Here is a 244,130-nt window from a genome sequence, read left to right on the forward strand (position 1 = left end):
ATCAGACACTGTGTTTGAATAAAAGGCCAAATTCCCTACTTGGTCTCGTTGCTAATCAACAAGAAGCAAAACTAGTAGCAGTTGCTACTATTACTAATGTTATTAATAGTAGTTGTCATGTTAATACAGGTAGTAGTAGTAAAATAAATCATATTAGTATTAGTACACTGTAAACCCAGAAGTTGTTTGAACTCAAACAAATTAAGTCTGTTTTACATAAAATTGGATATTTCTAAACAATACTCAACTATTTTGAGTTAGTTGAACATTCTTGGGCACATACACATTCAAACTGAGATCTCTGAGTTGAATCAACTTATAATAACTGAGTTTAGTCTGTTGCCATTAACAGCTTCTTTTCCATTGGCTTCTGTCACAATCGATTTGCATACTGGGTGTGTCCCCCAGTTTGTAGCACTCACCATCAGTGTGTAGTGATTCCCCCTGGGCTACCTTAGGTAAACTTGTAGATCATATATTACGATTAAATGCTTGGTCTCTGTGTTGTAGCTGTAGAACAAGCATCATTTACTGAGCTGCAGTGACTCTGTGTTCTCGCTGTGCTCTCAGTTCTTTTAATTCGTTACTATTTTCTTTCATCTACTTTTCTAAGAGTATTTTAAAAAATGTTGAATGAAACCGGAAAGAAGACTAAATACAAGTTCAGGAAAATATGAATTTTAAACATATATGTATATGTATTTGTTAAGTTCATTGTACTTTAAAATTATATTACATGAACTTAAAATTTATTAGGTAATCGGTTACAACAAAAGTTTTGAGTTTAGTCAACTTATCGGGTTTTACAGTGTACAATAAGCATATGTTGAGTATAAACAACTCTAGGTAATCATTGCAATAAACTTAAACAAATAAGTGTGCAAAAGTTACATTAATTTACAATGTTAAGTTTCAGCTACACCACATTTTGAGTGTCAAGTACTTTTGGTTTGTCTGTTGAACTTAAAAATTAAAGTTTGTTTAACTCCATACAGTAATTACAAATTACTAAAAAAAATGAGTTTTCAAAACTTAATTCATTTGAGGCAACGAATTACCTCAAATGATTTGAGTAGACTTAACTTATTAGGGTTTACAGTGTAGAAGTAATAGTAGCAGTAGCATGCCATATTAGTAGATTAGTAGTAGTAATACTATTTTTTTTTGCACTATAAGGCGCACTTAAAATCCTTTAATTTTTACAAAAATCATTAGAGTGCCTTATAATCCGGTGCTTCTTATATATTAAGTCTACCAGTCAGGTTGTAAAAAGCAGGAAAGCCACTGCGGTAAAGTGCATTCGAGAGCATTAAACCAACAGTATTAGCATTAGCTGCTAACTGTGTGAAGTGTTAGCTCTTTGGCCATCCAGAGGGAAGTATTATCAGCCTGTACCCTGCTGCTAACCTTGGCTAGCACTGCTGGAGCAATATTAACATTAGCCGCTAACTGCGCTAAGCACTAGCTCTATGGCAGTCCAGAGGTGAGTATTATCAGCCTGTACCATGCTGCTAACCCTGGCTAGCACTGCTGTAGCAGTATTAGCATTAGCCGCTAACAACAGTGTTTTTTGCCCATCAGAGACATGTATATCAGACTGTAGCCTTCAGTCTGTTTACCATATTAAAACAAGCTACGTGGGATGAACCGCTAGATAATATTGCCCTGGTTTACCAGAATACTCAGGGTTCCTCAGTGTAGCTCTGTCAGGTAGTATTAGCTGTCAACTGCTAGTGGATAGCCGCTAGTGCTAATACTATTTACTAGTGATGCATAAAATGCATTGAATAATTTGGTGCATCTTGTGTATCAAAAAAAAATAAACATATACATATTTATAACTTACAGTGCGAAAAATATGGTATTAGTAGTAGTAGTAGTAGTAGTGGTAGCAGCTACTTATGCTAGTAGTTAAAACAATCAAGTAGCATTAGTACTAGTTATAGATGTTATAGTGGTAAAACAGATTATTATTAGTCATTATTATTAGTTATGGTAGTAGAAGTAGGATTTTTATTATATATTTTAATTAAAAAAGGAAGACTGCTGATCCTTAATTCACAGATGTTTTATCCTCAGCTGACCTGATTTAGTCTGGTTCTCTGGTGGAATGAAGGCTCTCATACTGAATAAGATGGATAATAGCAGCTTCTTGCTGGTAGGTGCTCATGATGCTGAGGACCCCATGGTGCTGTAAGCAGCCAAGTGGTCCCACCTGGACACCACATGTTCCCACATTTCAGCCAAGAGAGACCAACTGAGAGATCAGTGTTTATCAGGAGACAGAACCAGATTCAGCTGGGGATCATACTTCAGGTCTAGCTCCTCTGCTGGCTGGTTGCAATATGACACGTATCTCCACTAACCCTCATAGATTTTTTTATTTTCATCTTCTAAACTGTATTTACATCACAAGTGTCTGATTCCAACAGTTAGTTTTCCCTGTGCTAATATTACTCTGATATATTTTAATAAGGCGGAGCTACAGTCAAGCTGTCAGGCAAATAGTTTCTTAATTAATAATAGTATTATTGATCATGTGGTGTTGTGCTGTTGGTTGCATTAACTCTGTGAGACTCTGTACAAAATTATTTGTATTTTATTTGGTAAGTTTGATATTAGCATAAAATGACCAGTGTGATCTAACTTAATTAGTTGTTAGCTAGCCAGCTGTCCACCAGTCTTACACACTGCTTTTTGGATAACTTTATGCCACTGCTGGTGCACAAATTCAAGCAGGTCGGTTTGGTTTGATGGCTTGTGATCATCCACCTTCCTCTTGATTTTATTCCAGAGGTTTTTAATTTGGTAAAATCAAAGAAACTCATCATTTTTAAGTGGTCTCTTATGTTGTTCCAGAGCTGTATATCTACAGAACCAACTTTGAATCCAGAGGAAAAATATGCTCTGCTTATAGTTCTTCTGGTTGCGCTATTAACTCAATGAAAGCAGTCTAACGGTGTTTTCACACCAACACTATTTTGTCCAGTTAAAACAGACTGTGCTTTGTTTGTACTTTTGGGACTGTATTAGCGATCTATAGGTGAGACGTCACTTGCGCACCACACAGTTGGAAATAGGGAGTCAGTGTGTTTTTGGTATTGTGAGAGCGCAAAAAAATGCTATGCGCAGCTCGAAATGCGCAAATGGCACAAACTACTTAATTAATTATGGGTGTGTTTTGGGCATAAGGTGAAATAAACCAGTCAGCCATTTCTTGCCAGATGTGCTCTGACTTTGGCGCATTAATATCTTAACAGTGTGGCGCTTTTGCGCATTTTAGCAGCGGATACTGATCTACTGGCTCTTTTAAAGGAACAGCAATTTATTGTTGAGGTAAAAGACGGTTTGCGCTCTGCATACTACACACTGTGTGTGTGTTTAATGAGCAGGACTGTCTGCGCATGCACAGTACATGGCGAATTTCAGTCAGTGGCGCAATTGTTTTTTGCCAGAAACACGCCAGAAATATACCTGAACACACCTGACTTTCTAAATTCTGATGCTATTTTAATGGCGGGCACAAGGCATGAAAATAGACTGTTGACAGGGTGTAAGATAGGGATGCGCATTGTATTGAAAAATGTTTAAGTATGCTGTAAATATACTAACAGATTTATATACATACTTAAAATATATTAAAACTACATTAATATTATGCTTTTATCAAATGTTTGAAAGTAAACTTTGATCATACTTTTAAAAAAAGTACAATATAGTGTATTTAAAAAAAAAGACTACTTTAAAGTACACTTTTAGTTTAATGTAATTATATACACTTTTAAAATACTTATTTCCAAAAATATACTTTTTTAGCAAAGTGTGTTAAAAACAACTGTTACAGTAGTTCACTTAAAGTACAATGTATCTAATGTATTTAATTACTACATTGGTAAAATGTTTTTAAATTATATATTTAGGTATTATATTAATATAACAGTTAAAATGTCTTTCAATGCTCTGTAATTATAATTAGGAAAATATAAATATAATTAAGTTATAGGATATAGTGTTAAACAACACATTAAAATGTAAAAAAAAAATAATTAAAGTAAATTTGTAACACGCTAAAAATTGTATTACAGTATATTAAAATATATTTTTATACCCAACAATGTATACTAAAATTGTGGTACCTACAAAAAACAGGAACAATAAGAATATTTCAACTGTAATGTAAATATATTTAACATCAATTCTTAGTACACTTTTTATATACCTGGTGCATAATAGTTATACAGTTGTAATACTGTAATAATGTATTATTATTTTACTGTAAGCTTAAAATATGGGTTACATACATGACGTAGTATGTTTAAATGTTACACAATTTAAGTAAGATCTTTGTACAATTTTTATTAAAGTATAATATGTACAAAAAAGGTTGTTCCATTTTTGCACTCTTTAAATAAACTGATTGATTATGTGGCTACAAGAACATTTTAGTGCACTATAGCAAAATAATGATTAGTATACTTCAATCTACTTTTCTTTCACTAGGGAGAACTTGGCCTCCGCCTAAATCCGATCTGTGCAGTGAACACACACATAAACACTAGTGAGGACGCTCAAAAAACAAACACCACAATTTAGTGAGAACACGTACCCAGAGTGGTGGGCAGCCATTGTTGTGGTGCCCGAGGAGCAGTGAGGGTTAAGAGCCTCGTTTAGAGACCCAACAGTGATGACCTACCAATTCTAGATGGCTGTGGTGTCTTCTCTTGAAGGATGATTCTTGAAGAAATGAGACTTAACACACTGTCTTCTATTTTTATCAATCAGGTTAGGTTTTATTATAACAGGTTTTCCAGAAGTTACAGTGGAGAGAGAAAAAAGTTCCCGATCCGAGGTGTCCAAAAATCTCTCTCTCTCTTTCTTTGTGCTCCAGGGTCTTTTATACATTAGACCAAGGCATATCACATATCTCTTTACCATAAAAGGACATATATGTTCCAGGCATAAGTCCAGAAGTTTAAAGTACAAACAGATGAGGGGTGTTTTTTGGCCCTTGGCCCACATTCCAACATCTACCCCAGGACCCTCACTCCAGGCAAACCCAGTACTCCAACAAACCGAATGACCCAGTATTCTTCGGTACAGACAGACTCCTTATAGATTTTCATATGGAATGCAGTGTTTTACCATTTTAATACACCACATGGCAAATCCACAACCTTGTTGTTGACAGCTTAAAATGTGCTTGCTCCAGAAAAAGGGGGCGGATCTGCCCCATAAGTTGGTGATTTTGGCTTTGGTCTCTACTGCATCTACTGGTCAAATATATTAACATTAATCTTTAAAGCAGTTTTGAGACTCTATAGGCTATATAGGTCATATAGATCATTGCCCTGATGTTAAACCATTGTGAAAAGTGGCTCATGTGTGCTATAAAAGGGTTTACATGGCCTTTACTGAGGGTAATTGTCCGTATTCAGACTCATACAGCTGTGACCAAAAATATATTACCCAGCAGCTGTGTTTAAAAGCCTGTTCTATTAAAGGCTTTAGAACTGGATCAGTGCATTCTCTCATTTCCAGTCTAACAGAGCTTTCAGAAACACAGCCGGATGTGTCAAAAAAATACATTTCAGGGGGTTTAAAGTGGTCCAGCAGGTTAAGTGTTGCCACAATGATCAGGAGATTGTCGTTTCGAATCCTGTTCATGTAGCTTGCCATCAGCTACTGGAGCCCTGAGAGAGCAAAATTGGCCTTGCTCTCTCCGGGTGGGTAGATGGTGCTCTCTCCCCACATCACTTCAAAGGGTGATGTCCTTCAGTACAAGGCATCTGTGAGCTGGTGTATCAGAACCAAGTCACTGAGCTTTTCTCTGAGTGTGCTGTGATGCTACTCGGAAATGCTGCATCAGCAGCAGCTCAAACAGTGTCGGAGGAGGCATGCGCTAGGCTTAACCCTCCTGGTGTTGGGGCATTACTAGTGGTAGGGGAAGTCCTAATGAGTGGGTAGGGTAAATGGCTGTGTACATTGAGGAGATAATGGGGGAAAAATGGAAATAAAATAATTAAAAAATACATTTTAAAATAACCACTTTAAGAAAAAAAAAGATAAAAATTATGATTACAAAAAGTTTTGTGGTGTTAGTTCTGGGTTGGGCTCTCCAAAGACTATTCCTAAACTACCCAACACTGGTGAAATTACCCAGTAGAGTGTAACACCTTAGCCCATGTCTGCCTTGTGTTTCTCCCTCATTTGGTCTCTTGTGCTCCTGCTCCTCTGTTTACCTGTCATGTTTCCCAGTCATGTGCTTCTGTTGTGTTTTGGTCTTGTCTCCGCCCTAGCCCCACCCTGTCATCAGTGATTTGTAACCCCGCCCCCTCTTGATTGATCCTCAGGTGTTTCCAGTTTCCTGTTCCCTCCTCATGTATATAAGCCCCTTTGTTTCAAGCGATCTTTGTCTAGTCTTTTGTGTGATACCTTGCTGTGTGTCTGTCAGGTTGGTTTTTTTGTTTCTAGAGTTACTGGTTTCTTAGTTTTGATTATACTTTAATCTCATGTTTGTTATTTTAGTTATTTCAGTCTTGTAATTTCGTCTTGCGTTTACCCGTGTTTGTTTTCTGTTTATTTTTAGTGAAGCTTTGGTTTGTTTGTTTGTTTTAGTTTGTTTTAGTTTGTTTATTTAATAAATAATATTATAAATATTTCTGCACTTACGTCCACCCTTCTCATCTGTGACATAAGACTAGACCTATAAAATGGACGTAGCAGAATACCTTAGCAGAGGTGGGGTGGATTGGGAGGATGAGTACTGGTCTTTTGTTAGAAACAGACTTGACCTGCATCGTACATCCCTTGTACGTGGTCCATCCTCCCCATTTCCAGCAGTACCCAATACCCCAGCCTCTGCTCCAGCGCTGCCTGTGGCATCCGCCGCCTCTGATTCTGCGCTGACCACTGCACCCGCCGCGCCTGCTCAAGCTGCACCCGCAGCGCCTGCTCAAGTTGCACCTGCCGCGCCTGCTCAAGCTGCACCCGCCGCTCCAGCTGCTCCAGCACCAGCAGCTCCCGCTGCTCCAGCCTCAGCTCCAGCCTCAGCTCCAGCTCCAGCCTCAGCTCCAGCACCAGCAGCTCCCGCTGCTCCAGCCTCCGCTCCAGCTCCAGCACCAGCAGCTCCCGCTGCTCCAGCCTCAGCTCCAGCCTCAGCTCCAGCTCCAGCCTCAGCTCCAGCACCAGCAGCTCCCGCTGCTCCAGCCTCAGCTCCAGCTCCAGCACCAGCAGCTCCCGCTGCTCCAGCCTCAGCTCCAGCCTCAGCTCCAGCCTCAGCTCCAGCCTCAGCTCCAGCCTCAGCTCCAGCCTCAGCTCCAGCACCAGCAGCTCCCGCTGCTCCAGCCTCCGCTCCAGCTCCAGCACCAGCAGCTCCCGCTGCTCCAGCCTCAGCTCCAGCCTCAGCTCCAGCCTCAGCTCCAGCCTCAGCTCCAGCACCAGCAGCTCCCGCTGCTCCAGCCTCCGCTCCAGCTCCAGCACCAGCAGCTCCCGCTGCTCCAGCCTCAGCTCCAGCCTCAGCTCCAGCCTCAGCTCCAGCCTCAGCTCCAGCACCAGCAGCTCCCGCTGCTCCAGCCTCCGCTCCAGCTCCAGCACCAGCAGCTCCCGCTGCTCCAGCCTCAGCTCCAGCCTCAGCTCCAGCTCCAGCCTCAGCTCCAGCACCAGCAGCTCCCGCTGCTCCAGCCTCAGCTCCAGCACCAGCAGCTCCCGCTGCTCCAGCCTCAGCTCCAGCACCAGCAGCTCCCGCTGCTCCAGCCTCAGCTCCAGCACCAGCAGCTCCCGCTGCTCCAGCCTCAGCTCCAGCACCAGCAGCTCCCGCTGCTCCAGCCTCAGCTCCAGCACCAGCAGCTCCCGCTGCTCCAGCCTCAGCTCCAGCACCAGCAGCTCCCGCTGCTCCAGCCTCAGCACCAGCAGCTCCCGCTGCTCCAGCCTCAGCTCCAGCACCAGCAGCTCCCGCTGCTACAGCCTCAGCACCAGCAGCTCCCGCTGCTCCAGCCTCAGCTCCAGCACCAGCAGCTCCCGCTGCTACAGCCTCAGCTCCAGCACCAGCAGCACCCGCTGCCCCAACCCTGGTACCAGCTCCAGCAGCCCCCGCTGCCCCAGCCCCGGTACTAGCTCCAGCAGTGCCCGCTGCCCAAGCTTCAGCTCCAGTGCCAGCGATGCCTGCCGCTCCAGTTCCTGTGTCTGCAGTGCCTGCCGCCCATGTGGTACCCACTGCTTCAGCTCCAGTGCCAGCGGTGCCCGCTGCTCCTGCTCCTGTGTTTGCAGTGCCTGCCGCTCATGTGGTACCCACTGCCTCTGACCCTGTGCCCGCGGCTCCGGCCGCCTCTGACCCTGTGCCCGCGGCTCCGGCCGCCTCTGACCCTGTGCCCGCGGCTCCGGCCGCCTCTGACCCTGTGCCCGCGGCTCCGGCCGCCTCTGACCCTGTGCCCGCGGCTCCGGCCGCCTCTGACCCTGTGCCCGCGGCTCCGGCCGCCTCTGACCCTGTGCCTGCTCTCAGAACTTTGTACACCCCCAGGCCAGCTCCCAGGCCAACCCCCAGAACTGTGTTTGTACCCATGTCTCTCCCTGTCCTGGTCCCCGTGTCTGTGTTTGTACCTGTTCCTGTCCCCGGTGGTTTTTCTATTCCCGTCCCTATCACCATATTCGTGTCAGTCCCAGTAAGTGTATTTGTCCCAGTTCCCCTGCCCAGTCTTGTCCAGTCCCAGTTCCCGGCCACTGTCCAGTCTGTGTTTCAACCCCCTATCCAGTCTCCGTCCCTGTGTAGTGTCCAGCCCTCTGTCCAGTCTACTGTCCACTCCTCTGTACAGTCTCAGCCCTTTGTCCAGTCTGTGTCCCCTGTCCAGTCTAAGCCCCGTGTCCAGTCTTTTGTCCAGGCCTTGTCCTCTGTCCAGTCTCAGCCCTTTGTCCAGTCTGTGTCCCCTGTCCAGTCTAAGCCCCATGTCCAGTCTTTTGTCCAGGCCTTGTCCTCTGCCCAGTCTCAGCCCTTTGTCCAGTCTGTGTCCCCTGTCCAGTCTAAGCCCGGTGTCCAGTCTTTTGTCCAGTCCTTGTCCCCTGTCCAGTCTCAGCCCCGTGTCCAGTCTTTTGTCCAGTCCTTGTCCCCTGTCCAGTCTCAGCCCCGTGTCCAGTCTTTTTTCCAGTCCTTGTCCCCTGTCCAGTCTCAGCCCCGTGTCCAGTCGTTTGTCCAGTCTCAGCCCCCTCTCCTGTCTTTAGTCCAGTCTCTGTTTCCATCCACAGTCCAGTCTCCCCTTATGTCCAATGTCTAGTTCTAGTCCAGTCTCCTGTTTTGTCATAAGTTCCACCATCATAGTTCTGTCTCGTCTTGTTCTCTGTTCCCTCTCTCTCGGCGCCTCTGGTAGTGGCGCCGTTGAGGGGGGGTGATGTAACACCTTAGCCCATGTCTGCCTTGTGTTTCTCCCTCATTTGGTCTCTTGTGCTCCTGCTCCTCTGTTTACCTGTCATGTTTCCCAGTCATGTGCTTCTGTTGTGTTTTGGTCTTGTCTCCGCCCTAGCCCCACCCTGTCATCAGTGATTTGTAACCCCGCCCCCTCTTGATTGATCCTCAGGTGTTTCCAGTTTCCTTATTTTTAGTGAAGCTTTGGTTTGTTTGTTTGTTTGTTTTAGTTTGTTTTAGTTTGTTTATTTAATAAATAATATTATAAATATTTCTGCACTGACGTCCACCCTTCTCATCTGTGACACAGAGTGATTGGTTAGCATGGGGCATAAAGAGAATATGTAGAAATACTCAGTAGTTTCAGTGTAAGACTCCTATTGTGTGGGACAGAAATGATCTCGGGGAAGAAATGAAGTGCAGCCTCTGCCATCAAAGCCGTTCCAGAGGCTTCAGAGCACTCGTGGCTGAATTCTTTGAAGAACGTCCTCAGCGGCTCAGAGTCCTCAGTATTCTCATTGATCTGACAGAGAAAAGCTCACATTCACACTGTAATTGGTGATTTTACAGATTTACAGCCATTCAGACACGTGGCTTCTGTGAGCTCGTCCACGTGAATTTCTATTCAGACGCTATTTCAAGTCACAAAGCCAGTAGAGTGCACTGAACATGTATCACATCTCATGTATCTGTGTAAATCATCATTTTATTAAAGAAGGGTCTATAAAATTCAGAGTGCATTATTACAAACATGTCATTTAAATGTATTCTAAAACACAGGGTATTATTTTATGTCATTTTGGAACAATTCTAACGAGCGACTGATAATAAAATATAATATACAATTTATACAACATAGAAATTAATTGTTTACCATACTTTTCTGATCTTGTCATAGTGCACAACTACAGAATATAGCTAGAACTGGCAGTTCTGCGGGTTTAAGCACAAACTAGTACAATGAGACCTATGAATACAGTATAAAAATTAAAATGTATTTGACTGGTGAGTATGAGCAAATAACAGATTGCAAAATTAATTCAGTAGAAATACATAAGTATTATAAAGATATTTTCAGCAACAGCTAGAATTTATAAATTTACACTGAAAAATCTGTCAATTTGTTCCTCTATCCTACCTATATATTCATTCCCGTCAGATAGATAGATAGATAGATAGATAGATAGATAGATAGATAGATAGATAGATAGATAGATAGATAGATAGATACTTTATTTATCCCGAAGGAAATTTAGGACAGTCAGTCGACTTCAAAGCTCTTAGTGCCTCGTTTTAAATGTAAGCACACTCAGAATTTTACCAACGAATTGTGGAGCTACTTTAAGTTTCTTAACGGTGTAAAAAATAATGATTTCTTTGCACAGACAATGCTATGCCCCTATCACTAGCACTTTAAGTCTGTTGGGAGCATCGGATAAAAGTGCCGTATTTCGGAATGCTGGGGGTGAATGGAGGTGGGCTTTAAGACAAAATTACATACTCATTATCATGTTTTACTACAACCCAACTCCATTTCACACCAGATTTCTCCTTTAAATAAAAAATAAGCATAAAAAGACAAAATAAAGACCATTATGTTTATACTGATCAGCCATAACACAACAGTAAAACCCCTGACAGGTGAATAAGTCATAAGGACGGCTGTTCTGGTTCCACTTCCAACTTCTGATTCCAACTTTTGTGATCTTGTGGATGAGTTGTCCATGCCCTTTTTCACTCCTGGGAAGATTCACCAGTGTTTCACGTTTTCTCCATTTGTGAATAATAGCCCTCACTGAGGATCGCTTTAGTTCCAAAGCTTTAGAAATGACCTTTTTCAGACTGATAGATGGTAATGACTTTGTTTCTCATGTATTTTTGAATTTCTTTACAGATCATTTAGCTGCTTTATGTTGCCAGACAGGTTCTATTTAAGTAATTTCTTGATTCTACAGATCTGGCAGTAATCAGGCGTGGTTGTGGTTAGTAGTTAAATTGAACTCAGCTTTCAAAAAATTAAGTCAATCCCAGTTAATTCATAATTGTTTCTTTTAATTAAGGAATCAATCAATCATTTAAAAAGTTTTTTGTGTGTCTTCAAGTTATCTTTGTCTGATATTATTTAAAAAAATATCAGTATTAAAAAAAAAACATAAACATAATAAATACAAAAGGGGCAAATACTTTTTTACAACACTTTATCATCATTACATTTGCACATGTAAAGTTTCAATACATTCCACAGATAAATTTACTGAAGAATGAATTACTTTGTCTATAAGCTGCACTATAATATGAACAAAGTTCTGACTATAAATTAAGTGAAGTAAACTCTGTATTTGCCCTTGTTGTTCTATAGCCCTGTTCTTTGGCCCAAATGCATTCACATTGTGATAAACTCTTATCTCCGAGCTTCTAAACCCCGTATGATCGTCTGTATATGCTTTTATCACTTTGACTTTTCTCTGTTTGTGTTCTTGTGCGAGTTTGTTCTAGATAAGAGCGCCGGCTGAATGAGTAAATGTAAATGTCAGAAGAGTACAGAACGTGTTGCTTCATTCTGCAGTGCGGAGCTTTGAGGCTCTGCAGGCGTATATCTGTGTTTATCATCTTTTTTGATATATATAACTGTGATGTATATATAAACTCTGGCTTTTATCATGTAAGAGACGCAGTCGGGGAGGATCTGGGGGATTGGGAACAAGAAATAAAGAAATACAGACTGAGAGAAAATAGACCGTCTAAAAATATAAAGTAATAACCCATGATTTTTTTTTCTTGCCTTTAATTCTTATACCGCATCTGTAAAGTTGTGTTCATTACCATGAGATGTAACTAATGATACATAATTTACTACTAAATTAGAAACAACTGCAGAATTGAACCAGTAATTAAAATAAATACAATATGTCTTTGAAAAGTGAAGCTATCACAGGTCTAGCACCACTTCTGACTGGATGCAATACGATATGTAGCTCCGCCCATCCTTCTGCCCATATGCTTCAAAAACAAAACAGCCCCGCCATTTTTTTTTCTTATAAATTGGCTTTCCATTACCAAATGTCTAATATTAACACTTAGTTAACACTATGCTAATATTGATCATTCACCGCATTACATGGTTGTCAGGTTACTAGCTAATCATACTATTAGTGATTGACAACTCTGGGATGTTGGTGAGTTTTCTCACATTAACTGCTCAATTCAGGTCCTTCCACAACATTTCAATTGGTTTAAGGTCAGGACTTTGACTTGGCCATTTTAAAACAATAACTTTATTCATCTTGAACCATTCTTTGGTAGAACAATTTGTGTGCTTAGGGTCATTGTCTTGCTGCATGACCCCCCTTCTCTTAAGATTCAATTTAGAATCTTCTGATATAATTCAGAATTAATGGTTCCATCAACGTAGGCAAGCTGTTCTGGCCCAAATGCAGCAGAACAAGTCATAATACTACCACCACCATGTTTCACAGATGGGATAAGGTTCTTGTGCTGGAATGTAGTGTTTTCCTTTCCCCAAACATTTTAATTCAAAATATTGAAGTATGTTGATTTAGATCAGTAGGTGGCATAAATTAGTTTTTAGTTGAGTACTAGTAGTAGTTCTCAAGGAGATACGTAAGTCTCAGTAATTCATTTTGCATAGGAAACTACAAACTACAATTTTAACAAACTACTATAATCATTAGTTCAGTATAACATACTGAGTAATTACTCAGTACTCCCTGGTACACTGAAAAAAATAGTGTGCTTAATCTATTAAAAAAATCATGTCAACTTTTTGCATCAGATAATTAGGTAGATCAAGCAAGAGTAGTCATTGTATTTACTACTTAATTTTCTCCAGTAGTGCTAACATACTTTTTCAGGTAGTGTCAACTTAAAAGAGTCCATTTACACTACATGGGAAATTTAAGTATTGTCAACTTAATTTTCTCTTGTACACTGCTGACTTAAAAAGCTGAGTTACGTAAACCATGAGAATTCCCAATATATTTAGTATATTATTTTTTAACTGCCGATACTGACAATATAACAACAGAGCAATACAGGAGTAAATTCAGTAAAGAGTGAACTCTGTAGCTCAGAGTCAGAATACTGTGATCACCAAGAACACAGAATAAAGTTAATGTGTTCTTACAGCTCTACAACACTGAGACCTGCCAATCTACATGTATATTATAATTACAGCACGCCCAGGATAAGGTAGCTTTGGGCAACAGACAACACGAAGATGGTAACTAAGGGAGAGGCCACACCCAATATGCAAATATATGGTACCAGGAGCCTATAGGAAAGCTGCATGAACCAACACTGTAGAAAGAGCATTGACAAAGGTAGTGATTAAAACCCTGGTAAATATAACAAGATTTTTGTTTGTTGTGCAGATTTGTTGTGTACCTAAAAAGATTTGTTGGGATTACATAAATAAATGATATTAAGGAAAAAATACAGAATGTCTTGTATTTTGAACAAATGTGGAGTAATTAAAAACTAGATATATTCATGTAAAGGTAGAAACATATTTTTTTTGTTGTTAATAACATATTTCATTATGTTACATTTAGTAACGCTCAGATTTATTTTTTCAGTGTGGTTAAAAGGGGAGATTTAAGTGTTAATGCATTTCTGTTCATTAGTTCCTGCATAGTTACCTATAAAGTATTACCCTATGTTACTTTCAATGGACTGAACACACTGAAAAAAAAAATCTGAGTGTTAGTAAATGTAACGTAATTAAATCTGTGACATTAACAACAAAAATATGTTTCTACCTTTACATGAATATATCTAGTTTTTAATTACTCCACATTTGTTCAAAATACAATTGAGTATTCTTTCCTTAATATCATTTATTTATGTAATCCCAACAAATCTTTTTAGGTACACAACAAATCTGCACAACAAACAAAAATCTTGTTTTTTTTTTTGCTCGGGTTTTAGTCACTACCTGGGTCAATGCTCTTTCTACAGTGTTGGTTCATGCAGCTTTCCTATAGGCTCCTGGTACCATATACTGTATTTGCATATTGGGTGTGGCCTCTCCCTGACTTACCATCTTTGTGTTGTCTGTTGCCCAAAGCTACCTTATCCTGGGCGTGCAGTAATTATAATATACATGTTGATTGGCAGGTCTCAGTGTTGTAGAGCTGTAAGAGCACATTAACTTTATTCTGTGTTTTTAGTGATCACAGTATACTGACTTTGAGCTACAGAGTTCACTCTTTACTGAGTTTACTCCTGTATTGATCCATTATTATACTGTCGGTATTGGCAGTTAAATAATAATAATATACTAAATATGTTAAGAATACCCATGGTTAACTTTAAATGATAAGTTATGTGAATATTAATAAAGTTGTATTAACTTGAAAGTGTGTGTTAAAATAAAGATGAATTGTAAGTTTATAACCTTAACTTTTTAAAAAGGACAAATTAAACACTTAAGTTGAGTTAACTCAGCTTTTTAAGGCAGCAGTGTACAAGAGAAAATTAAGTTGACAATACTTTAATTTCCCATGTAGTGTCAATAGACTCTTTTAAGTTCACACTACCTGAAAAAGTATGTTAGCACTACTGGAGAAAATTAAGTAGTAAATACAATGCCTCCTCTCGCTTGATCTACCTAATTATCTGATGCAAAAAGTTGACATGATTTTTTTAAGTAGATCAAGCACACTATTTCTTTCAGTGCACTTGTGATGTATGTTCAGCGATGAATAATATTTCACTTAATTTTAATTAATACTTCTCATATTGTTTCTATACTAAAGCTTAAACTCTCCTCTCTGCCATGGCAAAATATTATGATAATTAAATCATTTGAAAAATAATTTGTGATGGATTACAGTATAAACCAATAGGGTGTCGGAATGGAGTATATTTATACTTCTTATCCAACCACAATCAAAGAGATTTATCTGCATAAGTGTGAAACGCAAAACCACCAGGCTAAAGAACTCCTTCTTCCCCACTGCTACCAGACTCTTGAACCTACCTCAGAAATAACCATTCACCTTACTCTCTACACGTGTACATGTCCAGGACATTTCTCAGAGGCACATGCTCACTTTACTGCAACAATATTATAATTTTTTCATATTTCACTGCTGTAGATAATCATGTACTTACTTGCAAATAATATCTACAACTCAAAATGTTATCATGTACATTTTTCCATCATGGATGTAAATTTAACACCAATATAATATTTAATATTTTTCATTAATAAACTTGTTTCTTACTGTGCACATGACAATAAACTCTTTGAATCTGAACCTAAGGTTTTTTTTTTTTTTAACTATAAGAAGCCAAAATGAAAACAAACTGAAATGAAATAGGAGTAGCGAGGCTTATTTTTAAATTTAAGGAGTAGTAAGTCAGATAATTATGTTAAAATGTAAGAAGTAGAAGTAAAATGTTGTCTGAAAAATAATTACTCCAGTAAAGTATAGATAACCAAAATTTCTACTTAAGTAAAGTAATGAAGTATTTGCACTTCAATTTCCTTAAGAGGCACGGAATTCCAATAATGTCTCGTGAGTGTGATTCAGGCTGTTCTCTGTCTCTGCTCTCTTCAGGAAAATGCAGTGTATAGATGGTCCTTGGTAATTGACAATCTGTTCCAGATGCTGCAGATGTTGATTAGACAGTGTGGTAGGCCCCTGGGGTTAGGGGCGTGACCACTGTGACCCGGAAGGAGGAAGCACACAGAGATACACAGACACGGGGATTAAATGAACTCAAAACATACCTTTATTGGCTTTTAACACCCTCCACCACACCCAAAAACAACTCAAAAGAACATACTATGGCCCAATGGGGCTCTAGAGTTTCATAGTCTCTTTTTAAAGTGCTGACTACGAGTCCGCGCAGCCTCAGCCCTCCGCTCCCCAGTCAAAGTCCTCAAATGATGGCGGAGGCTGAGTATATATGCCTGTCTCAACTGGCGTCTCAATCAGCCCTCATGCGGGCCAGCTGAGACAGGCATGGCTTTGCGCTCTGGCGTGGGGCGGACCCACAACTCCCCCGCCTCCTCACGCCACAACAGATAAACGCTTGGTTGTTTCTGTGATGTTCAGTCTGCAGTACGTTGTTGGAGCTGTTTTAATCACTATAGAAGTGTCGGTTTGGTTGTTCTGAAGTCATGTGAGGATCGTGGAGCCGGGTGGAGAGAGAGACAGCCGGGCTTTAATTTAATAGTCTAAAGCTGGAGCGTCGCATAATAACGCTCGCGACGATAAACGCATGTCACTCCAGGTGTGATGCGCCGAGGTTAATCCCGGGCTTACCTTTCCTTCGGCGAGAAACGCAAAATGATTTTCTGTGAGCTTTTGGGAATTACATTAACCCATGATTTATAGCGCATTCTCTCTCTCTTTCTCTCGTCCTCTCTTTCTTTCTCTCTCTTTCGCGGCCCGTCGCTCGTTCCTGCTGCCACTCGGCTGATTTGATTTGACGGCTGCTTGTCCGACGGCGGCCTGGGAAATAATGGAATGCACAAATAAATACTTAAATAAATAAATAAATAAATAAAAGCCCTGCGAATGACGTTCCCTGAGGTCAGGATGTCCTGTGGAAGCCACCGTTCATGATGAGCTGAACAAACGAGCAGGACAGAGAAAAATCAATACAGCCCGGCTCTGGTCAGAGTATTGTTAGAATAATTGCACTACAGAGAAACAGCCAGATTAAAGCGGCCGCCGTCAACAGATCGATTATTACATTATAGTTATATCAGCAGCTCTAGCAGCCAGAACAGGCCCGTATCCATCCTCCCTACACATGTCCTCTCCTGAAAAGCAGCTCTATACACAGCACACTGAGAAGTATTACACATCATACCAGCTGCATAATAAAGCCTATGATAAAGCTAAGCTAAGGATCCATTCCTTGATCGCTTTACTGTTCAAAAGTAAAGAACCCTTCATATACAGCCCAGAAATGCAGCCGACTTTTGCAGCAATTTGATGGATGCAACTGATGTATCCTTAAGTCACAGCCCTCAGCTAATCACAATTCACCACACATGTATTGTAATTCTAATCCTTCTAATTAGGAAAAAAGATAGTGGAAAACAAATCCTCTGAAGCAAACTGGAGTTTTAAAATAATGAATAAATAATTAGTTAAATAAATATTTATAAATAAATAAATAGTTTTATTATTTGTTCAAAAATCTAGATACGGTGTGCATGTCTTAAAAAAAATAAAACCAAGGTTACACTTTACAATAACTGTAAATTAATCCATTTAAATTAAATGAATTAAGTAACTGAGTAAATTAATTAAGTACTAATAATGAATGTCTAAATTATAATTATTAGCTTAAACATTGACTTTGGTTTTGTTTATGAGATATTAGGCCCCTGATTTAGCGCTATTTAGGCAAGCCATTAACTGTGCACCATGCAGCTGAATTTAGAGCATGTCAGTGTCATGTCCTCGCCCTGTTCCTGTCTGTCCTCGTGCCTGTGTGTTATTCCCACGTGACCCCTGCTCCTCTGTGTCTCCTGTCTCAGTAGTTTTCCACCACGTGTCTCATTTGTAGCTCCGCCCTTCTCCAGGTGTTCATTGTTTCCTGTTCCTATTTATAGATCTCCTGTGGCACTTTGTCTTCGTCAGTCTTTGCACCTTCCCACGTTGTTTTGTCTCTCTCAGTGTTTCAGTGGTCGTCTTAGCGTTTCTCTGTTTTTGCATAGCCGTAGCCTTAGTCCCTTGTATATATCCCTGCTTTGTGTTTAGCTGTTTATTTCTAGTTCCCCTGTTATTCTCTTGTATATAATTCCCTAGCTCTGTTAGTTTATTTATAGTATCTCTTGTGTGTTTAGATTTATATTCTTTTGTTTCACTGTTTATTTTGGTTATTGGTTTTTGGTTTATCTTTGTTACGTGTTTACTTGTTCCTTGCTTCTTTGTTTATTTGTTATTTATTTATTAAATATATTTCTTTCTTACCTGCGTTTACGTCCGCCTCCACGTCTTCCCTGCACCTCACCCTGACAGTCAGTGTATCTTTGCTATCCTAACAATGGGGAAAAAAAACACCTCGCATGACTCGAAATGTGCTAAAAGCATATACTAATTCTCTTAAGTAATCATAGGTGTATTTTGATCAATGTGTCACTTGCCATTCAGGTGCGCTCTGACTTTGGCGCTTTGCTATTTCAGGGGCGTAGCTACCTGGATGTGTCCAGCACTTCTCAGCAGAGGAAACTAACCTGCTCGTTCACACTCGTTCATTCTGTTTATAGTTGATGTAAAAGTTTTCATAGCTGCCAATAGGCACACACTATGGTAGGGGTCGGCAATAGGCGATGTGGCCAGATGTGGCCCGCAAGCATGAAACATCTGGCCTTTAAGGTTGTATGAACTACTGGGAGCAGTGTATTTACTTTTTTTTCTTCAACTTTTTTTTCTTTTTTCCTTCAGAAATCCAATCAAAACTGATTTAGTTCTATACAAACCCGGGACTCGCCTGTGATCTATCGTTACTTATGGGGCTCAACTCGGACTTAACTCGACAGTGTTCAGTAGCAGGGAGAGAGAGAAGAGGCTATATATTTCTCCTTTGACGTCAGGAAAAAACAAGACAACGTGTAAAAACACCACAAACCTTTCAGCTTCTGCAGACAAGAGTCCCACAGGTCTCCATGCAGAGATCCGCATTTTAATGCTAATGTTATTTCATGAGCTGATGGTGTGTTTAACTCGGCAGTGTACAGATTAATTCACTCATTAAGATAAGATCATCTGTTTAATCCCACAGTGGGAAACATATAGCTAGTGTTAAAGCATGAAAAGGAAAAAAAATTGTAGCAACAATATAACAATAAAAGAAGTGAATCTATTAACCGCAATTACAGCACTTTCTCATAAGTTTCTCACTTTAACTCGTGAAGTCTTTTAGTTTATCCTGAGAGCATCTCTACAGGACAGTGAGTGAATGTATGTGTTTTGAGCTCATTTATAGACTGTAGCTACAGTAGGTGTGCTGAGTTACTGCTGGAGATAAAATTAGATCCTTTACGTCTTTTTACGTCTACAGCTCTGTTCAAACTATAATTTAACCATTCAAATGTTTTCTAACACAAATTTTTAACTATAAAATATTTATAGTCACACACCTACAATAATAATATACATTAAAATCATATATAAATATATTTTACATTCAAACATTAACAATATCACAAACTGGTTAATAAACGTTTCATTTTTATGTGTATAGTTAATAATTCAAGGGAAATGATAAAAAAGCATTTACATTTACACCCTTTACATTTTAGTCGACTAAATTGATTGTAATTTTAGTCGACTATATTCTTAAGATAGTTAGTCAACTAAAACTAGACTAAAACTAAAAACGTGCAGGTCTTACATAGTTGTTCAAGGGGGGGGGGGGGGGTGGCTTGGGGGGTTGTGGGCGGAGTGCGCAGTTCTTCTTCAGTTGTTCACCGACTTGTGTTTCAGAACTTTCGAATCGGACAGTTCTTCGCGCCTGACACTCTGGCTGAAACTCCACCCTCTTTGACTAGGTCTGCCTAACAACACAGCGATCTATATTCTGATTGGCTCAACGAGAGTACATTATAATATACAGCCGATGGATTGGCAAGCGTGAGAAATACCATGTGTGGCGTGTGAGCGCGTGAACTCGCTGAGGTGCGTGTGTCACACGCTCAAAGCGTGAGACTTGAGAACACTGCCTCGTATATTCTTTTGCCCGTTAGCTAATTATAAATCGAAGCAGCAGCATCAAAACAATCTGAAGGAACACTTCAGCGTTCATTTACAGCATTTTCTCATTTCAAAGCGTTGCAGTGTTACCTAATATCTCTCATGTCATCTCCGATCTTCAGACGCTGAAGCAGCTTCATGTGTGAGAGCAGACAGTGCTGTAAATGATCCACTGTTCAGCGCTATCAGGAGCTGCCACACTTGCTTCATTCATTAAACAGCTGATCTGAGACAAACAGCAGCTGGTTCTGACCTCAGGCTCTGTTTGAAGATGTTTGCAGATGGGTTGGCTGAATACGCAGATCTTTTATCCTTCCATTCTTTCTTTCCTTCACTCTATTCATCACAGCCTTCTGTATGATACGCTTGTTAAGCATTTGTGTGATATTGTTTAGAGGAAGGAAGTGCAGTGAATGTATATTAAGGATAAAAAGGGCTATATTAACACTTTTTTCAAAATATATCAGAATTAATCACAACAATAAGTAACACTTTTCTTGGATGGTCCATTTTATGGCCTTGTTGATGCTCAACTGACATTCATCTAACACTGAATTGAATTTCCATTAAATTTAACTGAACCCTATGTTGAATGTAAATGATTCAAAATAGAACCTAAACCTACACCTAACCCTAACCTTAACCCTTAATCAACCCTAAAATCTAACCCTACACCTAACCCTTACCCTAACCTTAACCCTTAATCAACCATAAACTTAAACCCTACACCTAACCCTTACCCTAACCTTAACCTAAACTTAAAATCTAAACCTAAACCCAATCCTAAAATATTAAAATAACCTTTTAGTTCATTTGCATTTACTAGACATGTAGTTGAATGTTAGTTGAATGTCAGTTGAGCATCAAAGAGGCCATCAAATGGACCATCCAAGTAAAGTGTTACCCAACTATATTCTGTATTTAAATGGGATTAATCACACCTTTTCGTCTTAAAGCTTAGACTTTTAATACTGGCTATAACAATGCAATTAAAATAATGAATGTAAGAGTATGAGTAAGTGAGTGAGTGAGTGTGAGTGTTTGTAAGGCGCTCCTAAAATCCTTGAATTTACCCAAAAATCTTCAGTGGTTAGCGACTAATGCTAATGCTGCTCCAGCAGTGCTAGCTGGGGATAGCAGCAAGCTGCAGGCCAATAATACTCACTTTTGAATGGTAAAAAAGCAGAGCTAAGTGCGGTTAGCGGGTAATGCTAATGCTGCTCGAGCATTGGTATTCGGGGTTAACAGCAGGCTACAGGCTGATAATACTCACCTCTGAACCACAAACAGCTAGCGATCCAGCAGTGCCTCGTGAAAGAGCAAAAGAGCGAGAGCTTAGCATGGTTAGCAACTAATGCTAATGCTGCTCCAACAGTGCTAGCCGGAGTTAGCAGCAGGCTACAGGCCGATAATTCTCACCCCTGAATGGCAAAATGCTAGCACTTAGCCCCTTACGTAAAAATTTTACCAGTCAGGTATTAAGGAGCAGTAAAGTCACTTTGCTGAAGCTCAGCTTTATACAGGAGTTTCAGTTTAGTTCTCCAGCACCGAGTCTGGAGCAGTATTAGCATTAGCCGCTAACTGCTAAGTGCTAGCATTTTGCCATTCAGGCCTGCTGTTAACCCCGAATACCAATGCTCGAGCAGCATTAGCATTACCCGCTAACCGCACTAAGCACTGCTTTTTTACCATTCAAAAGTGAGTATTATTGGCCTGCAGCTTGCTGCTACCCCCAGCTAGCACTGCTGGAGCAGCATTAGCATTAGTCGCTAACCACGCTAAGCTCTCGCTCTTTTGCTCTTTCACGAGGTGAATATTATTGAACTGTAGTCTGCTTGTTTACTGTGGTTAAACAAGCTACATGGGATGAACCACTAGCTAATGTCATCCTGGCTTACCAGAACACTCAGGGTTCCTCAGTGTAGCGCTGTCGAGTGGCATTAGCCACTAACCGCGGATAGTTTTTACAGCTTTACTGCTGATTTAGAAGGCAAACATGGCGACACCCATGTTCCTTACTAGTGTCACCTAATGCGCCTTATAATCCAGGTGGATGGTCATTTCCGGTTGAGAGTATGCTGCGTGCGAAATGTAACTTTACTGTGGGTTAACTATGGTTGGGTTTTAGTTTATTTTACTTATAGTGGACTAATTGGCTGGTTAACCGTATTAGTCATTTTACATGTATTTTAAATGTATAGGTAAAATTAGCTACATTCTTTAGGTGATGTGACTAAAACTGAAAGCATAAAGGAATAGAAAATGTGCAGATGCATTTAAGAATGGTTTATCTCATATTATACCACGCTTTTTATTCTGACCCTGCAATGTGATTGGCTGAGAGGCGTTTTATGAGTGACATTAGTAGCTGGTAATTCACTGTAACCGAAGCTCTCCATGTATTAGATACAGGTAACCTAGCAAACAATGCAGCGCTTACAAAACAAACACAAACCAAACCAAATGCGATGCTTACAGAGCAGCTATGGAACTATTTTAACTCGCTGAGTGTTTATAACCAAACAGATCATATTTTTTCATCATCTTTAACTCAAAATCTTTTAATGAACAGTGATAATGGAACTGTGGTATAATCACAATAACACACTTCCTGCTGTGCTCTAGTGTATAATTGCTTAATGAAAAAGACACCTATAGGCGCTGGCCTGGCACTTCCTCATTAGAGCGACACCTAGCAATGCTTCTTCAACCATGAGGGCTCTGTAAGGGGAAGGGAGATAGGGATTGACCCCTTGCTCCCCTCTTAAGCCCACCAGTGCATCATTCCATGCATCACACTGACCACCACCCACATTAATCGGCCTATTCACTCACTACCTATCCCAGCTTCCATAAATAAAATACAGAAACAACCTGCGTGGGTGGGTGTGCATAGTTATGCAATAAGCATCATTGATCCGTGATTTCGCAAATGAAAACAGACAAAAATGACTCTCTAAGAACTGATCCACACTCATCATCTCATACAGACATGATAAACACTGGTATTTTCACTTGAGTGTTATTTGTTCCCACCCACACTTTATATTTCTGGTGTGCTGTGGATTGGAATGAAATGCAGAGGCGGTCGTGGATTGGAATTAGTTGGAAAGGAATTAAAAAAAAAATATTGCATTTTTAAATAAAACAGAATAAAGTAGAGCTTTTTTTTGGATCGAATAAAATATTAAAAAATAGTGCATTGAGATCATGGAATAAAAGTTCTGATTGGACAGAATAGAATGGAGTGGAACTGAATGGATGAGTAGGAAAGAATAGAGTTCTTTGGAATGGTTCTGTCATTGTATTGAGTTGTGTTAGTAGTACACTTCTGTGATGATGCAGCATTTATGTAAATGTGAAGTACATTGAGATTTTAAAGCAATATACAGTAGCAGTCAAAAGTTTGGACACTCTTTTTTAATTTAATGTTTTTATTTGTTTCTTTTTTTATCTACATTGTAAAGTTATCTGGCCTACACTGTAAAAAAAATTGCAGTCACTCCAACTTAAAATCATTAGGCAACTCATTTCCTGGCGTTTTTTTTAAGCTAGCACAACTTTATGGCTCATTTGTTCTCTGCACTTACAAAATTAAATTGACCTAACAAGTCTTAAATGTTAGCTAAACTTAATTTATTGAATCACTTCAACATAGAATTTATCATAGTTCTTTTATCATTATCTAATATTTCAAGTTGGCTGAACTTAATATATTTAGTCGAGGTAATTGAACAATGTATGCTAGACTTGTCAGCTAAAAAATGTGTTGAAATTAGTTGCTAAAACATTTTTAGTTAGATTAACAAACTCAGAAGGGTTTGTTGTACATGTCAACAGAAAAAAAACACTACTAAACTGAACAATTTTTATAAAAATATATATTTTTAAATTCATTAGAATTAAACATTTAACATTTAAAACATTTAAAATTCAAATTACTTCACTCAGTCAAGTTATCATTTTGTAGTTAATAATATAAATATATATAACTTTTTACACTTATTGTTCACACAACAACAGTTTAACTAGCTCAACAGTTTTTTTTTTAAAGTATTGTGGGCTTAAATAACTTAGTTTCTTAAATATATACAGGTGTTCTCAACATATTTAGCATATTTTTATGGAACTGCCAACACTGACAGTATAATACTGGGGCAGCATAAGACTGAACTACAGTGCAGCTCGAAGTCAACATACTGTGAGCACTAGAAACACAGAACAATGGTGATCTGCTCTTACGGCTTACAATACTGAGGCCTGGGAACCAACACACATGTAACACTAATGCACAACTAGGATAGGGTAACTTTGGGCAACAGACAACACAAAGATGGTAAATAAGGTAGCGGCCACACCCAATATGCAAATATATGGTACTATGGGCCTATGGGAAAGCTGTATGAACCAACACTGTAACTTAAAGTTGGTTCAAATCACATTTTTTCTTCGGCTCAACAAACATTTTTAAGTTTTCAGGTTGAAGTTTTCTGAACTCATTTTATTGAGTTATTCTGGCCGGTAAGTTCACTTAATAACATTAGTTCTCCTGACTAAAACACAGAATTACGTTTTAGAGTGTATAAAGGAACACATAAGAAATCATGTTGTAGCTTAAGGGTGTTAAACAAACCAAATAATAATAATTCTGAGGCTGGTAACTGTGAGGAACTTACTCTGTGCAACCGAGGTAACACTTGGTCTTCATATCCTGGGGCGGTCCTGATGAGAGCCAGTTTCATCATAACATTTTGATGGTCTTTGTGACTTTAATTGAGAACGTTTTCAAAGTTCATAAAAAAAAACCTTTATTTCTTAAGGTAGTTTTTGTCTTTATTTAGTTGTATTGATTTTAAGTAAATTTAAGTTGTGTCCAAACTTTTGACACAAGTTTTCTCGGTATGTCTATGCATAGTTTAACAAGACAATGCAAAAACAAATGCTGCACACATTACACAGAAATAGTTGTGGAAGAAGGAAGGAGGGTTCTGTACAGACCTGCCTGCAAACTTTTTTTGAGATTGTGAAATTAATTTGTTCAGATAAAAATAAAAAACATGAAATGTATTGGGTTCAAACTGTCTGCAACCAAATAAAAGTCAATGTAAATGTAATTTTTTTTTTTGCCATTTTTATACTGTCTCAACTTTTCTGGATTTAAAGTGATACTTTACTTAATTTCTACATAGCAAATTCTGTTTTTTAGAATAAACTCCCTGAGAGTTAATATCAACTTATTTTAAGTGTATATGCGTGACCATCAAATAAACTCTATAACAGAGTTAAAGTAACTTTTCTGGAAGTTGTGCTTTTTACTCTGTTTAGGAGTTAAATCTGAACTGTTGTGGGAGTTTAAATATTTATCCCATCTAGAGTAAAATACAGCTCTCAACTGGAGTTAATTTCACCATAAACTCTTTCACAGTGTTAAAAAACTATACTAAAAAAAATTGCTATTAAACTAATATTTTAAAACCCTGGAACATTTTGGACTAAAAATGAAAAAAAAAAAAAAAAAAAAACACATCATTACTGTTTACAGCGACAATTTCATACTCAGCAAGTGTATGCCAGTGTATAATTTTTCATTGCATAGCAGCTTTAATCCTGCATTGCTGTTATTAGCGCATCACCAGCACTTAACAGTGCAGAAGATGGTAACTTGCTCTTACAGCCAACAACACATCAGCTAGACAAACAACCATTACATAAAATATAACAATGAAACAACACCCAATGAAAGGTAACCCTGGTGGGCAAGACTTCACACTAATGGTAAGCTGGGATTGGGGGACACGCCCATTAGAGAGTTCAGTCACGCTCCTCAACACCTTGCACTGTAAACTCAGAAGTTGTTTGAACTCAAATAAATTAAGTCTGTTTTACATAAAATTGGAGATTTCTAAACATTACTCACCTATTTTGAGTTAGTTGAACATTCATGGGCACAGATATACACTTAAACTGAGATCTTTTAGTTGAATCAACTTATAATAACTGAGTTTAGTCTGTTGCCATTAACAGCTTCTATTCCATTGGCTGCTGTCACAATCTATTTGCATACTGGGTGTGTCCAACAGTTTCTGACAGACACTCACAGACATCAGTGTGTAGTGATTCATCCGGGGCTACCTTAGGTAAACTTGTAGATCACATACTTCGATTAAATACTTGGTCTCTGTGTTGTAGCTGTAGACCAAGCATCATTTACTGATCTGCAGTAACTCTGTGTTCTCTCAGTGCTCTCAGTACTTTTAATTCTTTACTGTTTTCTTTTGTCTACTTTTCTATAAGTATTTTAGTAAATAGTTGAACGAAATCAGAAAGATGACTGAACACAAGTTTGGGAAAATATTCATTTTAAATGTATATGTATTTGTTAAGTTCACTGTACTTAAAAATTATATTGCATGAGCTAAACAATTTATTAGGTAATCGGTTACAACAAAAGTTTTGAGTTTAATCAACTTATCGGGTTTTACAGTGTGGAATAAACTCTTAAATACTACACCGCCAAAGGGTTCCTCTCAACTCAACTTGTAGTTTAAGTTGGAGAATAAACCAACACAATTTAACACTTTCACAAATTTTTGTTTAACTCCACACAGCTAATTCTGGAGTTCGAAAATCTGCAGTTAAACAAAAATGTGTGAAAGCGTTAAATTGTGTGAGTTTATTCTCCAACTTAAACTACAAGTTGGTTGACTGTAAAAACCGATAAGTTGACTAAACTCAAAACTTTTGTTGTAACCGATTACCTAATAAATTTTAAGTTCATGTAATATAAGTTTTAAGTACAGTGAACGTAACAAATACATATACATATATTTAAAATGTATATTTTCCCAAACTTGTATTTAGTCTTCTTTCTGGTTTCATTCAACTATTTTTTTAAATACTCATAGAAAAGTAGATGAAAGAAAACAGTAAAGAATTAAAAGTACTGAGAGCACAGAGAGTACACAGAGTTACTACAAGTTTACCTAAGGTAGCCCCGGGAGAATCACTACACACTGATGAGTGTCAGAAACTGTTGGATTGTGACAGAAGCCAATGGAAAAGAAGCTGTTAATGGCAACAGACTAAATTCAGTTATTATAAGTTGGTTCAAATCAAAGATCTCTATTTGAATGTATATGTGCCCACAAATGTTCAACTAACTCAAAATAGTTGAGTATTGTTTAGGAATATTCAATTTTATGTAAAACAGACTTAAATCATTTGAGTTCAAACAACTTCTGGGTTTACAGTGTTGAGGGGAACTCTTCGATGGTGTAGTATTTCAGAGTTTATTCCAAGGTGTTGAGGAGTGTGACTGAGCATCATTTATTTGCATAATGGGCGTGTCCCCCAATCCTAGCTCACCATCAGTGTGTAGCCTTGTCCACCAGGGCTCCTTCCATGGGGTATCTCATGATTTATTTTTTTATTATTATTAATGGTTGTTTGCTTAGCTGATTTGATGTTGGCTATAAGAGCAAGTTATCATCTGCATGGTTAAGAGTGACAAAGTGCTGACAGTGCACTGAGAACTGCAATGAGAAAATACACTGGCATACGCTTGTTAGTTATGAAATTGTTATTGTAAGTAATGATGATTTTTGTTGTATTTTTTATTCCTAAATGTTCCAGGGTTTAAAAAGATTAGTTTAATAACTTTTTTTTTCAATGATTTGTTACACTGTGAAGGAACTTAAGTTAAAATTAACTCTAGCAGCTGAGAACTGTATTTTACTCTAGATGGGATAAATATTTTAACACCCACAACAGTTCAGATTTAACCCCCGAACAGAGTTAAAAGGCCAACTCCCAGAAAAGAGTTACTTTAACTCTGTCATAGAGTTTTTACTGATGGTCAGGCATATACATATACTTAAAATGAGCTGAAATTAACTCTCAGGTTGTTTATTCCAAAAACATAATTTGCTGTGCAGATTTTCAAACTCCAGAATTTCCTTTTTCTCTTACATTTATAAGAGAAAAATGTATTCTGAAACTGTCTATTCCAAACCCCTTAGTTCTTTTACATTCCTCCCACTTCCATCCTAAACAATCCATTTCCTACCAAACTGCTCCACTCCATTTCATCACACTCCAGAACACTCCGCTGCATGTTCACAACAGCATCCGCTGCTGGCAGCGCGCTCTCTGTATCTAATCAGCAGTGATGGAGTGCCCGCCGCGCTCGCAGCAGCTCCTGGCAGCGCACGTGCGTCTGAACGCGCCGCGCTCCTGCGTGCGCGGGGCCGGCGCGTGAAGAGGGTGAAGTCATCCCTGGGCATGTTCATCAGCGTCCTGAGGAGAGCGCGCGCTCAGAGGAGGGCAGCCGAGTGCCATCGCAGCGGACGACACGCCGCCAGCCTGGAGTCCTACAGCTCCCTCACTGCGCACAAATGTTGCGGAATTACGTGTTAATCTGGCGTGACGACAGAAACGGCGGAGAGTTTAACCAATGATCCAACAGGAGGAGGGAGGAAGTGTGTAGAACTGTGTAACAATCACTGAACTTTACAATCAGGAGAGACAAGATATATCAACACTGCTAAAATTAGCTGCTATCAGCTTAAAACTGCTATAATTAGCCTAGATATCCACAAAAAATAGAAATAATCATTAGTTTATCACCATCTTTCCACAACTTTCAGGATAAAGCCACAATATGTGACGGTGTACCAATTCAGAAATGTATATAGTCTAATAAAAAATGTAATTGAAGAAAAAAAATGTATTAAAAAAAAAACAAAACAATGCAGCCCAGATTCCTGCAAAACTCAACATGCAGTTATGTCTCTGATATACAAATATGAAATGGAATGGAACAGAACAGAATTCATTTTTTGAAGTAGAATAAAGCAGAATGGAATGCAGTAGAATATAATGTTTTGGAATAGAATTACAATGAATGGATCATAATGGAATTAAAATGCAACACACTGAAAAAGAACAAAATGGAATGGAATGCTGTAGAATAGAATACTTTGAAATGGAATTAATTAAAATGTAATATAAGAGAACAGAACAAAATGTTATGGAATGAAAGTCACCATCTGAATTAAACTAAGTAAATGATGTGGGGTTGGTTGATGCTGCAGTTGGTCTGCAGGTCTAGGTTCAGCAACAGTATGTGCTGAAAGAATGAGGTCAGCTGACTACCTGAATATACTGACTATAGACCAGGTTATTCCATCAATGGATTTTTTCTTCCCTGATGACACAGACATATTCCAAGATAACAATGTCAGGATTCATGGGGCTGGAATTGTGAAAGAGTGATTCAGGGAGCATGAGATCATCATTTTCCCACATGGATTCAGAGTTCACCACAGAGTCCAGATCTTAACCTCATTGAGAATCTTTGGGATGTGCTGGATGGAGAAGACTTTGTGCAGCGGTTGGTCAGACTCTACCATCATCAATGCTTCTGCAAGATCTTGGTGAAAAATTAATGAAACTCTAGATTGAAATAAATCTTGTGATATTGCAGAAGCTTATTGAAACAACGCCACAGTGAATGTGTGCTGAAATCAAAGCTAAAGGCGGTCCAACAAAATATTAGTTTGTGTGACCTTTTTTTGGGTGGCAACAGTTTTTTGGGTCCAGACAGTGTGGAATGTAATACAGTGGAACAGATTAGAACATAACCGAATGGAATTGAATGGAACAGAATACAACAGAACCGAACAAAACAGAATGGAATGAAATAAATGACAGAAATAGAATATAATGCTATAGAATAGAATGTTTTGGAAAAAACGTATTGAAATAAAATGGAACAGAATCAAATGGACTAGAAAAAAAAGAAATAGACTGCACTGCAGTAGAATAGAATTTGAATAGAATGTACTGAACTTTAACAAATTGAAACATGATGGAAAGGAATATTTGTAATAAGCTAAAATGAAATGGAATGCAGTAGATGAAATGTTTGTGGTATAATGATTGTAACAGAATGTATTATAAAGGAACAGATTTAAAAAATGGAATGCAATTGAAATTAATTGGAACAGAACAAAATGGAAAAAAAATATGGAAAAAATGAAAAGGAATGTTTGGAATGATATGCATTGGAATGGGATGAGGCAAAATGGAATGTATTAGAACAGAATTGAATGGAATAGATGGGAACATAATGGAATGGAATGTAACAATAAATGCATTTGAATGGAATAGAATTAAACAGAACAGAATGGACTGAAATAAAATGCTTTGAAATAGACTGAAATGGAATGGAATGGGATGGAATAGAATGTTTTGGAATAGACTGAAATAGAATGGAATGTACTGGAATAAAATGTAATAAAATATTTTGAAATGGACTGAAATTAAATGGAATGCAGTAGAACAAATATTTGGAATGGAATATTTGGAATGTTTTGGAATGGAATCTATTGGAATGTAATGGAACAGAAGGAGACAGACTTAAACATCATGCAATAAACAGAACAGAATTGAATAGAATGGAATTTTTTTTTTTTGGAATAGGCTTCAATAGAATGGAATGAAATGAAATAGAATAAAATGTTTTAAAATGGACTGAATTTTAACTGCAATTACAGTAGAACAAAATGTTTGGAATGAAATGAGATTGAATGAAATGAAATTAAACGGAATTGAATGAAAGCGAATGGAATTGAACAGAAGAGAAAATACTAGAACATAATGTAATGCAAAAAAATTGAACAGAATGGAATGAAACATAATAGTTTGGAATTGACTAAAAAACTGTACTAGAATGGAATAGATTAAAACAGAAATATTTTGGAATTGAAAACTTTGTAGATGGAATGGAACAGAATAGAATGTAATGTAATGTTACTGTTATGTTTTCAGATACTGTATGTACTGTATAAAATAATGATCAGTGTGGAGCTGGAAGGTGAAGGAGAGCATGCTGATCCTCTGAGAGAGAAAATGCCAGTAACATTCATCAGTTCTGTTTTCTTTGAAACTGAGCGACACGCCGACCAGATTCTGCGCATCTTCTCTTGTTTTGAAGTTGTTCTCCTTCAGACTCCTTGGCATCGCCATTTCCCAGAGAGCTATAATTATCTGAGAGGTTGCCTCTTCCTCTGGAGTCTGAGTGACACCGCACCTGCCCCGGCTTTCAGCGTGCCAAGCCGAGCCCGAGCTGGCACAGAGAGCAGCGCGCTCTTCCTGCGGAGGCCCAGCAAGCCGTCCAACAGATGGCACGCCTTTCAGCAGGGTGAGCAACAGCCATCTTAATGCCAGCGCCTGCAAATTAAAACACACACAGATAGAAGCCATGTCCAAATGGGCCAGCCGGGCCAGCCTGCCCAGCCCCTCTCAGACAGGGAGGCGCAGGGTGCGGATGGTGAGGGTGGTGCGGGTGGTGTCTGTTTGTGTGGCACAGTGTAAACATGTTGCCATTAATGATGCTGAAAATGGATACACACATGCTGATGCTCACATGTTTCACTTCAAAGGCAATGTGTTTAATATGCAGAATGGGAAGAGGAGGCATGGGAACATTAGCCAAACATATGCAGACGTTCCATATGCTTATTAATAACAATCATCACAGCACCACTAAACACAGCACCAGTAATAATAATAAAAACATCTTACTGTAAAAATAAATGCATACTCATAACTAGACTGCAGTTTTAACATTCTGGATCTCATTGAGGTGTTTTGGGAATGGAATAGAATAGAGTGTGGAATTAAATGGAACTGGAGTGGAATTAACTGAAAATAATTAAAATGCCAAAACTATTCTGGAATAGAATAGAAAAGAATAGAATGTTTTGGAATTAAAGACAATTGAACAGGAATTCATGCAATGAAATGTAAATAAGGTGTTTCATTTTGGAACAGAATAGAGGAATACTTAACAAAATAGAATGAAATGCAATAGAAAAGAGTATTTTAGTAGTTTATGGAATGGAATGGAATATAATGTTTTTGAATGAACTGAAATGGAATGTAATTGGTTATTTGTTTGGTACTGAATGGAATGAAATGGAATGGAATAAATGGAATTAGGGTGTTTCAGGATGGAACAGAATAGAAGTGAACTTTGGAATGGATTGCAGTAGAATATAGAGTTTTAGAATGGAAAGGAATGAAATGCAATAGAATATAGTGTTTTAACCCTTGTGTGGTGTTCTGGTCTGTGGGACCCGTTTTCATTTTTCATCAAATGATACTACATTTTTTTTTTTTCTAACTCAAACTCATTGGCATTGGCTCATTTTTTTGTGAAAAACATATATCAAAACACATTTTTGATAAACACACACTGTACACCCCCCCCCCCCCACACACACACTTTTTTGAAAGAAATGTAACATAAGAAAGGTAAAGGGCAAATATTAACCATGTAAGCTGTTTATATTGCTTGCAGTTTAGGTGAAGCAAGCATGTGTAAAGCATTTTAATGTAAAATTGCTTAATTTTGCTGAATTAAATACAAGTAACAAAGTAAACGAGTAACAAAAATATGAACACCACACAAGGGTTAAAATGGAATGGAGTGGAAAAGAATGTAATAGAATTTAATGTTTTGAAATAAACTGAAGTAAAATGTAATTGGATATATGTTTTTGTATTGATTTAAATTAAATTACATAAAATGAATTGAATTCAGGTGTTTCAGAATGGACAGGCTGTAGTAGTACTTTCAAATAGAATGGGCTAGAATGAAATACAGGAAAATAGAGTACTTTTGAATAGAATCGAATATAATGGAATTAAGGTGTTTTAGCAGAATGTATGCGCACTATGCAAGTAAATATAATAGAATGCAATGCAATAGAATGTTTTGGAATTAATTCAATTTAAAAGGATGGATTACTATGTTGAAACAAAGTGGAATGGAATGTTTTGGAATGGACTGACTAAATAATACAAGAACAAATTGGTAGATTACTTTTGAATGGAATGGAATGCAGTAAAAAAGAATGCTTTGAAAAGGAAGAGAATAGAACAGTAAATGGGGATTAAATGGAACAGAATGGAACAACATTCAGGATTACTACCTTTTGGAAAAGAGTGTAATAGAATGGAATGCAGTATAATATGATGTTTTGAAATTGAATGGAACAGGTACAGAATGAGGTGTTAAGGAATGGAATGACAAAACAGATTGGAGAAGTTCATTAGAGTTGAATATAATGTAATCGAGTGTTGTTTTTGGATTGAACGTTTAAAAGAGAATGGAACTGAATGTGGTGTAGTTGAATATTAGATGTTTTTTAATGAGAATTTGGAATATAACAGGATAGATTTTAGAGTGAAATGGAATGGAATTGAATGCTCAGGCCTAACAGGGTTAAATGTGTCAGAATAAAGAATGTATTTGACAGGTTCTGCTGGGTAATGTAAACATGTCTGGCTCAGCGTTATGTCTGTCTGACAGCTTCTTGCAGTTAACCTATTGAACTTTTGACTTTAGCATTCTTACACTGTACTATTCTTTAAAGCTCATTTTTGATTGTCTTGCTATTTAAGCCATAAACTGATACTGAGGCTGTAGCGTACACTGTAAAAAAATATTCATTGACTCAACCTAACTTAGTCCAGTCATCATTTTGCTTTGATTCAGTTAAGTTGTGAATACATAACATTTTAAGTTAATTCATCTTAATTCAGTCAAGTTATCATTTAGATTTGACTCAGTTAAGTTGTAAACACATACAAAATTAAGTTTATTCAACTTAACTGAGTCAAAGCTACATGCTAACTTTAATTAGCTAAGTTGATTAAAGTTAAATGAGTTTGGTTTACACAATAATACTTTAATTAACTCAGCAGTTTTTTTTTTAGTTCTGTGGGCTTAAACGATTTAGTTTATTTAGTATTTATACAAGTACTCTCAAGAAATTTAGTATATTATTATTGAACTGCCGATAATGACAGTATAATACTGGAGAAGTATAGAAGCAAACTCAGCAAAGAGTCTCTTACAGCCTAAAACCACTAAGGCCTGGCAATCAACACACATATTAAATGTTACCATAAGTCTAGGATAAGGTAGCTTTGGGCAACAGACAACACAAAGATGGTAAATAAGGTAGAGGCCACACCCAATATGCAAATATATGGTGCCAGGAGCATTATGGGAAACCGGTATGAAGCAACACTGTAGAAAGAGCATTGACACATGTAGTGACTAAAAGTTGGTTGAAATCTTTGGTTGAAATTTCTTTATTGGCTCAACAAACATTTTTAAGTTTTCAGGTTGTAGTTCTCTAAACTCATTTTATTGAGTTGTGCTGGCCGGTAAGTTCACTCAACTTAATAATATTAGTTCTCCTGACTAAAACACAGAATTACGTGTATAGTGTGTAGCGGCTCAGTGGTTTAATACCTGGTGCTAATTGAGATGTTGAAATATTTTTAATTGGGCGCCAGTTATTAAATTAATTTAATTAGATTAATTAATTAATTAATTAATTAATCAAATTAATTAATAACACAAGACATCTCAGGGTGTGGTTTCTACAGGTGACAGAAATTTTCATAACCAAGTTATCCAGAAAAACACACTGAAATGACAGGTTTTGTAAAATAAAAGTATTTATTAAATCACACATATATGAGTAAATAATTCATTAAAAAGTCATAAATGTAGCCATTAGATATCAAATCATAGTGTAGAATGATAAATGAGAAATAAACAACAAACACGTTATAATGCTGATATGAAAGGAATAAAGATTAATAGAACTATTAAGTGAATATTTCTAAATAAGGGTCTAAATGTAATGAGGTCAAACTAATCAAATGAGAACACTAAAATAAGTAGATAAGTAAGATATTTTACGGCCTACAAAGATCATCCCTTTCGCCAAATAACTAAAAATTAATCTATACTACGAAGAGAGTTAAGAACAATAACCAAACTAGACTTGACCAACCAAAACACCAATTGCTGAGAGAAATACCCAAACTGCCTTACTCTGAGACGTCTACAAAGGGGGGTCCCCATCGGTTCGGTCCGCTGTTTAAACCTCTTGTTCGGCTGACATCCTGCACCCCTAGAAGGTCCGGTGTGGACCCATCCGCAGGGTAAAGATGGTGCTCTGTGGGCCAGCGGCGCACCTGGACGACACCCGCTTCTAGTCTCTGCACAGGGAAGGCCTTCCCTGGAGCTGGCTCGGCTGGCGTACCCTCTCGGTGATCCGTCGGTTGGTCTAGTTGGTTTACTGAACTATATTAACTATCTTGGCAAGCAGGAGAACTCTGTAGATCATAAAATAGCCTAGTTATTTAAACTAGGATAGCTAATATTAATATACTTGAAGATTAAATGCACTAGTCTAAGAAAACTAACTTAAGATGACTACACTAATAGTATATCCTTTCTCCATCTCTGGGCTCCCTAACCTCTCTCCTCTAACTGTTTTCCTCAACTCATCTTCTTCCACTCCTTCTCTAACTCCAACTGCTTCTCCTCCAACTCCTCCGAACTGAACTGGAAACTCTAAACTGGCAACTTGAACTGTGTCTGCCCAGTTTAACTATTAGTCTCTGTGGCCTGTTTGGCCCCTGAGCTATGATTGGCCCTGTGGCCCAAATGTCTGTGTTTTGATTGGTCTAGGAGCAATTTCAAACTTTGGTGGGGATTCACAAAGGGCCATAAACCCCCCCTCCTCACATGGTCAACATGCTTCAGCTAGTGGTCTATTTTTCTAATACACCAAACCAAAAGAAAACTCAACTAAACAGTGGATCAAAATACATTTTTCAGCATATCAGTTTGTGATGATAAATTCAGGAAACACAATCTTACAATTGAATCACAATAAATGTAATATATATATTTTGCCCACAAACAGTTTTGTAATACTCAAGATAATCTTAGGAATACAATGATGGATGGTACTCTGTCAGAAAGAGATCAAGAGTCATGTTATTATTTAAACCCAATTAAATCACTTAAAAGATAATACATGATTAAACCACTGATAACCAAATAAAGCTATATTATCAAATGCTAATTAAACCTTGTTGATTCAGACTTGAATGTGTAGGAGAATTCAATCAGGACACATCCAAACACATATACCATATACCAGACACATATACCATTATTTAGTAAACATTCTATAAAACACCTTTTTTATATAGTCAATATATATGTATTTTAAGCAAAATCTTCTTAGTGAGAAATTCCTCCCCTTTGCTGAGTGCTTAGATAAGCGGCTGGCATCGGAATTTACGACGGTGGGGGAGGTTGGTGAACAGAGAGCAGAGAGTCTCACTTACAAACGGTCAATGGAATTTCCAAGCTTAGAACATTTCTCTTAATTTCATTAATCTTATTTCTAAGTGATTGCAGAAATAACTAGGCACAAACCCCTAAATTGGTATAATATTTGGTGAATTAACAATTTCCAAGGCATTAATTAAGTTTTGACACTCTCTTAAATCCGCAGTCCCGTCCTAGTGATGGTGTTGCAAATGTTCCAAATGTTTACCTTAACTCCGAGGTTTATGACTTGGAGGAATGTAAACAGAATTTTACCCTAAACTCGCATTTAGGGCTCTTGAGCGAGGCTGAGTGAAGAAATAGTCAGTAAATGTCATTTTGAAATTTAAGGTTGTTTGAAAAAAAAGATTACTCCAAGGTTTTTTTAGAGTGTTCTGGGTTCGAAGTTTCCTTATAGGCCGTAAAGTGGGGGTAGTGTGTGTTTGTGTCCAAGCAATGAAGAAATCCTCTGGTTAATCCACTACATTCCCCCCCCCATCGATCGATGGGCCACTGGACGTTGGGTCATCGGTCGATGTCAACGTGGATTTCTGTAGACAGAGCACGTTAGGGTACATCTTTCATGCAATTGGTGTCTTGTTGGTCATGCTTTCTTAAGACAATCTACTACAAGGTCGCTGACAGAGTTTTTGGTCTAATGGATATACAATTTCTCTGATGATCAGTTTTTTTTTTTTGTTGTAGCTATTGGCTTTTGGTTCTGAATAAAATAGTTAATTTAATGTGATAGGGTGGCAACAAGCATATGAAAGGGTCACAAATAGTTTGCTAGCTATTTGTTCCTTTATAACTTTATCAAGACAACCTACCCATAAGGTATGCTTCAATAATTAGCCACTACTTAGTCAACAATTGAGAACAATATAGCGGAACAAACGTAGTCAGAAGGGAAAAAATATGTTTTGGGCACCTGAAGAGAGGAGAAAAAAAAAAATTTTGGCACCCCCCTTTCTCCACGTATTTATTATACTGCTATGCTAATGGTTTGAAATGGTGATTCAAACTCTAGGTTTAACAAAATATCCAATTTGTTGTGGGTTATGCTACTCGGATAGGTGAGTTCCAGACAATGAATGTGTGGTACGTTCTCAATTTAACAATTGCGTCAGGCCAGAAAATGGTGGACAATGAACACTCAGTGTGTCTAAGTATTTGGCCCAGTATTATGATTTAACCTAGGGCATTATTGATCCCGACTTGTCCCATGGGGCTTTTGCATAGTTTGATTGGGTTACAGTGAACTTGTTTGAGAATCGGTTTAATAAAACACTGACGATGCGGGATCTGGTTCCAGATGCGAGGCAGTTTGTCTGCCTCTGCATGAGGACCAACCCAATGAGACCTGAGCTCGCGAATTGTTTTGCCAGTGCTGTGCTGGGACCTCACCAGTAGCTTGTCAGCAGTGTAGCACAATGGTTGGTATCCAAGCGTGCTTTTTCCCAGTTTTGGGTGTTTCCGCAGTTCACCCCTAGAATGGTGAGATATACCAACACCTGAGAAAGTGTGGTTCAGCGAAAAAGTTGTGGCCTGGGCCATTTCAATAGGGTCTGGGGGACGTCCCCTCCATCTGGCAAATGCACCTGCCACAGTGATGAGATGTTTGTTCCTTCGGACAAATTTCATGAGTCTTTCGACCCAATCCATTTGTGGAATTGGCCATATACCACACAGATCTTCTGAAGATTGGGGATGAAAACACACTAGCCTTTTTCCAACAAGTGGCAGATATGTCAATTGTGGGAATGCTTGGTGTGTTTCCCCCATCATTTTGTGGTCCACCCATGGGTGATCGAGGGCCTGGGCCAGGCTCTCCCCCCCATGGCGCTGAGGCACCACGAATGAAGATGAAGCGTGTGTATCTGGGGCATAAACAAACAGGCCCTTGAGCATCCTGAAAGACGCACAGTAAGTGGCAAGTGGATCAAGTTGAAATGCCAGTGTTCTGAAAGAAGTGTTGCCACATGCACCAATTGTCATGTTAACTTTCCATTTGATTTGAGCATTCCGAAAAGCACATCCATCTGTGTAGATGGTGGGAATGTTTTTACCTTCATAAGAATCCAAGGGACTGTGTTTGTCTGGAACCACTGGTGCAGGAACAAGAAGAGAACAATCCTTTTGGTGCACGAACAGAGGATCACAGTTAGTCCGGTGCAAGGAACCTGACTTGTCAGCCCATGGAACAAAGATTTCACCGTTGACCGTTGTGTTAAGAGTGAATGACTTTCCAGCTTTTGAGTTGTACTCATCTACAGCCGTAGAGGGAGTCAATGCCCATGAACAGGTGTTTTGTTTTAGAATCATGGTAGGGGATTCTGAGGGTGGTGGTTTCAGAATCCTGACAGTGAGCTTCTCATTGATTTCCGTGGAATTTGAAGGCTCAATGAGCTTGTGTGGCTCAATGTTGCTAGCAACATGATAGCATTGAACTCTATCCTGTGCCTTAGGACAGGGCAGGGGTTCGCAAACCTGTGCCCAGATTCTACGATGCTGAAAGTCAATCAATGGTTTGAACCGGTCAAGGAGGTCTTTGCCAAAGAGCAATGGGACGTTCTCCAATGGAGAAATGTGAATTGGATGGGTGAGGCTCATTGGACCGATGGCAACGTGCACCAGGGCTGCTGAATGCAGAGTGATACCAGTGTGCGAATATGGTTGAAGGTGAAGAGCACACTTTTTCAGAGGTATCTCTTTGTTGTTTCGGCGGGCTGTCGCCCTCACCTGGTCAAAAAGTGAATTTGACATCAAAGAAATGTCTGACCCTGTGTCCAAAAGAGCTTCATACCCGAACACATCTTCCAGCCTGGTGGCTAGATAGAATTTTGGTGTTGAACCTTTCTCGGTTAAGAAACCCAAGAATTGTTTAGGTGGTGGGTCCTCCAGGCTGAGGGAAGGAGCTTCCTCAGTGTGGTTGTTTTCAGCGTCTGGCTGTACAACCCAGGCTGCATTGGGGTGGATGGATTTCGCACCCCCCCAAGCAGGTTGATCAGGAGCTTGGACAATTGGCAAGAATTCAGATTCAGCATTGTCCTGCTTGCGTATTTCGTCACGAAATTGTCTGAGCAGACTGCCGTCTTTAGTGCTCAGGTTAGTTGGATATCTCTCATGCTTGTGCCCTTTAGGTGGACACCAACGTTTGTGGTGCTTTGGGCTCTTTCTCCTGAGCGGAGATTGAAGTTTGCTGGAGCTCTGTGCTCGAGCATGGTGCTGTGAGTGTTTGCCATTCCAACTGCGTTTTATCCTACCTTTCCTTCGATAGGAGGGCTTTTGGTCACTTTGCTTGGCCCAATGTAGGGACGAGCGACGCCAAGAGTGGAACACTCTCTGGTTTTTGTGGTTTAACTGGGTCTTAGGTGGCATTGGAGCCTTGTGTGCCCCTTTTTGCTTGACGTGGGAGGACTGCTCATTAATTATCAGGACGTCATTTGACTCTGATTTTTTATTAATGTTTTGTTGGAACTTAGCAAATCCTCTGAGAGCCAAATCACGCAGCTGCCGGCTTGTTAGCGTACGAGGGCAGGCTGCGACTCCAAAAGAGTGACTGGTGGAGGGATGGAGGTTTCTCACGAACAATGTTTTGAAAACTTCCTCTTCCTCCATTCCAGGCTCATTTCTATAGCCGAAATAAGCGTGCCTGAGGCGGTGATAGTACTGTAGGGGTGTTTCCTGGCGACTCTGCTTTATTGCAAGAGCTGCAGCAAGGCCGGTTTGAACAAGGTGGTTGGAGAACTCATTCTCCAAAGCCTTGCAAAGAGCAGGATAGTCTCTCTTAACCTGGGGTGGTTGGCGCTCAATGAAACGTCCAACTTCCCGTCTAGAGGACACCTTAATGAGGTAGATTTTATCATCTACCGTGGCCTTGGGGAAACGGCGTAAGAAGAAGTCAATGTCGCGAAGATACTGGTGGACATCATTAGAACCGTCCGGTTCTGGTTCAAAGCGTGGGATGTTACGCGCAATTTTGTCCAAATCTCTATCAGAGGGTGCTTGAGGTAGCACAGAGGTCCCATATGGCTGGGAACGCTGAGTGAACCTTGGTTCTGCTGGCGCTTCAGCACCTTTAAGGGAGACTAGAGGGAATGTATTTGTGGATGGTTGTTGCTTAAGATCAGGAACCCCATGGGTTCCTGATTTACCAGCTGGATTGATGGGGGAGTCTCCCTCCATCATCAGCTCAAATGTTAACTCTGTTTGGTCTCGAGTTAATTTGACTGCATTGTTAGCATGTGCTAATTCAGTTTGTAGCTCAACCTGTTTTGCAATAGCATGTTTTAGTTTTTCCTGTGACTGAGCTGCAAGTTGGGTAGCTATGTTGGCTTCCTTTTGAAGCAGCTGCACTTCGGTTTTGAGGTCTCTTTGGTTCATTTCAGACTGTACAGTTTTGTTCTCTAGGTCTGCAACTCTATCATTTAAAGTCACAATCTCTGCTTGGAGATTTTGAATGGTTTTGGAGGAAGCAGCAAGTTGATCCTGTGACAACAGCAGTTGTTTCCACAGTATTAGGGAAATCGGATCCACTTGTTGCTTGCCCTCAAGGATTTTAGATACACACTCATTGAGGCTTTTGGCAATTAGTGCATGGAGACCCCCACTGTCCATTTGTTGGACTGGGATGGTAAGTCCTGGGGGTAGACCAGCTGTAAGCTCTAAAAGAGCTTTTTCGGTGGCACACATTTTGATTTACGTAAAGCACGTGGAATCAAACAATTTTGATGACAAACAAGTTTATTTTATGTTCGAGTCAATTAGCATTGTGCCTTTTCTAAGAAGAAAATCTGTTAAAAGTGGGCGACCTAAGGTTACAATTAGTAGATTAATTTTAAAAGAATAGTTAGATTTGTTGTCAGTGATGCTAGTGAACAGTTTAATAACTGTAGGGCACTATACACAATGTCTAAATCTAAATATGGGTATAGTTATTAACTATGTACAGGATGGGAGAATTTAACTATGTATTAAGCACAGGTGTGCTGGGTATATGGTTGAGTAACTGATAACTGGATAAGTTTTTTTTTTTTTTTTTTTTATGGTTAATCAATTAATTAATTTCAATTAGTTATTAATAATTGATCTTAATCGATCAATAATTAATCTTGATTTATTTGAAGATGGTTGAATTAAATTGAAAATAATTAATTAACAAAAATTTAATTAACTTTACTTAATCAAATTGATTAAAATGACCAGTTAATTATTTTATGTTGTGATTAGTTACTCAATGGAGATAGCTATTTAGCTTGGTTCAATGTAACATAAAGAGTAATGTTTGAGAGAGCAGACCTGAAACTTAAATTTAACTATTTAATATTAACCGATTAAATGAATGCAGTTATTTGTTTACTTATTTACAAACCATTTAACCCAACCACAATGCAAATTCCCTTTATTAACTTAACAAAAAGTTTGTTTGAAATTGGCACCCTCTGGCGACAGAAACTCTAAATGCACTCTACAGGATGATAGCAATTACACAAATACAACACCAGGTGGCGACACAGCTATATGGCTAAGTGGCTCCCTCTGGTGGTCAAACAAATGAAATGCACCTTTCTGCACTGTATGCAGTTAACCAAATCAAACACCAGATGGCGATGTGGCAGTGTACCCCCCCTAGTGGTGAGGGGTAGTAAAACACCCTTTGAGTTTGAGTGTAAATAGTCAGGCTGTCCACCAGATGGTGGCAGAGGCCGACTGGTGGGAGTGGTCACGCCCACTGATGATGCCACGTTAAGGACCGCCCCTTGGGTCTGGGACCTGGTCAGCAGATTTGACTGACTCAGTCGACTGTGAATAGCAGAGGAGAAGGACACGGCTGTCCGAAAGTTTAACACAGCAGCAACACACTTCACAAGATGAGCAAAGAGGATTTACATCCTGGCGTGGTTAGTTTAATCACGCACACAATAAACTTCCTGCCACTCAGGGTGGTGTTACGTAAAAGTTAGCTACTCTTTTACGCACGTGGAAGTGTCCAGTACTGCAGGATTTTACGGATTTCGCGCAAAAACCGGCAGTTTTAACTGGAGCGCGGAGTCAATGAGCCGGAAATCCGCGACTCAGAGCTGCGCGAAGGCCTTATCAGATCAACACTGGCAAAATATGTCTATTTTACCGGAAACAGTTCGAACTTTATGTAAGTACACACGTATATACACGTATATACACCCGGGTTTAAGGTTGCCCACACACGGCGGTGTGTCAACCAAGCTTATTTTACAAATAAGAGTAATGTTTTCAAGAGCGCTCACGTACCACACACACAACTGTACACGTTATACAGACACACAGGGGACCGTGCGCGCGACGCGCACACACAGCGGGGGACTGGCCAGTCCTGAATTGTAAACAAAAGCACGTGTAGAACCTGTGCGTGTGTTTCTAACACGCTGGGTTTATGCAGTTAACTCCAGCTAGGCCAGCTAGCCAGCAGCTAACGCATTTAATAATAAAAACAAAATACACTTTATTCTGCAACTTACAGCGCTATTTTCTGGAACTGGTTATGAAATGTGTATATTCTGGTCTCGCGGCGGAGAGCCAATAATAATCCTGCCCCACGTTGGCGCGCCAAATTATGTAGCGGCTCAGTGGTTTAATACCTGGTGCTAATTGAGATGTTGAAATATTTTTAATTGGGCGCCAGTTATTAAATTAATTTAATTAGATTAATTAATTAATTAATTAATCAAATTAATTAATAACACAAGACATCTCAGGGTGTGGTTTCTACAGGTGACAGAAATTTTCATAACCAAGTTATCCAGAAAAACACACTGAAATGACAGGTTTTGTAAAATAAAAGTATTTATTAAATCACACATATATGAGTAAATAATTCATTAAAAAGTCATAAATGTAGCCATTAGATATCAAATCATAGTGTAGAATGATAAATGAGAAATAAACAACAAACACGTTATAATGCTGATATGAAAGGAATAAAGATTAATAGAACTATTAAGTGAATATTTCTAAATAAGGGTCTAAATGTAATGAGGTCAAACTAATCAAATGAGAACACTAAAATAAGTAGATAAGTAAGATATTTTACGGCCTACAAAGATCATCCCTTTCGCCAAATAACTAAAAATTAATCTATACTACGAAGAGAGTTAAGAACAATAACCAAACTAGACTTGACCAACCAAAACACCAATTGCTGAGAGAAATACCCAAACTGCCTTACTCTGAGACGTCTACAAAGGGGGGTCCCCATCGGTTCGGTCCGCTGTTTAAACCTCTTGTTCGGCTGACATCCTGCACCCCTAGAAGGTCCGGTGTGGACCCATCCGCAGGGTAAAGATGGTGCTCTGTGGGCCAGCGGCGCACCTGGACGACACCCGCTTCTAGTCTCTGCACAGGGAAGGCCTTCCCTGGAGCTGGCTCGGCTGGCGTACCCTCTCGGTGATCCGTCGGTTGGTCTAGTTGGTTTACTGAACTATATTAACTATCTTGGCAAGCAGGAGAACTCTGTAGATCATAAAATAGCCTAGTTATTTAAACTAGGATAGCTAATATTAATATACTTGAAGATTAAATGCACTAGTCTAAGAAAACTAACTTAAGATGACTAAACTAATAGTATATCCTTTCTCCATCTCTGGGCTCCCTAACTTCTCTCCTCTAACTGTTTTCCTCAACTCATCTTCTTCCACTCCTTCTCTAACTCCAACTGCTTCTCCTCCAACTCCTCCGAACTGAACTGGAAACTCTAAACTGGCAACTTGAACTGTGTCTGCCCAGTTTAACTATTAGTCTCTGTGGCCTGTTTGGCCCCTGAGCTATGATTGGCCCTGTGGCCCAAATGTCTGTGTTTTGATTGGTCTAGGAGCAATTTCAAACTTTGGTGGGGATTCACAAAGGGCCATAAACCCCCCCTCCTCACATGGTCAACATGCTTCAGCTAGTGGTCTATTTTTCTAATACACCAAACCAAAAGAAAACTCAACTAAACAGTGGATCAAAATACATTTTTCAGCATACCAGTTTGTGATGATAAATTCAGGAAACACAATCTTACAATTGAATCACAATAAATGTAATATATATATATTTTGCCCACAAACAGTTTTGTAATACTCAAGATAATCTTAGGAATACAATGATGGATGGTATTCTGTCAGAAAGAGATCAAGAGTCATGTTATTATTTAAACCCAATTAAATCACTTAAAAGATAATACATGATTAAACCACTGATAACCAAATAAAGCTATATTATCAAATGCTAATTAAACCTTGTTGATTCAGACTTGAATGTGTAGGAGAATTCAGTCAGGACACATCCAAACACATATACCATATACCAGACACATATACCATTATTTAGTAAACATTCTATAAAACACCTTTTTTATATAGTCAATATATATGTATTTTAAGCAAAATCTTCTTAGTGAGAAATTCCTCCCCTTTGCTGAGTGCTTAGATAAGCGGCTGGCATCGGAATTTACGACGGTGGATGAGGTTGGTGAACAGAGAGCAGAGAGTCTCACTTACAAACGGTCAATGGAATTTCCAAGCTTAGAACATTTCTCTTAATTTCATTAATCTTATTTCTAAGTGATTGCAGAAATAACTAGGCACAAACCCCTAAATTGGTATAATATTTGGTGAATTAACAATTTCCAAGGCATTAATTAAGTTTTGACACTCTCTTAAATCCGCAGTCCCGTCCTAGTGATGGTGTTGCAAATGTTCCAAATGTTTACCTTAACTCCGAGGTTTATGACTTGGAGGAATGTAAACAGAATTTTACCCTAAACTCGCATTTAGGGCTCTTGAGCGAGGCTGAGTGAAGAAATAGTCAGTAAATGTCATTTTGAAATTTAAGGTTGTTTGAAAAAAAAGATTACTCCAAGGTTTTTTTAGAGTGTTCTGGGTTCGAAGTTTCCTTATAGGCCGTAAAGTGGGGGTAGTGTGTGTTTGTGTCCAAGCAATGAAGAAATCCTCTGGTTAATCCACTACAAGTGACTGTTATTATTATATATATATTTTACCTAATACCTAATGACAAAATGTCAAACTTTTGCCTTTTCATTGTAAATCACAATACCTACATTTAGAGAGTTTTTCATATACAGTATATTCACCCTAATGATAGACTGTAGCTCTGCCTCAGTGTGCATCACAATACCTACAACTATATCATAGAATTTAGATGATGGGAATATATAATAAAAAACTATTTAGTGTGCGTTATATAAAGGAGAAGAGGCTAAAAGGCAGAAATTTGTATTTTTCTTCTGCCATATAAAGGGATTAGACTTGGGAGGGAGGAAGGCTCCCTCCTGGTCAGAAACCAGGACTTGCTCCAAGCTCCTGAGTGGCACAATCGGCTAAGCAGGTAGCATCTCCAGTTCACCTGCCAGCAATGCCATCCATGGCACAGAGTCCAATTGGCATCGCTGTTCTCCAACTGGAAGAATGGCTTAGTTTGTCCTTTCCTGTTCACACACAGATTCCAGCCAATCACACGAGTCTGTTTATGGAAAAGAGCAGTGAGTAGAGAACTCTCACCCATTAGCTGAAAGTTCTTTTTTCGGTTTCAGTAAGTGATAATATTAGAGTAAAAGATACGTTTATTGGGGAAATCTGTACAATGGAAAGTATTAACTCTAGTACCCTGTCATATGGTTGGGCATGGAGGCTCACAGGTTCCATAGGGCATCCTGCAGAACATTTACCCACAGATGTTACAGCTGGGTCTTTAGATCCTGCACACTTATAGGTCCACTGGTCTAATTAAACCTAAATGTTCAATTGGTGATATCTGTCCTCCACATATTACAGAGCTAATAGTGTTCCTAATACAGTATCACTACTAGGGGTGACTGACTGTCATATGCAATGGCTCTTCAGATCATCACTCCAACTTATTGGGGCAGTGTGTTACTCCACAGCAAAGGCAGGATTGAAGCTCTCACCATGAGGCCTCTTTACTCAAATCCAACCATCACTGGATCTCAAAAAGAACCTTGATTTGTCGGTATATATAATACAGTTCCAGTCAGTATCTAGCTGACAGGTTCCCTAGATAGTGGACACTTTGTCGAAATGACAATACTTCTCTCAGTCCAATGCTGCACCCCCTCTCAAAGTCTGTCAGCTGGGCAAATTGACAAATTGAGTGCAGTCAACAATCTCTCACAAAGAGGCACACTAGCTAAAAGTAACCTCTGCATTATTTAGCATTATATCTAATTAATACAACTTATACAATATTTGTTATAGTCCACGTCCATAGATCCCTTCTTAAACAACACTGGAAACAGGAGCTAAAGTTCATTTTAGAGGTGAATGATTGGGAAAAGGTAATTCGCCGCATTCATAGGTCCATTGCTGCTCTGTTTGTAGCTGCGCAGTTCAGTTTGTAAGAACTGCATTGTTGGTAGGTTACCTGTATGTGGTGGAGTAATCCATGGAGAGCTTCAGTTACAGTGCATTACCGGCTGATAATGTCATTCATAAAATGCCTCTCAGCCAATCACATTGCAGAGTCGAAACTAACTGTGGTATAATAATCTTTATAATTTGATGTTCCCAGGCAGTAGTCTAATTATTTTATATGTTTTGGCTCTGTCCTGCTCCAAAATCCTTTTAGCTTTCTATATTTAGCCGCTTTTCTTTTATACTGGATTCAAAAATTCAAAAATGTCCCTGGCTATATTTGGTATATTAACTAGACTCCAGCTACAGTTCCAGCCATATATTCTGCTGTTTTTGCCTTTTGCACACTTTTAGATAGACGTCTTATTTTGATTTAGTGGAAATACTCCACTACACCTTCATTTGAGTGCTGTCTATTTACAAAAATAGATACAAACTTAAAGGTAATACAAGTCAAGACTCTCTTGTTTGGGCTGCCTACTTCTCTTTTTGGTGGATCACAGTATTTTTGGTTCCTCTTTTGTTTTTTCCTTGCTTGTTTTTCAGTGATCTGTATTGAGTTGATTAGGTATTACGTTTCATTGACATTTATCATCTTTAAGTTACATCATGAGGGTGTATGGATGGGGGAAGGTGGGTTAAGGAGTTAAGTAATTATATAGGGAGCTATTGTACAAAATCAATATCTGTAATCTCTGCTCTGTAACCTCTTTCTATCTTGCTCACCCAATAAACAGAATGGTCAAAAAAAAAGAAAAGTCATCATTTTGAAAAGCTATGAGATGCCAAAAGGCACTGTAAAGAAATTACAAGAAAAAAAATGTGGTCAAATGGCAGAAATTGAGCCAATTGTTTGACTGTGGAACTATGTGGATTAAACCTACAGAAGCTGGATCTTCAAGAGGACCACTGTTGTAAGGGATAACACAGAAGTCTCTGGTCAAAGTCTATTGGCTCGGTGTAACGGCTGCAATAATCCAACAATAAGGACTGTTTTACCGTCCACTTCAGACACTCGCATTGTTCACCGCCGAGCAAAAAGAGAGACGGATGATGATGAGTCATGAGTGGTTGACGTGGGCTCGTTTGGCACGGCCACAAAGGAACGGCAGGGCTGTGTGATGAGGCTCGGCGTGCTGTTGGACTGAAGAGCGTTTCAGATTACCCCTTCAATACGCCAGCGCTTGGTGGGCCCAGATAACATTGAGACAAGCTTGTGGAAAATGACTCATCTAAAGAGAGAAAATGGGAGCGCTCGATATTTTAGCGAAGAGCCGCCGAGATTAGCCGTCACCTGGAGCCGAGCCACCGAAAGAGGCTCTCAAACCCCCTCCTTCAGTCCCGAGTGAACGAGCAAGAGTACAACAGCGACAGATGGCCTTAAGTATGGGTTAAAGCGATAATCTGGGAAACGGTTATCCCAGTTGTCCCTTTTTACCCCAAATGTAATCAATCAGCAACAACATGTTTGGTGCTTTAGCTGTTTTAGCACTGGAGCTACTGTAATGGCTAATGTAGCTGAGACCTAATGGAATCTTAAAGTATTTCCACACATAAGAAATAGTCCAGTATTTTAAAGCAAGGGTTATTTTGGTACATAGTATAAGGGAAAATCCAGAATTTTGGTACATTTCCTGTCCCACCACTTAAATTTCAAATGTTCGTATCCAAAATATCTAAATGACTATTTTTTGTGAAAAATGTACTTGTTATAAGACAAACTGTAAAATAAGGTGGAAAAATAGGCTTATTAAATATTATTCAAAAGACCAAATACCTTTGGACCACCTCAAAAAATGGCCGTTTTCTCTTGTCCCACACATTGGGTGACCAACTCCTTTGGCAAATTTAACAATTAAAATAAGCTCTAAATAAATGACTTCCTCTTATATATTGTTGATATGCATCTCCTTTACTTATGAAAACAACTTCTTTGCTCTCCATTGTGTTGCATGTTACAGTTTTTATGCTATTAAGTTGTTACCCTGTTACCATAAGGAATTTTACCTGGCAGAGAAAGAGTTAAAATATTTGTCTACTGCCACAAAGGAAGTGACATACAAAGGAAGTGACATCACAAGGACGTTTTCTGCCTACATGGCAAGACCAAGAGTAAGTGCTCTAAAATTTTCAAGTTTTTTTTTCAAATATGTTTGTCCAGGTTGTGTGTGTCCCTCAGTGAACACAACCCTGTTACTCATATTGTAAGACTAATAATGAGTAGAGTCAAATTAACTTTATAAACTTATATAACCATGTTTGTCCTTGATCTTGTATACATAGCTAAATTTTACAGTTAGCATCTGTTTCTGGGGTAAACCACAACTTAGCCTAGATTTGCAACCCTGTTACTCGCAACCCTGTGACTGTAAGTTACCAAATATATTGCATGATCTAATTTAAAAAAATGCTTTGATACCTGAGCTTGACGAATCCAACTTTTTTATAGTCTATTACCTGCATTTAATAAATATTTGACTAAAAACGTTCAAATTGAAGATCACATTTTCAGAAGTGACCACCCCTGAAATGTACCAAAATCCTGGATTGTCCCATATAGCTTCAGTTTACTCAGGTTAGTTTTCACACTGCAGTTTAGTGACTAAAGGCACAAAAGAAGGGTTGAATCTACCTGTTTTTGACAATGATTGGATTGTAGAATGTTTTTACTATCTTTACATGCAGATGCATCCCACAGCAGAATCAGTGTAACAAGTTCCCCTTGGTTTTAATTGGTTTCTGTTCATAATTAAGGGTTTAATCTACAGTTACAGTAGATACAGGAATCACCAGTGTAATCTTTTGTACACATACTGCTGCATGACAATCCTGAGTATCAAAGTGAGTCGAATTTTGGCACAACACCACTTCTTTCTCTTTTTCTGTTGTTTAACCCTCCTACTATGTTCATTTGTCAGGAACAACAATGGTGTTCCGGGGTTAATTTAACCTGGTTTATGTTTAATTATCCAAAAGATATCTGAAACCCAAAAATATATCCTTACAAGCAGTGTAAACATTTTTTACTATCTCCATTATAAATTACTCTATAAATATTTAGTGCAGTGGTGTTCCTTATATAATTCGCTCGTTTTTCATAAAAAAAAAATACATGTTCAAACGTTTTTAATGTTTCACTAATTTATTACTTTTAAAAGACCAATATATAAAACAATCGTTTTACATAACATTGAAACACATCATTGCAATTTAGTTTTAGTTTTAGTTGTGAGATGAACCATTTTTATATTATATGTTGATTACGCTACTTAAGGCAAGCAGAAGAAGTTTTATACTGAAAAAAATACTTTTAACTATTTTTCCAAGATCTTCAAACTTTAAATTGACCTGGAACATAACAGGAGGGTTAATGAGTGGCAATAGCGTCCCTCAACGTCCTGTAATTGGTTCAAACTGTCCAAAAAAGTGTTTTCATACTCCAAATGAACCAGATCATGGCTCAGTTGATCTGGATCGAGACCATCATCATGTTTCATTTTCTTCCAAGTTTTATGTTCTTCAAAGTTCTGGGGATCATCAAAATGTTTGTTGGCAAATGTGAGACTGGCCTTTGTGTTCATTTTGGTCAACAGTGTTTTTTTTCCTTGAAACTCTTCCATGTATACAATTTGTGCCCAGTGTAAGAAAAGTGAGACCTGCAGTTCTTTAGATGTTGTGCTGGGTTCTTTTGTGACCTCCTTGATAAGTTGCCCATGCCCTCTTGGAGTAATTTCGGTAGTCTGGTCTTTTCTAGGAAGGTTATCCACTGTTCCATGCTTTGTCCATTTGAGAAAAAAAATCTCTGTTCTCGAATTTTTTCAGATTAAGGCTTAATGTGTTCCTTTTTGAGATCTTTTATCCTGTTTCATGTTATCAGACAGATAACTATTTAATTGATGTATTGATTCTACAGGTCTTGCGGCAATCAGGCCACATATGATAACCTAAAAAACTGAAAGCATGACCAAATATAAATAAATAAATCTGTATGTGGCAAATACTTCTTCACGGCACTGTATGGTCAGTTTGCAGGACTTTTCTGGAAGAACATGCAACTCTACATTTAAAGCGATTTAAAGCATAAAGTCTAATGTTTTTAGATTTGATTTATTTATTTCACTTTTTTTGCTTCTCCTAAGCGAACAGTGATGGAACACTGCCGCTGTTGATCTACACTCTACTGCAGATTCAGGAGCTTAATTATTCAGCTGGAGGCGACCAATTAGCATGCCTTTGTTTTAATTAGCGGGTGGCGCCGATTTTTGAGGGGATTAAGAAGAAAGGAATGAACACATTTCAGTAAAACTGTGACTGAGGCTGAGAATAAACTCCTGATTTAACTTCTGCTGTTTGTTTTTCTTTGTTCTTTATTAAAAGCACCTTCACCCAGACTGATCTAGGGTCTAAATATAATCCCCCCTCAGGCTAAATCAACTGTAATGCTTCACCGTGGTGGTAAACAGCAGCAGCAGTGAGTGTGTGTCACAGTGTGTGTCAGAGTGTAGAATTAATAAAGGGTTTAAAAATGAAGCACGACGGAATGTTCCGTAATGAAAGCTTGTGTTGAACCTCGTTTGAACTGCTTTGAGTTCTTTCTTCTTCGGTTTAAAAAGGAATAAAAAAGTTGCTGCTGTCAGGCTGCCGTTAAAGCGATAGTTTGGGGGAAAATATGTCCAATTTGGACTTTCAGACCAGTCACATGAGTTAAGGCAGACTTTGGTCACCTATTAGAATAGAATAAGAAATAGAAATGGTGTTGTGCAAAATTCCATGACTTCCTATAGCATTCAGATACATTAAGCAGCAGTATGAGTACAACAGATTACTCTGGTGTTTGCTGTATCTACTGTAACTGTAGATTAACCATAATTCTTCTGTGAGATGCATCTGTACTCAAAGGTAGTCAGATTTAAACATGGAGAAGAATTTGGCATGAACCCGTGAAACAGTCAATCACCAGTATGACAACATTCTACAAACTAATCAGTGTCAATTATAGCAAGACTCCGCCCACAAATGTGATGACTACAGGATGTATTAAAGTTCTTCAGTGTTCTCAGTCACTAAACTGCAATGCGAAACTAACAAGACTAAATGTATAGTATACTATGCAACAAACCCATGTCTTACCTTTGTGATACTGTTAGCATTAGCCACTAGCTACTGGGGATTCACTAGCTTATCCAGCCACTAGGCATGCTGCTTGTTGGACATGTTTCCTGATGAGTATGGTGTAGTGGTTTCAGAATAAAAGTATACAACAAAGAGGACTCTAGATCCTGCACACTTGTAGGTTGCTCAATCTGGTGAATCCCTGCTGGTCCTGTAAAAGCTTCATTGGTGATAAATCTGTTGACCCAGCAGACCAAAGGAGTGCTGCAATCTGGTGGAGACATTCTTGGAAAACCCTTGCTTGCTGAATGTGGGTGAGCATTATACTGCTGAAAAATACCAGTTGCCACAAGAGGCAAGGTCAAGGGGCTTTTATTGTCATTACATCTGACTACAGGTACACAGTGTAATGAAATGATGCTCCTCCAGAACCATGGTGCAACATGGAACAACAAACATAGACAAACATAAATTGCAAAAGTGCAACTATAGTGAAACATAAAACTATAACAATATGATAAAAACAACAAGACAATTTAACAGACAGGGCAGTGAGGATAAGGTGCAGAGATGTGTAACATACTTTAACATATATAACATACATGATCGTATAACATACATGGTTGGTTCAGTTCAGTTCTGTGTGTGTGTGTTGGGTGTGTGGTGGGTGGGGTGGGGTTCAGTTCTGTCTCTGTGTGTTGAGGAGTCTGACTGCCTGGTGGATGAAGCTGTTGCAGAGTCTGGTAGTGGAGGCTCGGATGCTCCTGTATCTTCTGCCGGACGGCATCAGAGCGAAGAGTCCGTGTGAGGGATGGGTGGGGTCGTCCACAATGCTGGTGGCTTTGCGGATGCAGCGTGTGGTGTAGATATCTGTGTTGGAGGGAAGAGGGACTCTGATGATCTTCTCAGCTGTCCTCACTATCCGCTGTAGGGTTTGCGGTCTGAAGTGTTGCAGTTCCCAAACCAGACGGTAATGCAGGTGCTCAGGATGCTTTCTACAGTCCCTCTGTAGAACATGGTGAGGATGGGAGGTGGAAGATGTGTTTTTCTCAGTCTCTGCAGGAAGTAGAGGCACTGCTGGGCTTTCTTTGTTATGGAGCTGGTGTTGAGGGACCATGTGGGGTTCTCTGCAATGTGAACACAGAGGAACTTGGTGTTCACATTGCAGAGGGACACTACCCTTATTATTTTTTTTAATAGGGAAGCAGGACAAATATTTTGTACCCTCTTGTGGGAAGACAGTGTCTTATCACATCACACTTGTATACACCTGCTTCAGATTATTGAATAATTGTTGAGTTGTTAGGTGAAAAAGTGCTATAATTAACAGCTAGACGTTTATACACCACTCACAATGAAAACATGTTGACGTCCAACACATCAAAGGGCAAAGCATATCCCTGATGTGTTTGGGATGGAACCCTGTGCTCAGTGACCTGTCCTGACTCCCGACTGCAGAAGAAGAAGAACACCCAGGCACCAGTAGTTTAGTTTCACTTCCCCGCAAATTTGCCTCTTCATTCCAGGTGAGCGCAGTACTTCAGCATGCTAAAGATCAAAGGCCAGTGAATAAGTGTTTGTGCGAGGGCAAGTTCTGCTTTATTCCTATGATCAGAGAGCAGGAAACTGGAGCGTATAAAGCCCCGCCTCCTCGTGCATGATGCAAAAACCCCAAATCACAAGAAATGAATATGAGTATTTGGAAGCAGTGATGGGACTGCAGTGCTCAGGTTACGCTCGGTCTCCGGCAGGGCAGAAGGTGGTACTGTAAGTTTGGTTTTGGCAGAGGAAGGTTCAGCAATGCTCTCCCATATATCATATATCAATCTACTATGTACTATTTAAGATTAATCACTATGACATATCTTTTTTAATGGCAAAGAGCCGTTCTGGGTCTGTCATGGTACAGAGCTGAGGTCACTAATAGGCGGACCGCGGTCCAGGTCCGGACCCAGACGTTGTCAAATGTGGACCCAAACCGATAAACTGACAAGGATTTAATTTTGATAGAGTTTATTTAAAGCGGCAGAACTTTTCTTGTCTTTATGCTACACATGTTTTGCGGCACAGTAAACTCACAGACCAATCACGTGCGTTTTAATATCACCAAATGTTCTCCTCAGCCAATCAGATCTGTGCAGATGCGGAAGTGTGGAGCTGACACAGGCGAATTACACAGTGAGAAGTTACATTCGGAGAATAAAGTCAGATAGACTGCCGGCACTCAGAGGGAGCAAAATTGGCTCTGCTCCCTCTGGGTGAGTAGATAACGCTCTGTCCCCACATCACTCCTCGGGTAATGTCTGCAGCACAGGGCGTCTGTGAGATGATGTATCAGAACTGAGCCGCTGCGCTTTCCTCCAAGCGCGCTGGCTGCTCGACTATGCTGCCTCAGCAGCAGCTCGAAAAGAAGCGGTGGCTGACTTCACATGTATCGGAGGAAGCATGTGTTAGTCTTCACCCTCCTGGTGTGTTGGGGCATTACTAGTAATGGGGGAGTCCTAATGAGTGGGTTTGGTAATTGGCCGTGTAAATTGGGGAAAAACGGGGAAAATTTTGAAAAAAAAGTTATATAAAAAAAAAGTGAGAAAGGCTAATTCAGAAGGTGCACACCAGAAAAAGAAATTGATAAATACATTTATAAAACATACTAACAGTAATAATATTAGATAAAATAGAACTGCTGTTTTTAAACAAAGCTGATATTCTGACCAAGTTCAGCAAACATTTCTCCATATATTGTACAATTTCTCATTCATGTAATTATCATGAGAGGCAGTCTAAATCTAATATAAATCAAATCAAATAGAATAAATACAGCATTTTAAAACAAAGTGGACATACATATTCACATCAATAGACTCGATAAGTTAAATTATTTGAGGGTGTTTCCATCTTTTGCAAGTTAAGTCAAATAATATATTTATTGTGACAGGCCTATTTAAAAAAATAAATATTGTTGAAATATACTAATTAGTATTTGTAATTTGTTTTGTCTTTCAGTTGTTGATGACAGAAAAAACACTGACAGAACTACTAGGCTTCTTCAGTAAACAGTATAAAGCACTGAATTATAACACAAGTTAACATTGGCAACGGTCCGGACCTTGGCCTGATATAGGGGGTATGGTGGTACACTTCTGTGAAGCAGCAATAATGTACAAATGCTAAAAAAAAAAAAAAAAAAAAAAAACTTTAACCTTACTGTTGTGTTTGGGTCAAATCTGACTGATTTACAACTTAAAACTCATAAATATTTCCTCAAGGCCTTATGATATCCTTCACACTATGCAATTGAACATATAACAGTGCTGATCACCTCTTTCATTAAATGTGATTTAAATGTGTTTTGAGTGTTCCAATCAACCTTGATACATTTGTGGTGTTCCCAGACATCCGAAGTTGCAAAAGTCGATTCCAGGGAGGTTGTTTTAATTCAGACACATTGGAGGGTTTTTGAGCATGAGTTGCCTGTTTAAAGTCATCCACAGCATCTCTGCATAAGACTTTGACTAGGCCACTCCAAAACCTTCATTGTTTTTTTGAGCCATTCAGATGTGGACCTGCTGGTGTGCTTCAGATCATTGTCCTGCTGCAGAACCCAAGTACGCCTGAGCTTGAGGTCACGAACAGATGGCTGGATATTCTCCTTCATAATTGTCAGGTAAAGAGCACAATTCATGTTTCCGTCTATTACAGCAAGTTGTTCAGGTCCTAAAGCAGCAAAGCAGAATCAGACCATCACACTACCACCACCATGTTTTCCGTTTAATTTTCTGAAATTATGTGTTAGTTTTTTGCTAGATGTAACGAGACACACATTCTCCAAAAAGTTCCACTTTTGTCCTGGGGATCATTAAGATGTTTTTTGCTAAATGTTCTTTTTGGTCAGCAGGGATCTTTGCCTTGAAACTCTCCAATGAAGACCATTTTCACCCAGTTTCTTTCTTATTATTAAATCATTAACACTGACCTTAACTGAGGCAAGTGAGACCTGCAGTTCTTTAGATGTTGGAGGTTCTTTTGGAACCTCCTGGATGAGTTGTCCATGCCCTTTTGGAGTAATATTGGTAGGCTCCCCAGGTCACACTTTCTCCATTAGTGAATAATAGCTCTCACTGTGGTTCACTGGAGTCCCAAAGCCTTAGAAATGACATTATAGTGTTTTTCACACTGATAAATGTTAATTGAAATCTTAGAGAAACATACAGTATACTCATAAAATCATCTTTTCCAGGGATTCCCAATCCTAATTCCCAACAGCTGCACATTACTAAGGCACTGGACTGGCCTGGCCTTCCTGTAGTCCTGACCTGTCCCCAGTAGAGAATGTGTAGATAATTTTGAAAGGAAAAACAAAGAACAAAGAAACGTAACAATGCTGCCTTCAGAAAGAACGGGGTAAATGCATATTTGAGAGTCTGGGAAAGGAAGAGGACTCAACCTTAGATGCATTTCTGAAAGCATTTGCATCCCTTACCTTCCTCAGCCCAGCTGCCCAGCGCACCTCTGAGCATCTGCTGAAATACACATAAACCCAGAAAACACCATTTTTTCAATTCCACCAAGTTATCAGACCTGAACCATCCTCCAGGGGTTCCTCCATCAGTTCACAGAGTTCTTTAACTCCATCCAACCGGTTCTGTGAACTCCAGCACTCTGAACTGAGCCGCTGTTCCTAGAAATGATTCTCAGTGGAAGTTTAGAGGTCTTCAGTCGGGCGTTTAAAGTTTGAGTTAAAATATTCCTCAGAAGCAGAAACTTCACACGGACTATAGACTGGACTGCATTAGCAGCTGCTTCTCAAAGAGGAGAGAACATCACCTTGGGATTCTGAAATATAGAAATATATATCCAGTTCATTTCTGTCCAGATCCTGTAGATTTTGTGATAAGGGTGGAGTGTTGATAGCACATCCAAGAACCTCCCACACATTTTCAATCAGGGATAGGTCTGTCAATGCGGCTGAATGAGTATAATATCCTGCTGGAATTGCAAACGTGCATTGGTTCCAGGACCTTATAGCATAACAATGGACTGCCAAGGTACCTGTAGTCCAGACCAAAGCTAATCTGGCCTTATATGAAATTGCACCCCACACCATGTCATTACACTACATTATACTGCATTTAGCAGATGCTTTTATTAAGTGATTTAGAAATGATGATGTACATAACATCACTGTCCAATAAAAAAAATGCATCTCCAAAACAGAAACTTTACAGGAGAGAGAAAAAAACGCATAAACTTTTAATGTAAGTCAATGTAAAAAAAGAGTTTATTTCAGGTCATTTTAAAGCGTTTCTATTGGTCCATTCATCAAGAAATTTTGAAACAGTGTAAGGGACAACTAAATATAGACAAAAATGGAGATACTTGTTTTTCATTGGACAGCGACGATAAGCAATAGAGGACATAAAAATCAGAGGCAAAAAGCAAAAAAAAAAAAAACATTTAGCAGGACTTAAAGCAGGCCAGAAGGGTAGAATTGAGATAGAAGGAGGTAGAAGGTGGTAATAACTTTGTTGGTAATAACGGTTGTCGCTCTGTTGGCTAACAAGCATTTGTGATAACTGACAATGAGTCTTTTACCTCTCTGTGGAGGAATTTTGGCTCAATTTTTCTTTACAGAATTGTTTTAATTCAGACACATTGGAGAGGTTTTGAGCATGAGCTGCCTGTTTAAAGTCATCCACACCATTTCAATCAGACTTTGACTAGGCCACTCCAAAACCTTCATTGTTTTTTTTTTTTTGGTGCCATTTAGATTTGGGCCTGCTGATGTGCTTCAGATCATTGTCCTGCTGCAGAACCCAAGTACACCTGAGCTTGAGGTCACGAACAGATGGCTGGATATTCTCATTCATAATTTTCAGGTAGAGAGCACAATTCATGTTTCTGTCTATTACAGCAAGTTGTTCAGGTCCTAAAGCAGCACAGCAGAATTAGACCATCACACTACCACCACCATGTTTTCTGTTTAATTTTCTGATATTATGTGTTAGTTTTTTTGCTAGATGTAATGGGACACACATCTTTCAAAAAGTTCCACTTTTGTCTCGTCAGTCCATAGAACATTTTTCCAAAGTTCTGGGGATCATCAAGATGTTTTTTGGTAAATGTGAGATGGGCCTTTATGTTCTTTTTTTTGGTCAGCAGTGGTTTTTGCCTGGAAACTCTCCCATGGATACCATTTTCACCCAATTTCTTTCTTCTTATAAAATGATTAACACTGACCCTAACTGAGGCAAGTGAGACCTGCAGTTCTTTAGATGTTGTTTTGGGTTCTTTAGGAACCTCCTGGATGAGTTGTCCATGCCCTTTTGGAATAATTACACTAGGCCAGTCACTCCTGGGAAGGTTCACCACTTTCTCCATTAGTGTATAATAGCTCACTATGTTGTTCGCTGGAGTCCCAAAGCCTTAAAAATGACTTTGTAGCCTTTTTCAGACTGAGAGATGATCAACGACTTTGTTTCTCATCTGTTTTGAGTTTTTTTGGATCGTGGCATAAGGTGTTGCTTTTTGAGTTCTTTTGTAACCTCCTGGATGAGTTGTCCATGTCCTTTTGGAGGAATTTCAGTAAGCCGGTCACTCCTGGGAAGGTTCACCACTTTCTCCATTTGTAAATAATGGCTCTCACTGTGGTTTACTGGAGTCCCAAATCCATGGAAATCAATTTGTAACCTTTTCCAGACTGATGGATGTCAATTACTTTGTTTCTCATCTGTTCTTGTATTGCTTCATACTGTAATTAATCACAGTTAATTCACTCTCTTAAATCTTCTGGATTTGATTGACATTTACCACAGACTGTATGCGCTGAGGCATCTGTACCATTCACAACCAAACTAAAATTCTCCTAGAGCTCCTCCGTACTTCAGATTATAAATGCAAGAAACTCTTTTGTCCACAGTATTTTTGAAGGAATAATAACCTACCTGTGGATTCTCACAGGATTAATATAATCTAATGTTATTTTACAGCTAATTTTCTGTATTGTGTGTCACTATGGACCAGTAAAATTGTGTGTACAGTTCCACAGATCTGCACAGAGCTGAGCTACTGAAAGCATGCAAAACGGAAAAAATAAATCAGAGGAAACAGAAGACAGATAGCATCCAACACAGCAGCACAGCACAGCACAGCCTGTCAGCAGCAGAGAAAAGAGAGGCATAAAATAATAACAAGAATACAGTATATATAAAGTATAAATCCCCATGGCCTCTGATCTATATACAGTATTTATTAACAGTGTCTTCTCCACAGAGCCTCAGATCAAAGCTATGTGCTGCTCTGTCAGATCCAGCGCTGGATGATACAGCTGACAGGGGAACAGGCCGAACAGCAGCTGCTTTATTACCTTTTTTATGGTGTTATTTGTGAAGTGGATACCAATAGTATAAGACTCTCTGGAGCAAATAAACATCCCCATGTGGGCCTGCATGGGCAGTCCAGCTGAGAACCAGAAAGTTTTACGGATGTTTTTCTGGCTGCTCTCCAGAAACACGTTTCGTCATGAAAACACACCAAAAATAAACGCACACGAACACTAGCGATGCCATGCCAGAGAAACTCTATAGAGGAGAATATACACTTAAAGTGAGTCCAACATGAACAGGTTCATATGAAGCAACTAAGCAAAATCAGAGTTTATAAATGTCTGATCAGTTTTATATTAAAATATGTACTTATGTCCTCAACAAAGAACTATATCAAATGCAGACAAACCAAGTCTCCCTGAAGCTGCGGGAGTCTCCTGCATTTCGGTAGTGGCTCCCTGATGCCCGCGAGTCACATATAATCTCCCAGAATTCAGAACAAGCGCCCCAAACGCGCACACAGGCCACAGACTTTTATTCTCTAATCGCGTGTGGGAAGGAGAGAGAGAAAACAGAGAGGGTTCTGATTGGCCTGTTCTCTGCAAAGAGTCTGTGAGACAGCCAATCAGTTTTTAGCGTGGGCGGGCAGTGTTTTTCCCCCCTCCCGGACGGGAACTGTTCAGTGAGTGAGAAAAAGCAGATCACGGCGGAGGCAATATTAATAATTATTGTAATATGATATCAAATGTTTTTGATGTTGTGCAATTTTTAGTGATATCGTAACTGTCAATTTTTGTCAAATAAAGGCTTTTTTTTCCAAAAACAAAAAGGAAAGCAGAGGCAGGGCCTTCCAAAAAGAAAAAAGATAAAACTAATTTCACCTCTGAATACTGTAAATTTAGTTTAAAAAAAGTATAATTAATTAATATAAAAGTAAAGTTTCGTTATCCCTTGGGTGTGTGTGCAATTTTATTTATTTATTTTTGGCGGGTGGGGGGGGGGGGGATACATTGTAAAACCTGTTTTCTGTAGATAAACTGAAATATACAGGCACACTTTCTTAGTTCTTTTTAGTAAAATACATTATTCTACTTTCTAAAATGAAAGAAATACTCAGAACAAGTAGTTCAGAATTATTTTTCATTTAAAGTTTTTAGCTTTTAGCTCCATTCACCCCTATTCATAGAGGACTCACTTGCGGGCTCCCTCTAGAGTTTAACAGTAATTTAATGATATAACAGGGAAAATGGTAGGGTGGTCAGACTCTCCGTAAACAGCTCTGGTGTGTTTTGGACTCAAGGTTCTCTTTTTCTGTGATCCTGTTGGCTGTATGTAGCCGCTGCTCCTGACTCCTAGTCGTCGACTGAGTCATATATTAAACATGTTGAATGTCTGCCACAGCATGAGCGCCGAGTGATCCCTGATTTCCCCTTCGAGCAGAGTTTTTGTCAGCGATTAATGAAAAACTGTTGGCGATTGAAAAACCGGTGTAAAATCGTGTAGTGTGAACCTGGCATTACATGTCTTAATGTTTCTTTGTTGAATGCAGTTTTGTACGATGACAGACTTTTTTTAAAAGGACAATGCTCATCCACATACTGCTGCTGTCTCAAGAACTTGCCATAACAACATACAGTAGGTCTATCCCTGATTAAAAAATGTATGATATGCTATTGGACATGCTATCAACACTCCACCAATACCAAAAATCCTGCAGGACCCAGTTGCCCATAACATTTATTTTTTTTTATAATTTATTGTTCCTGTTTCTGTTCTTTATGTTCTTTCTAAATGACAATACAATCCCCCACTTTCTTCTGGGTGCAATTACTTTGGCAAATACAGTGGCGTGAAATAGTATTTGCCCCCTACAGATTTATTTTGGTTTTGCTTTTTTTGATATTTTTCCAATTTTAAACAAACTTTAACATTTTCTCAGGTTATCTTTAAAGTTAAAGTTATTTTGATAAAATTAAAGTTTGTTCGATAATCTGAAACATTTCCACCAGTCAAAATGTATTCAAAACGGATGGTAATGTCAGGTGTGAACAGGACCTTTGAGACAAATGTGAATTCTATAAATCATAGCAGTAGACATGTTAACATAACTTACTGCACAGAGTTAATATGAACATTCTTACTGTCTTTAGAGACACCTAAACACATTATATTATGTAGTGTACACTCAACAGTTTGGAAACACCTTCTCTTTCATGTTTTTATTGTAAATAAATACTTAAGTCATCCAGACTATGAAGTAACAGATAGAAAACCTTCATTTCTTAAAGTAAATTATTTTCTTTATATAGTTAAGTTGATCTTGCCATCGTATATATTAGAATATTACTCAAATAGAGCTGTATACCAACTCTACCTCTTTACGACACAACACACCTGATGCTCTCAAATACATAAAAAGAAGAAATTAAAATTATGAACTGCTGTTAACTGAAAGCCTGAATTCCAGGTGACTCTACCTCATAAATCTGACTGAGAAAATCCAGCCAAGATGTGCAAAACTCTTGTCTAAACAGGAGATTCTTACTTTGAAGAATCTAAAATAAAAAATAACATTCTGGTTTAACACTTTTTTTTACTAAATAATTCCATATGTTTTTCTTCATAGTTTGGATGACATTTTAAGTCGTGTCCACACTTTTCACTGGTAGAGTATACAGTGACTTCTATATGGTAAAGTCTCTAAACGTATTGCAAATTCAACATACATTTTGTTAAATGGACATTCAGATTAAATGTGAACAGAATAACTTATAAAATAACATTTCCAATGCACAACATCCTCGTTCCGTTTTAAAATATGAGTGCTTTATTGGTGAGATTTTCATCTGATATTTCTGAATATATCTGAATTTTTATTGGCCAAAACAATATATCATTCAAGTCTTAGTCTGGACCAACGGGAGATCAGCACAACAAAACAATAAGAACATTCTCTCTGTAAAACACATCTGGCAAAAAACTCAAACCAAAAAGTGACGTAACTGATTTTAGTCCAGTGGCGAACGGGAAGAATTGGTTTACTAAGTGAGAAAATGACGAGTGTTCAGAGCTTATTTACATTATTGATCGGTCACCTCAGCTCTCCCGGGACATTGCTTAGCCATACAGTAAAGTACAAACCAGAAAATCTTAGAAAACGTATGAGTTTAGAAATCGAGTCGTATGTACAGTAAGTGTAATCAGCATTACGTCATATTTACACCCAGCTTTTACTGTAGAACAGGTTAGATTAAAGCCCTAACTCCCAAAGATACTCTCAGAACCCAGAACATTATAGAACATCATATAATCATAATAATCATTTATATCACCAATACTAAAGTAGTTCTGCAATTTCAACAAATGAAAGGAGAAGTCATTGAGCATCTAAAAGACTTAGATGATCTGGTAACATCTTAAAGAGTTAAATATAGAGTTTAACTAAAGTGTGTGAATGATATGCATCAGAAAAACAGTGGGACAGTACATAAAATGCTAATACATTTTTAAAAAGCAGTGTTTCTTGCATTTAGTTTAGTTTTTTTTTATTTGATTGCAGACAGTAATAACTGAAGATAATGTATGAATGCATTTATCCGTGCAATATTTCATTTATTAACATCTCAGCAAAAATTTTTGATTGTTTAGTGCAATGTATTCTGAATGTTATAATTAACTTAAACTTACAATGTTCAATCTGTCTAGTTTTCTGAAATGTTATTTAGAATGTTTTTGTTTAATGTTTTTAAAGGTTCTGGTAGCATTACTGCAACATCATTTGTGTGAGTGTTAATATTTACATTTTTAACAGATTTTAGATTTTTAACAGATCCATAACATATAACATAATATTCATCTACCCATGATTGTTAAAAAAAAAAAAACGATAAAAGTTCTAGTATATTTTTCAGAACATTCCTGGAACATTATTTATCTAACTTTATAGGCTAACTTTCCGGAAACCTTTTCAAAACGCTGAGCTGAGACACATCCATTCCACCCATTCTTGTTGAAAACTGCAGGGAAGTCACTGTCAAAGGCATCTTAAGTTGCTCTAAGATCTTGACGGACTTATCAGCATTAATGCTGCATCACAGAACCACATACCATGACAGACCCTGACTTTTGAACTTATTTCCTGATAGCAATGTGGATGGTCCTACATGGCTTTTGGGATATTTCTTCCAATCAAGGTATCTGGAACCATCTTTTGAACCCAGGTCATATTTCTATTAGATGCCTTTGAGAGAGAAAGAAGTTGATGCCACTTCTGGACATTGTTAACATTGTTAGGGCTTCTTAAGTTTTGCACAATGAAGTTTTAAGTGGTATTTGTAAATGTAACTCTGTATTGTAGAGCCCATGTGTTTCTATCAGCTATTGTTCTATGACGGTTCTTGATGCAGTGATACAGTTTTTTCCTATTTTTCCCCCATTTTTCTCCCAATTCATCTGGCCAGTTGTCCCACCCATTCAGCTGCTAGGCAGCTGTATATCCCCTATCACAGGTGATGCCACATCACAAGGTAAGGTGAAGACGAGTACATGCCTCCTCAGACACATGTAAAGTCAGCCACCACCTCTTTTCTAACTGCTGATGCAGCATTCCCGAGTAGCATCACAGCACATTTGGAGAAAAGTGCACTGACTACCTACCCAGAAAGAGCAAGGCCAATTGTGCTCTCTCAGGACTCCGGCAGCTAATGGCAAGCTGCATAACCGGGATTCACACTAGCAATCTCCCGATCATAGTGGCAGTTTAGCACTTTAGACCGCTGGACCACTCAACGCCCCTTACAACCTTGTTCTTTACTTACTGATATTAATTCCAATTCCTTGGATTATTTAATAATATTATGGGCTGTAGAAAGAGAAATATGCAAAACCATTCCAGTCTTTCTTTAAGGAACATTGTTTTAAAATATTCCAACAACATCCTTTGCTCTTCAAATACCTTTACCTCATTTCTAGTCCCAAATTTCTATTGTCCCAACATTTTTTGGAATGTGTAGCCATGCTCAAACAACATAATGGATGTACTGTACAGTATATTGATAAATGAAATGAAGATAAAACAGATAAAACATGAAATTTCTTGGGTTCATAATGTCTGCAATCAAATAAATTATTCCCATTTTCCATACTGCCCCAATTTCCATACTTCTGATGTTTTGATTTTAAATAAAATAAAATAAAAGGTTTAACATAAATACTGGGGCAGTGATGCATGAGGGACGATAAATATTGCAGTTTTAATTTAAATTGCTTATTTTTGGTAGAAATACGATTTTAATAATTACTTAAACAACAAAACACATCTGTAGTGCCATGACTCATCTTAATAAAGTTTTATAATAATATTCCCATTGCCTCAAACATTCAATCACTATCTACTATCAGTGCTCTATAGCGCCCTCTACTGTATACCAGACAACATTCATAGTTTACACTCTTTTATCCCTTTAAATAAAGAAATATTTTACTATATAAAATCATTATTTTCTTTTGCTTCTCCTTGGTAGAAACAATACGATAAAGAATAAATACTTTAATATTGATAGATTAGCATGTTAATTAGTCAGTGGCATCGGCTTGGTATAAGACTACGGATTTGACCTCAGCCACAAGATATGGACAGATTATAATAATAAAAAAGATATTAGGTGTAAAATGCTTATTTGATTAAATAATGGTGGTATATACACTTATTGACAAAAGAATAATCATATGAATACATGTCAGCAGATATGTCAATCATTACAGATATGATCTGATTAGACAAGAGGGCGTAAAAGTGCTTCCCTCGATTGGCCGTCTATAAAATGATGGAACTAACTACCTTCCACTACCAGATCAGAAGAATCTCTCACTATCTTTAATAAACTCCTGAAGACAGAGCTCTTCAAAGAGCACTTACTCTCCTAACACCTCTAACATACTAACCTCATTTCCTTCTTCCCCTTTTCTACTCCTCTATCCCATTATTCCCTTTAGGTCCTATCTAAAGATCTTTTTACCTTTAACTTCTATTACTTTTTGTACTTCACTATTTTAAGTCGCTTTGGACAAAAGCGTCTGCCAAATGTAATGTAATGTAATGTAATGTAAAAAGGCTCTCAGAGGCTACATTTGGGTAGTGTTCCTCTTGGTGAGAGATCACTGACTACACTTGAACACATTTCGTCCAATAGAAAGACTTTGAGAGGGGACAGATTAATTATTGGACTGAGAAAAGCCAACTGGTAATTTTGACAAATTCATTAGCAGTGGTGTCGTAAACGAGAACCCTGGGCTGAACAGTTTAGACTTTAGTGACAAATCTAGGTTCTATTTAAACCCAAAGCCAAGAGACAGTATAAAGTAATATTTGTTGATGGGATGATCTGAGGAGCCATCGCATACGACAGTCAGTCACACCTAGTAGTGATATGAGGGACCCTCACAGCTCAGTTGTGGCAGGGTATGTTTCAGCAGGATAATGCTCACCCACAAACAGCAAGGTTTTCCCAGGAATTTCCCCAGATTTCTCATCAATTAAGCATTAATGGGATGAGCTGGGATGCTAATGTAGTAATCGTTTATCTACAGGGGTTGGACAATGAAACTGAAACACCGGTCATTTTAGTGTTGGAGGTTTCATGGCTAAATTGAAGCAGCCTGGTGGCCAATCTTCATTAATTGCACATTGCACCAGTAAGAGCAGAGTGTGAAGGTTTAGTTAGCAGGGTAAGAGCACAGTTTTGCTCATAATATTACAATGCACACAACATTTTGGGTGACATACCAGAGTTCAAAAGAAGACAAATTGTTGTTGCACGTCTTGCTGGCGCATCTGTGACCAAGACAGCAAGTCCTTGTGTCAGCATACCACCAAGAAGGACCAACCACATCCAACAGGATTAACTGTGGACGCAGTAAGAGGAAGCTGTCTGAAAGGGATGTTCGGGTGCTAACCTGGATTGTATCCAAAAAACATAAAACCACAGCTGCTCAAATCACGGCAGAATTCAATGTGCACCTCAACTCTCCTGTTTCCACCAGAACTGTCCGTCACCACAATAAAATATTATTGTGGTCTAAAACCAGGTGTTTCAGTTACATTGTCCAACCCCTGTAGATCATCATTACATTCACACACAAAGCTTCATTCCATTCAACCTATCAACTACTTTGCTAAGCTTCTTGCTGCGTTATTTTTTTGTCAATAAGTGTATGTGCATGCAGGTCAGGACGGGGTCGTGATTAAAGTTTATGTTAGGTGTATTTAAACCATTGCATTCCTCACCACATGCTGACATATATCATATACAGACTGGGGTCAGTTAATATTAATATGAATGGTATTCTATATTTAACTGTTACCGATCGTCTAAGAGTTCAGGAGAGTTGTAAACACAACCGTATAAAAAGTTCTTACAGCCAAACATTTTTCAAATGTTCAATACATCTATTTCAGTAGGACTGGCTTAGTTAAGGTATAAATGTCGTGTTTTTCGTAGACAAGCTGCAAAAGAGTCTGGCTTGGGTTTCCCAACAGCTTCTTAGCACAAAGACGATTTCTGATGGTTGAGTGAGCATCATGCTGATCACTCTTTCCCTTTGTGTTAAAGGAGAAATCCAGGGTAAAATGGACTTGGGATATAATAAAACATATTAACTGTAGGAGTTTTACCCTCTTTTTACCCTCAACAATTCTGAAATACAACACTTTTAGCCGATGCTACTAACAGGCTTACAATGGTAGTGATAGGGGCATCAGTTAAGAATGGTGTATTTCAGAATTATGGTAATCATTATCATTGTCTATTTCACACCGGATTTCTTTTTTTAAATGTTTTTAAAGCTAGGATGCTTTTGGGAAACTGGGCCCTGGTTTGGAGCAGAACAAACTTTACAGCACCGTCTGTCCGGTGGTTCCTCTGCAGCCGTTATGGCTTTTGGTACAAAAAGTTTTAGTGCGAAGACTTTTGCTTGAGGAAACTGTAACGCAAAAATGCTACGTAAACAATTTTACAGTTACAGTTCGGCACAAATACTACATCGCAAAGAACCACTGGAAACAAGAGTAGTAATAATAATAATAATAATAATAATAATAAATGATACCATAATAGCACATTTGGAATCCAGGTAAAGTTCAGTTTTCTCCAGGAATGGAATTGTCCTTCCAGGGATCATCTTTTAAACTATTCGGATCAGAAACAGAAGAAGAAATCAACATTCGTTTCCAGTAAACTTAACAAATATGAAGCTTAAAAGTTGACATAATCTGAATCAGTGTATATTTGAATGACATAAACTTAACATATTTAATGGATTTTAACAATGCTTGTTGATAAAAATACAATTCAACATAACTTTAGATTTAGACCCATAAACTCAAATCTATCTGATTAAGAGCTCAGAAACAGGAATGTAATCCAGATCTGAATTCAGCTTTTAAGCTTCATGAACAAAAACCCAAATAAAGTGAGTACAGTAAGGAATGGGGGGAGGGTATGCAGCAGTGAGAGTTCGCTCTGCGCCGTAAAGTGCGCAAATAACGGCGTTCAGGTTCTCCTCCGTCCCGACGGTTCCGTATTGTGCTTATTATGATTTACAGGCAATGCAGCGGAAGTCTTTTCCTGCGTCCTCTCGCCTCCGTCTGAAAGATATGAGTAGATCTCAGGCCTCCGCAGGAGTGAAATTGTCTTTCCTGATGAAACTGAGGTCCAGTGCTCACCACCGCGGCGCTGCCCGGCGCTGCCCGGCCCGGTTCTCCCTTCTCCATTCACTCCAGAAAGAAACAGATCATTCCATATGTAAACACAGATATATGCTTCATGAAGTCTCACTTGGTTTAAATACATATAATCTTTAAACAATCCTGTACAGCAGGTATTTACAGGTCGTGGTGCTAAATAAATAAACAAATAAATAAAGTTAATTTGAAGGTTGCTATTTTCTCTGATAAACAGGCCTGAAGCAGACTCCTTAACTGCTGGCTGTATGTATGTAATACAGTAATAATTCTGCAGGAATGTGTATGTATCTTGTTCACCAAAGTTACACTGCTAATTAACATACAGAAAAATAGACAAGAGTCAAAAGACAAATTAATTTAAAACTTTTCAATTAAAAAAAAAAAGAATCAGCTGAGAAATCCACACTAATTCCACTGTACCTGTGAAGCTGAACTGTATTAGTCTTTTAAAAAACAAGACCTGCTTCAACTTAACTTGACTTTGCACTGTATGTGTGTGTGTGTATATATACTCAATATATACTCATTTTCAAAAAAAATATATATATATAGTTGCACCCATAAGTAATTAATACAGAGTCACACTTCTGTCTTGATGGAAACAACCAGTGAATTGTCCAGAAGATCTGGTTCATGGTGTTGATTGCAATTTCATTTATTGCTAGATGACTTTTTCAATTTCAATCCAATTCAATTCAATTCAATTAATTTGAAATTCAATTCATTTAATTTTCATTATAGGCACAAGCTTTTACTGAACACACACTCAATATTAGAGTGGGACCACATATACATGTAGAAAAATCATAAATAGTCGCAAATTAATAAATTAATAAATAGTTAATAATAGAAAATTTGAAGAATCACGCAATTACTCCAAGAGTCCGATTCCCAAACACTGGATAGAGTTTTCTGACCCATCCTTGCCCAGACGTGAAGCTCATGCGGGTTGCCAGTTCCAATCATTTAGGGTCTTACTCTGTAGCTAATCAGTGAATATATACGTTGCCAGAGCTTTACCAGGTTTCCTTAATAATATGTTATGAGTTACTACAGAAAATATTATTCTTAATGGTCCTTTAAAGACACAGATGCTATGATGACCAGTCACATCAACAGACTTATCCCTAATTAAGAATGTGTGAGCTGCATGGGTTGGGTTATAACAGGACACCATTAGGAACCTCTAGATGTCTGGCAAGTTGTGTGTGTGTATCTTAATAAATACTGACTAGATCAGTCTAAATTTAAATTCCTTCTGAACAGCACTGCAATCACTTCTTCTGGGTCCAACTATTTTTGCAACCGTTTTTTTGACAATGAGTATAAATATGGTTTTGGAATCGTGTTAAAAATGTAATTAACACAACAGCTTTTTGGCACATTTGTAATGTTAGTTCAAAAAAAGCAATTATGATAAATTCATAATGCAAGTCAATAGTAACTGCCAAACTGTTTCCCCCAATTGTATGGGCGTGGCCTAAAAGCAACAGTTGTAACTTATCAACAGTTGTTAGGTTAGACAGTGATAAAAGTCCTCAGTCAGTGTAACTCCTAAAGCAGCACTGAACCTTATGATTTATCAACAGCTGATGGACTGGCTTTTGGAGTGTTAGCATCCCATAATAGTAAACCAGGTTTGTAAGCTAAAAGGAGGTATGCAACCTTTGTCAAAAGTGTAAAAATCATAACTATTGGAACATAATTTCTCAGTTATGCTAATGTAAAAAATATCATTACTTTAAGAAACCTCTTAAATCACAAGTTGAGAAAACTATTTCTGAAGTATATAAAATCAAATTTTGCAATATCAGAAAAAATCAGGCAGTGAAGGCTAATTAAAAGTGGAATTAATTTTCAAATTTAAAATACTAAACATTTTTTTGACTGTCTGGTATAAGAAACAAGTTAATAGACAAATAAAAAATAAATTAAAATAACATTTAAAAACATTTAAAAACACTAAACACACTACGGAATCTATTCTGATATCTAATGATCCTGTTTACACCTGGTTTCTCCATGTGATTGTATCTGAATTGTATTCAGATCAGACTTTAGCCACATATATTTGTACTTGAAAGTGATACAAGAAAGCAATTACTAGTGGTATTTTGCTTGTAGTAGAAAGAGATTCCAGTGAATCAGATTTGTATCCAGTTTAAATGTGTCTCAGACCACTTTCTGAAGTGGTTTGGGTGACAGGATTTGTATCTGTTTTTATGTGTCTTAGACCACCTCTTGAAGTGGTTTTGAGAGACCGAATTTGCATCTGATTTAAATGCGTCTCAGACCATCTCCTGAAGTGGTTTTAATGACTAGATGACTTAAATGTGGGTTCATTTAAAGTTATATTTTTATGTGGATTGGCTTTATCCAGATACAATCCTGATACTCAGGATGCATGACGTGACCAGGTGTGAACGGGGTCTGAGTGGAATGTGGAACAGGCACGGTTTTGTTCGGTAATCTCTCGTTACTGGAATCTGCGTAAGCCAGCAATTAAGGTAAGATGTTCCAGGAAACATTGAGTAGAATTAGTCCTGGCTTTCAGATATCAGTATATTGTAAAACTTGCTTGTGTGGAAAAATCGAATGGTTAAAAAGAATTCAAATAAATAAATAAAAAAACAGTGGCGCTGTAGCTGCTGCACTAGTGTTCGCTTAATTGATGTAATAGAGCCAGTAAATGATGTTGAAGAAAGAAAAGACGGTGGGGAAGATCATCCTCGACCATTTGTCGATAGAGTTTACGTCCGTTAGGTCGGGGATGGTGATCTTCAGTTGTGAGGCGCGCCTCCTTAGCCGGCTCTTCTTCTGGGCCACGTGGCGCTCCAGTGCGTTCCGGCCGAAGTTGTGCCGGGCCAGGCCGGCTTTACGGTACTGTAGCGCTGAGCTGTCGTACGCCAGCATGGTGCTGCGGGGGTCGCCCAAACCCAGCGCCAGCTCAGACGCACCCATCTCGTTCTTAATCTCCAGAGGGGTCAGCAGGATGTTTTCGTGGGGGTCCATCTGCAAATTATTGGATCAAGAAGTTAGTCCAGGTACAGTAAATAGGTTTAATTCTATTAAAAAAACACTTTATTTGGATGGTCCTCTGTAGATGCTTTGGGGGTTTGTAGATCTTGCTTGGCATTAAAGGCTAAATCCCATTTCACTACCACTTAGCCCTGCCCCTCTTCGAGGGAGAAGAGTTAGAGCTACATGATCCTTCAAACAGAGATTTTTAAGAGGCACAATCAAAACAGAGGGGTCAGAGAACCACTGGCAAGATGGCCATCCAAAAATCTAAAGAAACTCAAATATAATTACGATAACCACCATATCACCACAGTTTAATGTGTAGTTTTAATGTTTTATGGCCATTTTTTTCATAACAAGCAAAACATGTTGCTAGTAGTTCATCTCATTAGCTAGCTAGCCAGCTAACCTTCCTGGTCCACCCTAAATAATGCTACAGACAGCAAAAGCTACAGCATTTAAGGTGGAAGGGAAAAAAACAAAAAGAATAATAGCTAATTTTAGCTCCCCATCACAGAGGAATTAAAGAATTTAACAATTATTAAAATATTTAACTATTTGACTATTAACTATTACATGTAGGATACCATTAATACCATCAATACTGTAATGCATTTTACAATAATTATCTAAATTAACTGGATCACAATGTGCAATAAATAACAAATCTGAGTATAAATAAGGATATCCAATATGTTACCATGGTGCAATGTGAAATGTTAATGTTTTATGGCCATTTCCTTAATAACAAGCATCACTATATAGTATAATACTAGCCAATTCCTGTTCCACCTTAAGTGGTGCAACAGACAGCAAAAGCTTCAGTATTTAAGGTGGAACTGAAAAATTAAATAAAAATGAATAATACTTTATTTCAGCTCCCTACCAAAGAGGAAAAGAATAGACAATATTAATCACTGCACCAAATGCCACCTTATTTTAATTGAATTTACTAAATTAAACTAGTTTGCTGCACCTTAGCTCTCCACTGCTATTATGACGGCCAGGTCCCCAACAGACCACCACTAGTAGCCTGGTATTAATGCAGTGTTCCATTTTAAAACACGGGTTCGGGTCTAACTCTGCTTTAGAAAATTGCTGTAAAATAACATTTTAATATGTAACATTATAATATTATTGTAAGAGTATTATAATATGTTATAATAATTTCAACGGCGCTACACTGAGGAACCCTGAGTGTTCCAGAAAGCCAGGGTAACATTAGCTAGTGGTTCATCCCATGTAGCTTAATTTAACACGCTAAACATGCAGACTACAGTGTAAAATAGCTACGCGCCTCTGAAGAGCGAAAGAGCTACAGCTTAGCATGATTAGCGGGTAATGCTAATGCTGCAGCAGTGCTAGCCAGGGTTCAGGCTGATAATACTCACCTCTGAAGGGCAAAAGAGCTAGCGCTTAGCGCAGTTAGCGGCTAATGCTAATACTGCTCCAGTTTGGAGTCTCTGTGATAAAGAACTAAACTGAAACTCCTGTATAACTCTGTACTCAAGCAGAGTGGCTTTACTGCTCCTTAATACCTGACTGGTAAAATTTATACATAAGGTGCACCAGATTATATGATGCACTGACTATTTTTGGGAAAAAAGAAAAATGATTTTAAATGTGCTTTATAGTGTGAAAAATATGTGACTATACTTTGAGAGTATAATACTGAAAAAATATACTAAATTATGCTTTTGTTTGTTTTATATTTTGGTTTTATTTATATAAAAACACTTTAACTATTAAATGTAAGATACCATTAATTTAACTCTGTAAATATACATAAAATACCCATACACAAATGCTAAAATACTGGTGAACCTAGCCTGCAGTATTTTACAGTAATTTTACAGAACATTTGGTTACAGTGTTACATTCAGCTAAAACCTTTTAGGTTTGGAATATATTAACAAAGCCTCATTATTAAAACTCTCATAGAACATTTCTTTAAATAATAATAAAACAAATATATGTATGTTTATTGTTATAGCAGTTCAAAATATTACCAATAGGGGCACTGCAAAAAAAAAAATAATAATAATCTGCTGTGATTTTACTGTATTAAACGCTTTCTGGTTCTGTACTGATGATGCCTAAAACAGAGCAAGATCTGAAGAGGACCCTCCAAATAAAGTAAGACCACAATTATAAAATTACTCATAATTCAAAAAAAATATCACCACTTTATCTTAAAAAAAAAACAAAAAAAAAAAAACACAAAGAACAATATTAACAGAGGACAGTCTGGTGAGATGGGTCAGAGTGGACAGGGTAAAGAGAAAGCTAAAGAAAGAGAACAAGGTTTGATGGGAAATCTGAAAGTGACAGGAAGAGTAAACAGTAGTGAACAGTGAGATTTGTAATAGTCATTAACTGGAGTTTCCATTCATTTCCTTTGATTTAATCCGTGAAGAGCAATTCAGACATAAAAAGCTAGAAAACAGATATTCAGACACAAATCTCCCAAATGGTTAATGGCTCTCAATTACTTTACTCATAAAACATGCTATTTATTAGAATTACCTGTTTTTTTTTTTTTGTATTTTCAGTATTTTAGTGAGCGTAGTAGTATTCCATGTAATTTCTGTACTGATATAAATGTTCTCAAACACTGCAATATTATATTTTTATTTGTAAAGAAAAAAAAAGTTTCTAAACAATATCTAAACAATATGAAATTCCTCATTGTAAACTAATAAACTATTAAACTTGTTTCTAGATATTTTTCAGCTGTTTTAATTAATTTCTTAGTTTTACTCTATTAACAGACAGTCAACATAACCCCTGTCATTTTTTGCAGCCTACTGGAATTGATTAATTAAACAAATTAAATTAATAATCAATCACACACTGTTGAGGATCTCAGAGTCTTAATGGACAGTTCAATTATCCATTAGTAACTATTATCAAACTGTTTATCTGTTAAAGGATTAAACAGCTGCTGCTCGACATTTAACAACAAAAGCTACTGTCAAAACACAAAGGGCTTTTATCATGTATTCTATTCTGCTGTCATCTATTGTACTGCTAATAAAATATCCCTGGTGATATGAAAGATAAACAGAACACCTGTCAACACATCAGAATAAAGCACAATAAAAAAAATGAACCACAAATAAGAGCTCTTAGCTTGTATTCAGTATTCAGCATTAGTCACGCTAGCGGAGTTCCTATTAAACTATTCCATCAGAAACGGAGTGAAGAGGCTGATTTGATTGAAGGGTGAATGTAGGAGAAGGTATGGAGCTTAAAAACTGACAGAATTTTGATTTAAATCATATTTTAATCAGAATTTTGTATATTTGAATTGTATTAACCTGACTTTTATTAAGCCTCAAATATTTAATGGCATAATTTGTAACCTTTTTTTTCTGAATGTAAGGTGGTCAAATTTGTAACTTAAAATAAAACATTTCAAAATAACTGAAGATTTTAGAATTAAGATAATTTATATTTAATTGAAAAAAATAAAATAATTTCCAGTCCAAAACACAAAAAACTGTAAATACTAAAACACTAATAAATATTTAATATTTACTAAAAGTAATTTAATAAACTTTTAGTTCAAATACACAAAATTCAGATTCATATACTTGTGTCAGCCTTTAAGCTTCATGCATATGATGATGAGGGGCAGATATTTAATGTGCTTAAAATCAAAGCATATAAACAATAACAAAAAATAAGCACTTTGGTGAATCTTTTCACACACCTTATTTTTCTGATCGCCTAGTCCTATCGCTGCATCGTCCATAAAGATCGGTTCCCACATCGAGTCATGAGCATCAATATCCCTCTGTTTCATTCTGGCATACAAACCATCGTCTCTCTGAACTACATTTCCCACCAACCACTGCAAACATACAACATCACCATCACATCAGGAGATTCTACTGTAAACACTCCAACACTCTTACACCTACATTTACTGACTTTGTTTATTTGTGTGTATTCTAATGGTATATAGATTTAATTACAGGTAGAAACTCTCACTGACCACTGACTTGATGTTTATTTATGTTTATTTGGGTTTATTCTAATCTTATGTAGAGTTAAATATAGGTAAACACTCTCACTGATCACTGACTATTTTTATTTGGGTTTATTCTAATGATATTTAGAGATAATTACAGATAGACACTCTCACTGAACACTAACTTTGTCTATTTGGGTTTATTCTAATCTTATATAGAGTTAATTACAGGTAGACACTCACTGACCACTGACTTTATGTTAATGTATGTTTATTTGGGTTTATTCAAATCTTATATAGAGTTAAATACAGGAAGACCCTCACTGACCACTGACTATGTTTATTTGGGTTTATTCTAATCTTATATAGAGTTAAATACAGGTAGACACTCTCACTGAACACTGACTTTATGCTAAATTGGGTTTATTCTAATGTTATATAGAGTCAATTACAGGTAGACTCTTTTAATGAACACTGACTATGTTTATTTGTGTTTATCCTAATGTTATAAAGAGTTAATTCCAGGTAGACACTCTCACTGACCACTGACTTTATGTTTATTTGGGTTTATTCTAATGTTATTTAGAGTTAAATACAGTTAAATACTCTCACTGTCCCCTGAGTTTATGTATATTTAAGTTTATTCAAATGTTATATAGAGTTAAATACAGGTAGACACTCACTGACCACAGGCTTTATGTGTATTTATGTTTATTTGGGTTTATTCTAATGTTATATAGAGTTAAATACAGGTAGACACTCTCAATGACCACTGACTACGTTTATTTGGGTTTATTTTAATGTTATATAGAGTTACAGGTAGACACTTCTGCACAGAACTACATTTGTTATTGTATGTTTATTCTGCAAATATTCTTATTATTTGAAAATATTCTTATTGGAGCGGTATATAAGCAAATAATTGGTTTATGTAATCATATCTGCTTAGGATTTTCTTTTGTTTGTTTTTATATACATGTCATACAAGTGTATCTATCCTATAGCATTAATTAAATGCATAAGCCTAGACCTAGACTATAAATTATTTTCAGTGAAAGATCATTATTCACAATGCTGTGTAAAAAATCCTGTCTTAAATCCCAGTCTTTGAAACTGCTTCTTTAAGTTTAGTTTGGATTAAAACTTTAATTCAGGATTAAAGTCTGCTTTTTTGTCATCTAAGAGTGTTAAATGTTAAATGTACGAACATTATGGGAACTGTTAAACGCTGTATCACCAGTCAAACATTTATAAAAACATTGATAAAATGACAACTGACTGGACAAAATGATCAATGTATTTATTCACAATACAGAGATTGAAGACTACAAGTACAATTTTTTTTTTTTTTGCATGTTCTATATACAGTACCAGTACAACGTTTGGACACACCTTAAATGTTCTACATTGTACATTAACACTAAAGTCTTTCAAACTATGAGAAAAAATATATGAATTATTTAATAAACAAAAGAGTGTTAAACAGACCAGAATATGTTTTTATACACATCACATTTGCACATCTTGAGTTACTCTATTTGAGTAATGTTATAATCCATATTATGGCAAGAACTACTCAACTCCTCAAAAGAAATACTTTAAGAAATTAACTATTCCAGTTGACTCTACCTCATGAAAACACTGAGAAAATATCAAGAGTGTGCAGATCTGTCATCAAATCACTAAACGTGCTACTCTCAGGTCTGTTTAACACTTTGTGTTTAAAAAATAAAGAACTTTGAAAGTATCCTCAAGTGCAGTCGCAAAGAACGTCAAAAACATTATGATGAAACTGGCACTCATCAGGACCAGCAAGAGTTACCAGCATCAGAACCAGCATGTTCTTATCTCCCCAGATAAGGACATCTAAATTTTGATATTTTGTTTTTTAAGTTACTACATGATTGCTCCTTATTTGTTTCTTCATAGTCTGGATGATTTCAGTATTAATTTATAATATCGGAAAAAAATTAAAACTTAGTGAATGAGAAGGTGTGTCCAAACTGACTGGTACTGCCAAAGTTAAGGAACTAGTCCATATATGAGTTACAGGAAAAATCTATACGCTCTGCAGAAAAAGTTTTTTTTTTTTTTTTTTTATATATATATAATTTATTGTTGCTTCTTTCTGAATAGCATTGTAATCCCAAACTTCCTTCAGGGTGCAACTAAAGTATGTTTTGATGGTAAGAGTAATAATAAAACCATTGGAACCATGGTTTTACCATCTGAGGAACGCTAGTGTACAGGTGTTCTAGTATCTAGCAGATGATGGTGTTCTTGATTACTATATCCAGTAAACTCCTCAGTCCTGCAGACTGGTCGTTCAGTCTCGGCTGATTCAGATGGATTTCTACACAGTGACACACTGTAAGGTAAATCTGAAGGTCAGCTCAGAGTGCCTACCTTGTTTGGATCCATCCTCATTTTCTCGTTGTTGGCGGTGGCGGCTTTCTCCGCCGCTTTCTTCTGTCTCTGTGGACCCCGGCCGAAGAAGATGTAGTTGACCAGGGCGTACTCCAGCAAGGCCAGGAACACGAAGACAAAGCAGCCCATCAGGTACATGTCGATGGCTTTAACGTAGGGGATCTTGGGAAGGGTCTCTCGCAAATGTGTGTTGATGGTGGTCATGGTCAGGACAGTGGTGATACCTGAAATAAACAATACAACAATTAGAAAATGATGTAAATATTAACATATTACAATTTTCTCCTATATTTTAGGGCTGTTGATGAGTAAAAAAAAAAAAAAAAAAAAATATATAAATATATATATATATATATATATATATATATATATATATATATATATATATATATATATATATATATATATATTAGCCATACAATATTACTACAAGTATCTAATACTAGAAAATCCTATGCTTAACAGTGTTGAAAATACTAAACTTACATCACTGTCGTGAAGCTGAGTATAAAGAAAATTACCCACCACTACCAATCTGATTCAACATTTGATCTCAAAAACAAAACAGTAAAACAAATAGAACATGAAAATTCCCCCAGATATCGTGAAGAACTGGTGCCAAATTAAAAAGCAAATGGAATAAAATCACTTTTTCATCCTCCCCATCCAGCTGTTTTTTGAAATTGTGTGGTGATGAAATGTAAAATGCTTATTCAAAAGGCAGAATGTTGAATACATTGTTAATTCAAAGTTACAATTTCAATGCTGCACAACCATTTAACATTTAATGTTGTCTTAACAATGTTTCAACGTTTAAACAAAAACAGACTCCATATTCCAACATGGTAATGTTTACAATAAATATTTTACACAAATTAAAAAAAAAAAAAAACAACAACACAAACTCTTTAATGAACTACAAAAGCTCAGATTTAAAGACTCAAAACATTGAGAACAGAGAAACTTGGGAATATATGACTACAGGAAAAAAACAACATGGGAACACTGAACAATAAGCAAGTCCTAATGAGTGCCAGTTTCATCATCACTTTTTAGATGGTCTTTGAGACTGCACTTGAGGATATTTTCAAAGTTCTAAAATTGTTTTTGGCTAACCTTCATTTCTTAAAGTATTTTATTCTTTACTTAGTTGAGTAGTTCTACTCATAATATGGATTAGAACATTACTTAAATAGAGCTATTCACTGTATACCAACTCTACCTCTTCACTACTTTACAACTGATGCTCTCAAACACATCAAGAGACAAGAAATTCAAGTAATTTAATTTTCCAACTGAGTAGCCAGAGCGCACTCGGAGGAAAGCGCAGCGACTCTGTTCTGATACATCAGCTCACAGATGCCCTGTGCTGATAGACATCACACTTTGAAGTGATGAGAGGAGAGAGCACCATCTACCTACCCAGAGAGAACTAATCCAATTGTGCTTTCTCAAGGCTCTGGCAACCGATTGCAAGCTACATGAACAGGATTTCGAACCGGCGATCTGCTGATTAGAATGGCAGCTCCTTAGTCTGCTGGACCACTCGGATCCCTCTAAGTAATTAACTCTTGACAAATTCAGCACAGCTGTTAGCTGAAAGCCATTCCAGGAGACTCTACCTCATAAAACTGACTGAGAAAATCCAGCCAAGATGTACAAAAATGTTATCTAAGCAAAAGGTGCTACTTTGAAGTATCTAAAATATAAAACACATTCTGGTTTAACACTTTTTTGTCTACTAAAACAATGTTTTGTTTTATAGTTTATATGGCTTTATTATTAATCTACAATGCATAAAAAATAAAATTATGAAAAACCTCTACATTTAAGGTGTGTCCAAACTTTTGACTGGTATTGTAAGTGAAATAAACAAACAATATGAAACACTCTTGTATTGGAATTTGTATCGTTATGGGCAGCTGTGCATCAGAATTAGATCAGAACTGAAACATTGTTGGGCCATCATTGAATAAAAGCATAGGAACATAAACAGATCATGGAATTATAGGAGGTCAATCCCAACAACTGAAAACTTTATGTATACTTGATAATGTATTTATTATTAAGTATTAAGTGAATTTATTTGAATTCAGAGATTCTAAAATCAGAAATTCTAATAATCAGACACTGTTTAAAAAATATTTCCTTTATGCTAATGACCACACCTCCATTGTGTCTCAGTAATTAGCTCTGATGTCACCTGAGAATGATCTGCTGTCAGAGCGTCTGTCCCCTGCTGGGTTAATGATGGAGAGGACGAAGGTTGAGGAGAACTCACCCCTTTACTAACTTTTTAATGAATAATGTCATACGGCCACCAGGGAGCGCCGTGTCTGGTGTCAGTCTGATGAATCTGATGAGTTTGCTGCCAGAGCGGAGACAGTAATGAGGCCAGGTGAGTTATAGAGTCGAGATCAGGACGGTCACAGAGGAGAAAGACACAGAATGCTCTTCACGGCTCTGAACATCATTCACTGATCTTATGACATCATCAAAATGTTCAGCAGAGAGGATAGTAACAGATTCTGATCCCTGCGTATTAGGAACTAATTACGTAGGGCAAAAATATGGGGACTTGTTTCTTCTGAAATCAAGATTATCAAAAGTGCTTATTAGGGCTGCATGATATATTGTTTAAGCATCATCATCGTGATGTGCGCATGTGCAATAGTCACATCGCAGGATGTGTGATGTCACTTAAGGCAAAAAATCAAACAATGTTTTGATTCTTGACACAAGCAGTAGATACACAGCGCTGTCTCTGTGCCTGTGTGAGTGACAGGCTGCTGCTGCCTGAGAAGAGCAAGGGGGAGGGGAAAGCACAAGGGGGAGGGTTTTAGGAGTAAACACCAGGTAACCGCATTGCCTCCATCCACGTGGCTGGGCACGTGCTTGTAAACGTGCTTGTCAAAAGCTGTGCACCTCAGTCCAGCACAGTTTTGCAGTGCAGATATTTCCAGTTACAGCTGAATTCACACTTTTAATCCCAGAAAAACGCTCTTCTTTACCTTTTAAAAAGCCATTTAAATGGCTGATTAAAGGGATGATTACTGTTGTTTTGCTGTTTTCTTCAGGTTTTGAGCTTTGGGGGCAGGGCTGGTGACGTCATGGGCCCTGCATTGTTTAATATCTCGATATACATCACGACATTTACATTTTTATTCGTACAATTTTACAGCTTGTGTCTAAAAGTAATTTGTTATATCAGTTTTCCTTCACCTCCATGCAGAATTCTCTCAGCTGTGTGAAGCTTTATCTTCAGTGTTTGTATGGGTGGTCTCAAAATTTCCTCAAGCTTCCTCTAATACAAAAATTCAGAGTGGATCTATGATTTACAGTAAAGTACAGGTTCTTCTGCTCAAGTGCTGAGTTTGGTTTGCCACAAATGTTTGGTGCACACCTCCCAGTGGTTGTACAATAGAGCTCAATTTCTCAAAATGTTTCCCCAAATAATTTCTCATCAAAATCAAAGTGTTTGGTCTCTTTCTGATGGTAGATGCTGTTTTAAAAGTTATTTTAAAAGGGTATGGACAACTCATCCAGGAGGTCACAAAAGAACCTAGAACAGCATTTAAAGAACTGCAGGTCTCACTAGCAAACATCAGCCATGGTCAGACTGGGAGAAAATGGTATGCTTGGGAGAGTTCCAAGGCAAAAAACAACGCTGACCAAAAAGAACACAAAGGCTCATCTCACATTTACCAAAAAAACATTGTGATGATTCCCAGAAATGTTCTGTGGACTGATGTGACAAAAGTGGAACTTTTTGGAAGGTGTTTGCCCTGTCATATCAGTAGTAAGCAAAAGCAAAAGCAAAAAAATATGTACAGGGGGCAAGTACTTTTTCACACCACTGTATACACATATATAATATGATCTTTCATTATTCCCACATGCCTCTGTTCCTTTCACTACCCAACCCCCCCAACCCCTCAAAATATACGGAATACAGGTCAGACTCCAATCAGAGAGAGTGCTCTTACACACACACACACACACACACACACAGAGACACACAAGAATAGAGCGCGTGTGTGTGTGTGTGTGTGTGCACCTGCCTACTAGAGCTGGTGGGCCGGCCTTACATAATCCAGTATGACAGGGGAAAAATTGGGACTTCCAGAAACTGAAAGGAGGAAAGTGGGGGAAGGAAACGGAGGAGTGTGAAAAGAAAGATGTTCACAAATCAGAGCATGACGTTCTATTCACTCCATCACCAGAACGCTCAGCTGTAGCTGCCGGAGCGTGTGTGTGTGTGTGTGTGTGTGTGTGAGTGTGTATTTTGCCCTCATTTCCGGAACAAGTTTATAAAAATGAAAGAAAAAAAAACAGCAGGAATATTCTCTCCAGTTCTGGTTGTAACACTGCAGAACAGAAGATCTGATCAGAACAATAAACTCTCGTCTTGTCTTGTCTGTTTTTATTTGAAATGTGCAGCTGGTGGCTGATCATAATCACAGATTATAAATCTACAGGCCTTAACAAAGAACTGATATATTTTTGCAGCTACACTACAGTATATGGATAAAAGTGCTTCATTCTAAACCCATAGGCATTAATGTGTAGTCGGTCCCCCTTATGCAGTTCTATCAGCTGGTGTGGAGCTCTGCAGTTACTGAATCAACAGAGCACTGGTACTATAGTAAATGGTGTACTATAGTGTACTAGAGAGTTCAGTGTGCTCTTTAGCTCTACACATTAATTCACCACTGTTTATACAGGCAGACTGCATGTGATATATGTCAAAACATATGTGGACATCTGCTTCTTTAAAACCAAGGGTATTATCCTAAAATCAAACAAATTAGCTGTCATAGCTCCATCACTTCAACTCATCCCAAAGATTTTCTATATGACTTCATTTCTCCAGCTCATTCTAAAATGAGCATGGTTAAGTTTAATCACTTTAACAAATTTCAAAGGACTATAACAAAGCAGCATTTTGGTAACTTATTCCTAAGCTTCATGATTTCAGTGTATTCCAAGTATATATTTAATGAAGCTTTATTACTTAAACTCAACTAATCCTAGTGGAGTTCAGTGAAGTTCCATCACTCCAACACATTTCAACTTACTTTTATTGAGCTTCACCACTCTGACTCATCCCCAAATATGTTCAATGTTTAATGGAGGTTCAAGGTTTCAGGACATCCCAAATGTATTAAACGGAGCTTTATCTATACAACTCAAAATTGTTCACTTCAGTACCTCAACTTTTTTGGAGGTTTATGGGAGGTTAATGGAATTCCAAAACTTCAGCTCATCCCAAAGTTGGTCAGTTGAGCTTCACTCATCTCAAAGTTTTTCAGTGATGCTTGATCACTCCAACTTATTCCAAATAAGTTTAATGGAGCTTCAAGATTTTACACCAAATAAATCATATGGAGCAATATAACTCCAAATCATCCCAAAGTTGTTCATCCTAGTGTTGGGGCAATAGACCTTCATTAACCCAACTTTAGTCAAAGAGCTTTATTGGAGGTTAATGGAGTTCCAAAACATCAACTCTCCTCAATGGTGTTCAATTGAGCTTCATCACTCCAACATATCTCAGAGGAGATCAAGAGTGCTTTAAGATTTCAGGCTACCTTAAATGTATTCAATTCAGGTACATCACTCCAACTCATCCCAAAGGTGTTCACTAGAGCATCACCATTCCAATTCATCCCAAAGGTTTCAGCAGTGTCCCATCACTCTAACTCATCCCAAAGGTGTTCAATAGAGCATCACCATTTCAATTAATCCCAAAGGTTTCAGCAGTGTCCCATCACTCTAACTCATCCCAAAGGTGTTCAATAGAGCATAATCACTCCAATTAATCCCAAATTAGTTCAATGGCGTTTCTTGATTTTAAGCTATTCCAAATGTATTTAATGGAGTTTCTTTGCTCCAACTAATCCCAAAAAAGTTTAATATAGCTCCATCACTCCAACTGACCCCAGTGGTGGTGCAATAGAGCTTCATTACCCCAACTTTTCACAAAGAGGTTTAGTGAAGCTCAGTTGTTCCAACATATCAACAAATTAGTTCAATGGAGCTTTATGATTTCAGGCAATTTCAAATGTAATCAATGGAGCGTCATCACTCCAACTCATCCCGAAGGTGATTAATGGAGCTTCTTTACTCCAATTAATCTCAATGGCATTCAAAGAGATTCATTACTTTACACACATGCTACAACTATTCACTGGACACTGTTTATACTATAACTAATTAGGTTTTTTCATATATATATATATATATATATATATATATATATATATAGAGAAAATAAACAATTCTGACCAATGTACAAGATTAGATTAAATTAAAAAGGGCAATCAAAATGGTAACAGTGTTAGTGTTAAAAACATATATGAACAAACACATACATTTGGACATGTTCCAGACCCAGAAACTGTGGTGTCTAACACAGGTAATGTTAAAAAATGTAATATAGAAAGAATTAACACCATCAAAGGAACATGTTAAATTTATTCCAGATCAGAGACCTACCTAAAGCCACTCTCGCAGCAGAAGCGTCGTAGTTGATCCAGAAGGAGACCCAGGAGAGGATGGTGATAAGGATAGAGGGCATGTAGGTCTGTAGAATGAAGTAGCCGATGTTCCTCTTCAGTTTAAAGCTGAGGGAAAGCCGAGGGTAAGCGCCTGACGGAGAGAGATAGAGCATGTGTGTCAGAGGAGCTTAGAGGAACACCATGAGTTGTGGAGGAGCAGCGAATATATTAAACCAGTGTCTCACATGAAACCTCTGAACAAAGGTCTGCATAGGAGGCTTTCTTACGCGCCTCTCTGAAGCTTTATTATCAGCTGCACGGACTAAAAGTGAGAAAAGTGAGATAACACTTCAGGAGATATATCTGAGGAGATTAGATAACTGTAATAACTGTGCTGCACAAGAAAGAGGGAAAGCCAAAAGTTCAAAAAAAGAAAAATGGAACCCCAACAACCACACAAAACCTGGTAGATTTATGCCAGCAGATGGATGCCCTCATGTCTATGCTACCCTCTGGCTGCCTCCTTTAAATTAGGCTGTTACAGTCTGCTGCAGTGAGCATTCTCAATGCATGTGTGCAGTAGAGTGTATAATGAACTTACATTTTTGATAAATCAGTGATACAAATCTTCTACATATTTCTACAGAAAGGGAAATCTTTTCAGAAGGAAACTACAGTGACTTGAAGAAGTATATGTGTTTTGTTTTTGCTTTTTTTTGTCACACTTCCATTTTTATTTTTTTTTCCATTTTTACTCATAAGGACTCCCCCTATCACTAGTGATGCCCCAACACCAAAAAGGTGAAGACTAACACATGCTTCCCCCAATACATGTGAAGTCAGCCACCAGCTCTTTCTGTATCATTGCTGAGTAGCATCACAGCGTGCTCGGAGGAAAGCACAGTGACTCGGTTCTAATACATCAGCTCACAGATGCCTTGTTCTGATCAACATCACCCTTTGGAGTGATGAGGGGAGAGAGCGCCATACACCCACTCAGAGAGAGAGCAAGGCCAATTGTGCTCTTTCAGGGCTCCAGTAGCTGATGGCAAGCTACATGAACAGGATTCGAACCAGCAATCTCCTGATCATAGTGGCAGCACCTTAGTCCGCATTTTTGGAAAGCTGAATTCAGTTTCACCTAGCCCCAACCAGGTCTGATTACTGCCAGACCTGTAGAATCAAGTTTGTGACCTTAAGCTCAAGCCTACCTGGGTTCTGCAGCAGGACAATGATTCGATGCACACCACTAATTCACCTTGGAATGGTTAAAAAAAAAAAAAAAGAAGGTTTTGGAGTAGCCTAAGTCAAAGCTTGTTGCAAAGGTTGCTTTGCTTTGCATTGCACAATGTATTGGTAAATGTATGGGTAGATACTTTAAGCCCTCAATACACTCATGTGCCACAAGTCATAGGACAGCAACATGTAAATCAATCTTGAAATGTTACCTCAGGGGATAGCATGGGAACAATCGCACCTGTATGAGCTGCAAGGTGTTATCTTGTTAGTGAGGTTGATTAAACACTTGCTAATGTGCTCATGGCAAAGCCATGTGAATTATGTGTCAAATGTATACCGGCAATATGTTATAGACGGCTTGTATTAGCACTCACAGTGGACAGTGGTGCAGTGAGTAGTAATGATGGTGACCAGCAGAATCTGTCTAGAATTGTCCATGCGAACAGACAAGTGACTCATTCAATGCAGGAGACTCCACCCACTTATCCCACAGGTCAGTGCCCGGATTTTTTGGTTCTGTGGGACATGGCAAAAATCATGGGACACAACACTAGTTACTGCCCTGTGACTTTTGGCATGTCAGTATGTCAGTTTTGGAAACTTAAGTAAAAAACGATTTTTACTTAAATTCATTTCAATTTCCCCTCCTTAAGCGAGCGCGTCTTTGCCGTGGGCCTTTACTCAGCGCTCTACATCGGTTTAAGATTAGTTTTAGTGTAGAACATCAAAGCATTTGTGTGATCTTTGAAGGTTTCTCAAACAGACCTCCTGTTCTGGGTGTATGAAATACGCTAATCTTTGCAGCAGCGCTTCCTGGCGTTGCAGTGTCCTCAAGGGAACTTTAGTCCTGCACCAAGCGAGCTAGCGCTACTGCTAACACTGCTGAACTGCTCAAAGGGCATGTTCACTGCACCATCCATAACCTTCCTGCCAGAGAAATCCACATTTAAAAAAAAAAAAGAAAAATCAGAAAGGTCTTCTTCTGTGCCAACTTCACCCCCCCACCAAAGATCAGTAGCACCAAACGCAGTGAAGTGCATTCAGATGGAAATGGCTGAGGATGAGGCTGGCCCAGGTTGGCATTCACTCAGCTCTGGGATGTTTAAAAGTCTGCAGTCATGAAGGTCGGACAGGATGAAATCTGAAGAAAAAGTATATGGTGGTCTGAAGGATAAGAGTAGAGCAGGATGTAACATCTGCTATACAGAATCAAATAGAGGAAAAATGAAAATATTATATTAGGGATGCACCTAATATTCGGCAAGTAAAATCAATCAGCTGAAATTAGCTGAAAGTAGTTTCATTATCTAGTAAATTAACCCTTCCTGGAGGTTGTTGGGTCATTATTAGGCACAGCAGTACTGCTTGAGTTTTTAAAGAGGTACTGAACCCTAAACCATATTTTTTTTTCTTTAATAGCTGAAATATGTTTCTTAAAAGTGATAAAACATACCAGTCCTGCTTAAAAAAATAATAAACCTTTCCTAACCTTTAACCCTCCTGTTATGTTATGGGTCAAATTGAAAAGTTTGAAGACCTAAGAAAAATAGGTAAAAGTATTTTTTCAGTATAAAAGCTCTTCTGCTTGCCTTAATTAGTGTAATTAACATATAACCTCCTGCAATAAACAAAAACTAAAACAAAATTCCATGTTATGTTTTAATGTTATGTAAAGCTATTATGTCTAATATGTTGGTCTTTCAAAAGTAGTAAAGTAGTTTTTTTTTATTTTTTTAAACTAGTGATTATCCTGATTTATCTATTACCTGTTAGAAGTAAGGAACACCGTTGCACTGAATATTGATAGAATAATTAGCAATGTAGTTAGTAATACAATATCTACACTGCTTGTTTGGATTTTGTTTATAATTATTATTTTTGATAATTATTATTTTGGATATTAATTGGATAATTAAACATGCACCGGATCAAATTGACCTGTGAACACCATTGCTGTTCTTGACAAACGAACATAACAGGAGGGTTAAAAAACTTTTTTATTGCAGTCATTTCTGCTTCAACAGCACTCTTACAGGTTAATTTGTGCTATAGGTAAAGATGATGTGTGCATGTACTTTGGTATGTGAACCCGTCAGAATACGGAAATTAGTCAATTAATGTTACCTTCAAAACAGTCACCCCCCCCCCAGCTTAGCTAAGGTTAGCCAGTTTGCTAGTTAGCTATTTAGATTCACTGTTTACACTTTTATTTCTCATTGTTAAAATCATTTAGCTAGCCAGCTTGAACGGTCTGAATCCTAATATCAAGACGGCTAATGCTCATGCTACTACAGTCCCGGTGCTGAAGAACTACTCTGAAACTCCTGTATAGCACTGTACTTCAGTGGAGTGGATTTACTGCTCCTTACAACCTGACTGGTAAAATTCATAGCTACATAAAATGCACCAGATTAAAAGGTAAACAGTTTTTTTGCCTTATAGTGCAAAAAACAAGGTACATGTTTACAGTGCGCAGTTACAACATGTATCTAGCTCAGGCTACAGTGGTTGGGTTAGTGTTTTTGCATTAACTAACAGTAAACCTTGGCTCCCTGTTAGCTTGTTTATCTCAGAATGCATGAAACAAGACCATGTTTGAAGAAATTACTGTATTTTCTCAGAAGTAATATATGAAATACCTGACCTTTCTGACCCCTGATGTTCAGCTCTCAGGCGGTTTGAGCCAGCAGCTCAAACTCTTTTCTCTGGTGAGAAACGCTTTCTGATCAGAAACCTGTTAGCTATTACCCACAGCAGCTCTGCCCACTCAGCTCTCCCTCCTGCCCTGCCCTGCCCATAAACCCATACATCACTGCACTGCCCCTCCCAAACTATCCCTCCCATTTTTTTGAGCTGAGGGTGGAGTCAGCAATAGATCCCGAGCTCCTGTCTCTGAGTCTAATAGAGTGGACAGTGTTTAAAAACTCCAGCAGCACTGCTGTGTCTGATCCACTCGTTTCAGCAAAACACAAACTAACACACCACCACCATGCCAGTACAGTCACTTCAGTGCTGAGAATGATCCACCACCCACAAACTAACTGCTCTCTGGTGGTCTATCCTGTGGGGTCCTGACCATTTGAAGAACAGAGTGAAAGGAGGATGAGGATAATAATAATAATAAAGTATGCAGGGAAACAGTCTGTAATTATACTACAAATTATACAACAGTTAGTTCTGACCTCACAATGATTGGTTGAGGAGTGTTCTAGCCGTGCTGATATTTGTGATAACATCTCAGCCTTCTCACACTAAACTTGTATCACTCCGCCGATGCGTTGCCGAGTAACAGTGTATATACACAGTACAGTTTTGAATCATCACCTCCAGCGGCACCAGCAGCATTAGCTTAGCACAGGCTAGCGCTCAGCCACGGCACTCTCGCTCGCAGCTTGGCTAATGCCGTCTGACAGCCAGAACGGTAACTTAACCAGTCAGGCTAGGCTAAGCTAAGTTAATGCTGAGCTAAAGCAACCTACGCTAATCTAACCACAGTCCAGCTAGCTAACCAACACCACCCAGCAAAACAAGCAGAAATGCTCAAAAAATGCGCAGCTTTCACCTGAAGACGACTCCACGGAGCAGGAGAGGAGAGTATTAGCGTCATTTCACGCTCCTAACGTTACCATCTTCACTTATTCCCAATTTTGCTTTCAAGCTAATTTTCGTGGTGTTAGTCTGTATGAACCATACACTGTTTTGTAGTTAAGTTTCAGTTCTGTTACAGTTGTGGTGAAACTACTTTTTGGCGGAAGGCACAGTCCATATTAAAGCATATTCATTCTGAATTTCTTTGATTTATTTTCTTTATTCATTTTGTAAAAAAAAAAAAAAAAAAAAAAAAAAAACTGTTGTATAAAAGCAATAGAACACGAGAGGGAGTGTGTCATCACGAGTAACATCGGCTGTGATTTGGCCGTAGATCATCACAGCCGTGATGTTATTTGTGATAACACACTCCCTCTCGTGTTCTATTGCTTAACTTTAAAACTACAAAGTGTGCTGTATAAAGAGTGGAAGTGAAAAGTATTGATTATGAGTGTAGAAACAAGGAGGTGGTTATAATGTTATGCTTTATCAGTGTATCAGGTCTATACTAGGCTGCTGCTGCTGAAGCAGTTGAAGCTTCAGTTAGTGAAGGCTTGGACTGTAACAGGTCTAATGCGACAGTGTTGGAGTTTTTGAAAAGCCTCTTGTACTTTATAATTGCAGGTCACAGACTCGTCACACTCAGGCTGGAAGAGGGCCAAAACACTTGCACTTGATTTACTCTTTGGAGTACCACCACTTTTCCACACATTTTTCAGGTTTGATATGATTGTTCATAGATTCACATACATATATTTACATTTCTGTGTATTCTTCTTTAATGCTAGGAACTCAGAGTCCAAATGGATAAAATTCATTAGTTGGTGGTTGAAAGGTGGTTAAAAGCCAGACATCCAGTAAATAAACATTAAATAAAAATGTTCTTTAAAGGTTATAAGAACGTTAAATGTAACATTCAGAAAACATTCTACTAACCAAAAATTGTTAGCTGAGGTCTTTATACACTTCTAGCCGTAGCCTGGCATTTTCGATGGAATCAACAGGTTTATATTTGTTTACAGGGACTAAACAAGCTGTGTGTCTACATTTGCATATCCATGTCAGCAATGGGTGTAACTTATAGTAGCTCACTTCCAGACCACCACGCCCATCAGCGTTAATAATATATTCCTAAACTCCACCTCTATTTTAACAGCACGGGCACAAGGCGTGAAAATAGACTTTTGGGGGGATGTAAGATAGGAATGAGCGCCGGGTGATGCGATGCTCAGAACAACTTTGCTGAGAACAGGAGCCAAAATATTGGAGAGCACTGTTGCCATGTCGTTTGATCCTTGCTTGCCCTCAAAATAAGAAAATAAAGCTTATTTTGACTATGTATCCCATTTATAAGACCTCAGACTACACAGAAACCATATTTTCCATATTTTACTTTTTATTTCCTGTCATTAATGCGTCCATCACCGTTGCATCATGACAGGGCAGAAATCTGTGTTTTAGGGACACGTGTATGACCTGGAGCTGCAGACATGCTGAATGATTCAAGTTGACCATGTTCTGTAATAAATCAAATACAATTTGATTTTTAAAAATGCTTTTATGATTCTTAACATTCCTCTTTATTTTTAATAATGTGTTCATTCAGAGTAAATCTTGTATTGGAAAAATATATTGTTATACAGCATTTATATGAAATTTAACCAACTATGCTGCAACACAAAATACATGTTATTTTACTATATACTCAGTTTTATAGGAAATGACTGATCACTCTGTTGCCTGCTAGTGTGAAGGTAGAGGTGGGGTAAGAGGTGCAATTGAAGGATAGTATATATAGTATACAGCACACTATCCATCAGCCTGGTAGGGGCTCTTATTTCTTTCCACTTCAGCTAGAGGTCATGCTAGGCCACATTCCTCAGCCTGGCGCCCGAGCAGAGCGAATAAAGGAGAGAACCCCCGGAGACTCCACTCATTTTATTCAGTGGGAGTTAATTCAGTGTTTCGGCGTCAGAGACTGAGCCCATTTAAATCCCACCTTTTCCTGTCCCCACAAGGTCCTTCACAAAGCTTTTATCCTGAGATAAAAGCTAGAACCCTCCTGACTCACTTTCATCACACATGTAGATGAATAAATCATAGCATGAAGGAAACAGACATTCCTTAAATAAGTTATAACCTCATCATACACTTTCATATACACTCTAATCCAACTCATTAGAATAAACCCAAATTAACATCAGGTTCAATTATTTATAGGTAAACAGTTTACAGGAACAGAATATGGCAGCTTTCAAGATGGCAGCCATGTTCTAAAGCCATAGCCTAAAATATTTCTGAAATAAAAGGGTGTCCTGTGATTTTTGACCCTGTATCTGCAATATAGAGTACCAGTTAAAAGTTTGGACACACCTACTCATTCAATGTTCATTTATTTATTTTTTTTCTACATGGTAAATTAATATTCAGGTAGTCTAGATTATGAAGGAGCACACGAAGGGATTAAGTAGTAACTTAAAAGTGTTAAACAAACCAAAATACTCTGTAAAACATTTAAGTGGATCTTATCTGAGGTGCTGTTAATCTGTGGTATCTGAAGCTGATAACTCTGATGATTATCCTGTGCAACTGAGCTCTTGGTCTTTCTTTCCTGTGGTAGTCCTGATGAGAGCCCATTCCATCATACCATTTTTGATCGTCTTTGAAACTGCAACTAAGGATACTTTCAATGTTCTTAAAATCTTTTAGAATGACTGACCTTCATTTCTTTTCTATTTTTTTTTTACTTACTTAGTGGAGTAGTTCCTGCCATAATCTGGATTAGAACATTACTCAAATGGATCTATTAACTGTATACCAACTGCACTTCTTCACAACACAGCTGGTAATCAACTCTTGATGACTTCAGTACAGCTGTTAACTGAAAGCTGTTCAAACTCATAAAGATGACTGAGAAAATCCAGCCAAGATGTGCAAAGTTATATTATTATACTACATTACATTACATTACATTTCATTTGGCAGACGCTTTTGTCCAAAGCGACTTACAATAATGAAGTACAAAAGTAATAGGAATTTAGATAACCCATTTTTAGAGAGGGCTTAAAGGAGGTCGAAGGGAAATAAAGGGATAGAGAAGTGAAGGAGCTAATATTATATCTAATTAATACTAATATTAGATATTTTGGTTTCTTTAACACTGTCCTGGTCTCATCCTGTTTTGGCATCTCTCTGGTCTGTACCTGTTTTTATTTACCTTCCTCATGTGCCCTGTGTTTATCTCGTGTCTCCGCCTCTGTGTGCTCACCTGTTTATTTGTAGCTCCACCCCCTTGTTACCTGGTCCCAAGTGTTTCCCGTTTCCTGTCCCCGTTTGTGTGTATTTATAGTCCCCCTTGCTTCAGTGTTCCTCGTCCCTGGTTGTACGTCTTATCATCAGTCAGGTAAAGTGTTTCCTTTGTTTTTATTATACCCATGTATTTATGTGTTTCTTAGTTTTTGGTTCTTTTGTTTGTTCATTTTCTATTAAATAAATCACAATCGCAAGTGCGTCAGCTCTCCTTGTCTCCTTCCTGCTCCTGAAAAATACTTTTTTTTCTTACTAAATAATTGCATATGTTTTTCTTCATAGTTTGGATGACTTTAGTATTAATCTACAATGTAGAACATTTTTAATTTAGAAAAAACATTGCATTTAAGGTGAGTCCAAACTTGTGTCTGGTGCTGTATAACAGTAACAGTATAGGTAAAGGAGTGATATTCAGGTAAAAACAGGGTTTTCCTTCATTCAGACTCACCTGTAGAAAAGACCACATTCTTGGATATCAGCTTGTAATCTACGATGGAGAACTGGGGCAGTTCTATCCTCTCCACTCCTGTCACCGCATGGTTCCCTCCACGCCAGTAGAACTCAATATCATCTGTAGTGTAGCCATCTGTGGTGAAGAAGAGACAAAAAAGCAAGCTAATAAATATAAAACCCCTAATTGGGATCTTACTTTACTACTGTACTTACTATAACTATTTTATTTATTAATATACAATCATTTCAGGCCTGCAACACATCTCAAAAAAGTTGAAGAAGAAGAAGATTTAGCACTGAAGATGTCAAGCACTAAAATGTACACGTCCTCTTTTGCAGTTGTCATGGCTTTGTCTGCCAGCATGTGGTTTGCATTGTCTTGTTGTAAAATGCATGAATGTCCCTACTTTGTTTTGGAGGGAATGTGTTTCAGAGTTGAATGAGAATGAATTAATAATATAAATGAAGTTGAACATATAAAACATCAAATATCTTGGGTTGACTCTATCTGCAATTAAATAAAAGTGAAAGTACATATAAGAAACTGTCACTCCTGGCATTGAAGGCGCTCCTGTCTCTCCAACACTCAGCTCTACCTGCAATCTCCAGCCTCTGGACTACGATACCCAGAATGCACCTCACATTGACATCATTCACTCACGCAATCACATGACACTGCAAACGACAGCACTAGTTAGTCAATCACCAGCATACTGATTTCACCAGTTCCACTCACCATATCTACACCCTCACCTTACTCACACGTTGCCGAGTATTGTTTGGTTTAACACTCTACGAAGCATTTTTTCATTGTCTGTGTTGACTCTCTCGATTCCGACCTTGTTTTTTTCCCGTACTGTTCCATTTTTGATTTGGGGTTAATTATATCTAACTGATCTCAATACACAAATGACTTATCTGCTCAAATTTACTGATTGAGAGACAAACTTCAACTCATTTCTTTTCAAAACCTCTTCATCACTTTCCACTTTTCACAACCACTAGCTGCCCCAAGATAAGTATTTTGCTATACCAGGGGTTTCAATGAATACATAAATACATAAGTAAATACACTTAAAGTACAGGCTGACTTTAACTGAATTCACTGTTTTAAACCCTCCTCTGTCACTTCCCAGCAGAGACATGTAGTTTCCCCAATATATTTCACCCATGCAGATCACTAGCTGACCTCAGGGCAGCTCATCTCTACATACATACATACATACATACATAAATATGTTTCAAGAATAGATTTACTTGAATGTAGACATAACTGTATTGTTGTACGCCTCTGCTGGCTCCGCCCTTGCACAGCTCTAAGTGGAAGTACACTGTGTTCCTAGAACTTTTAAATATTTCACATGGCTTAAACTCGTGCTTTTGAATCATTCCCGTAACAGCAGAGTTTTGTCACATATCGTTACTGAGTGAGGAGTAAAAAGCCAGGAATAACATAGCGCCCGGGCCTCGGGGTGAACTCACTGCCAGGTGAAATCACGAACCCACCCATTACTTCCCCAGCTGAGCGGGTAAAACAAGCTGGCATTAATATTCAAATAAAACAAGGGATATTTAGTTTGTCTGGGCTTTCAGCGAGCAGAAACCGACAGGAACATGAAGAGCCGGGCCATGAATGATTGAGAAACTTCTTAAACAATAGTGGAGAACTCCACTAAACTCTTACATAACCCACTCTCTGGCTACAGTGTACGAGCTACAGTCATGTGACTCTAAAACACACAGCCAGATAAAGATTAAAGGGCCAGTCCTTGGGTTACAGTCAAGACTGCTATAGCCAAGTGCAAGTTACAGTTTTTTCACAAAATATGGAACTATGCACACAAATCCAAAAACATGAAGACCATATGTCATCATTGTGAGCACAATTCCACATGTTCTCACTCAAATATCATTCTAAATCACAGCTTTGCAAATCGCTAAACACAAATTGCATCATTTAGTACAGCTTGGTCACCAAAGAATCACTGACCTTCAGATACATAAATAAGAAATGCATTTTTGTTACCTCTTTGTACGTGAACTGATTTTCCTCGCCATGTTTCTCATTGCACTTACATAAGGGGAAATTACAGTTTTCCAACATACTACATACAGTAAAAATGGCTTACATTTGTGTTGCATATACATGTAGTACTGTAATGCTATATGGGGGGAGGGTCCCCCCAAATAAATTATTATTGCACCAAATAAATATAAAGAACAGAAAGCCAACATATTCCCATGGACTTGCATGGTATGCATTTTAATTTGTACAGTGGCTTTATGAAGTCAAAAACACAACCAAATACTTCTGATAAAAGTGCTTTAAATGTATCTTGTCAGTGTTTGTTTGATGCTCTGTAAGAGATAAGTATATAAATAGCTGTGTTTGTTGTTTTGTTGGAAGGAATCAGTTTTGCTAGAGATTTGTGGAGTTTTAACAAAGCAGTTAATCACTTTCAGTTTGTGTTTCTAGAAATGCGTTTAAACATTTGGGAAAAACTGTAGTCGATTCAAAATCAAGACCAAGACTTTTAGTTGTCAAATCCAGGACATATTAAGTAAGGGTCAAGACCAAAGGTTTTTTGTAGTAAACATCAAATCCAGATCAGGACATGTTGACAACAAGTCAAGACTAAGACCAAGAATGCCAAAGACAGAGACACTTTTTATTACAGAAAGATAAAAAGATATGTTTCCAACCCCTCTATATCCTTTACAATCAAACAAAAAGTTTTACTACTGTCCTTTGCATAGTAATATCGTTCCTGTCCTGAATGGCCTAAACAAAAACGAGAGAAAAGACAGGAACAGTGTTGCAATCTGGCAGAGATATTCCTTGGGAAACCATTACTGTGTGGACGAGACCTCCATACTCAAACCCAATTGCTATTGGATCATTGCTAAATACAATACACTTCTGTCCCTCAACACTCCAGGGTTCTCCTTCTTGCCCCACTGCAAACCAAGGAGTAAGTGGCTGGCTGAAGGACAGCTTAGATTATGGGTAGTTTGGTAGAACAATCATTCTGCTTCTCTAAAAGCCAGATTAGCTTGACACCACCATGATGGACGAGAAGACGAATAGAGAGCATGGTATACCGTGGATGTTGTCTCAAAGCACTTTACGATGATGCTTGACACCTCCTTTCACAAGGACTTTGTGGCCCTTGCTTTTTATTTTTAAAGATTTCATTTCATTTCATTAATTTAATTAATTTCAGAAACTGGGTTCTTCTCCTTGACACCACTGCAAACCAAGCTGGCTGAAAGACATCTTAGATGATGGGCAGTTTGTCCAAATAATCTTTCTGCCTCCGATGATGTGCCCCATCTCCAAGTCTGTCAAATGGGCAAAATGTCTTTGAGTGTGTCGTAGAGGCGTGTCTAACAGTCAACAATTTTTTTCACCAATTTTAAAAGCTTTACAGCATGTGTCCTTGATGTCTCAGGGTTTACACCACCTCTACAGCAGTGACCTAATGCTTAGTGTAGGTGATGCCATCCCTGACCACGTTCTCCTCGTAGATCAGACTAGAGATATATTTGACACCACCAGGACAGGTTGATGTTTGGTGCATCCTTTTTCTACAACATTGTGGTCCCCTGAATTTTTTCTATAAAAAATATATTAACTTTAATTAATTAAACAGGGTTCTCTCATTCTCTGAACCACTGCAAAGCAAGGAGTAGGGTACTGGAAGGAGGACTGCCTAGATGGTGGGCAACTTGTCAGAACAATCATTTTGCTTCTCTCCATCCAATGATGCGCCCCATCTCAAAGTCTGGCAAAATGTATCATAGAGGCATGTCTAACAGTCTCTCACCAACTTCTAAAATTTTACACAGGGTGCTTCAGGGTTTACAGCACATCTATAGCAGCCTTTTTCCTGGCATGCTCAGTGTAGGTAATGCTATCTCTGATCACGTTCTCCTTGTAGATCAGATCATGACATTCAATACGACGGGAGCCAGCATGATTATACCCTGGATGTTTATTACCTTTATTTAATTGTAGAAACATTACAAAACATTAATACACATAGGGCCCTATTTGAGTGTTCAACAGGCAAGCCATCAACCACACATCACGCAGCTGAATTTGGCGCATGACAGTGTGAGGTTGCCTTGTGCAGCTCAAAATGTGCAAAAGGCATGTACTAATTCTCTTAATTAATCATGGGTGTGTTTTGGGCGTAACAGGAAATAAACCAATGACCATTTCAATTGCTATTGCCTTTAAGAGCCAGGTTTGCTCTGACTTTGGCGTGTTGGTATCTAACAGTGAAGCACTTTGCGTGTCTCAGCAGAGGAAACTGACCTGCACATTCACACTGTGAAGGTGCACCAGCAGGTAATGTCTGAGGACAGAGTTGTTTTTTTAATTTTGTGCTGCAGTGCATATGTGTGGGTAAAGAGTGCCTCACGAACATCGCACCTGCATAGCTAAGATAGGCAAGGATGTGTGACTATTGACTGTTGTCATGGTTTAAATCAGTCAATGGTGTACCTGTGTTTTCCGCTGCCAAAGTAGAAATACCAGAAATTTTCCTGAAACACACCTAATTTCCACACCACCACAGACATCAGTATAGATATATTACTAAACTAAATCTTGCAGGGGCAAGATGTGAAAATACTGTTGACAGGGTGTACGATAACAAAGAGCATAGCAAAGCACCCTGTGCAGGTTGTATGACAGAAAAGCCTTGTAGCATCAGTATGAAGCACCAAACCTTTGACACCAAACATGACCTGTATGAATGACAAAATGTGGGGTTACTGGGAAAAACTGGTTTTAATTTCCCACATTCTACATAGACCACAGTTGTCTGAATGTCACTCTAGAGGACATTAGAAGAAAACCCCGCTGGTGAGGGGTCAGGCACAGACATTCAGCCATTCTTCCTTATGCAAAGAAGGAGGCTTCGGCCTTTGTGTGGTCGGCTGGACTTCTCAGAGCCACTTAACTCCATTGTTTCTGTGTCATTGACTCTGACTTTGCAAATTAGCTCTCTTGCCTGCGTCGCTGTCAGCCCTGTTACATCACTGCACTTGGCTCGGCTCGCTCGGCTTGCCCTGAACCCACATGAATCTAGTGTGGGAAAGAAGCACTAAAGAACGGAGCGGAGGACTTCCTCCTTGACTGGCAGGGCAGTCGGAGGTCAGGACCATGTCCCTGCCTGACTTACACTTGACTTTACACTTCAGCAAACCAAGAGTGCACGAATAAACAATTGCCAAAAATCTTGTCAAGCTGTAGAGACACGCAAGTTGTGTTCCAAAACCTAGGCAGCAGCCGAGGTATTGAGTGTCTCTGGTAGTACTATCCTATGAAGACTTCTTCTTAGTAGCCTGTTTGTCAGGACAGGCCAAGTGTTTAAATCTAGATGTTGAGCAGAGTGACATATCTAACACTTTAGGGTGTCCGCCATGTCTTCAGGGCAGAGACTCAGTAGAAGACTGTGATCAGTGACCAATGTAGACGACTGTCTTCCTGATCACATTCCCAAGAAACCCTCTTTAGAACACCAAAGGTTTCCTCATAGATCAGAAGAAATGTATTTAATTACTAAATATTTTCTTTCTGTTTTTTTTTAAAGTTGGAAAGAATAAAAAAAGGAAAAACAAAAGAAAGAAAGAAAAAAAAAACAGTAGAGAATAGACCGGCAAATGGAAGGAAGGAAAGAAGGAATGAAGGACTGAACAGAACGTTTCTGCTGTTAAATGCGAAGCTTTCACGAGGAGCTCCGATGAATGTTTGATGCCGACAGTTCAAAGCCACTTTAATCCCATATCTGGTGTCCAATTAAAAGTGCCCCCAAAGTCCACACTCGTACACTCGCACGCACAGTTTCTCCATCTCTCGCTGCCGGGGGAACGAGGCACGAATGTAGAACAGGAACATCTAAAGCAAAGGAATAAACCCGAGCGAACAAACCTCCCCGTACCCCAGAGGGGTGTAAGCAGTGTCTAAAATTGGATCTGATGGCTGCCTGCTCCTCTGTGTTGTGCTTCGGCAGTGCAGAAAATTTGACTAACACACGGTGGGCCGTGGAGATGAGATAACGTTGTTGGGTGTCAAAAAAAGGGAAAAAAAAAAAAAAAAGTCACCTCTGTGAAAAAGACGTTCCTTATCCCTCACAGTTTTTCAGAAGCAGCCTTTACGCAGAGCATGACGTTATTCGAGCTGTACGATAAGAAAACAAGGACGAGGAACACGTGTAGAACGAATCGCTGCAGCTGCTTTTTTTCTGCCAAACTTTTCAAAGGCGGGCTGCAGAGGCGGGATATATGCCTATATATGCAATGCGTCTGTAATTTTTTGGTTTTCCCATGGCATCCTCGTCTGCCACCAATATTTCACAACGTTGATTCCTATGTTTTTTGAATCTCTTTATTTGAGTCTCTATGGCATAACAGAATACTGTCTTTAAAGCAGATTAACTTAAGATCAACTCACAGTGTGAACTAAACAGGCTAAAATACAGCTTCCAAACATGGTGAAGATGTAAGATATCATGAACTGTAACTAACAGGGAACAATAATATAAACAATAAGAACACCCAAATTCACTGAGCTGATTTTGCAGATCCCAAATGATAGTACAAATCTTTGTATGTTATACCCTTGTTGCAATACATTTTTATACATATATGTATATGTTTCAGGGGTCATGCGCCCATATGAATAGAGCCGAACAGCAAAGTGTTACAGATTATTTAATTCTTGAATACAATAAACTTTCCACTCTATTAGACAGTCCTACCAGTCCTACCTAGTTGCTCGTGGATATAAAGTCGGATACAGTAGCTCATCTGTTGCTGCAAAGTTTATGTTTGTCTTGCCCTTCATTATTGGTCACAGGATGCTGCCCAAAGGAGGCTTTCCACAGGATGTAGCCCACAGGACCATCATGGTGGAATATTCTTAGTTCAGGATGTCACTGAGGTGTTTAAAACTTCAGCAGCACTGCTGTGTCTGAACCACTTGTACCAACACAACACACCATCACCATGTCAGTGTCACTACGAGAATAACAATGCTAAGAATGACCCCCCACCCAAATAATAGATGCTCTGTGGTGGTTCTGTGGGGTCCTAACCATTGAGGAATAGGGTGAAAGAAGAATAATAAAGTATAACAGAAGTAAAACAGAAGCATCTATGTGCTCAGTGGAGCTAAAAAAAAAAAAAAGAAAAATAGATGATGCGTGTAGAAAAAGGATGTGGTCATAATGCTATATTGTACCTGATCAGTGTAAATGCTCACAACTGTGTGGGCCATTGCACAGGCTATGGCAAAAAAAAACAAACAAACAAAAAAAAAACTCCTTGCTGAATAAATAAATACTGAATCTCTAAATCAACTAAATGCCTGTTTGCAAAAAAGCAACCTAAATATTTAAATTAGATAAATTAAGGTTTTATCACATAATTATCCTTTGCTGGTCCTTGTAAACTACTATTTTCTTTGGTCCACAACTATTTTTACTACCTTTTCACATGAAAAAATCTAATGGAAAACTTCAAACCTAAAATAGTAACTTTTATTTCATTACCTAGAATCCAAATATCAAGGATCTTGAGATTTTTCAGTAGTTCTCTTTGCCTTAATGCAGCTTCCTACAGTACTTCCTACAGGATTTCTCAAGCAGTTTCATCAGGAGAACACCTGAAACCTCACTTATATTGGCCAAATTTGTGTGTTTGAGCCTGATTGCATTTTCGAATGCGGGCTTGCATCAGATTCAGGAGTTTTATGTGTTTCATCCATGTTCAGAACAACACTGATAGGAACCAAATGCTTATAGGAAGCAAAAGTTTAGAGAGCAGAAGCTGAGGACCAGTTGGAGAAATTGGAAGAGTGTTTTGGAGCTAATCGATTTACAATTTCACTTCAAAACATCATAATTAATTTGAATAAAGGTAAGAAATTTGTTGCCTGTTGTCCTGTAGCTGTGCCACTTGCCTCTTCCCCCCTAGACTGCGAATACAATTCATGTAGTCAAAGGAAATGACTGGCCTCTTGTTGCTCTGTCACCTGCTAGAGTGAACACCTCAGCAGAAGCTCAAATGTAATGTATTTTAGATTAGAAAACAGACATTTAGTCAGGTGAGTATAAGAAGCTGATTGTTGCAGGTCAAGCAGAAGCAAGAATCTACTCGTCTACTACTTTACAGAAGTAGTTTAGCCCTCAAACGTGAATTAAAGAGCAGGTTCTATTCCCAGCTGGGTCAGGGATATCGAGCAAACCAGCAGAAACAGTGGCATAGCCGTGTAGCATCAATAAGGTGCTAAACCTGTCAGTCTCTGGTCTTGCCCCAGTGCTAATGGCCTGCCCTCAGTCTATCTAATGATCACCCAGAGCAGACAGACTTCACACTCCATCTGCTCCTGTTTGTGTCGGCATAAAGGAACCTACTGGAAAAACTATTTATTCATAAAATGGTGCTCCTGGATGCTTAATTAGCAACTTTACAGATGAGCCATTGAGGGAATATATACCTGTATAGCTTTTTTACAGGAAACTGTTCTGTTGAACTATTCTCTAATAAAATTGAGAATTAGAATATCAGAAATAAAGTTCATTCTCAGTATTAAAATTTTCATAAAGTCCTTCAGGGCTTTAGTGGGCTGTTGGTTTCTTTTCCTCATTCAATTTCCCATCTTTAGTATTTTCAGAGTGCCTATATAACTGCCAACACCTACTCAGCAGCAGACTGAGGGGGAAAAAAAAAACACGCTAATGATTCTCCAAGAACTGCATCGATATCGCCCACCACCAAGAAAAACATCTCGGCCATTTATTGACTGCAACCCGCGGCACCCTACATAAACAATCACACTCTCTCTCCGGAGTGTAAACAGCAATTATGCCTCCGACACACAAGTCCAATTAGAGACAAGGAGGGGGAAAAAAAAGAACGCATTTAATCAGCATCTTATTTCATGTTTCGTCGTTTGCATTAATTGTGATTTATTTGGTGCCCTTTTGAGATGTTCTCTTCGTGTTCCTTCTGCGGTTCTGTGTAATCAGACGCTGAAGGCGGTAGACCTTTAGAGTGTTAATGAAACTGAAATTTCAACATTATTAACTTTGTAGACAGGGGTGTGCATTACAGCTGAACCATGACCTCCAATACATCTGTACCAGGAAATCAGCAGGGGCTACATTTAGAGAGAGTGTTGCTGAGGAACCCCTCTGACTCCTTGTAGTCCTCCATGAACTTCAGTCCCCAGTTTACATTCCTATGTGGGACCTGCATGGGTAGTCCAACTGGGTCACACTGGAACATTTTGTCCATGGGTTTCAGGTTGGCCCTTATATGGATGTCAGTGATCGCACCACAATGGGTTAACCATAGGCTCTTTTTGTGTTGTACCCTGCATTGGGGGAGGGCTATTTGTTCAATTAACCATGATATTGATTTGAGATCGTATCACCCAGCACTAGTTATAATCAGAATAAAAAGAGTTACTGGAGTTCACTGTACAGAGCAACACAGGGATGAAGAAAGTTTCCCTTTAGAGATGGGCTTTTTAAGTTCTGTTCCTTTCAGTGTTCCCTCCTAACATCTCTAGGAGGGTCTCCTTGAGTCTTTATGTCTCTTAATGTTTCTTTCTTACACTTAAATGTCCTCCTGTTCCTTTTAGTAATTCTTAGAAAAAGTTTTAGGGTGTTCCTTAATTTGAAACTGAAGAGGAAGCCCCTTTGGTGGAACCTTCTCGAATCAAGCTCAATCAAGCTTAACCCCTCAAAGCAACTTACAGGGTTCCTCATCAGTCTCAAATTGAAGAACCCATAAAAGTTTTACTAAGAGCAATGCTTTATATGAAGTTCTGGTTTAATTATTGCAAAAACTGCGAGAGCTATCAAAGCTGCAAGAATCCCAGTCTCTGTAGCTGGGATTAACACAAAGAATTTGTTCCATCTCACTGTAAAAAAGACACCTTATTCTGCCATCACCACTTTTTTTGGTCTTTATTTCTTTAAATCATCGTGTATTTTTCTTTTTTTTTATTTTATCAGGTATTAAGTATAAATATCCCCTCATCACTGCTAGTGTGTTACTGGCTGGCACAGGCATCTGCTGGCCAGTGTTTTTGAGCTGGGAATCTGTCAATTTCCTCTGTGTGCACTGGCTGCCTAGTGATGATGCATTGGCAGCAGATACAATGGAGGCGGAGTCTGACTTCTTGTATTAGAAGAGGCATGTGCTCATCCTCATCCTCCTAGTGTAAGGGACATTACTAGTGATGAGGAAGTTTAATGAGTGGATGGTGTAATTGGTCTTCCTAACTGGGGACAAAATGTTATACAATTGGAAAAATATATATATATAAAAAATTATTATGTTAAGATCCAGTAGTTACAACAATAAATGTTATAGCATATATATATATATATAATTTAGCTGCTGTCTAGCCTGTCAGAAAAGCAAGAAAGCAGAAAAAAAGCAAGAGAGAGAAATCTGTATAAAAAGGCCAAACAAAAGGAGCTGGTGCATTCTTTAAACCGAATGGCAGCCCATCGCATTCAAAGAAGCCACCAGTCAGCCTCACATTGCATCTGCACGAGTCGTGCATCTCTGAACAGCGAGCAAACAGCAGCAGCCTCATGTGTTTTTCAATTTTTATCAGGCATTAAATATTCCCTCTCGTGCTGCAATCACTGTCGAGCTGGGAGAGGAGGCGGTCGAAAAATTAGGCTGTGGATGTGCTCGGGAGCAGAATTAGCAAGTGTTGCGTCTACCCCTGTGTACCCCTGTGTTCCAGCCTATCATTATCTACCTCTCTTAGCCCTCTATCTCTCTCAGCTGCACTGTAACTCCCTGCACCCTTGGTGCACTCCATCCATGTTCAGATGACCTGATAGGGTCCCAATTAGATTTGATTAGGCTTTTTTCATCTGCCTTGTACCACACAGTCTGGCCTGTTCTCTTTATCCCTCAGCAACTTTGAGAAGATAAGTGTCAGTCTCATTAAGGTAATACAGGAGTTTTGACTTTTCACACTCAGGATATAATTTAGTTCTGTTTAGAACTAATCTAAATCCTGAAGTTTTGGATCCCCAGCTCTGACATCAGCCAACAGACACCTTTACCAATCAGCATCACACTGTGGATGATGATGGGTTTTTATTGCATTTATGTCCTTCATCAGTGGTCAAGTGGCACTGCCAACAGTACTATTCTGTTGGTGGACTAATTTTTAGTCCAGCAGTGACACAGAGGTGTTTAAAAACTCCTGCAGCACTGCTGTGATTAATCTTTGTGTACGAGCGCAATACGCACATACACACTCTACTACCATGCCAGTGTCCCTGCTATGCAAAAGTTTCTCACCGCTAATCACATGATTACAATATCTTAGCAGAAAGTAATTGTGTGCTGCAAAACTTCACATATTGCTTATTAGTCATGTTCTCTCTCACCTGGTAAATAACCGATTTTAAAATGTGATTGAAAACAGGTCAAATGAATGAGAAAAGGTTAACACAATTCTGAGACTTTAACTTGGAATCAATGTAATGTCTGTCTTATAATTATGAAAATAAATACATAATACATTTAATACATTTACCACATTAAATGTTAGCACTTAAATTGACTGTGGCAGCCCTGACCTCTTTACAAACCTATCTCCACTTCCTGTTTGAAATATCGATCCCAGCCTGTACACTTTATATTGGCGAAGGAGTGAAAACTTGTCCGTCTCACTCTCTCATGTAACACAACTTTCTTTTGTTGTCTTAAGAGATCTGCAGAAAGTCGATAACAGGACCATTCCACTTAATTCCTGAACGAGTGCTGGAGAAGAACTGGTCTGACCATATCAGAGCAGCAGAGCGATTTTAAGAGTGGTGGAATAATGGAAAAAGAAAATAACAGACGCAGCAGACCTGAGCTTATCTTAATGGTACTGGACAGATATGTGGTTTCAGGTTCAGGACAGAACATCCACCATCATCTCCGAGAAATGAGACAGAGAGAGAGAAAGAAAGAGAGAGAAAGGAAGGATTTTTTGTGCCACTCACAGCTCTCAATTTCCAGGGTGCAGTTTTGTTCGTCTAGCGGGTATCTCCTCAGGTCCATCATGCAGGCTGCAGTTGTAGTGATCCTACAGATAGAGAAAAACAGAGCATCTGTCAATCAAAAGATGACAGTTCTCGTCAACACTTCTTCATCTTTTTAGAAGGTCTCAGACAGTGATAATGCGGTTTGCAATGGAAGAAGACCAATAATACCAGTTAGCACCATGTCTCACTGGTCAACATGTTTCTCACCCAATTAACCCAGTCTGTCCCCCTATCACCAGTAATTCTTCTGAACTGCAGTAAGAATAAGTGCATGCCTCCTCTGATACATGTGAAGCCAGACCCCACCTATTTCTCAACTGCCTTCAATGCAGCATCACTAGCCAGCCAACACACTTAAAGGAAAATGTTGGATCCCCAACTCTGTTTACATCAGCCAAAAGACACCTGTACCAAACAGCATCACAGCATCACAGGGTGATGATGGGTTTTTATTGCATTTACAGTGAAATTAAAATATGATATATGATTATTATGTCCTTCATCAGTGGTCATGAGTCACTGCACAAAGGACTATTCAGTTGGTGGACTATTCCTAGTCCAGTCGTGATAGCACTGCTGTGATTAATCTTCGTGTACCAGTGCAATGCACACTTACACACACACTCTACCACCATGCCAGTGTCACTGCTAATCACATGATTACAATATCTCAGCTATATTTGTTATCAATTTTTATTGGATGCCTCTAACCAGTGCCAGAGGGATGTGTTTAACTCCAGCAAGAGCTCATCTAAAGTACCATCATTAAATTCTGATCTATCATACCAGCTGTTGGATGATAACTTCAACCAAAGAGGCTGCTAGAGGTTGTATAGAAAAGTGTGGTTGCTAAGATGTTGGCTTGATGTTGCCATGGTGTACTAGGTGTTTACCAAGTGGTTCCAAGTCAAGCAGTTGTGAGGTGTTGTTAAAGTTAATAGGAGTGTATGGGGGAATAAATTATAGCCTCTCCCTGATAAAACAAACACAATGAACAATATCAAGGTCAGCAACAATCATTGGAGTAATGTCTGTATAATGTACAATAACATATACAGCTCTGGGAAAAAATAAAAAAAAAACACTTCAAAAAGATCAGTGTCTCTGTTACATTTTATAGATTTTATATGTTTGAGTAAGAAGAAAAGTGTTGATTTATTCTATAAACCACTGACAATATTTCTCCCAAATTCCAAATAAAAAATATTGTCATTTAAAGCATTTATTTGCAGAAAAATTGTTCAAATTCATTTAGAAACAAGTTTAGAAACCAATATTTGGTGGAATAATCACAGCTTTCTTGTGTCTTGGCATGCTTTCCACCACCAGTCTTACACACTGCTTTTGGGTGCCCATCTTTGCACTTCAGCTTTGTTTGATAGCTTGTGACTATCTGTCTTCCTCTTGATTACACTGAAGAGGTAAACGTTTTTTTTGGAATTTGGGAGAAAGGTTGTCAGTAGTTTGTAGAATAAAACAATAATGTTCATTGTACTCAAACATATACCTAAAAATAGCAAAACAAACAAAAAAAAAAGATTAGTTTGAAGTGGTCTCTTCATTTTTTCCAGAGCTGCATATAACATGATAACATGATATTATCACAGGCCAATACCATTTTCGCTATTAGTACTTTACTACTGTGCAACCCTACTTTAGTACTGCTAGACTGAGTGACTGTTCCATTAATGGGATCTCTCAGATCCGAGGCCCACGCCCATTTTAGCATTCAGAACTGCCCTAGGAGAGATTCTGGATGGGAGACGGCAGAGCCTCGCCGCTGGGCCACGAGTCAAGAGCTGCTCTTTTCATCTTTCAAAGTTATAAACTGCCAGAACCACTGAGGCGGAATACGGGCCCGGGGTGTGTAAGTCGACTGGCAGAACTCGGAGAGAACAAAGGGAGGAGCAGTATGACAGGAGGCCCTGGAGAGCCAACGCCAGATTCGCTAAATCTAGCCCTGGGTCTGCCGGCAGAGGCAACAGAGGTTTGAGGTGAAGGTACGGCAAGGAAAGCTTTGGCATTAACCGACAGATGCTCATCATTAGTCATGGATATTTCTTGTGTGTAAGAACACAGTCTCAGACCTTACAACAATCATATTCAATACAATCATTTATTAAACAATTGAATGCATTATTACTAGAGGAGGTTGAGAAAAAGTCACTAATTTGCCAGTAATAACAAATTAATACAAGCAAATCCCAAGCGATGACATTCAAGTCCTAAATCAAGTCCCAGGTCAAAACAAGTGAATCCCAAGTCAAGTCCCAAGTGAATACAAAAAACAAATCTTCATTGGAGCGTCAAGTCAAAATAAGAGAATTCCATGTCTCAAGTCACTACAACTGAATCCTGATTCTAGTTCCTAGTCAATATAAGATAATCCAGAGTCAAGTGTCAAGTCACTACAAGCAAATCTGAAGTTCCGAGCCAAGACTTAACCCAAATGAATGTCCCAAATCTTGATGCTCAACTCCAGAGTCGAATCCCAAATCTTAAGTCCAGAGTCAAGTCCCCAGTCTTGACACTTTAAGTTAAGTCCCTAGTTAAGCCCCTAGTCTGGAAACTCTTCTTAGTTCTTATACACAAATCCCAAGTCAAGTCCCAAGTCCTGACACTCAAGTCTGATGTTAATGCAAGAGAATCTCAAACCAAGTCCCAAGTTCATACATTGTAAACCATACAGTGGAAAGTTAAGACTAACCTTGGGTTAGTCAAGATCAAATTGACATGCCATTTTAATATTTAAAACCAATGAAGTAGCTGATTAGTAGTATACCTTTACTGTGAATCTATAGAGTTTTTTTTATTATTATTTTTCCCTTTTTTGCGGTAGTCTGGCTCTGTATATCGTACATAGTTCTTTAAGAAACTTGCATGTGGGTGATGGATGAAGATAAGCTGATCAACAAACTGAACTTATTAGATTATTAATAATTTGAAATCCACGAAATGTCAGCTTGCCTCACAATAACTTATTACATATATAAACAAATCACGATGGAGTGTGCCAGTGGTAGAGCAGCATTGCAATCAATACAAAATGGTCCAGTTATGTGATTCAATATTATTTATTTAACATTTGGAAATAAATTAGGTTTAAAAATAGGATTGTCACATCTTTTTCAATCTTAATGCCAAAATCTAATTCCAAGTCCAAGTCAGTGAATGCCAAGGCAAAGTTGAGTTGCAAGTTGATTGTGTCAAGTCAAATAGCAAGCCATCAGATGGTTCAACCTAATTTTAGGGACCAAAATGTGATAAGTAGATTTGAATGGCTTTGATGGAACATATGGTTGTAAAAGCTTTGATATATGTACGTCTGTATATAACAATGGCAATCCTTCTGTTCCTCTGCATACTTAATCATCTTTTTTTTGCCCTGTTTCATAAAAGTAAGCATCCCACAGGACCAAATCACAGAGCAGATATTTTTGGGTGGCAGTGATTTGTAATTTTTAAAGTAGTTTTTAAAATAGGTTATTTTACTTTTACTCAAGTACATTTTGACACAAGTAATTTACTTCGCTACATTGGAAAACTCCCCATTACTGAGTAAAAAATAAAATACTGGGGAATTTTTTTTTAATAGAGTTTTGTTCTCCATGGCAGCCCAGCTGAACTTTTCCCAGCACATGATGGGGTAGCTCATTGGCAGATATTGGTGTTATCCACTGCACCACACCAACAACTAAATTCTAAAACCTACAGGAAGCCAATGACGTGAAAACAAAATGAGAAAGTGTTCTCTTCTCTAGCTTTAATGTCTGTAAGAGATCATTTACAATCAATCAGTTTTGTTCTCCATGGCAGCGCAGCTGAACTTTTCACTATATTAAACACTGCTACCTATAGCTGCTCCACCTTACTATAGACATAAGGTCAAGTCTAGTCCGTCATCATTGGTAACAGGATGCTGCCCACAGGACACTGTGGTGGACTACTCTTAGTGCAGTGGTAATACTGAGGTGTTTAAACACTCCACCAGCACTGCTGTGTCTGGTCCACTCATACTAGCACAGACAAATAGATAATGGCTACCTTATTCAAATGACTTGCACCAAACAACATCCTTTTTAAAATAAATGTCATGGCATTTATCTGACGCTCTTATTCAGAATGTCTCACAAGGTTATTTCTGTTACAGAGGTGGGCCAAGAGTTAATGTTAGGAGTCTTGCCCAAGGACTCTTATTGGTGTTTCGCAACATAGTCACCCAGAGCGGGAATCGAACCCCAGACTTCCACATGATAGGGTAGTTCACTGGCAGATATTGGTGTAATCCACTGCACCACACCAACAACTAAATTCTAAAACCTACAGGAAGCCAATGAAGGAAAAAACAAAACGAGAGGAAAGTGTTCTCTTCTCTAGCTTTAATTTCTGTAAGAGATCATTTACAATCATTATTTCAGATCATGATTCCGTATGGGTTCACTGGTGTAATTAGATAGTAAATATAATGGCTATAAAATCAGTAAAAAAAACAAGCATCAGTGTAAACAACAAGCCAACTCTGACTGTGTTCATCTCATACACTGAATTATGCAGAGGATTTTGACAAATCTGTGGAAATTTGCCACCAGATAGATGGAGCAGCTGTACTCCGGCGAGTGTCGGCATGATTTGTGGAGTTTCTCCAGTTTAAACGTCCCCAGAGACACATTACAGTCAAGGGCTGCGTATAACGCAGCGTCCTGCTACAGCCTGAGCGATTACTATCGTCCGCTGGGGGTTTGAACTTACGACATGTACGATGACGGACTGTACACATTCAGTTACTGGCAGGATTTGTGAGTTTTTACGGCTTGTTGGTGTCCTGTGGGAGGCGCCGCTGCCGGAGGCTTCAAACTGATGTAACACAGCCAGCACCTACATATTCAGCTCATATTTTAAGGGAGAAAACTGAAGTTATCACTGCAGAAGCTCTGCTCTGGGATTGTTACAGGAAGGCAAAGTTATCTTTATCAATCCCTTTTATCCCATTAATTTCTGCTCAACTTTTTGGTAGAACATATTTGAGGCCACTATATGGGAGAATCTCATCTATCATCTCTTCTCAATGATTATAGTATCATTGAAAAGTGACTTTATTTCTGTAATTCAGTTAAAAATGTAAATCCCATATAGTATATACATGTATTACACAAAGAATTATCTATTTAAAGACTTTATTTATTTAGATGATTATGGTTTACAGCCAATGAAAACCCAAAAATCAGTGTCTCAGAAAATTAAAACAGTATATAAGACCAATTGGTACTTTTGGCAGGGTGGGCATTGTGCCAAGTCCTGCTGGAAAATGAAATCCGCATCTCCATAAAAGTTGTCAGCAGAGGGAAGCATGAAGTGATTTTCTGGGGAAAAAAAACACAGTGGATCGACACCAGCAGATGACATGTCTCTCCAAACCATCTCTGATTGGTGGAAACTTCACACTAAACATCAAGCAGTTTGGACTGTGTGTCTCTCCACTCTTCCTTAAGACTCTGTTCCCTTTATTTACAAATGAACTGTAAAATTGACTGATGGTCAATGATGTGCATTGAGCATTGAAATGCTCTTACTTTCACTATTAAACATTTCCCTGAGATCTAGTGTTGTTTGTGTATGATTTGATTTCACAAAACATTTAGGTAATCACCGATTACAATCATTCAAGATTTTTTTACCACATTCCTTTCTTAAAGAAAGGAATTGAACCTTTTGACACGTCTAAAACAGCTAGCAACTTTTCCATATCCACAAAATGTGTGTTTCTCATGGTTGTTTAACAAATGAGAAGCTACTCACTGCATCACTTAGGGTTAAATAACTTGTTGCCAGCTGCAACATAATTACCAAATCTCTCTATACTGCATAATATTATTAAACCATTCAAGAAATTTGGAGGAATATTAGTGCATAAATGGCATCAAGCCTTATGTTAACCATGTCTAGGAGGAGCATTGACTTCTTTGGGTTCAAAGACATCTGGGATGGATAACCAAAAACACTGAGCTTTTAGAGCAACATGCTTTTAGAGCAACCATCAATACCACATCTTTTACAGTGATATCCATTTATATTTAACAAGACAATGCAATAGCACATGCTAACACATTGACTATGGCTTGACTGTGTAAGGAAAAGGGCATGGGTAACTAAGTCACTTTATGGGTAATCATGTTAATTTCCAATATAAAGTTATAATAACATTAATATTTAGAATAAAGTACTGTTAAAAAGTGTGAGTAAAGCTCTTCTGTTTATTTACATTAAGCTTAGATTTCCAGATTTTCACTAAGGCTGGGAGCAGCAGCATTAGCGACTAATCCCTAGTGCAAGCAAACGGTGCCCGACAGTGCTAAACTGAGGAACCCTGAGTAGTACTGATTGTTCAGCTAGCGGTTTATCCTACGTACCTTGTTTTAACACAGTAAACGCAGGTTACAGTCAGATATACTTGCCTTGAATGGTGAAACAATTAGCTCCTAGTGTGATTAGTGGCTAATGCTAATGCTGCTCCAGCAGTGCTAGCCAGGGTTAGCAGCAGGCTACAGGCCAATAATACTCACCTAAAAAGGGCATGGGTAACTAAGTAACTTTATGGGTAATCATGTTAATATCCAATATAAGGTTATAATAATATTAATATATAGAATAAAGTTCCAATTTATTTTTGTGATCATTTGTTTTGATTTGCAAATCCATGGTCTGTTAATGAGGTAAGCTGCTCTACTGTGATGCCACTGACTCACATTCACTGACCAGATACACTTAGAAGCTTCCCTTATACTTGCTAGACTGCACAAGTGCACCCTGACCTGCGGGGGACAGGTCACCTTTCACCAAAACACACTGATTTAGGCTTAAAAGTCTGACAGAACTGTGCAGAAAAGTGTCAACACTGAGGAACCCTGAGTAGTACTGATTGTTCAGCTAGCGGTTCATCCTATGTACCTTGTTTTAACATAGTAAACGCAGGTTACGGTCAGATATTCTCGCCTCTGAATGGTGCAACAGTTAGCTCTTAGTGTGGTTAGTGGTTAATGCTAATGCTGCTCCAGCAGTGCTAGCCAGGGTTAGCAGCAGGCTACAGGCCAATAATACTCACCTCTGAATGGTGAAAGAGTAAGCTCTTAGCAAGGTTAGTGGCTAATGCTAATGCTGCTCCAGCAGTGCTAGCCAGGGTTAGCAGCAGGCTACAGACCGATATAATCGGCTCTGTAAATGCCTCTTAATTGCGCCTTATATTGCCAAAAATATGGTAACTTTTTTGTTTACTAAATAATTCTATATGTATTTCTTCATAGTTTGGAAGAGTATTAGTATTAATCTACAATACAGATTTTTATTTAATAATTTATGGTGTGTCTAAACTTTTAAATGGTACAGTATATTAACAAATTAAAAGTTTTGAGCAGATAAAACATAATATATCATGGGTTTATACTGTCTACAATCAAATACAAGACAAAGGAAATGTAAGAAATACTGCTTTGAAGGGGTGGATCAGAAAAAAAAAAACATGTTATATGTAATCAAGAAACAATCACAATTAACTTTTTTATGGTGATATCCCATGGCATGCAGATTTTGCTGAACAGAAACGGAAATCTAAAATAAGACCCCACGGACCACACAGATCTGCTCTTCCTGTGCTCTAAACTCAGCTGTCTCAGCTCATAAAGAGGCTGATAATTAACCAATGAGCTGATTCAGGCATGTTAGAGAACAGAAAACATTAAAAATCTGCAGAGAACTGGGACCCAGCGGTCCAGCGGGTATACTATTTAAACTCATATATTCTAGTTATTAGAACATTAGTCCTCAAACAGCCTAAATAAACACTAGTATACATATCTGGGGGAAAATCAGTCCACAGTCATCAAAAATATACAATATAAATAGAAGATATTAGTCAACAACAGCCACATAATACACTCCTGTAAACTAGAACAGAGTATATTAATTATTTAAAGACCTAAAAACTGTGGTCCCCAAAAGGAAGTGCTGGACTGTTATGCTCTTCAGAAGGAAAATAGAATTAATCTGGAACAACAAATGATTGCACTAATTGTAAACTGATATGGCCAATATTTTTGAGCTACACATACAGAAGTAGTGTGTAACGCATGTCTAATGCAACAAGCCAGATGTATCGACATGAAGTCGTAGAGGTTCTTAATAGTGTCCAGCGATAATTCCTCCCATGCAGCACATGTCTTTAAAGCAAGCTCATGAGAAGGCAGCAGCATGTGGACGAGCACTGAAGGTAAGGCAGGGTGACTGGTTGCAGTCAAAGTGCCTATAATGTAGACCAAAGGTGATGTAACATCATTCAAACTTACACCCAACACCATGAAACCAGACCACAATTAGCGGACGTTTAGACATTTTAAATTTAGCAGAACCACCTCTATGGAAGGTTGTGGACAAAAGTTTTATGGAGGCTCATAACACTCCCATCTTTTAGTGTTGTGTTCATAACACTGCGATTTTGCTGTCCACATGCTGCTGCCATCTCTAGAGCTTGCTTTGAAGACACAGGCCGCATAGGAAGAATTATTGCTGGACACTATTAGGAACCTCTACAACTCCATGTCGATACATCTGGCTTGTTGCATCTGTATGTGTGAGTTGTTTTCAAAGCAATCTGATTTTTTGTGCTGTGTTTTTAACACTCCAATCATTTTGCACTATGTTTTTAACACTACATTACTACAATCATAACCCTCTGACATTAAATCACCAAAAATGCTAACAGAAAGGTTAAGGAAACTCTTGAAATTAAGTGCGACTGAATAAAGTAAATATACTGTATAGACTTGTCAATTCTGCCGTAATAGATTTCAAATTATTCTATTTAAAGTTTTGGGGTAAATCTATGATGAACCTGCCTATAGACCTTAAAAGCTGACATAAGTATTTAACTATGAATTTTGTATATACAGATATCCAAAGTTGCAAAAGTTGATTTCAGGGAGGCCAGCACGCTCGGAGGAAAGCGCAGCGACTCAGTTCAGATACATCAGCTCACAGACGCCCTCTGCTGCAGACATCACCCTAGGAGTGATGTGGGGAGAGAGCGCCATCTACCCACCCGGAGGGAGCAGGGCCAATTGTGCTCCCTCTGAATGCCAGCAGCTTGATGGCAAAGCTGCATGAGTGGGGGTTCGAACCCGCGACCTCCTGCTCATAGTGGCAGCGCTTTAGACCGCTGGACCACTCGGCGCTCGTAAATAAGCCTTTTAATAGTAAATTTTACTACCTCACAAGTTCAAAACACAGAAAAGTTAAAGTTAATTAACATTTAAATTATTAATTACACATTTAATATTTCTAAATAATCCTTAAATGAGAGACTGGATCATACACTTCTAAAAGTGAGTCAAAAATGACCTGTGTTAGAATCAGTATTTTATCAGTCTTTATGGCACTTTTTTCATTTTGGTCAAGAATAATCATTTGTATTATATTTAAAAAAAAAATGATTTAATGTTTTTTTTTCTCTTTTTCTGTTTGGGATCATTGCACACAGTAGCATTGCATTTTGCACAGCAACTGCTGACTTTACAATCTTTGTTACTTGGGCAGAACTGACCATGTCTTTACAGTCCACAAATCCATATCTATTCCTGAAAGTTGATAAGAATCAATGTTCTAATGAACTCCTACAGGAAATGGAAGCTGCAATTTTTTGACCCACTTGTGGAAACTAGGGCAATTAATACAAAAGCAGAACTTAGTGTGTAGCAAAAAAAAATAAAGTAGCATGATATAATTAACATGTTGTGTGGAAAATTTGGAATATTAAATCATCGCTATGACAATTTCTGACCCACTAATGCATCTTAAGATCAATAAGTAAATGAAATGTAACACAAATATACAAAAATCAGAGAGAAATATGCACCTGCCCAGAGAAGCTTTCTGTAAACGGACAGGAAACCAGCGAGTGCACTCAACAGCACATCCCCTGTTCCTGATTCTGTACTGCAGTAATTGAATAATCGTTGCTGATGTATAAAACACTTGATCTTTGATTGATCGTGTCATCGTGATGCCGTTCTTTGAGCTCGGCTGCACAGTTCTTTTAATGCGGAGCTTATTAGACTATAATTAGCTATACATACTGTTCATATCTCAGCCTAATTAGAAGATGCTCTCATGCATATTTATGCAATCAAGCGTACTCGCATATAATAGCTGGAGAGATCAGGGGCGAGGCTATGCTCTTTGCATTTTTCCATTTATAAGGAACTTATTGGTCTTTTAGCCGTGTCTTCTGTAGGAAGGTCAGGATCAGGATCAGGGCTTTGTGCCTCCCAAGGCTGGCATGGCGTTTCACAGCTGTGTGATGTAATGTGTCTCATTACTGAAGGTTTGTGTAGAGACCTTATGGATTTTTTCCAGAGCTTTTGCTTTAAGGCGCACTTAAAATCTTTAAAATTTTCCCAAATATCATCAGTTCACGTTATAATCCGGTGTGCCTTATGTATGATAAGCAGTAAAGCCACTCTGCTGAAGTACAGGTTATACAGGAGTTTCAGTGAAATTTCTCCAGCACCAAGGCTGAAGCAGTATTAGCATTAGCCTCTCACTGGGCTAAGCACTAGCTCTTTCACAGCTCAGTGTGAGAGTTGTCAGCCTGTAACCTGCTGCAAACCCTGGGTAGTACTGCTGGAGCAGCTTTGGCATCACCGCTAACAGTGCTAAGCGCTAGCCCCTTGCTGTACAGAGGTGAGTATCATTAGTCTGTAGCCTGCTGCAAACTCCAGCTAGCACTGCTGGAGCAGCATTAGGTTTACCTGCTACCTCTTTTGTCATTGAGAGGTGAGTATATCAGACTGCAGTCTGCATGTTTACCATGATAAAACAAGCTACATGATGGGATGAAACATGAGCTAATATCGTCCTGGGTTACCGGAACACTCAAGGTTTCTCAGTGTAGCTCTGTCGGGTGGAAATCTAGGTTTACTGTAAATAAACGGAAGTGCTTTACTCACCCAAAGAAACAGTTTTCAGGAGAGAAATCTCTGTAGTTTAACATCCAGCACTCGTTTGACTTTAACAGAAAATGTTTTCATTTTTATGAATTACAGTTTTGTTTACTTAACTTAGCTTAGCTTTACAGGTCTTGTCACCCAGTGGCGAGACCTGCAGAATTAGAAAGAAAACATGGCAACACTCCTGTTCCTTACTAGTGTCTCATAATGCGCCTTACAATTCGGCATGCCTTACGTATGAAAATAGACCAGAAAATAGACATTTATTGAAAGTGAACCTTATAATCCGGTGTCCGAGTTATAGTAAAAAAATATGGTAATGAAATTCTATTTTTCCATTTTTCATTGAAAAAATAAACATTTAAGACCTTTTGAGGAGTAAGAAAAGGCAAAAATCGTAAAAAAAAAAAAAAAAAAGTATCAGTATCTCGATCTTGAGAATGCACATCTTGAGAGCACAAAATTGACTGAGTAAATTTGGCCCAGACATTAGTTGGGAAATAAATAGTGTATTTCACCTGCATGATGCAAACACTCAAAAAACAGGGATTTGTTTTTTTAAACGTATTTAAACATAGTGATAGCATTTTTTTTAAACTCAATTAAATAAGCTTTATACTATATTTCATTATTTATTGCAGACACAGCATCATTGCATTCAACACCACTGCAATCAAACTTTCACACACCCGGTACAACCCAACATGGCCACGCCCACGACTATTTAATTGGTCACTGAAAGTTTGAAACCTAATCCAAGTGACTAATCAGCCTTGGTAATGAATTTATGTGCATTGTGTTTGAGCTGTGTGACTTTGCTGAGTAAACATTGTACCGTTCCTTTGCCTCCTGGCACCATCTATGTGTATACTGACCATTGCTGACCATCAGTGTGGAGTCACTCCCCCAGGCTAACTTACTTTTTGTGTTTACTGGTAGTCTATATGGTACTGTATAAGTATCACTTTTCCTGTTGAACTGAAAGTAAAAAGTTATACATGCACTGATGCAGCATTCTGAAAGATATTAACTGCTAACAAGTAAAGCTAAGTCAGAGTGACACATGTTCCAATCACTTCCATGGCAACCGGTGTATACAAACCAATAACCTTGGTATGCAGATTGCTTGTACAAACATTGGTGAAAGAATGGTTACTCTTAGGAGCTCAGTGAACTCCAGGGTGGTACCGTAACAGGGTGCAGCACCTGTGCAACAAGTCCAGCCGTGAAATTGCCTCACTACTAAAGATTCCACAGCCAACTGTCAGTGATCTTATAACAAATTAAACATAAATGGGAACAAAAGCAGAGGTGCATAATGCAGTTGTTGCAACTCTTTGCAGAGTCATCTGCTACAGACCACCAATCTTCATGTGGCTTCAGATTAGCTCAAGAACAGTAGAGCATAGAGAGCTTCAAGAAATTGATTTCCATGACCAAGCTGCTCCATCCAAGCCTCACATCACCAAACACAATGCAGGCAATCATATACTATACTTGGCAATATAGTGTATAAATGGTACATCCCTATATGCTCCAATCAGGCTGTGGACTTGGCAAGTCGAGAGAGAAGAAAGGCTATTTTACTCTTAATGGTTGATATTTGATATTATGTAAAATTTAACTGGTTTTCTTGATAGGAAAAAATAAAACAGAGAAATCTCACAGCCCATAGACCTCAGGCTCAGATATTTTATGGGCCAAAATGTGAAATCATGTTGTGGTCATAGACACTGGGGGCAATCAGAGCTGCCAACCCCTGTCTGTCAATCATCTACGACAAATACCCAGCAGGAGCTAAAGGCAATGGGTAAATTTGCCACTCCGAGTATTATTGATGTAAAAACTGGAAGTCTCTCTCTCTCTCTCTCTCACTCACTCACTCACCCGCTCGCTCATCTGCTCTGCACCTGCTCCAGGTGATGGAGTCTTGGTTTTTAAGTGTTTAACCAAGTAGTAAATTGGTCTCTCTCTGTAGACGAAGGCAACAGCAAGAAACCATAGCAAACCTGCTGTCAGCGTCCCACAATTCTGCTCAATCAGCCAGAGTGATATCAAATCCAACTGCACTGGATTCACTTCTCCAGCCCCATCCAAACCTACAGAACCCATTAAAAAACTGGACCTAGAATTCTCCACATAAATATTACACAAAGCACCTTTAATCAGAGGCAGTATAAACCTATTATCAAATTTGTTTCATTTATTAATATACATTCATGGCTGAAAATGTGGGCACCCATGAAATTTTTAACAGAAATTAGGATTTTTTATTTATTTCTGTTGTATGTATTTAAACAACACAAAAAACAGAGAAAAAAAGGCAAAATTCAAATAATTTCCAGACAGAATTAATGGATATATATATTTTTTACTTTTGGGTAAATACATTTGTTTCAGGCAAGTAACAGGTGTAGGCAATAAAAAAAAATATCACTCCTGAAAGCACAGAAAAAGTGTGACTGTGTGTGTAACACTAAGCATGGAGAACAAAAAGAGGAGAAGAAAAGTCTGAGGATTTGAGAATCAAGATGTTGTTGATATTGGAAAAATATCAACAATCTCAAGGTTACAAGTCTCCCAGAGATCTTGATTTTCCTTTGTCCATGGTGCACAACGTAATCAAGAAATGTACCATCCAAGTTTACAAACAACTTCAGCCTGGAGCCTGGAGGTGGATTCAAAAGAACAATTAATGAAAGGTTGTAATGCAGGAAAGTCTGGATGGTGGATAAGCAGCTCTAATCAAGTTCCAAAGCAATTCAAGCTGTCCTGCAGGCTCAGGGTGCATCAGTGTCTGCTCGAAGTATCTGTCGACAATTGAACGAAATGAAACGTCATGGCTGGCGATTGAGGAGCACCCCGTTGCTGACAAAAAAAAGTTGGACTACAGTTTGTCAAAATGTATGTGAGAAAGCCAAAATCCTTCTGGTGGGATTTTTTTTTTTTTTAAGTAAAATACGAGAAAACTGGGGAATTTTTTTAAAGAAGAGTGGTGCAAAATTCTAGTTGAGAGGTGTAATAAGCTTGTAAAAAAGCAACTGATTTCAGTTTTTTTTTTTTCACGCAACTAAATATTAGGTTGAGTGTGTCAATAATTTTGTCTGGACTATTTTGGGATTTTTTTTGTGTGAAATTATGTTAATTATTTTCTGTTTTCTGTTTTGTTCCGATACACATAAAGGAAATAAACATGTAATTGCAATATTCAGAAAAAATATCAAATGCCAACACATTTGGCAAGAACTCTACATCTGTTCCTGCATTTCAGACCTGCAACAACTTCCAAAAAATATTGGACAGTAAAGCATTTACCATGTTATATTGTTGCCACATCACTTAAAAGATGTTTTGTCACCGGAAATTCCAAGTGAATGATGTGTTTCTTTCTGCAAACACATTTCAAAACTTCCCAGACATTCTCTATTGGAGTTGAGTCAGGACTGCAGGCAGGCCAGTTCAGTTCAGTACATGTAACCTCTTTTTCCACAGCTTTGCCTTGGTAGTTTGTGTAGCATGTGTTTTTGCATTGGGCGTCCCTGTAAAAGTTGGAGTCTTGATGTCAGAATATGTGGCTCAAAGACTTAATGTAATTCTGTATTAAACCTTCATTACAGAAGTGTACTGACACACCCATATGCATCACGTACGACTCTGGCTTTTGGACTGATAACAGTCTGGATGGTTCATTGCATCTTAGTTCCATGGTTACAAAGGATTGTAAATTCATCTTTTGCTCATGTATTTCTATCAGCTATTGTTGCAGTGCATCTGATGCAGTGCATCTGAGGGATCAGAGATCACTGGTTTTCAGCTTAGACTTGTCCTGCCCTTTGTACACTGAAATTCATCCCAATTCCTAAAACAGTTTGTCAATGTCGTCAAAAATACTCAATTATTAAACATCAATTTTTTTAGGACCATATCTCCCACCGCTTAACACCACCTGAACAAAACACATTACACATATTACTCCGATTTAAGATGCTTTCACATACCCACAGGAATGTCATTATAGCAGGGAGGCTGGGAGCATATGGAACTGGCTGTATTGCTGTGGATATTCAGGCGCGCAGTGTAGTAGCTTTGAGTGAGGAAGGTAAAACAGAGGCAGTAAGCCATATGGACGAGGCTGGCAACTGTGGACACGGTGCCAGGCTGGCCCCATCTGTTGTGTGCAGGGATCCTGACCTCCAGAGGCTCCACGGGATCCTGGCAATGCGCTGGAGCTCGAGGCCGACAAACGGCTCCACCGAGTGCGTACAGACGTTTAAGGTCAGGTCACAGACTTTCGGAGAAAAGGGGTCCAGTCAAACCAGGTCAAACCATCAATCTACACTCAAAAAAAAGGGGCGTGGATTTGGGTGGAATCAGAATAGTACTGTACCATAAATCAGGTTTTTGTAGTTATCACATGTAATGAGATGAGATGTAATAATGCTGTCTATATCAGCAAACTCAAACTGCATTACCTGAGTGCAGCAACAGGGGGAGCTCTTCATCTGCAGATTGTGCTCACATGACATAACGAGGACGAGGCTGGAGGCAGAGTGAGGTAGAGCAATGTAGAGCCAGGCAGAGTGAGGTAAAGTGAAAGAGAGGAAAGTAGCATGAGGCAAAGTGCTCTAGCGTCAGGTAGTGTGAGGTAGAGTGATTCAGAACAAGGTAAAGTGAGGCAGAGTGATGTACGTTGAGGTAGAGTGAGGCACAGTGAGGTAGAGTAAGACATAATGGAGTAGGGTGAGGCACAGTGAGACAAAACCAGGAAATGTGAGGTAGAGGATTGTAGCACAAGGTAGATTAAAGTAAACTGTGAGGTAGTGTGAGGGAACATGAGGTAGAGTGAGGTAGAATGAGACCCAAGTGGAGTGAGGTAAACTACTACTTTCCCTCAAAAAAAAAAAAAGTGTCAAAATTAAGCAATAATACGCAAGAGGAAGTGCAATAGCGTGTAATATTGGCACTGCAGACTAGTATCATTGTTGATTGAAAGATTTTTGGTTAAACAGGTCAAAAAAATACGATATATTTGGTTATAAACACTCAGCAAGTTAAAATAGTTCCATTGCTGCTCTGTTTGTAGCGGCACCATTTGGATTGTAAGCACTGCATCGTTGCTCGGTTACCTGTATGTGGTGGAGTGATACATGAAGAGCTTCCGTTACAGTGCATAACGGGCTGATAACGGCACTCATAGAACGCCTCACAGCCAATCACATTGCAGGGTCGGAACTAACTGTGGTATGATAAAAACAATCTCTCACCACGTTTCAAAACTAGTGTTCACTGGCATAGTAATAATCTTTGTATTTATTGGAAGAAGTAGCCAGTGTGCTAATGCTAAGGTAGCAATGCTGGACAGGGTTTGTAGTCAACACGCTAACACCATGGAAGTGACATAGTGGAACGTAGGTGTTGGCTGGTGGGCTAATGTAGAAATTCTGTGTCAACATGCTTTTGCTACAGACTTTGACTCACATTAATGCCGCAGTATATCTGTGCACCACTTCCTTTACAATAATTCCAGTAAGGAGGCACACCTTTAGCTAACTTGTGCAGGTAAATTTCTCGTGTATTGTGGTTTGCGTCTTGAAAACAGAAAACACAAGTGCGCCACTGACTGAAATGAACCTAAACAGAGGTCAACAGTCAGATGCTTATTGCTATCTTGACGGTGAACTACACTGAACACCCATAATAAACCTACAGCATGTGCCTGTTGGCAGCTATGTAAACTTTTACATCACCAATAAACAGAACGAATAAGCAGGTCTAAGAAGCATTGAACATGTTCAGGTAGCTGCACCCCTAAAATAGCAATCCGCCAAAGAGAGAAATGCACCTGACTCTTAAAGGGAATGGCAAGTTACAGATTGATGTTATGTCCAAAACACCCATCATTAATTAAGAAATTGGTACATAATTAGTACATGCCTTTTGTGCATTTTGAGCCGCACATTGCATACTTTTCCTGTAGTTATGATAGCAAAGACACATGGTTGGCGGCTCATCTATAGATCGCTAAAATAGGGCCCAATGCCTCTCCTAAACAAACCATAGTCTGTTTTGGCACATTTCAAGCAATTAAACAGTTTGAATTTGATTTGGCAAATAATTGAGCACTTGTTATACCTTTTGTTAGCATTGATATTCACCAATTAGCATCCTGTTTTCTCCTATTTATCACTTTTATGCAGAGATTCTGAACACTGTTGCTGCTCTCTGGTGCGGAGTCGAGCGCCCTTGAACGAGTGGATTGAATGTGTGAATATGAATCACCCAGGCCAGTTAAATCTGCCACAAGGAGACGCCATGAATGTCATTGAGAAACAATAAACACTGGAGCTCAGTGTAGGAGAGAAAAAAAGCAAGCGGTACTTGTTTTATACTGGATGGATGGGAAATAAAGACAGTATGAATATTCACTGGACTGGGGGGAGGGGTTATCAGTGACATCAGTCATGCTGGAGACCATTACCCTGATAGCAAAAGGACACTGACAATTGAACCAATGTTCATTTTTCCATTGCTAATGAACTGAAATAACATTGATCTTTAATGTCGGAATTTATTTCTTTGGTGTACATCGATTTTATGTTGATTCAGCATTGAATTAACGTTATGTTTTTATATGTACAGTTCCAGTTCCTGTCATTGTAGATTAACATTAAAGAGATGAAAACAATTAAGGAATAAATCTTCGGTAACACTTTACTTGGATGGTCCATTTGATGGCCTCTTTGATGCTCAACTGACATTCAACTAACATTCAACTACATGTCTATTAAATGCAAATGAACTAAAAAGGTAAAGGTAAATGATTCTCTATTAAATATAACCCTACACTCAACTCTAACCCAAACGCTTATCTTAATATTTAGGATTGGGTTTAGGGTTAGATTTTAAGCTTAGGTTAAGGTTAGGGTAAGGGTTAGGTGTAGGGTTTAAGTTTATGGTTGATTAAGGGTTAAGGTTAGGGTTAGGTGTAGGTTTAGGTTCTATTTTGAATCATTTACATTTAACATAAGGTTACATTAAATTTAATGGACATTTAATTCAGTGTTAGTTGAATGTCAGTTGAGCATCAACAAGGCCATAAAATGGACCATCCAAGTAAAGTGTTACCAAATCTTCAATTATGCAGTAAACGATTAATGCAACTATTGCTCTGCATCTACAGGAGGTATGAGCTCAAACCGTTCAAAACCTTCAAATGAACAGTAATTCAATGTCAAAATTTCAACACAATCCAATGAGTCCTATAAGATAATGTGAAATTAAAGTGGTTTTGAGGTTGTTTCTCCATCATCAACCTCAACAGATGTAATGCAACCAAAGAAATGTATGTTTATTTAGGGTAATAACTAGAGAGCACATTTCCTTAAGAAACTGTGAAGGATTGCAGTTAAGCAGGTTTGCATGTAGTATTCTACAGTGGCTTGCAAAAGTATTTATACAACTTGAACTTGTCCATATTTTGTTCACATTACAATGCGCCTCAGAGAAAAGGGGGCTGAATACTTAAGCACACCACACTTTTCAGTTTTTTATTTGTAAAAAAAAAAAAAAAAAAAAAAAAAAAAAATTCTAACATCCACTCCATAACTGTATACCACTTTGTGTTGGTCTTTCACATTAAATCCCAATGGAATATGGATGTCATTGTAATATGACAAAATATGGAAAAGTTCAAGGAGTATGAATACTTTTGCAAGCCACTGTATAGATGTCATTATAGGTTATAGCTGTGGTGATGTGGTTGCTTGGTGGTTACTTATTGGTTGTTTGCTAGAGACTGTTGCTGTAATTCAGATGTTGGATTCCACAGTGTTGCTACGTGGTTGCTATGGTGGTTGCTATGCTGATCTCTTTGTACAGCTAATCCTTATGTTCACTCACCATATGCTAGGCATGTACTGAAATAAAGATGTTTGGGCAAAACTAAAACTGAAACAGAATAAAACATCTGGCCAAAGACTGAATACTAATACCAAACATTCTTTCCCAGGGTTTCTTTAATATGCATTTTTTCACCATTTTTTCTTGGTTCACTCTCTGAAACTTAAAATTCTTCTACACAGCTGCATTTACAAAGAACACCAAATGAATTATTCAGTATTTTCACTTATTATTAATAAATTCAGTCTCTGTCCTATTCTCACTTTTCTATTCTCTCTTCTCTTCCCTCTTACTATAAATCTCTTTTTATTTCCTCAACCAAAAGTCTCCTTATTTTTCGTGACGACATGGGAAGGACATCGTTCTTTACTTTGTGTTAGAACTTCCAGACTGAAACCTGAGACCGTATCGTCTTTAGCGGTCCAACGACAGTTGGGTTCAAGTATGGAGGTCTTTTTTGAGTGCTCCAATCTTGCATTAACTCACTGCCCTAACCGCTGGTGTGATCTAGGGATCTGGGGAGCCATCACATACGACAATCAATCAGTCACACCTAGTAGTGATACAAGGAACACTAAAAGTTTAGCCATATGTGCAAGACATCCTGCGATCACATGTGTTCCTTCTAATGACAGGGATTTCTCAGCAGGATAATGCTCGACCACAAACACAGCAAGGGTTGTGATAAATGTCTATGCCAGACATTTAAACAGCACTAGGTAGGATTTTATTGATTTTTGATCTTTTTAAAGAAGTAAATTACAGCTTGAAACTCACTGCAGTGCTCCACTGAGGTGTAATAGGAGGAATAGCAGTGCTCTCGTGACACCGAATATGTCTGTGAAAGCCACAAAGCGAGAAAGAGAAACTAATCCGCCTGAAACATTTATTACACTCTACAACTGTAGGGGGAGCCCACGAGCACAAAATCTCAATCCTACCTAGTGGAGCTTTAAATGTGTTGCAATAAATGTCTCTGCCGAAATACCTTTGACTTCCTGGTTGCCAGATTTATTATCAATCAAACATATATGGGACTAACTGGGATGCCAGCTTCAGCAGGATCCGCTGAGTGTACAGGATCTACCAGTCCAGCTGCAACATCTGTGGGCAATAGATCTGATCTAATCAGTTCTGTACAATTTTACCCAATAAACTCCTTCTTCTTTTGCTCTCATATTGTAACCACCTACAGTCACTGGCCACTTTATTAGCTACATCTGTCCAACTGCTCATTAACGCAAATGTCAAATCAGCCAATCACATGGCAGCAAATGCATTTAGGCATGTAGACATGGCCAAGACGATCTGCTGCAGTTCAAACCGAGCATCAGAATGGAGAAGAACTGTGATTTAAGTGACTTTAAACGTGGCTTGGTTGTTGGTGCCAGACGGGCTGGTCTGAGTACTTTAGAAACTGCTGATCTAATGGGATTTTCATGCACAACTGTCTCTAGGGTTTACAGAGAATGATCCGAAAAAGAGAAAATATCCAGTGAGCGGATATCAGTTCTGTGGGCGCAAATGCCTTGTTGGTGCCAGAGATCAGAGGAGAATGGCCAGACTGGTTCAAGGTGATATAACGGCAACAGTAACTCAAATAACCACATGTTACAACTAAGGTCTGCAAAAGAGCATCTCTGAACTCAACGCGTCCAACCTTGAGGTGGATGCTACAATCCTGAAGCTGAGGCTACAATTCGCACAGGCTCACCTGGACCAGTTACCTGGTCTGATGAGTCTCGATTTCTGTTGCGACATTTAGACGGTAGGTCAGAATTTGGTGTCAACCACATGAAAGCATGGATCCATCCTGACTTGTATCAACGGTTCAGGCTGGTGGTGGTGCTGAAATGGTGTGGGGATATTTTCCTGCCACACTTTGGGCCCATTAGTACTAATTAAGCATCGTGTCTCAAACGCCACAGCCTACCTGAGTATTATTGCTGACCATGTCCATCCCTTTATGACCACAGTGTATCATCGTCTGATGCTACTTCCAGCAGGATAATGCGCCATGTCATATAGCGTGAATGATCTCAGACTGGTTTCTTGAACACAACAATGAGTTCACTGTACTGGAATGGCCTCCACAGTCTCCAGATCTCAATCCAATAGAGCACCTTAAGGATGTGGTGGAACGGGAACAACTGCATGATGCTATCAGCTCAATATGGACCAGACTCTCTGAGGAATGATGTTTCCATTGCCTGGTTAAAACCACGAAGGATTAAGGCAGTTCTGAAGGCAAAAGGGAGTCCAACCTGATAATAGCAAGGTGTACCTAATGAAGTGGCCGGTTTCATTCCTAATGTCAACTTGCAGATTTTTTTTTCAGTGAGTGTGTTTATAAAAATTAAGGCTTGGAGCTTTTCTACTTTAGGGCTTAGTAAAACAGACCTGCGGAACTAAAACTACTGGAAATGACATACAAATAAAAATAATCAGAAATAATCAAGTATTATCCACTTCAAATTATGTCCAAATTTTCCACAGTGATTGGGCTGTATTAACAACTAAGGCCACCTGTGTTTTGTCCACTCTTCACTAATTACTCAAGCAGCATCCTGCTGTAGCGTGAGGCTGTAATTTGGTCTCTAAAGGCTGTAATATGGCAGGCATCAGATGTTATTGACGTTAATTGGTAAGAGGTGATGACACTCTTGCATGCTGTTTGACACCACTGAGTAATACCAGCATGTTTCGCTCATTCCTGACACTTTTTTCCCCTCTCGTAACACTTTTTCCTGGACTGAGTGACAGTGATATAATCTAGGACATGTCCAGCAGAAGCATGGGGATGGAGTCATTAATGTAAACGTCTACAGGCAGCGATAAACACTTCTCTGATGGGTGAGAATGAAATGCACACTGAAGCCCATCATTTAGAGTCCTTTACCACAGTGAATCTGCTCAGCACATCACCACCACTGAACTGGAGTTTCTACTGGTTATATTTTTTTATCAGGGGTTTTCTGTAATGCAGTAAAAGATTTTATAATAGATAACATATTTACAACAGCTCATCTCAAAGCACTAATGGTGTCGATGTGTAGATTGTATCTACCGTACATTAAGTCTGGTAAGTTTTGGTTTCAGACTGCAGTTTAGTTAATGAGCACACTAAAGAACTTCCCAACATCCTGTCATCATCAACTATGTGGGCGGAGTTTCCTTATACTCCACTTCAGGGATATTCTGATCTGATTTTTTCATCACTATCTAATCTAAATACAGTACCTTTATATGGAGGTTTTAGTCAAATTATTATTTATTTAATTTTTTTGTTTTTATATAATATACAAAATACAATACCTTCATTTATTTATTTTTTTAGTAGCAATTTTTACGTTTGTTTAATATGTTATAATCTAGCCTGACGATAGTTTGGTTTGAAAGCAGGCATCACTGCAGTGTAAAGATTGGGTGGAAGTACATACCCAGTAGGGGTGTGCCATATCATATCGTATGCGATAATATCGCCAACTTTTTTGAATATCGTGAATGGTATTATATCCTGAAATATGGTGCCATATCACCCATCCCTAATTATTACATCAGGGTACTACTTTTTTCTGTTTTTAGCAGAAGAAAAATTCACACTGCTCCCATTTCCCATTAAATATATACTAGAGACAGATTATATCTGTCCAGTATCATTTATTTTACTTTAGTTCTGGATATATATGGAGATATATATCCAGAGATATATTCATATATCCAGAGATATTGAGTGCATTATTATTAGTATCAAGACTTTCTGGATCATTGACTTCTGTTACAATCTGATGAAAATTCTTGTATTTTTTAATATCTTAGTTAGGGGTGTGCTATATCATATCGTATGCAATATTAAAATTTAATTTTCATTTTGTTGCAGTAGGTTATTCTTGAAATATTTATGTTTTAATTGAATGTTTTGTCATATCGCCAAGAATATTGTTACCGCAAAAATACCAAGAAATATCGTGATATTATTTAAGGGTGATATTGCCCACCTCTAATACCCAGCCATCACTATGTCTCTAGATGGCTTAAGACATGACTGAAGATCAGTTATAAAGACTTTTTTAAACAAAACAATCGTTCCAATTTGATCTGATGTATTAGAAAATTCTAAATTTTTTTGGGTGTGCTTTGTGTTGTAGACAAAAACAAAAGAAAAATACATGCAATTAATATATTTAGTTTTTTGGTTTGTTTGTTTGTTTGTTTTTTAACACAGTTGAACTTTGAACTTTGTTTTTTAAGCCACAACAAGAACATAAGGTTAGGCTCCTGGATGATCACCAACCCATTTCATCCCCAACTCATCCCATCCACATGTATGATAAACTCATTCTGTGCAACAGAGGAAACTTGGTCTTTCTTTCCTAGGGCAGTCCTGATGAGAGCCAGTTTCATCATAACATTTGTGATGGTCTTTGCGAAGTTCTTCATTCCTTAAAGCCATTTTTTTTTATTTTAAGTAACTTTACAACTGTTGCCCTTAAAAACATTAAGAGGCAAGACGTTCATTCGTAATTAACTCTTAACAAGTTCAGCACAGCTGTTAACTCAAAGCCATTCCAGGAAATGCCAAGATGTGCTAAACTCTCATCTAAGCAAGAGTTGCTGACTTTTGTTTAACATATCTTTGTTTACTAAATAATTCCATGCTTTTATTCATAGTTTGGATGACTTTAGTATTAATCTACAATACAAGACATTTCAAATATTGGAAAAACACAGAATATAGGGTCTAAACTTTTGACTTGTACTGTATGTTCCTATATCAAGAGTGGTGTTTTTTTATATATGTTACCTACAAAGTTATATATCATCATACACATACATTTTCTACTTCCAGAATTTTTAAAAAATCAGCCTAACTTTAGATTTCAACACAATGATCGAGTGAAGTCCACTCAGTAGGCTAAATTTATTATGGGAAAACAATGTTTTACTATGTGATCAGAAGCATTACTAGCTGTGATATAATGCTACGCTACCTCACAGGCCTAAACTCAGGCCAAAGTGAGCAACACGCCCCTCCGAAAGGCCCTGTCAGAATGCCGTTCCTCAGCACAGATCTAAGAGATTAGCTCAGACGTCTACACGCTAATCACCGATAGCTGTGCGGCCTCAGAGATGACAGCGCTTCTGGCTGGAACAATTAAAAATCGATGAATCACCAAGCGAAACAATGGGCTAATCGCCGATCGCTCCAGAGCAGAGGATATTATGGGTTACGTAACGCCCGCCACACAAGCAGCACCAACCAACCGAGTGCTAACGCGTCCTAAAGTCCGACTAATACACTAACAGACCGAGTGGAGAGGCTGGGAAGGCGAGTGGGACTCGCACCCTGCAGCAGCTCTGGATCTGTATATAACCGAGCGCTGGATCAGTATGGAGCTAATCATGGGCTCGGGGTGAAATGGTGCTGCAGTAAAACGCTCATTAGCAGCTTCACCATCAATAACACACACCCACAACAGATGGAACCGAGAGGAAACTGGAGCTGAAGATGAAACGTTCAGTGAGAGAACTGTTCAGCAAAACTTATAATATATTTATTGATAAAGTTTTGCCCTCATTGTGAATATAGGCTCTCATCAGATTTTATAATCCAATTTCTACGCCTTTATATCATATCAGACTATCCCGTTTGCACTTGGTAACAGATCAAAACAACAAGCTGGTATATTACCTACACAATTATTACAGCTAATCTCTAATTACTACAAACCAAACTCAACCTAATTCCACCTAAATCCAACCGGACCAAACCAAACCAAAACAAGACAAACTGACCCAACTCAACCAAGCTGACACACCCAAGACCAACCCAAACCAAACAACTCAACTTATACAAAAAAACAAAAACAACAAAAACCAACCCAACTCAATCAAACCAAAAGAAGACAAACCAACCCAACTCAAACCAAACTTAACCTAATCCCACATAAATCCCACTAGACCAACCAAACCAAAACAAGAGAAACTGACCCAACTCAACCAAGCTGACACACCTAAGACCAACCCAAACCAAACAACTCAACTTAACCAAACCAAAAACAAGAAAAACCAACCCAACTCAATCAAACCAAACCACAACAAGACAAATCGACCCAAATCAACCAAGTCAACCTTCCTCAGACCAACCCAAACCAGATTAAAGCAAACCAAGCAAACCAAACCAAAACAGGACAAACCCACTCAACTTAACCAAGCCAACCCACCTCAGATCAACCAAAGCAACCAAAGCAAATCAAGTAAACCAAATAAAAACAAGACAGCCCAACCCAACTCAATCAAACCAAACCAAAACCAGACAAATCAACACAATATAACCAAACAAAACCAAGTAAACAAAACCAAATTAAACCTACGCAAACCAAACCCAAATAAAACCAAGTTAAACAAACCAAAAAACACCCAACCAAACCAAACTAAATAAATAGACCTTCCAAACCAAACTACACAACCAATCTAAACCAAACAGAGCCCAAGTTAACACAAGCCAAACAATCTAAACCACACCACACCAAACCAATCCAGTCCAGACCAGACCAACTAAACTCAACTTAACCCAACCCATCCCCACCCCACCAGACCTGATAAATTCAATTCAGTTCAGACCAGGAGTAGAAAGGGTTAAGGGCCTTGATAAAAGGTCCAGCAGTGGAAGTGTAGTGATTAATAACCCAGCTCTGGGTTATTACCAACACTGCCATTTATAGTGTTCTTAACTAGAAAAAAGCTTCTTATATTATTTATAAATATTTTCTGAACTGTACCTGAGTCCGTACAGCACTGTGCCGTCCGGATGCAGCCGGATCATCCTGTTCTTCACCGTTACTCCATGGACGAAGGATTTCTTGTCGTTTAGGAAGTACGTGTCCGGAACCCACAGTTGATCCGCTACCCGGTTATCCAGGGTTAAATTCAGAGGAATTTCGGAGTACGACAGCCGTTTATCCCGCCAGGCTTGTTGAAAATACATTGTTAACGTGTAATCCTGAAAAAGATCACAGACACAACGATATAACGGTTAACAGACATGAAGTTAAAAAAAGAAGAACAGGAATGAGTCTAGCATTTCCTACCAGAAAGTTCACCTTAATAGCAGATAATAACTAATTGATTCACAGTATAGAGAAAAGTGAATAGCAGAAACATAGAAAAGATGATGTGCTGAGTAAAATATCTTGTAGTTGTTATATGTAGCTACTAAAGGACAAAGCTGTAAGATATAAGTGGTCACAATAAACACACAGAAAAATTCTAACTACATTACCAGCATGTAGCTCTTTATGCTACATACTGTGCCCATGTAACGTAACTAGGCTGGAAGTAGAGTGAGGTAGAGCAAGAAGGGAGTGAGAGTAAAATAGAGCAAGTAAAGTGTGACAAAGTGAGGTAGAGTGAGGTACAGAGAAGTAGAGTTAGGTAGAGAGTGGTAAAGTGAGATAGAGGTCCACAATAGACAAACTACTTCTTATCCTAGGAAAAAGAAGTGCAAAAGTGAAAAACTTGCAGCATGTAAAGTGCAGTAGAGTGAGGTAGAGGTACAGCGGTAGAGGAACAGAGTTAGAGCGAGGTAAAGTGTGGCAGAATGAGATATAATGAAGTAGAGGAAAATAGAGTGTGGTACAGTAATGCTAGGTTCACACTACACGATTTTGGGCCAGTTTTTCAGTCTTCGACAGTTTTTCGTTGATCGCAGACAAAAACTCTGCTCAGAGAGAAATCAGGGATCACTCGGCGCTCTAGGCTGTTGCGTAGCGTGAACTACTGAAAGACGCTCGCTGAGTCGTCGCTGACTGTTCGCAGACGAGTCACAGACACCTGGAAAATATTCAACATGTTTCATATCTGACCCAGTCAGCGACTAGAAGTCAGGAGCAGCAGCTATGAACAGCCAATGAGATCACAGAAAGAAAACACATCAGAGTCGTTATTGAGGAGTCTGACCACCCTACCATTCCCCCTGTTATATCATGAAACGACTCTAGAGGGAGCCTGTGAGTGAGTCCTCTATAAATAGGGGTGAATGGAGCTAATAGCTAAAAACTAAAAATTTTAAATAATTAATTAAAAAACTACTTGTTCTAAATATTTCTTTAATTTTAGATTTTAATTTAATTTTAGTGCAATAATGCATTTTACTAAAAAACTAAGAAAGCATGCCTGTATATTTGTACACTGTAAAGCAGTAGCATTGCTGCTACTGTGAGCTGATTGGTTGGCGAGCTGATCCTGGAGATACAGGTAGAGCATGTTTAAAAGGCTTATAACTGGAGGCCGAAAAAAAAAAAAGATGTCTGCGGTACAAAAACATTTGATATAGTTCATGTGTTGAGGACATAAGCACATATTTCAGTATAAAACTGATCAGACATTTATAAACGTGCGTATTCTCCTTTATAGAGATTCTCTGGTTTGGCATCACTAGTTTTCATGTGCATTTATTTCAGGTGTGCTCTCGTGATAAAACAGGTTTCTGGAGAGCAGCCAGGTGAGACTGTGATTTCCCACAGTGAGAAATGGTGTAATTTGTGACCCCGTGTCGCTGATCAGTCATGTAGTGTGAAAGTCTCAACAACTGAAGGACTAAGGCAGAGTGACTGAGGTAGAGGGAGGTAGAGTAAGGTAGAGTAAGGGAGAGTAAGGTAGAGTAAGGGAGAGTAAGGTAGAGTAAGGTAGAGTAAGGTATAGGGAGGCAGAAAGTGAAAGGGTAAGATAGAGCAAGTAAAATGTGGCAGAGTGAGTGAGGTACAGAGAGGTAGAGGGAGGTAGAGTAAGGGAGAGTAAGGTAGAGTAAGGTATCAGGAGGCAGAAAGGGAAAGGGTAAGATAGAGAAAGTAAAATGTGGCAGAGTGAGTGAGGTACAGAGAGGTAGAGGGAGGTAGAGTAAGGGAGAGTAAGGTAGAGTAAGGTATCAGGAGGCAGAAAGGGAAAGGGTAAGATAGAGAAAGTAAAATGTGGCAGAGTGAGTGAGGTACAGAGAAGTAGAGGGAGGTAGAGATTCACAATGGACTTTTACACTAAACTATTTCCTATACTAGGAAAAACGAGTGCAGCAAAGTTCGGAGAACCTGCATAACCTAAAGTGCAGCAGAGTGAGGTCAAGTGAGGTACAGACGTAAAGCGAAGTACATCATGGTAGAGTAGGTGGCAGAGTGAGGTAGAGTAAGACACAGTAAGGTAGAGTAAGGTAGAACGAGATTCTCGAGATTTTCCTGATCTCCTGATTCTCCTGATCTGGTAGTGGAAGGTAAATGTACATAGAGTGAGATAAACTACTTCTTATCCTGGAAAAAATAAATGTAGCACTAAATAAAAGTGCTGAACTAAGAAGTATTAAACTAATCTACGATATTACTACGGTTTTATCACATTGTTATTGGAAATATCTGACAGTGTTCACACATTTTTATTTTTTTCCATATTGTTCACCCCGACTAGAAGACTTCTCCAGCTTGTACTCTGTTGGTGGAGGCCAACAACAGCTCCTGGGTAACACCTACACTCTGAACATTTAAGCTACTACAATAGGTTCTTAGAACAATGCTATAATAGACCAATACTGGTTTCATACAGAACCAGTGTGAAAAAAAAATCTTCACACTTAAAGAACCCTTCATTTGCACTTTAATTTTTCTTATTTAAGAATGTACAACAGGCCAGTGACCTCTGAGATGTTCAAGGCTACACCCTTAACATAGCGGAGGTCAGGTGGTGGGGTGGAGAGAGAGAATAAAGCATGATGTCATATGTTAGCTGGACGTTGGTAGTAAGAGGGCGTTGGAGTGTTGGCGTGTGTGTTAGATGAAATAAACCCCTGCCCTTTCAGCACGTGCCCTGGTTGTGTCTGGCGCAGCAGCCCTGCAGGGACGGCTCGGCTGGCGGTTATGTAATACAGCGTGGTTCCGCTGCTCTCGCGTGCCCGACAGCACGTGCCAAAAACACCACAAGAGCCTTCACCAACCGCTCTGAGAGAGAGATACTCAAATATTCAGCTCTTACCCTGATACTGCTGCTCAACACACACTCAAACTGAACACAGAACTGAAGCCTGGAGAACCTGGAGAACTCTGAGAAGCTGAAGGTTGTGGGTTAGTTTGAGATCAAGAATTAGTTTTAGCACAAGCACTACTACGAATACCACCAATGATACCACCATTACCACTAATATCATTAACAACACAACCAACATCAATTCTTCCACAAAAACCAGTACCAACATCAAAAACAATACCAACAACACATACACCACCAATATAAATACCCACACCACCATCACCAGAAATTACACTAAAACCTGCTAAAACCATCAATACCACCCATACCATCAATAACAACCACATCAATGTCAAACACCAACACTACTTACAAAACCAGCACTACAAACAAACACCACCACTACAACACCAACAACACTACTAACAGCACCATCATTCACAACAAAGACCACCAACAGTACTAACCACACTGTGACTACAAACAAACACCAACACCACCATCACGTCACCATCACAAACACCAACAACACAATCAACACTACCAACATTACACACTACTAACAAAACCAGCACTGCAAACACCAACACCACCACTACCAACACAAACAACACTACTAACGTCACCAACATCGTTACAAACAAACACCACCAATAACACTAACACCATCAAAATAAAACAAACAACACAGTCACCCAACAAAACCACTACAAACCAACAGTACTACAATACCACCACCACCACTGCTAACAGCATACTGTAATACTGTAATACTGTATTACCAACTGTATTAACAACACCATGACTACAAACACCACCAACTGTATTAACAACACCATGACTACAAACACCACCAACAGTATTAACAACACCATGACTACAAACACCAACACAGCTAACAGCAAAAATACTGCTAACAGCACAAACACCACCACAATCAATACCATTATAATCTTTCTAAACTGAACCACTCCAAAGTATGTTTGGGACTAGGCAGGGACCACATCCTTTCAAGGGTCTCAGTACAGTTGTTTTGGTCCAAATCTAATCACCAACACCAGCCCTACTTACCTACCATGAATACAAACAAACAAACACCACCACTACCAACACAGACAACACCAACAACACTACTATAAACACGTTGACTACAAACACCACTGACAGTACTAACAACACCATGACTGCAAACACCAACAACAGTACTACAACTGCACCACTACAAATAAATAACACAAACACCATCACTACCAACACTACCACTACCACCACTGCTAACAACAAAATTACTGCCAATATCACAAACACCATTAACACCACCAACATCAATACCATCACATTCTTACTAAATTGAATCACTCCTGAGTTTGTTTTGGAACTAAACAGGGACCACCTTCTCTTAGGGGTCTCAATACAGTAGTTTTGGTCCAAATCCAACACCAATTAGCGTTTATACCAACCCAAACAAATCAAACCAAGAATGAAAACAAACCGAACAAATCTGATTTAATCAGACACAAAATTGTAGGTAAAAAAAAAACTTAAAAAAAAAACAGAATGCAATTATTATACTTTTCAACTTCATTCTTACCCATTTAAACCAAAGCACTTAATAGAACTGTTCTGATTCTGATAAACTGTACCCACACCCAGGTCAGACTTCAATTGAGACACATAATTAAAGGGTCATCATCAGAATACTGTGACTCCTGACCCTCATCATTTTTTATTCTTTTGACTATTTATCATATACATTCAAGTCCTTGGGATACCCACTTTTTACTTTTTTTATTTCCTGTTATGCATGAATCCATGCTGTTCTGGAAGCAGCACAACAGGGTGGACAATGAAAGTAGGAACAATATTATATGCCATAAAATGCATGTTATATTGATATTGACCCATAAATCAAATGTGGTCATTTCTTTGTTCTGGTACTGAAGCCTCATCATTTCATCATGCTGATCTCTGAGCTGAACCGCTAGCCAGTAAACATCCTGAGGTGAGTGTGAAACACATGTAAACTGCTGCTCAGATGGGTAGGCAGGTGATATTACTGTCAGGAGGTCCTGCCGACCCGGACTGCTGGTGCGGTTCAGAAGGAGGAGGATGAAAGAAGCTGTGAAGAATTCATCAGAAGCTGAGCCGGAGTGTCAATGCCGCGGGCCTCGGAGGCCATGATGAAATTCCCGCTGCGTACCTGCAGAACGCCTGCTCTGGTTTTCGTGGCCTTCCGAAAAACAAACATCATTACGTAATCTCCAGCAATACGACGCTCAGAGTCTCAGAGAGCAGCCGAGGTAACCTCTCACACTGTAAATCAGAGCGGCTCCGATCTTATTAACCCTTAAATCACAGAGACAAAAACTCCTATTTCCAAAACAGTAACTGTACAAGAGGAGAAAAACAATTGGATTTGTTTTTCAAATCTGATCTGTTGAGATGACTTTCTGTAGTGTATTCAAAAAAAATTAAAGGGCTATAAAGGCCCCCGCATTAAACTAAGAAGCAGTGGAACTCGATAAAAAGCAAATCAGGTTTGTGCAGATGTGTCTCAGTGTGGACGCTCTGGATGCTCAAACCAGATTTTAATGTGTCTTTTGCATCACTTACAATCCAAGAAACATAAACGTCAGTAATACCACAGCAACCCCAGAAAACGCATTTGGGATGTCCAGACACACAAATTCACTTGTGAATAACAGGTCAGAGAGTCATCTGAACAGATCTGATTTGGTATACAGCGAATAGCTCTATTTGTTCTAATCCATGTTATGGCAGAACACTACTCGACTAAGTAAAGAAAAAAAACGTTGAAAGTTTCCGAAAGACCATCAAAGTTGTTATGATGAAAATGGCTCTCATCAGGACCGCTCCAGAAATGGAAGACCAAGAGTTACCTCTGTTGGCAGGAATTACCAGCCTCAGAACCGCAAGTAACAGCACTCCAGATAAGAGCACCTAAATGGTTTACAAAGTATTTTGGTTCGTTTAACACACATGTGTCAAACACAAGGCCCGCGGGCCAAATGTGGCCCGCCACGTCCTTTTATGTGGCCCGCGAGAGCTTGTAAAATCTTAGTGTCTATAATAAACAGGTCAGAAGCTATCTTTGATTAAAAACTACATTTCCCACAATGCTTGTCGATTGTATTACCCGCGAAGTTACAGCTTACTGCCACTACACGGCAGTGTAGTCATTGATGTGGAAACCCTGCCGGAGGGAAGGCGTAACTTCGCGGGTGGAATACAAATGTTTATCCCATAATGTCCAGAAAAAGAAAAGTTGATGCAGACGGCCTTTTGTGTTACGAAGAGTGTTACTGACCAAAATAAACGCTTTTTAGGAGAGATATAAGTTGTGTGTAAATATTTATAAGACAATAGCTGACAAAATCTGTTTTAATGACGTTAATAAACATCACTGTGACAGCGCTAGTCACAGTTTCACCACAGCAAAGGACGAGGACGTGAATCACTCATCTAACCAGCCTTTACTGATTTCTGCCCCAATAACCCTTTCAATAACCTCCAATAGCCTTTAATAGTCTTCAGTAGCCTTCAACAGTCTAACCTTGCAGCCGTGGTGTGTTCTAAACTCCGTAGTTATAAACATCATGAGGTTAGCAGCGCGCTAACTGACCTGTTTATAATGTAATCCCAGCAGTGACTCCGGGATGGCTGCTCTAAACTGCTGCTGTTAGCTGCTTGGGCTGAAAGATGAACTGTAGAGAGCTGTATTATCCGGTTAGTGGGGTTAAAACCTTTATTTCATACACGCTCCAGACTGGCTCAGCTGAGCCCTGTAGCCCGTGGCTGGGCTGTAGCTCTGACTCAGTAAAGACAGCGGGCTTGTGCTGCTGCAGCTCCCACTAGTGGTTGTATGAGGAAATGCTAAATCTGAGGAAATGCTAAATCTGCCACATGTTCTTAACAGCTCACAATTTTTGATTTTATATTTATTAAGCCTTATTTCAGTATCAAACGTTTTGATCAAATTTAATATAACTTGTATTTTATGTCATTTCTATTCACTTGAATAGTTTGGTTCTTGATTGATGGAGTTTTTGGATTTCATAACATGACAAATTAAAAGGATTTATTTTAATAGAGCAACAAGCAAACATTTTTTCCATGCAACTGTAATATTTGATTGAATAAATAATATATTGAGAGTTATTTAACATTAAGGAGTAATTACATTCATTTTATATTACATTTGGTTACATTTTATTACATTTATAAGTTACATCTGGCCCTCAGAGGACAGCCAATATGCCAATGTGGCCCTCGGCCAAAATGAGTTTGACACCCCTGGTTTAACACTTTTAAGTTTAATACATGATTCATTATGTGTTCCTTCATAGTTGTTGGTTTTGAGGTCAGTATCAGCTTTGATACTGAATCTTTGGCCCTTTTCTTGGACCACTGCACTTCATTCTGCACTATGGATTTGATAAGGTCATTGTTTGATGCAAAAGACACATTAAAATCCAGACCATTTGATTGTCCAGAGCATCCACACTGAGACACTTCCAAAAATATGGATTCATGTGTTTTCTGTCTGTCCGGACTAAAAATCTAAATACAATCTAGATATGACAACAATGTGATTTGGGAAAGGGAATCTGAACAACAGGTATTTAAAATGAATTTTTCCTGTTTTTGTTGGATTAACTGCCTCTACTGTGAATAAAATATGTTCTATTAGATTCTGGAGTAGAAACATTGCTGTGAGGATATGATTGCATTTAGCAACAATAGCTAGTGAGGTAGATATTGAATGTTGGATAATCACCACTCAACCCCATCTCCACCTCTCCACGTCCGCCCAACCACTATTTTTTTTCCTTTCTACAGAAGAAAGAACACTTTAATTTGAGTTTGCCAATATCCTGTTAGGAAAATAAAAAGTTTGAGTTTGTCCCGCTGTCTCTGTCTGGTTCTGGTCCTTATCTGTCTCGCTGGTGACAAAACTTTAATGTTTTATTTGTGGTTATTGATTAGACACTGTATTCTGTGTATTGGGCGAGAGTCAGGACTGTTTAGGACCCTTAGGACTTTTTTATATATTCTGCTCTTGGTGTGTCTCTCAACAACCATGTAACAACCAATCAGATTGTTTTTCTGAAATTTCCAAAAGCAAATCATAGCTCTGAAGGCAGACGCTGAAGATTTGAGTGTTAATTAAACAGAATTTTATCAGCTGCGTGATCATGATGAGTAAACGTGAAATGGAGAAAAGGAAATGTGAAGAGGCATCAGCTTATAAATCGGCTGATTGGGGCCATTTTGGCTTCAGCGCTGAGTTTGATGAACAAGGTAAAATCATGTTAGATAAAGCACAGTGTGATATCAGATGCCTGTTCCTTTATTGGATTCCTTTATTGTGATTTTAATTCATCTGTCAATTCAATTCAATTCAATTTTATTTATATAGCGCTTTTTACAACACAAATCGTCACAAAGCAGCTTCATAGAGAAAAACAGGTCCACGCCTCTTATGAGCAGCACCACAGAGATGCCAATTTTATGGAGACACAGTGGCAAAGAAAAAACTCCCTTTAAGAGGAAGAAACCTTGGAAGGAATCAAGACTCAGTCAGAGGAACCCATCCTACTCGGGTTGACCCGCTCGGTACAAACAAATAACAAACAACAAACAAATAATAGAACAATCTGTGCCTTTTTTCTATTTATTAATTGGTTCTGAAAGTGTGAGTAGGAGCACCATGTTCATTTGAAATAGAAAGGGCTAAAAACAAACTGCATGTTGGAGCTAGATAATACTGATATATATTGAAACCGAACAGATACCGTGTCGCAATAGGAACCCAACCGTGGCCACACTGTACCGCTGCATCCCTAGTGCCTACCAATATTTGGACAGTCCTAGTCCTGATCCAATGAAACAGATTGGGACATCCCAGACAGATCTTTCCTGATTTACGGAACAAACAGAAAGTGAGTCGTATTATTTTTGCTTTGTTGAGCCGGCGCTACCTCTTGATCTCTCGCCTCCGCCGCAGTTCCAATTCCCACCTGCAGGACGGCCGGGCTGCCAGCTGCTTTTTACTCTCAGGATGCTTGTTGCCAATTTGCTGCCACAAGAAGCGCTACACGTGACCCGTGAAAGGAGGGTCCGCTCTGCGTAGGAGGGGGCTGGATAAACGCACGGAAATAACGGCGGCGGCTCTCCTGTCCCACGTCTGCTCAGTGGAGGTGGCTGTCAAATGTTTTGTGCTAATGAGCATCATGGCGTACAGCGAGCTCCAGGCAAAAACACGAGGCTCCGCAGAGTGTGTGCGTCGAGGACGGCGCCAGCGGAGAAAACACACACTATCCCCCCGCTTTTCCAGGCGGCTGGGTGGGAGAGGCGCTGGATGATGGTGGGTAATGAAGCGTTTTAGATGTGGCTCAAGCTGCACACAGCTTCTGCTGCCTAACTGTTAAAATAACAGCAGTGGACTTTGAGACGCCACCTGCTTCAGGACGCTGTCGCTGGTTTCAGCAACGTTTACCCTTTACCCTGTTTCAGGGCAACAGACCAAAACCCTTAGACTGTATGTGTGAACATAATGATGATATATGTACGTGATTACAAAGTGCAAAGAGCAAAAGAATAAGCTTATTGGCTTGGATACAGGATGACGCATGGTTGGGTACGGAGGTATAAAGATTCCATATGGCATCCAGCAGCATGTTTAGACACAGATATTGCAGCTGGGCCTGTAGATCCCAGCTAGTCCCAGAAATGCCTGATCAGCAGTCTGAGACATTCCTGAAAAACCCTTGTGTGTGGGTGGGAATGACCAAAATGCCAGTTGGAAGCCCTGCTATGTAAGGCGACATAAGGCAACCCTGCAAAGTAAGGCAATGGTTTCTGGCTGATGGAAAGCCTAGATAGCGGGCAATTAATCAAATCCTGCTTTTCTCAGTCCAATGATGTGCCCCCTCTCAGAGTCTTCAGGTGCATCATAAGTTTAATGTCGGCATTAGACGACGCCTTTAACGATTTTCAAGCAATTGCTCTGTCACAGACAAATTTCCAGAAACAGGATGAAATCACGAGAGTCTGGCTACAGTTGAGCTGCAGTCAAGTTGCGGTTGCATCATCTGGATCGTTTAGTGCAAGGTGGTTACGATTGAAAGTTTTAGTCAGTCGGGTTCGCTTCCTGAAGCTCAGATTAAAATCAACCGTGTTTAATATTATCGCAAGTCTTTAGACTCAGCTTGCGCAAATAGTAATGTGAACAATGTCAACAACCAATAGGAGAAGAGCTTTGACTATATTTAAAAGGCAAGACTATATTTCACTTGACTGTTTACAAACGATTTAAAAAAAAGAACAATTTGGTGTTCTTACTTTAATGTACAGTATTTTTTACACACAGGCATCACTTTAAAAGCATTTTATTTTGCACTAATTTGTTATTATTGTGCAGTGTTATTTTTTATACGAACAAGTTTAATAAATACTCATTTTGAATTAACAAGAATGATGTTCTTTATTGCATGAATTATATCTAAAACAAAGGCAAATGCACAGCAGTGAAACTGCGATTCTTTACTGTACAAGGTTGTATCAAAAAAGGGGGTAAAAAGAAGCTTATAATCAGAGCTGAACACAAAAATGTATTCTATTAAAAAATATGTATGTATGTAAATTCCACCAGAAGCAACATGGGAAATAATCTATAAAAAGAATCTAGTTGCAGTCCTGCAGTTAGTGATTCCCAGTCTTAGTCTGTGAGTAAAAAGTCTGTGACTGGTCTTTAGATGTGAGAGGGGGTCAGACTTCAGTCAGTTAAAAGCATTTTTTTTAAGAGTCTTTTCAAAGTCTCTTAGTGGTCTCTCACCAAGAGGTACACTATCAGAAAACACTCTAGTGTGAGACCGGCCCCTGGGGTTAGGGGCGTGGCCACTGTGACCCAGTAGTAGGAAGCACAGAGTTACACAGACACAGGGAGTAAATGAACTCAAATCACACCTTTATTTGGCTCAGAAAATGCCCTCCACCACACCCAAAACAACTTAGAGAAACAAACACGTCCCAACTGGGCTCTAGATGCGTATAGGTTACTTAGTCCCTTTTTTTTTTAAGGTCCGTGCGGCCTCAGCCCTCAGCTCCCCAGGGAAGTCCTCCCCAGAGTGAGGGCTGAGTTTATATACCTGTCCCAACTGTCTGTTTAATTAGTCCGGATGCAGATCAGCTGGGACAGGTAGAGCTGTGCGTTCCGGCGTGGGACGGACCCACGACTCCCCCGCCTCCTCACGCCACATGTGGAAAGACCCCTAAAACATAACCACATGCCAATTTTGCAGAAATCCGGGGCACATTATATGTACAGTATGTCACATTCTGTCATGACCTCTAGACCCTCGACTGTATAGTGCCTCTAATTAAGAACTCTAAAATAAGCCGTCCTGTGTGGAAAGATTCTGACAGAGCTTTAAGAAGTTTGGATTTGATGACACAGCTTTAAAGTTCTGCTGCTAATCAACAAAAGCAAAGGGGTTTTATACCTGCTGGTTTCACAGAGTTCTGAAAGTGCTGATGTTACCTGGAGCTGAATGGAAGTCTATTGTGTTCAGAGTGAGTTTAGATGGGCGCAGCAGAGCTGGAGGCAGGGTGGATTAGACACACATCCATACGACAACAAGCAGAGACATTTTATACACCCTGGATGTTACTTTTCGGACACTTTAAACGAACCATCACTGCTCCTGCTCTTACATTTTCCACAAAACAAGCTGAATCAGCTTTAAGCTTTTAGCTTCAGTCATGTTCTCTTTTCTGCTCTATAGGATCAAAGAACTTCACAGTGTGTTCACTGGAGCTAGACTATAGGTTTTCATCACTTTTTAATAAACGATTTTGACCAAAAAGTAGAAGCACTCCTACATACAACATTTGCCATTTGAGAAATTAAAGGGTAATAATATCATTAAACCATTCAATTCAATTTGTGCAGCAGTACAATGCAACATGTACAGGGGTTGGACAATGAAACTGAAACACCTGTCATTTTAGTGTAGGAGGTTTTATGGCTAAATTGGAGCAGCCTGGTGGCCAATCTTCATTAATTGCACATTGCACCAGTAAGAGCAGAGTGTGAAGGTTCCATTAGCAGGGTAAGAGCACAGTTTTACTCAAAATATTGGAAAGCACACAACATTATGGGTGACATACCAGAGTTCAAAAGAGGACATTGTTGGTGCACATCTTGCTGGTGCATCTGTGACCAAGACATCAAGTCTTTGTGATGTATCAAGAGCCACGGTATCCAGGGTAATGTCAGCATACCACCAAGAAGAACAAACCACATTCAACAAGGACTAACTGTGGACGCTGTAAGAGGAAGCTGTCTGAAAGGGATGTTCGGGTGCTAACCCGGATTGTATCCAAAAAACATAAAACCACGGCTGCCCAAATCACGGCAGAATTCAATGTGCACCTCAACTCTACTATTTCCACCAGAACTGTCCGTCACCACAATAAATTATTGTGGTCTAAAACCAGGTGTTTCAGTTCCATTGTCCAACCCCTGTAGTTACATTCACAAATACCAGTGGGAGCTCTGGACTAAGCATTAACACAGAAAAATACTGTGCGTGATGGTTTTGAGAGGGAGAGTGAAGCTGCTTCTTTTGCAAAAAAGTGACCTCACAACTCTCACAACTGGTGTGCTTGATTGTAGGAATGTTCTTTCTTACGAAGTATTGTGATGCTTTTTTAGTATTAGTCAAACAAGAAACACTAGTCCCCAACTGAGAATGTGTGAAGACTTTTGAAATAAAAAATGTCACAATAGCTCTATCTGGACAGGATTAGTTTATTTCTATTTTTCTCTTTTATGGTTGGTCCTTTGTGACTTTATTCCAGTCTGGAACGACCATGTATGTGTTTTTATCCAAGACATCCTCTGAGAAAATTACAGGCTGAATTACCTACTGTTTTTTACTGAACTCCGTAGTCCTTCTGTAATTTTAGTTCTGTCCGGATCCACATCTGAGTTTCGTCACCTCACATTTAATAAAATAGCTATTTGTTCACTGCTACTCACCTAAATTACACTTTGGGCGCACATTTCCGCAGAGATCGACATGAACACAACAGCAAGTGGAAATGGAGGAGCAACTGAACGTGAGGTCATGTGACCGAGAAAGCCAAAAAACTCACTGGTCCTCCTATTTTTTCAATTGCAGTTCACATGCAAGAGTTTTATCACTGAGTAGAAGTGTGAAATATTTTTCACAGACGTCCCCCTGTTAAACGAATCCCATCCTGATGGGGTTAATGGTGACCATGTACTGCTAAACACCTAAAGAGGTGTGTTCCACAAGAATGGGACAAAAATATTACCTGAAACACTTTATCGCTCGGTATCATCAATTCCAGAATACAGTTTATGTGTTGTGAGAAGAAAAGGCAACATTACAAAATTAATGTCTTAACTTTTTTTTGCTAAATATTGTGTTTTCCAGGCCTGGATTTCAGAAATTGATGTGTATTAAGAATTTATAGTGTGTGCAATGAATTAAATAAAATTCAAAGGAAATGTTAGTAAATGTAATATTAAAGCTGCTAATAGTCCCCAGAGTCCTGGTAAAGCCCTGCCTGTGAAGTAGATTGTGGTCCAGGTAGTTGTTAGAGGAGGTAGGAGATAATAATGGAAGCGGTAATGTTTCAGCGTGACCCTGGACGCCGGTTCTCAGAAGGCTCTGTGGTGCTCTGTTTGAGCCAGAAGTGTGGAATATGAAAAGAGCTGAGGGCTCAGCGGAGCTGTGATGCAAATGACTGTTATTCTCGCCTGTGTTTCTCCACGTGCCTCCGTCAGCCAGGGAAGAGAGATCACACTCCCAGACTTCAGGGAAAAGGGAGAGTGGAACCATTACAGCAGAATCTCAGCAGCTCTGCGAGAGAAACCCAGTGGGCTGCATTCCTGATTATACCTGCATTCACACAGCGGCAGGTGACCGGTCGTTTCCTACGGGAGTACATTTTTTGTAGTCACAAGAATCAACAAGAGACATTATGACACAGCGCAAAGTGACAAATTAAGTTTGGTGAGTTGTCTCGCCTTTATGCAAATGAATTTTGACACAGCGAAGCGATTGGCAGAACAATTTCTTCTGACAAATAGTTTGTGGTTTGAGGCCTTAGCTTCTCTTTTGCTATCTGAACTTTTGGTTCCTACCAGAATTTTATTCTAAACATTGAATAAAAAGTCAAGGGCCTTGCCTAAGTGCAGGTAAGAAGGAGCTGTTCTGTCATCACCTTGTAGGAGATTGTAAGAGCTTTAAATTTGCATCAACTGGTAGCCAGTGGAGCTCAATGAGCAGTGGGGTGACATGTGCCCATTTTGGCTGGTTGAAAACCAGACGTGCTGCTGCATTCTGGATCATTTGGAGTGGTTTTACTACACAGTTAGTATGGTATTGCAGTAGTCGAGGCGTGAGATGACAACTGCTTGTACCAGGAGTTGGGTGGCCTGTTGTGTCAGAAACGGTCAAAATTTTTCTGATGGTTTAAAGCGCGAAGCGGCAGGATCGAGCAACTGAGGCCAAATGTTAGAACAAGATTTCTGAGAAATCAATGGCAAGCGACCAAGAAACCTACAAATGTAAATATATTACAATATTATAGTTTAATGTGTAGTTTCAATATTTGATGGCCCTTTTCATCACAACAAGCATACAAAATTGCTAGTATTTCATTTCAGTAGCCAGGTAGCTAGCTGACTTTTCAATTCCACCTTAAATGGTGCAACAAACAGAATTGGATGCAGCATTTAAGGTGGAACAAATAAATAAAATTAAATAAAAGCTAATAAAAGCTAATTTCAGCTCTCTATCAAAGGGGAATTAAGGAGTGGACGACAATAACCTGCCCCCTTTCTGTTTAAAGTTTACTAGTTAACCAGCTCCTGAACTGCTATAACTTTATCTGTATTGGGTGTTTGAAGGGTTCTCCCAAATCTTAGGGGGAGGATTTCACCCCTTCCCATTGGAACAGAATTACACAGCCTGGAGTTACACTTGAAAACACATGGTAGGGATACGAAAGAGAAATGGGATTGGGCCATTTGAGACAACTTGCTGATACTGGGTATCAAACCCACTGCAATCAGTAACCAGTGCTCTAACCAATGAACCATTGGACCACACTGACCATTGGAGAACAGGGGGGAAAAAGGATGATAAAGTATGCAGAGAAACAGATACAAGACTACAGTCTGTAATTACATCAGTAGATCTACATAGCACTCCTCTGTGCTCACTGGAGCTGATAAGAACCATTAAATGAAGAAGCATAGAGGTGTTTTTAATATTCTGACTGGACTGTGTATAAAACAAAAAATAAAGCCCTACAGCAGAACAGATCACCTTTATTAATTAAAGTTTTATTTTCTGACCCGAGCTTCATTCTGAAACAGATTTCTAGGGTGTCTAGGGTTCTAGACGGTGTTCTAATGCTTGGCACAGCTTTATACACCTGCAGAGGCTAATCTAGATATAATAGCTGTTCATCCACAGAGCTGCCTGTCCTCCATCTCCACCACCACCCATCTCTGATAGCATCGCTCAGAAAACACATAAAACACTCCTAAAACGCTACACAAATACTGGACTCTGTGTGTGTTTGTGTGTGTGTGTGTGTGTGTGTGTGTGTATGAATCTCCAGAGAGAGTGCTGGACTGGACAGTGGTGGGATGTGTGTACGCTCTGTGGGAGCGGTGATGGTGATCTATAATGCTGCACCATATGCTGCTAAAATGTAGAGCAGAGCCGCTACAGCGAGAAGCTGATCTCACTATGGCTCAGAGAACGCTGCCCAGCTAACCGTTACACACCCTGCTGTTCACACACTCACACACACACACACAGGTTTCTGATTTTAATATAATATTTTTAGTGGAATGTAACATTGTATATTATTATTAGGGGTGGGACAAAATATCAATATTGTGATCTCATTTGTGATATATATCATTTTGTTTTTGTTCATGATACATTATTGATATATGTTGTCAAATACAACATTTTTTTTATTGAAAAACAGGCGTTCTAACCTCAAATTCACCAATACAATCAAGTTTAGCTCTGCTCAATTTAATTTAAATGAACAGTGACATGTGGCAGCAACTACCAATCAGAAAGCAGGTTTGCAATTTCCCTCAAAACCGTCACTTTGACTTTAGTTCCAACTGGAGTTTACTGCTGGTAAAGCACACAAACAGCCAGAACAATCTCTCGCATACCTAAATAATACCTAATAATACTTTCATTACAGATCCACATTTTCATATGCATACACTGAACATCCTGAGAGCATAACAGGACAGGGACTGAATGTCTGTTTGTCCATTTAAACTATTCAACCATTTCAACAGTTCAAACACTTCTATTCCATAGAACTAGTTCTGACTGGATTTCTAGAACAAAATATTAACATTTAAGTTATAAAATTATTTGTTACTTGTGTTACATTAAAATAACCTTAAAATTACTGTATTTTTGCACTGTAAGGCGTACTTAAAATCGCCAGTGTGGCTTATAATCCGTTGCGCCTTATGTATCAATTTTACCAGTCAGATATTACGGAGCAGTAAAGCCACTCTGCTGAGGTACAGTGTTGTACAAAAGTTTCAGTTTAGTTCTCCAGCACCAAGACTCAAGACTGGAGCAGTATTAGCATTAGGGCTGCAACGATTAGTCGATATAATTGACAATGTTGATTACTTGAAATTGTCAACTACAAATCCCATTGTCGACTAATCGTTACTTGCAACAGTCCCGCATTGCGCAAAGTGCCGGAGACAGAAGTTGCAATGGGAGATGGGCCAAAAGTCTCCAAAAGTGCCCGACCACAACAAATTAAATATTTACTCACTAAATAATCAGTACTTTCTATGTTAAAACATAATTGCTGACTAATCAACTAATCGGAAAAATAAATCAGCAGATTAGTCGACTACTAATAATCATTAGTTGCTGCATTAAATAGCATTAGTCTCTAACAGCAGCTAGCTCTTTCGGCGTTAAGAGGTGAGTAATCCAACTCAGATCAGCTGATGCCAACCAGCCATTCTAGCTCAGCTTGGCCTACGCTTACCGGCAACATAACCTCAGCTCAGTTAATGCTTTAGAAACTCAACTCCTGTTTATGAATTTAACTTTAGAACAGTTTCCCAAAGCACTCAAACAAAAAGCCAAATGTTTGTTGTTTTGCTGAAATGTGTGAATAGTGTGTAAATGACTACTATTGTAATGCATGTGTCAGGTGTGGCTGCTTTCTTTATTATCACAGATAACCACCACACTCCCCTGGACATCAAGATGTACTTTTTACAGGATGCGGTGAAGGCCCTCTGGGGCAATAGATAGACACTTGAAAGAGGTTCTTTCCCACAGGCCAGGTCTCTGTCCTCTAATGACTGTCTGAGGTAAGGTAATCAATAATCAGATATTATAATTATTGTAATAATTGTAATTTTTATGTGAGTATTTTACCCATATCCTGTGTTTGTTTTAAATAAACTGTAAAAGAGATTCAATTGCCTCCTTTTTTTCTTACACTGCACACTTTCCTAGTGTGAAGGTGTATCAAATATTCAATGTTCGAGCCACTGGAATAAAAAAAAAAACTAGAATAAATGGGGTGGAAAAAAAACTCATTTGCAACAAATAATAAATAGGCACTCGGCGACCTGTGCTCTCAGAATATCGGCATCAGCCATTAAAAAAACAATATCTGTCAATCACTACTGTACAGTACAAATTATTTACAGTCTTATGCCCAGAACACTGGGATATTGTTCTATACTGTTCTCAGACTAGTGTGCTTTTGGATAAATGCTGGAGGAAGATCATGTTTCTGCCAGGAGGAGAGAAAAGTTGAGTTCCATATTGTGAAGCTCCAGCCCTGTAAAGAGAATAATAAAACACTTCACCTTGGACGCCATTGAGCTCCTCTGTAGGCACTCAGGGCGTGCGAGTGTGTGCTGGATAAAACCAGCTCTGCTGTATCTACTGCCTCTCCAGATTACTTCAAACTCCAGCGCCGGGCTCTCCCGTGCTAATGGTGGGTAGGTGCGGTTTCGGAAGCTAAAAGCCATTTAGGAGATAAGATCAGCCCATCTGCCCAGGCTTTTGTGTCCTCAGGAAGATGCTGAGTAAAGAGGCTATTCAGAGAGACAGAAGTTTTGCTGTGCATGAGAACAGAATCATATTTAATTTTTCGGGAGGAGAGGGAGAGAGAGTATTACTCTGCTCCTGCTTAACAACTGAATTTAGATCTAATGCTACATGTTCACAAGGACTGAGACACTTCCTCCTCCTGCTTTCCTTCTGAAATCAATAGTATTAATGAAGGGTTTGATAAACATAATATACACAATTTAATCCAATGCCCATCATTGCAATAATTACAGGCACTTTGATAGTTCAAAGTTACGATTAAGGGTGTGCCATATCATATCGTACGCAATATTATTTTATCTTTATGCTGCATACTTGGCGAGGAGCAAAGAAAGAATTTCATTGTACGAGGAAACTTGTTGCTTACTGTGCACATGAAAATAAACATGAATTGAATTTAAAATTAATCGCCAACATTTTTGAATATCATGAACAATATTATACCCTGTAATATGGTGCCATATCACCCACCCCTAATTATCACATCAGGGTACTCATTTTTTTGTTGTTTTAGCAAAAGAAAAATTTACACTGTTCTCATTTTCCACTGTATGTCTACTAGAGACAGATTATATCTGTCCAGTATCATTTATTTTACTTTAATCCTGGATATATGGAGATATTTGGAGTGCATTATTACTATTATTAGTAGTATCATGATATTCTGGATCATTGACTTCTGTTACAAATGTGATAAAATTCTTGTAATTTTTAATAGCTCAGTTTGGGGCGTGCCATATCATATCATAATGTATGCAATAATAAAATAGATTTTTATTTTGTTACAGTAGTGCATTCTTGAAATATATATATATATATATATATATATATATATTTTTTTTTTTTTTTCATATCGCCAAGAGTCTAAAATTATCGTAAAAACACCATTAAATACTGTGATATTATTTTAGGGCCATATCGCTATGTCATGGTCAGCTGCACTTTCCGACCTATCCCTGAATGAAAATTTGTGGAATGTTTATTTGCACTTCTGGACACTACACTACTCACACTTAACTTAAATACAATACTTGCTATCGCTTATACTTAATTTATTCTGTATTGCCATCCATCCATTCATCCATCCATCCATCCATTCATCCATCCATCCAGGTTATTGGATGAGCTGTCAATACTCCCATCACTAAATCTGCGGGAAATGCTTGAATATTTAATTTGCATGGGTTGAATCATCACAAAACACCATTAGGAACCTCTACAACTCCACCACTTTTGTATATGTAGCTCACTAAATGTGATCCAGAGTTGCTCAGATTGATCTAAATTTTGAATCAGAATCTAATATTAACATTTGCCATGACCTATGGAATCTAAATCTAAGCTGCACTGGCCTGTTGGATATGTCTGTGGGTGTGGGTCTCCTGTATTGGATGTGATGTTTTGAGTTGCTTGTCTATTCACATGGACATTTTGAGCCAGACACTGCCGGTCACAATATGCCAATGTGGCGAGTGGTAATAGCTTCTAATGACGGAGCGCCATAATTTGGCAATACTGGCAATACTTCTCTACCACAGGAATTTGCTGAGCTGTGTGTTTTTGTGTGCATTTGTCTGTATGGGGCACAGTTACACACTAAATCAATAAATTATAGTGAGAATAGGCAGCAATAAAACTCATCCTTTTATAGAATGAATATGCACCATTTATATAAAAAAGCATAATTATATAATTTAATTTAATGTAAAACTATTGTGATCACTAATTATCAATGTAATAATCAATATAATCGAACCACACCATTTATACTGACGCATCTTTACACCCTCACTAATGTTCCTTCTCCAGAGCATCTTCTATCTTGTCTTTGGTTGCTAGGTCACCACACTGCAGTGTGTGTGTGCTGATGTATGCGTGATAATGCTCAGAGTGGTGGGTGTTTCTGGTCTCTGTGGGTGAGGATGTGACTGAACTGTGGAAGCAGATAGAGATTTTTTTTTTTACTGCCTCCCACACACACACACACACACACACACACACACACTAGTGTGAGCCAGCACCACCATAGCCACCCAACTTCTACATCACAGCAACATCTTGGCCACCACTTAGCAACACTTTGGCAACGAGCTAGCAACACCTTAGCTCCTTAACTCCTATACCACAACAACATTTTAGCAAAAAGCTATTAGCACATTAGCAACTGACTCCTATAGCATAACAGAATCATAGAAATCACTGAGCGACATTTTACCAACAAGCTAGTGACATCTTAGCAGCTATCTCAAATGCCATAGCAACACCTTAGCAACCACTTAGCAACATTTTATCAAAGAGCACAACAGCAACTAACTTCTGAACTTCTGAGTTGCTGTGCAATAGCACAGCAACCACTAGTAACACTAGTGGTTGTGTAGCAATAAGCTACACACATAAGCATTGTTTTAGCAATGAGCATCCAGCACATTAGCAACTGACTTATATACCATAGCAACAGCTTGGCAACATTTTAACAGCAAGCTAGCAACATCTTAGCAACCAACTCCTATACCATGACATTATATTAGCAACCACTTGGCAATATTTTAGCAACAAGCTAGAAACACTTTCACAACCATTTTCTGTATAACAGCAACATTCTAGTAACCACTTAGCATTAACCTCAGCAAACTTTAGCAACAAAAGCTAGCAACACCTCCACAACCAAATCCTATACCGTAGCAAAATCTTAGAAATTACTTAGCAAAACTTTAGAAACAGGCTAGCAACACCTTAGCAAATGACGCCTATACCATAGTAACACATTAGCTATTACTTAGCAATGTTTTAGCAACAAGCTAACAACAACTCAGCAACTAACTCCTATACCACAGCTTCACTTTAGCTATTCCTTAGCAAGATTTTAGCAAGAAGCTAGCATCACCTAAGCCACCGCCTTTTATCCCATAGCAACATTTGATCTATTTCTTAGCATCACTTCAAAAACAGGCTAGCCACACATTAGCAACTGACTAATACATCACAGGAACACCTTAACCATTACTTAGCAAAGCTTTAGCATTAAGCTAGCAACACCTCAGCAACCGACTCCTATACCATAGCAACGTTTTAGATATTACTTGGCAACACTTTAGAAACAGTCTAGCAACAGCTTAGCAACCGACTCCTACACAAGAGCAAAACCAGCTACTAAGTGGTGAGCACCAGATACTAAGTGGAGAGCACCAAATATTAAGTGGTGACCACCAGATAGTAAATTTACTGGTCTGTACATGACTTCACAGACTGCTTCGTGCACTTCTTAAAAGAGTTAGCTAGCTAACTATCAAGCTGGTTATCGGTAACTCTGGGCTTAAAGCTACCTTTAGCAACCAAGCTAAAACATTCCACACTGAAATAAAGTAGTTGATGTTAGCTAACTTAGCTAGCTAGCTAACAACTTTATTTTACTGTGGAACATCTACTCATCAAGGCAGGTTATTGTAAGTCGGTTGAAGTCGTCTGTCGGATTAAACTATAGCTTGCTAATTACCATTATCTAAACTACATTTTGGAAAAAGATTTTCCTTAAAAAGACAAATCTTATATATATATGACTAGGCTTAATCACTTCTTGTGCCATCATAGGCAATGTTCCCATTACCAAGCTGAAGTGACTTAAATCAGATTTTTTTTTGCTCAATGTGGCTCAGATCGGATTTTTTCATGGTTATGTGAACATGAATCAGATTTTTTTTTTCAAATCAACTTTGAGTCACTTTCACATGTGGTTCTAAATCGGATACGAATCCGATCCATATACATGCGACATGAAAATAAACGGTCAAATCAGAATTCATGAATCTTTTTGATTTTATGCATGTGCTACATGCTGCTCTTTCGTAGCCACACATCTCTTGGTGCAGTTATAGCTGCAAAAACAGCAAAAGCAAACTGCCTGACCTTTTTTCACCTCCTCGACCTGAGCATGAACTTCAGACCAGCTGTTTACTCTCCACTCCAGCAAAAGATGCTCCACATATGAGCTGCTAACTCATCCATTTCCATTTTATTGTTGGTGAAGAAGGTGATGTTTATACACGTAATAATGTGCACATGTGAGGCGTTTTAGGGACAGATTCGTTCACATCACACAAAGATACAGATCACTTACATTTGTAAATGTGAACCATTCAATCTGAGCAAATAATCAGATTTGAGCAATGTGGCTTGTAATGTGAACAATAGCCTGTGGAAATTCTTAAACCCCCCCTTCCATGATGAAAGGGTGGAGGATTGCAGAGCACAATGTAGCAGTCTGTGAAGTCATGTACAGACCAGTGAATATAGTATCTGATGCTTACCACTTAGTATGTGGTGCTCACCACTTAGTATCCGGTGCTCACCTCTTCAAATATGATGCTTTCCAATTTTTAATGTGAAAAAATACCATGTCACTTCAGGACCTCTGCAGGATTCTGTCAAGTGATGCAATATATCATATCATATATATTTTTATCTTGCAACCAGTGATGTCAGTTACTAAGTAACGCATTACTCTAATCTGACCCTTTTTTTCAGTAACGAGTAATCTAACGCGTTACTATTTCCAATCCAGTAATCAGATTAAAGTTACTTATTTAAGTCACTGTGCGTTACTCTCTCTCTCTCTCTCCACCTCATCTCCTCCACACGGACACACACACCGCTCCCTTACCCATTCCCCCTCCGCTCTTCCCCAATCACACGCGTCTCGCTTTCTCCCCTGTCTCTCTCTCTCGCGCTCGGCGTGTCTTTAGTTTCCGCCCGTTTTCGTTTTTCGCCAGTTCTCGGCGCCCTATCTCTTTATTAAAGCGTTTTTTTTTTGCGGCCGCGTCCCAATTCACTAGCCAGGGCAGCGGTCTGCCACAAATTTGATTGGCAGAGGAGAGCATTTAAAGATTTTACACCACACGTTCGCTGTGGCGCAGAGCGCACAATACCGCAAAGACAAGAAAAGTTCCGGTGCTTTAAATGAACACTGTCAGAATTAAATCCTTCTCAGTAGTTGGGTCCGGTATGGGTCCGTATTGTACTGTGTACAACTGATTTAGACCATATCAAAATAAACGTAACTAATACAAAGTGTCAAAAAGATAAAATAAAAAAATATGTCATTGTGACAGGCCTAAAAATCACTAAATACAAACAAAAAGGCCATGTCAAAACAAGTTACTAAATAAAATAAAAACAAACCCCATTAAGATAAAAGTCACTAGTACAAGCTAAGCAGTAACTTAGAATTACATTCTAAAATTACTGTCTTACTATTTTCTTTCCATTTAATTTCTTTTTTAATTTGTGATTCTCTGTAATTTGTAATCCTTTACTTCAGCACTCTGTATTTACCTGCTCAGCTAAACTGCAAATGAGGGCCACCTGGGATGTACTTCCGAAGGGGGGAGGGGGGTGGAGGCTTGATTAATTGATTAATGTATTGATTGACTGTAATTTTAATCAGCCAGGCTTGTAGGACTGGGACTGAACTCGTTCTGTAAAACAAGAACGTGATGTTAAATTCTGCTGAACTGATGAATGTGCAGGACGCAGTGCTGAACTGCAGATTTCTGATTAATAAAATAAATAACGTATTAAACTGTATTTATTAACCAAACTAACGCTTTAAATTGCAGCATGGTTTGTCCTGACATCTCGTTTCTTTCTCTGCAGAAACACAGCGGCGTGCTGGTTAATGAAGAGCAGTGAGCGGCGGGATCATTCCTCACTAATGAGCTGGATTCTCTCCTCCAGCATCCCAACCAGTGTGTAATGTGCTTCAGCGAGCTGCCGTGTGGGCGGGGTCATCTGTGAAGGAGCGGGCATGGTGGGTACAGTGGGTTTGTGTAAGGAATAAATCTTTAGTTGGAGAACAGCCTGGACTTAATATTACAATATTTTAACAATAAAAATTTTAATTATTCATTAAAATTTCTCCCCTGGGTCTCAGAATGTAGATAAAACAAAATTATTTAAGTATTGAAATATTTTACCAAAAAAAAAAAAAAAAAAAAAGTTTTTTTTTATTAGCTAATATAATTTAACCCAAAAGACCCCAGATCCATTTATGAATAATGATGCCAAATCTGAATCAGATAAATCCAGTGAGCAGTTCAATCACATTTTTTTATTAAAAAAATAAAAATAAAAATCCAGATACAACAATTGACAACAATTTCATAACTAGTTTTTTAACATTAAACTCTAAAAATCATCAGAGTTAGTTATAATTAGTCAGAATTAGTCAGAATTAGTTATATGGAATGTAAAACATTAAATTTGAGCATTGTAATTGTTTAAATTGTAGGAACAGACTTGCAGAACCACAAAATATTTGATAGATGTTGTCCAGATATTTAATTTTCTCAAAAAATATAATTTTGGTATATCACTACTTACGAGATTATTGATCATCACACACAGCTTACACTTTAGCTGTTTTACTGTTTAATCATATTATACAGGACCTAATATTACTGGGAATGTTGTGATGTTGAGTTTTGTCAGTATCGTCCAGCTCCAGTTTTGGATTAAAACTGTTTGTTTTTTCCTCAACAAAACAAGGATATTAAAAAAAAAAACAGGACAAAGCAAAAGGAAATGAAAATGGGGTATTAAGATAAAAACAGAGCTTTTGCCCAAACTGCTCTGATGATCTGTTTGAGAGGAGAACTATCTGGACACGTGATGAGTGGAGTAATCCTCTACATCCTCCACATTCTGTTTTATTCTACATCCTATTGTTTTATTTTGCCTATTTTTGGTCCAAGACAAACACCAGTGTGTTTTAGCTATTTTATCCAATCATGCCCTTTTATAAACTAAAAACTGGGTTTCTGCAAGTAGGAGAAAATGACATGTTTAATACCACTGAAAGACAAAATTAAGAACACTTAAGTTTTGACGTAATGGCAAAATGAGTTCAACACCATTATTAAGTCTACAGGCTTTACAGTAAGCATGTGATTTTTTTTTTTATGACAAAACAATGTTTAACTCAAGCATTAATTAAGAAACACAAATTAGCAGTTTTGCAAACACAAAAATAGAAGTGTTTATACACTGAAAAGTCCCTACTTTCGCCCCATGCCTTCATTACCATCTCTACTAGCTAAAAGCAAGTAATGCAGTTAAATAGCGCCTCCTGGAGCCAATAATAATGCTATTGGCTCTTTTTAGTTCAGTCCACCATTAAATCAGAAAGTGGTATTTTGAAATCCTTTTCAATGAGCTGCAGATAGTGTGAGAGAAAGAAGCATACATCACATAGCACACATGTCTTGGCTGACTGACTGAATCTGAGGACGTGGCCAATTATTGTCTTATTTCTGTAATTTAAAGGAGAAATCCGGTGTGAAATGGTTGTGGATGTAGTGAAACATGAAACAAGTCAGGGACGTAACCTGAAGGGCACCCTGAATCTGAATGATTGACTCTGAAAACTTTGTTTTATGAAACTTCAAACAAATTACGAATTAAATAAAGAAAATTTTGTTGAAATATGAAATCATATTTGCCTATATTATTTTTTCCAATCAGCCAAGGACGACAAAAGGGCAGTTGCCCAAGCACATTGGGCCATAGCGTCTGCACGTCACTGAAACAAGTACAATTTTTTTTTTTAATAGCCCACCCCCAGCTTTCTGAAATACAGAACTTTTAGCCGATGCTCCCAATAGGCTTACAATGCTAGTGATAGGGGCATAGCATTGCTCATGAAAAGAAATGGCTATTTTCACACCATTAAAAAACTTACAGAAGCTCCACCCTTCACTGTTTAAAATGAGGCACTAAGAGCTTTGAAAGTGCACAGATAGTTTATTTAAAAAAAACACTTTTTATACACACAGTACCTTCAGCTAGTCCACCGGATGGAGCCATCTTAAAATTAAGTCATGATAAGTTGACTGACGAGCACAAACGAATAGGTAAGACAGAGGAACAGATTGCAAAATCTGTGAAAATTCATGAATATAATGGAGAATAATTTTTAGTAACAGCTTGAATTCATGCATTTCAATCATTAACTGCACGACTACAAGATGGTGTACTGAAGTACTGTGAGTATAAACAGTGTTTTTTAATAAACTACCCTATGCCCTAGCTATACCCCAACACTAGCATTGTAGGCCTGTTGGCAGTATCGGCTAAAAGCTGTATTTTGGAATGTTGGGGAAAAACAGACATTCAAGAAAAGTTTATACTTGCTCTTATGTTTCACTACACCTCCCACACACCAGGTTTCTCCTTTAAAGATAATAAAACGTAAAAAAAAAAAAAAAAAAAAAAAAGTGATATAAAAATGAATGATTATTTTCAGGGTTTTTTTGGTTCATAAGCTCACAGAACCGTTAAGGTGGACCTCAGGCAGAAACTAAAGCAGCAGAAATATGAAGGCTTTTGGGTCACACTGAGTCGATACTGAAGTGCAGAGCGCTGATTGCGGCCCCCGGCTGCAGAGCGCTGCGGAGGTGAGAGCAGCAGCAGCAGTGAAAGTGACAGAAAGGCTATATTCTCATCATTCTGCCTGTCTTCACTCATTACACACTCATTTAGGCATCGTGTGGATGTGAGGCTGGGGAGGCGGAGTCACAGTAGCAGTGTTTGTATGAAAAGAGGCTTCAATCTGTCAAAATAGCAAAGTGTCCCATAACTCCTGAATCAGCCACCATGTCCAGAAAGAACACTGGACAACTTTTTAACTACTGACTTTTAGAAAAGACCACCTGTCTAGTAAAGTTTTCCAAAGAGGGGGCAGTCGAAAATGTGTAATTTGTAACCATATTCACTACAACGATACTTTCCTGGTAAATTTATTGTTGCATACTATGTCTGAACAGTATTGAAAAAATACTACCATAGTTATTTGTTATTCTGCAATATACAATATAATCTATTATATATAATACTGGAATTTTCAGCAAAGGGCATCCAAAAATCCATGATGTGGCGAGTCACAATATTAATAATGTACTTCATGTATTCAAGACTGCAGTATAACAAATATTATTGGATATATAAGCTGATTCTGTAGCAAACCAATGGTCCTATGTGGCACCAATGTGTCTGATCATCCATAAGACAAAACAAGGCTGAGAGTTTTATGTCTTGTTGCATGACCCAAGTGATCCATCACACTACCACCACCATGCTTAACAGTTTTAGGAAGTTCTTACTTTGAAAGCACTGGTAGGGATTCTCCAGACATAACAGAATCCATGTAAACAATAAGTTCCATGCCAGGATAACCTCTTATAAGGGTGTTTTTTTTTTTCTCTTTTTTTTTTGTCGGGGACTTTTATTGACTCAATTTACAGATTTATGTATTTGGGAAACATCTACCATCATGTCAGCCAGAAACATACTAACCCCTATATAACAACAAAAAGTAGTTAAAGTACAGTTTTTATAGCAGTATAGATTTACTGTCTACTGTAAATAACTCAGCCATTAATGTCTAAGTGAAGTGAACACCCCTCACAGTAAACATGTCCAAAGTGTGCCTAATTGTGTCATTGTTCCTCTTTGTTGTCATGTGACTCATTAGTGTTACATGGTTTCAGGTGTGAATGTGAGCAGGGCATTTCAATTTGGTGTTTTTGGAACTATTATCTTATACTGGCCAATAGATCTATAACATGGCACTTCATGGCAAAGAACTCTCTGAGGATGTTGCTCTCCACAAAGATGGCCTAGACCAGGGGTCGGCAATTAAGTTTGGCTGAGGGCCAGATATTTTCCAAGCCATTACGTGGCGGGCCACAAAAAAAAAAATCTGTTTTGGAAAATGAAGTGTAATGGGATGGAGTGCTGCTACAGACTAGTAGCTCTCCAGCCCAGAGGGTTGTTGAACCCAATTGCAGAACAGCTAAATTCAAAGCAGGTAAACCCAAGAAGAAAGGAAAAAATAAATAAACACACCGCTACTCAGGGCCGCAGTCCAATACACTACCACTGCCTTGGCTAATGAATTCGGACAGGGCCGGGAAAAAAAACGCCCTTATAAGGAGATGGGGAGCCCAAGAACGGGCATAAAAATGAGAACGGGCAGAAACTAAAGTCACATTGAGCGCGACAGAGAGAAACGGGGAGGGATGTAAACAAAAGCTGGTCAGAGAAGCATTTATATATTTTATATAATATTTTATATAATTATTAATTATAGTTCAAACAACCTCACAAGGCCCGATGTTTCGGGCCTAATGTTTCTGACCCCTGGCCTAAACTATAGGCCTTAGTGGGCAATAAGGTCTGTCCAGAACACACTGTTCCAGAGAATCCATGTGTTTTTGGTTTCTTTTTCAGTATCTGGATAATAGGAAGACACATTCTTAGAGAGATTTTATGAAGGATCTGGACAGACTGTTCTAAACAGTCTCCTCTTGGAGAACAGCTCCAACTGAAGATCTGTAGAGTCTCAGTAATGGTTTTATAACCTTTTCCAGTCTGATGGCTGCAGACAGCCCGTCACAATCTCTGTTCATTGTGGTGTGATGCGCCAGACTCGACAACCTCTCTCTGCCAGGTTCTGTCTGATATAAAGTCCTAAATTCAGATTTAGATGGAACACGGCTGAATCAAATCAAGCCTGGGGCTGCAGAGAGACACATTCACACCTGAAGATACCATAGCTAAAGAAAGGGCTGCAAGTAATGATGTAAAAAGGCTACCAGAAACCAACTTCAAAACACTGGAGAGAATCACCCATTTTTATGCACTAGAACTGCACACTCTCTCCACTTTTAGACTCTTTGGCCCGTTTTCCTGCGCTACAACTGCTCACTCTCTCTGCTTTTAGACTCTTTGGCCCATTTTCCTGTGCTATAACTGCGCACTCTCTCCGCTTTTAGACTCTTTGGCCCGTTTTTTTTGCGCTACAACTGCACACTCTCTCCGCTTTTAGACTCTTTGGCCCGTGCTACAACTTCAATCTCACCGCTTTTAGTCTCTTTGGCCCGTTTCTGACACCTAGCGTTCAAACTTTGAATCTCACATTATAAAAACCTGCTTAACAGCGGGCCAACTTTCATTCTATTTCTAAAATGCCTCACGGGCCGCTCCAAAAAAGGAAACGGGCCGCAAATGGCCCGCTGGCGGTAGTTTGGACACCCCTGGTTTAACAGATAACAAAGCTAAATGCTTTTCAGGAGACAATTAGCAGCTTAGCGTCTGTTTTGTAGTCCTTCTGGGCTCTTAGTTGTATCCATTTATTAAATGCATTGCCAATATTAAGTGCTGTTACACTTAGTAGGGCTGCATGATATTGGCAAAATTTTACATCGCAAAAGTTTTCCGCCGATAAATATCACGGAATATTAAACAATGACATCACCAGCCCCGCCCCCACTCGTGTGCTGTCTCACGTCTGGACGGATCAAGAGCTCTGAGTCAGCGCTGACCACTTAAAACCCAAAGAAGACAGCAAAACAACAGTACTCTGCCCTTTAATCAGGCATTTAAATGGCTTTTAAAAGGTAAAGAGCAGCATTTTTCTGGGGTTAAAAGCTTGAATTTAGCTGTAACTGAAAATATCTGCGCAAAACTGTGCTGGACTGAGGAGCACAGCTTTCAACACGTGCGTTTACAAGCATGTGAAGCGTGGTAACCAAGGAGCGTGAGGGGCGGGGCAAGAGTAAACACGAGGAAACCGCATAGCCTAAAATAATAGTAATATAATATAAACTGGCCCTTTAATGGCTCTTCACACCTCCCTCTGTAACTGGGTTTTAGACTTCCTGACAGAGACCACAATCAGTCAGGATTGGAAAAAACACCTCCAGCACCACCATACTGAGTACCGGTGGCCCCCAGGGCTGTGTGCTCAGTCCACTGCTGTTCACTCTGCTGATTCATGACTGTACTGCAAAGTACAGCTCAAACCACATCATCAAGTTCGCTGATGACACAACTGTATTTGGCCTCATCAGCAAGAACGACGAGTCAGGATACAGAGAGGAGGTGCAGTGGCTGACGGACTGGTGCAGGACCAACAACCTGTCTCTTAACGTGGATAAAACCAAGGAGATGGTTGTTGACTTCAGGAGAGCTCCAGGTGTCCACCACCCGCTGAACATCAACGGCTCTGCTGTGGAAATTGTGGAAAACAGTTCACCTCACCTGGTCCCTCAACACCAGCTCCATAAACAAGAAAGCCCAGCAGCGCCTCTACTTCTTGCGGAGACTAAGGAAAGCACATCTCTTACCTCCCATCCTCACCATGTTCTACAGAGGCACTGTAGAAAGCATCCTGAGCACCTTCATTACCGTCTGGTTTGGGAACACCTCTGACTGCAAGACCCTACAGCGGATAGTGCGGACAGCTGAGAAGATCATCAGAGTCTCTCTACCCTCCATCACCGAGATCTACACCACATGCTGCATCCGCAAAGCCACCAGCATTGTAAATGACCCCACCCACCCCTCACACTGACTCTTCACTCTGATGCCATCTGGCAGAAGATACAGGAACATCCGAGCCTCCACTACCAGACTCTGCAACAGCTTCATCCACCAGACAGTCAGACTTCTCAACGCACAGAGACAGAACTGAACCCCACCCCACCCACCACTCACACAAAACTGAACTGAACACCCCACCCCCCCCCTTACACACACAAAGACTGTACTTCACCCACACACACACACACACACACACAGTCAGCACACAGAGACTGACATGACTTTATTCCTTTCAGCAATATTTGCTGCACTCTTAAAAACTATAAACTCTACCTCAGTAACTGCTGTGATTATATATGTTCTATATGTTACAGTATGTCACACATCTCTGCATCTTATCCTCACTAAACACTCTATTATACCGTATCGGTACTGCACTGTCCTGTCTTTAAATTGTCTTGTCCTTTGTATTTATTGTAATTTAGTGTCATAATTTTATAAATTTTACGTTGCACTGTCGTCACTCTTGCACTTTATGTTGTCTATTGCTTGTTGTTCCATGTTGCACCATGGTTCCGGAGGAACGTAATTTCACTACACTGTGTACCTGTACTCAGATGTAATGACAATAAAAGCCTCTTGACTTGACTTGACTTGACCTCCACAAATCTGTTTTTTTAGAACCAAAAAGTAGTAACAATTCATAACACTAAATTTCCACACTTTGCTTTGACTCCATACTTCTTGAGCCCCACAGAGACCCACTGCAGGGTCAGCAGTTCACCCTGTCTGGTCTCAGCTAGTATGGAGGAGTTGGTTTATGAGCGCTACACACAGCGCTAAAGCCGTGCCCCCCGACATTCCCACCGACATCAAGATCCATCAAGCGCTGGTGCGCACGAGCCGCGGACACTTTGGGAATGTTTGAGTGTTTTGAGGTCATTCTCCATTAGCGCAGCAGTACAGAGAGACTCACAGCTAATGTTTTCTCTCGATCTGATAGCAAACAAATATCACTGAGGCTTTAACTGTGAGCTCTGCTGCCTTCACCCTCCCATTACCGCAGATACAGGCTCACCCAGAAATAGTGAGATAGGGTCTCACTCCATTAGCAGAACAGCAATTGAATCAGAACCAGTGTTTACTCTAGTGTTTACCTCCCGTACAGACTCATTTACTGACTCTTCAATACCTGAGCGCAGATTACAGAAATAACAGTGACCTCCATAATGTTTGGGACAAAGAGACACATGGACATGCCTTCATTTTAAGAGTTTTAAGTGTTCCAGATGGAGATGTCATAAGAACTGATACTTCAGTACCTAAATTTGTGCATTTCTGTTCTGTAACAGATTCCAAAACATAGTTGGGATACAGAAAAAGTAGAGTTAAATGTTATTTGCTAAACTGGGCAGATGATCAATTGTTTGTAACAAATGTGCGACATGAAATGTTCAAAAACAATGTTCCTCAAAGAAAAATTGAACAGGATTTGTATATCTTTTCCTTTACAAGTCTAGGCTGAACACCCATGATCTCCAGTACTGCTACTCAGTTTAACAGATAACGCAGCTCAGTATCTGTCTTGTAGTCCTTCTGGACTCCTAGTTGTCTACATTTATCAAAATTGTTGCCATTTTTTATTGCCATTTTAAACAGTCTCTGCTCATGGAACTTTTTTAAAAGGACTTGAAGGTTAGAAACAAGCTGCTATTGTGTTCTATACCTGGCAACCCAGGGTTGTGGAAATAGAACTCTGGAGGCTAAAACACAACTCCTGAGATCTCTGTGATAATGATATCATGATACTGTGATACTCGATACAACGCAAAGAGAATTCTCCATGATATGTCACAGTGTCTGTCTGTTAAATAAGCAAATACCAGGAACTATGTATTGGTTATTGTCAGTTTCACAGCTTCACCGCAGATTCACCATACTAATATGTTCAGTGCCACCATGTGGAGTAAACTGTGGTGCAAGTCTCAGGGAGTCTAAAGAGTCTTAGAGAGTTTTAATAAAGATATCCATATTTGATGCCATGCCACCATAGTGTATACAAACAAAGTGTGAACGCAAGTATACACACAAAAAAAAACAATTGCAGTGCATTTGCAGCATCTATACTTTGTCCCACCCCTACTGTGTGCTCTGAACCATCCAGACTGTTATCAGCAACAAAGTTCATAAGTCAGACGGTGCCATGGTGTGGGTTTGTTAGTACACTTCTGTCATGCAAAAAAATACCTTGAGGTATTACAGCAATATATGTGCTGCCTTATGTTCCAGGAACATCCATGCATTTTTCAACAAGTCAATGCAAAACCACATGCTGCACACATCGCAATGGAAAGGAGCCCAGGAAGTCTTTTTTTGGAATGTGTTGCAGGCTTGAAATGCAGTGATCTACTGTATGTATATTAACAAATAATATATGCCAGGTTAGACTGTATGGAATCAAATTATAAAAGTCATATTAAATGTAAGAAACACTGCAGTGTTTTAATGTGTTATTTAATTATTTAATTATTTTTTTTTGTTTTGGTAAATGTTTTGGAAATAGCTTTACTGAGTATCATAATGACTAGATTTGTCCTGAAGGGGGCACTCTAGCATTTAGTTCTTCTCTGCAGTTCCTTAGCATGTTCTGTTTTGTATAGCTTCCTTGTAGTTAGTATATAGGGTTTAGAACTCTAATAGACAGAGTAATAACACTCCAAACTAACTCTTAATAATCCCATATTAAAACAACCAATCACAGGTGAGGGCATGCCTGAACGAGGGATGTGAGAGAATGTGGGGAGGAATGTGGGCTGGAATTACACTGGATCTAATAGAGCACTCCCACAGTGGGCGGACGGCAGCAGTAGTGGCGATTAACCCACTTTCATTTGTCACTCTGGGTCTAATTCACTACTCTGCACAGACCTCCACCATTACCCATGATTCCATTGGGACAGGTGGGGGAGATTAGCTCTGCTCCACAATATGCTGCCAGTCTCCGCTGCCGTAACCCGGGACAAACAAACAAAAGGCTGAGAGAGTGAGCAGCTGATAGCATCACGTCATCCACAATACTGTATTTCACTGTCAGCAATAAAACACAGGCTGAAGCACAGCTGGATCATCTCCAGCCGACAGGAAGTGATTTATTAAAGAGCGCTAATCGCATGAGTAGCGCATGTTGCTGTGTTCAATAATACGACCTTCAAACGTCTTGTTAGTCTAGGTGTGTTCAGAATAACAATCAATAGACGTTAATTTCAGGTTGATCCAAGTTGGTCATGACGTCAGATGACTAAAAAAAAAATTAATGTCAGGATAATGTCTAATACTGTTACAGGCCTGAAGAGAAGAGTTTTAAAAAGCCCTGTTAGACAAGTCATGTTTAGGAGTAAGAATTCAAAAAGGTTCAGAAATAGGGCCTCAAATGGATTTTTAGATACTTGGTGTTTAATAAAAAAAAAGCCTCAAAAAGGTTTATTAAACCCAAAATGTTTGTAAAAAAAAAAAAAAAAAAAAAAAAAAAAATACTTTATAAAAATAAAGCAAGTAATGTTTCCAAAATCCAAAATCCTTGTTAGCCAGTCAGCCTTTAATCATAAGCATACAAAGGTCCAATCCCATTTCACCCCTTGGCCCTACCCTTGAGTTTGACCCTTCCTCTTGGAACAGAGTTAAGAACTGGGACAACCCTTCAAGCACCGGCTACATCAGGAGCGCTAAATTTCAGTAATCAAGCTTTTAACTAGCTAATTTTAGGGCATTGTATGTCTTCAGAAAGGAGGGAGATGGTTCAGAAATGAATTAATATTGTCCATTTCTTAATTTCTCTGTGATGGGGACCTAAATGTAGCTTTGATTAGCTTTAATTTTACTTTAGTTTTCAATTCCGCCTTAAATGCTGCAGCCCCAGCTGGCTGTTAAACCATTTAAGGTGGAAGGGAAAAGTAAGCTAGCTAGTTTCTATCTGAAACAAATTACCAGTGATCTTTTTTATGCTTGTTATAAAAAATTTGGCCATAAAACATTGAAACTACACATTAAACTCTGATAATATAGTGCTAATTATCACTTTTAACAAGAAAAATTCGTACATTTATGTTTTTTTTATCAGTGATTCTCAGACTCTTCAGTTTGAAGTGTGCATCTGGAAAATCTCAGTTTGAAGGGCTAATAAGCCCTTTCCCTTACCCTAACCTACCACTCCAGCCTAACAAGAATTGGGACACCCCTACCCCTTGGCGTGCACGTGCAAAACAGAGGGGTAGAGGTAAGGGGTAGGGCCAAGGGATGAAATGGGATTGGGCCAAAGTCTTGTTAGTGAAATAAGGTCTAGTGGTAGAAACCTTAAAATGCCTTGTTTGGAATTTTGTATTTGTTTTTATTTATCATTTAAACTTTATTTAAAACATTTCATTTATTAACCAAGTTTTTAAAGTTTTTAAAGACTCCCAATAGTCTAGTTAGCCAGATAGCATTTTAGAGCAAGGACTCAAAAATCCTGTTTTCTGTTACTGTGATTAAGTTTATCAGTAGTGCTATTTTAGATACCTGTCCTTTAATAAAATAAAGCCTCAAACTGCCTTTTTTATTTCTAATTTTTCCCATTTTCTCCCCAATTTACACGGCCAATTACCCAACCCAATTACTAGGACTCCCCCTATCACTAGTAATGCCACAACACACCAGGAGGGTGAAGACTAACTCATGCTTCCTCTGATACATGTGAAGTCAGCCACCGCTTCTTTTCGAGCTGCTGCTGATGCAGCATTACCGAGTAGCATCACAGCGCACTTGGAGGAAAGCGCAGCAACTCGGTTCCGGTACATCAGCTCACAGACGCCCTGTGCTGCAGACATCACCATAGGAGTGATGTGGGGAGAGTGCGCCATCTACCCACCCAGAGGGAGCAGGGCCAATTTTGCTCCCTCTGCATACGCATGAGTGGGGGTTCGAACCTGCGACCTCCTGCTCATAGTGGCAGTGCTTTAGACCGCTGGACCACTCGGTGCCCTCAAACTGCCTTATTTAAAAATAAATGTTGAGGGTTGGTTCCAACATGACTGCGATTCTTTTGGACATTTTGTGCATCAGCGTTGTGAACACACATGGCCTCCATTAGCGGAGGGCCTGGGCTGAATGTTAGAGGTGACGGAGGTTATGATCTGTATTCCGTGAGAATTCTCAGCTAATTAAAAAGCTGCTTTTTCTCACCTTTTTTCTGTATTCCTTTAAGTGGAAAGGAAGCGTCCCATTTTTCTGCAGTGTGACAGCCGCTGTTATATTCTGAGAGTGGTGTGTGTGCGTGTGTATTGGGGGGGCATATTCTGAATCTTTAATTAAAATCCTGGACATGGTTTAGAAGCAGCTTAATTTCACAGCTGAAAATCCACGAGTGCTTTCAGATGCTGCTGATCAAAGGGTGCTCTAAACTGAGGGATGATGGAGGGAGAGAGAAAGAGGGAAAGAGAGAGAGAGAGGAAGTGTTGAGAGGGAAACAGCAGGGTGCCGTAAACAGGCAGTAGAAGACAGAACAGAGTGGGACGGTTGAGGATGACAGCTGTATGAAGAGACGGCGGATTGAGGATGGGCAGGCGTACACGTGTTCGCATGTTTCGAAGGAAGAGAAGGAAGTGCTGGTGTTTTCTGTGAAGACTAGGACTGTCACAGTATCACTTTTTGTTTGGGCAATATATTGTTCCAGAAGTAAATGTGATAAATGTAGAATTTACAGGGCTGCAACTAGGCCTGTCACGATAACAACATTTTCAGGACGATATATTGTCCCAGAAATTATTGCAATAAACGATAACATTGTCATTTTAAAGAGCCACTATAGAAAATGGTGCTTAAAAAGGAGCTTAAAATCAATGTGTCACAGTAATAAAATACTAGCATAAGAATCATATTACACCATTTTACAGTTAAACTAACATTTTATTATTATCAAGAGCAGACATTGGGCTTCCAATATTTTAATATTCTAAATAAATAAAACAAATAAAGCACAACCACACTGGGACTGAGAAAACTAAAAAGTATTAACTTTTTTCTCATTTATAACAAAATAAAGTCTTAGTTAACAAAAAGTGCAAAAGAATGACATTAAGTAACAAGTATTATTTACATTAAATCAACTTTTTTCCCTCTGGACATAACACAAAGGCACTTGCAGATTATTTTTTTTAGATCCGTGGAATGCGCCTTTAAAACATAGTCCATCCAGACTGGACTACTCTAAATGTAGCTGTTTAGTGTTACAGCCATATGAAAAAGTTTGGGCACCCCTATTAATCTTAATCATTTTTAGTTGTAAATATTTGGGTGTTTGCAACAGCCATTTCAGTTTGATATATCTAATAACTGATGGACACAGTAATATTTCAGGATTGAAATGAGGTTTATTCTTCTTCTCTGCCTTTCTGATATTTTTCTTGGCCTGTCACTTCTGGGCTTAACAAGAACTGTCCCTGTGCTCTTCCACTTCCTAACTATGTTCCTCACAGTGGAAACTGACAGGTTAAATCTCTGAGACAACTTTTTGTATCCTTCCCCTGAACAACTATATTGAACAATCTTTGTTTTTAGATCATTTGAGAGTTGTTTTGATGAGCCCATGATGCCACTCTTCAGAGGAGATTCAAATAGGAGAACAACTTGCAATTGGCCACCTTAAATACCTTTTCTCATGATTGGATACACCTGGCTATGAAGTTCAAAGCTCAATGAGGTTACCAAACCAATTTTGTGCTTCAGTAAGTCAGTAAAAAGTAGTTAGGAGTATTCAAATCAATAAAATGATAAGGGTGCCCATACTTTTGCACCGGTCAAATTTTGGTTTAATGCATATTGCACATTTTCTGCTAGTACAATAAACCTCATTTCAATCCTGAAATATTACTGTGTCCATCAGTTATTAGATATATCAAACTGAAATGGATGTTGCAAACACCCAAATATTTAGAACTAAAAATGATTAAGATTAATAGGGGTGCCCAAACTTTTTCATATGACTGTAGTTAGAAAGTCCTATTAGTCCTATTGTGTGTGTATGTGTGTGTGTGTGTGGAGACCCAGTCACTGATGCAGAAGCTGTGCATGCACTACACTGATTTCCTAACCGATAGAGGTCACTGTTTGACAGATTCGCCTTTGCCTCAGACAGAGTGCCGGCGAGAAAGCAGCACAGCGTGACTCGCTGAAATCTAGCTGCGGTTCATTCTTGTGTAAACAAACTCACATAGAAACCCAATGGCTATTTTTAACATCGGCAAAAATGATTGCGGTTAAAACAATTGTCGTACGATAAGCCGATAATTATCGTGACAGCCCTAGTTGCCCTAGGTTATTATTAAAATAGTTGGCAACAAATTTAACAGTCGATTAGTTGGGTCTATTATTAGTCACAAGCACTGCCACAACCAAACAAACACATTAACTAACCAATATTGTGCAAGAAATCTTGGTTACACTATCAAACCCAAGTCGACAAAAGTATTGGAGCACTTTAATGTCTTCAGAGAACAGCATTAGCTGCAAATAATGCACAGATAATCTAGTATGCCACTGCAGCACAACATCACTACATGAGCACCTGAAGAGGAAGCATGTTGGAGTCATGTTCAGTAAAAGTACATAGGAAGTTAGTGTTAACCTTCCATTCAAGTTTATTTAGGACCTCCTGGATGAGTTGCTCATTCTCTTATGGAGTAATTTCACTAGGCCGGTCTCCTCAGGAATAATTTGTTGCTTTTTGAGATCTTTTATTCTCCTTCATGTTGTCAGTCAGGTTCTGTTTAACAGATTCCTTGGTTCTTCAGGTCTGGTAGTAATCAGGCCTGCTTGAGGCTACTGAAATTGAACTCAGCTTTTCAAAAAAGGTAGTTAATCACATTTCATTAATGGATAAAAAGGAAAGAAATCTGTAAAGGAGCAGATTGTAGGGCTGTGCAGAACCTCAGGAAACCGAATGTTAACGTTAACTTCAGGAGGAGCAGTTTGAGCATGTACTCCACATCGTGGCACATTTCACACCAGGCCTTCTCACATACGAACATGTGCTGCTGAATTGAGTGTATTTTGGTCCTGCTTTTTGTAGAATCTTCTTTCAGAACAGTCACTGCCGGGCCTGGAAGCGTTCCACGCTGGATGGAAATCAGAAAGATGCGGCAGGATTTTTTATTTCATTTTCTGCTCCTTACAACACCTCACCCCGTCTCTAGGCAACAGCGAAACTCATAAAAGCAGGACGCCTGTCTCGCCTCGCAGCCGGAGCCTCGCAAAGAAAACATATTTACACGTAGCGACTGCCAGATCACCGCCATAATTGGAGGTAATACAATAGAAGCTCACAGGTTATGAGCGATCGAATGGAGCAATGCTTGCACTTCTTGTGTAACTTAGACAGAATGAAGGAACAGACAGAAACTGACAAACAGGAGGTTCTCTGACACTGAGGCATTTTTTTCTCTCTTATAAAAACACTGAACCAACTGACCCTTCAGTGCATTTATAAACTGAAGAGGATTTATGTGCTTCTGAAATGCTAACAAGGCTAACCACACAAAAAAGAAATACTGTATCCTTTTATGTTTTAGGATCTTCTCACGGTATACAACATATCACTATGTTTTGACACAGAAAAAAAAAATAATTATTTTTTCTATTTATATTTGTTAGTTACACTTTACAGTGGTATGAAAAAGTTTGGGCACCTCTAATAATTCTCATAATTTTCCTTTATAAAACATTGGTGGTTTGGATCAGCAATTTAAGTTAAATATATCATATAGCAGATGAATACAGTGATATTTGAGAAGTGGAATAAAGTTTATAGGATTTACAGAAAGTGTCCAAAAATTCTTTAAACAAAATAAGGCAGGTGCATAAATTACTGGAACAAAAAAAAATGTTTGGTAAGCTCATTGACCCTTGACTTACATACACAGGTGAATCCAATTATGAGAAAGGGTAAATGTGACCCATTACATTTTTTTCCTTTTTGCATTTTCTCTGAAGGGTGGCAACATGGGAGCCTCAAAACAAAACTCTCAAATAACCTGAAAACAAAGATTCTTCAACATCATGATTTAAAGGAAGGATACAAAAAGCTCAGATCTTAGAGATTTCAGCTGTCAGTTTCCACTGTGAGAAACAGAGTGAGGAAATGAAAGAACCACAGGCACAGTTCTAGTTAAGACCTGAAGTGGCAGAACAAGAAAAATCTCAGATAAGCAGAGGAGAAGGATGGTGAGAACAGTCATAGTCAACCTACAGACCTTCAGAGCTCCAAAGATCTAAATCATCATCTTGTTTCAGATGGAGTCACTGTGCATCGTTCAACTATTCAGCGCACTTTACACAAGGAGATGCTGTATGGTAGTGTAATGCAGAAGAAGCCTTTTCTGAGCACACGCCACAAACAGAGCCGCTTGAGGTATGCTAAAACTAAAACACATTTAGACAAGCCAGCTTCATTTTGGAATAAGGTGATGTGGACTGATGAATTTAAAATTGAGTTATTTGGAGGGCGATTATTTATGCATGGCGCAAAAAGAACAAACACTTTACTGCTCCCTACAGTAAAATTTGGTGGCGGTTCCATTTCCACACTAAATGTTGCCAGGTGTAGACAACAGCACACAGTTGCACAGTGTGTTGCAGCCATGGAAACAAGCTGGCTATTTTTTGCTATATAGGTAATCACTGAGCTTCAGTAAGGTTTACTAACCATAGCTGGGTAATTTACCACCACCACCAGCGTATAGACAGACACTGCAAAATTTATATTTACTGAGCTGGTAACCCATGTGATATTCAGGTTTGGGGAGGAGCATTTGGGGCATAAAACTCTATCCAGTGTTTGGAAATTGGACTCCTGTAGCCTTTTAACTGTGCATGTGTATTTAGCTAGCAATTGTTAGCAGTTTTGTGTAAAAGTCTTTTAAATATCAAAAACAATTCAGCAGATATGGGTCCAGTATCAGAGCAGGTGGCTCTCCTGGCACCGCTGGCTCAGCACTGACGCTAAACTCTCATTTACACATTTAGCAACTGGACTTTCGGGCAAATATGACCGCCTTTTATCGCTAATTAGCCCTGACAGCCCCCGCTCCTAACACTGCAGATGAGTGGGTGCCTCCAACCATTACAAGTCAAGATGGTAATTATAGCCTTATAGAGCCCCCGGAGGGTGCCGAGCAGTGGCGTTACGGCCGCCAGGGACTTAACGTCTCCTTAATGAAGGAATTTTCTGCCAACTTCTGCTAATTTGTCACATGATGTCATTGTTAAACTGTGTGTAAACATCGGGGGTTAAATGGTGTTTAAGTTTGCATATGATCAATTGTCCGGTTTACAGAGATCTTCAGCTTAGGCTAGAGTCATGAGCTGATTCTGTTATTGTTCTTTTACTTTTTTTGAAAAGACTTGTGCTCTTGCTCTTCACACACTAAAATTTCACCTGATTCCTTGAAAGGTTTAATGATATTATGCACAGTCAAGGAAAAAAACATGCAAATGACTTTCTTTTAGGAAGGTTTTTTTTTTTTAAACATTTTAATAATTGAATCACGCAATTGTTACAAACTGTAGATCCTCTGCCCATTAAGAGGGCACGAGTTAGTTTGTGTGCGCACAATTAAAAATGAGGGAAATACACCTGTAATGAACTAGCATATGCTTGGAGCCACAAAATAAATGTATAAAACACACAACACATAGATATAAAATTCTGATGTGACCGAGCAATCTCTGCTTATTTATCTTTGTGTCAATCCCCCTGTTTATATATTGGGAGAGTATTGCATTATTCCCACTATATTTGCTACTTTTTCCTTAATGCTGTGAAGCTAAAGGTCATCCCAAATCGGAGGACTAACACTTTTTTGCTGTTTACTACATAATTCCTTATTTAAGAAAAACACTGAATAAGTATTTTCAACCATTTTATACAAGATATAAAAATGATCATATTGTAATACAACGCAAGTTACCTAAATATAATTTATTTCCACAAAACGTTACGTGGGAGGTGCGTGTGGAAAAGGCAGAAACACTAAATTAAAAAGTCAGTAAAATACTCAGAGACACAGCTTGTTATTTACTACTTAAATAAACAATACATTTTATTTTATGGTGTCACAAATGAACACAGTGTCACTACCTGGCCCTGTTTCCTGTCTGTCCTCGTGCCTGTGCGTTCCCCACGTGACCTGTGCTCCTGTGTTCTGTCTCAGTACTTTTCCACCTGTGTCTAATTTGTAGCTCCGCCCTCTAGCCCCAGATGTTTCCACTTCCGGTGTGTGTTAAATAGTCCTTCTGTGTCAGTGTTTGCTGTCAGTCTTTGCCCCAACTCCCGTTGTGTGTCTCTCAGCGTTTCTCCGTTTCTCATTGCCCTAGTTTCTTGTTCCGTGTTTTATTCCTAGTTTAGTGTTTATCTTCTTGTTTATTCCTAGTTTGTTTTCCATTGTCTTTACCTTGATTATTTCATTGTTTTGTTTTCTTTATTTAGTCTTAGTAAACATTATTTGTTTGTTTCTTTGTTTTCCCTCCGTTTGCCTCCCTGTTTGTGTGTTATTTAGTGTCTCTTGTTTGGTTAGGTTCATGTTCTCTAGTCTCACTTGTTTGTTTTGGTTTGTTTCCTTGTTCTTTGTTTATTTGTCTGTTATTTATTTAATAAATTATATTTATTAAATTCCACGTCTCCCTGCCTGCGCGATCCTGACACAGATTTTTTTTAACATATCATACTTTGTTAAAACTTAATCATTATACATATTGCCATTTCTCTGAAAGCTAGAGATATGAGTTTTTAGTAATATCACCCAGCCCTAGAATGTAGACTGTGTAACATGTGCACATTGATTCAAAACAGGCTCGCTCAAGCTAACCAGGTCCGCTTGAACCCAACACAAACATCAATAATTCACATAAAGACTAAGCAATTAGCAAACATAATGCTAACCAGTTCCTGTTAGCTTTCACCCATAATTAGCCATATTCTGCATGACATGTTCCATTAACGAAAACTCTTTTAGCGGCGCTACACGAATCTCAGAGCGGGTTTATGAATATTTTACACGGTTTCCAGACAAAAGGCCATAAAACACCTAAGCGAGAGCTTCGCACAATTAGCTGGAGAGAGAAGGTGCGATGGAGAGCGATCTAGAGTTAATTAATTCTCTGGGAAAACATTAACATTCCTCCATCCTTGGCCGCGATTGCTCTTAAACGGTACAAACCCGTCGCTTGTTTCATTAGCCTGCTAATGAAAGGGGCTCTATGCAGGGGGGCGTAAAGGTTTATTGCGTTTCTGATATTTGATCAAAGCTGTAGAAATGAAACAGGGGAATATCAAAGCGCAGAGGCGGCCATTATGACAATTACCCCACGACTAAACACGCTGCTTATAGCACTCGCTTATACCAGCCTTCATTAGCGTAATGGCGCTGTAATGGAGTCGCGGGTCACGTGGGCTTCACCTGAACTGCTCCTCAGCTGGGAGCACATTTAGCACTTTTACTTTTTCAGCTCTGAGACTCTAAAGCTCTGAGACCTGGAGACTCTGACACTTCTGTTTATAAGTGATATTAAATGCAGGGTATGTTGCTTAAGGACACTACAAGTTCACAGAGTATCACAGGGCAACCTATTCCAATACCATTCCTGTACCCTGTTCCAGAGCTAGCCGCTTGGGTGCTCCAAGAACAAATGCTTTGTGGTGCCCCAGAAATAAACAATAATTCAGTATATCAATTTCTGAACACCTTTCCTAATAGTATGGAAAGGGTTCTGTAATAATTTTAATTAGGTGTCAATTGACAACAGTTTGATTTGCTATTTTTATAGGACTATAAATTCTGCTTTATGCAAAACCGAATGGACATTTGTCCTAGGTTTGATTTCCCATTACTCCAAAATGCTACAGTATTATTCCTTATAAGCTTTATGATTAAAAGTACGGAATGTGTAATTTCTGGATTTGATGGTAAACTTGATAACAGTTTGAACTTATTTTTTATAGGACTCCTACAAATATGCTCTATATACAGTGAAATAGACAATTGTCAAAATTTCCCATCGCGTCAATTCAAATTCTTAAAGTATTATTACATAAAACATACATAATAAATACTCTTACAAGTGTTCAAATAAAAAAAAAATATTTTCTTATTTTTAGGAGTCTAAATTCTAATCTATATTTTCTAATCTACATAAAAACGAAGGCTTTTTTTCTAAACTTGCCATCCTATTACTCCTGTAATTTCTACAGTAATATCATTTTAAATTAAAGCACTGTATATCCACTGAAAAAAAAACACTGTTTACACCCACAGTACCTTAAGGTAGCCATCTTGAAATTAAGTCACAATAAGTAAACTGAGGAGCATAAATCAATAGATAGGATAGAGGAATAGATTGTAAAATTAATTCTGTGTAAATGCATGAATTCCAGCTGTTGCTAAAATAACTGGTGACTGTCCACAAGAGAATGAAAAGCACCACACAACAAATGGCATAAACATAGAATGGCTCAAATGGCATCAAATCCATCTTTTAGGAGGACTTCCTTGGCATACCAGTCCTTTTGTGAATAAAAAGCTCACCATGTATTCCTTCTCCTTGTGATATTAGAGCGTTTTCACACTAGCACTATTTGATTAAAACAGACTGTGGTTAGTTTCTACTCTTAGTGTGGTTTGATTGAGCATGTGTCAAAGCAGTAATCAAGAACAGCTAGTAGAGTTGGTCTCAGTCCAGTCCCAAACGAACTCTGGTGTGGTTCGCTTGTGGTGAGAATGTGATCCAATCTCAATCCAACCCGGCTATCAATAAAAAGTATATACTCCTTTCATTTGAGCTAAACTGCTGATAAGATGCAGTGTAATCTGATTTATTAGCCAGATAATGCTATTTACCACAGCTATGAACGAACAAACTGTCTCTGCTCCATGCTGTTAACACATGCAGTATGTTCAACTCTGTTTACTGCGTTGATATCTGCTCTGAACATCCCGTTGTTTAAACGTCCTATTGTTTAAAAGTTCAGCGTTTCAGCATTCACTGTTATAACAGCATCACACAGCACAGATATTCGCACTGGAACACAGAATCTTCTCACAATATTTACTTTCTTGACAGATTTCCAGACAGCTCTGACCAATCAGAGGAGACGGTGGTGCTTGTGTGGTTTATTGGTGCACATTTTGGTGCGCTTAGGTAGAGCTGGACGATTCATCGATTTTACTGATTAATTCGAATTTACAGTTAAGGACGATGTGTTTTTATGAAAATAGATTTTCTCTGAGTTTTAATTTTCACCACCGATGCTTCCCTGAGCTTAGCCCCGCCCCTCTCTCCCTCCCGCGCGCCAAAAAAAAAAAAACTGCTCTTAAAATAACATTTAACAACGCGGCAAAAAACTGATTTATGTAATTTACGTAAAAATAAAGTTCTTTTGAGATATGACTGCCTATTTAAAAAGCAACAGAAGTTGTTCATTTGTTGAAGTTTATTTGCATCATTTCGAACATATTTAGACTGTTTTTTATTCACTTTTTTCTCTCACAATGTTAATCCTTTACAGCTTTAAAAACAAGTATTATTAGGCAAAGATTTTAGTAGGGGAAAAAAAACATTTAAATCGAAAATCTGATTTTTTTTTGTTTGTTTTTTTTTTTATCAAAGATTTTTATTTTGGGCCATATCGCCCAGCTCTACGCTTAGGTTTATGCCTGTGTGAAAGCAAACCAAACCAAACCAGAGAGAAACTTTTTCCAAATAAACAAACTCACCAGCTGATCCGGACCACAGAAACCAACTACAGGTGTGAAAACGCCCATAAAAACCATTGATTTAGACAAATCCCAGGATTGATCAATGTTTTCTTTTAATGGGTTTATCTTTTTTTCTTCTCCTCATAATCACTTTGACTTTCACCGGCACAACAATGATTGAACAATGGCAACTAGAGACTCCAAAGGTTATTGTCTTATGTCTTCACCAATGAAGCAACAGAATACACTTTAGTAACCCGGTAAAGCACGATATCACTGTCTATGTATCCCAGCAGGAAAAACTCCTTTCATTACCTTTACCATTTTTTATTTTTTTTTAGAAAAAACATTAAAGGCATGAACAGATGACCACATAGATCTATACAGAGATATTCAAATAAGAGATTTTGGTCATATTGATCAGCTTGAGTGGAAAGGCAGCATTTAAATCTGGAAATGAAGGGGTTAAAGCTCTCTCGAATTCTCAGCTGCAGCAGCATGTTTGCTCTGTTGTATCTTAAATTAAAACACTTTAAGATACAGGAGGTCACATGGCAGCACCAGGCTCGCCGGGCGCAGAGAGAATCACAGGTCATGAATAATAGAACTCACACTCTTTCAGAACATCCATCCGAACATCAGCTCGCCCCCCCACACAGCCTCCACTGCTTACTTACTGTGACCTTAGCACCAGCCTTTTTTGGTAGTGTATGAATTATGCATGCTGAAGCTGTACAAGTGTGTGTAACAGTGTGTGTGTGTGTGTGTGTGTGTGTATCTGTGTGTGCCCGGCTTGTTGGCAGGTTTATATCATTTGTCAGGATGATTGTGAGCTGGGAGGAGGGCTGGTAAAGGCTGTTGTTGCTAAAAGGCTGTAGAGTAAACTGTACTGGATTTGCTGGTTCCACACCGTCGCTCTACATGACAGGTGATGCATTACAGCAGAAGGTGGAGTCAGGATGAGGTAATGGGAGCTAATGGAGGTGGACATCTATACCAGCCAACAAACCCGTCACTGACAGAGAATGGGAGGAGATAAATCAAACAGATCTCTTTAATCATCAGCCAATATCTGAAAATGTGATATATACAGTTCCCTCCATAATTATTGGCACCCCTGGTTAAGATGTGTTCTTTAGCTTCTCATAAATGGAGTTTTGTTCAAAATAATATAGGACCACGATGGAAAAAAAGAGTAAAATACAACCTTTAACTCTAGTGAATTTATTCAGTAGGAAAAAAATCCCACATTAAGAAATAATTATTTAACATCAAATCATGTGTGCCACAATTATTAGCACCCCTGATGTTAATACTTTGTACAACCCCCTTTTGCCAACAAAACAGCACCTAATCTTCTCCTGTAATGTTTCACAAGATGGGAGAATACAGAAAGAGGGATCTTTGACCATTCCTCTTTGCACATTCTCTCTAAATCATCCAACGACCTGGGTCCTCTCCTCTGCACTCTCCTCTTCAGCTCACCCCACAGGTTTTCAATGGGGTTGAGGTCTGGGGACTGAGATGGCCATGGGAGGAGCTTGATTCTGTGTGCGGTGAACCATTTCTGTGTAGATTTGGCCACATGTTTAGGGTCATTATCTTGCTGAAAGACCCAGTGACGACCCATCTTCAGCTTTCGGGCAGAAGCCACCAGATTTAGTTTTAAAATGTCCTGGTATTTTAGAGCATTCATGATGCCATGCACCCTAACAAGGTTCCCAGGGCCTTTGGAAGAGAAACAGGCCCACAGCATCACTGATCCCCCGCCGTATTTCACAGTGGGCATGAGGTGCTTTTCTGCATACTCAGCTCTTGTGTTACGCCAGACCCACTTAGAGCATTTGTTGCCAAAAAGCTCTATCTTTGTTTCATCTGACCAAAGCACACGGTTCCAGTTGAAGTCATAGTACCGCTTAGCAAACTCCAAACGTTTGCGTTTATGATTGTGAGTGAGAAATGGTTTCTTCCGTGCATGCCTCCCAAACAGCTTGTTGGCATGTAGATAGCGCCTGATGGTTGTTTTGGAGACTTTGTGACCCCAAGAAGCTACCATTTGTTGCAATTCTGTAACAGTGAGCTTTGGAGAACTTTTTATTTCTCTTATCATCCTCCTCACTGTGCGTGGTGGCAAAATAAACTTGCGTCCTCGTCCAGGCTTGTTTACCACTGTTCCAGTTGTTTTAAACTTCTTAATAATTCCTCTGACAGTAGATATGGACAGGTGTAGGCGAGTAGCGATTTTCTTGTAGCGATTGCCTGACTTGTGAAGGTCAACACACATCTGCCTCACTTGAATGGTATGTTCCTTTGTCTTTCCCATGTTGAAGATAAATGGCCTCTGTGTCACGTCATATTTATACCCCAGGGAAACAGGAAGTGAATTACTAATTAAATGTTCCTACATACTCTGATCAACTTCGTAAACTACTGTATAAGTGACAGATATACTTTTATTAAACTTATTTCCTAAGAATTGTTAGGGGTGCCAATAATTATGGAGGGCACTGTATATATACCCAGGCGATTTCATTATATGAAGTGAATAAATCTAAAGCATAACCAGGAGTAAATAAACACAGAGCAAAACTCTAAAAACTGACTGAGCTGGTTCAGCTGGTTAAAGGAGAAATTTGTTGTAAAATGTACTTGAGGTGTAGTGAAACATACGAGTTGAATCTTTTATCATATAGCCCACCTCTCTTCAGCCCTAGCATTCCTAAATACAGCGCTTTTAGCTGATGCTCCCAACAGGCTTACAGATGCTAGTGATGGGGTATAGAGCTGCCTGTGTAAAGAAATCACTATTTGTACACCCCAAGCAAGCTCAAAATAGCTCCAAACTTCACTGGTAAAATTTTGAGGTCCCTGACATTTCAAACAAACCAATGTAAGTTTTATATGTGCACAAGCAGTTTATTAAAAACACTGTTTATACATTCAGCAAATTGAGGTAATGACAAGCCTGGACAAAATGGTAGAATAGTCCGTCGACTTAAAGGAGAACTCTGGTGTAAAATGGACTTTTGTTGTAGTAAAAAAGGATAAAAAGTACTTACTAGGGGTGGGCGATATGGCTCTAAAATAATATCATGATATTTCAGGCTATTTTTGCGATAACGATATACTTGGCGATACAGAAAAATCCATTCATTTCAGGAACATAATATAATAGTATAACAGTATAACCATAATGTGGCAAAATAAATAATATAGCATAAAATAATATAATGCAGCAAATAAAATTTCAGAATATTTAGTGCATGCATATAAACTGCAAACTAAAACGATTATACAACAAATACACCTAAAGCTTCACAGAAAATAATAGACTACTTTTAAGACAGAACAGCCCTATTATCACGATATGGATTTTTAATATCATGATATTTCTGTGTCACGATATATTGTATACGATATAATATTGCCCACCCCTAGTACTTACCTTTGATAAATAGCACACCTCCGTTCTCCCACAGCGTTCTGAGAACCATGTGTATAAACAGTGGTTTTAATAAGCTACCTGTGCACTGTCAAATTTCTCAGTGCCTCATTTTAAGTCAGGACCTTCTAAATTCTACCAATGAAGTGGGGAGCTACTTTGAGCTTGTTAATTGTGTAAAAAAATACAGATTTCGTTGAATAGGCAATGCTATGCCCCTATCAATAGCATTGTAAGCCTGCTTAGAGAGTTTTAAACTACATAATCCAGTATATTAAAGAATACTAAACATTCTTACACACTTTCAGAAGAGTGTGATCATTAAGACCTGCAGTAATCACCATGATAATTGGTGCATTTTAATTTTCACATCTTGTTAGCTACATTATCCTTGTTATTCCAGTGTAAAACTAAAAAATTACCCAAAGTCTTGACTGGTCAACTACATTCGAGTTGTATTTGAATGAAAGAAAAATAAAGGAAAATAGATTTTTCTTCCAAACTATTGCATTAATTGCAGTTTTAAAGCTGGGACAGATATGTGATTTGTGGTAGAAGCTGCCAGTCTTCAGACGCTGGTGGATTAACAGGTCCTAATCCTGCAGCACCTCCTGTTTGGGGTCTATATTAGATACGGGTGGAACTGTCCGTGGCACAGTGTGCCATGTTAAAGCCTGTGTTCCTCCCAACTCTACAGACTGACAGAACACCACAGAGTAAATCACAGCTTACACTAATCTGTTTGTTTCATGTCAGCCTGAAAAACTCACAGTAATGTTCTGCACAAATCTCCAACTTTACCAGCTTCAATCTGCTCATGGAGGGCAGCGATCACGACCACAGATCGGCACGTCCAGCCAGACATACTGAAGTCTTGCAGTGATAAAAGTGACTGCGGTCAAATTTAACATTAATCATTTCTCACAGCAATTTCTCACTGAAACAAGAAACTGTAGGGAAAGTTCAGTAAAGTTTGTAAGTAAGACATACAGTATATCTCCACATCATCCTAATAAATACATTCATTTATTATGTCTTCTGAAATCAAGAGTATTGAAAATGGTATACAGCTACTGGATCGCATGTATGTTTCCATGTTGCCACAGAATGTTTTTTTTCCTTGCCACAGCAACCACTTAGCAACACATGATTAATCAGCTGAACACTTGACACCAGAACAACCACCTACAACTCCTTAGAAACCACCAGCAACACCATGGCAACTGCCTGAAATATGATAATCAAATTATCTTAAGTCCATACCTCTAAACTAGCAAGATTAATACAATATTTTTACTCTATTTACTCGATATGTGCTTATTTGAGTTTTTTTTTTAGTTTAAAAACACAGGGGTTCACATACTTGTTCCACTAGAACTATGAGTTTTTCATGGTGGTTGTGTCAATAAAGACAAGAATGATTATATATTTTTTGTGTATTATTATTATTTAAGGCACATTATATATTTGACCATACCTTTGACTGGGATGAAGATTAGATCACATTTTATAACAAATTTATGCAGAAAACCATGAAATTCACAATAAAATTTTCAGGACGATATATTGTCCCAGAAATTATTGTGATAAACAATAATGTTGTCATTTCAAAGAGCCACTATAGAAAATGCTTTAAGACAATGTGCCTCAGTAATAATATACTAGCATAATACTTTTACAGTAAAACTAACTTTTTTATTATTAAAAACAGACATTGGGCTTCCAATATAAATATTTTATATCCTAAATAAATTAAGAAAAATAGGGTTCACATACTTTGGCTTGCTACTGTATATGGACAAAGTACTGGGACACTTTTTTCTGAAATTAATAGTAATACATCTACACCACCCGCAGCATCCGCAAAGCAACCAGCATTGTGAATGACCCCACCCATCCCTCACACAAACTGTTCTCCCTCCTGCCTTCGGGAAGAAGGTACCGCAGCATCCGGTCCAGCACGACCAGATTCTGCAACAGCTTCTACCCCCAAGCCATCAGACTCCTCAACTGCAGAGACTGAACTGATGTTTTTTCTGTACATGCACACACACTCTTACCCCACTTACCCCAGAAAATGGACAGTGTGCAATAGAGGTAATTACTACCTCACTGGTCTTTTTTGCACACTGCATAATTCCAGAGTCCAGTGAGGTAGTAGGGTTTTTAGTGCTTTCCATTTTCTGGGGTAAGTGGGGTAAGAGTGTGTGTGCATGTCTGTCTGCACTTTTGTACTGTTGCACTATTGTTCTGTCTACACTGTGTTTATGTGCACCATGGTCCCTGGAGGAACGCTGTTTCGTTTCACTGTGTACTCTGTATATAGCTGAAATGACAATAAAAACCACTTTGACTTTGACTTTGACTAATAAGAGTTTGTCCTGCTTTTGTTAGAGTACCTGTCTCTACAGTCCAGGAAAAACTTTCTACTTGATTTCTGAGAATATTTTCTTGAGATTTTGAACACATTTAGTAACAAGAGCAGTAGTGAGGTCAGGATGCCAGATAATGATCACCCTTTCACCTCATCTTCATCTCCCCAACTCATCCCATCCAAAAGTACTGCACAGAGAACACAGTTCCACTGCTCCTCAGCTCAGTGGTTAAAGCTTTATACCCCTCTCGTCCTGCTGCCAATAGGTTCACGTTTGTGTATCTGCCTCAGTGAGCAGATACGTTAACCGCTGATACGTTTGACAGCTTGACGTCAGGACTGTGAAACGAGCAGCTTCGGCATCTGCTCTGGTGTTCCCGTCTCCGACGTCTGTGTTCTGTTCGGAACGCTGTTCGGAATTCTGTTCGGAATGCAGAGCGATTTTCTGCCGTCTACATGACATCGTAATGTGAACGGGTTGTTACATTATGCAAAACAAGCAGCCAATGCTCAGAGGGATGTTTATGCACACACACACACACACACACACACACTCTTACGCACACTCATACACACTCTCGCAGGGGCAGCAAACCTCTCCCTTTGACTCGTGTCAGTGAATCACAGCCCCTTAATAAAATCTTCATACCAGAGAAGACACACACACACACTGCTCTGTAAAGGTTACAGCCACATGCTTACAGTCATTAAGCCACCGGCTCTTTCTCACAGTAATTGGCAACACTGAAACCCCTGAAGGCCAGTCCAACCTCACTCACACACACACACACACACACACACAAAAACACAAAGAGTGAAGAGGATGAGGACAAGAAATAAACAATTAAAAACCAAATGAAGATGAAAGCAGAGAGATTAAAGTGATAAACAGAGGGAGAGAAAGAGAGAGAGAGAGAGCGAAAATAAGAGTATGAGGGTGCTTTCACACTGACTTTGGACCAAATGACCAAAATTGGTCCAACCAAAAGAGGTGGTCTTGATCACTGAACTTAGTGTGAAAACACGTTTTTACATGGTCCAGTGTTAATTTCTTTTACGAAAACTACCAAAAACCGACTCATTTTTCATGACTAAAACAAGACGAAAACTAAATAAAAAGGAATACGAAACAAAACGAACACTTGACGACATTTACTATGCGTTTCGTCAAATAATAAAAACTAAACGAAAATGTCAAAGACGGACGAACAGGGGAATTACTTGTAATAAATGATTTTATTAAGCAGTGATCGGAACACAGCCGCTCCACACAGCGTCCTTATGACCGGTGTTGTGCCGAATTCAGCACCCCCTTTTCCTGGCATTTTAATAAACATTAGCAGTAAACAATCTCAAAATAACAATAAACATAAAATAGAAAAATAAAAAATAGGTCATACCTACTTTTTATATGACTTTATTTATTTAATTAGAATTTATTAGACTAAAACTAGACTAAAATGTTGTTTGTTTTCGTGGACTAAAACTTGACTAAAACTAATCATAACCAAAAGACTAAAATGTGACTAAAACTATTATACATTTTAGTCAAAAGACTAAGACTGACACTAAATCAAAATCATCTATCAAAATTAACACTGTTTCAGACCAATTACTGGAAGTTGAGACAGGCTATTATCACACATTAAACAATATGGCAATAGTGAAGCAGTGTTGTGCCGAAATCCGACTCCCAGTGGCACGCAGGTGTGTCAGGCAGCAGTATCAGTACAACAGATTACACTGGTAATTCTGTATCTACTGTAACTGTAGATTAACCCTTATTTATACACAGTAATTAAAGGAATCTGAAGGCAATCTGCTGTAGGTCGTGCCTGCTCTCAAAGGGAATTAGGTTCTGGCAAAAAGACAATTCTGCACAACACCTGGAAAGGCAGCTTGGCAAACTGACAACATTCTAACAACCGATCAGGTACAAGTAAAGAAAAACCTGGGCCACTGGTAAAGACTCCCAAGTGTGAAAACGCTTTAAGGCTATGTTTACATTACAAGCCACATTGCTCAAATCCGATTTTTTTGCTCAGATGGGATTTGGCTATTCACATTCACAAATGTAAGAGACCTGTATTTGTGTGTAATGTGAACAATTAATACGTGTATAAACGTCTCCTTTTTCACCAACAACAAAAAAACATCATATTTGAGACACGACTCGTAGCTTTATAAAGGGAAATGGATGAGTTTGTTAGCAGCTCATATGTGGAGCATCTTTTGCTGGAGTGGAGAAACAGCAAACAGCTGGTCTGAAGTTCATGCTCAGGTCGAGGAGAAGAAAAAAGGCCAGGCGGTTTGCTTTTGCTGTTTTTGCAGCTATAGCTGCACAGCTGCACCAAGTGTGGGTACGAGATGGAAGCATGTAGCACATGCGTAAAAGTAAAAATACGCATAATTTCTGGTTTGACCATTCACATTCATGCCGCGTGTCCATGGACTGGATTAGTATCTGATTTAAGACCACATATGAAAGTGACTCAAATCTGATTTGAAAAAATCTAATTTGGCATGTTCACACAACTATGAAAATATCTGATCTGAGCCACATCAAGCAAAAAATCAGATCAGTCAATTCAGCCTGGTAATGTGAACACAGCCTTAGAGGCAACGAGAATCTAAAAAGACCAAATACTTTTTAAAATAAATTATTTGAAAATCAAGACCAAAAATATTTAAGATTTTTTAATTTGTGCAATTGTTTGACAAAAATGTAATAAAAGTGACAAAATTAATAAAAAAAAAATAATTAAAATTGTAAGAAAAAGAAAGTGTTCAGTTTTAGGCATTTAAACATCAAAAATAAAAAAAAATCTAATCAGATTTGTGGTCACATCACAGAGTACAGGTGTACAGGTGAATTGAGTGTACAAGTAGAGTTAAATAAGTAAAATAAAAAAATATATACAGTTATCTTAAACAATATACACTATAACTTACACTATAGATATATGGTATTGCACTGTAGATGTAAGGTAAAATATAACTGAATATAAAGATATTAACATGCTATATACATGTGCAAATAATCTAGAGTACGTCTTTTTGTTTCGCTTGCCAAAATGTTTGGCGCACCTGAAGAAATAAGTGAGGAAAAAAAGTAACCCACACTGTAGAGACAACCTAGCATCCTCTTAACCATACCATAGCAACAATGTATTAACCATTTAACCACCTGACCTATCATAGCAGCCACTTAGGAGCACAACATCCACCTTAGATATCATAGCAAACATAGCAAACATTAACACCATATCAAACACCTGAGATACCATAGCAAGCACGTAGAGGAATACCAAAGCAACCAACCGTCTAGCAACCATGTATTAACACCATAGCAACCATTTAAGATAACAAGCATGTATGCAAACACCAAAGCAACCCCCTAGCAAACATGTATTAACACCACAGCAACCACCGGAGATACCATAGCAAGCAAGTACGAACACCAAAGCAACATCCTAGCAACCATGTATTAACACCATAAACATCTGTCATACCATAAAAATCATGTAGAGGAACACCAAAGCAACCGCCTGACAACCATGTATTATCACAGCAACCACCTAAGATATCATAACAAGCACTTATAGGAACACCATAGCAACCTCCAAGCATCCTTGTATTAACACCACAGCAACCACCGGAGATACCATAGCAAGCAAGTAGGAACACCAAAGCAACCGCCTAGCAACCATGTATTAACACCATAGCAACCATATAAGATACCATAACAATCATGTGGAGGAACACAAAAGCAACCACCTGGCAACCATGTATTAACACCACAGCAACCACCGGGGAAACCATAGCAAGCAAGTACAAACACCAAAGCAACCGCCTAGCAATCACATATTAACACCATAGAAACCATTTAAGATACCATAACAAGCATGTATGCAAACACCAAAGCAACCCCCAAGCAACCATGTATTAAGAACACAGCAACCACCGGAGATACCATAGCAAGCAAGTACGAATACCAAAGCAACCGCCTAGCAACCATGTATTAACACCATAACAAACACCTGTCATACCATAACAATCATGTAGAGGAACACCAAAGCAACCACCTGGCAACCATGAATTATCACAGCAACCACCTAAGATATCATAACAAGCACTAATAGCAACACCATAGCAACCTCCAAGCAACCACGTATTAAGACCACAGCAACCACCGGAGATACCATAGCAGGCAGGTACGAACACCAAAGCAACAGCCTAGCAACCATGTATTAACACCATAACAAACACCTGAAACACCATAACAATCATGTAGAGGAACACCAAAGCAACCACCTGGCAACCACGTATCATCACAGCAAACACCTAAGATATCATAACAAGCACTTATATGAACACCATAGCAACCTCCAAGCAACCATGTATTAACACCATATTAACCACCTGAGATACCATAGCAAGCACATAGAGGAATACCAAAGCAACCACCCAGGGACCATGTATTAACATCACAGCAACTGCCTGAGATACCACAGCAAGCAAGTAGAAACACCAAAGCAAACCCGAAGCAACTATGTATTAAGACCACAGCAACCACCTGAGGTACAATAGCAAGCAAGTAGAAACACCAATGTAACCATGTATTAAGACCACAGAAACCACCGGAGATACCATAGCAAGCAAGTACGAACACCAAAGCAACCGTCTAGCAACCAGGTATTAACACCATAGCAACCATTTAAGATAACAAGCATGTATGCGAACACCAAAACAACCACCAAGCAACCATGTATTAAGACCACAGCAACCACCGGAGACACCATAGCCAGCAAGTACGAACACCAAAGCAACAGCCTAGCAACCATGTATTAACACCACAGCAACCACCGGAGACACCATAGCCAGCAAGTACGAACACCAAAGCAACAGCCTAGCAACCATGTATTAACACCACAGCAACCACCGGAGATACCATAGCAAGCAAGTACGAACACCAAAGCAACCGTCTAGCAACCAGGTATTAACACCATAGCAACCATTTAAGATAACAAGCATGTATGCGAACACCAAAACAACCAACAAGCAACCATGTATTAAGAACACAGCAACCACCGGAGACACCATAGCCAGCAAGTACGAACACCAAAGCAACAGCCTAGCAACCATGTATTAACACCACAGCAACCACTGGAGATACCATAGCAAGCAAGTACGAACACCAAAGCAACAGCCTAGCAACCATGTATTAACACCATAACAAACACCTGACATACCATAACAAGCAAGTACGAACACCAAAGCAACAGCCTAGCAACCATGTATTAACAGCATAAAAAACACCTGACATACCATAACAATCATGTAGAGGAACACCAAAGCAACCACCTGGCAACCATGAATTATCACAGCAACCACCTAAGATATCATAACAAGCCCTAATAGCAACACCATAGCAACCTCCAAGCAACCATGTATTAAGACCACAGCAACCACCGGAGATACCATAGCAGGCAGGTACGAACACCAAAGCAACAGCCTAGCAACCATGTATTAACACCATAACAAACACCTGACACACCATAACAATCATGTAGAGGAACACCAAAGCAACCACCTGGCAACCACGTATTATCACAGCAACCACCTAAGATATCATAACAAGCACTTATATGAACACCATAGCAACCTCCAAGCAACCATGTATTAACACCACAGCAACCACCGGAGATACCATAGCAAGCAAGTACGAACACCAAAGCAACCACCTAGCAATCATGTATTAACACCATAGCAACCATTTAAGATAACAAGCATGTATGCAAACACCAAAGCAACCCCCTAGCAACCATGTATTAACACCACAGCAACCACCGGAGATACCATAGCAAGCAAGTACGAACACCAAAGCAACATCCTAGCAACCATGTATTAACACCATAACAAACATCTGTCATACCATAAAAATCATGTAGAGGAACAGCAAAAAGCAACCACCTGACAACCATGTATTATCACAGCAACCACCTAAGATATCATAACATCACTTATAAGAACACCATAGCAACCTCCAAGCAACCATGTATTAACACCATAGCAACCATTTAAGAGAACAAGCATGTATGCAAACACCAAAGCAACCCCCTAGCAACCATGTATTAACACCACAGCAACCACCGGAGATACCATAGCAAGCAAGTAGGAACACCAAAGCAACATCCTAGCAACCATGTATTAACACCATAAACATCTGTCATACCATAAAAATCATGTAGAGGAACACCAAAGCAACCGCCTGACAACCATGTATTATCACAGCAACCACCTAAGATATCATAACAAGCACTTATAGGAACACCATAGCAACCTCCAAGCATCCTTGTATTAACACCACAGCAACCACCGGAGATACCATAGCAAGCAAGTAGGAACACCAAAGCAACCAGCCCCCAAGCAATCATGTATTAACACCACAGCAACCATCTAAAATACCATAACAATCATGTAGAGGAACACCAAACCAACTGCCTAGCAACCATTTATTAACATCATAGCAACCAATTGGGATACCATAACAACCACAGCAAAATGCTCTACATGTGCCACCAGCATGTTTGCTTTAAAATAGAATAGAGTGAGAGAGGAACCAGGGCAAACAGAGTATAGTGAGAGAGACAGAGAGATAGCAAGAGAGAGATATACAGAGAGATAGAGAGAGAGATGGAGAGAGAAAGTGAGAGACCTGGTGTTAGTACAGTAGGACAGTGTGGTCTCTCTCTCTCTCTCTCCGGTGTCGCTCGGTCGAGCAGCTGCTCGCTGATCCGTCCAGCAAACAGGCTTATTCATATCTAATGAAGGCCATATGGAGTGGCGTAGCGGCGGGCAAACACACGCTTATCTCCAGTGTATGCCAGCACCGCCCACCACAGCAGCTGGGTCAATACCACCCCAGAGAACACACACGCTTCAGCTCCAACACACACATGCACACACACACGCTCATGTTGACCCCCTATTCCACAGCGCTCCATCGGTATGTCGGCTGACTGCACACTGCCACAGTGGATCCTGCAGATCCTCCCCTCACCCCCCAAATACCACCAGAGACCAACTTCTGCTATTCTGTGATTTATTGACATTAAATAGTACAAGTTCTCCATCTTTGAGATCCAATAAAAAAAAATAAATGACAGAATAAAACAAAGCACCATAAAAAACCCTGCAAGACCTGGTAGACCACAAATATCACATTTGAGCAGATAAACAAAGCACCTTAAAAACCCTGCAAGACCTGGTAGACCACCGATATAGATAAACAGCAGGTTTAGACTAATTACTGGAAGTTGAGGCTGGCTATTGTCACCCATTAAACATTATGAGATGGGTGAAGTGGTGAAGAGTGTTGGTTCTCCATCTTGGATATCCAAACAAAATGGGACACTCCACTCTTGTGGTGACTCTTAGAACGTATACACCCAAGAGCCCAGACCTCAATATCATTAAACGTGTTTCAAAAGACTTTTCAGTTCAGTCCAAACCAAAAAAACAGGTTTGAATTACATTGGAAAGCACAGTTGGAACCAGAGGACAAAAGTTTGGTAGGACCAAAAGATGGCTTCAGTCCATATCAATTAAAACATCCTTGTTTGTCTGCAGTTTGCGAACACTTTTCTAGATGGTTCAGATTTTCGATTACAGAACGTCAACTATAAACCATAGAAAAAGAAAAAGTGGTGTTGTGCTGAAATCTGGATCCCCATGGTGTGTAGATGAGTCATGCAGCAGTATGGGGACAAACAGATTTAGCTGGATATCTTTGTAGCTACTATAACTGTAGATTAACCTTTATTTCTAAACACAAATAAAGCGAATCGGAGTGAAATCAAAAGATGCATAGATACAAAACACATATAAATCTAGCCCTGGAACCACCCCTTTCCCATCACCCGCCACCAGAGCCCAACTCACCAGATCAGTTGAAGATCCACTATTTTGGTCCATTTATTTGAGAACCTCAGATAGTACACAGCAGGATTAGGCAGCAGACTTCGTCTGACCGAGGGATCTATACCTACTGTCTGTGGCAAGTCAGTAGATAAGGGGGAGATGTAGAGTTCAGTTAAGCATGGACTAGCTTGTTTTTGTTTTGCCACCTAGCACAAGCCAACAATAAAAAGCGGTAGATGTGGCTAATAGGGCGTGGCCAGCAACAGCTTATTTGCATAAAAGTGACAGAATAGAGCTGGTGAGATCTCTTTATGCAAGAGTGATATTTGTGCAAAGAACTTTTTTTTATAGCCCATAGATCTATTGTATTCTCTATATATTTCCTTTAAATCAGAATTGAAAAAAATCAGATTTAGCATTTTATGGCCATTCACACTTCCATACAGTTCCAAACAGATCAGATTTGGGCCCCTTTTACCTGCTGTGTGAACATAGCCTCTCTCTCCCATGACCCACTCTACAAAAACAGCTCTTCTTACTCCCCCTCAGCTGCGGTAAATGGCGGGACACAGGATTTGTGCTTCAAAGTGTAGTTTTAATGCCACACTTGGGAATGATTATCAGCATTCTTTTAGTAAAGCGTCTGACATTTACCCGAGCAGGAGATGAAACGCAAGCAGAGCGATCGCTGCCAAACACTTAAACCATGATTTTCTAATGCCGTTATATTTCAGTCTGAGGAGACTGGAACTGCCTCCAAGTCTTAACACTACAAAGACGAGCTGCTTGGCAAACCCGGTTTCTCCAAACCTGTTTTGTCTCGGAGGAGCGATCAGTGCGATATCTCCATCCGGAGAGAAAAATCCATCCCAGAATTTCAGGCTGTGGAACGGTGAGCTCCTCTATGGGTCGATGAACATCAGTTGACTTTTATTTCCAATCCATACTGGGAGCTGCGTGACTGTTTGCTCAAACAGCCAGACTAGCGTTCTGCTCTTTTACTGAGTCACCTTGCTTTGACCTTCACTTTAGTCCACAAGGGCTCTGTATAGTGCTGAGAAATTATCATTTCGTGTTATTGCTTTTTTTTTTATTTCATGGGTCTATAATTTAATAATACTTGTGTTTCTCAGTCATTAAAATTGTCCTTTCAAAAAAATGATTTTACAAATTTTATATTTATTTTGCTATATAATGTGAAGCTTAAGTATATATTTATTAAAGTGTTTATAACTGTTAAAGTTTATGTTTCTAAGAAATGTGTTCAGCTGCTTTTGATTGCATCTATTGGTGACACAGACGTGCAAATGCACACACGCTGCTTACCTAGTCCCTGTAGATAATTACTGTTAAGTACTGATAAGTACTGCTGTGTTGTTGGTATTTACTTATTAAGTTATGGTAGATACAATATAGTGGTTTGTTAAGTTGTTGCTGTGGTATAGGTATTGGTTGCTGAGGTGTTGTTTGACAGCTACTGCAGTGTGGCTGAGCTGTTAATAAAGTGTTGCTATGGTAAATGTGTTTTTTGCTAAGGTGTAGCTGTGGTATATGTGTTGGTTGCTGAGGTATGCTTGATAGTTACTGAATTGGGCCAAAGCTGTTTCTAAAATGTTGCTATGGTAAATGTGTTTGTTGCTAAGGTATTTGTGTTGGTTGCTGAGGTGCTGCTTGACAGTTACTGAAGTGTTGCTAAGGTGTTTCTATGGTAAATATGTTTGTTGCTAAGGTGTTGCAGTGGTATAGGTGTCAGTTGCTGAGGTGTTGCTTGACAGTTGCTCAAGTGTTGCTCAGCTGCTGCAAAGGTGTTGCTATGGTAAATGTGTTGGTTGCTAAGGTGTTGCTGTGGTTTGTGTGTCGGCTGCTGGGTGTTGCTTGACAGTTGCTGAATTGTTGCTCAGGTGCTGCAAAGGTGTTGCTATGGTAAATGTATTGGTTGCTAAGGTGTTGATGGTATACATGTTGGTTACTAAGGTGGTGCTTGACAGTTACTGAACTGTTGCTCAGCGGTTGCTAAGGCATTGCTATGGTAAATGTGGTGGTTGCTGAAGTGCTGCTAAGTTGTTTTTATGGTAAATATGTTGTTTGCAAGATCTTGCTGTGTATCGGTGTTGGTTGCTGAGGTGTTGCATGACAGTTGATAAAGTGTTGCTCAGCAGTTGCTACAGTGATGCTATGGCGTAGGTGTTCTCAGCAACAATTTAGCAATTGTCAGGCAACACCTCAGCAACCAACACAAACACCATACAAAAGTAGTTAATCAGATCAGCTCATAATAAAGCACTAAAGAAATACTACAAAAAGCAAGAGGAATAATGAAGAAGATAAAAGATTATGGTAAATAAGAAGAATAGTGTGATGGCAGTAGGCAATACTATCCTTCCATTTTTTTCTAATTTATTTTATCCCACTCCACAATTGGGAAAGCCAATTATACCACCCCCTAATTAGGACCCCCACCCACTCATTTGCAATGCTCCCGACACTAGGGGCCATATTTAATCAATCTTAAGGTGAGCCTTTAACTGTGCAATGTACAGCTTGATTTAGGGCATATCAGTGTGTCTTTGCTATCGTAACAACGAGAAAAGTACACCTTGCACAAAACACACAAAAGGCATGTACTAATTCTCTTAATAAATCATGGGTGTGTTTTGGGCGTAACAATGCAATAAACCAATCAACGTCACTTGCTGTTCCCTTTAAGAGCCATGTGTGCTCTTAAGTTTTATAATATTGCCATTTTAACTGTGCAGCAACCTGGACTGCTTTGTGCATGCACCTGTGTTGACAATTCACTGCCAAGATAGCAATGAACATCTGCAAGATAGCAATGAACGTGTATTTCTCAGGAGAACCTCTGTTTCAGGTTGCTGAGATAGCAATATGCAAGAAATAGATCTAATTGCACCTTATTTTGAGACCACCATGCCCATCAGAGTAGATATATTCACAAGCACTGTTGCTATTTTAATGATGCAGCCAAAAGGTGTGAAAATAGACTGTTGGCAAGTTGAAAGATAGCAATGAGTATTGCGATAGGGCCCTACACACAACCCCTATGGTGCATGTGAAGTCAGACTCCGCCTCTTTTCCAACTGCCACCAATCACTGAAGAACAGCTAGCCTCAGATTCCCCACTCTGATAAAACAGCCAACAGATGCCTGTGCTTGCTTTCATTACAATGGGATTGAGAGAGGAGAGAGCACCACCTACACACCCAGAAAGAGCATGACCAATAATTGTGCTCTCTCTCAGACTCTGGCTGCTGATGGTGGAGCATCATTATCCAGGATTCTTTGGACCATAATTTCAGCGCCCTACTCAGATCAGATCTAAAATTTAATATTAAAAAGAAGATTAATGCTTTACAATCTGCATCCATCATATACAATCATAAATGTGGTGATCCAGCCTGTGTAAGCAGAAAGTTAGTGAAGCCCTGCTCTACTTATCTGTGATAAAACGAGGGAATAACTGTGAAGGTAAATCTGAGAGGAAGGGCAGCTCAGCACAGACCAAAAAAGCTGCAGAAAAACAAACAGTGGGCGGCAGCCTGCGGGCAGCGTGGCCTCACTCGTTAGCCCTTGGTTTCACTTTCACCCTTTCATTTGTATTCCACGTCTCGGCCGTGAATCATCCGCAGCCCAGAGCGATGAGGGGGCGCGACCTTCCCCATAACCACACCCAGACTGGCAGGTTGTTAATGTCAGGAAGCTTTAGCCGGCCGGCCTCAACCGCTCACATCGCCTGTAATCATGTCCGACCTTTGTTCCTGCTGCTGGACAAGCCTGCTGTAATCACATCTCACCTACCAGACCCGCTCAACCACTGTCATTACAGCAGCGCAGCCTTAGCACCCAAGATATTTCTATCTACTGTGTCTGAATGCAATCAAATCCTCACAACCAATGTTTCAAAATCCAGCAGAAAACCTTTTCTGCAGAGTCACTCCAACAAAAGCAGAATAAATTCAATGAAATGAGTCACAATGTGTCCCAACACCTTTGCCCATATAGTGCATCTTATATTTTAAAGCTACATCTTCTTTTCTTGTGCAAACTACATACATCTTTAAAAGTCTCATTCCATCATTTTTCATTGATTCAAAAATTCAAAAATGTCTAGTTGTGGTCTCTAGCATGAATGAACGCTGTGTGAGCTGTTTTTTATGACAAAAAAAAGAGGTGCTCCAGTGATCTGTTATAACATTGCTTTAGTCCGGTTAAGGAGTGAAGGGAGAAACAATAGGATTTTGGCTCTTGTTCATAATTATTCATACATGCAGACATATCGCCTCTGATTGGCTAACAGCACTGCGATGCAGTGAAATGGACAACAGTTAGAAAAGTCTCAAAATAAAGACATCTTATAACATAACAAATAACAGTCTTTGCAATGTCATACACAACTTTACAACAAATGTAATGCCCTGCTAAGTGCAGTTCAGCCACTGACTTAGTCTGAGACTAAGAGAGAGTTTCATGTGCAGCATCCATATACAACTCAGAGAGACCTGTTGTAATTTACAAAGAATAAGAAACAGTGGATTTTAGCAGAATGAGACCTTTAAGAAACAAATTACTGGATAGAGCAACACATCAGTGTATAGAGGCATTGGTGTCATGGTGTGGGGTGCAATTTTGTACCATGGCAAATCACATTTGATCTTAATTACAGGCACTTTGACAGCCCAACATTTTGTAAGTAGGTCCTCCAGCTAGTGGCCTTACCTTTGCTGAACGCACACTCTAGTGTGGTATTCTAACAGGACAATGCTAGTCCTCACAAACTGCTGCTGCTGTCTCAAGAGCTCGTCTTCCCTTGCAAACAGATACTATACCATGTGCAGCCACATCACCAGACCTATCACTGACTGAAAATGTGTGGGATGCTAATGGACATAGTTCTGGGCAATATGGAAAAAAAATCATATATCACAATATGGAATGTTTTATATCACGATAACGATATATAGATCATGATATACCACATTTAAGTATGTTTTCAGTTATTCTTCGAAAAATATGACAAAATAATATCATTGCTTACTTTTTTCCAACTTTATTTCAAAGTGATATTAAACCAAACTTTCACAAATGAGTATTACTACCTTTTAGTGCAGCAATATATATGTATCAAATTTAAACAGATGAGGTAGATGCAGTAGCAAATTTTTTCAAAAGAACAATGCGTCTCCATTGTTCAGCTCTCACGAGCTTAATAACGTAAAGCATGTCACAAACCGGCGTGTCCATCAAACAAATAAAGCAGCGCCATGTCGCAAAACCATATTATGAAGCTTTTTTGCAAAGATTACACAAAAACCACGCCAATATATTTCATTGTAGCCTACTTTATATATATATATATATATATATATATATATATATATATATATATATATATATAAAGAAACGATATTTATCGTCATATTGAAAGCACTACTTGGACATGCTTTTAACACTCAACTACTACCAAAAATCAGTAGAAACCGTGTGAGACTATTCAAGCTGCATGAGCTGGATTATCATTAGGAACCTCTACAACTTTATGCCAAGACATCTGGCATGTTGCATTAAACAAGCATTACACAAATTTATTTTCTTTTAATTTATTGTTTCTGGTAATCTGGCCAGATAGTCACAAATAGTCAAATATTAGAAATAGAAACATACATTTCCTGAAAGGAAATAACGTGTTTGCCCAGCTAAAGGCATTTTCAGTAGTTGCTATGGTATTCCAGTTGGTTTCTTTATTGTTTGTAAATGGTTGCTGTTGTGTTGCTTAGTGCTTGCTATGGGATGCAAGATGGCTGTTAGTGTGTTGCTAACAGGATGGTAGAGTAGACTGCTACAGCGTGGTAAGGATAAGGTGACTGCAATGGTTGCTAGGCAGTTGCTATGGTAAGCCTGGTATGATGGTGTCTCAGGGCAACCTTGCCCTCATCTGCTGGACGTTTATGCATCCATACAATCCACCAAACACTGCCCAACACCTACCCCAACACCCGGTCCAACACTGTGATTGGAGACACACACAGGGACACCCAGCAGGCAATCTAATCAAACACCTATGAGCGATCCTCACAAGGATGAAAAGAGGATTTTAAAAAAGTGCTTTCACACTGCAAACGAACCGGAGCGGCACCTTTCACACCTGCTATTTTGGTTCTGACCAATTTGAGAAGTCTAAATAAGCCAGATTCTGTTCCATTCCAGTACGCAGTATCCAGTATCCTTTAAATCCAACACCACAGCTCAATACCTGCTCAGCCACTGGAGGCCACATGACCTTAGCATGTGCTTGATGGTGAGCTAGACGCTATAATTGACGCTGTGCTGGACGTAGCTCTGAACACTGCACTGGACACTGTGCTGGATGCTGCACTGGATACTGTGCTGAACACTTCACTGAACACTGAACTGGATACTGTGCGGAACGCTGTGCTGAACACTTCACTGAACACTGCACTGGATACTGTGCTGGAAGCTGTGCTGAACACTGCACTGGATATTGTGCTGGAAGCTGTGCTGGTTGATGTGCTGAACACTACCCTGGGTACTGTGCTGGATGTTGTGCTAAACACTGTGCTGAACACTGCACTGAATACTGTGCTAAACACTGCCCTGGGTACTGTGCTGGATGTTGTGCTGGTTGATGTGCTGAACACTACCCTGGGTACTGTGCTGGATGTTGTGCTAAACACTGTGCTGAACACTGCACTGAATACTGTGCTAAACACTGCCCTGTGTACTGTGCTGGATGTTGTGCTAAACACTGTGCTGAACACTACCCTGGGTACTGTGCTGGATGTAGAGCTAAATACTGTGCTGAACACTGCACTGAATACTGTGCTAAACACTGCCCTGTGTACTGTGCTGGATGTTGTGCTAAACACTGTGCTGAACACTACCCTGGGTACTGTGCTGGATGTTGAGCTAAATACTGTGCTGAACACTGCACTGAATACTGTGCTGGATGCTGTGGTGAACACTGTGCTGATACTGTGCCAGCTCCAGCTCATTACCCAGCGCAAAAGAAATGTTTAATCCACATGACTGCATACCAACGGCCGAGCCAGAGCAAATCTCAATAACCACGGCCTTCAGAGCAGCCAAGTGTGTATTTACACTCTCTCTGCCTTTCAATGAGATTGTTTAATCTTATATACACACACACACACACACACACACACACACACACACACACACACAAGTAATGTGATTAAGCCTCTTTCACCAAAGGTTACTGTCCTTTCTATACATCAGAATTCCACGTCATATCATACTGTCCAATCAATGTCCTATCCATCTAGCACCCAGTATGCATTTCTGCATATTCAGGAGCCACAATTAATTACTATATTATAATTACAATGACTATAAAATATCTGTAACAAATTACCCATTGTAGTCTACTGAATATTCAGTATCTACTATGCATTTTTCAGCGTAAACTATTGAATATATAATAATACCTACTGTAGATTATCCAATACCCACTATTATTTAATCAGTAGCTAGTATTAATTATTCAGTAGGACAAAATGATCAAAATTTCAGACCAATTACAGGAAGTTGAGGCATGTTATCATCACTCAATAAACTACGAAAGAAAAAACCTGGTGTTGTGTTGAATTCTAATTCCACTTCCTGAAGCAACAGTATGGGTACAACTGACTAATGATTCCTGTATCTACTGTAACTGTAGTTTGAGTCATATTTATAAACAGAATCTGTTACGCTCATTCTGCTGCGGGATGCACCTGCATTCGAAGGAAGTAACATTTTTAGAAGGGGGCCAGAATTCAGCACAACACCTGTAAAGGAAACTTGCGGAACTGAACATTCTAAGTGTCAAATATACAAGACTCTGCCCTACACTCATACCTCACACCCATCCATACTTATCTATAGCCACACATACTCAACCATCCCCACCATTACTCTTACCAATCCATACCCACATCCATTCATTTCTTTAACCCATGTATACCCACACCAATCCATACCATAAATACCAACCCATATCTACACCCAATTATATCTACACTCATTCACCTCAATCCATACTCATATAAATCCATACATACTCAACCATCCCCATCAATACACTTACCAATCCATACCCACATCCATTCATTTCTTTAACCCATGTATACCCACACAAATCCATACCATAAATACCAACCCATATCTACACCCAATTATATCTACACTCATACTCACAGCAATACATACTCATCTATATCCACACATACTCAACCATCCCCATCAAAACACTTACCAATCCACACTCACATCCATCCATACCCACATCCACCAATCCCTTTACCCATATATACAGACACTAATTCATATCAACCCATATCTACACCCAAATATATCAACACTCATTCTCACACCCATCTATTATCATCTCTATCCATACATGCACTTACAACCAACCTCACTAATCATTTTAACAATCCACACCCATACCCACCTAACCATCTATATCCACATCCACCCATTCATTTTACCCATGTATACCCACACCAATCCATACCATGTATACCAACCCATATCTACACCCAAATATATCTACACTCATTCTCACACCCATCCTTACCAATACTCTTACCAATCCCCATTCACATCCACCCATTAATTTTACCTATGTATACCCACACCAATCCATACCATCTATACCAACCCATATCTAAACCCAAATACATCTACACTCATTCTCACACCCATCCTTACCAATACTCTTACCAATCCACATCCATACCCACCCATTCCCTTTACCCATATACATCCACACTGATCTACACCCAACTACAGAATATGTTTCTATGGTTTGAGCAAAACTTCTGATCATATCAATCAACATTATAACAATTATAACAAACATCAGAAACTACAATAATTAAACAGGATGATAAAAGGGGAGTTTCTCCATAGCAAAAACTGGCTAACAAAAGCTAGCAATTATTACCTAGGTGATGAACATCAGCCGATAAACCAATAAGGCCCTAAAAGATACTACTTTATATCCATCCCTATATATAGGCTTAGGTATAGTATATAAAGAGTATAGAGTAGAGCAGAAATTCAGTATTCAGAAATTTAGGAATATCATTATTGCAGCTGCTGCCACACACACACACAGTATTTCAAATAAAAGTGTATGTTCTTATTCAAAGTAAACACACTTTTATTTTCTCTGTCTGATTTTTGTATAAACAAGTTTCTGCCGCTTTATAACACACAAAATACTCAAAATACCCAAAATGCAAAGTACTACATCACCACAGAAAGCAAACAAAGTCAGACTGTGCCACAGAAAAGCTCCAAACGAGACTTTCCAGCAAAGCCCAAACCCCAAAACCCCTCAGCTCCACAGCTCTCACGTTATTCTCAGAAATGATCCCATGCAGCTTCAGAGATCACGGCTTTATTCCCAGAAATCATCCCACACAGCTCCAGCTCTCACAGGTTATTCTCAGGATCCGGCACTAGGGGATGCTCTTGCATGCAGAAAAAAAAAACTTTGTTTTTCCCACCACTGTCTGTCTGACGGAGCATCAGCACCGCAAACCCAGCAGAGAACAGCGTGCTGACGGGTTCTAGCTCCCAGCTATCTGAAATTCAGAACTAACACGCATGCAGACACGTTCTCGCCAGAGACGTCCTCATGTTTTTATGGAGATGTAGAGATTCAGGCTTCCACTGAACCAATCACACAGCAGAGACCATTTCTGAGCATATTATGAGCATATAATGTTATGAACATATTATATATACATATAAATGTATACACACATACACAGATGGGCCTGTTATAATAATGATATAGGTTCTAGGTGGGTGTTTAAATCACTCCTGTTGACTTGGAAAAGACCACTAGCAATGCATTTTGGGAGGTGAAGTGTTTGTGATACTATGTGAAGAGACAGAGTATAAATGGAACCTTTTACACGCCCAAGAATTTTGTGTATACATGTTTTATTTGTGAAAATATATTAATGGATATACCAGTGTTATAGGCTAATAGAGACAATTGGCACTCTAAAGGAAGCAGAATGACCAGACAGACAGGAAGTGATCACTTACCATATTGACTTCTGATACCATGTCTATGCTTGCTATGTCTATATTCATCCCCACCCCTACTGGAGGACCTGGGAAAGAAGACAGAGACAGAAACAAGATGATTCGCTTATTTCATTAAACATTTGAAAGCACAAAAGATGCAGCTGAACATGGTAGAGTGAGTGTTTTTAATTCTAGAGCTCTTTAACTCAATGTCAAACAAGTTACAATCAACCTGCAGGGAGCTGGAGAGCCATTAAGTGCCATAATTGCTGTGCACATGCATGCATGTCTTATAAAACACTTTTCACTTATTTACTTTTAAATAGTGAATAATAGAAGAAAAAGCATGCATCTCCAATGCAACCTATAAAAACAATTCAGTTTAAAAGATAAACGCAATATTAATAGCTAGTATTGAGCTGCAGTAAGTCAACAAGCACCATTGTTATTGCATCAATGCACAGGCCAGGCCATCATTTTCAATGCAACCTCAATGCAACACAAATGTTTCAATATCATTTATAAACAGATTATTAGCAATCTGCATGGATATAGAAAGTGAAGAAGCATCATAATTCCTATGCACATGCATGCATATCGCATATCTCATAGAACACCTATTGTATATTTACTTATATATTGTGAAACAATGACCGAAAACACATGTATGTCCAATGTAGATCAAAAAAGCATTCAATAGCACTTACTCAATAACAGAAACAATGTTAACATCATCAGGCTAGAGAGAGCCAATCAGAATCCTAATTGCCAAGCACATGCATGCATATCCCATTAAACACATATACACACTTCTAAATCTCTAAATAATAACAAATAAAACATGCACCTTCAATTCAATCATAGCAATCCAAGTTCACCATAATCCCTGAAAAAGTGCATGCATCTCATGCATGTATATTACATGGGAATCCTCAATTACAGACCACTAATAGATGAGCACACACCCCCTCTCTGGCAACCCAAAAGCATGTGCCCCTCCACACCATCAACCTCAGTCCCCTAAATGTTTAAAGGCAAATGCACTCTAACTATATACCATAATAAAGATATATAAATAGTCTAAGATATATATTACTGATTCATAAGTCTATATGCGTTGGTTCCATCCAACTTAATAACAAGTCATTAATACTGTGCTCATCATTGATACCACAGAAATATCGTTGATTCTATTTTATATGCATGCGTTTCCTGCAATTAATTATAGATATATAAGCGCAAATTTGTGTACTATGAGAAATGCATGCACTTGCATGGCAACAGGAACCCTTATTGGTTCCATCCAGCTCAATACAGGTTAATAATACTGTGTCTATCATTGATACTACAGTGTTTTTGTTGGTACCATTGCATGTGCATGTGTTTTCCACGATCGAAAAATTACAGATATATAACAGTATATATAAGTGTTTTATTGTATAAGTGAGATATGCATGCACTTGTATAGGGCAAGATGAACAATATTGACTTATTGGCTCTCTCCAGCTTCATGCAGGCTGTTATCCTTGAAACTGCAGTGCTGTTGTGGTTTGCATTGGGTATGTATGCGTTTTCTGCGATCAATTATAGATATATAAGTGTATATATGTGTTGTATGAGATATGCCTACATGTGCATGGAATAACTTGTGCTTGTTGACTCTAACCAGCTCCATGTGTGTTGTTATTAATGTTTATATATGCCAATAACCATTCTAGTGAAGAAGCATGCATGCATTCTCCCACACACCATATTCCATTAATACAGCCACCAACACTACATTAAATGCACTAATTGCTTTGAAGATGCATGTATGTCTTATAAAACACTTTTATACACTTTTATATCTAGAAATAACAGTAGAAAAAGCATGCATCTCCAATGCAGCCTACCAAAACAATGCAGTTTCAATGACAAACACAATATTAATAGCTTGCATTGAGCTGGAGAAAGTCAATAAGCACCATTATTGTCAAGCACAGGCCATGCCATGCACATCTCATGCGACACTTTTTTACTCTTTACTAGCTACAAATGATAGCAGAACATCCATGCATTTTAAATGCAACCTCCATATCAATGTTAGACAGATTATTAACAGTCTGCATGGATCTGGGGAGTGAAGAAGCATCATAATTTTCATGCACATGCAAGCATCTCTGATAGAACAGCTTGCTTTAGTGTATTCAAGTGAGAATGCATGCTTTTTCAGTTTTTGCCACCCACCATATTCCTATATTACACCCACCCAAACCCCCCACCCCCCCACACACACACCAAAGCGCACGCCTGCGTCCATCAAACTCGTAAGTAACGCGTGCGTATGGTGTGGGGCAGGAGCGCGCGTACAGCAGCAGCAGCACGCGTACGCTAAAGACCCAGGGTCGTTCCAGCTCCACGCGGCTACCGCAAAACAGGTCACAATCTAGTTATTTTAAGCAAAGTGGCCCGTTTATCGCGCGCACCTGAACGCGCGCGCAGGGCTTAACGTTAGCTCAGCCACGCGTACGGAGCTGGCTGCACGAGCACGAGCACATAAACAGCTCAACTACAGGTGAGGAGCAAACCAGCTGTAGCAGCAGCAGCAGCAGCGCGTGCGTTTGGGTTGCTGTACCTCCAAAATCTGGCCTCAGGCGAATGTCGTAGCCCTTCAGCAGCCTGTCCACCGTCTCCTTCACCAGGGACATGTTGCTAGGGTCGTTCACGCTGGAGGAAAAGGAGAAGAAAGAAGAAGATAATGGAGATGAGGGTGATGAGCACCAGGCACGTTAACAGTGTCTAAACGCTCGCGCCTGACTTCAAAGAGCTCACAAGAAGAACAGCAAGCACAGCTAGCAACGCGTTTAATTCCGTGCGTAAAAGCGCAAACGCAAAAAAAAAAAAAAGGCGCTCGCGCAGACTGACACTCACCTTTGCGCGCACACGGCAGCCACGAGCACAGGCAGAGTCCATACCCGAGCCAGGCCAGCCTTCCTCATCCTGAACATCCTCATCCTCTCGGACAGACACGTGCAGGTGTGGAAGATCTGGAGGCTTGTTTTGGTGGCTTTTTTTCCCCTCCCTCTCTGAAGGCACGAGAGCTCCAACTTCTTCTGGCCGGTGCCGTGACTCCACTGGTGGTGCGCATGCGCACGCTCCAGCACAACACGGAGGCGCCGAAGCAGGGAGGCAGGAGGGAGGGAGGGTGTGAAAAAAAAGAAAAAGGGAAACGCTTTAAAGGGGAAAAGTCGAGGGAGGCTCTCGATTTGCGTCTCTTCGCGTCTCTGTGCGCAAACCGTACAACGCTTTTGCGCAAAAGCTGTCAGAAGGCTTTTACATATTAGACTGAGTGAAAGAGGAAGGAGGGAGGGAGGAAAGGAGGGAGAGAGGGACAGAAGTGAATGAGGGAGAGTGTGTGTGCATGAACGTGTGTGTGGGGGGGGGGGGGGTGTGTGACTAGGTGGGTGTTTGGGGTTTTTTTAACTGGTATTTTTCCTGGAAATCCCAAACTGGACATTAGGTGACCCGTGGTCAGGTGGTCACTTGGAGTGGACTAAACTGAGGATTGGTGATTCCCACCAACTATTACTGCAAAAAAAATCACCAACACAATAATAGATGAACCAAAATAATTAATTCACTGATTTGGGTCAATTTAATCTTTGTTTAAATAATTAAAAATGTAAAAAAAAAAAAAAAACAATAAAAATAAAACCCAATATTGACAATAATAATAAAATGAATGGAGCTTACCATGGTCAAGCTCAGACTAATACAGTGTATACAATCAGAAGAAATATATAAATACCGAAACACACATACGCATACACACACAAACTGACATGACATGCCAAAAGTCATGGGAAGTAATTGGAAATTACAATCATGTTGCATGGTAACCAATACTGCACTGACTTGTGGGATATGTGTGTGTGGGCGCGTGTTTGTAGGGTCTCCTATAATGAATGTGGATGTGATTTAAATGAACAATTGTCACCAGATGCTGCTGGTCACCATCATCACCCACTGTGCTGACCAATGGAACATCCATTCATCCACCTGTACTCACTATCAAGTCAAAGCCTACATCCTACATTTTGTAGTAATGTTTTGTTTTGTTTTTAATTAATGTATTAATAAAATTCCTGCACAGAATAGAGTTTAGATTCTCTCCCAAACCTGACCAGATGTCCAACGCAAATTCAGAGTGGGTCGGGTCAACATTTGCCACTACTTTTCTCACACCTTGTCGGGTCAGGCTCAAGAAAATGATTTGTGATGTACGTCTTCTTTTTTAATGCTATTTTTTATTTTATATAAATCTATGGCATGATCATCACAATAGTAACAAGACACGCTGTAATCGCAAAAAAAAAAGTTCCATTCTCCAAACAACTTGAAATTGTAGTTAAAAAGTCACAGTGCACAGGCTCGGGTAAAGCTGGACTGAATTTTTTGGGACTAAGTTCTAGCACAAAACACATAACTGTTTTATTGCCTTATTTTAGTGATTTATAGGCGAGTTGTCAATGGCACACTGTTCAGATTGATTTAGTGCATGTTATTGCGTGTCACTGCCATCATAACAGCAGAAAAAGTACACCTTGTAAGCTCAAAAACGTGGTAAAGGCATGTACTAATTCATTTATTAAATCATTGGGGTGTTTTTGGCTTAATGTGAAATAAAGTAAATAAAATAAACTCTGACTTTGACGTATAGCTATTTTAAAAGTGCAGCACTTCTGCACTTCTCAGCAGAGAAATTTGGCCTGCACATTCACGCTGTGAAGGTGCGCAAGCAGATATTTTATGGGAATATAAATGTTATTTTATTCAGTATTCTGTTGATTTTAATGTTTAATGTAAAAGTTGGGTTTGTGCACTGCTGTGTGTCCTGAACATCTGACAGTTGACTGAAGTCTAGGTTCTAATCAGTCAGTTGCGCACCTGTGTTTTCCATTGCCAAGATAGCAATACGCCAGAAATGTAGCTGAACACTCCTCACTTCCAGTCCAAAATGCCCATTTCCATAGATAAATTCATAAGCATCTGTGCTATTTAAATGATGCAGGCACAAGGTGTGAAAACAAACTGTTTTACAGGGTGTAGGATGACAAATAGAATTGTGCCTTATGCAGAGTGTATGAAAGGGCTGCCAATCTCACAGATTATTTTTGTTTTAATTACAAACGATACAAAGATTAATGTCAGTTTAATATACTATTTATCAGCTTCTTCATTACTGTTTACTGTTGAAATGGAAATTAAAATGTTGGCTTGACTAGGACTTGAAGTTTGAGACTTGGGACTTATTTGTTTCTTAAAACATAGTGACTTGTTCCAACCAATTATCCAATAATTGGTTGACTTGTATCCAATATAATTAAAATAAACAATACTGGACAGATCAAATCTGCATCTGGTAGAAGTAATGGAAAAATAAAATTGTGTGAAAGCTTTTCACACTTTTTTGTTATTGTACATCCTGTGACTTGACTATTGAACTTTGTATGTATTGCAATAAAAATGCTAAAATGAGATTGTGTCCAGTCATAATAGGGGTTTTGAATTAATTGTACATTTATTGAACTGTAAAATAAAGTTTTATTTGAATATAAATAAACAGCAATTGAGTGTCGTGTGTTTTGTTCTGCCTCATCTTGAGCGCTCCTGCTCGGCCCTGGACTCTGTGTGTGCTCATCCGGCTACAGTCCGATGCTGGGAAGCGGTGGAGAATAATCCAATAATCACATCAGAACTCAGCTAACTTCATTACGCATTCAGAAATACGATTGTGATCTGGATGCACAGCCACAGAAAACCCCTACACTCCTCCAGTCCTCCCACTAGAATACCAGTACAGCAGTGAGACTCAATGTTATTCTGAGAATTTGGACTTTTTACAGCGATAGTTTAGCACTGAGAAAACTCCTGTGTGTGTCCTGTGTGCGCCTTTTTAGTATTTCTGAATAGATTTTAATTTTGTTAAATTTACAAAAAAAAATGTTTTGAAATGTATTTTGAAATGTGCCATGTAATTTTACATAAACAATCTGTATATTGTAATATATTTGTTTTATATTTGTGTTGTAACAGTGTTTAGGTTGCAGCTTTTTTTGGTCTGTTGGCTAAAATGTTCATGAAGTTCTTTTCACAAAATCACTCACATAAAGAGATCTCACCAGCTCTATTCTTGCCAGTTTTAGTCCCCTTCACTTTTATGCAAATAAGCTGTTGATGGCCGCACCATGTGTATGCTTAGCTTGTACCAGGTGTTAGTGTTAGCTTGTGCTAAATCGCAAAACACAAACAAGCTAGTTCATACTTAACTGAAATAAAAAAACTAAATACATTATTTGAATGCACTTACATCTCCCTCATCTACTGACTTGACATGGACAATAGTCACAGATCCCTCAGTCAGACAAAGTCTTCTGAGTAATCCTGCTGTGTATTGTCCGAGGTTCACAACCAAAATGACTGAAATGGCATTTCTTCAACTGATCTAGTAGGTGGGGCTCTGGTGGGGGTTGATGGGTAAGGGTTGATGGGTAAGGGTTGGTGCCTGGGTGTTTCTATGCAAGTGTCCTTATCGTGATGTCACAATAAGGGAGCCATATAAATGGCTCACACAAGCATGTGATTCCTGACACCAAATTGTTTCAACTGATTTACTGAAAACAGATGTGTTTATATGGGCACTCAAGACACACCTCATCCCTAACTGTTCAGTAATCTTAATTAGACATTCTTACGTGTTTTCTAAAACTGTACTGAGTACACTCTTAGCAAAAAAAAAAAAATCTACTAATGACATGGAGCTTATAATACCATGTCCCATGGAATTTATAAAAACAGGGCACAGAAAGGTATATCTACGGGTTTCATGTTGGCCCCTTATGGCCCCTTATGGAGTGTGGGCAATAACAATGGAGCTCATTGGGGACACTTAGAATCCATGCCCACCCGGAAGCCATGTTCCACACGTGTCCTTGAAGATTTCACATTGTTAGCTTCTAAAAATGTAAACATGATTTAAAAATGTTAATCACATATTTAATTTACTTTAAAATAAATGAATTCTAGTAAATTTATGGAAAAATACGAGTTGCTACAGAAATTCTAGAAAGAGACCAACTGACGTCACTGGTGGAAAACTGGTGGTGAATAGCACCGCTGTAAAACACTGTTAGCTATGGCAGACTTAGACTGGAAATTTTTCAGTGCTGGTTTTTCAGATTCTAAAGATATTTAAATTGTCGAAGAAGACAAATCTGCAGTGATTGTGGGCGAGGCTGTACAAAACAATGATATTTGTTCCTGACATTTTAGCCACAAAAGCAGAAAGCAGAACATAAATGTATCACATATCTAGGTGAGCTAGCCAGGCATCTAGATAGCTAACCTATATTAGGCTATGCTAACTAATGCTAACGCTAAGTAAATAACAAACAATAGAGACTTCACAGTAAGCTATTCAAGACATCTGCAAGTTAGTATAGATTAGAAATTCAACTTCATATAAACAACTCTATAAATCTCCTTAATTCAACTACCTGAACTAGTTTTAGCCTGTAAGCCACTGAGCTTTGCAGCTCCACTTTTCCAACTGCAGGTGAGGACGGCTCTGAGCACGGTGTGTGATTAGCTTTATAACTAACTAGCAAGGCTAATTAATGGCAACAAAACTGGGCGAAGTAATAGCACTTAGTCTGTTTACTTGCATGACCACAGAGGATCTTGTACATTTTTAATTAAACATCTTTACTTGCCCATATTGTTGAAAAGCACCAGTTTTAACATCCTGTCATCATGCAGTCCGGTGTTGTGCTGAATTGTGCACCCCCTCCAAGAAAAAGCTGTGTCAATTGAATTAAAAGCTGAGACAAACCCCTGACATTAGTTATTTTGACCAATTAAACTTGAATACGTCTAATTTCATTAATCAATAACCTGAGAGGGGATGCTTTTCCTGGCGGGGTTGCTTCCAGATGGCCCTTTCTAGTGTGCCCTTTAAAATTTCACAAATTTTGTCCACTTTTTCGAAATTTAATTTTGCATCATCTTTAGTTAAGCTGGCTCAACTTCTTGGCTTGTTTTCCATTATCTACGTCACGTATGACAGACTCTGACAGCAAGCGTTGCCAAATAAAAGTCTTTTAAGGTGTATTCCTTAAATTTGTGTAGAAATGTTTTTTTAACCATCGATAATCACAAGCTAGTAACTCAGCTTGGGCTGTATTTATATGTTTGACAATTTCATATTAGCTGCTGTTTAGCCTTTAACTCCAAAAATGCTAAAGCTGTTTTTGACAAATTGCAGTTTAGGCCTTGGATATACTACACAACTTTTCCAGTAGGAGCAGATTATAAACAGGTTTGACATTTTAAACTACACTACTGTTTTTTGATGATTTTTAAATAATCTGAACTAAAATAGAGCACACACTACACGACTGGGGGGTGAAGGACTAAACGACTAGATTCTTGACCACATGTACCACCATTACTTAGGAGATTCAGATTCCAACATGGAGGTGCATAAGCTTGCTGCAGTCATTGTTTGTGCTGCTATTTGTGCAGAAGCAAATAAAAAGCAAAACGAAAAAAATGTTGTTGGGTAAAGTTGTGGGTTGGGAGACATGGTCAGCATGGTCTGTACACATTACATAAAGAGCTGGAGGACAAAAAAACATTTGGGCGGCTACAAATGGTGCAGCAGTAGAGACTCCAGAGGCTGCAAAAGCACGAGCATTATATGATGAAATGGAAAATTAGAATAAAAGGCTGTAATTACTTTTTTTCCTGACCGACTGTGTTTTTTTTTTGTGTTTTGTTGGTTCGGTTGCTTCAGTAATATGCATCTAGCATGATTTTATGTCTATGGTTAGATATTAAAGGCTGAGAATGACTTTAAATTATATCCTACACTGTAAAAAACAAAACTTAAAATTGTTCTGCTTAATGTGATTTGTAAGTAAGCTAAATGAGAAATATTGAATTGCACCCTAAAATATAGCAACTAATCACCCCAACTTACTTTATTTAGTTTCTTGTTAAAAGTTGGTCCAAATAAATAATCTGTGTTGGCAAAATTTACATATTGTAGCTAACCTTAGTCGAGGCCATGCCAACTACTCTGCACATGCTCAGTTTGACCCTTTATTTGATCGGGGTCTATGGAGCAATGTTAATCACACTATTTGCATATTGGGCGTGTCCTTACACCTCTCATTCACCATCAGTGTGTAAGCATTCTCCACAAGCTGCCTTCTCTTGGAATTTGCATATCTGTTACATAATAGTAACGGCCTGGCCTCAGTGTTGAAGCTCATAAGAGCAGGTTACTATATTCTGTGTTGCCACGTCAGTCTGGTTACATTTGCATTAATTGCAGTAGTTTTACATAACTGACAATAAGGTGGATATGTGATAGTCATAAATTCCAATTACCCAGTTGCTATGTTAAATTAACAGAAGTATAGTGTTGCACCCACTAAATGATTTTGATTCATGTAAAACATTTTATTTTTTTAGTTGGTCCTAAAGGATAGTCAGCAAAACTTGCAGTACACATTTTGTAGAATTTAAATCAGGCCAACAAAAGAAACAAATTACATTTTTAAGTTGGTGAGATTTAATATTTAAAGTTTTAATACATATGATCTGGGTTAAATATTTCTGGTTGGTACAACTGCATGTTATTATTATTATTTTTTTTTTTTTCAAAACTTAAAAGACTGAGTTGGTCTCAAAACTAAAAAATGTAGTGCAGTAAGTTGCCTTAATATTTTGAGTTTTCTTTACTTTTTTATTTTTACAGCGTATTTGCTAGGAACATCTGACCACCAGAAAAACACTTTTTAAGATAGATAATGGGGTTCAAACTGGAGTTGGTGAAGAGTTTACACCACTGGATTCTGCCTAAAATCTCAATTCAACTAACACAGACTCAACACAACTGAAAATCTGGGTTAAAATCAGGTTAAAAGTTGTGTAATGTTTCTCCAGCTTTAGGGGAACTGTAAAAGTCAAGATAAGACTTTAGGCATTATTAGGCTATGCTCATATTCCGTGCCTCATCAAATCAATTCCAAATATTTGTTCAGATTGGAAAAAAATGGATTTTGAATTTTTAGAGATGTTATACAATAAAACTTGATATGTTTCTCAAATCAGGTCTGTTGACATGATTTTGCACAATGTTATTTGCAGTGGTCAGATCAGATTTGCAAGTGGCCGGACTGGCCAGACGTAGTGTTTTCTGGCTGTTCAGAGTATCAAATGTACCAACATGTACAAATTACAGTTTATGAAATGGTAGCTGTAAGATAATTAGCATCATGCTAATTGCTGTACTGTACATATACTTCTATCACTTGTTAAGTTTTGCTGAACTTACACTGTATGTTAAAGTGTAGTGAACTTCAGAACTTTCTGGACGCTATGACTCACAGTACGTCTCAGAGAAGGTGGCAGACCGTCCAACAACACTGCGGTAGAAATACCCAGCACTATTCTCAGCCCTGTCAACCATCCTTATTATGGGATGCTCAGTGAGCTCTTACAGGAAGTCTAAACTGTGAGACTGGAGGTGGACGGTGACAGAACGGTGATCTACAGTTGATCAGATTTATCAGCAGAGGAATTTGGGTGTGAGGGGTTCTAGCTCTGGATTGAGAGTGGCCCATTGTCTGGAACCTTAATTAAATTATGAGTACCATATTTAATGTGACCTCTTTTTAGCAGTGTCTAAGGATGTACAGTTTTAAAGAAAAGTTTGGACATGTGGGAATGTTTCAGGTTAGATTTAAGATAGCAGTGTTAAACAGATAGCATCAGTCAGAACTCGGCAACCAGAGCATTGGCATGGGCAGCTCAAGCCGATTACTGTATTACTCTTGGCAACCGGGGTGTTGAAACAAATGGCTCGGTCCGATTCCTGTCTTGTACCTGGCAACTACCAGATTCACCTCTACCACCATTGGTATCACCATCTATATCACCTCTACTACAACCAATACAACCTCTACCACAATCAATACCACCATCTATACCAACCCTATCACCACATCTACCACAATCAATACCACCATCTATACTACCCCTATTCACCACCTGTACCACCATCTATACCACCTCTACCACAATCAAAACCACCATCTATACCACCTTTAACATTAATCAATGGCAACCTTATCACCACCTCTACCACCATTTATACCACCTCTACCACAGTCAATACCACCATCTATACCACCTCTGCCATAACCAATCCCACCATCTATACCACCTCTACCATAATCAATATCACCATCTATACCACCCCTATGGCCACCTCTACCACCATCTACGTATACCACCTCTACCATAATCAATACCACCATCTATACAATCTCTACCATAATCAATAACACCATCTATACCACCATTTATACCACCTCTACCACAGTCAATACCACCATCAATACCACCTCTGCCATAACCAATACCACCATCTATACCACCTCTACCATAATCAATATCACCATTTATACAATCTCTACCATAATCAATACCACCTCTACCATAATCAATACCACCATCTATACCACCCTTATCGCCACCTCTACCACCATCTATACCACCCCTACCATAATCAATACCACCATCTATACAATCTCTACCATAATCAATACCACCTCTACCATAATCAATACCACCATCTATACCACCCTTATCGCCACCTCTACCACCATCTATACCACCTCTACCATAATAAATACCACCATCTATACCACCCCTATCACCACCAATACCACTATTTGTACCAGCTTTACCACAATCAATACCACCATCTATACCACCTCTACCATAATCAATACGGCCATCTATAGCACCTCTGCCACAATCAATGGCACCATGTACACCACCTATACCACCATCTATACTACATCTACTACAATCAATACCACTCCTATCACTACTTCTACCACCACCACTACCACACCTACCTCCATCTATACCACATATTCCATTCTATCTGTAGCACCTCCTCCACAGGCTCCATTCTCTAGTCATGTGATGTCAGAACTGCTCTATCACGACGAGCCCAGCCAATCTCAGTCCTAATCTCGACCGGTTATCTGTCCCCCTCTACTGGATCCAGATGACCTTCAGATGAAAGGCTGGACAATGGCCGGGAACCAATCAGAGATGAGCAGCTTCAGGTCAACTGGTCAGAAGACTGGACCTCAATCAGTCGGCTGTGGACATTCTGTTTCCATCCATTTAGGGGATGGAAAGAGAGAGGGCGGGGGAGAGAGGGAGAGAGAGAAAGACAGAGAGAGAGAGTGAGAGAGGGAGAATTTACTGTACACTCAACACCATTTACCATACCCTTACTCTTATTTTCTCATTCATTTATTTATTTACTGGTTTATTTACACATACAGAATACACATTCTCTCATTTACTCACTTTATTTTTCATTCACTCACTCAATTTATTCTCAAATTAATTAATATATTAATTACTCAATCAATTACTTTGTGACTTCTTTACTCTTTCTCTACAACTTACTTACTTAATCACTCTTTGACCAATTCATTTATTTCACTCATTCATCAATTTCTCATTCATTTACTCATTCCCCTTTTACTTATTCACTCACTTTCACATTTTTCACTCTCACACTGTCTAATTCATTAATTCCCTTACTCATTTACTCACTTATTCTTTTACTAATTCACCAACTCCCACACTAACCGAATCACTCACTCATTTACTTACTTACTTATTTACATACTTACTCATTTACTCACTCACTTATTAAGCCCCTAATTCATTTACTCACTCATTCACTAGTTTCCTCACTCACTTACTCACTCACTCATTTAATGTCATTCATTAACTCCTTTACTCACTAATTTACTCACTCATTCTTTTACTGATTCACTTTTTACTAATTCAACTTCCTCACTCATTTACGCAATCACTCATTTACTGACTCATTCATTAACTCCCTCACTTATTTACTCAATCACTCATTAACTCACTCATTTACTGACTCATTCATTAACTCACTCCTTAACTCCCTCACGCCCTCACTCATTTGTTTACTCTCACTTGCACTCAAACTTCAGTCCCTTTTCACTCCCTCACTTATTTACTCTCTCATTCGTTCACTCTCACTCTCATTCATTCTCTGATTCTTTTCCTCCATCACTTTTTTATTCACTTTTATATCTTTTTTACTATCATCATGCCTACCTATTAAATAAAAATAAGCACATTTTACTCTTTATAATGGTATTATCTATAATTGTCATTAGGCTGTGTGTGAGTAGCCCTGGTGTAATCAGTGTTTGGGTGGTGTTGGGTGGCAGTGCTGTGTGAGAGCTGTAACGGTGGGTCTGTTTTTACCTGTTGGGCAACACCAGCCTCTCTACCCGCGCACTGCTGCAGCGTGGGCACACTCCTCATTGTGTGTGACTTACCCAGAGCACCCTCACCGACCTCCACATCCGCCATCATTACCACCACGACCTGACACAGTATCACACACTTACACACAACACCCTCCAACCCCGGACCACAAACACAGTCCATTAAACAAGATATTACACTTTACTAACAATTACTGAATGCATATGAAAACCAATTAGCATATCAGTGTGTACAGATTAGTGTTATACACTGTCACCCTGCAATCTGACTCTTTAATCTATAAATTAATCTCTGCTGGTTAATATGAGGCCTGTAACACTTTTTAAATATAGGACTTTTGGTTTATTACAGGGCATTTGTATTCAGACTTATTTACTAATGTTTTCTAGTTTAATCTGCTTTCTGGTTTGATATTGGCCTTTTAATCTAATCGCTAGTTTATTATGGGATCTTTAATCTAATTGATGATGGTAGAGGCCTGGTCACATCAACAGTACTGCTGGGGACATCAATTAAACATTATAAATGTATAAACAGACTAACTATACTAACCTGGTTGTTGTCCTTAAGGCGCTTCCTGGGGAATGGCGGCCATGTTAACTCCCCTTCTTGTAGTATCTTTGGAGCTCCGGATGTGCTACCAGAGACTCCTTACTGGAACACCTGGGGACGAGAAAAGTTAGAACAAAAATGTGTTACACTTTCCATCTAGTGACATGTTCAAAAATCTGTGTGTAAATGTAGTGTAATGTCGGCATTAATGTATGTATTTGTGTGTTTGTATATATATATATATATATATATATATGTGTGTGTGTGTGTGTGTGTGTGTACCTTTAAGGTGCCCCTACCCTGTAGTAATGGTATTGCCCAATTGAGAAAGGGGCGGAGCTACAGGAATAAAAGGGCAGGTAGAGACACCTGTAGGGGGAGTCTAGAAAGGGAAGCCATTTTGAGTCGGCCAAGCTGCAGGAGTTTAACAGTTTCTGTTCTGCTGAAAGACAGGATTAATTCGGTGAATAAGACTGCTGGTTAAAAGGGCTAGAATTTTCTTTTTTGATTTGACCCATTTTATTTCCATTTTATTTATATTTTTCTTTTTTGATTTTTTTTGTCATTATTGATTAATAATAAACTTTGTTAGAATTGACCTGGAGGTGTTTTGGCTGTTCTTTCTGTAGCGAATTCCACTTTCCACTACCTTACACTCACCTGCACTACCACAAGGAAAACCTTTTTTAAAGACCTTTAATTCAATTGTTTAATATTTTAGTATGGGTACTTTAATCTAATGTCTAGATTAATATGGGCACTTTAATTTATAGTTTAATATGGGTACTTTAATCTAATGTATAGTTTAATGTGAGTACTTTATTCTAATTTATAGTTTAATGTGAGTACTTTATTCTAATTTATAGTTTAATGTGAGTACTTTATTCTAATTTATAGTTTAATGCAGGTACTTTATACTAATTTATAGTTTAATGCAGGTACTTTATACTAATTTATAGTTTAATGTGAGTACTTTATACTAATTTATAGTTTAATGTGAGTACTTTATTCTAATTTATAGTTTAATGCGGGTACTTTATACTAATTTATAGTTTAATGCGGGTACTTTATTCTAATTTATAGTTTAATGCGGGTACTTTATTCTAATTTATAGTTTAATGTGAGTACTTTATTCTAATTTATAGTTTAATGCGGGTACTTTATTCTAATTTATAGTTTAATGTGAGTACTTTATTCTAATTTATAGTTTAATGTGAGTACTTTATTCTAATTTATAGTTTAATGCAGGTACTTTATTCTAATTTATAGTTTAATGCGGGTACTTTATACTAATTTATAGTTTAATGCGGGTACTTTATACTAATTTATAGTTTAATGCGGGTACTTTATTCTAATTTATAGTTTAATGTGAGTACTTTATTCTAATTTATAGTTTAATGCAGGTACTTTATTCTAATTTATAGTTTAATGCAGGTACTTTATTCTAATTTATAGTTTAATGCGGGTACTTTATACTAATTTATAGTTTAATGCGGGTACTTTATTCTAATTTATAGTTTAATGCGGGTACTTTATTCTAATTTATAGTTTAATGTGAGTACTTTATTCTAATTTATAGTTTAATGCGGGTACTTTATACTAATTTATAGTTTAATGCGGGTACTTTATTCTAATTTATAGTTTAATGCGGGTACTTTATACTAATTTATGGTTTAATGTGAGTACTTTATTCTAATTTATAGTTTAATGTGGGGTTCTTTATACTAATTTATAGTTTAATGTGAGTACTTTATTCTAATTTATAGTTTAATGCGGGTACTTTATTCTAATTTATAGTTTAATGTGAGTACTTTATTCTAATTTATAGTTTAATGCGCGTACTTTATACTAATTTATGGTTTAATGTGAGTACTTTATTCTAATTTATAGTTTAATGTGGGGTTCTTTATACTAATTTATAGTTTAATGTGAGTACTTTATTCTAATTTATAGTTTAATGCGGGTACTTTATTCTAATTTATAGTTTAATGTGAGTACTTTATTCTAATTTATAGTTTAATGTGAGTACTTTATTCTAATTTATAGTTTAATGTGAGTACTTTATTCTAATTTATAGTTTAATGTGAGTACTTTATTCTAATTTATAGTTTAATGTGAGTACTTTATACTAATTTATAGTTTAATGTGAGTACTTTATTCTAATTTATAGTTTAATGTGAGTACTTTATTCTAATTTATAGTTTAATGTGAGTACTTTATTCTAATTTATAGTTTAATGTGAGTACTTTATTCTAATTTATAGTTTAATGCAGGTACTTTATTCTAATTTATAGTTTAATGCGGGTACTTTATTCTAATTTATAGTTTAATGTGAGTACTTTATTCTAATTTATAGTTTAATGTGAGTACTTTATTCTAATTTATAGTTTAATGCGGGTACTTTATTCTAATTTATAGTTTAATGTGAGTACTTTATTCTAATTTATAGTTTAATGTGAGTACTTTATTCTAATTTATAGTTTAATGTGAGTACTTTATTCTAATTTATAGTTTAATGTGAGTACTTTATTCTAATTTATAGTTTAATGCAGGTACTTTATTCTAATTTATAGTTTAATGCGGGTACTTTATACTAATTTATAGTTTAATGCGGGTACTTTATTCTAATTTATAGTTTAATGCGCGTACTTTATACTAATTTATGGTTTAATGTGAGTACTTTATTCTAATTTATAGTTTAATGTGGGGTTCTTTATACTAATTTATAGTTTAATGTGAGTACTTTATTCTAATTTATAGTTTAATGCGGGTACTTTATTCTAATTTATAGTTTAATGTGAGTACTTTATTCTAATTTATAGTTTAATGTGAGTACTTTATTCTAATTTATAGTTTAATGTGAGTACTTTATTCTAATTTATAGTTTAATGTGAGTACTTTATTCTAATTTATAGTTTAATGCGGGTACTTTATTCTAATTTATAGTTTAATGTGAGTACTTTATTCTAATTTATAGTTTAATGTGAGTACTTTATACTAATTTATAGTTTAATGTGAGTACTTTATACTAATTTATAGTGTAATGCGGGTACTTTATTCTAATTTATAGTTTAATGTGGGGTTCTTTAATCTATTTTCTAGTTTAATATGGAATATTTAGTCTAATTGCTAGTTTAATGTGGGATCTTTCATTTAATTGCTAGTTTAATATGGGAACTTTAATCTGATTAAAAAGTCCTTTAAAAGTCTTAAAATGTCTCAAATTTGCAGTAGGTATTAAATTTTCAGACAGGCGCTCAGATGTGCTTTTAATGCCGGTGAGAAAACACAGTGGCCCACCGTAAACATTTAATCCAGAGAGTGAACTAAGGTTAAGCTAGCTAATATTAGCAGCGAGCTAGCGAACATTACCAGGGAGAAAACAAAGGTTACCAGGGAGCTAGGTAAGCTAAGACTAACTTTAGCAAAGAGTTAGGTAGCTATATTACTGCGAAGAGAACTAAGGTTAACAAAGAGCTAGCTAGCATACTAACTTTAGCAGTGCGTTAGCTATGTTACTGATGTTATTAATAAAACCACTTTAATGTTGGAATTGACCTGGAGGTATTTTGGCTGTTCTTCCTGTGGCAAATCCCACTTTCCACTACTTAACAGTCACCTGCACTACCACAAGAAAAAACTTTCTTACATACCTTTAATCTAATTGTTTAGTAGTTAAAAATGTGAACTTTAATCAACAAGTTTAATATGAGACCTGTAATCAAATTGCTAGTTCAATATGAGAACTTTAATATAATTGCTAGTTTAATATGGACCCTTTAATCTAATAGCTAGTTTAATATGGACCCTTTTAATCTAATAGCTAGTTTAATATGGACCCTTTTAATCTAATAGCTAGTTTAATATGGGATCATTAATCTAATAGCTAGTTTAATATGGGATCTTTAATCTAATTGTTAGTTTATGTGGGACCTTGTGATGATGGCAGAGGCCTGGTCACATCACCAGTATTGCTGGGGAAACATTTAAACATTTTAGGTGTATAAATATACTAACCTGGTTGTTGTCCTTGAGGGGGGCTTCCTGGGGAATGGCGGCCATGTTAACTCCCCTTCTTGTAGTATCTTTGGAGCTCCGGATGTGCTACAAGATGGGGAGGGCTCCTTAGTGGAACACCTGGCGACGAGAAAAGTTAGAACAACAATATGTTAATACTTACTGTCACTTAATCTAGTGACATGTCCAAAAATCTGTATGTAAATGTGGTGTAATGTCGGCATTAATGTATGTATTTGTGTGTTTGTATATATGTGTGTACCTTTAAGGTGCCCCTACCCTGTAGTAATGGTATTGCCCAACTGACAAAGGGGCAGAGCTACAGAGTAGGTAGAGACACCTGTAGGGGGAGTCTAGAAAGGGAAGCCATTTTAAGTCAGCCATGCTGTTTAATGTGGAAACTTTAATCTAATTGCTGGTTTAATATGGTAATTGAATCTAATTTCTAGTTTTATATGGGTACTTTAATCTAATTGCTAGTGTAATATCAGACCTTTAATCTAATTGCTGGTTTAATATCAGACATTTAATCTAATTGCTAGTTTATTATGGTACTTTAATCTAATTTCTAGTTTTATATGGGTACTTTAATCTAATTGCTAGTTTAATATCAAACCTGTAATCTACTAGCTTGTTTAATCTGAGACCTTGTAATCTAATTACTAGTTTAATGTGGGATCTTTAATTTCTAGTTTAAAATGGGTGCTTTAGTCTAATTGCTAGTTTAATATGGGAACTTAAATCGAATTGCTAGTTTAATATGAGAACTTTAATCTAAATACTAGTTTAATATGGGAACTTTAATGTAATTGCTAGTTTAATATGAGAACTTTAATCTAAATACTAGTTTAATATGGGAACTTTAATGTAATTGCTAGTTTAATATGGGAACTTTAATGTAATTGCTAGTTTAATATGAGAACTTTAATCTAAATACTAGTTTAATATGAGAACTTTAATCTAAATACTAGTTTAATATGAGAACTTTAATCTAAATACTAGTTTAATATGGGAACTTTAATGTAATTTCTAGTTTAATATGGGAACTTTAATGTAATTTCTAGTTTAATATGAGAACTTTAATGTAATTTCTAGTTTAATATGGGAACTTTAATCTAAATACTAGTTTAATATGAGAACTTTAATCTAAATACTAGTTTAATATGGGAACTTTAATCTAAATACTAGTTTAATATGGGAACTTTAATGTAATTTCTAGTTTAATATGGGAACTTTAATGTAATTGCTAGTTTGATATGGGAACTTAAATCGAATTGCTAGTTTAATATGAGAACTTTAATCTAAATACTAGTTTAATATGAGAACTTTAATGTAATTTCTAGTTTAATATGGGAACTTTAATGTAATTGCTAGTTTAATATGGGAACTTTAATGTAATTGCTAGTTTGATATGGGAACTTTAATGTAATTGCTAGTTTAATATGGGAACTTTAATCTAAATACTAGTTTAATATGGGAACTTTAATCTAAATACTAGTTTAATATGGGAACTTTAATCTAAATACTAGTTTAATATGGGAACTTTAATGTAATTGCTAGTTTAATATAGGAGTTTTAAAGTTGCTGGTTTTAATTGAAGTGTTTATTGTGGTTGTTGGTTTTTCTGGACATTGTTGGACGGTTTCTGAAGGTACGATTTCATCATGTGGAAATGAGAGCAGAGCTCCAGCCTGGCTGCAGCCAGTGAGCTCATTATACTGAGGGTTTGTTTATCGTTAGCACCTGTTCCTCCCACCTCTCCACAAACACAATGCAATACCTGTCCTAATAAATCAGCCATATGCTTTCCCTCCACATCCACAGATAGCTATTGTTTACAGACCTTCATAGTACTGCTCCAATATGATGCCCTCAAACCCAGAACCTTCTGCCAGAGGAGGAGAACATTACACTTTTAGCTTCAGATCCTACCTTATTCCAATATTAATAATGTGCTAGTAGTGTGGGTATAGAAATATATAGCTCTTACTGAACACTTTAAAGTTATCATTAAACTAATTAAAATAACAATTTGAACGAATTACAGAATGGACTGTAATTATATGAATTATTTAATGTTTTTCTAGTTTTCCTACATTGTATATGAACTCTACCTCTTCACAACTTTACAACTGATGCTCTCAAACACATTAAGAGGCAAGAAATTCAAGTAATTAACTCTTGACGAGGCGCAGCTGTTAACTGAAAGCCATTCCAGGTAACTCAGGCCTGACAGAGAAAATCCAAGAGCCAAGATGTTCAAAGCTGTCATCTAAGGTACTTCTTTGAAAAAACACTGAATTTAAGGTTTTTTCAAACTTTTTACTGGTTCAGTACATGTTCTATCCTCAAACTAAATTCTGCAAGGTATGTTCAATTAGAGAACTTTGAGAAACAATTGATTTCTTTTAAATAAATGTTTTAAATGTATTCTCACATTTGTCTTAAACTGTAAGTCATTAGAGGTTCAGCCTCTAATATGTTGAGTTTCAATAATTGAATTACAGTCTCAAATGTATTTCCTCAACTTCTCTTAGGATTAATAAAATATATACAGTATCTACTGTGTTTAATTTAACAGGATTAAAGTTGAGATTACTTATAGCTTCTTGAGGTTTCACGTCGTCATATGGAAACATTATATTTCATCTTCTCTGTACCATGACAATTTTTTTTAAACGTTGACCCTTTGGCCTCATGTGGAGACACTGCCCGTACCATGTAGTGACCACATTGACAACATTACAATAAACTGATTGAAAACATCAGCCATCCAGACAAAAACATGGGCCACGTAAAAAGTCTCATCCATTTTATGTTTAAACTAGTTTATTTACTTACTGTAGAAAAATAAAATTAAATATGAGGACTAATTGGGGTCCTTCTGAACCTAATTGCATTTTTAAATGATAAAATAAACTACTGTACCCTTATGAGGACACTGTTTTTTTTGTTGCAGAAATTAAAAATGAATGCCAAGTAAAATCCGGGACAGGTTAAAGTACTGTAAGATTCACTTCTAGCTCTTGCTCAAACATCAGTATCTAAATAAAGGCTATTTCATTTCATGTTGATGATATATTTCACCATATATTATATTTTATGTAATTCTTTTCATGAAATAACCACATGAAATACATATTTATTATTAGATGTTGAATTACACTCAACAAATTAAATAATATTCACATACTTTATTATATTGTTAATTAAATATAAAATATAAAGTAGTAACATACATTTTACTTTTTATTTTTAACTGCAATGAAATTGTGCACCAATCGTGAATCCATCAACTGTTATATCAGTGTTTCTCAATCCTGGTCCTTTAGACAACATTTATTCACATCCATTCAGCCAACAGTAGTTTAGACCCACACTTTGAACCTACAGCAGTTTAGCTCCACCCATTCAGCCTACAGCAGTTTAGCCCCACCCATTCAGCCTACAGCAGTTTAGCCCCAGCTCTTCAGCCTACAGCAGTTTAGCCCCACCCATTCAGCCTACAGCAGTTTAGCTCCACCCATTCAGCCTACAGCAGTTTAGCCCCAGCTCTTCATCCTACAGCAGTTTAGCTCCATTCAGCCTACAGCAGTTTAGCCCCACCCATTCATCCTACAGCAGTTTAGCTCCACCCAATCATCCTAAAGCAGTTTAGACCCACCCATTCATCCTACAGCAGTTTAGCTCCACCCATTCAGCCTACAGCAGTTTAGCTCCACCCATTCATCCTACAGCAGTTTAGCCCCACCCATTCATCCTACAGCAGTTTAGCCCCACCCATTCATCCTACAGCAGTTTAGCTCCACCCATTCATCCTACAGCAGTTTAGACCCACCCATTCAGCCTACAGCAGTTTAGACCCACCCATTCATCCTACAGCAGTTTAGCCCCACCCATTCATCCTACAGCAGTTTATCTCCACCCATTCAGCCTACAGCAGATTAATCCTCACCCATTCATCCTACAGCAGTTTAGCTCCACTTATTCATCCTACAGCAGTTTAGCTCCACCCATTTAGCCAAAGCAGATTAATCCTCACCCATTTAGCCTACAGCAGATTAATCCTCACCCATTTAGCCTACAGCAGTTTATCCCCACCCATTAAGCCTACAGCAGTTTATCCCCACCCATTAAGCCTACAACGGTTAAACCCCACCCATTCAGCCTACAGAAGTTTACCTCCACTCATTCTGCCTTCAGTAGTTGATTTTTGCTTAAATCTTAAAGGCCTTTTTTATTGTAAGGGATGGAGAAAGTTTGTAAAACTGTGCACCAGTTTCTATGGCAACCAAGCTGTGTAAAATGAGAGACTGTAGCTCAGCCTCAGTGTATATCATAATACCTACATTCAGAGTGTGCTACTGAAGAGTATGAACTAGTATATACACACAGTGTGTCCATATTTAGCTCCAGTCACTGGCTCTGAATCTCTCTGCTGTGTATTTTTATCGTCTCTGACCGCCTGCTTACCTGCTATCACTGGAACCCTGGAAGCTCCAGCTCTTTCAGCACTGAAGCAGAAACAAAGCTGGGAAGCTTCCAAGTCTGGAGTGCCAGAATATTCCGCTTCAGAGGAAGGATTCTAATACATCCTTTGACTGGCAGGTTTGAAGCGCAGCCAGAACTCAGAAACTGATAAACGGCCATCAGTTGAGCAGAACCAGCATGTCCACATTCACTGTCGAGTATTCCAACGCCAACACACGGTTCTTAGAGTGATTAGATGAAAATTAAAAAGCTATTAATCCTGTTCCATTTGTTTAGGTCTCTGGGCTAACTGTATCTGCCTGTTTAACTTTATCTAATGTATTCTTACCTATTATTTCTTACATTAGTTATAAATTTATATATTAGTTATTTATTTCTTTTTTCTCTTTTATTATTTTAATATATTATTTCAATAGTTTTGTATTGTTTTTAAACTGATTTTGATTAATTAATTAATTAATTAATTAATTTATTATTATTATTTATTTTTTATTTTTTTTTTTACTGTACTATGTTGTGACACTGCCACATTTTAGGACCACTGATTTCATAATGGTAGGTAACACTAAATATAAAGTTTGTGTCCATCATCATGAGGTATCATGAGGTACATGTAAATTCCTAGGTCAACCACGACTAAAATAACTGGTCTAATAGAAAGTATTTGTAAAATTAATTAAAAAAAAATTACATGTAATTTATCAGTCTTTTGCTTTGCTTCCTGTTTTTTTTACCTAAAGACTTTTATTGTTAAAACTAGTGACAGGAAGGGATGGGCCCGGCCATTTTGATATGGGGAAGATTGCCAATGGGGAAGACAAAAAAAATAGGTTGTTTCACACCTCTGAACCTCCAAGGAATACATAATTCAAGCTGATGTTTTTACTCTTGTTCATGTGGGCGGACTATTCGTGAAGCAGTGGACTGTACATGAAACTGGGTAAGACCGATGTTTCTTGTATTTTGCTGGGCCCTGTATTTTTTGTCAAGTGTTTTTGTTGGAGATTTTTTTTTTCTTTTTGTTTTTGTGGGATTTTCAAGAATTTTTGGGACAAGGATTTTTTTAAACTGACCTAATTTTTAGGGATCTTGGACACTTTGGGTTTCCGACTGTTTATTTTCATTTGTATTTCTTATGCTCCGTTTGGGATTCTGGTGAAAGATTTGTATATAACGTGGCCTTGTTCATTAGTATTCATATAAAAAAACTGAAATTACATCACCTGCAGTGTTAGAGGTTAGAGAAGTAACTGTGGAAGATCGTTCCTAACTGTTACAATGTAAAAGTTAGTTTTAGCTTTTTAGCTTCTTCATTTCTTATCAATTAAACCAAGTTCTTTTTATTATCTATTTTTATATTTTATTCACTGTTACTATAAAATGATTAAATGTTATTATTTTCTTTGTCATGTCAATCCCTGTATTTGTAAATGCTCGGCTACATTGAAAATGAGAGTTAACCTCAATGTTCTTCTGAGTCAAAATAAAGGTTGATTGATTGATTATAAACTAAATTAAATATAAAATATAAAGTAGTAACATACATTTTACTTTTAACTGCAATGAAATTGTGCACCAACCGTGAGTCCAACAACTGTTATATCAGTGTTTCTCAATTTATCAGTGCTTCACAACATTTATTCACATCCCTTCAGCCTACAGTAATTTAGCCCCACCTATTCAGCCAACAGTAGTTTAGACCCACCCTTTGAACCTACAGCAGTTTAGCCCCACCCATTCAGCCTACAGCAGTTTATTTAGACTAATTTATCCTACAGCAGTTTAGATCCACCCATTCAGCCTACAGCAGTTTAGCTCCACCCATTCAGCCTACAGCTGTTTAGCTCCACCCATTCAGCCTACAGCTGTTTAGCTCCTCCCATTCAGCCTACAGCAGTTTATTTAGACTAATTTATCCTACAGCAGTTTAGCTCCACCCATTCAGCCTACAGCAGTTTAGCTCCACCCATTCAGCCTACAGCAGTTTAGCTCCACCCATTCAGCCTACAGCTGTTTAGCTCCTCCCATTCAGCCTACAGCAGTTTATTTAGACTAATTTATCCTACAGCAATTTAGCTCCACCCATTCAGCCTACAGCAGTTTAGCTCCACCCATTCAGCCTACAGCTGTTTAGCTCCTCCCATTCAGCCTACAGCAGTTTATTTAGACTAATTTATCCTACAGAAATTTAGCTCCACCCATTCAGCCTACAGCAGTTTAGCTCCACCCATTCAGCCTACAGCAGTTTAGCTCCACCCATTCAGCCTACAGCTATAGTGTCTATAGAACCAATATGTTCACCCCCTTGGATTTTGTCCTCTATTGTTTTTACAAATGAAATTATTGCCAATAGTCAGTCATTGACCACAAAATAATAACTCCAGATTGCTGCAAATAATCTATGCTGGTTAGACCACAGGCTAGTGTAAAAGTGCTTTTCACACTGTTCTATATATATATATATAAAAAACACTTAGAGATTACCTTTTGGTAGTGCACCTGTTGGTGAGAGATCATTGACTGAGATCAGACTTTTATGAGGGGGTATATTATTGGATGGACAGAAGCAGGACAGTTGTTTTGACATACTGTCCACCATCTAAGCCATCCATCTCTTGCTCATCATCATTGCATTTGCAGTGGTGTTGTAATTAATGACCCAGGACTGCTACTGACTGGAACCATATTGTCTATATCACTAAAATGAGGTTCTGTTTGGGATCTGGTTATAGTTGAGTACGAGTAAAGAGGCCTCATCCTGAGAGCTTAAATTCTAAATTTGCCTCGTAACAACACACTGCCTCGACTTCTGGTGTGATGACTTGCAGAGCCAAAACACACTACAGTCAGTCACTACTAGTAGTGAAAGGAGGAGCATTAACCGCTCAGCAATATGTGCAGGACATCCTCTCATGGGAGGGCTTTTAAACTGGCAGTGTTTTTGCAGGAAAATGCTCACCACCACGCAGCAAGGGTTTCCAGAAATGTGTCCACCAGAGAGCCACTTTTTTTTTACATTGTCATGTTTTGTTGGTGTCAAATTATTTACAGCAAAATGCTAATGGCGCTGCTTGATGTAGGCTCCCGTAAATTTGTGTCTTATGTCCCAAGAGACTCAGAAATCGTTGCTGTTCATTGTTCTTCCGTCGGCTGACAGACAGGCTCTAGAGCTCATCTCATTCCTGTATGATGAAAGTAATGTCTTGATTTCATTTAGTTTAAGCATCAGTAGTCATGGAGATTAATCTGGGCAGTATGGGAAGCTGTTTGCACCAAGTTCAACCAGATCTGACACTGTTTATATTGAACTCAATTAAAATGAGTTATAAATATCACTTCATTAGAAACTTCTTCCGTATAGTTTCTAATAAATAGGCCAATAAGTTCAAGCATAAGGTGGTTGATATAGATTTTTAATATAGTGGCCAAAATGTTGATGCAAAAGGTGGTTGGTAGGTGTTTCTAATAAAGTGGCCAGTGAGTGGAAGCAAATGGTTGTAGTAGGTGTTTCTAATAAAGTGGCCAGTGAGTGGAAGCACAAAGTGGTAGTTGGTGTTTCTAATAAAGTGGCCAATAAGTTCAAGCATAAGGTGTTTGGCAGGTGTTTCTATTAAAGTGGCCAGTTAGTGGATGCACAAGATTGTTGGTAGGTGTTTCTAATAAAGTGGCCAAAAAGTGGAAGCATAAGGTGGTTGGTAGGCGTTTCTAATAAAGTGGCCAAAAAGTGGATGCCTAAGGTGGTTGGTAGGTGTTTCTAATAAAGTGGCCAGTGAGTGGAAGCACATGGTTTTAATAGGTGTTTTTAATAGTATGGCCAGTAAGTAGAAGCACATGGCGGTAGTAGGCGTTTCTAATAAAGTGGCCAATAAGTGGAAGCATAAGGTGGTTGGTATGTGTTTCTAATAAAGTGGCCAAAAAGTGACAGCACAAGGAGGTAGACAGGTGTTTCTAATAAAGTGGCCAGTACGTGGAAGCACATAGTTGTAATAGGTGTTTCTAATAAAGTGCACGGTGAGTGAAAGCACATGGTTCTCTAATGGGTGTTTCTAAAGTGGCCAGAGAGTAGAAGCACATGTTGGTAGTAGGTGTTTCTAATAAAGTGGCCATTTAGTGAAAGAACAAGGTTGTTGGTAGGTGTTTCTAATAAAGTGGCCATTTAGTGAAAGAACAAGGTTGTTGGTAGGTGTTTCTAATTAAGCGGCCAGTAAGTGGAATCACGTAGTTGTAATTGGTGTGTCTAATAAACTGGCCAATAAGTTCAAGCATAAGGTGGTTCTAATAATAAATGGTCATAAGTAAAAAAAAACACAAATGGGTCAATGTTTCCAATAAAGTGGCCAGTGAGTGAGCAGGTTGAGTTGAATAAAGTTAAAGGTTGAGGGTGGGGGTTTGTTGTTCTTGCTGTGTGAGTTTTAGTGAATTTCTCTGGTTCTGGTTCTGGAGTCTGCAGGTTTGGACGAGGCTCTGTGATAGCTGGGCACAGACTGGTACTAATTACAATCAGTTTTATAGAGTTTTATAGAGTTTGGGGGTAAAATCACAGCAGTGCCAAATTTACACAGACAATAATGACCAGAGTTAGCCAATTGTGTACTGAGCAGCACTGCCCAGATTATACCATAAAAACTAAATACTGTCATCCCTAATGTCCCAATCAGTCTAACTGCCTGCCTGTCTGTCTACCTGTCCTTCCATCTGTTAATCCATTTATTTGTCTGTCTATATGTCTAGGTGTCTGTCTTTCTGTCTCTTTATAATTTTGTTGATCTGTCTATCTCTTAATTTATTTGTCTGTCATTTGTCCAGGTACATATGTCTGCTTTTTTGTCTGTCTGTCTACCTGGACATCTATGTGTCTGCCCACTTATCTTTTTATCTGTATATCTGTCTATCTGCTGATCTGTCTATCTGTCCAGGTATCTGTCTGTGTGTCTCTCCATCTGTCTGTGTCTGTCTGGTCATCCCTTAATCCATTTGTCTTTCTCTCTGTCTGTCTGTTATTATAATTTCTTCCTGCTTGTCCATCTGTCCATGCATCTGTCTGTGTGTCTCTCAATCCATCCATCACTTCATCTATTTGTCTTTCTGTCTTTCTCTCTAGATGCCTATGTGTGTGCCTATCTATGTTTGTTTGTCTGTCTGTGAGGCATAATTGTCTGTCTATCTGTCCATGTATCTGTCTGTTTGCCTGTCTCTTAGTCTAGATGTCTGTTTGTCTGTCTGTCCATCCATCTGTTTGTCTGTCCATCTACCAAATCAATCTATTTGTGTGTCTGTTATTTGCTCGTCTTTCTATGCATTTCTCAATGTGTCTGTCTGTGTATTTGTCCAGCTGTCCACCTATTTGTCTGTGGCTGTCCATCCATGTCTTTCTCTTGTCTGTGTACTTGTCAGTGTGTTCATTTATATATCTTTGTGTCTGTTGATCCACATAGATCCATCTAAATGTTTGTCTCTCTGCCTGTATGACTACACTATACGTCCAATGGACATCTGATTATGGAATATCTGAGAGGAAACATTTATCTGTGTGCTTATCCCTGCAGTAGTAGTAGGGGGCGCTGTAGGTCTGCAGGGGTTAATCTGGGCAGGCTGGAGGCCTGTGTGTGGATTAATTTCAGGGTGAGAGATTAAGTTCTTGTCTTTATCTGATTCTTACTCTCTCTCTGTCTGTCTGTCTTAATCATGTGATCAGGTCACGGCATAAACACATACAGATTGAAGCCCCTCAGTGGGGCTAAACACAGCAACAGTGGCCTGAAGCGTCTAGAGTACTCCAGTCCATTTTTATACATAAGATATAATCTCACAGTGGCAGAAATGGACTTTACTGTGTATCTAAAGTGTATCTAAATGTATTTAGACAGACCTTTTAATGAGAGGATGAGCTTTAATGCTCCTACTGTGTTCTGGTACAATCTGGCCAATTTAAAAGTTTTCTCTGTGGAAAACGTTCTATTGTTTTTTTTAGCAGGATTATCAGGAGGTGTTTTTGTTTCACATTCTTACACCATTGGAGTAAATGACTATTTTAGTTTTAGGTAAGGAATTAGTTAAGTGTGAAGTGCAGGGGGCAGAATGCTATATAATATGGGAAAGTCAGATAGATGCACTGTAAAGTGCAGGGTGCAGAGTTTGTACGGGTGTCAGTGGGTTGGGTTGGGCAGAACACTGTTCTACTGGCTGTTCCACAGCCTGGTCATCTGGGGGAAGAAGCTGTCTACGTTTAGTTTCAGATTTGGGTTTTATCTGTCCAGACTGGGTATTTATAGTTACAGAAGTAACCACCATGAAAACCACAGAGCTGTCTATAAGTGAAAACTAAGAATCTGTGAAGCTGAGAGCAGATGGAAAATCAATCAGTACCTTTGCACAAATATTGTCCATAGCCATTACAACCATTTGGAATATACTAAAGAAGAAAGTTGTCACTGGTGTACTAAGCAATAGATGTCAAACAGGTAAACCAAGGAAAACAACAGCAGTTGATGACAGAAACATAGAGAGTTCTGTAAACAAAGACCCTTAAACAATTTTTTGTGACATCAGAAACAACCTCCAGAGGGCAGGAGTGAAGGTATTACAATCTACTTTTCACAGAAAACTGTTCAAAAAAAGCCTATGGACGGATGAGACAAAGACTACTCTCAAATTTGATAAAATGACTAAAGTTTGTAAAAAAAAAAAAAAAATGTTGATCTGTTTCAATACATTTACTCACGATAAAAATGGGTGGGTTCAGACAGAGGGCCCTTTCTTCTGAACTGTGTCTCAGATCCAGATGTAAATACCTGGAAATGAAAGCTGAAATGTTGATATTTTGTCTTGAATTTAACTTTTATGGACACTGTGTGGATGCCCCTGTTTGGAATCAAAGTTTAAGAAAAGAACTAAGCCATTGTTCTGTGTTTTGTTAAAGAAAAGCAGAAAATAAGGCATTTAAAAGCTAGGAGACATTTAAACTTTAAAATCTGCTGATATTTTGCGAATTATCATGTGATCTGTGTGGTGTTTAAACACAGAAACTTACACGATTACGTGAATCTGTTCATGAATTGAGTGCAAATCAATGATTCAAAACATTGTTAACAAGCTCAAGCTCTGACCTTGTGAATACAGAACTGTGGGAAACAGAGACGACACAGAGATCACCTCAGTAACTATATTATACTTCAGAACATGTGTTTCTGACTGAAAACTGAAATGCAAAGCAGTAAACGAGTCACAGAGAGTTACTTTGAAATTATACAATGAATTAACTACAGATCCTCACAAGAAAGTGAAGGCACTGCAGTTTTAGAAACAGTAGGATTACTTTCTTGCTCTTTCTAGCCATATTTCTAGGTTCATGCTGATGTGTTGAGACATTCTTGAGTTATTAAAACTGAGAAGACGGCAAGGTTTGATTTTTGTGTCAAATGTAACGAATGGTGCCTTATGGGTTAAAGTACTGGTACTAAATAAATGGGGTATTGTACCATTTTTAACCATGCAGTTTTGAGATACTTCACTGTTTTGAGACACTATACAGGATCATGTCAATTTTACCCAAGTACAACCATGCTATTTTTGATTAGCTGTTGAGTAGCTACATTTCTTAATCTTATTGACTTGTGTGTGGACAGCTTCTTCTGATCTCTGTGGCAAACCGCTTGATGCTGCTATTCATCCACACTTAAAAGTAGTGCTGCACCTGGTTGGGCGTTGTTCTAGTCATTTCTTTGCGTGAGAGATACAAGGTGCAGCGTGTGAGCGTGTGAACTGCTTGAAATGCGTGTGTCTCACTCCTAGAGCGTGAGATTTGAGAGTCTAAACTGGCAGGCTAAGTACTAATTAACATAAGATCATGTTGGCAATTTTATGCCATTTAGCATCAGACTTAGCGAAATAAAAGAAAAGTTAATGAGACCAACAGCACAACACAACATGATCAATAGTGGTATGATTAACAGCTCTACAATTCATCTACTTCATTTAATGTGATTCCAGCTGAGTGTGTCAATAAATTAGTTTCTACTGTATGTGTAGCCCTGCCTTTCTACAAAATATCAGAATATTGTTTAAAAATGGATTATCTGGGGGTAAATAAGAATGTTGCAATATTAGCACAGGGAAAACTAGGTGTTGGAATCAGGCACTGGAAATGGAAAGACAGTTGGAATAGGTGGAGCTACAAACTATAATACTGCAACCAGCCAGCAGAGGCGCTAGATGTGTGGTGGCTTCACCTTTAATAATAGACGTTGCACTATCCATGCTTATATACACTTGCAAGAAAAAGTATGCGAACCCTTAGGGATAACTTGGATTTCTGCATTAATTGGTAATTAAATGTCACAACAATAGACAAACACAGCCTGCATAAACTAATACCACCCCAAAAAAAGTAAATGGTTGCATAGTTTTATTAAACACAACATGTTAGGAGGAGTTTTGGATCATTCCTCTTCACAAAACTGTTTCAGTTCAGCTATAATATTCTTGGGATATCTGGTGTGAATCGCTCTCTTGAGGTCATGATGCCACCGCATCTCAATTGGGTTGAGGTCAGGACTCTCCAGAAGGCGTATTTTCTTCTGTTGAAGTCGTTCGGTTGTTGATTTACTTCTATGTTTTGGGTTGTTGTCCTGTTGCATCATCCATCCTCTGTTGAGCTTCAGTTGGCGGACAGATGGTCTTAAGTTTTCCTGCAAAATGTCTTGGTAAACTTGGGAAATAATTTTTCAGTTGATGATGGCAATCCGTCCAGACCCTGAGGCAGCAAAGCAGCCCCAAACCATGATGCCTTGTAGGAACTCTGAGGCTGAATGCAATCTAGTCCTGCAATCCTCACAGCAATGTTCCAATTTTATTTTAGTATATATTCTTTTTCCAGAAGAATAGAGGCTGCTACTGCAGTACAGAGGGACAAATTCCTAGTTAGACTCTTGACTTCAAAAGAAACACTGGATGTGTAAAATGTTTGGACACCAGTTTTTATATTGGGCAGCTTATTTGTAAAGCTCAGTCAGTCACACCGCTCTCACGCTGTTCCCCTTCAAGCCCTGCCTGTTAACCATGGGATGTTGGCATGATGTACACATACTGGCATGTTGAACTGGGGTTATGGTGAAAACTGTGCTGCCAGCACCAGTAGAGTCTTCATACTGGTGGTTCAGCTAACTGGAAAAAGGAAGTCCAATCATGCTTCATTCACTGCCCCCTCCCAGTCTCCTCCCAGGAAAACACACCTGCTGATTTTCAGTCAAGGTTAGGAGGACATGTTTCTTTCTATGAAATCCCTTTAATAGAGCTTGTATTAGATTATATTATACTTTATTTCATGTTGTTCTGTGTTACATTAACATGTAATGCAATACAGATTACTGATTACAGTAAGTATCACCTGTTTACAAATGTATTAAAACATAATCTGACTGATTTCCGCAACTTTTGGATTGCTTTTCTTTAAAAGCCACTTACAGGGGTTGGACAGTAAAACTGAAACACATGTCATTTTAGTGTGGGAGGTTTCATGGCTAAATTGGAGCAGCCTGGTGGCCAATCTTCATCAATTACACATTGCAGCAGTAAGAGCAGAGTGTGAAGGTTCAAATTAGTAGGGTACAAGCACAGTTTTACTCAACATTGCAATGCACACAACATTATAGGTGACATACCAGAGTTCAAAAGAGGACAAATTTTTGATGCCCGTCTTGCTGGTGCATCTGTGACCAAGACAGCAAGTCTTTGTGATGTATCAAGAGCCACGGTATCCAGGGTAATGTCAGCATACCACCAAGAAGGACCAACCACATCCAACAGGATTAACTGTGGACGCTGTAAGAGGAAGCTGTCTGAAAGGGATGTTCGGGTGATAACCCGGATTGTATCCAAAAAACATAAAACCACGGCTGATCAAATCACGGCAGAACTGTCTGTTGGGACAATAAATTATTGTGCTCTAAAACCAGGTTTCAGTTTCATTGTCCAACCCCTGCAAATATTACAAATTATATAATACACAAATTCTTACAGAGTTGACTTTAAAACAGTCCTGGATAAAATAGATTTCCTAATGCTATAGTGTTAAAACAACAACATATTTTAGAGCTAATTTAACACTATATAGAGTCAAAACCAGTTTTTTTTTATCAAGAAGGTGTTAATTTTATTTCCATTTATATGTTCATTCATTACTCACACCCTGTTATTTTCCCAAAACCATGCACCAGAGCATCTAGTGTATAAAAGACCACATACAAACATAATACATATGTAGTATAATACATAAGCACACACACAACCCCCCCAAACACAACATAAAAATATAAAACAGTAAAGAATGCTGGCAGTGGAACGAAGTCACGAGGCAGAGCCCCTGAGACAGAATACACTGTGTAACATTAAATTTAATAATAAGCTGTATTGTTTTTAAATTCTAAAAAATTGTAACTAACTCTGTGGATTGTTTAACACTGAGTGTTAGGATTACTCCCAGGGAATCAACAAAAAAAAATCAATGTTACCAAAGCGCTGCTACTATGAGCGGGAGTTCGCAGGTTCGAACCCCCGCTCATGCAGCTTTGCCATCAAGCTGCCGGCGCTCAGAGGGAGCAAAATTTGCCCTGCTCCCTCCGGGTGGGTAGATGGCGCTCTCTCCCCACATTACTCCTAGGGTGATGTCTGCAGCACAGGGCGTCTGTGAGCTGATGTACAGGAACCGAGTCACTGCGCTTTTCTCCAAGTGCGCTGTGATGCTGCTCGGCAACGCTGTATCAGCAGCAGCTCGAAAAGAAGCGGTGGCTGGCTTCACATGTATCGGAGGAGGCATGTGTTAGTCTTCACCCTCCTGGTGTGTTGGGGCATCACTAGTGATAGGGGGAGTACTAATGAGTGGGTTGTGTTTTTTCGCCATGTAAATTGGGGAGAAAATGGGAAAAATTTGAAATAAAATTATTTAAAAAAAAAAATGTTAATGTAACAATACTGTTAAAAAAAAGAAAAGCTAAAAAGCTGTCTAAATAGATAGCCAGGAGGTAACATAGACACAAACCCCACTGGCTTTCCATCCAATGTCCACAAACCTGAGTGATTGCATGGAAGTGGCTGGACTGTCCAACCATAGTTAAAACAAAGACTCAGTACTGGACTAGGATTAAAACAGCCAATACCCGAGCCATTAAAAATACGCCTGGATCAATTAAATCCACTGTATAGAAATATCCTTACTGTAAACTGAGGGGTACTATAAAGCAGCATCATAGTAATAATGCAGATGCATTAAATGTAAACTCTTTACCCACAGATTCTCTCTCTCCACAGTTTTGTTACTACATTAAGAGTGTATGTCAGTTGGAATATGAGTGAATGCAATAAATAGCATGACAATGCTCTGCAGAGGGGCTCACTGCTTCAGTGCAATGCATTATCCATGAGGAAGCACATTTGAGGAGGTTCAATTAGGGAGAGTCAGTAACGACTCGGATTATTTAGGACGAAATGAAACATTCATGCCTCTGTTGCTCTAAACTCATCAGGCATCTATTTAATTGTGCATTTTAAAACAATCTCTCTCACAGGCTGTAGTTAGCATGAAAACGAGGACACATTTTATTTCATTTTTCATTTTATGCTGTCTTTTCACGTTAAATCAGATTTATTGTACAGAATCAGTCAAAAGCTTGGACACAACTCAAATTCATTCGAAATCTGCATTTCCATTGTAGATTAATATTCAAGTCATCCCAACTATTAAGAAAACATATGAAATAATTTAGCAAAAGTGTAAAACAAATCAGAATATATTTTATATTTTAGATTATTTAACGTTAACACCTCTTGATTAGATGACAGTTTTGTACACCTTGGCTGGATTTTCTCAGTCAGCTTTATGAGGTGGAGTCACCTGGAATTCAGGCTTTCAGTTAACAGCTGTGCTAAACTCATCAAGAGTAAATTATTTCGATTTCTTGCCTCTTAATGTGTTTGAGAGCATCAGTTGTAAGGTTGTGAAGAGGTAGAGTTGGTATACACTGAATAACCCTATTTGAATAATGCTCTAATACATATTACGAGAAGAACTACTCAACTAATTAAAGAAAAAATAACTTTACAAAATGAAGGTCAGTCAATCTAAAAAAAAATAAATACAAAATTGAAAGCATCCTCAAATGCAGTAGCAAAGACCATCAAACAAGTTATGATGAAACTGGCTCTCATCAGGACCACCCCAGGAACAGAATAACAAGAGTTAGCATAAGAGTTACCAGCCTCTGAAAATAAATAAATAAATACAAACATTGAAGAAGAAAATGTGCCCAAACTTTTGAGTGGTACTATATATATATATCTTAATCAAATTTACCTGAATTTGAAATATTATAATTGTGTAAATTATCATTTTAATGCCTTTTTCATGTTTTAAATTTGAAGGCTTCCCAAAAAAAGTACTGTCAGAGTGAATGAACACACCAGTTATTAAAAAAAAAAAATAAAAAAAAAAAAAAATATATATATATATATATATATATATATATATATATATATATATATATATATATATATATACTTATATATTTCAACAGCAAATTCCACCTCCTACATTTCAAATCAGAAAAAATATTATTAAAATTTTAATTTACGTATATATTTGTATTTATAAGTTTGATAAAAGTTAAAGGGGCACTAAACCCCCTGAGTTTAGCTGACTCCACCCTCAGCTCAAATTTGAAAAAGGCTAAAAATGGGAAGGGTAGTTTGTGAGGAGCACTGGGTGATGTATGGGTTTAGAGGTGGGGCAGGAGAGAGAGCTGATTGGCTGAGCAGCTGAAGCAGCAGCAGTGTGCCTCTGATAGCGTTGAGACCGGATGTTTGGACGCCAGCAGGGGAGCGGTATTATTGATTGATTGATTGATAGACTGATCTGCGTATTGTGATGTGTCTGTGGACCAAAGAACAAGGACACATCGTCCACACCTTTAGCACAGTTGAACCTGAGAGGGCGCTGCAGAGGCAGAAATTACCACAGTAGAAGCATTTTTTTAAAGGTTAGATTTAGATGTTTAGAAGAATTTAACGAGGACTAGTACGTTTCATTACTTTAGAGGAACACATTTTAGCTATTAATTGAAAAAAAAAAACATGATTTAGGGTTTAGTGGCTCCTAATTTTTAAGTTTTGCATTAATTGATGTATCGAAATAATCTGATTCTTACACTGAACTGTGCTTCCATATGTGTTTCCGATGTGGAATTTGAAGTCAGCACAGGGTTAACTGGAATAGTGGCGGTTCTGATTGTACCTGCTGTGAGAGTCACTCTGTTCTAGTATTTTCTGCTTCCATTTTTTTTTTTTATATATGTGTGTGTAAGCATGTGTTGCTTTTTTGGTTTGTTTTCTGTGGTTGCGAGTGCAGGATGGTGTCATGCACTTCCATACGGAGCGAGAGAAAAACATTTGGGCTCAGCAGCGTGGCGTCCGCCGCCGTTTGGCACACCTTTAGCCCCCGCGTTCACACTCCAGTGACCAGCCTGGCTTTGGTTTAGCTCCCAGTTCCCTCTCCGGCTGGCTGATCTCTGGGCTTTCGGGTGGTTTATGCTTCGCTGTGTCTGCCAAAGTTCAGCCTTCCTCTTTACCGGTTTGATTGGGACATCAAAATGAATGGTTATATTCGTACAGAAACTCCATATAAAAGGAACAACATGTACTAAATGTGAGACAGTGTGTAAAATGCCTGCCACTGTCCAATTTCAAACACTGGATAGAGTTGTGTATCCTGTGCACTCCTCCTCAGATGCCATACTCATATGGTTTGTCAGGTTGATGATACTAAAACACTGACACAAACCAGCTTAAGATTAGTTCAAGACCTTTTACAATGGCAACATAGAACCTGTGTTTCATTTGTAGCTCCGCCCCTCCCAGGTACTGTATGGTGAAGAATTGGTGCAAAATTTAAAAGCAGTTACTGCAAATACAAGTAAAACACTTTTTCAAAAGGCAGAATGTTGAGGACATTATGCTGATTCAACATTAAAATTTAAAAGTTTGCACAACCATATAACATTTAAATGTTGATTCAACGTTACAATTTCAACGTTAGCACAAAGATTGAACATTTAATGTTGATTCAAGGTTGTTTCAACATTCAAACAGACATTACTTTAGTCATATTTCAACCAAATGTGTTTTCAGTCTGTTTGATCAGTTCTTGTACATTCTACATCTGTTTAGGATGTGTATTTCATTACATTTTGTTTAAAAAATACCCTACTTATGCATCCGCTCTCCACGTCCTCTCCTTGCACCTGCACAAACCCTGACACACACAAAATTTCAATTAGACCTACACATTTTGTTATACACATGTCTATTCCCTTTGTGTGTATTAGAGCTACACAAAAAATAATAAAAATGGCTTAAATAAAATGACAAAATTATTGGCACCTTGTCAAAATTGTGGTTTCAACAACTTTCACCTGTGGCAAGTAACAGATGTTGACTCAATCTTTGAATTTTGTGTCTGCTGGTGCCACACTAAGCTGGAGAACAAGAGAGAAAAAGGAGAAGAGAACTGTCTAAGAACATAAGGTTCAATCTCAAACAACAATCTCAAGGTTACAAGTGCTCAACATGCAGAAAGGTCTGGATGCTGGATAAGCAGCCCCAATCAAGAGCCAAAGACATTCAAGCTGTCCTTCAGGCTCAGGGTGCATCAGTGTCAGCAAGAACTATCCATCATTTGAATTTTATTTAAATGAAATAAAAAAAAGCTATGGCAGGAGACTTTTTGATTTACAATAAACCTGGCTCCCAGGCAGTGTGTGGGCGAGCATTATCCTGCTGATAAATGCCAGCTGGAAGTCCTGCAAAGAGAGGCATCATGTGTGTCACAGGATGTACTGCATATTCACATATAGCTGAGCTGTTAGTCTCCCTTATACAGTGTTGGGAAGGTTACTTTTAAAATGTAATCCCTTACAGATTACTGATTACATCACTCAAAATGTAATTTGTAACGTAATCAGTTACATTACTTCAAGTGAGTAACGTAATCTGATTACTTTGGATTACTTTAAATATTGTCATTTTTTTAAGCCTGAATGAATGTAACAAATAGATAAACAAATAAAACAGCCTTTTCAATCACTCTATAAAAATACTTATGAAACCATTTCATCAAACAATTTTATAAAACACTTCTATAAATTGATGATAAAACCATTTAAAACCAAACAATGTAACAACAACTGTAAGCTATCTATTTGCAGGTTTGCCTCCAGTGTAATTTTGACAACAAATTGTGATTTAGTCTTAGTCATAGTCTTGTGACGAAAATAGTATTTAGTTTTAGTCACAATTTATTCATCTGAAATGTTTTTAGTTTTAGTCGACTTAATGTCATAAGAATATAGTCGACTAAAATTACAGTAAATTTAGTCGACTAAAATGTAAAGGGTGTAAATGTAAATGCTTGTTCATCAGTTCCCTTGAATTATTAACTATACACTTATACGAAATGAAACGTTTAATAACCACTTGAGTAATATTGTTAATGTTTGAAAGTGAAATATATTTATATATGATTTAATGTATATTATTATTATTATTATTATTACTATTATTATTGTAGGTGTGTGACTATACATATTTTACATTTAAAATTTTGCTCTAGAAATCAGGTCATAAAACATCTGAATAGTTTAATTATAGTTTAAACAGAGCTGTAGATGCAAAAACTTTTAAAGGATCTAGTTTTATCTCCAGCACTAACCCAGCACACCTACTGTAGCTACAGTCTATAAATGAACACACATTCACACACTGTCCTGTAGAGATGCTCTCAGGATGTACTGAGAGACTTCATGAGTTAAAGTGAGAAACTTATGAGAAAGTGCTGTAAGGAACTTTACACAGACTTTTGGGTTCATAGATTGACTTATTTTATTGTTTTATTTTCGTTATATTATTGAGTTCCTTTCTGACCTGCTGCTGCTTTAACACTAGCTGTATCTTTCCCACTGTGAGACTAAACAGATGATCTGATCTTAATGAGTTAGGGTTCTGTATCAGTTCTGTGTTTTAGCGCACTGCCGAGTTAAACACATCAGCTCATGAAATAACATCAGTATTAAAACGCGGATCTCTGCATGGAGATCTGTGTGACTCTGGTCTGCAGAAGCTGAAAGATTAGTGGTGTTTTTACCGGTAATGGAGTCGCTCCACGCGGTTTACACGTTATCTTGTTTTTCGCGACGTCAAAAGAGAAATATATCGGCCCTCTCTCTCTCTCCCTGCTGAACACTGTGGAGTTAACTTCCAGTCGAGCTCCGTAACGACAGTTTAATTCCGCGCGGCGCTGCTGCAGGAGAGGCGGGTACTCCACCTTCGCTAAAGTAGCAGTGATTGGATCTCTTCCTAACTGGTCCCTACCTTTCACAGACCTAAATCAGTTCTGATTGGATTTCGTCCCTGCCAAACATTTTCGTCTCGTTTTTATTCGTTGACCAAAATGTCAGTTAATTTCGTCTCGTTGTGTGAGCGTAGAGCCGCTGTGAGCCGCTGCCCCTCCTTCCCTGTCATATCAGAGCGTATTCACCGCAAAATGTTATTTGCGTTTTGTCAGTGTTGGATTGGAAGAGCAAAAATAGGAAAGTACCGCAATGTAACCCTTTTATTTTAGCAGAGTAACTGTAATCTGATTACCACTTACTGAAGCAGTAACTGTAACGGATTACAGTTACTTATAATTTGTAATCTGATTACGTAACGCCGTTACATGTAATCCGTTACTTCCCAACACTGCCCTTATAGCACTACTAAGGTTGACCAACTGTTCTATGAGATGGCTCCCAGATAATCACACCAGCAGTTGGGGCAGTGCATCCTTTCGCAGTTTAATATGACCTTTTATTAAATGTGGACAGCTTGATGGGATGAGCTCATACTAGATCAGCTTCCCTTATCCTTCATACACGCAGTGGCGTGCAGTAAACAAAGCCCACAAATACAGCTACAAATTACAAAAGTATACAATAGTCCACAACAATGCTTAATTTTCCTACAAGTAAAGCCATTCAAGAAAAATCACTAATTCGTATGCCTACAGTTCACCAGCAGAGCCAAAACATTAAGTACACACAAAAACTCACCAGTCAGGCAGCCTATTATTGTGAATTAGTGAATTAATTAGCCTTTAAAATGGCTTTTTATTATGATACGACACAATATCTGTCTCATTTACCGTCACAAATACATTGTAGTCCATTTTACGACTAAGCAATGCATAGCCCCTTCATCAAAGCGCTAGGAAGGGGTTAGGCAGCCATGGCCCCACCCCCGTAGTGAAAATCATGAATTTTGATTGGTTACATTGTTCTATGACTTTGCTAATAGTCTCATTACTACCCTCTTCTCAAAATCAGTAGAAGGGGCACACAGACACAAGGGGGCAGAAGCCATTTTAAAAAGCTTTGATTGGCTAAAACCGCTGTCAGTCAGATAAGAGTCCTGTAGCAACTAAAAAACACAGACTAATGCTTTGAATTAGTTCCTGTTTTTCATTTTAGTTAATTTATAAAATATGTGTTTATAGTTTACAATAACTATAATATATATTTCCTGATTAAATATTATGTAATGATTTACATGCACCAATTGTCACTCCTTCTCTGAAGAGTTAGAAGGGCCTTACTGCACACCACTGGCGTAGATATAATGAAACATAAGCTTATGGGAAGTCATACTGGTCCCAGTTTGGAGTCATGAGGCCTGTCTGCTGCCAGTGCAGAGGAAATGGCCCATTATGTTCTATGTGAATGGAGTGGTTGCCGGTGGGCCGGTGCTTTAAAACCCCGCATTCATGCGGGTGGATTAGGGTAATGGAGCCGGGTCTCTTTCAGTCGCTGATGTTCCATTCAATGCCAAACTCATTCACACTACAGCAATCTGAACCCACTCTACACCACAGTGCCAGCTTGGCGGGAGCGCTGCATCCATTAGTTCAGAGTGAGTCATAATGTTCTGGAATGTGTACCGAGAGAGCGGTTCCGCTACATCCCGCCTATAAGACTTTATCCTCAACCTGCACTCAAACTGAATTGCGTTCGATTATACATTAAAGAAAAATATCCTTCTATATAAAAGTCATCAGAAATAAGGTTCACCAGAGTAACACACACTATATCAAAATAATAAATAAACGTTTAGAAAAGTTCCATTGTGTCTCAATTATAATGAGATAGAATCTTAGAAATATTAAAAAGACATTCTAAAATGGGGCAGAAATTCTTAAAATAGTTGAAATAGTAGCTCAGTTATAATGAGAATATTGACATGACTAAATGTCCCAAAATACTTCCATAGCATCTTAAATATAATGAGATAGTATCTCAAAATAGTGACTTATCTCAGAATAAAGACTAAATATCTCAAAATACTTCCATAGCATCTTAAATATAATGAGATAGTATCTCAAAAATAGTAACTTATCTCAGAATAAAGACTAAATATCTCAAAAAAGTTCCACAGTATGCAAAATATAATGAGATAGTATCTCAAAATAGTGACTTATCTCAGAATAAAGACTAAATATCTCAAAACAGTTCCATAGTATTTGAATTATTATAAGACATTATCTCAAAAATTGTGACTTATCTCAGAATAAAGACTGAATGTCTCAAAATAGTTCTGCAGTATCCCAATAATTATACCATAGTATATCAAATAGTGACTTATCTCAGAATAACTACTACATATCTTAAAATAGTTCCACAGTATCTCAATTATAATGAGATTGTGTTTTGAAAATAGTGAATTACCTCAGAATAAAGACTAAATATCTTTAAATAGTTCCATAGTATCTGAATTATTAAAATATATTGCAAAAATAAAGAATAAAAACAGAATGTTTTGAAATAGTTCTATAGTATCTGATTTATTATAAGATATTATTTAAAAAATAGTGACTTATCTCAGAGTAGAGACTGAATGTCTCAAAATACTTCCCCAGTATCCCAATAATAGTGAGATAGTATCTCAAAAATATTGACTTATCTCAGAATAACATTTAAGGGTCTTAAAATAGTTCCATAATATATAATTATTTTGAATTTGTTTCTCACAAAAGGGATTTTATCTCAGAATAAAGACTGAATGTCTCAAAATAGTTCCACAGTATCTCCGTTATAATGTGATAGTATATTAGAAATATTGAAATTATATCTTAAAATAAGGACATAATGTAATAAAATTTCACCCACCCAAGATGATATTAATTTCACCCACCCAAGATGGCGGCGAGCTAACACGCAGCGGCCGCTCCGGGTCCGTTAAATGGTGCTTTTGTGTTACTATTTGTCGTTTTTTCCGTTTATTTCCTGCAAATATGTGCATCGGAACACCCGTGCACATGTTCTACCACCGCCAGACCCTGCTACAGTGGAGAAATCAGCCAGAAAACACGCTACCGGACGAGGTTCTGCAGACGCTACTTGAGCTTAGCCTGCTAAGAGACCCAGGCCACCAGCCCGCGGTGTTTCCTGACGCCGGAGCCCAGCGGAAGTGCCATCGCAAGCGGTGCGAGCGTAAGCGGAAGCGCGGAAAGAGAGCCGGGATCCGCGCGAGGCTAAAGGCTAGTCCTAGCCGGCCGGCTATACCATCGCTCTTTCTGGCAAACGTCTGTTCCCTTGACAATAAACTGGACTACATCCGACTCCAGCGAACAACCCAGCGTGAGTTCAGAGACTGCTGTGCTTTGGTTTTTGTGGAATCGTGGCTGAACGACAACATTCCGGACAGCGCCATTCAGCTAGCCGGGCTAACCGCGTTCAGAGCGGATAGGAGCGCGGCTCTATCCGGGAAGACCCGCGGTGGAGGCGTGTGTGTTTACATTAACACGGAATGGTGTAACAACGCTGTGACTGTCGCCAAACACTGCTCTCCGCTGGTGGAGTTCCTGATAGTCAAGTGCAGACCTTTTTATTTAGTACGGGAGTTCTCCGCCGTGCTAATAGCTGCTGTCTACATCCCACCCAGCGCTAGCATTGGTGCTAATGCTAAAGAGGCTCTGTGTGAACTCTATCGGTCTATCAGCGATCTGCAGAACAAACACCCAGACGGACTGTTTATTATCGACGGAGATTTCAACCACGCAAATCTCAAATCAGTGCTCCCTAAATTCCATCAACATGTGGACTTTGCAACGAGAGGAGCGAGCGCGCTGGATCTTGTTTACACAAACTTCCCCAGCGCGTACTGGGCGGAGCCCCGCCCCCACCTCGCTTTCTCGGACCACATGTGTGTTTGGCTGACTCCAACATACACACCACTCATCAGAGGCTCCAGACCAGTTCAGAAGCAGGTGAAAACCTGGCCGGCAGGCTCCATCTCTGCCCTTCAGGACTGTTTTGAGTGCACTGCATGGGACATGTTTAGGGAGGCTGCTACTGAAGGCGATTCTGTTGATTTGGAGGAGTATGCAGCATCAGTCACTGGCTACATCAGCAAGTGTATTGATGATGTCACTGTCTCCAAGACCATCACTACACGCCCAAACCAGAAGCCTTGGATGACTGCTGAGGTACGTGCGCTGCTGAGGACCCGCGACTCCACCTTCAGAGTGGGTGACAAGGTGGCCCTGAGGAAAGCGAGAGCCGACCTGTCAAGAGCCATCAGAGAGGCAAAGCGTGCACACGCCCAGAGAATCCACAGCCACTTCAAGGACACGGGTGACGCGCGGCGTATGTGGCAGGGCATCCAGGCAATCACCAACTACAGGACAATGCCACCGTCCTGTGAACGTGATGCCTCCCTCCCTGATGCCCTGAACAACTTTTATGCACGGTTTGAGGCACAAAACAACACGATGGTGAGAAAGACCATGCCCATGCCAGACGAGCAGGTGTTGTGCCTGACTGCAGTGGATGTGAGGAACACTCTGCGCAGAGTCAACCCACGAAAAGCTGCAGGACCAGACAACATCCCCGGCAGAGTGCTCAGGGAGTGCGCAGACCAGCTGACAGATGTTCTCACGGACATCTTCAACATCTCCCTGTGCAGCGCCACTGTCCCAACGTGCCTCAAGTCCACCACCATCGTTCCCGTGCCGAAGAAGTCCACAGTGTCCTGCCTCAATGACTACCGTCCCGTTGCACTTACACCCATCATCATGAAGTGCTTCGAGAGGCTAGTCATGAGGAACATCAAGACACAACTGCCCTCTTCACTGGACCCCCTGCGGTTTGCGTATCGTCCCAATCGCTCCACGGACGATGCCATCACCACCACCCTTCATCTCTCCCTCACCCACCTGGAGAAGAAGGACACTTACGTCAGAATGCTGTTTATAGACTTCAGTTCAGCATTCAACACCATCATCCCACAGAACCTCATCAGGAAGCTAAGCTCGCTCGGCCTCAACACCCCCCTCTGCAACTGGATCCTGGACTTTCTGACGGGGAGACCCCAGTCAGTCCCATTTCGGGGGCAGCACCTCCAGCACCATCACACTGAACACTGGGGCCCCCCAGGGCAGTGTCCTGAGTCCTCTGCTGTTCACCCTGCTGACTCATGACTGTGCTGCAAAACACAGTTCTAACAGCTTTATCAAGTTCGCCGATGATACAACCGTGCTGGGTCTCATCACCAAAGGCGACGAGTCAGCATACAGAGAGGAGGTGCAGCGGCTGACAGACTGGTGTACAGTCAACAACCTTCACCTGAATGTGGACAAGACAAAGGAAATGGTTGTTGACTTCAGGAGAGCACAACACACCCACTCTCCACTCAACATCGACGGGTCCTCTGTGGAGATTGTTAAGAGCACCAAGTTCCTTGGTGTCCACTTAGCAGATAACCTCACCTGGACCCTGAACACCAGCTCTATAGCCAAGAAAGCCCAGCAGCGTCTCTACTTCCTCCGGAAGCTGAGAAAGGCCCGTCTCCCTCCACCCATCCTCACACTCTTCTATAGAGGGACCATTGAGAGCATCCTGAGCAGCTGCATCACTGCCTGGTTTGGGACCTGCACAGTCTCTGACCGCAAGACCCTCCAGCGTATTGTGAGGACAGCTGA

General features: G+C 38.7%; 1 protein-coding gene and 1 long non-coding RNA gene across 3 annotated transcripts; both read right to left on the reverse strand.

Annotated features, from left to right (window-relative positions):
- Positions 1–68,780: 68,780 nt before the first annotated feature.
- LOC103038806 (gamma-aminobutyric acid receptor subunit beta-2) lies at positions 68,781–202,910 on the reverse strand. Of its 2 annotated transcripts, XM_007232142.4 has the most exons (10): positions 202,520–202,908; positions 202,224–202,315; positions 199,628–199,695; positions 130,204–130,424; positions 104,487–104,569; positions 92,441–92,578; positions 83,855–84,007; positions 77,336–77,580; positions 74,669–74,809; positions 68,781–70,944 (listed from the first exon to the last, which is right to left on the reverse strand). In XM_007232142.4, exons 1-10 carry the CDS (start codon positions 202,600–202,602, stop codon positions 70,597–70,599), a joined length of 1,572 nt encoding a protein of 523 aa, XP_007232204.1. In that variant the 5' UTR covers positions 202,603–202,908; the 3' UTR covers positions 68,781–70,596. The 2 variants fall into 2 exon arrangements, with proteins under 2 accessions (XP_007232204.1, XP_007232205.1); XM_007232143.4 differs by lacking the exon at positions 74,669–74,809 and having other exon boundaries at positions 202,520–202,910.
- Positions 202,911–210,381: 7,471 nt separating this feature from the next.
- LOC125782363 (uncharacterized) lies at positions 210,382–214,007 on the reverse strand. Its single transcript, XR_007424996.1, has 4 exons — positions 213,851–214,007; positions 213,569–213,679; positions 212,993–213,115; positions 210,382–211,844 (listed from the first exon to the last, which is right to left on the reverse strand). It is a non-coding gene; the product is annotated as an uncharacterized LOC125782363 (long non-coding RNA).
- Positions 214,008–244,130: the final 30,123 nt, after the last annotated feature.

This window comes from Astyanax mexicanus, chromosome 17 (assembly GCF_023375975.1).
Source record: "Astyanax mexicanus isolate ESR-SI-001 chromosome 17, AstMex3_surface, whole genome shotgun sequence".
Taxonomy (NCBI): Eukaryota; Metazoa; Chordata; class Actinopteri; order Characiformes; family Acestrorhamphidae; genus Astyanax; species Astyanax mexicanus.

Bases quoted from the DNA above. Each gene is read 5' to 3' on its own strand.
- LOC103038806 (XM_007232142.4), bottom strand. From the start codon at position 202,602: ATGAGGATGTTCAGGATGAGGAAGGCTGGCCTGGCTCGGGTATGGACT. The intron at 202,316-202,519 runs GTGAGTGTCAGT...CTTTTCCTCCAG, and splicing joins GCTGCCGTGTGCGCGCAAAG to CGTGAACGACCCTAGCAACA. The intron at 104,570-130,203 runs GTACAGTTCAGA...CTCTATCTGTAG, and splicing joins ACAGTGCTGTACGGACTCAG to GATCACTACAACTGCAGCCT.